Raw genomic sequence first — 286,684 nt, 5'->3', positions numbered from 1 at the left:
TTCAGATATTTTCATTTATTTTTTATTTGCAAGGAGAGTGGCTGGGGTGGAGAGGAGAGAGAGAGAGAATGGGTGTGCCATGGTCTCTAGCCACTGCAAACTAACCCCAGATGCATGTGTCGCTTTGTGCATCTGGCTTTTTATGTGGGGAATCGAACTAGGGTCATTGGCCCTTTGCAGGCAAGTGCCTTAACTGCTAAGCCATCTTTCCAGCCCATCCTTAATTTTTTTTTTTTTTGAGACAGTTTCATGTATCTGAGGCTGGCCTAAAATTTTCTATGAAGCCAAGGATGACCCCGAATCTTTAATGCCCCTGCCTCCACCCATGTGCTGTGATGGCAGAGTGTGCTGTCATGCATGGCTTATGCCATAACCAAGGCTTCCTGCCTGCTAAGCGAGCTCTCGGCCAACTGAGCTACGCCCCCAGCCACTCCTTTGCTTTTTTAGAGTTAAATCTATTTTTAAACAAAAATTGTCCTTCTGTGTGGAGCATCATGTATTTCAGTACATGTGTATACATTGTGCAATGTTTAAATCCGACTATATGTACCAGTGTTAAACATTTATCAATCATATGGGGTGAAAACATTCAGAATCCTTTCTACTAGCTTTCTGAAGTATAATAGCACATTTGTGTCATCGCATACAGTAGCACAGCAGAATTTTATTTTATTTTTATTTATTTATTTGAAAGTGACACAGACAGGAAGAGGCAGAGAGAGAGAGAGAGAGAGAGAGAGAGAGAGAGAATGGGCACGCCAGGGCCTTCAGCCACTGCAAATGAATTCCAGATGCGTGTGCCCCCTTGTGCATCTTGCTAACATGGGTCCTGGGGAATAGAGCTTCGAACTGGGGTCCTTAGGCTTCATAGGCAAGCGCTTAACCATTAAGCCATCTCTCCAGCCCCAGAGTTTCTTCTATTTAGCTTTAAGTTAATACCTACTGATCAACTTCTCATTCCCCTGAGCCCATCTGTCCAGCTTCTATGAACCATTACCCTTGTACGCTGTGAGATTCCCTCCTCAGTTCCCTGTATGAGTGCGATCATGTCCTGCTTGACTTTCTGCGTGTGACTTGTTTCATTTACTGCTCATCCCTTAGATCCATTCATGCTGTTCTGAATGCCATGTGAGGTTGCTGTGTACTACTGCAAGAGTATTTGTTAGGAGCTCATTGTTGGGGTCCTCCCCTCCCCCGCGGTTTCAGAAGGTTTGCTGAGGCTCAAGCCTCATTAGTTTGATATGACTTGTTTGTACTCAGAATAAGAGGCACAAGAAAAGACCTCTTACTTCCCTTATCAAGAAGTTCCTCCGAATTTTCTTCTTAAAAGCAAAGGTATTTTTTTTTTTTTTAAATAAGTAACATTCAAAAGACTTGACAAATATGAAGGCACTAGGAATGGAAAATGGTTTGTGCAATTTAAACTCAGCTAGAGTCCATGTTGAACCATTTTCCCAAATATCCACTTGGCAGTAATTTGTACTGTAATTTAGTATTACATGGTGACCTCTGACCAAACCCAATTAACTTTAAATTTCTCACGTAGACTGTTACTTTATAGAATTTCAGAGGCATTTTCTGAGAAAGGGATTAAAATTTCCATGGTAATTATGACCTTGAGGTAAGCTTGTGTCAAGGAAGATGCATAACCCACTTTCCTCTGTCTGGTAATTAGTTTTTCATCTTCTCCTCCCTCTGAATCGTCTTCATATCTGTTTCCTTACTTAGATAAATACTTCATCAAGCACAGATTAGAATAATCTTGTTACCTATGGGAATTACTTCTGTGCCTCGGGACCTTAATGGAGCCGTTATCATTGAGAGCAGCACTTAGGGACCAGATGGGCTCACTTGGGGCGGCTTGCAGAATGCCAGGGAAGACTCTAATGAGTCAGAGGGTGCCCAGAGGAGCAGGCGTGGGGGCATCTGGATTGGTTGGTGGTGAAATGTTCTTTCATCTTTAACAGTAGTGCAATTTTGTCTCTCTTTTTAGGAGATCTAAAGCTTTCAGAAATAAAATTTCATTTACTCTGTATTATGAAAATCAAGGCCCAAACCATATACTTCACCTCATTCTTTTTCTAGCAGAATCCTTCCCAGGGAGCCCAAGACTTGTGAGGCAGCTGTCACCCAGATTTCTCAGTTTAGGCAGCCCCCCGCCCCCACTTTTGGCTATGGTGGAAGTGGCCATTGGGCACTTGACTCATCTTGCCAAACTCGTTGCTTTCTTAGCAAAGCCAGACTTTGAATCCTGAGAGGGAAAACCAAATCCTCTAAGCTTGTCAACCCCCACGCACATACAACTAGGATTTTTGTGCTATTTCAGGCCACTTGTATGACAGAAAATAATTTTAGAAAGTTTGGGTATTTCATGCATCTCTAGGGTGAAACTTGTTCATGTTTGTGTTGAGTTGAATGATCCTCAGACTATCTTAGTGTCCGGAAAAATTAATTTGGAAGTGTTCAGTGTCTCACTCTTTCAAGTGTGGCTGTCATTTCCATGGGATTGAATTTAGTGAGATTATTTTTGCTGGCTTTATACTCACTAGAGAAAAGGGTGTGATGGAAAAAATGATAGTGAGAATGACTAAAATTAGGAGGGATTTTGTATTGTTCTGAGTTTCAGAGTCTGAATACAAAGTTAGGTCAAAAAATGGTTGGTTTGTTTATGTTACAGCTCTGACCACAGCTGTTTTCAGAGGGATGTCTAAAGTTTATGGAACTTAATTCCCTGTGAATACTTGGTAGATAAATACTCTTTCGTCGATAATCTTAGAATACTTCAGTTAAAATATGAACAATAGGGGACTGCAGAAATGGTTCAGTGGTTAAGGTATTTGCTTGCAAAGCCCGATGGCCTGAGTTCAATTCCCTAGTACCCACGTCAAGCCAGATGCACAAGGTGTCAATTGAATCTGGAGTTTGTAGCAGGTAGAGACGCTGGGTGTCCATTCTTTCTCCCTCTTCCCTCCTCCTTTGTCTTTCCCTGCTTGTAAATAAATAGAAGTTTGCTAAATATCTATTAGAGAGAGAGAGGGAGGGAGAGAGGAGGAAAGGGTAGATAGAGAATGGGCACGCCAGGGCCTCTAGCTACTGCAAATGGACTCCAGATGCATGTGCCACTTTGTGCATCTGGCTTACATGGGACCTGGAGGATCAAACCTGGGTCTTTAGGGAAGAGTATGGTTCATTCTAGACCGTAGTCCTCCTTGCCCTCCATGGAGCAGAGCCCGAGGGAGGTAGACATTATCTTAGGCTAGGCTTTAGCAGAGGTGCCCAAGTCATCTGGGGTGTGGGGCTGGAGAGAACTGAGCCAAAGATGACCTTAGCCTCTTCCTGAGCCTGTTAACCAGGGTCCCCAGGGCTGGGCCGTGTGGTAGGAGTGCCCACTTCCTGGGTCAGGTGATTCTGTCCCAAAGCCGGCTAGGTCTAGTTCGTATCCGTCACTTTTCAGGGGAATCGGAAGCCCGGCAGTTTCTTCTAGACTCGTCAGCTCGTTACAAGCAGGGCTCGGTTCTTGTTCCTCTGTGGTCCTCTGATCTTTCTCTATTCTTATTCAGTCCTGACTAGAGTTGGACACAGGAGACTGCGTTTGAGAGGCGGCCGCCCCTCAGTACTGCGCCCTCGAGTGGCATGCTTAGAGCTGAAGGCCTCGGTGGTTGCAAGCAGAGGTCCCATTGTGTGATTCCCGCTCCTTGCTCGATCAGGAGGGATGTGACTATCTGATTCCCAGAGTTTACCTGTCCTGTGGAATATACAAGGTATTCTTCCAGTCAAGACCAGAGTGAGGTGTCTGTCTTTAAAAATATTTTTATCTTATTTGCAAGGAGCGTGAGAGAGCGTGCTCACACACATGGTTTTGTGCCCTGGACCTCTTGCCGCTGCAGACAAACTCCAGATGCATGCACCGCTTTGTGCATCTGGCTTTCCGTGGGCACTGGGACATCAAACCCAGGCCTTCAGATTTTGCAATCAGGTGCCTTTAACCACTCCACAAACCTCCTCCAGCAAGGCTGTCCCTCCCAAATTGCCACCAGTTGGGGACCCAACGTTCAGAGCACGTGAGTTTATGGGGGACAGCTGGTTCAGACCACTACAGCCATATGCAGAGCCCACTTGGGTGTGGTCAGTTACTTTTCTTGTTGCTAGTACACAGTAGCTGACCAGAGCAGCTTAGGGAAGGAAGTGTTTCTTTTGGTTTGCAGTTCCAGAGGGTAGAGACCTTCACAGCAGGGCAGGAAGCAGAAAGGGCACGGGCTGTAGCACCTCGAGGGCACCCCCCGACCCTTCCTGCAGCGAGGCTCTGCTCATACAGGTTCTGCAGCCCTCCTGAACAGCAAGCTTTCACACACAGGAGGCTGTGGAGGTGTGGGGGGCGAGGGCATGGTCCATCCCAGCCACTACAGGTTGAGCATTCCTTGGGCCCTTTGGGCCTGAGGGCTTCATGCCTTTGGTTAGAGGCGAAATGGGCCATGCTCCACCTCCTCCTCCAGTCCTTATTTTGGGGAGCTGCTCTGAACCTTCTCTCACCTCTGAGCGCATCGCCCATGCCTCTTAAGTCTTGGGTTTGCTCTTTGATGTTTGCCAGAATTATCTTCCAGATCACAGCTTTGGAACTTTGCATGGTTCATTTTATTTCTCAGATCCATTGATGTTTCTTTTAATAGCCATTTTAAATTTTATTCACCCCCACCCCGGCCCCGCGATTGAATACTCTGATTGTCTCTCTTTTCATAGCAGCGTGGTCTTGCTCTTTGGACATAATTTTGTTTTCAAGCCTTAAATAAGATATTTAGAGATCCCCACCCCCCTGCCTTGTCTGGTGTCCTGTAATTAGGGGACATAAATTATATTTCCTCTGGGGCCAGTTCTAATTCCTCATTCTGGCCCCAGGTTTTCCTCAAATTACTTATATGGCCTGGTTGTTGGTTTGTTTTAATGAATTAAAAACTTAAACTAGGAAGATCGCCTTTGATCTCTCCGTAGTTGTAGAATTTCCGAGACAGGGCTTGGGCGAGGGGCAGGCCGCCTCAATCCCGGTGATGTCGGCATTAGGGACAAAGCCTCTAAGGTGGAGTGAGGACGAAGTAGAGGTTCTAACACACCCCTAGCTCTTCTCTGACACCCATTGGAGTCCCCCTAAGTGAGAGCGTAGTTTTGGTTTTAGACAGGGCATAACCCTCCACTGTGGTTCCCAGCTTTGAAGGGTTTTGTTTTTGTGAGAAGGAGGAAGGGCAGGAAACTGGGATGGGCACGGGCTACTCCTTCATCTCATCTGCCTTTTGTTCTGGTTACATCACCCAGGGGTGCCGCCTGCCTGGCCCACCTCTGGCCTTCATCTTTGACTCAGAGTTGGAGCATTGTGGAAAGCTGGGCCTGTGGCTTCTCCCATTTGCCGCTGATGGAGCTGTAATCTTCCCCCACTCCCAAGACTCCCTCAAACTTGGTGGGGGAGCACTTGTGTCTTTTCCTGTTTCCAGCATTGTTCATTTTGTTTTCTGTTAGAAAGTTTGAAAGTAGAGGACGGAAACCCCATATTGGGGGACAGAGAAGTTACAATCAACCCAGAGTGGGGAGTTTTAAGCAAGGGAGAAGGCAAGGAGCCAGGAGAATCCGGGGTAGGTTACTGCAGCCCTGCCATCCTAGAATCTTGTGGTTGGGGTCCCAGGGGAAGGAGAGCTGGGTGTGAGCCAAGAAGAGAGTGGATGGGGGAAGAGGAGGAGGAGGAGGGAGGAAAGGTGCATATATAAAAAAAGAACGGGGGGATGGAGGGATGGCTTAGCGGTTAAGGCGTTTGCCTGCAAAGCCAAAGGATCCCAGTTCGATTCTCCAGGACCCACATAAGGCAGATAGATGCACAAGGAGGCACATGCGTCTAGAGTTTGTTTGCAGTGGCTGGAGGCCCTGGCGCACCCATTCTCTTGCTCTGTCCCTCTTTCTGAAATTAAATAAATAAATAAGTAAGTAAATAGAACAGGGCTAGGGAGAGATGGCTTAGCAAGTTAAGGCACTAGTGTGCAAAGCCAAAGGACCCAGGTTCAATTCCCAAGACCCACATAAGCCAGATGCACAAGGTGACACATGTGTCTGAAGTTCATTTGCAGTGGCTAGATGCTCTGGTACGTCCATTCTCCATCTGCTGCTCTTTCTTTCTCAAAATGGACAAATAAAAAAAATATTTTAAAAAAGAACAGGTAAGAGGCAGATGAGACACAGACCCACTGAGACAGTATAGAGACACAGCACCCGCTCTTCGGTTCAGAATTAAAAGAAACACCGAGACAGATGTTTTCATTTGTGCCCCGAATTTATTAACGCCACCAAAGGAGTGGTGGACTTCAGAGCACGAAACAGGAGAGGAGGCTTTGAACCCCGACGGTTTCCTGTCTGGCGTTGGCCGGGGGTCACTTGGGTGCTGGCCTGGGAGAGGTACTTTGCTTCTGCAGCCCCCAGCTGGAAGGGGGACAGAGGTGGGGAAATTAGAATGTGAGGCATTAGTTTGTGTGTGTGTGTGTGTGTGTGTGTGTGTGTGTGTGTGTGTTTTTCCTGGTTTCACATGGAGTGTTTGAGCTCTTTCCAGAACTTCTCTATACCCTGGGCCTCTCTGCAGAGGGGGGTGTGTGGTGGTCGCCACTTGTCTGAGAGCCCCCCCTCTTGAGTGTGGAACTGGAAAGTGGACTTGCCTCTGCCACGCCACCTTGAACTCCTCCTCCTTTTTTCTGGGTGTGAGGTGAGGGGTGCATTCGGCACGTTGGATTCCGTGGAGACACTTTGAGATTTGAGGAGCTGGACGCTTGAGGTCAGTAAGAGAGAAGGGAAGAGCGACGGGCACCCCGGATTCAGGATGTTAGCCACCTTCACGCCTCCACTTGGACACCTCCTCACGTGCAGTTTGTTCCCCTCAGCTTGTCCTTGTTCCAGAGCCATCCAAGAGGGCAGCTGTCACGGCTTGTCCTGGGCCCCGAGGTCTGTCAACCCTAACCCTGACCTCCCGAGGCAGAGAAATTGAACTGGTACCCTACCTCTTGGGTGCTTTCATGTTTCTTGGATTTCCACAAGTCTTTGGAAAAGCCATGGGCATCTTGAAGCCACACGATTTGAAAACGACACCCCTGTCCCCTCTAAGGGCCAAGCGCAGACTGTGTGCACTTCGGTTTGGGGGAGGAAGGTAAAGAGGGAGTCAGGTGAGACGGAGTGGCTGGTGGTGGGGTTGGAGGGCTGAAGCGGGGGCTCCTGTGAGAACTGTCCTGGGGTGTTCACTGCTACGCTTGGTAAGTAGCTCCCGCACACTGTGCAGAAGAAGTGAATAAACAAAGCTGCAAGGGAAACAGTGGCCACCATTGCAAGAGCAAGGAGTCAGAAGGCATTGGGGTGCTGGGTATGTCTCTGGAGAAAGCAGTCAGAGACAGCACCCCCCCCCCCCAGCCCCTCTGTGGCAGGGCCTGAGATGTGAGGATGGGGAGAGGGTCTGGCAGAGATGACTCATTTGTAAAGGGAGCCTAAGGACTGTGGGAGAGTTTTGGTTAAAATGTTGCAGAATAATATTTTTATAGCGCGGTAAGTGGTGTAATGCACAAATAAACTCGGGGCATGCTTGAACAGAAAGAGGACTCGAAATCCTTAAACCACTCTTTGAAAGGGAAATGTGCCTCCTTGAAACCAGAGGCCGGGTTATAGGTTTGACTTGACTGTCCGCCAAGTGAGCATGCAAAAGATGGCAAGGACTTGACTTTCAGACCTCCTTCCACAGAGTACAGTGAACTGCGTTCACCAGGCATCTTTCTGGGCGAGGGGACTGAGCAGTAGGTCACCCTGTGGAGGCAGAAGGCGGCGTATGTTTCTACAACAGCCTGGTTCTACAGTCGGGGCTCTACTGAAGTCTTAAAAAAAGGAGGAAAGATAATTGGGTTAGATACCAGTACTTGGGAGGCTGTGGTACAAGGGTCACTATGAGTTTGAGTCTAGCTTGGGCTGCAGGGTGAGTTTCAGGTCAACCTGGACTAGAATGGGATTCCATGTCAGACCAAAACAAAAGGGCTGGAGAGATGGCTTAGTGGTTAAGGCACTTGCCTGCAAAGCGGAAGGGCCCAGGTTCAATTCCCTAGGGCCCACATAAAGCCAGATGCACAAGGTGGCCCATGCGTTGAGTTCATTTGCAATAGCTAGAAGCTCTGGCATGTCCACTCTCTCTCTCTCTACTTGGCTCTTTCTTTCTCTCTCAATTAAGTAACTAACATCTTAAAAAAAAAAAAAAACAAAACCACAAAATAGATAAATGGGGTTGGGGGTATAGATCACTTGGTTAGAGTCTGTGCATGGCGTGCCCAGGTCTTCTGTCCTGTTCCCTCCCAGCCCTAGAATCAAATACGATCAAATGATACTGGGACCGGGTTCTGATCGTCCATGTTCTCTCTTCACTGAGCTGCAAGGCAGGCTCATCAGGGCCGGGTCGTCCGCGCCGTGGTAACTGTCAGCGTTGGCTGCTGCTGGGGAGTTTGTCTCCTTCTACCTGCAGCTAAGTCCTGGCATGTCTGTTGTATTAGCAGCTTATCCCTGTTCTGCGGGCACATTTTAACAACCTGTCCCACCCCTCAGTTTTGCAATGAATCCACTTATCAGCATGGTTCCCATTTGAAATAATAGTTCTTAAGAAGAGCATTAATTAAGAAAATGATCTAAATGGCTGGTTGGAAAGGAAAGTCGGCTAATTGACTTTTTAGCTCAAGAAAGATACTTTCATTTATAATTTTCTTTATTACAAAAAAAAATCTGTTTAGATGAAGGTGATGGTAGTTACAGGTTAAAGTTTATATTAAACATGTGCCTGGATAAGAGACCTAAGCACTGTGCTGAGCAGTGTTGTTGGGTGGAGGCTGACTCGATTGTCTTAGCAGACACTGTCTCGACCTGCTGCTTCCTCTTCCTGTGGTTACATGTTATGACTGTTGTAGCTGTCAGTGCGGAGGAAGTGTCTGAGGCTGAATTAAACTCTCTCACATGCGTGAGACTGATTCCTCACACATAAACATACATGGACACTACACACACACTTGTACACATGTGTGTCTATGTATGTGTGTTTGTATTTGAGTTGGGGGTCTCATATGTCCCAGGCTGACTTCACACTTGCTGTGTAGCCAAGGAGGACCTTGAATTTCGGGTTCTCTTGCCTCTAGTTCCTGAGTTCTGGAGAACAGGTGTGTTGCGTATGTATTGTTATATTATGTAGGGTTAGGCAAACACTGTCATCTGAGCAGTTTCTGTGGCCCTTTTTTGTTACTTTTTAAAAAATGTACTCTATTTATTTATTTGAGAGAGAGAAAGGTGGGGAGGGGAGAGGGAGAGAATGGGTTTACCAGGGCCTCCAGCCAGTACAAGCGAACTCCAGATGTGTGTACCACCTTGTGCATCTGGCTTACATGGTCCTCAGGAATTGAACCTGGGTCCTTTGACTTTGCAAGCAAGCACGAACCTTAACTGAAAAGCCATCTCTCTACCCCTGGATTTTAAGAAACTCAAAAGAACTGCTGGGCCTAGCCATATTTATTTATTTGCAAGCAGAGAGAGATGGAGAGAAAGAGAGAGATGGGGGCGGGGAGAATGAGTGCAACAGGACCTCTGGCCACTGCAGATAAACTCTGGATGCACGCGCCACTTGGTGCATCTGGCTTCACGTGGGTAATGGTCTGAGACTACATAGTGAATTCCAGGCCAGCTTGGACTCTACCTTGGGGCGGGGAGGAGTTTTTAGTGAGAATTTCGTTACATGAGTATCCTGTAATTTGTGTGTCGGGCAATGCTCTGCCACCGTGCTACGTGCCTAGGTACTGTGATTTGATTGGATTTCCATTCTGTTTCCCTTGCTCGTCCCACCTCCCACCCCTAGTCTCTTGAAGACCTTTCTCTTTCCAAGTAGTTTTGCTTCTGTTTTGGTGTCCCTTTCTTTTCGTCCTCCCCTTTCTGTCCTCCATGTCAAAATGTTGATGGATTCAGAATTGTGGAGGTCTTGTGGGAATAGCAACAGGCACCATGCGGTGATAAATACACCAGTCAGTTCATGGTGAGGTGACCGCACCCCAAACTATTCCTTCCAACCTTGCGGCTCTTACATTCTTTAATTGTGAACCTCAGAAAATGGGAAGCTATTGTTTGTATATAGCTTGAAATAAGCTGTTTTTGTGAGTGAGTGGAGTGGTGGTGTAGCTATGTGTACAGAGTGCTTGCCTCTATGCAAGGTGCGGGTTCGATCCCTAGCACCACCAAATAAACAAATGTCAATGATAGTTTCAGGTGCGCTCACTCCTGTCTGCTCAGTACAAGCGGGAACCACCACACGTAGAGAGAGGGGAGGAGGCTGGATGGCTTCCTAACCATTAAAAAAAACAACAACAAAAACACCCCTGAGCTCTGTGGTCGATTTGGTGGTGAAAGACCTTCAAACTGTAGCACTTACCTTCTTATTGCTGGGGGAAAAAACACCAGAAGCAGCCAATGGCAAGAAATAGCTTATTTCGGCTTACAGTTCCTCTTTCTACCCCACTCCAGGTTAGGGTCTTGCTCTATTCTAGGCTGATTTGAAATTCACTATGTCGTCTCAGGGTGGCCTCGAACTCGCACCCATACTCCTACCTCAGCCTCCTCAGGGCTGGGATTAAAGGCATGTGCCACCATGCCCGGTTCCGTTTACGGTTTTAGGGGGCTAATGTTCATCATGGTGGGAAGCTGGGCAGAGCAGGCAGCGGGCTCACATCTTCCCGTATCCGCAGCAAGGAGGGGGTGACAAGAGTGACCAGCTCTGAAGATCCAGTGGGCTGGACTAAAAAACCTCGAGGTCCCCTCTCCATGACACACCTTCTCCAGCAAGGGTCCACCAACTGTCCTCAGCTGGGGACCAAGGATTCAAAACACATGAGGCCACGAGGGACATTTTACATTCAAACCACCATCCCTAGTCAGGTGAGCGAATGTATTTCTTCTCTCACGGGATTTTTATTTTATGTGAGCAATGCTTTTTTTTTTTTTTTTTTTTTTTAAATGGAGCTTTGGAATTGTGTTGAAAAGAATTGCTGTAAATGAATTGCTGATATTAGTCCACATACTTAAGATTGTGTGCAGTGTGTGACCTCTTTTTAAAAATTTTTTTGTTTATTTTTATTTATGTGAGAGTGACAGACAGAGAAACAGGCAGAGAGAAATAGAGAATGGGCACGCCAGGGCCTCCAGCCTCTGCAAACGAACTCCAGACGTGTGCGCCCCCTTGTGCATCTGGCTAACGTGGGTCCTGGGGAATCGAGCCTCGAACCGGGGTCCTTAGGCTTCACAGGCAAGCGCTTCACCACTAAGCCATCTCTCCAGCCCTGAACTCTTTTTTTGAGAAGACACTGACGAACACTTACTCCCCAGGCAGGGCATCCTAACGAACCTACAGGCCTGTTAGGGCGTTCATTATTGGGAACTGATGTGTTTACTGACGGGGCAAGGGCCGTGCATTCCGTGCAGGTGTGGGGAGGTCGATCAGAAGGTCTCTTTCCACGTAGCTGGGTGGGAAGTTCACTGTAGTCCTCCTTGTTCCACTGTGTTCTCTATCTCTGCCCCCAGGCCAGGAGCCCTGGCACGTCCTAGCATAGACCTGGCATAGGGTTCGCCTGAGGTCTCACCCCGGTGAGGATCCATCATTCCCTGCCCCTTCCATGGGGGAACTTCCACAGACCCCGCCTAGAGTCGTCTTATGCAGTTGTAAAATTTGTTTCAAAAAAAAAAAACCAAAACCACTTCTGGGTATTTGGTGTAGCTTTGATGACGTTTGTGAAGAGAAGGCGGGGTACGTGTCTAACCCCTCCCGTTTAGTTGTGGACATCGGTTTGATGTTTGCCACGCGTGTTGCAGTCGAGGAAGTGATTTCAGATGCTACTTTCCGTTGTCCCAGTGTCCGATGGAACAGAACGTCTGTTGGTGCAGGAGAGCTGGAATAGGGTTGGTGGCGGCCGGGAGCTAGAGCTGTCTCCTTCATGTGGGGAGTTGTCATTTGGGGTGTGGCTTAATTTTTTATTTATTTATTTATTTTTTTGAGACAGAGACAGGCAGGGAATGGATGCACTGGGGCCTCTGGCCACTGCAGTCAATGCCCGGAGCTTATACCACACTGTTCACCTGCGTTTACGTGGTTACTGAGAAATTAAACCTGCGCTGGCCGGCTGTCGCAAGCAAGTGCCTTTAGCCTCTGAGGCATCCTCCCAGCCTGTGGGTTTGTTTTGTGTTAGAAGAGATTTTTCTGAATCGCTGACCATTCTAGAACGAGTTTGTTTGAATCAGAGGATACGTGTGTCTTTCCGGGCCATGTGTATTCTGAGCTTTCGGCTTATTCCCAAGTCTAAAATGAAAGTACCATGCTGCAGGAAGGGTTCAGAGGACCCATGCTTTCTCACAGATCGGAAGTAGTGAGGATTTTTCCCTTTTGCACAGAACAAACAAGAACATGCTTATTACCTATGAAGCCCTTGAAGGATCGGTTTTACTTATTTATTTGTTTCGGTTTTTCCAGGCAGGGTCTCACTCTAGCTCAGGATGACCTGGAATTCACTTTGTAGTCTCAGGGTGGCCTCGAACTCACGGCAATCCTCCTACCTCTGTCTCCCAAGTGCTGGGATTAAAGGCGTGCGCCACCACACCAGGGTTAGAGAGTTTTGTTCACACCTACTGACTTCTCATATTCAAGTTCTTCTCTTTTACAGTTTCTTTGTATTCTGACCCATGACAGGGTGATGATCCAATCCATTGATCTCTTGGCCATCTTTCTTTGTCCTTCCACAAACCTGTGTCTGTTGTAGAACAGTTTGAGATGGACTCGGTAATTAAAGAGTTAATACCGAGAGTTCCTGTGTCATCTACACCGAGTCTCCCCGGTTACTGACATCTGCTACATCAGTGAAGCGGGCACTGGTATGTTGTTGGTTGAAACCTGCACTTATTCAGAATTGCTGTTTTCCCACCATGTCCTCCTCCTGTTCCAGGACGCCATATTACATGCAGGCATTATGTCTTCTTAGCTTTCTCGTAGCTGTAAGTATTTCCCGAGTTACTCTGTGCTTGAAGACCTAAGTTAGTTTTGCGAGGCACCGTCTGGACATTAAGGAGAACCTGCTCATCCCCGAGCTAATGTGCTGTGAAGAGAGCCTCACGGCAGCAAAATGTCACGGTCACGTGATGGCCATATTCTCACAGCTGACCTTATCACTGGCTTGAGGTGATACTTGGGATGTTTGTGCCCTACAGAATGGCTGCTTTCTTTCTTTTCGTATCTGTGAATGGAAGTCATTGCCCACGTTTGGAGTGGGTGCTCCATACCATTCTCTCTAGACGTAGAAGCTGCGTAAGTTTTTTAAATTTTTATTTGAGTTTATTATTATTATTTTTATTAATTATTTTTGGTTTTCTGGGATAGGGTGTCACTGTAGCCCCGGCTGGTCTGGAATTCACTATGGAGTCTCAGGGTGGCCTCGAACTCCAGGTGATCCTCCTGCCTCTGCCTCCCGAGTGCTGGGATTACTGGCATGCGCCACCATGCCCAGCTTTTTTTTTGTTTTATTTATTTTGGGGTTACTTTTTTCTGGTTAAAAATTTAAAAAATATATATTTATTTGAGGGAAAGAGAGGGAAGGAGAGAATGGGTGCACCAGGGCCTCTAGCTACCGCAGACGAACTGCAGACGCGTGCGCCACCTTGAGCACCTGGCTAACGTGGGCCCTGGGGAATCGAACCCGGTTTCTTCGGCTTTGCAGGCAGGCGTCTTACCTGCCACGCCGTCCCTCCAGGCCCGCGTGAGTCAGCTTTAATTCAGCACGTGCTGGGATTTCCACCCAGGACCGCGAGCTGTGTGGCCGTGGTGGCCGGGCTGCGCGCTTCGGTGTGGGGCTCCTGTACGTGGGGTCCCCCCCCCCCCCAGCGCTTCTCATTCGCGGCCTCAGCAGCCCACCGCGCTTGCTCTGGTTGCCAAGCCGCCGGTGGTGCTCAGTTTTTTTCTTTTTTTTCTCTCCCTTCCTCTTCTTCTCCCTCCCCCCTCCCCTCCCCTACCTCTCCCCCCTCCCCTCCCCTACCTCTCCCCCCCCTCCCCTCCCCTACCTCTCTCCCCCTCCCCTCCCCTACCTCTCCCCCCCTCCCCTACCTCTCCCCCCTCCCATTTCCGTCCCCTCCCCCTCCCCTCCCCCTCCCCCTCCCCTCCCTTCGCCCTTCCCCTTCCCTCCCCCTCCCCTCCCCCTCCCCCTCCCCTCCCCTTGCCCTTCCCCTTCCCTTCCCCTCCCCTCTCCTTCCCTCTCCTTCCCCCTCCCCTTCCCCCTCCCCTCAGGGTTATGTGGCAAGCACTTCCACAGTTGGTTGGTCTCCTCCCTCCCTCCTTCCTCCTCCTCCCTCCTTCCTCCTCCCCCCCTTTTTTGAGGTATGGTCTCATTCTAGCTCAGGCTGACCTGAAATTCACTGGGCTTGAACTCACAGTGATCCTCCTACCTGTGCCTCCTGAGTGCTGGGATTAAAGCATGGCACCACTATGCTTTGGTTAGTCTATGCTTTGGATACAAGTCCTTTTTCAGATATATGATTTACAGATATTTCACCCCAACATGTGTCATGACATCATTTTTCTAAAGAAAATAACAGGTTCAGATTTAGTGCAGGACAACATGATTCAATAAAAGGGGCAATGATTCAAAACCTAGGAATGCCACAACAGGCTCTGTAACACATTGTAAACAGTACTTTAAATACTTATTTTTTTTTTTTCCTACAATTAACAGGCAGTGTTTTAGCATTCGGTCATGTTGTGGTCCACTGTTTATACCCCAGCTGTACTGCAGGCCCAGGATGGAAAGTGTGCGCTGGTGTGTAGGGGGCTGTGTAGTGTGTGTGTCTGGGTACCTACGTGTGCACACGTGTGAGTGTGGGCGCCTTTCTTGTGGGGCATGTTTATCTGAGTGACAGCTGTGAGCACACACGTGTGTAAGAGACGTGGAACAGTTTGGAGGAAGACCTCTTTCCTCTGTTGCATGTGTGGGACACTGAATAAAAGAAGGAAACTGTGTGTGGATGTCAGCTTGCGAAGTGTCATGTGCCAGCTTTGGATGACAGGATCAAATGGGATGAAGCAGAAGTTACCGATCAAGTGTTGCAGTCAGGTTCGCATTGCTGGCAGAAAACACTCCAAGAGCAGCTTGTGGGGAAAAAAGGTTTATTTTGGCTTACAGACTTGAAGGGAAGCTCCACGATGGCAGGGGGAAACGATAACATGAGCAGAGGGTGGACATCACCTTCTGACCAACATCAGATGGACAACAGCAACAGGAGAGTGTGCCAAACACTGGCAAGAGGAAGCTGGTTCTAATACATCACCTCCAGGAGGCTTCAATTCCCAAATTGCCATCAGCTGGAAACCTAGCATTCTGAACACCTCAGTTTATGGGGGACACCTGAATCAAACCACCACAAGTATGATCAGATATTTCTATGTAATCCACATGATTGTCCCGTGGAAGACCCCAGAGCAGTTTTGGGCAGAGGACAGACAGGTCTGTGCTTTGTAGGCAGCCTAAGCTTGGGTACCTCACACCTTTGAACAGTGACAATTCTGTCTGGGTAGCTGTGAGTGATTGTGTGGCCAAGCAGATTGGTTGTAGGGTCATAGTGACAGGTGACAAATTTCCCTTTTAGTTCCCTTTCTGCTCCTTTCGTTCTTGAGCCTTGTATTTCTTTTTCAAGCGCAGGCACATGCATGTGGTTGGTGAATGAGAGTGGGTTCTTGGTGGGAATAGCATGCTTTGAAGTACAGCACCTCACGCTAAACCTGAATTATTATTATTATTATTAGTTATTATTATTATTTTGATGTAGGTTTTCACTGTAGCTCAGGCTGACCTGGAATTCACTATGTAGTCTCAGGCTGGCCCCGAACTCAAAGCAATCCTCCTACCTCTGCCTCTGCAGTGCTGGGATTAAATGTGTGCGCCACCATGCCCGGCTAAACCCGAACTCTGGGAGAACTTGGAGCCTAGGTTTCATAGCCCTCGGATGTGAAAATGGAAGTGCCCAAAAGTTTCTAGCGTTCTGGAGATGGTTCAGTGGTTAAAGGTGCTTTGTAAAAGCCTGTCAACCTGGGTTCAATTCCCCAACACCACATAAAAGCCAGGGGCAAAGTGGTGCATGCATCTATGATCCCAGTGCCCTAATGACCGTGGGAGGTGGAGCCAGGAGAATCCAGAAGTCCCGAGCCAGCTAGCTAGGTCCTTTGCGGTCCGTCTGCAGCAGCAGGCCACCCTGTCTCAAAGAAGACGCATTGAAGTTGTCCTCTGACCTCTACCCGTGTACAGTGATGCGTAGTTCCCTTTCTGCTCCTTTCGTTCTTGAGCCTTGTATTTCTTTTTCAAGCGCAGGCACATGCATGTGGTTGGTGAATGAGAGTGGGTTCTTGGTGGGAATAGCATGCTTTGAAGTACAGCACCTCACGCTAAACCTGAATTATTATTATTATTATTAGTTATTATTATTATTTTGATGTAGGTTTTCACTGTAGCTCAGGCTGACCTGGAATTCACTATGTATTCTCAGGGTGGCCTCGAACTCACAACAATCCTCCTACCTCTGCCCTCTATGTGATGGAAGTATAACTCCCTTTTGGTAGTTAAAAGTGTGATTCTTACTTCTCCTTTTTGGCTCGGTGACTGTGGTGGGAAATCAGGCAGGAGCAGACATGCAAGACTGTTGGGCAGCCAGCCATGGTGTGCTGTGCTAAAGTCCTGGTCATGTGGGTGTTGGCTGAACCAGTATTATCCTGGTGTTGGTAGTTTGTAGACAAGGTGCTTTGTGCATATCTGGAAATCCTTTAGAGTGGGTGGTTCTGAACACTGAAAGCTTCTTTGCTCGCTCTTTCCTTCCTTCCCGCCTTCCCGCCTTCCCTCCCTCCCTCCCTCCCTCCCTCCCTCCCTCCCTCCCTCCCTTCCCTTCCTCCCCACCTCCTGCTTTGCTTCGCTTTGCTTTGCTTTTATGAGGGAGAGTCTCACTCTCACCCAGGCTGACCTGGAATTCATTATGTAGTCTCAGGGTGGTCTTGAACTCATGGTGATCCTCTTGCCTCTGCCTCCCAAGTGCCAGGATTAAAGCCATGTTCCACAATGCCCGGCATTTTTTCCCTTTTAAAAATTCTAATCTAGGGCTGGGGAAATGGCTTCGCGGTTAAGGCATTTGCCTGCAAAGCCAAAGGACCCACAGTGTGGTGACTGAAGACTTTCTCTCTGCTTGAGGAGGTCATGTGTGTATTCACACAGACTTCCGGAAAGCAGCCCTTGATAACTTGAGTGTCTTGCAGTGTGGCTGCGTCTTGTTCCAATGGCTCTTTCCTGTTTAGCTCTGCTTTGCCCTTTTTTTAAAAAAAATTTTTGTTTATTTATTTATTTATTTGAGAGCCACAGAGAGAGAGAGAAAGGGGGGGGAGAGAGAGGGAGAGAGGGAGAGGGAGGGAGGGAGGGAGGGAGAGAGAGAGGGAGAGAGGAAGAGAGGGAGAGAGGGAGAGAGGGAGAGAGGGAGAGGGAGGGAGGGAGAATGGGCACGCCAGGGCCCATTTTTTCCCCAAAAGCTGCTCTTGGTCAGGTGATTTCTGCCGGCAATGCGACCCTGACTCCAACAGAGGGGAATTGCCCAATGTTACTCTAATATTTTGCATAGGGCTGAAATACATACAATAGGAAATGGATGAAGGCGGCCTGCTTTCTAGTGAGATTTGAGACGACTCTACTAGCCTTTAAGGGAGGGAAATTGCAGCAGTGGAAACAGTTAAAGACTCAGTTGTCAGGCATTCTTCTGCTGTGTGCTGAGTTTTGCCATGGTGTTGTCTGACTCCAGAATAGCTAGATGGACAGAGACTTTTTTTTTTTTAAAACAAAGATCAACAGGTTTATTCATTTTTTTTTTTTTAAATTTTTTTTTTTTTTATTTATTTGAGAGCGACAGACACAGAGAGAAAGACAGATAGAGGGAGAGAGAGAGAATGGGCGCACCAGGGCTTCCAGCCTCTGCAAACGAACTCCAGACGCGTGCGCCCCCTTGTGCATCTGGCTAACGTGGGACCTGGGGAACCGAGCCTCGAACCGGGGTCCTTAGGCTTCACAGGCAAGCGCTTAACCGCTAAGCCATCTCTCCAGCCCAGGTTTATTCATTTTTAAAAAAATATAATTAATTTATTTGAGAGAGGGAAACAGCGAGGCGGGGGAGGGAGGGAGAGATGCCCATGCCAGGGCCTCCAGCCACTGCAGATGAACCCCAATGCATGCGCCCGTTGTGCATCTGGCTTATGTGGGTCCTGGAGAATTGAACCGGGACCCTTTGGCTTTGCAGGCAAACACTTAGTTTAACTGCTAAGCCATCTCTCCAGTCCAGGTTTATTCATTTTTTTAAATTAATTAATTTTTTTATTTGAGAGTGACAGAGAAAGAGGCAGAGAGAGAGAGAATGGGTGCACCAGGGCCTTCAGCCACTGCAAACAAACTACTGGTGACTACGTCACCTTGTGCATCTGGCTTACGTGGGTCCTGGGAAATTGAGCCTCAAACTGGGGTCCTTAGGCTTCACAGGCAAGTGTTTAATCACTGAGACATCTCTCCAGCTCATAGACTTCTTTTTAATTTGAAGTACTGACTTTGTTTTCTTTTAATCCTGCATGTAGCAGCCAGCACTGATAAAAAATGTTTCTGATAAGTATATCCTTCCTGAATTTAAGGCAGTTTTGCAGGACTCTTTTTTTGTTGTTGTTGTCGTCGTTTTGTTTTTTTCAAGTTAGGGTCTTGCTTTAGCCCAGGCTGACCTGGAATTCACTATGTAGTCTCAGGGTGGCCTTGAACTCACAGCGATCCTCCTACCTCTGCCTCCCAAGTGCTGGGATTAAAGGCGTGCGCCACCACGCCCGGCAGGGTAATGATAAATGCCTGTGGACTCAGGGACTTGAAACCTTGCTGTTGATGCATTGTTTTGATCTTTCAAAGGAAAACTCATGCAGCTTGATGATGTGAGTCAAGGGTGGACACTTTCCAGAAAGTCTCCATTACTTACGAGCCTGTGTACTGAGCTCAGTGGTGTGTGAGTGAGTGTACAGGTGTGTGAGTGTACAGGAGTGTGTACAGAGATGAGCTTATGCACTATGGGAATGAACTGGTACTAATTGGGATGTGTCTCTAGGAAATTTTCATGAAGATGGAGAGGACATTTGCACCTGGGTGTTGAAGATAAAGGGAAGGAAGTTAGTGGCCTCTTAGAATGAATGGATTTACTCATGCTGGGATGCTGTGCTAGGGAACGTACGTTGTTGGCTGGATCCTTCACTTGACACTCCCCGGTCGTGAGTTCTTGACCACCCTGCAGACAAAGACTCCTGGGGCAGTTGATGTGCGAGTGACAGAGATGAAAGTGTGAGCAGATGGTTGTTGGGTAGCCCAGTGACGGTTTGAACCGAGGTTTTCCTGAGATGGGGTTGATAGATTGGATGTAAAGAATTCCTCTGGGGGGCTGGAGAGTTGGCTTAGCGGTTAAGGCACTAGCCTGTGAAGCCTAAGGATCCAGGTTTGATTCTCCAGGACCCGTGTAAGCCAGATGCACAAGGTGGCACGTGCATCTGGAGTTTGTTTGCAGTGCTTGGAGATCCTGGTGCGCCCATTTATTTTTCTCTCTCTCTCTCTAGTTAAAAAAAAAAAAATTCTCCTGGGCTGGAGGAGATTGCTAGGGGTTAAGGATGCTTGCTTGCAAGGCCTAACCAACAGCCTGGGTTTTGATTCCCCGGTACCCATGTACAGCCAGATGTACATAGTGGCACATGCATCGAGTTCAGTTGCAGCGGTAGGCAGCCCTGGCACACCCATTCTCTGCACCTTGCAAATAAACAATAAAAATAAAAAAGGGATAGATTGATGGCTTAGCAGTTAAGGTGATTGCCTAGGAAGCATAAGGACCCAGGTTCAATTCCCCAGTACCCACGTAGACCAGATACACAGGTGGTGCCTGTGTCTGGAGTTCACTTTCAGTGCCAGAGGCCCTGGTGCCCATTCTCTCTATTTGCCTTTGTCTCTCTCAAAGTAAGTGAATAAATAAATAAAATATTTTTTAAAAGATTTTTTTTCTCCCCATTGTACAATGGTTAGGAAGGCCATCTTAAAATAACTTCTTGGGCTGGAGAGATGGCTTAGTGGTTAATCACTTGCCTGTGAAGCCTAAGGACCCCGGTTCGAGGCTCGATTCCCCAGGACCCACGTTAGCCAGATGCACAAGGGGGCGCACGTGTCTGGAGTTCCTTTGCAGTGGCTAGAAGCCCTGGCGCGCCCATTCTCTCTCCCTCTCTCTATCTGCCTCTTTCTGTCCCTCTCTGTCTCTCTCAAATAAATAAACAAAAATAACAACAAAAAAAATTAAAAGTACTACTTATGTTGATTTTGAGAATGCAGAGATTTGCTAAGTTCTGGAGGCCAAGGAGGGCATTTTGAGTTTGTGGTATAATAATATCACCTCCAAGGGTTCCATTGGAGGCTGGGAGCTGAGGAGTTGGAACTGTCAGTGGAGTTCTGGACATCATCAGATGGGGTTGGGGCTTTCAAGCTGAAGGGAGGGAGGGCCAGTGAAGGTCCCGAGCTGGAGCTCCACAGGGTTGATTGATGTTTTAGAATTTCCCTTGGCCGCATGGGGTTAAGGCGTGTGGGTGGAGGAAGGTGTAGAAATACTCTGGTAGGAAACAGTAGAGAGGCTCTGGCATCTGAATGGGACGGTGAGTGGAGGAGGGGAAGTTGCACATGAAAGGCTGCTATGGAAGTCAATGCCAGGAGAGTCCGTGGTGGTGGTTGTGTGCCCCGTGGGGGAGTGAGGAGCAGGCCTGGGGGAAGTGACCCATTTCTTTCTACCTTCTGAGAACAGTGGAAGGGAGGAGCCACTGTGCACGTTTGGGCACACAGTGGGTCTGGAACTCGGTTCGATCATGTTGGTTTGGAGGGGACATATCCAGTAAGAGGGTCTGGGGCTGAGAAGAGATGGAGATGACGTTGGTGCCAGCGATAGTAAAAGCCATGAAGTCACTCCAAAAGAGAATGCTGGAGGCACAGAGGTGAGGACCAGCCTGGAGCCCTGAGAACAAGGGGACATCTCAAGAGGGTGAGAAGGCGGAGGTGCTCAGTGTGGGAGGCAGAGGACCCAGTGGGTTAAGTAGAGAAAAGAGCTTCAAGCCCTTGAGTGTTGTCCTGATTGTATTTGTGGTGAGGAGGGTCTGTCAACAGAATTAAGTTCCTTAATTGTGACTAGGAAGGAGACATCAGTATACTTTTAGACACCATTTACACATCAGCATTTATCAATTGGTCAGGCCTACAATCTGTGCATAAAGCTTAGCGTTTACAGGGCTTTGTAGAGAATCACGCCGTTGTGGTTGAGCCTGCCTCGTTCTTGTTTCAGACTGACTGAGCCCTTCTCCAGAAGGACCAGAGCCCAGGTTCATGTTGCCCATGGGTGATGCTGTACAAATGGGTCTCCTTCACTTTGATTTCCTCTTGTGTGAGCCTGGAGTCCCGAGATGGCTTCGGGTGCTTAACCTGGACTTGCACAGCAAGGAAGTGGTCAAGGTCATGTCCACCGTAGCTGCTGAGAAAAACTAAAAAGGATTGCGGGACCTCTGGTCTCTGCTAAACAGCGAGCTACCCCGCACCCCCCATAATTAAAACTTACCATGATTTCTACTTCAAACAGAACATTTTTCTCCCATCAGAAGACTCACTGAGGAGGAGAGCTTGGAACCTTCCCATAGGGCAGAGTGGGAGTGCTTCTCTACAAAACACTCATTAGCACCTTTCATCCCTAAAGATGAAAGATCTCCCAGACATCAGTAATCCCCGCAGCAGCCCTGTGAGTGGGGAAGTGGGCAGGCAGAGGCTGGACGGGGAAAGAGGTGCGTGTGTGCTGGTCCCAGAGCAGCTTCGACGGGGCTGGGCACCGGGACCACCGTGCTCACCGTGAAAGATGTGAACCGTGGAGTAAGGCGGGAACTGTCCACCATCCACCGTGAAACCAGGTCCTGACCAGCAGTCTGTAACATTGTGTGGGCAAGGAATCCACTTGATGGGAACTTCTCTATTTTTAAAAATTATTTATGTGGGGGGGGGGTGGAAGAAAGAAAGAAACAGAGCAGGCTTGCCAGGGCCTCCAGCCACTGCAAACGAACTCCAGACGCGTGTACCACTTTGTGCATCCAGCTTATGTGGGTTCTGGGAAGCTGAACCCAGGTCATGAGGCTTTGCAGGCAAGTGCCTTAGCTGCAGAGCCATCTCTCCAGCCCTAAAGGGAAATTCCTTTTTTTTTTTAAATTTATTTTTATTTACTTGAGAGTGACAGAGAGAAAAAGGCAGATATAGAGAGAATGGGCGTGCCGGGGCCTCCAGCCACTGCAAACGAGCTCCAGATGTGTGCGGCCCCTTGTGCATCTGGCTAACATGGGTCCTGGGGAATCGAGCCTCAAACCGGGGTCCTTAGGCTTCACAGGCAAGTGCTTAACTGCTGAGCCATCTCTCCAGCCCTAGAGGGAAATTCTTAATGACAGATGTGATGGAGAGCTTCTCTCCTTAGCAGAGTTAGTTGACTTCTTCAGTTAGGCCTTTGGTGTGATGGGCCTTTTCTGCATAAGGTTTAAGGATATTAATCTTGTGGCTGGGAAGTTGGCTTAGGGACTAAAGGCGCTTGTTCTGCCAGCCTGGGTTCAATGCCCAAATCAACCATGTAATCTGCAAAAATGGTTGCAAGCCTCTGGTATTGTTTGTAGCAGCAAGAGGCCCTGGTACATATGTGCGCACGCGCGCACACACACACACACACGTTGATTCCCTGGTACTCATTAGAGCCAGATGCACAAAAGTGGTACATCCATCTGGAGTTCATTTGTGAATGGCAGGAGACCCTGGTTTGCCCATTCTCTCTCTCTGCTTGCTAGCAGGCAAATAAATAACTTACTCTCTCTTTCTAATAAATAAAATTTTAAAATTAAAACAAATTTGAGATTGGGTCCTACTAAGTTGTCTAGTCTGGACTTAAACCTGACTTTGTAGCTTTGAACTTTTAAAAATATTTATTTGAGCGAGCGAGCGAGTGAGAGAGAGAGAGAGTGTGTGTGGGCATACTAGGGCTTTCAGCAGCTGCAAATGAACTCCAGATGTGCATCTGGCATACATGGGTCCTATGGAACTGAACTTGGGTCCCTTGGCTTAGTAGGCAAGAACCTTAACTGCTAAGCCATCTGTCCAGCCCTGAGCTTTGAGCTTTTGATCCTCCTTTCTCAGCCTCCCAAGTAACTAGGATTATAGGCTTGTGCCTCCAGGTCAGGGGAGAATATTAATCTTATTTAATTAACTTAATGTAATAGTAAGCTTGTGTTAAGTGCTTTTTTAGATTTTTTTTTTTTAAACAAGAAGCCCCTTTCTTGCCTCTTTTAAGTTCCAAGGGATTAATAGGCTTGTAGTTCCCCCACAATGTGGCTGACGTGAGCTTTCTGTCCTCTCAGCCAATCCCTGTGCTCTTTGAAATAGTGAGAGAGGTGCTAAGGCTTGTGAGTAGAGGAGGCGGGCGTCTGTGGTCTTCTCATGACCATGGCCTTGGGGAGTCCAGGGACCCGGGTTAGTTGTGGTTCCAGACAGATGGCGGGGTGGGAGATCTGCAGTGCCTGTGGGTACGTAGGCCGGGATGTGGCTCTGGGCCCCCTGGAGTGCTCTCTTGTAGAGAGAAGGGAGTGACAAGTTGGATTAACTGTCAAGTTGGACAAAGCAAAAAGAAAGTATCCTTTGTGTATAATTGGTGCAAAATATTTTCAAAATGTTGCAAGTTATAAGATTATCTGGAATGTGGTGGTGGGAATCCTCTGTTGTAGCTAAGATTAAAATAAGCTAAATTGGCCTGGAGAGATGGCTTAGCGGTTAAGCGCTTGCCTGTGAAGCCTAAGGACCCCGGTTCGAGGCTCGGTTCCCCAGGTCCCACGTTAGCCAGATGCACAAGGGGCCGCACGCGTATGGAGTTCGTTTGCAGGGGCTGGAAGCCCTGGCGCGCCCATTCTCTCCCTCTCCCTCTGTCTTTCTCTCTGTGTCTGTCGCTCTCAAATAAATAAGTAAAAAATGAACAAAAATATTAAAATAAGCTAAATAGCAAATTGACCCTTTTGTGTTACTTTTGGAAAAAGAAAATCCCACCAAAAAGTCTTTAGGGAAGCCTTCATCCTTTTTGCTTAATTTTTTTGGGGGTCAGACCGCCTCTCACTCTGCTTTCCATCACTGAGGCCACAAGGGAGTCACTAGGGTTTTGAGTGAAGTAAGAACGTGAGAACAAGGGTTAAGAATGAATAGAAAATAAAAGTGACCAGGTGTGGTGGCGCACGCCTTTAATCCCCATACTTGGGAGGCAGAGGTCGGAGGATCACTGTGAGTTTGAGGTTAGCCTGAGACAACACAGTGAATTCCAGCTACAGCAAGACCCTACCTCAAAAACCAAACAAAACAAATTCAAAATGAAAGTGGAGGGGATGAGACAGTCCTAATCAAGAGTTAGTGAAGGAGAGCTGAGGGTGCACTGGGCAGGCGTGGCGCCCCACATGCGGCCAGGTAGGAATGGAGAGCCACCGGGCTTGGGAGATGGACCACTGAATAAAGCATTTTCTGTGAAAATGTGAGTACATGAGTTTGGGTTCCCAGAACCCATGCAGGGTCGGATGCCGTCGTGTGTGTGTGTGTGTGTGTGTGTGTGTGTGTGTGTGTGTGTGTGTGTAATCCCACCAAGCCCAGATGAGAGGGGGAGACAGGAAAATCCCTCTGGAAGCTCCCAGACCAGCTAGCATGGCAAATGCAGCAGTGAAAAACCAGAGACCCTGCCTAAAACATGGTAGAGGGTGAGGACTAACACCCTCCGTTGTCCCCTGGCGTCCATAATGTGTTCTCACTCAAAAACATGAACATACACACAACATATTAAAAAAAAAAAAACAAGGAAGAAGCCGGGCGTGGTGGCTCATGCCTTTAATCCCAGCACTCGGGAGGCAGAGGTAGGAGCATTGCTGTGAGTTCGAGGCCGGCCTGAGACTCCATAGTGAATTCCAGGTCAGCCTCAGCTAGAGTGAGACCCTACCTCGAAAACCAAAACAAACAAACAAACAAAAAGTGGAGGGGAAGAAAGAAAAAATTAGGAATAGATCTTGGAGGTGTTAATAGTGAGGACACTCCTTATCTTACCATGGGGTTATGACCCAGTAAGATCATCATAAATGAAAGGAAATGTTGTGAACTTGAAAACGTAGGCGATAAACCTAATTTGCCAAACGTCTCAGCTCAGCCTAACCCATCTTGGGTATGTTCGGAACCCTGTTGTCCACCTGTAGTTGGGCAAAGGCACCAGGCACAAAGCCTGCTTTATAGTTAAACACCAAATAGGTCATGTAGTTTATGGAATACTCGACACAAAGTGGAAAACTTGGTGGTTGTGTGGGTGTGCTTTTGCACCATGTAAGTAAAAATCTGAAGTGGAACCATGCCAGGGTCCAGGGCTACCTGCCGTGAGTCATGAGTGTGCAGGGGCTGGATTTTTGGGGCTGGGCTGAGAGGCTGGAGTGGGAAGGACCTTCATGCAGGTTTCTGACACTCGTTCAAATCGTGTTCCCCAGCTGCACCCCTAGAATGCATCTCTTCTGTCTTCTCCCTGGCCCCTCACCATCTATAGCCCCTTTCTAGTTACTCAGTGAGCTCACGAAATACCACGTGATAAAATACGGATGAGAGAGACGTCGCTAATCTCATGCTGGCATCCTTAGAAACAAAAGGTCTTGAAGAGCTTTAAGTAGGAGATTTCCATGGTTACAGTTGTTTGGGGAGGCACCGATGGGCTAGATGTTGTCGTCATTATTGGGCAAGGACTCTCACGTGATAACCGGGGGAAGGCGAGGACCAAGTTGTGGTGGTTTGATTCAGGTGTCTTCAATAAACTTAGGTGTTCGGAATGCTAGGTTCCCAGCTGATGGAGATTTGGGAATTAACACCTCCTGGAGGCAGTGTACCGTTGGGGGCGGGCTTATGGATGTTAGAGCCAGTTTCCCCAAGCCAGTGTTTGGCACACTCTCCTGTTGCTATTGTCCACCTTCCAGGGGGTGATGTCCACCCTTGCTCATGCCATCATTTCCCCCTGTCATTGTGGAGCTTCCCCTCAAGTCTGTAAGCCAAAACAAACCTCTTTTCCCCAGAAGCTGCTCTTGGTTGGGTGATTAATACCAGCAATGCAAAACCTGACTGCAACAGTAAAGTGGTACCGAGGAGTGGGATTGCTGCTAGACACCCGACTGTGTGGTTTTGGCCTTTTGGAGCTGATTTTCAAGAGGAATGTGGAAGGATTTGAAACCTTGACCTAAGAGACGCCTTTTAGAGCTGTAAGTACAGCTTGATGGACTATTCTGGTCAGTTGAAAGACCTGAATGCAGTAAGAACTATGGACTGTGAGGTTTGGTTTATGAGGGTGAAAAAGAGCTTTGCTTGGACTGCGCTAGCAGTTTGTGTGGGAAGCTTGCTGTTATGCCCGTGTCCTGAGAAGTTGTGCAGGGTTGTTTTGTGTAGAAATGAACTGGGGTGAACAGAGGGATATGGCACAGGGGAAAAAAATCTTTGGTGAACTGCTGCCTGTTCAGCTGCAATTGGGAGATTATAACCTTTGAGATTGGGCCAGTTGACCTGCAGTAAGGCAATAGGAAGAATGTAGACTTGGTTTTTCAAGGTAGGGTCTCGTTGTAGCCCATGCTGATCTGGAACTCACTATGTAGTCTCAGGGTGGCCTCAAACAGCAATCCTCCTACCTCTGCCTCCCAAGTGCTGGGATTAAAGGCGTGTGCCATCACGCCCAGCTAAGTGGATAGTCTTTTGAAGGGGCCTGAGTGCTCAAGAAGTGTCCTGTTCCTCAAAGTCTGCTTTATTTCCCCCTGGATTAACAAATTGGCACTCTGCCTGGTATTGTGGAATATAAGAAATGCAGGAAAGAGAGGGTCATTGAGTTTGCTTGCAACACAGGCTTGTGTTTTGGAATTGGCCATGGGCAGTATGAAGCAGGTTTGCTGGATGCCTGCATGGAGACCCCATGGGGCCATGAGGATGAACGGTGGGCTTGCAGTGGAGATGCTGGGACCATGAGATGGCTGCTAGGGAGAGCTGCTGGCCACAGATGAAGCTGTCCAGGACTGTGAGCAGCCTAGCTGAAGGGGCAGAATTGGAATACCAGAGACTTGTTGCTCGTTGGAATATAGACTTGGAGATTTGTCACTGACTAGGGTTGTTGGACTTGAAGCTACAGAGTTTGATATTTGCCCTGATTGTTTTAAATCTTGTATTGGCTGAATATTTCTTTGCTATGCCCAATGTCATCTTTTGCAGTGTGAATGTTTATTCTGTGACATTATGGGTTTTGGGGGGGGGGGGATATTTTGTTACTATAGCTCAGTTAAATGATTTTAGACTAAGAGAGTGTTTGAACATCATTGGGATTGATAAAAACTATGGGGACTTTTAAAGTTGGATGAATGCATTGTATTTTACATCATGCATGGATACCAGTTTATGGGAACCAGGGGCAGAAGGTGGTGGTTTGATTCAGGTGTCCCCTATAAACTTAGGTGTTCTGAAGGCTAGATTCCTAGCTGATGGAGATTTGGGAATTAACGCCACCTAGAGGGAGTGTATTGTTGGGGGCAGGCTTACGGGTGTTATAGCTGGCCTCCCTTTGCCAGTGTTCGGCACACTCTTCTGTTGCTGTTGTCCACCTGATACTGGCCAGAAAGTGATGCCCACCCTCTGCTCATGCCATCATTTTCCCTGCCATCATGGAGCTTCCCCTCGAGCCTATAAACCAAAATAAACTTTTTCCTACAAGCTGCTCTTGGTTGGGTGATTTCTACCAGCAACGTGAACCTGACAGCAACGCGAGTGTGTAGTGGTTGGCTGTAGGAAGAGAAGGTAGCAGAGATGAAACCCTGCTTCACCATCTGCTACGGTGTGAAAAAAACCTGCAGTAATTTGTATAATAAGTACTGTATCCTACTTAGTGATGAGTAAATTTACTTGTTTTTTATTTGTGAGCAGAGACAGAGGGATAGGGAATGGGTGTTCCAGGCCTTTTTGCCTCTGTAAATAAACTCCAGATACAACCTCCACTTTGTACATCTGGCTATAATTGTGCACTGGGGAAATTTAACCCTGGCCAGCCTGCTTTGCAAGCAAGTGCCTTTAACTGCTGAGAAGTCTCCCCAGCCCTACTTCTTTTCTTTTCTTTTTTTTTTTTGTAAATATACATATTTTTAATTTATTTTATATTTGCAAGAGCGGGGGAGGAGGGAAGCAGATAGAGAATGGGTGTGCCAGGGCCTCCAGCTGTTGCAAATGAACTTCAGATGCATGTACCGCCTTGTGTATATGGCTTATGTGGGTCCTGGAGGGTTGAATCTGGGTCCTTTAGCTTTGCAGGTAAGGTCCTTAAATGGCAAGCCATCTGTCCATGCCTCTACTTTCCTTTATAAAGAGCAGTACTTCTGTGTGCTTACTCTTGGGCCATGCCTAGAAAAGGTTCTAAGATAACCTGCCCAGCAGGCTTAAGTGCTTGCCTGAAATCGGAGACAGCCTATGCCGTAATTGATGTACTCACTATTGATTTTACAATATTGTGAAAGTATAAATACTGATGTATAACATTCTCCAAGTCTTACTGGGCCGATTTCTTAAGTTAGCTTTTTCCTTGAATTTATAATTTATTCACCTGCTCAGTTCCTAGAGCAAACATTTTGTATAAACAAAATCTTTTAATAGGGGCTGGAGAGACGACTCAGTAGATAATTGCTGCACATGCCTAAGGACTTGAGTTTGGATCCTCAATACCCACATAAACGCCGGCGTGGTTGTACGGGCTGCGCTGGGGCGGAGGCAGGGGCAGCCTGGGGTTCACTGGCTTGCCAGTCTAGCCTGACTCAGCTAATGAGGGCAGCCTCTGTCTCCTTGGGTTGGATTCTGTGAATCCTCCAAGACTCTTTATTTTTATTTTTATTTTTTTTTGAGGTAGGGTCTCTAGCCCAGGCTGATCTAGAATTCACTATGTAGTCTCAGGGTGGCCTTGAACTCATGGCGATCCTCCTACCTCTGTCAAGTGCTGGGATTAAAGGCGTGCGCCACCATGCCTGGCTTAATTTTAATTTTTTGAAAGTTTTATTTATTTGAAAGAGTTGGGGGGAAGAGGGAGTGGGAGGGAGGTAGGGAGGCATGGAGAATGGGTACGCCAGGCCCTCTAGCCACTGCAGACAAACTCGACACCTTGTGCAGCGGACTTAATGTGGGTCCTAGGGAATCGAACCTGGGTCCTTTGGCTTCGCAGGCAAGTGCCTTAACCGCTAAGCCATCTCTTCAGCCCTCCAAGCTTCTCATAAGGTTCAACTGCTCATTCCCTTTCCCTTTAGGTATGTTTTGTGTTTTGTTTTCTTGTCCTTTTCCACTGGCCCAGAGTATTTCTTCCTGTGGCTTAACTTGCTGATCTTGGCGGTCATTGCTGTTGCACATAAGCACCTTTTTTATTTTAAATTATTTGTTTGGTAAACTGCGGGCACCTTCTTGCTTTCTTTTTTTATAGCACCAATTTGCTCCCATCTCAGGTCTTAGGTTGCTTCCTTATATAATTCATAAATCACCTTTTCTGTCCTGATTCTGAGCCCTTTGATAAATGGGACTGTGGCATTTGTCTCTGTGTTACAATTTGCAGTGACTTACTTACTCAACTATAAGTGTGCTGTAAATACAGCTGGAAACCCAGTTATTCCTAGTACGAAGCTTCAAGGCGACCCTCTCATTGGCGTAGTCCCCAGAGCTCCCGGGCCAGCCTGGTTGCCGGGTGGTTTTGATTTGCTCCTAACAGCAAGAGGAGACAGGAGCAGCCGCGTGACCTCTGGTAGCTCTGGCATGCACTCCTTTCTGCAAAGTTAATTGATGATGAATTGAAGCCTTCTGTCAAATGTCTTTCTCACCTTCCAGAACGGAATCATCGTGCTGTCCTGTGGCCGTTAGCTCGTGGCTTGTTTAGCGTAGCTTCGAGCTTTATCGCTGATTTCTGGACCGTGGCTCGGTATCGCAAGGACCTCTCGGGAGCTGGCTCCTCCTTATCTTCCTTGAACTTTTTGTTAGTGGGAAGAAATGAAAATATTTATGAAGAGTGATTAAGGGAGAAGTCATTGCAAAACCTACAGACTCTCTACTCCCAGAAGTAAAATAATGCCTTTTATAGGCAAGCGTATCAACACAGGCTTTCTTCTTCGTAAGAATTTTTGATTTTTGAACAAAAGTTTACTTAAAAGCAACACGATGGCCTTCAGGTTTATTGCTTAATCTATAGTGAGAGTAAAGAATGATGTAGAGGGCTGGAGAGATGACTTAGCAGGTAAGCACTTGCCTGTGAAGCCTAAGGACCCCGGTTCGAGGCTCGGTTCCCCAGGTCCCACGTTAGCCAGATGCACAAGGGGGCGCACGCGTCTGGAGTTCGTTTGCAGTGGCTGGAGGCCCTGGCACGTCCATTCTCTCTCTCTCTGCCTGTTTCTCTCTCTGCCTGCCGCTCTCAAATAAGAATAAACAACAACAACAAAAAAAGAATGATGTGGTAATGTTGCTGTACAAATACCATCTGAAATGAGGTTTCCTGTTCTGACGGACATTTCTTGCCTTGGGCTGAACCTGTGGCATGTCATCAGAGAGCAAGGTGACAGGGAAGCAGCTTTGAAAGTCGCCTCCTCCAGCTGCTCTCTGCCTCACTTTCTCTGCTGAGCTCAGGACTGTTGACTAGTGTCCACTATGAGTGCTGTGCCCAGATAGCATTCGCTTGTCCTCTGAGGCATCAGCTGGTGATCTGTCCCCAGAAAGAAAGGCAGAATGTCTTCTAGAAGCTCAGTTGGGTAAAGTATTTTATCACCTGCAGTGTCGCTTGGGGCGGTAGCGTTGGAGCACACAAAGCTAAACCCTCTTCCATGTGCCTCTGCAATCCAGAGCTTCTGGGAACACAGAAATGAGCAGCCTCACCTGGGCGTACTCATCAGGGGTCTGCACCCTCCCTTCTTCCTTCTCTCCCTCCCTTCCTCCCTTCTTTCTTTCTCCCACTTGGGTTCAATCAGCCTTATGAGCTTTCTAACTTTCCCCCCCACCTTTTATTATTTATTTATTTGAGAGAGAAAGAGAGGCAGACGGGGAGAGAGAGAATGGACGCCAGGGTCTCCAGCCACTGCACTCGAACTCCAGACGCGTGCGCCCCCTTGTGCGCGTGTGCAACCTTGCACACTTGTGTCACCATGTGCATCTGACTTACACAGAACCTGGAGAATTGAACGTGGGTCCTTAGGCTTTGCAGGCAAGTGCCTTAGCCATTAATCCATCTCTCCAGCCCTTATGATTTATTTTTAAAAAATATTTTATTTAGGCTGAGATGACTTAGCAATTAAGGTATTTGCCTACAAAGCCAAAGGGTCCTGGTTTGATTCTCCAGGACCCACATAAGCCAGATGCACAAGGGGGCGCATGTGTCTGGAGTTTGTTTGTAGCAGCTGAAGGCCTGGTGTGCCCATTCTCTCTCTCTTTCTCTTTCCCTCCCTCCCTCTTTCTCTCTCTCTGAAATAAATAAAATATATTAGAATGTTTTATTTATTTGAGAGAGAGATACAGAAATAAGCAGGTAGAAAGAGAATGGGTACACCAGGGCCTCTAGCCACTGTAAACAAACTCCAGATGAAGGTACCCCCTTGTGCTTCTGGCTTACGTGGGTCCTGGGGAATCGGACCTGGGTCATTTGGCTTTGCATACAAGTGCCTTAACTGCTAAGCCATCTCTCCAGCCCCTTTATTATTTTTTATTTTATTTTTTTAGAGAGAGAGGGAGAAGGGAGAATAAATTGGCATGCCAGGGGCCTCAGCCACTGCCATCAAACTCCAGATGCTTGCACCACCTAGTGGGCATGTGCGATCTTGAGCTTGCCTCACCTTTGTGTGCCTAGCTAATGTGGGATCTAGAGAGAGATTGAACAGGGGTCCTTAGGCTTTGCAGGCGAGCGTCCTGACCATTAAACCATCTGTTCAGCCCTAGACTTCCTTTTAAATACTGTGCCACTCTTCTGAAGTTTTGTAGAGTCTTGGAGGAGGTAATAAAATGACCCTGTATAGAAGGCATCTGATGGGTCAGTGAGTAAGCTCTGAGACAAAGCGGGGCCCCTCCTCCCTTCATTCCCGAGAAAGACCCTCACAGGCCCATGTCCCTGTTCAGCTGGGTTCTGTGGCTTCAGGTTCCCTGAGTCTCTTACTCCCCAGGGTTTGCTGATGGCCTTTCTCTTGTGCTTGGTGGAGCTGGCTCCAAATCTGCCCGAGGATCTCACATGGTTTTGTGAGGCGGTTCTGTCCCTGCATCTTCTGTCGCTTGTCCTTGCGAGTGGCACGTGCTGCTTTCCTGCTTCTGACGGCTGCCAGAGCCGCTCGGGTGTCCTCTCCTTGCCTGTGTTAATGGGACACTTGAATCGCCAGTGGAGAGTGGTTTCTACTGCGCGCGCTCATGTTTTCTGCTGCTAAAACTGCCTTTGCTGACAACGGTGCTGTGTTGATTGGGTAGTGATCCTGTGATCCCTCATTTGCTTTCATTCATTCACTCCTGTCTTCCGGAGCTCCTTCTGCATGAATCTAAAAGCAGGATAAGGAAGAAGCTGGGGGTGCTAGGGCAGGCCTGTAGCCCCTGCCCTGGTGAGGTGGAGGCAGGGGGATCAGGAATTCGACACCAGACCAGCCTCGGCTACATGAAACTCTTAAAAAAAAAAAAAAAAAAAGGCAAAGAAAAGAGAAATAACCAAATACGAGCTGTTAGTTTCTCTGAGTGTCTGTGTAGCACCTAGATTTCTTTCCTGATGTTCGTCTCCATAGCTACCACGGGGGGGGGGGGGCATTTGAAGCCTCTTTCTTTACTTTTTGTTTTGTTTTTGCTTAGAGCTCGTGGTAGTGGAGGTAACTGTGGGGTCCTGCTGCATTGTAGTGACCCCTCCACTTCCACGCAAGCCTCCTGTTAGGTTGCTTGGGAATCTCTTTCCTCCCCCCCTCTCTCCTCTCCTGTCTCTGAGCAGATGCTAGGAAGGCTGATGGATGGCCAGAAACAGAAGTAGGAAGACAAAGGAGGGCGAAAGTGGCTTTTTACTGCTCTGCTCGTCATGGGGGTCTCTGCTCATGGCTCTTCCCCGAGACAATATGCGTAACTGGGGCGGTGGCATGGGGAAGGGAAGCTCAGTGGGTGTGTTTGGAAGTGACTGGGAATGTGGATCATCTGCTGGGTCTAATCTACAGGGCAGGGCAAGGTCACCCCTGTCTAGAAGTCGGAATCCAGACACTAGTGCCGTTGCTACGCCAAAGGGGGTGGCCTAGGTCGCAGGTATGTGGACGTGGTGTCCTAGCTGCACTTCACAGCAGCAGGAGCAGAATACTCAGTCAGTGTGGTGGTTTGAATGTAAAACGGCCCCCAATAACCTCATGTGCTGGCGATGAAGCTTCGTATTTGCTCTCCCTCTGGGGGCGCCTTGCTGGAGGCGGTGTGTCCCTGGGAGGCGGGCCTTGAGGTGCATTTGTCCTGCTCTCCTGGGTGTTGTGAGCTCTCTTGCTGCATCCTCCCAGCTGTGACAAGACGTGACATCTGTTTTCCCCTCTGTGATGAAACTTCCCCTGTGAACTGTAAGCCAGAAAAAACCCTCTTCTTTCATGACCTGCTGCTGGGTGGGTGTTTTGTCCCAGTAACAAGGAGGGAGCTGATACTCTCAGGAGGAGAGCTTAGTGGGGATCTCTCGCAGTGTCCTGAGCAGCAGGCACGTCGGGAAGGGGGGGTCACAGTGACAAGTGCCGGACGTGCTTCTAGCTTCTGCTTTGCCAGGACCATAGGCAGCCCTTGAGCCCACCATGAGATTGCTGTGGGGAAGGGCTTTGTCACAGAGCTGTGGAAAAGTGAGGGTGGGCAGGCCTATGACAGATGACCTCTTGGGGCGGGCTGTGGCGTCTGGAAGCTTCCTGCCTGGAAATCGGGAGCTTGGTGGAGAGGCTTGCTTGCAGCCAAGATGGCAGATAGCACAGGCTCGAGGGTCCTTTGTTTTTAAATTGTTTTGTTTTTTATTTTTTATTTATTTATTTGAAAGTGACAGACAGAGAAAGAGGCATATAGATACAGAGAGAGAGAGGGGGGGGGAGAGGGAGGGAGGGAGGGAGAGGGAGAGAATGGGTGCACCAGGGCCTCCAGCCACTGCAAACAAACTTCAGACGCGTGCGCCCCCTTGTGCATCTGGCTAACGTGGGTCCTGGGGAATCGAGCCTTGAACCTGGGTTCTTAGGCTTCACAGACAAGCGCTTAACCGCTAAGCCATCTCTCCAGCCCTCGAGGGTCCTTTGTAATGCCCCTTTTCTTGTAATGCCCCTCTCCTATCCTGCCTGATGTCTGGTTGGTTCTATAGCAACTAGTGCCCTAAATTTATAGGGACAGAATTGGGTCTCTGAAGCTAGAGCATTGGGAGTCACAGATTTTTTTTTTATTTAAAATTTTTTTTTTTTTTTTTTAAAGCAAGAGAGCTTTTCTGCCTATGTTCTTGTCATTTCTATCAGGTTGCAAACTGGTGGACCTTCCAGCTGGTTCTGGGCCGTGGATAATCTCTGCTTGGTTTGCAAAAATCTGTTAAGGAAGTCCAATTTAGTCGCCGACATTTAAAAAAAAATTTAAACTTTGCATAAAAGCAACATTATTTTTAGGGTTTCTCAAGAAACATGGTTCGTCTGACCATGTCGGGTTGTCCCTTGTGAGGTGGCGCCATGATGGCGCTCCTGCCTTCTGGTTGGGACACACCGCCACTTTGCCACAGCCCTGACCCCTCCGTGCAGCAAGTGACATTTGTCATCTTTAATTTACTTAAGTTGTTTTAGTAGAATTCGAAGAAGATGGGAGGGGGCGTATCAGTCTGTAGTAGTAGTATTAGAAAAACCAGGGCTGGAGAGATGGCTTAGTGGTTAAGCGCTTGCCTGTGAAACCTAAGGACCCCGGTTCGAGGCTTGGTTCCCCAGGTCCCACGTTAGCCAGATGCACAAGGGGGCGCACGCGTCTGGAGTTCGTTTGCAGAGGCTGGAAGCCCTGGCGCGCCCATTCTCTCTCTCTCCCTCTATCTGTCTTTCTCTCTGTGTCTATCGCTCTCAAATAAATAAAAATAAAAATCTTAAAAAAAAAGAAAGAAAAACCAGTATTTCCAGAGTTTTATATTTCAAGAAAAGTAGAAGAGAGCTGTGTGTGTGTGTGTGTGTGTGTGTGTGTGTATTTGTTTCTGTCTTAGGAACTAGGATACAGTACTTGGGCTTGTTTAGGGTGGATGCTGTGCTGGTCCGACAGTCCCAGGCCTCTCTTTCTAGGTATGGGTAACAGTTGCTTGGCTCACACCCTTCTCAGCCCTAAGTCTTGATGAAAAAGGAAAAGGTGTGGGACTCTGGAGCTAGCTTCCATTCTGTCTTCCACAGTGGACCCCAAATGTTTCTGGACTCCATGGCTCTAAACACATGGGCCTGTCACCCAGAGAGTGGGCTGTGAGCAGCCGTGGGGAGACTGGAGTCTTGGAACCGAGCTGGGTGTCCTCGGAGCTTGAGTGGGGAGCGTCCTCGGGTTCGTTCCTTGATCTTGCTTCACAGGCACAGCCCTGGCTCATTTGTGGACTTGGTCCAGGAGGGAGGGCAGAGGGAGGTAAAGACAGCTGGCGCTGGTGACTTTAGCTATGAGGAGAAGGGTTAGAAAGAGAGGAGGACTTAGGTACAGAAATAACAGCAGAAAGAATCGTATTAAGTAGTTTGAGTTTTCGTTTTTCTTTGTGTGCGTGTTTTGTACGCATGTGTGTATGTGTAATGTAGTGTACCGTGTGCTTGCCTGTGGCAGCCCGAGGAAAGCACAGGATCCCCTCTCCATCACTCACCTGCCTGTTTGTCCTGTGTGATGGAGTCTCTTACTGATTCTGGAGCTCACCAGCCCCAGCCGTCTCTAGTCTCCATTCCGCCTAGTACAGGGGGTTACAGGTGTGTGTGGGCATGCCCAGCTCTTCATGAGGGTTCTGGCCTTTTGAAGTTGGGTGGTCTCAGCCCCGCCCCCCACTTATGCATGTATCTCATTTAATCCCCAAACCATCTCTTCAGCTCAGAATTCCATTTTTTTTTTTTTTAGCAGGCGTATTCATATGCGTGAGGGTGGCAGTTTCTGCTCTCACTGCATTCTCCAACCTGATTTTGGAAGCCTTGGATTTTTAAAAGCAAGCCTACTAGAGTGAGATGTTTTGATTAAATGGAGAGAAAAATCACCTCCCGTATAATGCTGGCTGCTTGCATGGATGTGTCGTACCCTCCTTTCCTTGTAGCGCTGGGTAATTGTGTTAAGTGAGATCTCAAGTCTTAGGTTTTCCCTCCGCAGACAGCACAGGCAGGCTCGCTTCAGCACGTGCCGTAGCCAGAACCCTTAGTTGTGATGCCATCAAATGTGGATGTTTACGCTTGTGAAGGATGAGTTTTATGGGGGGTCCTATTTGGATGAAAGCGGTTCATAGTTGTTACTTTGCTTGCTGTCGCGCTGTGTTGATGTAAGCATGAGTTGACTATAGATAAGGAATGATGCTATTTTAGTAATACTGTTTGTCCTAAAAAAAAAAAAAGTATGGGTTATAAGGGATCAAATCTCTTCAGTTCTAGGTAGAAAGATTACTTATGACCTCTCATATTACTTCAGAAGTTGTCAGGCTGGGGAGGTGGCTCAGTGATTAAAGGTGCTTGTTCATGGAGCCTGCTGTGGGTTTGGTTCCCTAGTACACACATGCACAAATTGCACGTGTGTCTGGAGTTCATTTGCAGGAGCAACAAGAGGCCATAGTGTGCCCATTCATCATTCATAACCATTCATTCATTCTCCTCTGTGTGTTAAATAAAAATGTAACAACAAATTACCTCTAATCCCAGCACTGGGGAGGCGGAGGTAGGAGGATCGCCATGAGTTCGAGGCTACCCTGAGACTACATGGTGAGTTCCAGGAGAGCCTGAGCTAGAGTAAAACCGTACCTTGGAGGAGGGTGGGGAATTGCCTTTTGAACCCGGGTGTGGTGGCGCATGCCTTTAAATCCAGCACTCGAGAGGCAGAGGTAGGAGGATTGCCACAAGTTCGAGGCCACCCTGAGACTACATAGTGAATTCCTGGTCAGTCTGAGCTAGAGTGAGACCCTACCTCAACAAACCAAAAAAAAAAAAAAGGCCTTTTTAGGTCAGGGATGTCGCTCAGTGGTTAAACATTTACTTAGCTTGTGTGAGGCTCTGAGTTCCATCATCAACATTGCTAAAGGAAGTTATCTTTTTTTTTAATTTTTTAATTTTTTGGTTTTTCGAGGTAGAGTCTCACTCTAGCCCAGGCTGACCTGGAATTCACTATGGAGTCCCAGGATGGCCTCAAACTCACGGCGATCCTCTTACCTCTGCCTCCCGAGTGCTGGGATTAAAGGTGTGGACCACCATGCACGGCGGAAGTTATCTTTTTATGTCAATTTTTCTTGAACTTTTAAAAAATTTATTTGAGAGAGAAAGGGAAAGAAGAGAGAGAGAGAATGGGCATGCCAGGGCCTGTAGACACTGCAAATGAACTCCAGACGCTAGCACCACCTTATGCATCTGGGTTTACATGGGCTCTGGGGAATCAAACCTTGAGTCCTTTGGCTTTGCAGGCAAGTGCCTTAACCACGGAGCCATCTCTCCAACCCCTTTGATGAGTATGTTTATGTTTGTTGTAGGTTCTGCTGTGAACCATCCCACTTTATGATAAAGGAAATGGATTTTGGACAGCACTGAAGATAATAAGGTGAGTTGCTGGCCTAGGTTTTGGAGCCTGAGATAGTTCTAGAGTGCTCACACTATAATCTTATTTCTTAAAATATTTAACTTTTTTTTTGAGGGAGGGTCTCACTCAAGCCCAGGCTGACCTGGAATTACCTATGTAGTCTCAGGGTGGCTTCGAACTCACGGTGACCCTCCTACCTCTGCCTCCAGAGTGCTGGGATGAAAGGCGTGTGCCACCACGCCTGGCTGCTAATTTAATTATTTAAGAGAGACTGAGAGAAAGAAGTAGATAAAGAGAGAGAGAACAAGTGTGCCAGGGCCTCTAGCCCTGTAAACGAACTCTAGATGCCAGCACCACCTTGTACATTTGTCTTACATGGGTCCTGGGGAATTGAACCTGGGACCTTTGGCTTTGCAGGCAAGCACCTTAACACCTAAGCCATTTCTCTGATCTTATTTTCTTAAATTAATTTTTATTTATATGATAGTGATACATTAACATACACATTTCTTTCTTTTTTTTTTAAAGACCATTCTGCCACAAAGAGCACTAAATATGGGGACCAGGGTTTTTTTTTTTTTAAATTTTATTTATTTATTTATTTATTTGAGAGCGACAGACACAGAGAGAAAGACAGATAGAGGGAGAGAGAGAGAATGGGCGCATCAGGGCCTCCAACCACTGCAAACGAATTCCAGACGCGTGCGCCCCCTTGTGCATCTGGCTAACGTGGGTCCTGGGGAGTTGAGCCTCAAACCGGGGTTGTTAGGCTTCACAGGCAAGCGCTTAACTGCTAAGCCATCTCTCCAGCCCCATTGCTTCTTCTTTTTAATTCTTTAGTTAGGAAAGAAATTCAGGGTCTGGTGCATCTAGGCAGATACTCATTATCATTAAGCTAAAACCCAAGCCCTCACATTCATTTTATTCTGGAGGCATATTTGCTTTGTATTTTACCATTTTGTACCCCCCAGCTCTTCTGACAGACACAAAACCTCACAGCCTTTATATGAACATTTGAGAATACCCATGCCCTTGATTATAGTTGGGAGAACAGGTTTTTTTTTTTTTTTTGACTAGGTGTGTATTAAATATGTTGTTTTCAGGGACTGACTTAATATGTGGTATGGTGTGTGAGTCTATACATATATATGCCATTTATCTCTAGTTTTTATTTATTTATTTGTCAGAAAGAGGGAGAGGGAGGGAGGGTGGAGGGGAGAGAGTGAGAGAGAGCGCACTTTACAGGGCTAGAGGCCCTGGCACACTTGTTCTCTCTCTCTTGGGCGTGCCAAGGCCTCTAGTCACTGCAGATGAACTCCAGATGCATGCACCTCCTTGTGCCTCTGGCTAACATAGTTCCTGGGGAATTGAACCTGGGTTCTTCGGCTTGGTAGGTAAATGCCTCAACCACTAAGCCATCCCTTCAGCCCTATCCCTAGTTTTTTTTTTTTCTGCTATGTGGAGACCTGAGGTTGATATTGAGCATCTCCCTCAGTGGCTCTCTGCTTTACGTTGTGAGACAGGGTCTCTGACTGACCCCGGAGCTCACAGATTTGGCTATGCTAGCTTGCCAGGGGACTGTATCGATCCTCCTCTCTGGCTCCCCAGTTCGGAGAACATAGGTGCACGCTGCCATGCCAGGTTGTAATGTGGGTGCTGGGCACCCCAACTTAAGTCTTCATGCTTGCCCAGCAAGGCCTTCTGCTGACTGAGCCCATACCCTCACCTTTTATTAAGATATTTCACAACCCTAGTGTTTCAGTCCGGTTCGCATTGCTGGTAGAAATCACCCAACAAAGAGCAGCTTCTGGGAAAAAGAGTTTTATTTTGGCTTACAGGCTCGAGGGGAAGCTCCACGATGGCAGGGGAAAATGATGGCATGAGCAGAGGGTGGACATCACCCCCTGGCCAACATAAAGTGGACCACAGCAACAGGAGGGTGTGCCAAACATTGGCATGGGGAAACTGGCTATAAAGCCCATAAGCCTGCCGGCAACAATACACTCCCTCCAGGAGGCATTAATTCCCAAATCTCCATCAGCTGGGGAGCTAGCATTCAGAACACCTAAGTTTATGGGGGACACCTGAATCAAACCCCCACACCTAGGAAAGTCAAAAGGACTATAAAGTGATCACCTGTCACCCTGCCTCTTACATTCTGTAACTGTTAACATTTTGTGATATTTGCTGTTATCTGTGCATTTTACATTGTGCTTTAGGATCCAGCGCTTCCTAAGGAGTCACTTGCATATTTTCAGTGATCTTTGCCGAGTAATTTAATCGTAGATGCTTGATAATACGTCTTATTATATTGCCACAATGAAGCCGTCAAAGGATGAAGCCTAGTTTTATGATTTGGGAGTATGCTAGGTTTTGGATTTTTAGGCTGGAGAACTAAACTGAGAGCTGAAAGAACTTGAAAAACTACCTTATATCAGTAAAACCCCAAGTGACTTTATTTATTTTTTAGAGAGAGAGAGAATGAATGAATTGGCACACCAGGGACTCAGCTACTGAAATCAAACTCCAGTTGCTTGCGCCACCTAGTGGGTATGTGCGACCTTGCACTTACCTCACCTTTGTGCATCTGGCTTAGGTGGGGTCTGGAGAGAGATTGAACATGGGTCCTTGGGCTTCACAGGCAAGCACCTTAACCAGTAAGCCATCTCTCCAGTTCAACTTAATTTGAGGGAGGGAGACAGGGAGGGAGAGGCAGGCAGATAGAGAACGGGCTCACTAGGACCTTCAGTCATTGCAAATGAACTCCTGACACATGAGACATCTTGTGCATCTGGCTCATTGCCCCGGGGGTTCTTTGGCTTTGAAGGCAAATGCCTTAACTGCTAAGCCATCCCTCCAGCCCCCGAATTACATTAGACATGCATAGAACTAATGTTATTTGGGTGACCTCAGCAATAAAAATATGCACAATGCAAATCCATTGGACGTAAGTGAGGAATGTTGGAGATAATTTATTGTCACAGGTCATGCTGGTGTAGAGGAATCCACATGTATAATGGATTACAGGATTTGATTTATCTTAAAGTCTAGAAGCAGGGACAGTAGCCATCACTTGACGTTTGTTCTCCCCAGAAGAATCTCTTGAGTTTGCTTCTTCCTTTGGGCATAGTTTTCCTCCATTCATATCTAGGATTCCTCCTCTTTTCTCAGTGTGTGGGAGGCTTTCATTTTTTATTTTTAAATATTTTATGTTTTTATTTATTTAAAAAAGGGACACACGCACACACAGGGAGGGGGAGGGGGAGGGAGGGGGAAAATACCCAGTTCTTCATCTGCTGGAAACAAACTCCAGCAGCATATGTCACCTTCTGCATCTGTCCTTATGTGAGTCCTGGGGAGTTGAATCTGGATCCTTAGGCTTTGCAGGCAAGTACCTTAACTACAAAGTCATCTATCCAGCCTGGAAGACCTTTTAAAAAAATACTCTATTTATTTATTTATTTATTTGAGAGAGAGGTGGGGGGAGAGAGAGAAAGAGAGAGAGAGAAAGGCCTCTAGCCATTGCAAATGAACTGCAGACACATGTGCCACTTTGTGGATCTGGCTTACGTGGGTGCTGGGGAATGGACCCTGGATCCTTTGGCTTTGCCTTAACTGCTAAGCCATCTCTCCAGCCCTCAGAAGATTTCCTTTTAAAGCTCTAGGTACTTTGTCTCATAGTGTCTATTTTTAAACATTAAAGTAACAAATAATTCTGTCATATCTAAGGGAATTGGAGCCTGATGACTTTCTTATTCCTTGTATGTTTCCTGAGTCTTTTTTGAAAACACTCAGACACATCCACACACACACTCTCTCTCTCACATTTGGGGAATTCCGACATCTTAATGTTATGTGACTTGGCTTCCATGGCAACCTTCTGACTTCAGTGTGGGGCTGCGGTTACTTGGGTGTGTGTCCTTGCTCTGCAGTGTGCGGCTGACCAGCCGTGTCACCTTTCCCGTCACTTGTGACCTCTGGATTTGTTTATTTTATTGACTTTGGTTATTTTTCTTTGAGACAGGACTTTACTCTTTAGCCCAGGCTGTCCTACATCTCACTATATAGCCCAGGCTAGCTTTGAACTCATGGCAGTTTTTCTCTCTCAGCCTCCCAAGTGTTGTGACTTACAAATCTGTGTCAGCATGCTGACCTGTTGGGTTGTTCTTGTTCAATCTGTAATGAGACGGGTCCTAGTAAAAGAAAGTTCAGATTCCGCCAGCTCTTGTTTCAGTGGTTACATTTTTTTTTTTTTTTTTTTTTTTACTTATTTATTTGAGAACGACAGACAGAAAACGAACTCCAGATGCGTGCGCCCCCTTGTGCATCTGGCTAACGTGGGTCCTGGGGAACCGAGCCTCGAACCAGGGTCCTTAGGCTTCACAGGCAAGCGCTTAACCGCTAAGCCATCTCTCCAGCCCCAGTGGTCACATTTAATTTAAACTTTTTATTTATTTGCAAGCAGAGAGAGTAAATAAGAATGGGTGTGCCAGGGCTTCTAGCTGCTGCATACAAACTCCAGATGCATGTGCCCCTTTGTGTATCTGGCTTTATGTGGGTACTAGAGAATAGAACTTGTGTTGCTGGGTTCTGCAGGCAAGTGCCTTAACCGCTGAGCCATCTCTTCAGGTCTTAATATTATAAAAATAAAAAGGAAAAATCATTGTGTGTGGGGGGGCACACCAGGGGCTCTTGCCAGTGGAAACAAGTGCTTGTGCCACTTTGTGCATCTGCTTACATGGATAGCTTGGGGATAGAACCTGGCCCAGTGGGCTTTGCAACCACATGCCTTTAGCAACTATACCATCTTCCTAGCCTTCTCCCCCCATTTAAATTTTTGTGGCATTTTGTTTTTGTAGTAGCTGAATGGCAGGGTCACTATTTGACCTTTTTGCAATGGCTTTTATTGGCCAACTGAGATTAAAAAGCATAACTTCAACTATGTGTTAAGACTGTTGAGTCAGTGTTGCTGAGACAAAATAACCCAAACAGAAGTAGCTTCAGAAAGCAGAGTTGATCTCAGCTTACAGTCCCAGAGGAGAGTGCCCATCATGGCAGGAACCAGGAGCTGGTGTCCCTTCAAAAGAAGAGACAGGGCTGGGGAGATGGCTTCGCAGGTAAAGTGCTTGCCGGTAAATCTAAGGATCTGGGCTCGATTTCTCAGCACCCATGTAAAGCCTGGTGCGCAGGTGGCACATGTATCTGGGGTTCTGTGCATCTGGAGTTTGTTGGCAGTACCTGGAGACTCTGGTGCACCCATATTCATTCATTCTCTCTCCCTCCCTTCTCCCTCTTTCCCTCCCTCCTTCTCTCCCTCTTTCCCTTCCTCCCTCTCTCCCTCTTTCCCTTCCTCCCTCTCTCCCTCTCTCCCTTCCTCCCTCTCTCCCTCTCTCCCTCTCTCGCCCTCTCTCTCTGTGTGTGTGTGTGTGTATGTATGTATATATGCATATATATATATGTATGCATGTAAGTGTGTGTACATATATATATGTGTGTATATATGTGTGTGTATGTATGTATGTATGTATGTGTATATATATATATATATCTGCCTCTTTCTCCCTGTCTCATGAATAAATAAATGAGAAGAAAGGGGGAGGGCGAGCAGGCAGAGCTATTCGCTATTCTCCCAGCACATATTCAGATACATGAGCCTGTAGCTATCACCATTAAAAGCCACCACTGTCGTGTAATTGTATAGGTGTGTGCATGTGTGTATAAAGATACATTTTTAAACTGTAGATGAGGAATTAAACAGCTTTATCTAACTGTAGTAGAATTTGCCCCTCCAGTATTAAATCCTGCCTAGTGTATATGCACATCCGTTCATGTTTTAAAATGCTCGAAATATGACCTTACAAAAGCCTTGCTCTGTGTGTGTTCAGGGTAAGATGTGAGTCTGCACGTCTGGAATACGTGCATCTTAAAAAAAAAAAAAAAACTTGTGATGAAACTATTTTCTCTTCTGGAACATTCCTTCAGAAATTTACACACTGCTGTACATATGCGACTCTGTTCTCCTTTCACCACCCCTCTCACCCTTCCCCCCCAAAAAAAAACTAATATAAAGTGACCTGAAAATGTCGCTTTATTTCTTGGATACGTTTTATGTTTAAGATCTTTCACCAAAGGATATAGTAAAACTTAAAAATGCTCTGAGCCTCTGTTGTATAACTTGACGGCAATTTAATGCATATTTCTGATCAAATTGCTTAAAACAAAACGACGCCAGCAAGGAGCATAGAGTAAGGGGCACACCCCGTATTTTGCCAATCATAAAATAATTTTCAAGGGCTGCTCATGAAGCAGGGTTTTTATGACCATGGCATTCCAGCTGTGGCTTGGGGCGCCGAGTGCTCACTGCCACCCTAAACTCCAGGATGGTGGGTGGATGCCTTCTCCCTGCGAAGGGGCTGGAAAGGAGGCGGAGGCGCCCTCGCAGTGAGTGAGCCTCTATTCAGCGCCCCGGGCTTCCCCGGCTCTTCGGTGGTCATGATGGAATGCGGGCCCAACAAGAGCCCAGTCATGGGCAGCCTGGTGTCTCTGAGGCATAGTGGCAAGGCCATCCTGGGTACGCATTTCAGACAGCCCATGGAAAACCGCTTTCTGGTTAAGTCTGCCTCATTCTGTTCCACCAATGGAAAAAATTGAACATGAGGAGGGTGTGCAGCTAGCAGACAAAAATATACCCAGCGTTGCACGGGCTCCGTTTTTAGCTCCTAACGGCTGAGCAGTGGAAGTGTTAGACGCCGCTTCCTGGCTCACCCGGGGCCGGCGAAGAGCAAACCATGGGTTCTAGCCGCGCGACACTCGGCTCGTTAGCTAGAAGCTCCTGAGGACATCTGGCTGCAGCCGCATTTCTGGCAAAGGTAAGGCTATAAGCCTTTATCTCCCTTCTTCTGGAGTCGAGAGATTTAATTTTATCTGTGAGATATAAACTCCTCCCCCCTCCAAAAAAAAAAAAAAAAAAGAGAGACTCTCCTTAGCAATCTATCCTTCTGTACCATTTTACATGACTCTGTCCTCAGAAGGCACATGCTGCTGTGCTTGGTGGAATTCCTATCTGTAAATCTGGGTGGATATGCTTTCAAACACAGAACAAATGTGTGATTCATTACGGTTGCCTGGCTGGATTTTATGAATCAAAAAATCCTCTGAAAGCCGATTGTGTGGATTTTTTTTTTTTTTTTATGACGTCCCGAGAAAGTACCCTTTCTTGTCGGTACGGTTCTGTCAGAACGTTACTAGTAACAGTTACTTTACCTTTCCCAGTCAGTGCTTGCGGAGCGGAGCTGGAAGTGAGACTGTGGCCAAGATTGAGTCGTTTCTTGGTTTCTGTATAATCTGCGGTTTTTAGCTGAGTCCAGCACCTTTCATAAGCGTTTCTTTTGTGACTTGCAATTTGATGTTCGCTGCTCACCGTCGTTTGCTGTTAGGTTTCGTCGTGAACTTTTTGAAAAAGAGAAATTCCTTGTAACCTGGGTGGGGGGGTCCTTGGATGAGGGTGGGGGATGGACCCCCACGAGAGCCAGCGGAGGCGGCTCATTCACTGGGTGGCCGGCGAGGGTGTGTGCCCATCGCAGCAGCGGGGCCCGAGCTCCGGGTCAGTCCCCCTTGCCTGACGGTCACTTGGCCCAGCATGTAATTCTCAGAAAATTGGTAGGCGGAGAGACAGAAATAGGAAGCTTTATTGAAGCCAGTAAGTAACTGGGTAAGGCTTATTTATAGAATTTCTGGAAAGTAGGGGGTCAGCCGCCTGGCTCGTGGGGTGCTGGCTAACGTGCTCCAGCCGGCCACTCTGGGATTCGGAAAGAGTGGGCTTCCTGTCTTCTGTCGTGGAGGTCCCGGGGGCTTTGGGTCCCGTGGTGAGCCGTCCTTCTGCACTGCAGGGGAGCTGTTTGCTCTTGGCTGTGGGGTCTGTCCTCCGTCCCTTGGCTTTCTACAGATATGTCTTGGGGATGGAGAAGTACAGGTATTGTCCAAGACAGTTGCCACCCATGGGACAAAGGGGGCATGTTTTCTTAATCCTCTTAGTGTCGGAAATGCTGCTCTGAAAGTGCTGGTGGTGACTTAGCAGGCACAGAGCGAGGACTGGCCGCCTCCCTCTGAGGGGGACATTTGTCACCGACTCATTTCCCCAGCTGGCAGACGCTGGAGCCTGTGACTCAGGTCCACACCCAAACTACAGGTAGTGTCCACCCAAAGCCCATCCAGTAGGGTTTAGGGAGCGCTCCCAAAGCCCTCTCTTGGGCCGGGCCTGTGGGAAGGAGGCCTGGACATGCAGGGTCAGGCTGAGGACACGTGGTGAGAGACTGTCTGTCCCGCAAGGACCCTCTGGTACTCAGTTGGTTTGACAGAAGAGTCTGGGGAGGACCCGGGTTATACTGAGCACACTATCTGTGCCAAGTTAGTGTTGGGCTCCCGCAAACTCTTCTCCCCACCCTAAATCTGATGAATGAGTCTGATCTTACGCCCCTTAAACAGCCAAGGCACTTTCCTATATCTGCACTTGCCACTAGGGTTGGCCCACGTTGCAAGGTGCACTTATGTGGTACTAACAATGGATTAGCGCGACCCTGTTACCTCAAGACGTTAGATTCCTTGAAGTATTCCAGAACCCAGTTCCTTTTGGACATTCTTTTAGTTCTTAAGAGATAACTTACGTTTTTCTTTTGAAACTCAGCGTATCTTAGATGTTGACCAGGAGGCCTTTAAGAGAAGGGAGAAAGGAAGCTAAGAATATTAAAGCAATCATATTGCAGATGGTAAAAGTCATAATGATAGAAAATAAATGCTGTTTCTAGTAGTTGAATTCTAACAACCAATTTTTATTGCTCTGCCAATTTAATAACAAGAGGAATAATCAACTAGAAGTATGGTCTTGGAACAGAGTTTTTTTTTTTTTTTTTTTGTAGTGTTAAGGATCAAACCAAGGACCCCTTGTGTATTGGATAAGATAGGTGCTCTCCCACTGGGCTACGTTCCTAGCCATTCACATTAACCATGTTCTAGGAATATGGTATAAAGTCTACTTTATTATTTTTTTTTTAGCTCAGCACGCTGTCCTACGCCTTTAGTCCCAGCACTCAGGAGGCAGAGGTAGGAGGATCACCCTGAGTTGGAGGCCAGCCTGAGACTACATAGTGAATTCCAGGTCAGCTTGGGATACAGTGAGACCCTACTTTGAAAAACGTTATAATATTATGGAGACAGAATTTTGGCAATGGAAATCAATCTTCAACAGAACTTCCAATAGAAAAACTGGGGCGGGAGGAACAACAGAATGGATATGTTCAAGGGGACAGCCACAGTTTTCCGGCTGAGATGGGAGTCCAGGTGTCCTGTTGACCCTGCCTTCATGCTGCTGGTTGACTGGGAACAGCTGGCTATGTTCCATGTTGACGTCTTAGTCAGTCGAGACCTGTATTATGCACACACATGTATGTGCGTGTGTTTATATGTGTGTGCGTGCCTATCAGGTGTATGTGCATCTACCTGCTTCCCGCCTTTGTTTCCTTTTTTTTTTTTTTCTTTTGAGGTAGGGTCTCACTCTAGCTCAGGCTGACCTGGAATTCACTATGGAGTCTCAGGGTGGCCTCGAACTCAAGACAATCCTCCTACTTCTGCCTCCCAAGTGCTGGGATTAAAGGCAAGTGCCACCACGCCTGGCTCTCTTCACCAATTTTCTTAACCAAGCCAGGCAGATTTAAAGCTCTGCTTAGAGACAAGGTCATTTTCTTTTTCTTTTTTAACCAAATGTAGCTCAAAGCTTTATACTCAGACAATGGCCATCATTACTGCACTATTGCTAGAGAATTTTTGGATCAAATGAGTTAACTTAACCTATTTGATAAGACAGCTTTGATGAGAATTTGTCTATCAGTCTGTTCCCATTTCAGCTTTAGATTAAGTGTTACGTGTATGTATGTATATCATATGTATGCATGTATTTTTCTTTTTTTTTAAGTTTTGGAAATAGGGTCTTACTAAATAGCTTGCATAGCCCAGTACTTGCTATGTAGACCAGGCTGGTCTCAGTCTTGCATCAATCTTCCTGCCTCGGCCTCCTGAATACTGGGATTACATGTGTGCACCACCATGCCTGGCCTCTTTTTCTTTTATTCTCTCTGGTTTGTAAATCGTAGAGGTTTATTTTCGCTCATTGTTTTTGAGTCTGAAAAGTTCAAGAGCATGGTAAAGAGAGACTAACGGGAAGGGCACCTCACTTTATAACAAGCTTCTGCCATGGTGGTGAATCTAGCGTTCCCAAAGCGAGAACTCCCTGGCGTCCATGAGAATTGGTCCAGTCCGTGGAGGAATGGCTTCAGTCCTGCTAAATGACCTCGGTTCCAAGGCTGGGTCACGCTTCCCTCAGTACTGATGTATGGGCAAATTCAATCTCAAGTTCTGGGGGACAAACTACAGCAGGCAGAGTGTTTCCTGTCATGCCGGGGTTCAGTCTCCTGCTCTATGGGCCACCACAGGGGGCATATTACATAGTCAGTTTTCTCCATACATAAAGCACGTAAGGCTTCGGGCCTTGTGAGTGTCTGTTGGGGAGCAGGCGTGTGCTGTGACGAGGCGGCCAGGCCATGCTCCGTCTGAGGATCTGGGTAGAGCTCTTCCTTGACTCCCTGGTTTCTGAGGGACGCCACCCTTGGCTTCCTTGTAGCATCACTCCAGTCTCTGCGCTGTCCTGTCTTCCCCTCCTGACACGGTGTTCAGGTTGCGTTAGAGCTCCGAGTTCCAGTAGATACTCCAAGAGGGAACCAAACACAGCTGGTGAGTCTTTGCTTCAGAGCCAAGGTATCTTTATTCTTCGTGTGTGTGTGTGTGTGTGTGTGTGTGTGTGTGTGTATTCTTGAAGTTGATGTTGAGTGTCTTCTTCAATCACCTTCTCTTTCCTGAGGCACAACCTCTCCTTGAGCCCATGGCTTACCCACTCCACCACTCTGCTTAACCCACTTGCCCCTGTGAGTCCTCGGTCTCCGTTTCCAGAGTGGGGGGCCACTGCAGTGACCCAGCATTTCTGTGGGTCTGAACTCCAGACCCCAGGCTTGCTCTGAAAGTGTTCTATCCACAGACCCATCTCCCCAGCTCCCTAGGGCCAAGGTATCTTAAGGCACTTTGGAAAACAAGAACACAAAGGTTCGCATAAGAAGTGCTAGACGAATGGGTCCCTTGCCCACTGCAGACGGTGTCAGATAGCTTTGATAGGGAGTCGATGCCCAAGTTCCCAGGGCCTCAATGGAGGTGAACAATCCCGGGTATCGGCGTGGCCACCTTGGAGAATAGCCCTCATCCTGCTTTTGTTGTGGACAGGGCCTATCTCCATGGTTGCAGAAAAGTTGGAGTAGGGTTTCCAGTATGGGGGCGTAAGGGGGTGGGGGTAGAGGTCGGTAGGGAGCGTGCAGGCCCAAAGCTGGAATCCACTTGACGTGTGGAAAGGAACTCCGGTGAAGAGGAGAGCCCACTGGCCTCCAAGTCCTCATGGCCACCACTGGAAGGTGCAAGAGGCATGTACAGGTCAGGGAAGGCCGTACCCAGGCAGCAGTCACCTAGGGAAACTCGCAGTATAGAGGTGTGTGTGAGGAGGGGGTGCCGAGCTTCACGAACCAGGCGCCTCATTCATCCTGTTGACAGCTGGCAGACGGACCACAGTGAATCGCTGTACAAAGGCAGGAGCAAACAAGCTGCGGCCCCAGCCTTCCCCCGGTGCCTCCTTCCTGATGCGCGCCACCCAGCTTCCCAGGGCCTTCCAGGGACGGGACCCCCCATCTCTGTTCACCTCCCCCAGATCACTGGCCTCATCCTCACACCCACTGCACTTGGGCTTTCTCCAGCTCCGTTCTGCTCTAGGCAAGCTCACCAGGAACCTCCACGTCACGCCGCCGTTGCCTTCCCGGTCCCTGTAAGTGGAATCGGGACTACTTGATAATTTCATGTTTGCTCCCAGCCCCCTCCTTCCCAAAATTCTTTTTATCTTCTTTGTAGCATGACTAGGTTCTGATTTATTTGCTAATGAAACTTTTTAGTTAACGTACCGAGTAAATGGGCTCACTGTGACATTTTTGTTTTTGTTCTTGTTCCCCACACCATGTCTCTCTCCATCTCCACCCCCTTGCAAGTCCCCTTCTCCTCCCCCACCCCCAGCATACTTTCCTCTTCTGCTTTCATGTCACAAAATAATGTTTTTGGGTTAGCACTAATGGCAGTACACGTTCTTACTTTTAATTCTGGCTCATTGGTCTGTTACCTTATACATTTCTCTCATTTCCTTGATGTCTTAGTGATGGGGTTCCCCTCCCCCGGGCCTGTTGTCTTCCTTGCGTGATGGAGAGCACATTCAGTTAATGTTTAAATACCATCTGCAGAGGGATGGGCAGCTCACATGTCCCTCCTGCCCACCTTGCCTGACTCCAGATTCGCGTATCCGCTCTCTGCTCAACGTTGTCACTTCAGTGTCCGGAGGACACCTGAAACCTGCCACGGCCAGCACAGAATTCCTCCTGTCTTAGCTTTCTTTTGCTGTGAGAAAACCCACTTGAAAAGAGGAAAGGCTTATTTTGGCTCACGTTTCTGTCTGTGGCTGGCCGACTGTAGTTCTGGGGCCTGCTGTGAAGCTGGGGCACACTGTGGATCAAAACTGCTCACGTCACGAGGGACAGAGGAGAAGTGAGAGCAGGATGGGACGCGGGTCCCGATACCCACTTGCGGGTGCGCTTCGGGTGACCTAACTTTCTCTCATAAAGGCCCACCTCCTTGGAGTGGCATTACCTTTCAGTAGTGGCACAGGCCAGAATCCAGGGCTTTACCACACGAGATGTGTCCCACTGTGTCACCGGTCCGGCTGACCCAGAACTTCCAGATGGCTCAGGCTAGTCTTGGCTCTAGATTCACCTGCCCCAGCTTCATGCACTCTGGGATTACAGGCGTGGTGGTTTGATGCAGGTGTCCCCCATAAACTCAGGTGTTCTGAATGCTAGGTTCCCAGCTGATGGAGATTTGGGAATTAACTCCTCCTGGAGGCAGTGTATTGTTGGGGACGGGCTTATAGGTGTTATAGCCAGTTTCCCTTTGCCAGTGTTTGGCACACTCTCCTGTTACTGTTGTCCACCTGATGTTGGCCAGGAGGTGATGTCCACTTTCTGCTCATGTGAGCATTTTCCCCTGCCATCATGGAGCTTTCCCTTGAGCCTGTAAGCCAAAATAAACCTTTTTTTCTCCCAAAAATCTGCTCTTGGTTGGGTGATTTCTGCCTGCAATGTGAACCTGACTGCAACAGTAAAGTTGGTACTGAGAGTGGTGTCATTGCTGCTTGAAACCTGAGCGTGTGGCTTTGGCCTTTCGGAGCTCATTATCAACAGGAACGTGGATGAATTTGAAATCTTGGGTTAAGAGACGCCTCGTAGTGCCGTAAATCCAGCTTGATGGACTATTCTGGTCAGAGTTGAAAGCCCTGAATACAGTAATAACTTTGGACTGTGAGGGTTGGCTTAAGAGGATGAGAAACAGCTTTGCCTGGACTGGGCTAGAAACAGTCTGTGTGGGAGGCTTGTTGTTATGCCCATGTCCTGAGAACTTGTGCAGAGTTGCATTGGTTAGAAATGGACTGGTGTAAGCAGAGGTGATATGGCACGAAAAAAAATAAAAAGAAATCTTTGGGCTGAAACTGCTGCCTGTTCAGCTGCAATTGTATGAGAGATTACAACCATTGTGAATGGGCCAGCTGACCTGCATTGGGACAACAGGAAGAATACAGACACTTTTGAAGTGGCCTGAATGGTAAGAGTCTCCTGATTTTCAACGATTGCCTTATTCCCCGCTGGATTAACAAATTGGCAGTGTACCTGCTAATATGGAATATAAGGAATGCAGGAAAGAGAGGGTCATTGAGTTTGCAGGCTGGCTTATGTTTTGGAAATGGCCATGGGCAGTGTGAAACAGGATTGCCTGCATGGTGACCTGGTGGAGCCATGAGGATGGACCGTGTATTGCAGTGGAGACCCAGTGGAGATGCTGGGACCCTGGGACAGCTGCTAAGGAGAGCTGCTGGCCTCAGATAGTTTTCCAGGAGTGTGAGTAGCCTAGCTGGAGGGGCATAATTGGAACTCCAGAGACTTGTTGCTGGTTAGAATTACTGGATTTGAAGATTTGTCACTCACGAGAGTTGTTGGACTTGAAGCTACAGAGTTTGATGTTTGCCCTGTTTAAATCTTGTATTGGTTGAATATTTCTTTACGATGCTCAATGCCATCTTTTGCAGTGTGAATGTTTAGTCTGTGCCATTATGTTTTTTTTTAATGTTTTCTTTAATTTGGTATTACAGCTCAATCAAAAGATCCTGGACTAGGGGAATGTTTGAACATCATTGGGATTGATAAAAACGACGGGGACTTTTAAAGATTGGCTGAGTGCATTCATTTTACATCATGAATGGTTACTAGTTTATGGGAGCCAGGGTTGGAGATTTGGGAATTAATGCCTCCTGGAGGCAGTGTATTGTTGGGGGCAGGCTTATGGGTGTTACAGCCAACTTCCTTTTGCCAGTGTTTGGCACACTGTCGTGTTGTTGATGTCCACCCTCTGCTCATGCCATCGTTTTCCCTGCCATCATGGAGCTTCCCCCTCAAGTCTGTAAGGAGAAATTAACTATTTTTTTTCCCCATAAGCTGCTCTTGGTCAGGTGATTTCTGTCAGCAATGTGAGCCTGACTGCAACAGCAGGTGTATACAGTGACAATGTTCGTGGTGATTTAGGATCCAAACCGTAGCATCTTGGCCCTCAGCCTGGTCAGTTCCTCCAGGGACAGACTGAGTTCTGGAGTTAGCCTGTCATCTCTTGTCACCCACTTGCAGACCCCGAGTCCTGGGGAGGTTCCTTCTGTGGCGATACCCGGTTGGCCCCTCCCTCTGCCTCCCTCCCCTGAGCCCTCGTCTCTCCTGAATCATTGTATTTGGGCAGCATGCCACCCTCCCTCTACTTACTTGATGGTGCAGGCTCTCCCAGCAGCCACAGCCACAGTCGTCCTCCTCTTGAAGAGCCGCTCTGGGGATGAGCTTGATCCTGACATGAAAGCGCCCGTCCGCATCCTCAGCTCCGCATCCTTCTCCCATTGCTCCTGTGTGATTCCTGTCGCTGACCTGCTTCTCCTCCAGCTCCCTGTGCTTTGTCACACAGAATGCGCTTTCCCTCACTTCTCCCTCTCACCATCATCAGTCCTGGGATTTTCCTAATTCTTTATTTTATTTTTATTTATTTATTTGACAGAGAAAGACAGGGAGAGAGTGAGAGAATGGGCGCGCCAGGGCCTCCAGCCACTGCAAATGAACTCCAGATGCATGTACCCCCTTGTGCATCTGGCTAACATGGGTACTGGGGAATTGAACCTAGGTCCTTTGGCTTTGCAGGCAAATGCCTTAACCCCTAAGCAATCCCTCCAGCCCTTTGTAAATTTTTTTTTTATTTGACAGAAAGAGGGGGGGGCAGAGAGAATTTTTTTTTTTTCCCCCGAGGTAGGTTCTCTCTCTGGTCCAGGTTGACCTGGAATTAACTCTGTAGTCTCAGGGTGGTCTTGAACTCACAGTGATCCTCCTACCTCTGCCTGCTGAGTGCTGGGATTAAAGGTGTGTGCTACCATGCTCGGCTCAACACAGATAATTTTGTGAGCTGTTAGAGTCCTCATGTCCCGTGAGACCTGGAGCACAGCAACATTCAGAATGTATTCAGCTCTTCTTCTCCCTCTGTGTCTGTTTTCTTTGGGTATCAAAAAACTAAATTTCTATGAACTAGTAATTTTTTTAAAAAATAATTTTTCGAGACAGGGTTTTGTGTGTCCCAGGCTGCCCTTAAACTTGGCATATATCTGAGGATGACATTGAATTCCTAAGTCTCTTGCTTTCACCTACCTCCAAGTGCTGGGATGATTGGTATATACCATGGGACCTGGCTAAATTACCAAACTTAAATTCCACTTCCGAGTGGTACACAATTTTACTTGCAAATTTGTATGCATGGCGTGTGCTTGCATGTGTGTATATGGGTTCGTGTGAAGGCCACATGTAAACATGCGGTGTCTCACTCTATCGCTCTTGACCTTAATGTTTAAGATAGTTTCTCACTGAACCCGGAGCTCACCAATCCAACTAGACTATGTATCCATCAGGATCGAAGGATCCTCTCCTCTCTAGAGCTGGGCTGACAGTATATGCTACTACTTGGTTTTACTTGGATGCCAGGGACCCAAAGGTGGGTTCTTGTGCTTTCATGGCAAGCATTTTACCCACTGAACCATCGATCTCCCAAGCCCACCCCCATCAGCCTCCCCCCTCTGAACATTTTTGAGAAATTGTTCAGTAAAATCTTAGTACAGTTGTGTATATGAGTTAGGAAAAACTTCAGCGGTGAGTTGTTTAGTTTTGCCTGGAGGTTCAAGGATAACATATTGTAGTCTTTAGAACCTAAGTTACTAGGAATGAACTCTGAAGGAGAGCAGCACCTCCAGCTGAGGGAATAGAGTCACATATTTATGAGGGAGTGGAAAGCACTTATTTACACTGGGGAGAAAAAAAAGCATCTTAAGCCAGTTCATTTTTTAACTTAAATGGAACAGTGTATAATGAAGAACTATTTAGCCAAGAATAACTTGGTAGAATTGCCATGGTATATTTTGCTTGCAGAATGTGAGCAAGGCTCAGGAGTACAATGTCTGCTTCCAATTTACTAAGGTGTGTGCCCTCTACCTGAGTTCCCGCCGTCGGGGAAGCCGGCCTCTGTGGCCTGAGAACACACACTTACCTTCGCTGCGTTGTGGTGTGATCCTTGGGCTCTGCTTGACCTGAGCCTGTGCTGGCTTTTGTGGGATGGCTCAAGCAGGGTTCATAAAGAAGTTATTTAAGAGTCAAGCTCACAGTTTTGAGTCTCATGTTCATAAGTTACAGATGAAAGTTATTTAAAACTCATTTTAACTCTTGAATCTTTGGTTCTGGTAGTCATCAAACTCGCACAAGGTCTCAGGAGACTGGGATATTGGGCAAAATTTGGATGAGATTGAAAGAGATGCAAGACAAAAGGCAGATTGGGATGGAACATGATTACATTTTTAAAAAATCAGGACAAGCTTGAAAGTAACTAAATGAAAATACATTAAATGAATTTTGATAATTTCTCAAAGAAAAACATTTCCCTCTTATTAGGATTATTTAATTTTAACATATATGGGTTCTGTAATTTTGTTTAGAAAAGTATTTTTTTTTTTCCTTCCCTGAAATCCCTGAAATATTTTCAGTTCCTCTGATGGTTGACTTATAGCCGGCCACTCAATTTACTTGACATTCCAAAAACATACCAGCAATATTTGTGGGATATGGTCCTTTCTCTCCCTCCCTTCCTCCATCCCTTTCTCCCCTCCCAGGCTCAGTGCTACTGAGGTTGTATGTTGTCTTGGGCTCTCCACAGTCTTGTGTTTATAACCCTCTCCAAACCTGACATAAGCCGCCAGTCACTTTGGGGACGGGATTCCTTCCCTTTGCTTCACCTCACATGGCCTGGCAGCTGCAGATGGACTGTTCGGGATCCCCAAGCATTCCCGTTGAATGGTTGTGGGGAACCCTTTCCTCTCCTCTAGCTCTGCAGGTTTCTTCCAACACTGAGGGCATTTTCTTTCTCCCCTAGTGCTGCCTTCCACAGTGAACTTTTCTTCTGGTAGCTACTGCATGGTGACCCAAATGTCTCTAAGCACTGGTCACTCTTTAGATTTCTTTCTGAGTTGGGGTGGTGAGCACATGACTGCCAAAGTTCCCCATTTCTCTGCCTCCACTTTCTCCTTAGTGCCTGTTGCTGCTTATCTCCCCAAATCTTGTCAGCGACTCTCGTGCTCAGGCCTTGTGACCCTGACTTCCTTGCTCCGAACCAGCTGGGGTCTTTCTCTACTTGGCTCAGTTGTTGGCTTAGTCATTCATAGATTCACAACAGACTGCTTTCCAGTCTCAGAATTCCCTTTTCCTGTCTTCATCGAATAGACTCCTACTCATCATTCAAGTTGCTGTTGGTGTCTTCTTTATGGGATCATTCTTCTTTTCCTAAATTTTTAATGCTTGTTTGAGAGAGAAAGCAAGGGAGGGATGGAAGGAGGGAGAGAATGAGTGTGCCAGGGCTTCCAGCCACTGCAAATGAATTCCAGATGCATGTGCCACCTTGTGCATCTGGCTTTCGTGGGTGCTGGGGAATTGAAACTGGGTCCTTAGGCTTTGCAGGTGAGGACTGTAATCACTAAGCCATCTCTCTAGCCCTTTATGTGATCATTCTTAACTTTCATAAGAAGGATTCAGATATTCAAAGTTCCTCTGAAGTTGTAGGAGACAAAAGCATGGGATTAACTTGAGGAACCTGAACTATTCCTCAAGGATGAATGGCTCTTTTTACTTGTTTGGCTCCTGTTATTTCCAGCCCAAGAGCTTGTCTTGGATGATGTTTTTTAAAAATCATTGAGACTGTTTTGGTTGACATTTGGTCAACCTAAAGAATGGTGTGATGATTCACTTAGATTATCAACTTGAGTAAGAAACAACTACAAGATTAAGGAAAGTATGTCTCTCTCTCTCTCTCTCTCTCTGTGTATCATTTTCAGAGAGACAGATCATTGGAATTCTGAATTAATGAATAGTTTCATCCATCATGAATTCAAAATTTGAATATTATTGGGAGATGGTAAGATTCCTTGCCTGGTTGGAAGAAGTAGGTCACGTGGGTTCTGTCCTCAGGGGCGGTGACTTTCTGTGGCCCCTTCCTGGTGCTGCTCTGCTTCCTGGTTGTCGTAAGGTGAACAGCCTCAGTCACAAGTTCCAATAGCCATGGTGTAGCTTTGCTGTGGGCCCAGAAACATGGAGCCAAATGGCATGGGCCCTCCGAAGCCATGAGCAAAATTATAATCTCTCCCATCATGTTAGATATTTTGTCATAGCAATGAGAAAAGTAACAAATAGGAATGGATGTGCCATTGTGATGAAACTGCACTGTAAGTTTTGTCATAGTTTGGAATTTATTTATTTATTTATTTTGTACCACTACTCAAGAAGACATAAGCAAACACCCAAACCCATACATAAATGGAGTTCTCTTTTTTTTTTTTTCCCGAGGTAAGGTCTCACTCTGGTCCAGGCTGACCTGGAATTCACTCTGTAGTCTCAGGGTGGCCTTGAATTCATGGCGATCCTCCTACCTCTGCCTCCCGAGTGCTGGGATTAAATGCGTGCGCCACCACACCCGGCTCTGGAGTTTTCTTAAAACAGGTTTTCTCATACTGGGATATGCTTTGCTAATTTTTTTTTTGTTTGTTTTTGTTTTTGAGGTAGGGTTTCATTCTGGCCCAGGCTGACCTTGGATTCACTATGTAATCTCAGGGTGGCCTCGAACTCATAGCGATCCTCCTGCCTGTGCCTCCTGAGTGCTGGGATTAAAGGCGTGCGCCACCACGCCTAGTTGCTTTACTATTTTCTGGTGGGATGAATTCATTCAGGGGACTTCATGACCACCCATGGGCTGTGACCCCTCTCCCCCCGCCAGTTTGATCTACGGTTCTGTGAGCACTGTTGCAGATGTTAGAAATTCTTACAAAGCTGGTGTGAGTTCTGAGACGCCTCATGATGAATGCACTTACCTAACGTGATGAGCTGGGCCATCATCCCTGTGGGATTTATTAACTCTTCCCTGTGGAATGCCAGCCATTCCTGTCCACTGGGGTCCTGCTTGTGGGGTGCAGAGTGCTGCCTAGTGTCTACCCCTTGCTTCTGGTGCAGCCCCACAATGCAGCGTCATTTGCGAGGCTATTATAGGCAGCTAGCTTCTTGCCCACGCTGCTTGTAAGGATTACAGATTCCCGTGGAGCGTGGAGACCAGATGTTCCCGTTGCCTGCCTCTTTATCCATAAGCGTGCATTCAAGTCTTATAATTAGAGACATGCTCCTTCCCACATCCGTATTCAGTTCACACACAGTGACTGTCATTCATCACCTCAAGGTGGGAGAAGCTGGGTTCAGCACTGTTCCCGGAGTTTACGTTAGGATCCTTTGCAGAGTTCAGTGCTTTTTGTTTGAGCTGTTAACACATTTGTCCTTTTTTTTTTTTTTTTTTTTTTCCGGCATTTTTAGTGATACATGCAATACTCACTCTTTAAGGCTGGGTTCCTCAGCATTGTGAACGCATAGCACCAGATGGGCACTCTCTGTGAGCAGCTGTGCTATGTACTTGTCCAGTGTTGGTCAACCCACCTCTGTCCTCTCCCCACAACTGGTATGATCCCAGCTGTGAGGGTCACCGAGACCTCCAGCCACGCCAGGTGGCCCCTTGCTTAGGATGGCTGTTTTAAAGTACTGCTATCCGTTTAATGAGCACCAGGGTAGTTTTCTTACATTTTATGGTTTGGGCCGTTGTTTTTCTTGACATTTGACATCTCTTATAAATTATGTAGCTTTTGTGTGCTGTGATTGTGTGGAGGGAATTGATCAAAATAAGACACGTACACAGCAGAATTTGGAAAATTCCAAGTGTGAGAGAATATACGTGTGTGTGTATATATCTTACAATATTTACATGTATATAAGATTTAGATTTAATGATTGATAGTGACAGATCTGAAATGACAGACGGTGAGGAGATTTTACATCAGAGCACACAGAATTAGCACTTCACGTCTAACACTAACAGTGCTGTTTTGCACTCACAGGTTTTTGTCTTTTTTTTTTTTTTTAAGGTGGCTTGACATGCATTTGCACACTTGATTTTTCCATCCGTGAGGTAGGTGGGACAGATATTTTTATCTTCAGGTTACAAATGCGGGAACGTGAAACCCAGAAAGTGTAAGGTCTTTGCCCAGGGCCTCCCGCACTGGACGAGAGAGGAGCCAGTCTCAACCCAAGTTCTGTGACTCAATCCCCAGCTTCGTCTTCTCAGTGTCTGGAGCTCCCCTGCCCCATGTCGAGTCTGGTGTTGAACCCCGCTCTCCTCCGACTCCACGGGCAACGGGGCACAGCCTCTCCGGAGTTACACGGAGCCTGGTAGAACGTCACCGTGCCTTCGTGCCATAGCCCTGGCTCCAGCTACGAGCACTGCTGCCCACTCAGGCCCCACCCCTCCTTGCAGGCTCTTCTGCGCAGGGCCATCTGCCCACGTGGTCACTCCCCTTGTTCTCCACCTCAGCGTGGCTCAGCCCCCAAGATGTGATGGTGGAGGACCCTTGGAAGTAGGGACTTTGGATTGTGACATATCAGTGCACCCCAGGAAGGCAAATGAAGACGAGATGAGTCTCGAATTTTGCCTTGAAAGATAGGTCCCCTCTGGTTTCCAGTAGGTCATAATGGTTATTTGGATGGTTATGGCGTGTTTGTGAAATTCTTGTGCACTGCTGGGCATTCCTAGTGTGGTGGTCACAATTTAAAAACGAAACAAGCAATGCAAAAATTCCCGTCTAGTCTTATTTGTAATTTTAGCTTAAACTGTATAGCGTGCTTGAGAGATGGCTCAGCAGTTAAGGTGCTTGCCTGCAAAGCCTAACGACCTGGGTTTGATTCTCCAGTGCCCAGGTAAGGCCGGAGGCACAAACTGACATGTGCGTCTGGAGTTCATTTGCAGCAGCTAGAGCCCCAGGTGTGCTTATTCTCCCTGTGTGCCTGTCTCTTCTCTCTCTCTCTGCTCGCAAATAAAATAAAAAAAATTGAAAAAATACTGTATAGAGTATTGCTAAGAGTGTAGATTAGAAAAAAATGAAAAATATGCATTTCTTGTTGCACATACACCATACCTGTGCAAAAAAGGGGAGGGTTTAACTTTGAGAGAGAGGGAGAATATGGGTGTACCAGGGGCTTCAGCCCCTGCAAATGAACACCAGACGCATGCGCCGCCTTGTGCATCTGGCCTGCTTGGGTCCTGAGGAATCGAACCTGGGTCCTTAGGCTTCACAGGCAAGCACCTTAACCGCTAAGTCAACTCTCCAGCCTGGGGAAAGGCTTTCATACAGATTTTAGCACAGACATTAAGAAGGAGCGGGCTGGAGAGATGGGTTAGTGGTTAAGGCACTTGCCTGGAAAGCCAGAGACCCTATTGATTCCGCGGGACCCACGTAAGCAAAATGCACAAGGTGGCGCATGTGTCTGGAGTTTAACAGTGGCTTGAGGCCCTGGCGTGCCCTTTCTCTCTCCTTCTGTCTCTTTCAAATAAAAAAAAAAGTATTAAAAAAAAAAAAGGTGTCCCGTGAAAGGGACAATACATAGCAGTCTTGTATTGTTGGTGAGACTTCTCAGAAAGTCTCCAGTTCATGCATGAGAGAGGAATAAGTAAGTTTTAAACTCAAAGGTCTCTGATACTTTGGACTGCAGGATGGTGTTTGAAATCTCTCAGTGAAAGACTACTGTCTCTCTGCAGGCAGTCTTCATGGCAAATTTTGTTAGTTGTGTTGAAATTCTGAACTGTCCGCCAGCGTGAGTCCTCCCCTCTCCGTGGCCCCTTCGTGACGCCCGCCTGGCTGTCCTGCTTGGTGAGACGTGCTTCGGTTGCAGCCTGCCGCCGGGCGCAGCTTCGCTGCGGTTTGGAGCGGCGGCCTTTGTGTGTCCGGGAATGTCACAGTCGACTTCCACTGACAACAGTTTTGTTCCTCTGGCCCGTGGCTCCAGAGTGCACCGGTGTGCGGGGGGACTGACACACAGGCCCAGGAGCCTCAGGCCCCCTTTAGGCCATTACTAGATTTCAGAAGTCATGAAGTCAAGTGCAAAAGAAAACTCTGCCAGCTCCCTGTGAAGGTCTAAGAGACAATCGCTGGGGGGGGGGGGGGTGCAGCCATTTTTAGCTCCATAAGTTCAAAGACACAAAGTGTGGCGGAGAGGAAAGGCCGGAGCTCAGGGTTTGCGCTGGGAAAGGTGATGCTTTTGCTGCCGGGCTCCAGTGTCCGAGATGGAGGGAGCAGTCTGCTTGTGGCTGTCCCCTCTTCTAGGGGTACGGGAGAGCTGCTTGCTCTGCGGCAAGCGGCCACTGCCTAACAGGCTCTGACTTAGCCTCATTAGATAGATGCTGACCTCACTTTCAACAGGTTCAAAGAGCCATTAGATTTCCTGCTGGTGCCCAAGTGGAAAATCTGACTTTCTTTCGATTTAAAACGTGTTTGTGCAGGTAGATTCAGGCAGGAGGCTTTGGCTTTGTTGCAGGACCTGGGCTCTGCTGCCATTTGCTTCCTGGGTCGTGAGCTTTGGAAGTCACGCCAGAACTTCCCGAGGAGATGCACAAGAGCCAGCAAGCCCCGAGGCGCATGAGAGCACCCGTGTAAAACACCAGACACAGTGGCACGTGCCTGAAGCCTTGGTGTTTGGGAGGTGCAGACAGGCAGAGCCCCAGGGCTGGCTGACTCACCAGACTAGCTGGATTGGTGAACTCTGGATTCAGTGAGAGATGCTGTTTTAATATGTAAGAGGGAAAGTGATTGAGGAAGATCTCCAAAGTTGATCTCCAGCCTATATGTGCGCATGCATGCATACACATGAGCGTGTGTACCCATCCGTGTGTGCTCACGTGCATGTGGATACGCACACATACTCGTGCATACCACACCCAGCAATAGGCAAATGAAAAAATAAGGGGGGAAAAAGGAGGCTCAGTGTAGGCCTTGTGATGGAATGATGGCCTCCACCGTGAAGGGTGGGTACTCTCAAACACCACCCAGAAGGTAACCAGTGCTGTGGACAATGTGGAGGAACTGGACTCCTGATGTGCGGGTGGTAGGAATGGGAAATGCTAAAGCAGGTGTCGAGCATGTGTGATTTCTCACTCGGTGGCCACTGCTGAGGAAGGGGTGGCAAGATTGTAAGAGCCAGAGTGGGTAGCAATATACTGAGGCATGGTTTCCCGCCCCCCCCCCAAGACTTTCAGGACCTCACAGTGAATACCATTAATCCCACCGAGGAGGGCCCTGGGTAGAATGGGGGTGGAAGAGAGAGGATAAAAGAACATAACCTTTAAAAAAATTAAATTAAAAAGAAAATGTTCAGGAAAAAAAAAGCTGAAATTTAAAAAAAAAAAAAGGCTGGAGAAATGGCTCAGCAGTTAAAGACACTTGCTTGCAAAGCTTGATGGCCTGGGTTCAATTCCGTAGTACCCACGTAAGCCAGATGCACAGAGTGGCACATGCATGTGAAGTTCGTTTGCAATGGCAGGAGGCCCTGGAATGCCCGTGCTCATTCTCTTTGCCTTTTTTTTCTTTCTCTCTCTAAGAAGTAAATATAAATAATTTTTTTAAAAGCAGAACAGCCTGATGTTCACTTCTGGGTACAGTACCAAGAAGGGTTGAAAGCTGGATGTTGCAGTCAGGTCCGCACTGCTGGTAGAAATCGCCCAACAAAGAGCAGCGTGTGGGAAAAAGAGGTGTGTTTTGGCTTAGTCTCGAGGGGAAGCTCCATGATGGCAGGGGGAAAACGATGGCATGAGCAGAGGGTGGACATCACCCCCTGGCCAATATCAGGTGGACCACAGGAACAGGAGAGTGTGTCAAACACTGGCAAGGGGACACTGGCTATCACACCCATAAACCTGCCCCCCAACAATACACTGCCTCCAGGAGGTGTTAATTCCCAAATTTCCATCAGCTGGGAACCCAGCTGTAGCAGACAGCTTCAGATTTGCTGAGGTGAACTTCCAGACTAGACACACTTATAGAGAAAGGGATATTTATTGAAGCCTGCAGATTCAGGGGAAGTTCCATAAATGGCAGAAGAAGCTGGCCTACCTTCATAGGACCAAGCAGAGAGAGAGAAGCCCAAGCCAAAAGCCACACAACACAACACACTTCAGGAACTCCTGCTAGGCACACGTTGCATATCTTTAGACTGAAATCTGAAACCCACCACCACACCTTAAGATCCATCCAGTGACACTGCCTCCAGCCAGGTGGCTGCAGATGCAAACTACAAACAAGCAACTGAATATATTGGGGGCCATCTATTCTATTCAAACCACTACACCAACATTCAGAACACCTGAGTTTTGGGGGACACCTGAATCAAAACCACTGCACCAGGTCTCAGAGCAGCACGGCCACACCTGTCTTCAGTACCTCGTTACGCACAGTACACAAAGGTTCTACCCAAGTGTCTTATCAGCCGCCCATGGATCAATGAAGTGTGCATATTGTACATGCATGTAATGGAAGGCCACCAAGCCTTAGCAAGGACAGATTTATGAGAGGCCACTGCGAGGTTAAATAAACTATGAGGCTGTTACGCTATGTGAACTGAGCAAATCAGAGGAGGACAATAGTGTGTGCTGCATTGACATGGGCTGCCCAGGGCTGCCATGTTCACAGGGAATGGAAGGAGGGAGCAATTGCCAGTGGCTGGGAGGATGCGGACTAAGGAGTTGCTTGTTCACTGGGTTACAGAGTTTCAGTTCTTCATGAAGAAAGTTCTAGAAAAGGATGGTGGCCATGGTAGTACTGTATGAAAATACTTCACACTTAAAAGTGGTTCAGAAAGTCCCATCTTGTTCGGCATTATTTTACCATGACTACAAACAGAAGAAAGGCTAAGGAAGCCTCTAGAACATCACCCCTGCCTCTTCATCACCATGCTCTCTGAGTCTGTGAGTAAATGAAGGCTTTGTGCCTGGGCAGAGAGTGCCATCAGATGGCAGTTCCCCTCCCGGCCCTTCCTGCCCCCTTCCTCAGAGGCCCACCGTGTCCCTGTGGGGCTGGCCCCTTGCCCCCACTAACGAGTGTCTGAACAAAACTAAGTCTCGCTGATGAGGTCAGCCTCTGACTTGCTGCTTTAGCCAGAGGGGCTATTCACTGCGATTTCGCATAACGATGAGCCGAGCTGCCACTGTCCCGTGAAGGGGATGTCCCTGCAGTCCTGACAGCAGAGTGTGAGGGTGGTTTTCCCAAGAGTGGTGACAGATGACTGGCAGAGGAGCCGGATCCTCTCACCTGCTCTCCTGGCAAACAGAGGCCCTTGTTTGGATAGAGACGTTGGATGGACAGTTTTGGTTTCCTGTCTTTCTCCACAAAACCTTGATGCCTCAGGCAGTTCGCAGACATTTATGACCTTGACAGTGAGTTTGGGCACCCGTCTTAATAACCTACATTAAATCTTTGTTGGCGGGAGATGAGAGTGAAATGGTGAATGGAGTTTTCTCATACTTTGCTTTCCCAGGATGGCTTCGTGGAGTCACCCCCACACCTGTTGACGACCTGCTTGCTCCTAAGACCATGTGAAGCCTGCTGAGCCGAGCGCTGACCTCCCCAGGAACGAAAGCCGCCTGCCAGGTAATGCCAGCTCACGCGTGCGGGCTTCACGTCAAGCGCGTGACCGACTAAATCATGAGTAAGGGTTGATTTGGTTCAGAGATTTGGCTTTTTATTTTTTTTTTAACTGCCACCACGGGGAGAGGTCATTCCATTTGATTTCTCCTTTGTGGCAGTGTGAGCCTAGATAATCAAGCATTAAAACCCGTTAAATTGGCTTGGAAACCAAACAGGAAGCCCTGGCTTGCCCTGGCCTCCACTGCCGACATAGGCCGGTTGGCATCAGTAGAGTGTGATTCTTGAGTGAGCAGGAAAACCTGGGAGGTTCAGAGCATTGGGCTTCGCTTGTGCAATCCTTGAGCTAACCAGAGCTATCAAGGGAATTTAAAGAGTCCAGCCTCTTTTTTTTTTCCCCCTCCTCTTTCTGGTGCCCAGATTCAAACCCTGGCAGCTCCACACATTTCTCTCACTGTTTTCTAAAGTGTCCTATGTCCTACAGGTTAGCTTCATGTTTTTTCTCTCCCAACTGAAATCTTTTATTTACCTCACTACCTTTTAAACTTGGTCTTACTTTTGGAACTTCTCTTCAGTGATTTTCCTACTGTGGGTGACACACGTTTGCTCCCATGGAGTCTGGTGCCTGGGCTGATGTTATTATGAATGTGTTGGGAGCCATAACCCTGGGGTTGCTGGTCTTCTCTGTGTCTAGGGGTTCTGCGCCCACAGACTAAACCAGCCACGGATTGAACATGCTAAAAAAAAACATTGCATCTTTAAAAAAGAATTCATTCATTGAGTACTTTGCTATATGAACATAGTACATATTGGTCATATGCCCATTGGGTTATATTAAGTTTTCTCTCTCCAAGCCCTGTTTCTCTGAGGGCCCTCCTCAGGGGGCTTGTCAGTATTCACTGTGGGGTCATGAATGTACCAGTCTCTCTCTCTCTCTGTGTAGGGGCAATGCCTCAGGACCCCTCCTATTCTGGCACTCTTAATGGTATTTCCATCCTCTCTCCCACAAAACTTTGTATCTTTACTAACCATGTTCAGACCTTTTCCCCTACACACACACACACACACACACACACACACACGCGCGCCCAAACACCCTGATTTCCATAGCATTTCCATTGCTGCCCGTGCTCTAACGTACTGTAGGAGGAGTCAGCAGGGCGTGGGAGGCTGTGTGTGATCAGTAGAGAGTGCACCAGTGTGTCTACGGGCAGTGGTCGTCTGTCTGTGTGGTTTGGAATCTGGAGGATCCAGTATCGTGTGAGTCGTTGGCTCTTCAGGTCATTTCTGTGTGATGAAACCACGTAGCGCTGGCCAGTGGCAGTCCGTCCATGTGTGTGGATGGTCAGAGTAAAGGCCCTTTTCCTTCAAGAATCATTACTTCCAAACCTGCCCACCGAGGGTCTGGAGGAGGTCTCTCCCCTAAGGTGAGACTTGGGCTTGTTTGATTTTTACTTCAGTGTCATGACGCTGATGTGTGCCCACCAATGTACAAGTGTGCATGCTACGCTAAGGCCGGTGAGGGGTCTTTGCACAATAAGGGGACCAGCTCAGCAGAAGGCGTCTCTTGCCTCCACTCCTTTGAGTCATGCTAGGAAAAAGTGTATTTTTTTTTCCTATGGAATGAGTAGGATAGTACTACCTATATATTTTAGAAAGCATTTAGAAAGGTGACGCGAGCCTGACTGTTACTGAAACAGCAAACTCTTGATGCAGGTCACAATGGGGAACTCCGAGAGCCAGTACACCCTCCCAGGGTCGAAAAATCACAGCAACCCTCTCATCAGTGCTAAACAAAAGCCTTGCTCCCTGAAAATATGCACCCTCCACGCAAAAGACGAGAAGTCATTGCGTGGCTGGCCCCACGGAAGCGCCGGAGCAGGCTACAAGTCCAGGTCCCTGGCCCGAAGCTGCCTGTCCCACTTCAAGAGTCACCAGCCGTACGCCACGAGGCCCGGGGGCGCTGCGTGCAAAGTTCCCAAGGGCGCTGCCTACTCCAAGCACCGGGCCAGTGCCCCAGGGCACGACTCCCAGGGTCACGGTGCTGCGCTCTCACCGGAGAACGGTTTCCACCGCGTGGGCCACAAGCCAGAAGATAACCGCGTCACCTCCAGGGACTGCAACGGCCACCTTTTCACCTGCTACGGGAGAAATGACAGCATGGTCTCTACCCCGGCAGGCGAGGCCCGTCGCAGCCCCAGGGTGCTCATCAAAACGCTGGGGAAGTTGGATGGGTGCCTGAGGGTTGAGTTCCACAACGGGGGCGATCACGGTGAGGGGCCCCCGGAGGACCCGAGGGGGCCCGTGCGGCTGCTGAGGTACTCGCCCACGCTGGCATCAGAGGGCTGCTGCCCTGCGCAGGGAGCCCGGAGGGACTCCGGCGCTGACTCCCTGGCCAGCCAGCGCCCTTCTCCTACCGACTCTCAGCTGCGCTCCAGCAAGGGCAGCTCCCTGAGCTCGGAGTCATCCTGGTACGACTCTCCCTGGGGCAACGCCGGGGAACTGAGCGAGGTGGAGGGCTCCTTCCGGGCCCCCAGCACACCCGACCCCAGTCTCACCGCCACCTTCCCACCCACTGACACCAAAAAGCCTTTCAACCAAAGCTCTTCCCTCTCCTCCCTCCGGGAACTGTACAAAGATGCCAACCTGGAGAGCCGCTGCCCGTCCGGCACCTGCCTTTCTTCCGACGACTACATCGGCTCCCACGCCAGCCTGAGCAATCGCGTGTCCTTTGCCTCAGACATAGATGTGCCCTCCCGGGTGGAGCACGGGGGCCCTGTGCAGTACACGTCCTTCACCCTCCCCTGCCGGAAATCCAAAGCCTTAACCGAAGATGCTGCCAAGAAGGACACCCTCAAAGCCAGGATGCGACGGATCAGCGACTGGACGGGAAGCCTCTCGAGGAAGAAGCGAAAACTCCAGGTGAGCCCGCCTGGGAGCTTGGGGCAGAGGGGTCCTGGTGTTTGCCCACCTGTAAAGCAGAGATCCGGAGCTCTTCAGCGCAGGCGAGCTTGAGGAGGGAGGGGTAGCTATCTGGGTTTTTCTTCCGCTCTCGCTTCGGACGGACATGGGTACATGCTTAAGCCCTCCACTTCAGGGTCTCCATGCCTTGGCTCTGGCTGTAAGTGGATACTGCAGACCAGGCGACCTGAGTGGCACCCTGACCTCACAGTTGAGCCAGCTGTGAAGTCACAGGTGAGGGTGCCAGTGTGGTGCGTTCTGGTCAGGGCCTCTGCACATTGCAGAAGGCTGCTTTCTTGCTGTGTCCTCACACGCTGTGAAGGAGGGAGAAGGGGAGCTCTTCCTTTGTTTTTCCTTTTCCTTTTTGAGGCTGGTCTTACTGTTGCCCAGGCTGTCTTGAAACTCACTCTGTAGCCTCGGCTGACCTCAAACCCATGGCAGTCCTCTTACCTACCTCAGCCTCCTGAGTGCTGAGATGATAGGCATGAGCTGCCATGCTTGGCTGTGTCTTCATTTTCTTTTCGTAAATATTCTATTTTTATTTATTTATTAGAAAGAAGGGGAGAGAGGGAGAGAACGAATGAATGAATGGGCACATCAGAGTCTCCAGCCACTGCAGACGAACTCCAGATACATGTGCATCTGGCTTATGTGGATTCTGGGGAGTTGAACCTGGCTCCTTAGGTGCACAGGCAAGCACCTTAACCACTAAGTCATCTCTCCAGCTTCATTTTTTTTTTTTTTTTTTTTTGGTTTTTCGAGGTAGGGTCTCACTCTAGCCCAGGCTGACCTGGAATTCACTCTGTAGTCTCAGGGTGGCCTCGAACTCATGGTGATCCTCCTACCTCTGCCCCCTGGGTGCTGGGATTAAAGGCGTGCGCCACCACGCCTGGCTCCAGCTTCATTTTTTTTTGCAAACAAGGATGCGAATCCAGATTGATGCCTCATGTGCGTGCATGAGGAAGCCAGAGGCGAGAGCCAGGTGTCCTCCTGTGGCTCATCCACAGGGTCCTCGAGCCGCCATCTCTCCCTCCACTTGGAGCTGCTGCCTGTCAGTGAGCCCAGCCATTCTCCAGTCTATACCCCCTGTGAACTGCGCGGCCAGGCCCAGCTTTTGACATGGGAAAGCTGAACTGTGCAGTCTCTGATCTTTATGCTTAAGTGACAATCTCTCTTAACCATTGAGCCATCTCTTCAGCCAAAGACATTTTTAAAGTTACTTACTTTATTTTTATTTATTTATTTGAGAGAGAGAGAGAGAAAATGGGCACGCCAGAGCCTCCAGCCACTGCAAACAAACTCCAGACATGTGCGCCCCCTTTTGTATCTGGCTAATGTGGGTCCTGGGGAACCGAGCCTCGAACCGGGGTCCTTAGGCTTCAGGCAAGCGCTTAACCGCTAAGCCATCCCTCCAGCCCAATATTTTTTTATTAATTTGTGATGAGAGGGGGGGGGGGAGGGAGGGAGGGAGAATGAATAGATGCTCCATGCTGTCTTGCCACTGCATACAAACTCCAGACTCATGCACCACTTTGTGCATCTGGCTGTACATGGGTACTGGGGAATTGAACCTAGACTGGCAGACTTTGCAAGTAAGTGCCTTTAACCACTGAGTATTCCCACTGAGTATTTTCATAGATGAAAAGTCTTATTAATGACTATTTTATTGACAGTTTTCATATATGTATCTTAAATATTTTGGTCATAATACCCCTCTATTACTTTCTTCTGCCCCCCCCCCCAACACGCCCCCTTTCACTGGGCTCACTCTTGGTTCCAACTAGCCCCTATTCTGTTTTCATGTCTTGGCTTTCCTCCATCATTTGCAACTTGTTGATGGGCCCAGCGTTGCTCAGTTAACGACGGCCACTGTGAGCACTCTGTGTGTCTGGAAGCCAGTGTTAGGTAGAAAGTCTTATAAATGGATTAGACCCTGGGAAATGAAGTTCATGCCTACGTTAAGACTGAGTTATACATGCTGCTGGGTATGGTGGCGCACGCCTTTAATCCCAGCACTAGGGAGGCAGCAGTGGGAGGATTGCTGTGAGTTCGAGGCCACCCTGAGACCACATAGTGAATTTCAGGTCAACCCTGGGCTAGAACAAGACCCTACCTCGAAAAACAAGTTATAAATGCTCTTTTGCAACATTTCTCTGTCTCAAGGAGGAGCAGTCTTGCTTTGCTCTAGCTGAGCACTAAGCCATTCATGATGCAACTTGAAGTCTGTCTTACGAGAAACAACGATCACGGTGTTAGTAGGTCACTCGTAACCTCGGCACGTATGTGCTTCTCTGGGCGAGACTTCTGCTTGTTTGAAATGCCCCTTCAGGGCTCTGGCCGGAAGCAGAGGTTCTCGGGGCATCTGGAGGCGCAGCCAGTCAGTCATACGCACAGCTGTGGCTGGAAACGTCAACACTAGCTAAACGGGAAGCCTTCCTTCATCTCCTAGGAGTTTTCACAAATCAATAAAATGACAATTTAAAAAAGAACCTCAAGGCTTTTGAAAGTTTCCTGAGTGACTCACAGCAGCTGGTATATTTGCCCGGTGCTGCGGAGGCATCCGGACATAAATAAATGTGACCGTGGGACACTGTAAACATCACGGAAAAGAGGATTTCCAGCTATCGTCTCGCTGCCCTGTTTCCAGCTCCCAGGTATTGCGGAGTGGTCTGCGGTGGCCTGGCGATGTGTGTTTTGATCCCAAGGAAATATTATCACAAGCCCACCAGCAGCTGAGAGTACTTCTTAGCCTTAATCTGAGCTGTACATCTTGACTCAGAAGTGAAGTTTACTTCCTACCCAAAACACTTCGTTACTACTATTTTATTTACTTTGTTTTGCTTTTTCTTTTTTTGAGGTAAGGTCTCACTCTAGCCCAGGCTGACTTGGAATTCACCATGGAGTCTCAGGGTGGCCTCGAACTCCCAGCCATCCTCCTACCTCTGCCTCCCGAGTGCTGGGATTAAAGGCGTGCGCCACCACACCCCGGCTGTTATTAATATATATGCATAGAGCATCTTCCTCTGTAACCCAGGCTGGTCTGGGACTCACTAGGTAGTCCGAGCTGTCCTGAACTCACGCCAGTTCTGCTCCAGCTCCACAGAGTGCTGGGATTGCAGCTGTGAACACCACACAGAGCTGTTTCCTGCTGTCCACCAGTGACTAGCCCTCAGGACAGCTGCTAGACAGTCAAGACAGGACACGCGTTAGGATACACGTCTTTGTTTCTAGCTCACTTCCATTCCTGACTGGCTCTGTGTTCAATGTAGGTCTACTACAAGGCAACAGTTACTAAGCAGCTGTGAATTTAGCATTGCTTGAATTTGATTTTTTTAAATGTTTCTTTGTTTTTGCTTTTATTTATTTGAGAGCAACAGATAGAGAGAATGGGCACGCCAGGGCCTCTAGCCTCTGCAAATGAATTCCAGGTGCATGCGCCACTTTGTGCATCTGGCTTATGTGGGTTCTGGGGAATTGAGCCTCCAACTGGAGTCCTTAGGCTTCAGAGGCAAGTGCTTAACGGCTAAGCCATTTCTCCAGCCCCTGAATTTGATTTTGAATTAGAATTCATGTTAAAGCTAACAGCCATGTCTTTGGTTTTTCCTGATGCCCACAATAAAACAGCTGCTCGGAACTAATGAATGAGTACTTTTGTCATAAGATCAGTTGCAAAAGTAAGTAAAAATATGAATCATAAAAAACTACAGTTATTGGGCAGTGCCCTTTATGAGCTATGCCTTCTTGAGACATGGGTTTTACTCTATGAACTGGGAAAATATGATGCATTTGCAGAGAGAGAGGAAGCAAAGTTTGTTGAGTTTCACCTAGCAACACCACACTCAAGCTGTGTACCCTGCCTCGGAACTAGTGATTTTCTGGCTATGTTTTCACATGATCTAGCAGGAAGCTATAGTAGAAGAATATGCGTTCTTTCCTGAAGGACACTGATTCACAGTTACCAAAGGAAAAGAACCCTCTTCCGAGAAGCCTTCACCAGCGTGTCTTTGAGTTTACTAGTCGAATGTTTGATGCTAAGTATATGTTAGAGAACTTCAGGCGGCCCAGTGGTTTTCTACCTAACCTCCGCAGGCGTTGACTCCAGCGACGTACGTGAAGTCAGGCAGCGTCTTGCGACATCTTTCTGGTTCGGAGACGCGACGATCGGGGTTGTGATTTTGGTACAAGGTTTGCGCACTGCGGCACCATTGTTGGACGTGGCCCGTATGGCGCTGAGGCTGGGTGGAGGGAACGTGCTGTGGTATGGGTGCTGTTACTTGGGACGGTGACGGATCACTTGTGTTGCACGTAGGAGCCGCGGTCCAAGGAGGGCAGCGACTACTTTGACAGCCGCTCAGATGGCCTGAACACCGAAGCGCCGGCGCCCTCTCCGGCGTCTGCCTTGCTGTGGTCCGCAGGCTCCGCTCAGGCCCTGCCTCAGAGAAGCGAATCCACTCACGCGATCGGCAGCGATCCGCTGCAGCAGAACATTTACGAGAACTTCATGCGCGAGCTGGAGATGAGCAGGACCGCCACGGAGCACGCGGAGACCTCCACTGGGACCCTGGACTCCAGCAGCGACTCCCTCAGCTCGCTGGAGCAGCTGGACGTGCTCTTTGAGAAGGAACAGGGGGTGGTCCGCAAGGCGGGGTGGCTTTTCTTCAAGCCCCTCGTCACCCTGCAGAAGGAGAGGAAGCTGGAGCTGGTGGCTCGGAGGAAGTGGAAACAGTACTGGGTGACGCTTAAAGGTGAGTCCTTCCCAGCTCCCTGAGGGCGGGCTGCATGTGGCCCTGTCCTATGTCTGTCCTGTCCTTGGAAGTGCCAGGGAAGCCAGCATCAATTTGAGCTGGTGTGGAATGTCCCGATGCAGGGGTTCATGACATTCTTCACCCCTAAAACTGTGCCAAGCCTGTGTAGTAGTTCTGCATGCTATTCATAGATCCGATTCAGTCTCGTAAAATAACTTAAAAGTTATTGTTTATTATTTTCTATAGTTTACCATTCCTTAGTACTTTAGACACATCTACCAAAAAAACAAAACAAAACACAACAAAACTGACCATCAAATGTAGTTTACTTACTGTTTTGAACTTCCCAGTCTATAAGTGTCTAGAACGTCAAAGTGGGGGATGTTGCCTGGTTTACTGAATTGGTATCATCCCCACTTCCATAAAGTATGGAAATCTACTTCATTTTCATGTATGTGCATATGTCTATATGTATGTGCAAACGTGGGAGATCCCGTGCAAGGGTTTGTGAGTGTGTGTGTGGACACCACCGGATGGACAGTCATGGATGCTGTCTTTCAGGGTCCGTCCACCTGTTTTAAAACCATACGTTATTTATTTGTGAGTGAGTGAGACAGAGAACGCGAAAGGGAAAATACGGGCACACCAGGGCCTTCTACTCAAAACAAACTCCGGACACATGCACTACTTCATGTGTCTGGCTTTACGTAGGTCTTAGGGAATCAAACTCAGGGCCACAGGATTTGCAAGCAAGTGCCTTTAACTGCTGAGCCATCTCCCCATGCTCTACCCATCTTTTTTTGTTTCTTTGTTTTGTTTTGTTGTTGTATTTGTGTTTTTCGAGGTATGGTCTCATTCTACTTCAAGCTGCCCTGGAATTCACTGTTGTCTCAGGGTGGCCTCGAGCTCACAGCGATCCTCCTACGTCTGCCTCCGAAGTGCTGGGATTAAAGATGTTCGCTCCCATGCCTGCCTTCTACCTACCTTCTTCTTCTTTTTTTTTTTTTTTTGAGCAAAGCACTCTCACTGACCTGGAACTCCCCAAGTAGGTTAGACTGGCTAGCAAGAGAGTCCTAGGGATACTGCCTTACCACACCTAACTTTAAATGTGGGTGTGGGGATTGAACTCAGGTCCTCGTGCCAAGCTGTCTAGCCCAAGAAAGTCTAATTGTTATTACCAACAAGTGCAGCTGCTTTTTTATTTTTTTGTTTTGGAGGTTGAACCTAGGGCTTGGGTCATGTGTGGTAGCACCAGTGTCTCTGTCCTTCCTCCCTGTCTCTCTCCTTCCTCCACCCTGCTTCTTGCTTTCTTCCTTCCCTCCCTTTCTTTTGAAACAGAAGCATGGATTTATTTTTATTTAAAAATTTTTTTATTTACAACTTCCATAATTGTAAAAATATCCCATGATAATTCCCTGTTTCCCCCTACTTTTATCCCCTCCCCCCTTAATCAGTCTTTTATTTTTTTATTTTATTTTTATTTTTATTTTTGGTTTTTTGAGGTAGGGTCTCACTCTGGTACAGGCTAACCTGGAATTAACTATGTAGTCTCAGGGTGGCCTCGAACTCTCGGTGATCCTCCTACCTCTGCCTCCCAAGTGCTGGGATTAAAGGCATGCGCCACCACGCCCGGCTCAGTCTCTTTTATTTTGATGCCATGATCTTTTCCTCCCATTATGATGGTCTTGTGTAGGTAGTGGCAGGCACTGTGAGGTCATGGATATCCAGGCCAATTTGTGTCTGTAGGGGCACATTGTAAGGAGTCCTACCCTTCATTTGGCTTTTAAATTCTTTCTGCCAGCTCTTCCACAGTGGGCCCTGAGCCTTGGAAGCTGTGATAGAGATGGTCAGTGCTGAGCACTCCGGTCACTTCCTCTCAGCATTATGGTGCCTTCTGAGTCGTCCCAAGGTCACTGCCATCTGAAAAGAGAAGATTCTTTAACCAAAGTGAGAGTAGCATTAATATATGGGTATGAACATTAAGAGAAGTGCTTACTGGGCAGTTTCGTGAGCATAATATATACATTTGGCCAGACGGCAGCAGACATTACACCCCTAGGGCTCAGGACTACCCTGTTGCAGGTTTTCAGAGATATATTCCCTCCCATGGAGTGGGCCTCTAGTCAAATTAGAGGGCTGTTGGTTTCCCCCATGACAGATATGCCACTATTTGCACCCGTTGGCTCATTTGTCCTGGCTGACCAAATTTAAAGCTTGCAGTGTCCACTGTGGAGTATCTTCACTGATGATTTCTGTCTTTCCCATTGAGCTGCATGCAGTGTGGCTTTTTCCAGCTTTCTGTCAGCTGGTCTACATGGAGGAGGTTTTCAGCTCAGTTCCAGCAGGATTTCTCAGTGGGCTTGCAGCCCAAGTATGTGGAGTCTTCAGCAATAGGGTCTTACCATCTATTCCTGGTGGGACACCAAGGGCCTTGGCAGTGGCCTGTAAAGTTTTGGGGGCATCAGGGACCTCCCTGGCCAACAACTCACTGGAAGGTATCCCATCCTTGGGATTGAAAATCTTCTAGCAACAATCTATGGCTCCTGAGTGTTCCATTGTCCAAAAAAGTAGGTTTCCACATGACTTATTTATATCCTCTTAGATTTGGATTAGCCCTCCCTCCACCTTTCCTTTACTCAGTGTCTTCCCCTGACCCCATTTAGGCCTTTTCACTCCCATTAATCTGTTCTTCTACAGCCATATATACAATACCATCCTATTACGTCCCCTCCACTTTCTATTCCCTTTATATCTCCTTATAGTTTGCTGGCCTGTGCTACTGAGTTTTCTTCTGAAGCAGGCGTTTGTTAAGCTGAGAAAGCTTCTCACATGTATTGTCATTGAAAACAAACAGAAGTGTCATTGCGCTGCTCATCATGACTGCAGACTTAAACCCTTGTCTTGTGAGGCAGTGTGAGGCGCGGGGAGCACAGGCCTGATTTATGCAGAGCCGCCGAGCAGCCCCCAGCGCGCCCCTGCGGCTCGGTGTGGGGAACTGAATGTGAGGTCGCGGAAGCCCGATCAGATGCCCCCGTCCTCCTCCATCAGGCCAGGAAGCAGAGACAAGGACCACGTGTGTACACAGCTTGTGGCAAGCGCCTGGAGCCCCCTTCACAGTTTTCCTTTGTTCTCTGTGTAGACAATTCTGTGCTCCCCCCACCCCTACCCAGAGCAAACGACATTTCTCAATGACCAGTCAGTCCCTTTGGGAAACACGAGCTCGCAGAGGCATTTTGTCTTTACAGGATGCCTTTTCCTAGTGAACTGTGTGTGTGTGTTTTAAAGGACACACTGCAGCCTTGGGTTCCCTGTGGTACACCATGGCTGAGAAAAGCATACAGTTATTGTATCCCAGGGAAGGCAGGCAGGTACCTGCATGACAGAGTTAGACTGAAGGGCTGGGTCGGTAAGAGAAGGTCTTTGAGGGATAAGAACGTTAGGCTTTAAGGTTGTAAGAGTCCCTTACATATCCGAGGATAGGGTCAGGGGACGCAGCTGAAATGCGTTGCAAGTAAAAAGGCTTCAGGGTTTAACTTGAATTGAAGGTCACTGAGAAAGAATGGCCAAGGAGGCTGATGTCAGCGTGAGGGTGTATGACCGTCTGGCCCCTCGTTAGTGACCGTTGGACTCTTGGAGAGGAGGTGATGTTCTCCTTCTGGTGCTCTGGTTGGAAGTAGTCATTTCCTTTCTGAGGACACAATAAGAAAATGATTAAAAAATTATTTTTATTTTTATTTATTTGAGAGAGAGAGAGAGAGAATGAGAATATATGGGCACACCAGGGCTTCCAGCCTCTGCAAACAAACTCCAGATGCATGCCCCACCTTGTACATCTGGCTAACATGGGTCCTGGGGAATTGAACCTGGGTACTTCAGCTTTGCAGGCAAGTGCCTTAACCGCTAAGCCATCTCTCCAGCCCCCCCCACCCCCACCAATGATTCTTGTAAAGCTCTACCTGAAACACCATCGTGTGGGGTGGCTGACCCTCTGTGGGCCAGGGTTGAGCATCTGAAATACTTTGCGAGTCACAGTCTGAGGCTGCTTCCTGCCCCCGTGATGTTCAGAGTGAACTCCCTTGACCTTGTGATGTGTTGTGGTTCTATTTTTTTTTTTTTCAAAGTAACATTTGTTTCTTAAAATGGGTGCTTGGGAAGGACACTGGCCTAGGGCTTTGAAGAAAGACATCCAGCGTAGATCCCCACAGTGGCTGGGGGCAGGAATCATGGTGGGGGAGGGGTCAGTGTATGGCCGTATCCCACCATGAGAATTAGGGCCAGGAGCGACAGGGAAGGGGTTTGGGCCATGGTCTATGTGACATGGTGTATAGGAGCTGGAAAATAAACTAAGACCTGGGGCATGCCGGGTCTCCCTCTCCCTCCCTCCCTCCCTCCCTACCTCTCTCCCTCCCTCCCTCCCTCTCTCTCTCCCTCTCTCTCTCCCTCCCTCCCTCTCTCTCTCCCTCTCTCTCTCCCTCCCTCCCTCCTTCCCTCCCTTTCTCTTTCTCTCCCTCCCTCCCTCTTTCTCTCTCTCTCCTTTCTTCTTTCTTCTTTCTCTCTCTCCTTTCCTCTTTCTTATAAATAAATAAATAAAATATTAAGACACACACACCCCTGATATTTGTGCATAGCCTGAGGTTTGGAGGCATCTTGGAGAGGGGCATGGGGACTCACGCACGGGTAGCCTTCTGGTTTTGAGAGCTGGTTGGTAGGTTGCCACCCCCTGCCTGGCCCCTGCCTTTGGGGCAGGATGGGCCTGGTTGTTCCTGGACTACTGCAAGCTCTGCTCCTTGCCTGTACTCCTGGAATTTGCTTGTAAACCCCTTCAAGATCCACAGATACAGCTGCTTTGTAAGTGTTATCAAACACAAATTCCTCGTTCCCTTTGCAGCCAAGGCCAGGCTTGAGATAAAAACAATGTTTTTTTCTTCCCTTTTTGCCAGCTTAACCTTTTCCTTATAGCTTTCTACACGTCTTTCCTCTGGGAATGCGCTGTGTTAACGTCTACTTATTTGGCTTTAAGTCAAAGTTGTAATGTTGGGATTTAAGTACTGGATTTAATCTTTGTTAACAACATACGGATGTGCACGCACATAATCATTTCAGCAGAAGCAGAAAAATTATTCTGTGGATCAAGTGGAACAATCTATAGAGAACACTTCCTAATGGACTTATCTTATGAGTTGCCTCCAGGAAGGTACATTCTTGTGTGACTGGCACAAATATTAGGGGATAGAAGATGTAATAAGTAGTTAAAAGAATACATTTATCTGGGCTGGAGAGATGGCTCAGTGGTTAAGGCACTTGCCTGCAAAGCCTAAGGACCCAGGTTCGATTCCCCAGGATCCACAGAAGCTATATCTGGAGTTCATCTGTAATAGCTGGAGGCCGTGGTGTGCCCATTCTCTCTCTCTCTCTTTCTCCATCTTCCTCTCTCTCAGGCAAATAAATAAAAATAAAATATTAATAACAGCAACAAAAAAAATCATACATCTGTTTTTCCAAGGGATAGGGTTTCATTCAGTTTCAAGGACTTCCTGGGAAGGAAGTTGGCAAGGTCTTTAAAGACGTTCTTGAAATGCACAGGAGTGTTAAGAGAGAAGCTCACCAGTTTTAGGATGCAAGTGACTGACTCCTCCCCAAGATAGGCCCACGGTGGGGGGCGGTGGGGACAGGGTGTAACAAGACGCTTTCAAAGACAGGGCAGACTGGAGGAGAAACCGAGACCCACTGCTCTTCTTCCTCTAGTGGAAGTTCTGATGTCACCTCTTCTGTTCTTGCCCTTGTCCTTGTCCTGCTGGTCTGGGCTCTTTGTTTTTCTGCTACAGTGGCAAGAAGACCGTCCACTGTCACCATCCCCTCACGGGAGGGACAAGGGGCAAGGCTGATGGCTGCAACACGAGGAGAGCTGGAGTAGACTTTGACATGAGCCACTCCCTTTCTGTCAACCCCCAAGAACCCCCTCGGGGGTGCAGACTGTCTTTAATTTGAAAATGGATGCAACCTAGTCACACCCCATTCCTCAGATTCAGTGCGCACAAAATTGTGCACATGGTGGTACGTGTTGGCTCAGCTCCAAATGAAGTGTCCCCGCTGGTGAGGTGTCTGGTGACTTCTTGGCCTTGGTCCAGTATTTGGGTTCACGGCCTCTGGGTGGGGTGATTCAAATCGTGACCGTTGGCTTGCAACATCAGAGAAGCAGGGAAGGAAACATTAATCCACTGGAAAGAATTTGGACTTGGGTGCAGCTGGCATGTGGCCCTGCGACCTTTGCCGTAGTCCATGTGGCCCCAAGTCAAGCTGTGTAGAATGTTTAGGGGCCAGATGGGCCTTGCCCAGTGCAGAGGTTGGGCGGGCCTGTCGTTTCCCAGGTTGTTTTTGGCTAGCAAAAGAGACCGCCCAGCTCTGGCCGTAAGCCTCTCCCCGCCTCACCCTGTCCGTGATGTTGGAGGGAGCTCCGCCTTCTTCTAGTTTGGGCCCAAGTTTTACTACCTGAGAGATTCTTGAGCGCATCTCAAGATGCGATGAAAGGTGAAGGTAGGGAGAAAGGGCCGTTTCTGAAGGCCACCCTTGGGCATTCATCTCCTTCCCCCACTCTGCTGTGGTGGTCATTCATGTCCAGGCTACGGGAAGCAAGGAACCTGTTGAAAGTGAAACACTGTGTACCTGGTGCTGGGCATGGAAGTGGGGGCCTTGCTCATGGCCAGGCAAGAGCTCTACCAATGAGCTACACCCTGAGCCCATGAAATGAGATTTTTTAAAAAAATTTATTTTTATTTATTTATTACAATCAGGAAGGCGGGGGAGAGAGAGGGGGAGAGAATGGGCGCACCAGGGCCTCCAGCCACTGCAAACGAACTCCAGACGCATGTGTCACCCTGTGCATCTGGCTCACGTGGGACTTGGAGAATTGAACCTGGGGCCTTAGGCTTCACTGGCAAGTGCCTTAACCGCTAAGCCATCTCTCCAGTCCCCATGAAATAAGTTTTAAAGCTCTTAAACTTACATGAACAAGGACCCTATACTGCAGCATTGTAGACACTCACAAGTGTGGGTGGGCCTCCGTGCAGGGGAGATGGACAAGTGGTTGTCCACTGTCAAGTGAGAAGGATTTGCAGCCACATGGGCCACACCATTCCTATTCATTTGCTGGAGTTTGATGCACGAGAAATGCTGAGAAATATCTCTTGGGTGAAGATTTGAGAGTGTAGTGAACATTTACCGTAGAGCATACTTGTGTGAGTCTTAAAAATTATTTATCTGCGCACATGCATGTGAGTGTGTATGCATGTGCATGTGACTATATTCACACTAGGGTCTCTTGCCACTGTAAACAAATGTCAGATGCTTGCACCCTGTTTTGCATCCAGCTTTATGTGGGTAGCTGGATAATTGAACCTAGGCTGGCTGGCTTTGTATGCAAGCTCCTTTAATCCCTGAGCCATCTCCCCAGTCTCTTCGTGTGAGTCTTAGAAGCAGTTTGCTTAAAAATTGTGTTTCTTAGCTGTCATCAAAGCAGACCTTTAATGTCTATTTGTAGCATTTTATTAGTTTATTAGGGAGGAAAATAAGCATAGGAAGCAGTATTTTTAGTGTCATATTTAAAGATAAGACATTTGGGCTGGAGAGATGGCTTAGTGGTTAAGCACTTGCCTGTGAAGCCTAAGGATCCTGGTTTGAGGCTCTATTCCCCAGGACCCTTGTAAGCCAGATACAGAAGGTGGCACATGCTTCTGGAGTTTGCAGTACCTGGAGGCCCTGGTGCACCCATTTTTTTCCTCTCTCTGCCTCTTTCTCTCTCTCTCTGTCACTCTCAAATAAAACAAAATTAAAAAAAAAATAAGACATTTGTTTTTCCTCTCTTGTGTGATAAGAGCATATAAAATTGGGCTGGATAGATTGCTTAGTGGTTATGACACTTGTTTGTGAGTTCTAAGGACCCAGGTTTGATTCCCCACTACCCATGTAAGCCAGATGCACAAGGCGTTGCATGTGTCCGGAGTGGTGGAGACCCTGGCGCTCCCATATTCATATTCATATTCATACCTTCTCATTCTCATTCTGTCTCTCTCTCTCTCTCTCTCTCTCTCTCTGTGCGTATCTCAAACAATTTGCTTTAAAAACTTTAAAAAAGAGAGTATATAAAATTATTTGGTATTCATTCGGAGAATTATTGGGTACTTTCTCATAAATGGTCAAGCTCCCTACATAGACCCAGTTTCTTGTTACTGCAGACTGTCGGCGTGCTTAGTGACTGCGGGGTTTTGCTTGGCTTCTCACACTTAATAAAGAAAGGCTTTCTAAGTAACACGGTGCTGTGCTCGAGAACCGAGGTGCTGGGGCTAAAGGGCCCTGAGTTCACTGAAATCCCTCTTCCCTTGCCATCCAGCTGTGGGACCCATACAGGGACTCCACCTGTGGCCCCACTTCTGTGGAGTGGGGCACAGCGCCGTGCCTGCTTAGAGGGCAGCGGCGTGGCTGGAGCGGGTCAGCGTGTGCCGGGCACCTGGAGGAGCCAGGCAGCAGCGCACGCGCAGCCCTGTTACAGGGAGACCGCATTCAGCAGATTGGCTCATTTCCGCTGTGCCTCTGCTGGTTCAGCTAGGCGCGCTTCCTAGGCCAGGGTTGCCTTGTTTGCTGGTTGACGTGAGCTGTTTCTGGATCCTCTCTTCACCCCCTCATCCCATTTCCTAGACCCTCATCATGTGGCAGGGACGGTATTTTGCTGCTTGTCTTTCCCAGGCTGTACCCTGCTGTTTTATGAGACCTATGGGAAGAATTCCATGGAGCAGACCAGTGCCCCAAGGTGTGCCCTGTTTGCAGAGGACAGCATCGTGCAGTCGGTCCCGGAGCATCCCAAGAAAGAGCATGTATTCTGCCTCAGCAACTCCTTCGGGGACGTCTACCTTTTCCAGGTATCGCCGCTGCTGTGCAAACGAAGGGTTGAGGTGATGGCATGAGTGTGATCAAAGATGAGAAAGAGAGGTGGGCGTGGTGGTGCACGTCTTTAATCCCAGCACTTGGAAGGCAGAGGTGGGAGGATTGCTGTGAGTGTGAGTCCACACTGAGACTACATAGTGAATTCCAGGTCATTCTGGGCTAGAACAAAACCCTACCTTGGAAAAAGAGAGAGAGAGAATGAATGAACAGGATGTTACGCAAATGAAGGGTTGAGTGGAGGGCATGAGTGTAATTAAAGATGAGAAAGAACAAGATTAACAATGCAAAACTTAGAAATGATGTAGAACAAATGCTTTACTGGGTTTGGGATTAGGGTGTGAGCAGGAGACCTTGGATTCTGTTACCTGCCAATGCTGTAGGGGCATGGCTGGTCTACTTGTCCTTACAGCAGGTATTTCCTGAGTGCCCAGGAGGTACCAGATGAGAGCTCATGAGATACCTGCCAGGACACAGGCAAAACACTGTGACCCGTGCTGTGGGTTTTCTCAGAACCTACATAGTTGAGTCCTAAGATTCCCAGAGCTGAAACTGTGAGAATGTGGATGGGCCCGTCTAGGCTCCTACCAAGACTCTCAGTGGAAGTCAGCGAGGACCTTTCTGAACAAGTGTCATTAGGTCCTGCTTCCCCGAGGAAATGAAAGCGACCTTACGACGTTAGAATTCAGAAAGTCTGCTGTTGGAATTTCCTTAGTTGGTCCTTTGCTGTGGGCAACAGAGGAAGTGCTCCATGGTTTAAATGCACAACCATTTCGGGACATGGGAGAATGGAATGTGGTTCTTTGCCCACACAGACTCAGTCAGACTTGCTGTTATGAGTTATTTAGGCTTTCATTATTTTTTAAATATTTATTTATTTATTTCAGAGAGTGGGGGCAGAGGGAGAGAATGGGCACACCAGGGCCTCTGGCCACACTGCAAACGATCTCCAGACACATGTACCACCTTGTGCATTTGGCTTACCTGGGTTCTGGGGAATTGAACCCTTAGGCTTCACAGGCAGGTGCCTTAACTACTAAGCCATCACTCCAGCCCTCATTATTATTTTTAGAATAAAGTAGTTTTTCTTTATACAAATAGTATACAGTCCTTGGGTCTGAGTAAAAACCATTTCCTATTCATAATACTCAAACACAGCCACTTCAATGCCATGGATGTAGAGTCTCTCCCCGTATTCTTTAGTGAGCATTTTTCAGGGATGTAATTCTACATCCAGATTTTGTATTTAGCATTTCAGTCTCAATCCTTACATATCCTGGTAAAATGACGAAGATTAAGCAGATGTTTTTCAGAATGGCGTGGTGTAATCCTGAGTGGGTATAACCCTTATTTAGCTGTCGCACCTGCTGTTAGCTATTTGCATGTTCCTCGGGCTCCGGTTGTTTCTGAACCTGAGTTGAGTATGAAACTGAACTGCTTTCCTTGCGACACGTGGGCGTGCCTGGGGGCTCACCCGCCACAGCCCAGCCTTCTGTCGTGAGCTCACAGCAGCCCCCGCCCTCTGTGTGTGCGTAGGCCACCAGCCAGACGGATCTGGAAAACTGGGTCACCGCCGTCCACTCTGCGTGCGCGTCGCTGTTTGCGAAGAGGCGCGGGAAGGAGGACACCGTGCGGCTGCTCAGGAGCCAGACCAGGAGTCTGCTGCAGAAGATCGACATGGACGGCAAGATGAAGAAGATGGCCGAGCTGCAGCTGTCCGTGGTGAGCGACCCCAAGAACCGCAAGGCCATCGAGAACCAGGTACCGTGGAGCCGCCCGGCTGCGCCTGTGACTTGTCGGGTCAGGCACCGAGCAGGCTGCTGTTGGCACCTGCCGAGGGAGAGATGCGGGCCTTCCATCTTCCGCAGCCTCTTCCCCTCTTCGTGGGTGAATGGATGGGCTGAGCCCGCCTCGTCTGCAGAGCTTGGGATCAGAAGTGTTTTGGGTTTGAGGGTTTTTCTGTTTGTTTGTTTGTTTCTGTAGCTATTGCTACATTTTTGGAATGTTTATGGGGATGGGATGTTGTGGGGATGGGTCCTTAGTCTGAGCACGAAAGTCATTTGTTTGATTTGTGTCACGCACACGTAGCCCGTCTGCACCGTTACATAGTATCTAATGGGTGTTGGCATTAATCAGGTTTTCATGGCGTGGTGTATTTCACTTGCGTTGGGTTGACTCTCAGGATAACTTGAGATTTCAGTCTTTGGAATTTTGGATCAAGGGTGCTTAGCTTGCATATTGCAATATTTTATAACCGAATATATATATTTTTTCCTGTGTTGAGTGCTGTCTCCTTCCCTAGCCTGTTTTTCATACATTGTCACTTCCTGAACCAAGATTCATACACCAGAACCATTATAAGGATTAGGGAGAGTGGCTTGAAATAACCCAGCCACTCCTGTGTGAGTCTGTGGGCTCCAAAATCTGTTGTATGAGATAGCAGCTGCCGTAGAGGAAATGCTTTCTCCGATCTGCCCACATCCATGCAGTGACAAGGAACTCCCGTGTTGTTGTTTAACTGGCAGCACTCTCTGGAACGACCCAGCTCTATGGTGTGAGGAGTTGGACTATGTGGAATTGGGGCACAGCCAACCCGGCAGGGAGCATGAGATGCCCCGGTCCCTGGGAGTGGTAACACATTGAGGTCAGCGGGCCAGGCAGCTGTATGCAGGGGAGCTCTGTTTCCAGACAGGGATCCGTGCACGAGCCGTGAGCCGCAGATGCCTCGCAGCCAGAGAGTGACTCCTGCTTCTAGTACAGAGCTTCCTTGGGTTTCGCTGCAGACTCGCTGCCCCCTCCCCTCACCCCCAAATCAGTCAAATGAATTGGCATGCATTTGAACAGTTCTTGAAAAAAAAATGCCATAGTAACACAGCTATTCAGGTAATGCTGATTAATTAGAAAGAAATTTAATGTGCTTTACTTAAATCGTACATCTTCTGTGACGCCTGGACGGTTCACCTTGATTAGGATACTTTATCTCCTCCATATATGATGGAAAGAAATTTTGAGCATAGGACACTGACTCACGGCACACATTCAGATGGTGTACTCGTGATGGGCCAGGGATTTGGAATGTGTTATCTGGCAGCACCCCACCAATGGAAACCCCATCCAGCCTCTCCAAAGGGCCAGCAATGCCACACCCTCTGTCTCTACTTCCCTTTGCCTCTTTTTACCTCCTGCTCTGTCCTGTTTTTCTCCCTTCCCAGACCTTTCCCTCTTAGTTATCTTAGTTATAGTTAGATGTACTGATACATCTAACAGATGCTTGTATCGTCAAGGAATGAAAATAACTGTGAGTCGTGGGTCCTGTTTCCTAAGAAATAGATGGTCTAGCTGGAGGGCAAGTCTGATGGACGTGGCGCTGAAGCACATTTGAAGGGGGACTACAGTCGGTGACACCTCCCGGTCTTCAAGGCTAGGAGGGATCGCAGGCTCGAGGTTGTGCTGGGATCTTGTGGATATGGTGGAGAAAACTTCCTGTAAAAACGTGGCCTGAAGAAATTGCTAGAAGTGTATATGACCAATTTCCTGGCTGAGAGGAGGGCAGACATCATCAAAGATGATTTGGGGAAAAGTGCCAGGAGGGGCTTGAGGCTTCTGAGCACAGTGGTCTAGGAGGGTTAAGTTGGCACGTGGGTAGCTGGCATAGGTTCAGGGAAGCTTCCGGGTTGTTTCTTATTCTATAACAAAGTACTGTAAACCAGGAAGCTTACAAACAATATAAGTTTACTGCTCTCTGCAAGTCCTTGATCAAGGGGTGTCAGTATTTTATGTCCGGTATGGCCAGCTTTTCAGTTTATAGAAGCCCCCATGTTGGAAGGGGGGAGGTGTTTCTGTGATCTCCTTCCCCCATTCTCTAGTGTGTGTGTCTGTGGTATGTGTGAATACATGTGCACATGTGTGCTGGTGTGTGTGCCACTGTGTGGGGAAGAGAACAACCTTGGATGTGATCCTCCAAATGCTGTCCACCACCTGGATGTGATCATGCACATCTGTAACCCCAGTTTATTGTGCACAGGACTAGAGAATCACCAGGGTTCACTGAAGGCAGCAGCTTCCGGTTGAGGGACAGGTCACGTCTCAAGGAAATATGTGGATGAGCAGTAAGAGAAAGATGCCTCACGTTCTCATTTGGCCTTTGCATGCACACACGTGGGCATGCTTATTTGCCCACACCTGCGTGTATGTACACACACACACCTGTTCATGTCTTTTTGAGACAGTTTCTCATTGGCCCATACATCACCAGACTGACCAGCTAGTGAGACTCAAAGATTCTTGTATCTCTACCTCCTCAGTATTGGGATTACAGATCCACACTGTCACCCCTAACTTTTTTTTTAATCCCTAATTTTTTTTTTACATGGATAGTGGAGCTTGAACTCAGGTCCTTGTGTTTGTGAGGCAAATACTTCACCCACTGAGCTATCGCCCTGGCCCCTGGACTCTTTCATAAGATTCTAATCTTATTCATGAGTGCTTTGCCACCATGACCTAGTTACCATCCCAGACACCCTACTTTTTTTCCCCAAAATATTTATTTATTTGAGAGAGAACAAGAGAGAAGAGGCGCACCAGGGCCTCTCCAAATGAATTCCAGATGCATGTGCCACCTTGTGCATCCGGCTTACATAGGTTTGGGGGAAGCAAACCTGAGATTTTAGGCTTTTCAGGCAAACACTAGCCATCTCTCCAGCCCTAAAAGGCCCTACTTTCTAATGGCACCACCTTGGGGAGTAGGATTATAAGTAGGAATTTTAGGAGAGAAACACAAGTTAGACCATAGCAGTCTTGAGTGCAGGGTGTGAATGGATTTTTTTTGTGTCCCCCCCCCCCTTTGGCTTTTCGAGGTAGGATCTCGCTCTGGCCCCAGCTGACCTGGAATTCACTTTTTAGTCTCAGGGTGGCCTTGAACTCATGGTGATCCTCCTACCTCTGCCTCTGGAGTGCTGGATTCAAGGCATACACCACCACGCCCGGCCATGGACTATGAGTTTTATTTGATCTGCTTTCTTTGGTTTGGATTTCAGACACCACCCAAAAGCTCATGGAAGTCTTGGTCCCCAGTGAAGCAGTGCTCAGCAGTGGGGTCTTGGGGGGGTCTTGGGTCACGAGTGCTCTGACTTCATGAGTGGGTAGGATTTGTTTGTGGATTCATAGCATCATGAGGTCTTATAAAGTTGTGGGGATTTAGCTGGGGTCTAGATGGAGGAACTGGTCACGGAGGGCATACCCTTGCAGAATACATTTTGTCCCTGGCCTCTTCCCGGCCTCTCTGAGGTGAACAGCTGTGTTCTGCTTTGTACCCGCCCCCCACCAACACAATGTTCAGTGATACCACAGACCCCGAAGCGGTGGAGCCGAGTGCCCAGGAACTGAAACCTCAGAAATTGTGACACAAAACAGCCTTTCATCCTTTAAGTCGATGTAGCTTGTCACAGCAGTCGGTGCGTTGACCACACTCTGTGTTGAAGGGTGGAGGTGGATACAGTTTTAAGTTGGACAAAGCGCATGAAAGCAGTTGGGGACAACTGGTCAGACAGTGGCTTGGGGACAGACTGATGCGGGGAAAGGCACTGGCAGGTCAGTTGGCTCTGGCTGGGAATGCGGCTGCGAGGCCTGGTCACAAGTGACGCTAAAACACTCTAACGGGGCTACAGAATGTGACTTGTCTCAAAATAATAAAAAAGGGCTGGAGAGATGGCTCAGCGGTTAAGCGCTTGCCTCTGAAGCCTAAGGACCCCGGTCCGAGGCTCGGTTCCCCAGGTCCCACGTTAACCAGATGCACAAGGGGGCGCACGCGTCTGGAGTTCGTTTGCAGAGGCTGGAAGCCCTGGCGCGCCCATTCTCTCTCTCTCCCTCTACCTGTCTTTCTCTCTGTGTCTGTCGCTCTCAAATAAATAAATAAAATTAAAAAAAAATAAAAAAGAAGTTTGCAGAGGTTTATTACAGTGTTGTTTTCAGAGCAAGCCAGGTCAGTTAAATGTCCTGATGTATCTGAGTGACAACTACCCCTGCCTGCTACGTCACAGGGCTGTAGGATTATTTCACAGCCCTTGTTGACAATGTTTCCCTGTTTCCTTGTCTCCGGCTTCCTGTGACAGGCATGTGGCCTGCGTCGCTCTGGAAGAGTCTCAGTCAGTGTGGTTGAGCCTCCTGATCATGTGTGTGGCCTGCAGGGTGTGACGCCCTGTCCCAGGGTCAGAGGCAGAGTCAACCTCCTTCTCTTTGCACCCCATCTCACCTGTGGCCCCGAATCTTCCCGGGTCGGCTCACCACAGCCTGTCTGTTGGAGATGCAATCCTTGAGGTCCAGTGTTGACCACTTCAGGACACCCTAGTCACAAGTCTCCTGGGCTGTGATAGGAAAAGAGCAGTGTTAGCGTTTCCTGATTCTCTTAAGCTGAATCTTGGAGACAGGGTCCAGACCTCAGAAAGGCATGCTCAGTTTGGAGTGTGCGGGTCCCTATGTTTAATCTAACGTTTAGGTTTAGGGAGAGAAAGGACATTTGGCAACGTTGTGAGGACCCTGCCCTGCCCTTTTGTGTCCCTTATGTATGTATGTGGGGGCGCCTCATAGCTGCAAGGAGTCCAAGTACGTGTTTATATAAAAGTTTAAAATGGCTGGGAGTGGTGGCTCATGCCTCTAATGTCAACACTCCGGAGCTTGAGGTAGGTAAATTGAGGCTAGCCAGGGCTCGAGGGAGTCTCTGTCTTAAAAAAAAAAAAAAATCTTCATCTAGTATAATTTTGTTGCATTATCCATAGTTTGGAAATGAATGTTGATAATGTCACCATTGATTCTGCTCTCCGATTGGGAGGGACATTGATTTTGTATTACCTATACCCATTTAAATCCAAGGGTCTGCCAAACAATTGGGGTCAGCTGTGCTCGATGGAACATGCCTACAATCTCACCTGGTCAGGAAACGGGTGTAGGAGGATATAAAATTCAAGGCCAGCCAGGGTTCCATAGTAAGTTCTTGTCCTGTCTTCCCTGGCCACAGAAGAAAAAAAAAAAAGTCGAGCCAGGTTGGTGTTAGAGCTCAGTGGGGGAACACTGGCCTGGGCCATGCGGGGCTCTGTGGTCTTTTTGGGGTCCATAACCCACTCTTTGACAGAATCATTGCGTTAACATCTTTAAAAACTGCACTCTGTGTGTGTGTTTGAGTGTGTGTATACAAACTGTGGAGGGCAGAGGATGGCCTCAGATGTCATCTTAACCTCCCGTGACACGGGGTCTCCTCCCATTGCCTTGGAGGTAATGAACTACGCTACGTTAACTGGCCGGCAACCCCCAAGGCTCTGCCTGTCTCCGTCTCCCCCGTGCTGCGGCTGAATGTCCGCGCTCCCGCGTCCTGCGTGTGTTGATTCTTCTGAGCGCGCTCCTCCCCATACCTGCCCTACCCGTGCCTGTCTCCTTCCCGCCTGCGCCCCGGCCTCCCGCAAGCATCCATTTGTGTTCTTGCCGTGCTCTGTGAACTCCGAGTGAGAGACTGATCCTCAGGAAGCCGCCTGACCGTACTCCTTACCTAGCCATCGCTTTTCTCGGTTGTAATTTAACCGTTTTCCCGAAGGGCTGTGGAGTCAGCAACAGGAGTTACCTCTGCTGAGCCCACCATCCCCCACTCATTCCCTAGAAGGTTGTAGAGAGAGCCATTCACACACACACACACACACACACACACACGGAGGGGGAACGGGAAGGTCACTTGCCCTCCATGGGGACCCAAAGCCCAAGAACTGTACTGCAAAGCAGAAAAGCTGCCTGGAGTTGCCTTGGGAAATCTTTGACTGAGAACCTGCTATGATGCACAGAGGCAGAGGTATTCACGAGCCAGGGTCCGCTCATGTGTGCACTGCTCTCCGACCTCTGTTTACACATCTTCCAGCTGGGCTAGGGACCAGGCTCAGTGGGTAAAGTGCTCGCTGTGCAGGCTGAAGGACCTGTGATCGGATCCCCAGTACCCATGGAAAACGGGGCAGACGTGGCGGCATCCGTTTGTAACCCCAGCGCTGAAGAGGTAGAGACAGGTGTCTGTCTGGGCCTTGCTGGCCGGCTGGTCTGTGGAATTGGTGAGCTCTAGGTTCAGTGTGAGACCCCACCCTAAAATGATAAGATTGAGGGAGACACCCCATGGTGACCTCTAGCCTTTGGATGCACACACGTGCACAAGCACCCCCACACCTATACGAGCTGAGCAGACATACATCTCATGCATACACATATGCTAAATAAAACCTAAAAAAAAAAAAAATTAAAAGTTCCCATTCAAGGGCAATGCTCCAGCTTCTAGGTATGTAAAAGTCTCATCTCCATGTCGTACTTTTTGCTTATGTAGTGCTTGCCCCCAGTGATGCTGAGGACCTCAGGTCCCCTCTTCCCATGTCCTGACAAAAGCAGAACATTGTCCAGTATAGATGACATCACGCAAGATAAAGTGTCTGGAATGGAGCCTCTTTGAAGTTCACAGCTGTCAACGCCCTTTCCTGATGAACAGATTCTGTCGTGATAACAGTGACTGCGTTTCATACTGCCATGGGGTCACATGCTTGCCTTAAAATAAACCATGCTATGGTCCTGTCCTGAGGCCCCTGGGGCCATTTCATAGGGCGGATGATGCAACTTCAACTAGAGCGTGGCCAATGCAGACCAGACCACGCTGCGTGTCCACATGTCGAGTGCCTTTGAAGTCCCGAGGGAGGAAGCGCTGTTAATTAAGTCCAGTTAGTGCTTTATTTTCATTTCTGTTTATTATTTTAAACAAGTAAAGCGAGGCAAAACCTCACCACCCCTAGGCAGTCTTGGCACCCTCCCAGGTGGCTTCCTGAGCCTGTCTCGCCGTGCGCCCTTCCCAGGCAACAGAAGCTACTGCCCGCTAAGGACTGGGCTGAGGAGGAGGGATACAGGTAGGCTCCCAGGGCGCTGTGGCCGGCCCTCGGTGGGTGAGGCTGCCCCCATCGGCTCAGGTTGGGCCTGCCTGGCCCACCCATCGCCATCCATCGTAGGGTTGATGCCTCATTCTTCGAGAAGCGATTCAGGATCCCTCCTCCAGTAGGTCTCCCATGACTGAGCAGGAGGCTCTAGGTCCATCTTCTTTATTCCCCAGCACTCAGCAACATCAGTGGCTCTGACTTTATCAAGTCCCAGCGAACCCACGTGCCCAGCTCACCGTCGTCCTCCTGGGTGGAGAGTGCTCCAAGGCCACAGAGGGTTCTCTGACCCCCAAGGCGAGCACGCTGACCTGGCCCGCAGTGTACCCTAGGTGATGGTCACTGAGCTGAGCTACACTCATCGCCATACTCCCTAGCACCTACATGTGCACACAGCACCCCCATGACCGGCCCTGCCCACAGAGCCTCCTCACAACCATTCCTCTCTCCAGATGGCTCCCCCAATATACACGCTGGGCTCTGGTTCCTCAAAGCTGTGCCCGTATGCTCCCTGACCACTGCTTCCAGCTTTTTTGAGGCAGGGTCTCACTCTAGCCCAGGCTAACCTGGAATTCACTCTGTAGTCTCAGGCTGGCCTTGAACTCACAGCGATCCTTCAGCCTTTCTCTGTGGCCCGGGTAAGGGAGTAGCTAGGTACCCCTCATCCTGAGTCCAGGGGTCTTTTCCTCACTGCGAGGAAACGGAGCTCTCCTCTGAGTCTGTCCTCACCTGTCCCTCTCTATATCTGTGTTCAAGTTCTTAGACCTCCTTCTTCTGTCCTTTTCCCTCCCTCCTGCCTCACTGGTCCCTCCTTGGTTCATTAGATCCCACATCTCGGGCTGTGGTCATACTTGACTTCCTGATACCTGGTAAAGACATGTAGATTGTACCCATCTGCAGGCTGAGTGGATAGACCCTTAGGTAAAGTGAGTTTCCTGATGCCTCACAGCTGATAAGTAGCAAGGTGGAGACTTGACTACAGATCTTTGTTTCTGGGCACTGCTCAGTGAGACTCTGGTAAAATGTGAACTAAACTGTGGGATGAATGGTTGTGTATACATGACCTACATGAGAAATGAACCCTTGATTTACCTGTTGTCCTTTTTAAGTTTTTATTTATTTATTTTCAAGCACACACATTCACACAGAGAATATGAATGAGTGAATATAGGCACTCTCGGTCCTTTAGCCACTGCAAGTGAATACCAGATGCACGCACCACTTCCTGTAGCTACCGTCACATGGGTACTGGGGAATCGAACCCAAGGCATCAGGCTTTGCAGGGAAGTGCCTTAACTGCTGAGCAAGCTCTCCAACTCCCTCCCTGTTGTCTTTACATTTTTTTTCTATTTATTTATTTGCAAAGAATAACACACACACACACACACACACACACACACACACACACAGAGAGAGGGAGAGAGGGAGAATGAATGAGAATGGACATGGGCACTCCAGGACGTAGTGCCCATGCAAATAAACTCCAGACACAGGTGCTGCTTTGTCCATCTGGCTTTACATGGGTACCGGGGAATTGAACCCAGACCGACTGAGCTCTCTCTCCAGACCCAACTTACTTGTTCCCGTAATTGGGGTTTCCTAGCTTGACGTGGTGGGAAATGCATTGGTTATGAACAGAGTGACTTTCATCTCAAAGGAAGGAAGACGCTGGTTTCTGAGCCTTGGTCAGTCCTTCTTGCCTCCAGTCAACCATGAGACATCTGTGTGCTGGTTCGTTTCTTCTGTGAATATAGGCGTCCGTGTTTTCAGGTGGGCAATGGGAGGTTTTCAGCTTCTTGCACCGAACAGGGAAAGACAACCATCTTTTAGGCCAAACCTAGTAATGGACAGTTGAACAAATACCACAGTTAAATGACTAAATAGTAGAAAATATTTTTTTCCCTAGGAGTGTTGGGTGTGGCAAAAGTGCGGTAGTCATCTCTAAAAACAGTGCATCACTCATTCATTTGCTTCACTTAGTACTTTTATCATTGGGCTTCACCTTTTCCCCTGCAGAGCTGCTCTGAGCTCATTGGATGAACATAGCTGTATTTGCAACGAACAGGAAACTTGTCATCGAATTTGTGCTTCAACTTGGGCGTTTCCCCTGGAATTCTCTTATTTCCGCTTTTACAGTGAAGGGTGATGTCAGCTGCTTTTGATTAAGTTCCCCTCCATATCATCTGTATGTGTGTGCATTAAAAGAAATAGAAGCTCAGTCTGTAAAGTTGAGTTCTTTTCTTTATTTTGAGAGAGATAAAGAGGCAGGTGGGATGGAGGAGGAGGGGGAGAGAGGGAGGGAGGGAGGGAGGATAGCCATTCCAGGGCCTCTAGCCATTGCAAACAAACTGCAGACACATGTGCCCCCTTGCGCATCTGGCTTACGTGGGTTCTGGGGAATTGAACCTGGATCCTTTGGCTTTGCAGGCAAGTGCCTTCACTGCTAAGCCCTAAAGTTGAGTTCTTAATTTCATGCCCTACTACTGATACTTGTCTTTAAAACTAAAGAAAGGTTTCAGGACAATTGTTCATGCTTAAGAAATTTGGACGAAGGAGGTCAGCTTTGACTTTGTTTTCCTTTACTTTTGGATAGTGTTAGGAAAACATATTCCAGAAACTCCCTGACAGATGTGCCGTTTCCATTTTAATGATGGTAATGATGCATTTTTCAGAGAAGGAACATATGTACTAGCTAGAGACTATTTTTTGTGCAGGTAGCATATGCATGCACGTGTGTGCAGACAATGTACGCCCTGTGTACAAGTGTGTAGAAAATATTTGGTGTTCTCCTGCCTTTCTTTTCTGCCTTATTTCCCAGAGGCTGCCAAACCTGGAACTCATGAAAAGTTTTCAGTTTTTTGGTTAGGCTGGCTGGTCAGCTTGCCCCAGCAATCTCCCTGTCTCTGGTCCCCTCAGCACTGAGGTTCTAGGCATGCGTGGCCAAGCCCAGCTTTTTCTGTGGTTGCTGGGGATTGAACTCAGGTCTTCATGCCTGTGTAGCAAGTGCTCTTACCCGCTACACCATCGCCTCAGCTCCAGGAAGTGTTAAACTTACTGTGCTTTTATTCCTTTAACACTTACAAATGTATTTCTAGCCAGGCGTGGTGGTGCACGCCTTTCATCCCAGCACTAGGGAGGCAGAGGTAGGAGAATCACTGAGTTCAAGGCCGCCCTGAGACTACAAAGTGAATTCCAGGTCAACCTGAGCTAGAGTGAGACCCTACCTCGAACCTCTTCCCCCCCCCCCGATGTATTTCTTAGTATAAAATATTTTTCTTCTTAGTTAACATTGCTGTAAAGTGAGGTTACATTTGAATGGCAAGACTGAAAGTTGAAGTGTAAAATGTTCAAATAAGGCACATGAATGACACGTAGATCATCTTCCCTCCTCTATAGAATACCTGGGGACTTATGGGGCGGGGTGAGGTTAACCAGTTGGGAGAAATTCAGATTGCAGAAACTGACTTCAAGCACTGCTGTGTGCTGACCCATCTTCTGAGCCCAAGAACTGATGTTGAGGTGATATTTGAATAGTTGGTAGCACATCAGGCCCCGTGTGTGGCTCATGTCAGAGTCTTTGGAAGCCTAGAAGGATTTGCTTGTGAGGTGTCCCTGACTAAGGCCATGGGTCTCTGCTGCTGAAAAATGAAGACGTGACAATGGCAACTCCCTTAGAAGTTCATCACTCAGATGTCTTACGTATCATAAGGTCCAGCCCTCCTGCCGCCGCCTCACTCTGTAAAGCCACAGCCACTGAATCCATACGCGTTTCTTGTCATGATTCCACGGACCATCTTCTGCGTGTCCTCCCTGTGGCTTCTCAGGTCTGGGAAGAGAAACCAGACGTTTCATCATTGTTACCGTACCCCAAACCATCATTTAAGCTCAGCAGCTGATTCTTACTGTAAAGACTCAGGATTTTAAGAGCATGGCAAATACTGTCTTCAAACATGAAATGCGCCAAATGACAGCTTACTTTGCCTCAGATATGTACAGATCAGTGGTACATTAGTCAGGGGTTTCCAGAAATACAGATCCACTAGAGACACACTGTGTGTGTGTGTGTGTGTGTGTGTGTATGCGTGTAAAACTGGTGGCTGACGGATGTCCAGGTTGATGGTTTTGCGAGCTCAGGACTGAAGACGAAGGCAGTGTAATGTTAGACTATAAGGTAAGGAGAAAGGCTGCCGTCCCATCTGAAGTCACGCATGAAGACTTGTCCTTTATTCCTGGCATGGTCAGCTTTTCTTGACTTGCACTAATTGGGTTGATTTTACTCAGCTGTGTGTGTGTGTGTGTGTGTGTGTGTGTGTGTGTGTGTGTTGGGGGTTGGAATCTGTCTTAGTCAGTCCACTCATTTAAGTCTCATTCCAAAACATGCTCATGGATACTCCAGAATAGTGTCTGGTAAACCCTCTGGACAACCCGTGACCAATCACAGACCCTCCTATCAGGGTAAAAAAGAGTATTTTTGAAACACAAAGTCGCTTTTTCCCTTTTTGTTTTTCCACTAAAGTAAATTGAAAAATTACCATCATAATGTACATTATTAAGATACACGTTCTCCTGATCCTTTCAAGCTCTCTTTTGGACTGTTGGCTTCTCTATGTCCCTTCTTCCTGTCAACCACCTTTTTTTTTTAAAAAAAATTTATTTGTAAGGAAGAAAGAGAGAATGAGAATGGGTGCACCAGGGCCTCCAGACAGTACAAACCAACTCCAGACACATGCGCCCCCTTGTGCATCTGGTTTACGAGGGTCCTGGGGAATCGAACCTAGGTCCTTTGGCTTTGCAGGCAAGTGCCTTAACACCTAAGCCATCTCTCCAGCTCTCCATCAACAATCTTAAATACCTGAATCCACGTTCTTTCCATGAATCTACCTGCATTTCAGGTGGGGGGGACTGCTGAAGATTACCAAACTGTGTCTGAGAAAAAATTAATCTATCCTGTAGGTCACTGGGGATAAAACTCTCTCTACCTATCAGTGGTGTCCGATGGGTAGTTGTATAAATATGTTAAATGGCACTTTTACAAGTGTGTTATAAATTGCATAATTTGGTGTAAATGCAAGAGGCTGTTTCCTGCTTTGTGGTGGTTAGTGCAGACCCCCTCCCCTCTCCACCCTCTCCCTGTCTTGACACAGGGTCTCATGTAGCCCAGGCTGGTTTTGAATTTTTTTTTTTTACTTTTCGAGGTAGGGTCTCACTCTAGCTCAGGCCGACCTGGAATTCACTATGTAGTCTCATGGTGGCCTTGAAGTCACAGCGATCCTCCTACCTCTGCCTTCCAAGTGCTGAGATGAAAGGCGTGTGTCTGTTTTGAAATTTTGTAGCCAAGGTTGGACTTAAACTTCTGATTCTCCCACCTCCACCTGTCAAGTGTTGGGATTGTAGGCATGTGAGGCCCCCACACGCAGTTTATACATTTCTGGAGATACGATTTTGGACTGTGCAGGCATTCCACCAACTTAGCTATGCCCCTATCCCCACCATTGGATTTCTTTTTTTTTTGCGGTTTTTGAGGTAGGGTCTCACTCTAGTCCAGGCTGACCCGGAACTCACTCTGTAGTCGCAGGCTGACCTCGAACTCACGGCGATCCTCCTACCTCTGCCCGGCTTGGATTTCTTTTACGCAAACAGTTGTATGCCAGCCTTCCTGAGACATGAGTGAGGAGAATTAACGGAGGCCTGTGGACTACCTAGGCTGAAGGGGGGACAGAGTGTTCACTGTTGGAAATCTTTCCAATGATGGTTTGTCTGGAAGGTTAGGATGTGTGTGGGGTGCTAAACAATATGGCCAAGTTGGAGAGGGTGTTGCTGCCAAGAAAATCCCATCATTCCTGATGGAGGCCCGTGTCCAACAACTCTAGACCTCATCTATGGAATCTCAGCTTCCTGCTCTGTTCCGAGCTCTGTGTTGGCAAGTCACCCATGCCCCTCAGCCTGGTCATCTGCGCATGACTGGAGTATGTATGTAACCCACTATGGTCATGACATCCTTGAAAGAAAGAAGCGAGGTCCCCAGAATTCGATCGTGTTTCTGTTCTGATTCATGACGCCCAGCTTGAAGAAATGCGTAAGAATTTCTACTGTGTAAACACTGTGGAGCCACCTTAATGCTATTTTTTTTTCCAGATGTGCATCTGGTGACCATTCCCCTAGACACTTGAAATAGCACTTCGAGCTCTATTCGTCCTCTTCCCCACAGTCCACCTGCTTCTCAATGTTTTCAGTCGCTCAGAATGAAGACAGTCAAGTCTGGCTTCACGAACCCAGCCTCTCTGTGTGTAGCTCAGTCAATCTGGTTTAGGACCCGAAGCTGTAAATAGGAAGGGATATGAAATGGTTTTTTATTGCGGGGGGTGGGGGCGACTGTGTCTCAGTTTGCATCCTGTCTTGAAGATGGTGTAGTGTTGAAGTTCTCCAAAGAACTTGTCACTTTGGCGTTTGTCGCTGTACCGGAGCCCCCCCCCCCCCACCGCCACCTTTTGATTTGAGTGTCCTGAAAGGGTACAGCCCCGTGTGGCGGCTCCGTGTGCTTCGTTGGTCAAGAGAGAGGGGGGTGAGCAGGGAAGGCTGCCTGGAGCCTCCCTTATACCTGCAGTCGTTCTTCTGGGGGTTCGTAGAAGGACTCGGGCTTTCAGCTTGACCTGCACAGATGTGTCATGGGCTGAAATCACCTCTCTGCTTGCTTCCAAAGATCCAGCAGTGGGAACAGAATCTGGAAAAGCTGCACATGGATCTGTTCAGGATGCGCTGCTACCTGGCCAGCTTGCAGGGTGGGGAGCTACCGAACCCCAAGAGTCTCCTTGCTGCCGCCAGCCGCCCATCCAAGCTAGCCCTCGGCAGGCTGGGCGTCCTGTCCGTGTCCTCCTTCCATGCTTTGGTAAGTTCCCCAGGGACTGTTCCAGTGACATGAAGAGCCGCTCACCTCTCCCCCGCCCTCCGCAGCCCGGCTGTACATTAACCCAGTAATTGGTGAGGGTCTCCCGAGACTGGGGACAAGGGGAAGAGCTTCCAATTTGCTTGCTGCTCATTCTAGGAACTTAGCTGCTAATCTGCAGTTACTCCACACTCCCGTCTGTCTGTCCGTCCATCCGTCCTTCATACCATCAGGAAGGTGGCATCCTTGAGGCATGGTCCCAGTGGGGGAAAAAATGAAAAGATGGAGTGAAGGTTGCTTTCCTTGTTTTGCTGAGACCCCCCCCCCCCGAGTAGAATCAGACATCGCTCCTGGCTTCTGGATGGAACTGGCTCAGTTTGGGGTGCCCAGGGATTGTTTGGTTGACCCCTGCCCACTGTGGGGACATGTGGATGTTGGAATGTGGCCTGTAATACCCAGATAAGTGACATCTCCCTAGAGGCTGTGTTTTTGGTAGATGAGGCATGCCGCAGCCTCGGGTGCTGGTCAGACGTGTTTCTAGCATGCAGGCTCACTTCTACGAGGCAGCTGTTAAATCTGTGTGTTGCTCAAACAGAGACTTGACTTCACTTTAGGTTTTTTTTAATTTTTTTTTAAATTTATTTTTATTTATCTATTTGAGACACACAGAGAGAGAGAGAGAGAGAGAGAGAATGGGCATACCAGGGCCTCTAGCCACTGCAAACGAGCTCCAGATGAATGTGCACCGTGTGCATCTGGCTTACGTGGGACCTGGAGAATTGAACCTGGGTCTTTGGGTTTGCAAATAAGCGCCTTAACTGCTAAGCTATCTCTGCAGCCCCACTTTAGGGTTCTTTCAACTGTTTTTTCACATTAGGTGTGCTCTAGAGATGACTCTGCTCTCAGGAAGAGAACACTCTCCCTAAGCCAGCGAGGGAGGAGCAAGAAGGGCCTGTTTTCTTCCTTGAAAGGGCTGGACACCCTGGCAAGAAAGGGGAAGGAGAAGGAGAAGAGAGCTTCAGTGACGCAGGTGAGCTATGGGCGTGAGAGGAACGAGGGACCAGGGCAGCATTTCTGACCTGCCTGCTCCCAGCCTGCTGCGAACCATAAATGTTTGTTCTCTGTCGAGGGCAACGTCAACGCTGGTTTGCAGCAGTCCAGGATTAGCAGGAAATTTTGTCCCCGAGCAAAACCCACAAATTTCCCAGTCTGCTTTGGTATACCCAAAAGGGATAATGACATCTGTGTATGCTTAAGAACACAAGAAGAATTTCCAGAGAACACATCGTATTTTAAAGTTATCACTCTACTTGTACGTATTGGGTTGTAAGGAGTAACCATTTGTGGATTGTTGGTGGTAGAGGGCCATGGGCCGATGCTGGGTCTGTGCCTCCTGAATGGACCTTCTGGGCTGCTTAAGCGGAGCCTTTGAGACCAATCCTGATATCAATCAAGGCAATCCTATGTGCTTAAATGATAACTTGATAATTAGATAGCTTCTTTATTTTTTAAAGATGTAACAGCTACTTTCACACGAGTGTAATGTTATCTTTGCTCCAGCTTATGTGCTAAATATTCCCAACCAAAGATTTCTCTGTAAGTTTGATTGAACATTTTTTTTTTTTTGCTTTAAAAAGATAGGAGGCCAAATACTGTGGTAGCAAAATAAAATTGAATTAGGACATACTCCACACTGAATGATTTTTACTATTAATATTCTACAATATTTATAAGATAAAATGTACAAATGTAAAAGAAATGAGTCCTAGTCTCTTTCATTCCAAACTTGACTACTATTAAAACCCAGCTGTATTTTCTTCCAAAATTGATTCCATGCTCGTCAGAGCATTATGAGGTTGGTATCCAAGCCAGCTCGGAGCTCTGTTCACATCTTTAGAAATGAAGGCTACATGGGAAGATTCAGATGACGTGAATAATATGTGATAACGGAACGCAAGGTAGTCCTGTGGGAAGAAAGCAAGCAACGTCTCTGCAGAGCATCATGCTTTATGTCTGAATATTAATACAAATGGGAAACAAAGATCTTACAAAATGTTTTAAAAGCCTAAGTATGAAGCCAGGTGAATATTGCGGGACCATTTTCATTTGTCGTCTTTCTTTCCTGTCAGATATTTGATTCGAGTGGCAGCCATGGATTTTCTGGAACTCAGCTACCTCAGAACTACACTAACTCCAACGAGGTAACTGTGGCTGTGGGTGGCAGCCGCCCTGTCTTACACCCGATACCAGTGGGCAAAACGTGGCCGGGTGTGGCAGCCAAATCTTGTTTTACATTGACACAAAGGTGAAGCTGAAGTGGTTATGCTGGCTCAGAGTCTTTATGTGAATCTGTTGAAAATAACTTAAAAATTTTTATTTTTTTGCGGGGGGGGGTTGCTTCCTAGGAAGGGTCCCACTCTAGCTCAGGCTGACCTGGAATTCACTATGGAGTCTCAGGGTGGTCTCGAACTCACAGCAGTCCTCCTACCTCTGCCTCCCGAGTGCTGGGATTAAAGGTGTGTGCCACTGCAGCCAGCGAAAATAATTTTCGAATTCTAATGGTTTCTATATGGAAAGCTAAGAGGTATCCTCTGAATGCTAAGTGTTGGTGGCAGAACGACACCATGTGTTAAAATTAGCGATATGGCTAGACAAGTCATAACAGCGTCTTTCATCTGTACTTCCCAATTGCCCAGTAGTGCTTAGTTTCCTATGAAAGCTAGCCAACCGCAAATTCCATCTTGATCTCATGACCTTGAGGCCTTCAGAGGTAGTACCTGCCATGCTGTGTCTTAGCCCCCTTTCCTCTCCTGTGCCCTCAGTGGAGTTGAGCAGTGGCCCCTTGTGGTCTCCAGACAGAACAGGTCACTGTGAATGAGAAGGATGAGGGTTGTTGGGGAATGCTCAAGCTCTCAGTGCCTTTTCTAAACTCGCTCTTGTTATGGATAAATTTTTCTAACTTACCCATCACCAAATCATTCTTTAATCTTACTTTTATAAAAAAAAAAATTGAGAGAGAGGCAGATTGACTGAGAGAATGAATGGGCATACCAGGTCCTCCATCCACTGCAAATGAGCTCCAGAAACATGTGCCACTGTGTGCATCTGGCTTACGTGAATCCTGGGAAATCCAACCTAGGTCCTTTGACATTGCAGGCAAGCACCTTTACCACTGAGCCATCTTACCAGCCCTTTAATGTTACTTTTAATAAACTTCCGAGCTGTTTGTTGAAGTTAAAAAAAATTCAATAACGGGGCTGGAGAGACAGCTTAGCAGTTAAGTGCTGCCTGTAAAGCCTAAGGACCCTGGTTCGAGGCTCGATTCCCCAGGACCCATGTTAGCCAGATGCACAAGGGGGCGCATGTATCTGGAGTTTGTTTGCAGTGGCTGGAGGCCCTGGTGTGCCCATTCTCTCTATCTGCTGCTTTCTCTCTGTCTCTCAAATAAATGAAAATATTTTAAAAATCACTCAAGACAGGCCTGTACAAACCAAGCGTACCACTCTCTAATGAAGCTGGAATTATTCTTCCACACACTGATGGGAATAAGTCAATGAATTGGGATTTAGCTTTTAAAAAACTTGAGGGATGGTGGAGTGTTGGACACAGGACAGGTCTTTGGGGAGAGAGTGAGCGAGCGGCTGGGGTGGAGGTACTAATGGAACACCGCTCTCGCGAGCCAGGCTAGAAAGTCCTCTGCTCAGAGCCGTGTCTCTCTCTTCCTGCCATTCCCGGGGACCAGGGCTGCCAAGGGCAAGGTATGGGGTTGGAGCGACTCTGAGGTCACTGCTCCCCAAATGCTAGTGTTAACAAACGGGGAGGCCCCACCGAAACCTTCCTTCCCATCAGTCATGCCATCCAAAGGGCAGGCTTTTCACGATCGTTTCCTCTCTCCCTCCGGCTCGTTATTTCTGCACACCGAGCCTGTTCAGAGCCCCCTCAGGGACACCGATCCCCGGGGACCTGACTGCGCCGCTGTGGTTCCCGAGTCACGAGTCACGGCATGCGCGCACGGTGTGACCCGCAGGCAGCCGGTCCTCGGGCCCCTGGTCTGCGTGCTTGTGTCTCTGTGCCTGGGAGTGTCTTTGAAGCTGGGGACATGGCCCTCGCCGAAGGCTTGCTCACGAGGCGCTCGTGTCGGACCTGAGAGGAAGGCCCAGTGTCTCAGGATCGTGTCTCTTTCAGCACGATGCAGCAATCGAGCATGCCGACTTTGAAAGTGAAGGTGTGAGGTTGTAGCGTTTTCTACTTCCGGGACTCATGGCCGACTTCAACGATACAGTTTGCTAAAATCGTCGCTCACAGTGAGAATTCAGTTTAGCGCTTATTTAAATTGGGCCCTGGTTTACCCATCCTATTCCACTTGTGGGGACAAATCCCGCAAAAGTGGTAAAGTGAGCAAGATGAGACTGTTACCTCGGATTGTAGCTCCCCAGTTAATCCTATGATGTCGCTTGTAGACACGGAAGACGTTCTGTTTGTCTGCAGCCCTGGTTAAAGGGGTGCCTTTCTTTCTGTGCCACAGAACACAGATGAGTACGTTGAAACTGAAATGCAGCTCCCATGAAGGACATCACATATATATATCACTTATATTTTTAAGAACATCTTTGGGGCGTGGTGGCACTTGTCTTTAATAACAGTAATTGGGAGTCAGAGGATGACAGTGAGCTTGAGGCCAACCTTACATAATGAATTCTAGTTCCTGGTCAGCCTGGGCTAGAGCGAGACCTTATCTGGAAAAACTAAAAAAAAAAAAAAAAAATAAATAAATAAAAATTATCTTTTGGACTTAAAATTCTAAAATGCTGCCCATAGTGAATAATACTGCATTTCACTAGTTTTCTTCTGCTAATTGCTCAGAATATTTATAGCCCACAGACCATCTATTTTTATACAGTACGTACATTATGTTCGTTGGCGTCACACACAGAAAGACCATTGTGAGGGAGGGGCTGGGCTCCCTTTAAATATTCCACCATAATTGGTGCATCCTGTAACCGTCCAGCCATGAGTCACCCTAATTGGAAGTCTGTTAGGGCTGGAGTCAAGCCAGTCTCCTCGGAGCTTTATTTACAGGACACCTTGGCCAGCGCCAAATGAAAGCTCTGCAGAGCCTCCTTGATGAGTAATCATGAGTTGCAGACTGTGTTGGGCGGGAGGTGTTTGTTGTGGAGATTGCGACAGCCAATCCCCCACCGAGCTGGGGTGGCAGCGGGCCCCAGAACACCTCTGCAGCCCCGTGGCAGCCCCTAAGCCTTGGCCCTGGCTCCTGGCAAGCTGGCCCAGGCGCCCAGACTTTCTGTGGCAGCGAGTGAATCAAGTATTGTCACATCAGTCATTAGCCACAAACGGGCTGGGAAACACACACACACACACACACACACACACACACTCTGATGTTGTTTTTTCAAGTGGAAAATGTGAATGAGACAACGGGCCATTGACCACAGCCACAGTCTGTTTACACGGAATGCGAGTCTGGAACCCGGCACGGCACACGTGCGTGCACTTATGTGGAACACGTACGTCTGGATCCATACGTCTTAGTCTTCCCTTCTTATCAACCGGTGTTGGGGTGTTAACCCAAGAAGGAAGTGAATACCCCAGTCCCCCGGCATTGTGCTTGCTGTGGAATAGACAATCCCTTTATCTGCCACTGGGGTGATGTGGACCCGCGGGTGACAGACTGTGATTTTTGTTACCCACTTCCCTTCAGCCATCCAAGTGGTAATTACGGGCCATTCTTTCCAAGAGCATCTGCTGTGAGGATGCCCTGAGCTTCTCTTTTCTCCCCATGCAGCATACTGAGCATCAGTAATTTGACATGTGGTCTCGGGACCGTGAGGGTAATAATAATAGTAATAATAATAAATGTTGCTGTAGAAGTTGCTCCGTCAGGAGAGCCAGAGTGATTTGAAAATGCTGACTGGTGGGCGGGCTGTGGCTAGAGCTGCCATTCATTGATGTGCCCGCTTCCAGGATGGCCAGCAGGAGCTGCGCTCTAGGGTGGACTGGCATGGGCGGCACCTCGCCCCCCTCCCCCACGGCTTTGGCGCAAGGAGTGATTCTCATCCAGCTCTTTGTACTTTTTCAGCTTTTTATCGACAACTTCCATACATATAAACAATGCACCATAACTCTAGTCCCCTCCTACCACTTATTTTTTCCCAGACCCCCTCTCCACTGAATCCCATCTTCTTTCCAACCAGGTTCTCTTCTAGTTTGACGTCGTCATTTTCCCCTCCTGGGACGCAGGTCTCCTGTAGGTTGTGAGCCGTGAATACCATTAACCACTTAGTGTCTGGAAGTCAGTATGTAAGCACTCTTCCCCTTCCTTTGGCTCTTATGTATTTTTTAACAATTTTTTATTTCAGAGAGAGAGAATAGGGGGAAGGAGGAAGGGAGGGAGACAAGAGAGAGAGAGAATGGGTGCACCAGGGCCTCTAGCCACTGCAGATGAACGCCACACGCATGCGCCATCTTGTGCATCTGGCTTATGTGGGTCCTGGGGAATTGAACTGGGGTCCTTAAGCTTCTCAGGCAAATGCCTTAACCGCTCTGCCATCTCTCCAGCCCTGGCTCTTAAATTCTTTCCGCCACCTCTTCTGCAATGGACCCTGTGCCTTGGAGGGTGTGATAGAGATGTCTCACTTAATGCTGAGTACTCCGTCGCTTCTCAGCACTTTGTCTCACCCATGAACTGTGGGGATTGTTCCCAGTATGGTTCTCTGTCACTGTCCTGGCTGACCTTCAAAATGTTGACAATGGGACTGGGGAGATGGCTTAGCAGTTAAGACACTTGCCTGCTAAGCCTAAGGATATAGGTTTGATTCTCCAGGTCCCATGTAAGCCAGATGCACAAGGTGGCACATGCATCTGGAGTTTGTTTGCAGTGGCTAGAGACCCTGGGTGCCCATTCTCTCTCTCTCTCTTTTTCTCTTTCTGTCTCTAATAAATAAAAATAAATCTTTTAAAAAAGAAGTTGAGTGTGTACATCTCTCAGACTCTTGGCCTAGCATTCCAATGGGGTGGGGACTTGAGACTTTTTTTTTTCTTTTTCCTTAAGTGAAGAAAGGGAAGTGGAGAGACAGTGGGTGACCAGGCTGTTTAAGCCCAGAAAAGCTGAGATGACCACAGCTCTCCTCCTGGATTTATATTTTTGTTGCTTCCATTGTGTTTTCCAGGAGCTGAGAACCTTGAACTGGCTGTTGGAAACTTTTTTTTTTTTGGCTGCAGGAGGCTGATCGGAATAGGAGGTCGTGGCTGCCACAGTGTTGGCAAAGGCAGCCAACCACACCGTCCTGGATGAGTGGTTCAAAGGAGTAACTTAACGTGTAACACCTTTGCAAAGGGTGTGCAGGGAAGAATTTTCCAGATGATCCGTTTTTATGTTTCTTTTCACGATTTTCTGTCTGTTATGAAAACCATGTAGGAGAATCTGTTATCTGGCTTATTAAAGCCAAAAGATGTTTATTTTCAGCTTGGATAACATGGGCCCTTTCTGGAGGAGTCAATCTAGCGTACTCTCTCACTCTTAAAGAGCAGAGCTTAGGGCTGGACAGATGGCTTGCCAGTTTGAGGCGCCTGCCTGCAAAGCCAATGGGCCCAGGTTCAATTCCCCAGGTGATGCATAGGTCTGGGGTTTATTTGCAGGAAGTTCTGGGGCACCCATTCCTCTTGCTCTGTCTCTCTCTGCCTCTTTCTCTCAAGTAAATAATAAAAACAAAATAAAGAGTAGGGCTTAGAGCCTAGGAAATCTGTAAGCACTGCGTAGGGTTTTTATGGCTGTAATTAATTCAATATTCTTGATGAAGCCATTGAATAGCCAGTGTTTTCCTCTTTTTCTGTTGGATGCACATGTGTACTGTGTGCGTTACAGCCACAGCCACACTCAGGGCTGGGGAGATGGCTCCGTTTAAGTGATTGCCGTGTGAGCATGAAGCCCAAGTCCAGAGCCCCATCACCCATGTGATATGCCAGGTATAGCAGCACATCTCTGTCATCCCAGCTCTGGGGAGATGTCTCGTTTGCTGGCTAGTTTGGCCAGTCGGTGAGCTCTGGGGTTCAGTGAGAGACCGTCTCACAAAGCAAGGCAGAAAGCGAATGAGCCACGACCTGTGATATTGAGCTCTGGCCTCCACATGCATGTGCACACACGCGCACACGCCCCTCCCCTGTGTGTGCTCACATGCGTGAAAACACACGTGCCTGCGAGTGTGCGAACACAAGCAAAAGATGCTTCTAATTTTTCATTGTGGCAGCCTCGGGGTCTCTAGAGAGTCTGGATCTTTGGTGATTGTGATTTCAGATCCGTAGGGTAGGCTCAGCCAAGTGACTCCTGGGGCATTTGTAAGTACAAAGAGGATTGTCTCTCTTTCTCTTGTCCTTAGTCCCATGCCGCCATCTATTTTCACACTTCTCTTTTGTCCAACGTTTGTGATTCAGTCAGCTGGTTATTTCTCTTCCTGACCCTTGGAGCTGTGAGACTCCGGCGCTGTAATAGCAGACGTGAATCATAAGCAGCTGGGTTTCTGAGACCTTCAAGTTGGTCCCATGTGCATCGCTAGTTGCAACCAACTGCCAGCAGAGGGCACTGTGGAGCGCCCGCGCAGGCGCGGGTGTTGTGTGAATGTAAGGCGCTGGCTGGGTTAAGGGATGCAGGAGACGGTGGACGCGGAACACTAAGGTTCTGTTGTCATTCGTCTTGTCATCCAGACCCCAGACTGACCACCACACCATGTTGGGAACTCAGAAAAGGGGGCTCGAGAGATGGCTTGGCGGTTAAGCGCTTGCCTGTGAAGCCTAAGGACCCCGGTTCGAGGCTCGGTTCCCCAGGTCCCACGTTAGCCAGATGCACAAGGGGGCGCATGCGTCTGGAGTTCGTTTGCAGAGGCTGGAAGCCCTGGCGCGCCCATTCTCTCTCTCTCCCTCTATCTGTCTTTCTCTCTGTGTCTGTCGCTCTCAAATAAACAAATGGGGCCTCGCATAACCACTGCTTTCGGCACCGGGGCTTGGAGAACGGAGGGGCCAGCGAAGGGAATTGAAGTGGGCGTAGCTGTGCGGCCCAGAGCGCGCCCTCCTTTCAGGGAAACGGCAAGTGAGCAAGTTGCTTGCAGTAGAGCATGGTAGGGCTATGGGGAATTCGGGAATGTCTGGTCATGTCTGTTCTGCAGGGAGTAACCACCAGGCTGGCATTTCTGTGTAGTGGCATGGTAATGCTGGTGGTGGTGGTGGGGCTCAGGCCAGACCTCAGTGTTCGAATTCCCTCAGCACCACGGTTGCTAGTTGCATGAACTCGAGAAAGTTTCTTGAATTTTCTGCACTGCTTTTCTCACCTGAGAGTGTTCGCTTGTTTGTTTTTTTTTTTTTGTGTTTTCAGTGAGCCACTCAGCAATAGGTTAGGACTTGATTACATCTGCCCCGTGTAAGGCGGTCTACCTATGACAGGCAGCAAGGAATGGGGGGAAAGCAGCCGTCACAACACAGCGGCGGATCTGTATTTGTGCATTTGTTCTCGGAGCTGGGTTTCCTGTTGGCTGTCAGAATTTAAGCCAATGTGCAGTGTGCGTTGCCTCGTTTCTTACTCCACAGCGCCCTCTGCTGGGCTTCCCGTTTGAGTCTCAACTCAAGCTTTTAGAGGAGGGGGTCTTCCAGGCAGCGCTGGCTGCTGCCCAGGTGCAAGGAGACCCTCGCAGCCTGAGCCTGAGCCAGAAGTGAGTGCATGGGTCGTGTGGCAGGACCCCTGGGCAGAGGGCAGCGTCCCGCTGGCCACCCGGCACCCTGAGCTCCGCGCATCTGCTCCCGTCTCGTTCACTTTCTCCTTGGCACATGAGGGCCCGTCCATTCTGACTGCGCTCATCCGTTCAGAAAAGCGTGCTTACGGTGACAGACCCAGGACCGATCTTGAAATGTCACTTCAGAACCAAGCACTGCGTTTCCAAGCAGACGACACGGCAAGATATATTCTTCCCTTGCTCAGCCCAAGCCTGTGCTTCAGAATTTCTCTATTTCAATCTAGTTTAGCTTTTAAATCCTATAGAGAAAGATCTTTTGGGTTCGTCTAATTAACAATAAAATCATCCATCAGTGGTATATGTTGTATGCAACAATGTGATACCACTGATTTCGTAAGCCATGTTTTCTGGTATATATGATCTCCTTTGCTCACAAACTTGTTTCATTAATAAACCTGATAGTATTATTTTTTCAAATTTTTATTAAAACTTCCGTGATTATAAAAAAATATCCCATGGTAATATCCTTTCTACTCCCACTTTCCCCTTTGAAACTCCATTCTCCATCATATCCCTCCCCTTCTCAATCAGTCTCTTTTATTTTGATGTCATGATCTTTTCCTCCTCTTATGATGGTCTTGTCAGGCACTGTGAGGTCATGGATATCCAGGCCATTTTGTGTCTTGGCGGAACACGTTGTAAGGAGTCCTACCCTTCCTTTGGCTCTTACATTCTTTCTGCCACCTCTTCCACATTAGACCCTGAAGGTGATATTCAGATATTACAGTATTACTGAGCATTCCGGTCACTACTTTCCAGCACCATGATACCTTCTGAGTCATTACAAGGTCACTGCCATCTGAAAAGAGAAGATTCTCTACCAAAAGAGAGAGTAGCATTAATATAAGGGTATGAACATTAAGAGAAGTGCTTACTGGTCAGTTTGATAAGCATAGTACATACATTTAGCCAGATAGCAGCAGACGTTACACCCCTAGGGCTCATGACTACCCCTGTTTCAAATTTTTAGTATCAGGAATGTGTTCCCTCCCATGGAGCGGGCCTCCAGTCCAATTTGAGGGCAGTTAGTTTCCACCATGATAGATGTGCCACTATTGCACCCTTTGGCTCATTTGGCCTGGCTGGCCAAATATAAGGCTTGCAGTGTCCATTGTTGAGTACCTGATAGAAAACACTATTATTAATTATATTATCATGAAATAGGACCTTAAGCCTTGCAAATCAAATGTTTTGTCCTAGGCTGCTCTCTGGTGGTGATGTGGAGTCTTCAACTTTTGACTTCAAATCCTCAAATCTTTTGTTTCCCATTATATGATACAAGGATCTGGTCAGAGTAAAACATTTGAAATGCTCAGTACATTTGAACTATCGTTATAAATTCTAGAAGTATAGATTAACATGAAGCCAGTGAGCGACTTTTAGGGGACTAAACTATTTAGGGGGGATAGCTGCTGTTGGCGGTGTGTTTCGGGGTGATTTCCTGACAGAGTGACCACATGTGACAGCAGAAAGACAGAGGTGTCCCCTGCACAAGGGTTTAGCTTTCAAAGTAGAAATAGGAGACAAGAGATTTGTGCCTGGAGCTAAACGCAGGTCTGGGCTAGAGGGCAGAAGACTTCGGTCATCATGGACAAGAGCCTTTGGAAGTCAGAAGGGGATGGTAGCTTGGATGCAAGTTTCCCGGCGGCCCCTCTGGACCAAGAGTCTAGGGCAGAGACTGGATGACCTGCACCCCACCTGGATTGTGCTTTTATGTTTGTCTAAGTGGCACAGTGGCCGAGTGGAAACAGCACACGAGGAAGGCATTCTCTGATGTCACTGTCCCCTCATGGGCTTCAATCCTTCTAGCGTAGAAAGTATGAGGAGCCAGACCCTGGCAGGTCTGCCCTAGGGTGGTGTGAGCGGCCAGTGGAGCGGGGAGAATGACAGGGCTCCCGAGTCCTTTAAATTAAGGGGACATTCTGTCCACCAGTTTCCTCGTTCATTTGTGTGTTTCGTCTGTGTGTTCTTCTGGTGCCTAAACACAGGTCCATGATCTGCACCTGTGTGGCTCTGCTGTGGACGGTGCTCCTCGAGACGGTGCGTGGGAAACCCTGACTTACGTCCACTTCCAGGATCATCAGGGAGTTACCGTCGCCATCAAGCCAGAGCACAGGGTGGAAGATGTCTTGAGTCTGGCATGCAAGGTAACGGATTTGGCTGCAGAAATGCACTTCTGGGTCGAAATCGTCATTAGTGGCTGGGGATGGCCCCTCTCACTCACGACTGTGATCATTGCAATACTCAGGAGGCCGAGGCGGGCAGATCTGTGAGGTCCAGGGCAGCGAGGCGTACACAGTGAGTTCCAGAATGGCCATGATTATGTAGTGAGACCTTGTCTCAATTACAAAACAATAATAATAATAAGTCCTAAAGAAAATGATTATTAACATTGCATATGCCTCTTGATTTTGTGTGGTGGTCAAGACCTCACTTCCTATATGACGGAGCACATTAGCATGCGTTAGTTAATGCATTCACTATCGTCCTGCTTCTTGAGCTCCTGAGAAGGATGTCTTGTTATGTCACAACTCAACTCCTCCATGAAAAACCCAGTTATTCCCAATTAAGCTCTAAATATCTTTACGTGTGGAATGGCTGATGTGTGTTGCTGTTTAAATTCCTTAAGAGATGAAATGGCTTGATGTAATAGTGAGTAATTTAACCAGCTTTCTGTGGATTCAGCTAAGCTACTTGACACTGTTCTCAGTTGTTTCGTGGAGAGTGATATGAGATGACGTTTATTCGTTACACAAGTTGAACTTTGTTCCTAGTCAGAGGAGGGAGTATTCCATACGTCTCAAGGACTCACCTAAGACCTAAGAGGGACGAAACACGGGCAGCTCAGGAGGCTGGAGACCACCAGGTGGCCCAGGGGAGCTGAAGTATCAAGTTTATAAAGAGCGCACTCACTGCCAAGTAACAGTAAAAAGACGGAGGGTTTGTAAGTTTATTGGATACGAGCAGGCACTCTCCTCCGCACTTACACTTGAATCTTGAGGCAGCTGTACATTTACACATGTGATTATATCTGTGTGAACTTAACTGTTCTCCCCCCACCCCACCCCGGTATGCAAGGTTTTTATTTTGAAAAGCTGTAGTGGTGGTCAGTATGATGGTATAAACTATTCAACCAACATATTTTCTGAATGTTAAAAGGTATCAGGGGCCGGAGAGATGGCTCAGCTGTTAAAACACTGGCCTGCAAAGCCTAATGACCTGGGTTCACTTCTCCAGTGCCCACATAAAGCCAGATGCACCAAGTAGTGCATGCATCTGGAGCTCATTTGCAGCGGCAAGTGTCCCTGGTATACCCATTCATTCTCATTCTCATTCTCTCTCTCTCTCTCTCTCTCTCTCTCACTGTCATTCAAACAAATAAATAAAATACCAAAAGATTTTTTTTTTTTTTTGAAGGTGTCAGAAGTAGAGGGTCAGTTCATCCCATTTGGAGAACAGGCCTGAGATAAGTTCATCCCTGTTGGAGTTGTGGGGGAAAAAGAACTGGGATAAGAAGATAGAGGGAGAGAAGAAGCAGGGGCTGTGCTCTCACATGAGAGAGAGAACAGGAAGACCCCCACGCTCCTTTTGAAAATATTTTAGCACCGGCAGCCTAGGATCCTGAAGTCTGCAGAACTTATCCCGCGCTTCACAAACTTCTCTAGTGGTGGGGAGCAACGTGAAGTTAGCAAGTGCCAGCTGACTAAAGGGCTCCAGGCACTTGTGGGACAGTCAGACGTGCTCTCCGCTCTGGCGCACGCTGCCTGAGTGTCTTCAGTCTGCACCTAGCGCATGTCGTTCAGAGAAGCCTGACATGTTTGACCCTACTTTTCTCTCTCACACATTCGAATTTGAGGTTTTTTTTTTTTTTTAAGTTTTTGACCCAGCAAGCTGTGTGCGGTCTTCCTCTGGCGGGTTCCACTGTGATCCATCTGGAATGAGCCTGCTGATCAGTGGTGCGCTTGGGAGACCGTCTGAGCAGCTCTCTTCTCTTTACAGATGAGGCGAGTGGAGCCCAGTCACTATGGCCTTCAGCTCCGGCAGGTGGCCGGTGACGGCGCCCAGTGGCGCGTTCCCGCACTCTACGAATCCATGCGTGAGCAGGCAAGTTGTCTCTGGCTGAAGAGCAGGTGTTCAGACCGCATCAGTGGCCTTTTCTTTTCTCTTGTGTTAGTTTTTTCAAGGTAGAGTCTAGCTCTAGCCCAGGCTGATGTGGAATAGTCACTATATAGTCTCAGGGTGACCTCGAACTCACGGCAGTCCTCCTACCTCTGCCTCCCAAGTGCTGGGATTAAAGGCATGCACCTCCACACCCAGCCATCAGTGGCCTTTTGATTTAAAAAACATAATTTGGTAGGGGGAGGGTGATAATTTAAATTTGATATTTGATTTAGAAACTCTCCTCATCTAAAGATAGTCTTAAGTTTTCTAATTTCATTATGAAAAGTGTGTTGTCATAACTTTTCCAAAATACCATCATATTAAATCCTCTGAGTTTGTTGTTCTCGCCTCTTGTAGGTTTATGATGAAATACACGTTTTCCCACTCAGCGTGTATGATGTGCAGCTCACAAAGACCGGAAGTGTGTCTGACTTCGGTGAGTGTAAGGAGAGCCCTTCCTGTCACACAATCCTGCCAGTCACCTGGCTGGTGGCCCCAGTATTAGACCTAATTTATTATGTTCTTATTTTCAGACTAGAAAGTTTCTGAATTTTCTTTCTCTCACTATGTAGTTTCAGGGTGGCCTCAAACTCATGGCAGCCTGCCTACCTCTGCCTCCCAAGTTCTGGGAAGAAAAGCGTGCGCCACCACACCCAGCTTCCTTCTCTTTATTTTTTTTTCTTACCATTTATTTATGTGAGCAGGGTAGGATGATACATGTTAGTCTTGGGGGAAATGGTAATTGAGAGGAATAGACGTCAAGTGGGTAAAGAAATTGAAACACTAGTGATAGTAACGACACACTGGACTGACTGTGCCGGATGCTCCTCTGAGCAGATGCACACAGGATTCATAGAGAGCTTTTTTCATCTCAGTCTTCCCTCTCAGCTGTTTTATTCAGTTATGTGAGAGAGAGAGAGAATGGGTATGCCAGGGTCTCCAGCCACTGCAAAGGAACTCCAGACACCTGCGCCCCCTTGTGCATATTGCTTACGTGGGTCCTGGGGAATCGAACCGGGATCCTTTGGCTTTCCAGGCAAACACCTTAACTGCTAAGCCATCTCTCTAGTCCCCTCTCAGCTGTTTTTTTAACCACCTGGAATGCTGTCCCCTCTTGTCATTCTTCCTCCTCATTTCTGTCATGTTGAAAATCTCATCTGTCCTTAAAGAACTCAACCAAGGTCTAATCTCAAAAAGTCTTATCTGCCTGTCAGCTCTCTCCCCTGAGTTAGAGAATCGAGGGTCAGCTCTGGCCTTGTTTCGTTATTCCTCTTGGTCTCTAGCGAAACTTCCTTCTGTGCTCTTGGTAAGTCCACTCATGTGTCAAAGTTCCCTTCAATCTTCTATTGCCTTTTACCAGAGGAAGTCAGCAATGAGAGTGATCACTATATCCACAGAAAGGCAGTTTCTTGTTTTATCTATTAAAACATTGCTGCAGCACAATTATTATATAATTTTCCTTAAAATGATTCAAGTTGGGCTGGAGAGCTCGCTTAGCCGTTAAAGCATATATGCCTGTGAAGCCTAAGGACCCAAGTTCAATTCTCCAGGTCCAACATACGCCAGATACACATGGTGGCACATACATCTGGAGTTGGTTTGTAGTTGCTGGAGGCCCTGGCATGCCCATATTCTCTCTCTCTCTCTCTGTCTGTCTCAAATAAATAGATAAAAGAAATTCAAGTCAATAACATGTTAAAATAGCATGCTAAAACATTTCTTTCTTTTGCCTTTCTCTGTTTCTTTTTTAAAAAATATATTTATTTTTATTTATTTATTAGAGAGAAAGGGGGAGAGAGAGAATGGCATGCCAGGGCCTCCAGCCTCTGCAAACAAACTCCACATACATGTACTACCTTGTGCATCTGGCTTCTGTGGGTCCTGGGGAATCAAACCTGGGTCCTTTGCATTGCAAGTGAGCGCCTTAACTGCTATGCCATCTCTCCAGCTCTCTTTCTCTCTTTGCAAAAAAGTATTTTATTTATTTATTGGAGAGAGAGCCTGTCAGTCACCTGGCCAGTGAGCGAGAGTGGGCGTGCCAAGGCCGCTGGCCGCTGTTGATGCGCTCGTGGTGCTTGGCTCCCTTGTGCATCTGGCGTACGTGGGTCCTAGGGAATCAAACAGGGGTCCTTAGGCTTCACAGGCGAGCATTTTAGCCACTAAGCTATCTCTCTAGCCCTTTCTCTGTTTCTCAATTATATAATCTGGCTTGTTTGTTTTGAGACAAGGGTCTCATTCTGTAGCCCAGCTTGGCCTAGAACTCCTTAAGTAGCCCATGCTGGCCTTAGACTTGCAGGGATCCTCCTGCCTCAGCTTCCCAAGTATCGAGATTCTAGGCAAGAGCCACGCCCTGCTTTTCACGGCTGCCATTGGCTTATCTTTGTATCTGAGTGACTTAAGTGGATATGTTTGTACAGATTCTTTCGGATGACCACAGTCTGTCAGGTTTTGCCAGTGGCATGGAAAAGACGTTGGGTAGTCCTCAAAGTAGCATCAGAAAGAAGGGGTATTGTTCAGGTCAGGTGACATGCCTTCCGGGCTGGTGCCTGCACCTCATTTTCCATGCCATCCTTCTCAGGCCCATCACTGTATCCATCCAGGAAGATTTTTTTTTTTCGAGGTAGGGTCTCACTCTAGCTCAGGCTGACCTGGATTTCACTCTGTAGTCTCATGGCGGCCTCGAACTCACAGTGATCCTCCTACCTCTGCCTCCCGAGTGCAGGGATTAAAGGTGTGCGCCACCACGCCCGGCCATCCAGGAAGATTTTTAATCTATTTTCTTTTTTTTCCTTCGAGGGAGGTTCTCACTCTAGCCCAGGCTGACCTGGAATATTCACTATGTAGACTCAGGCTGGCTTCGAACTGACAGCGATCCTCCTCCTCCTGCCTCCCACCTGCTGGGATTAGAGGCGTGTGCCACCATGCCCACCAAGATTTTTAACCTTAAAGTGCCACCCTTCATACAGTTATTTCTTAACAAGCATTAACTATATTGAACTAAGTTTATCTCTGTAAACAGTATATTTTGATCTTGCCATATAATGCTTTTTCAATTGAAGTAAAATGTGTGCAGTATAAACTTTATCATTGTCACCATCTTTAAGGGTACTGGACCCTGGCAGTAATCATCAGTCAGCTCCAGAACTCTTTCTCCTGGCAAAACTGAAGCTGTGTGCCAAATGGGCCCTGACTTTCCCGTCTTTATCCCTGGCCCTGACAACCACATTGCATCTAAGAGTTTGACACCTCAGATAATGTGTCTCATGCCAACTTTTGTTTTTCCTGCCTTGCTTACTTCGCTTCCCGCTAGCTTTCTCCAGGTCCATCCTCACAGCATGTGGCAGCATTTCCTTCCTTGCTCTGTTGAGGGTGCTCACCATGGGTTTAGTGATTCCTTTTTACTCTGTTGACAGTTAACCCCTTCCCCCCCCCCCATGGCTGTTGTGAATAAGGCCACTGTGAGTGCACGGTGACAACTTTTGTGTCAGGCTCTACACTTCGTTCGTCTACAACCTTCCAGTCTGGCACGTTCCTCTTCTCTACCCTTGTTAGAGATATGTGCTTTCAAAGTAGTTAGAATTGAGGCCTTCTCCATGTACCGTATTTATGAGACGAGATGCTCAGCGAAGCGGCGCTGCTTGGGCTGGGGGACAGGAAGGAACGGGCTGGTTCCCACTCGCTGTCTCTTCTCCTCCCCAGGGTTCGCAGTCACGGCGCAGGTGGACGAGCACCAGCATCTCTGCCGGATATTTATAAGCGACGTCCTCCCGGATGGCTTGGCATATGGGGGAGGTCTGTGTGGCGCTATTCTCGCGAAAGCTCCAACCGTGGAGCCAGTCGGGGGCGGGGGGCGGGGGGGGGATTGTCTTCCAGTGTTGTCAGAGAGTGCTTGCTCCTGGAATGTTAGAGAAAGGACTTACTTGCGTGTACATGTGCATTTACATAGAAGACTGTGTGTGTGTGTGTGTGTGTGTGTGTGTGTGTGTGTGTGTTTAGGAAGGGAAGAGGGAAGGGGAAACTGACAGATACAGAGAAAACAAATGATTTCAACCCCTCCCCGCCCCCCCGGCATTTAACATAGAATACTGGAGGGATAATTGATGAATGGCCCCCATATTGGTTCCTGTCAAAGTAATCCTTACACCAGCTGAAAAGAGTGACATCTACGAACCCCCTAAATGCTGTCTGCTGTGCTGATTACTTCAAAGCAGGCAGCATACCAAAAACCTTCAAGTCTCCGCTTTGAGCTTGCAGCCTCCTCCCCTCTCTCCTCCCCTCCCCTTCTTTTCCTTTCTTTCCTTTGTGCTTTTAGGGAATCCCTCTGCCCTTTTATTTATTTATTTATTTATTTATTTATTTATTTATTTATTTATTTTACCATACGGAGATTTAGGTGTCATTCATTCTGGCTTTTTCAAGTAAATTTTTTTGAGGTGGAGGTTGAGGTAGGGTCTCACTCTAGCCCAGGCTGACCTGGAATTCACTGTGTAGACTCAGGCTGGCCTCATGGTGACCCTCCTTACTCTGTCTCCCAAGGGCTGGGATTAAAGGTGTGCACCACCATGCCCAGTTTATCAAGTACAGTTTTTTTTTTTTTTATTCCCACTCCTTCTCCCCCCCAACTCCCCTACTTCTCTTTCTCCCCCAACTCCCTTGCCTCCCAACTCCTTTCTTCCCCCAGTTCCTCTCCCCAACTGTCCAGCAGCTCCCCATTCCCTCCCAGCTCCCCTCTCCCCTGCATCACATGCTTCCTTTGCCCTTCCCTCCCTTTTTGTTTTGGTTCTCTCTGACACATTTGACTCACACTTGCCCCCCCTCCTCCCCCCCGTTATAGACTTATAGATACTGCATGCCAAGATTCACAAACCAGAGAGAACATGTGACTTGGGTCTTTGTCAGTTCGGGTTACTTCACATGATTATTTCAAAATCCACCCATTTTCCTGAGAATTGGAAAATTTCCCTTTTCGGTACTACTGTGTAGAATTCCGCTGTGTAGATGTACTACATGGTCGTCATCCTCTGTCTGTTGCTGGTTCCACCTCCTAGCTATTGTAAATAGAGCCGGGGGACACACGGACGGACGTGTCTCTGCAGTGGAATGTAAGGGCCCTTCATGACCTCATGTGGCACTCAAGTTCTAATTCTGAGATCCTTCCCCTGCTGATTTCTATAAGGGCTGTAGCAAGTTTTCACTCCAGAGAATGGAAGCCTTCTCTTCCTCACCAGTATTGTGTCTGCTTGATGGTAGCCATTCAGAGTCTTGTATGAAGATGCTACCTCAAAGTTGTTTTGATTTGCATATCTCTGATGACTAGAGATGCTGAACTTTTTTTTTTAACCCTTTGGGTGTCCTTTGTGAACCCAAATGTTCATTTTATTGGCCCATTTGGTGATTGGTAGACTTGGTTTTTCATCTTACAGCACTTCTCTCTGTAATCTCCTTTTTCTTTTCCTTCCCGTTTCCCTTTGCTTGTTCCCAGGGCTGAGAAAGGGCAGTGAGATCATGACCCTGAACGGGGAGGCTGTGTCTGATCTGGACCTGAAGCAGATGGAGGCCCTGTTTTCCGAGAAGAGCGTTGGCCTCACTCTGCTTGTGCGGCCTGCGGACCCGAAACCCACACTGTGCGCCTCCTGGTCAGACAGTGACCTGTTCTCCCGAGACCAGAAAGGTCTGCGACCCTCTCCCAAACAGTCCCAGCTGCTGGAGGACTTCCTGGACAACTTCAGGAAGAGCCCAGCGAATGGTAAGGCTGTGCTGCGCCTTCCTCCCCGACTGCTCCCTCAGGGACGCTGGTGTTGGGCTTTCTGCCTGTCTGTCTTCCTTTCTCTGTCTGTCTCTGCCTCTTTCTCTCAAATATATAAAAAGCAGACATCACAAAACAGAAGTTATGATGGAACTAATTAGTGACTTGACATTGGGGCCAATGTTCAGCCACCCCTGGGCTGCTGTTCCCGGCACTGGCATTCATGACTCTGGGGGAGACATTCCCGACCTGTGAGTATTTTATCAGAGGACGAAATCACCGCAGGGTCCATGACACCTTCAATATTTTCAGGCAGGGCTCTCTATAGACAGGGTAAGGACCCTTAGCAGTGGGGATCAGGCAGGTGAGTCAACCCTGTGAGCCACTTCTTGCAAGGAAGCAGAGTTATGAGGCGGTGGAGGGTCCTGTGCGTCTCGCCAGCTCACAGAAGGCATCCTGATGCCCGGTGCACAGAGAGCTTAGTGGGCGAGGCGGCCTGATGCTTGTGCGCATTTAAGTGTGCCTGCTGCAGTGCAGATGTCTGTAGGCACCTTCCTGGCACTGGGCATCCCTACCAGCCAGGCTAGACTGTGTTCCAAGGGGTGACTTCTCCCAGGCCTGCACGTGAGATGACAGCTTCAGTCTCAGGTTTCACTGCTTGTCCCCAGGCAACTGTTTGGTGGTCACATGCTTGTGTGGGGAATGAAGCGGTCAGGGTAGACGTTTTCCCACACGCGTTGTAAACATGGAGGCGTTGTGTGCATATGCATGCATGCCAGTATGTGTACAGGCCAGAGGACAACTTTGGGAGTTGTACCACCCACCTTTTTATGAGACAGGGTCTCTCACTGGCCTGGGCACCTGACAAGTAGGCTACACTGGCTGGCCAGTGAGCCACAGAGATCCTTCTGTCTCTACCTCCCCAGCGCTGGATGACAAGTACATAGGTTCTGGGAAGTGAACTTGGGTTCTCGTGCTTGCAAGGCATGCATTTTAATAACTAGCTGTCCCCTTAGCTCCTGTTTTTTTTTATTTTTATTTATTTATTTTAGAGAAGGGAAGAGGCAGAGAGAGAGAAAGAGAAAGAAAGGAAGGGCACACCAGGGCTTCCAGCCACTGCAAACAAACTCCAGACGCATTAGCCACTTTGTGCATCTGGCTTATGTGGGTCCTGGGGAATTGGACTGAGGTCCTTTGGCTTTGCAGGCAAGTGCCGTAACCACTGAGCCATCTCTCCAGCCCTCATTTATTATTTTTTAAGGATTGGTAGTTGCATTGCTTGTAAAGGAAACTCAATGATTGTGAACTTTTAAAAGTTAGATTGAAGGGGGGAGGGGTTGTGGTGGTGATAAAAACTTGGGGTGAGAAATCGAAAGCACAAAGGAAGGTCATGCTTCTTGCTTATAAACAGCGTCTTGATTACCCCAGAAGCCCATGTTTATTTAGGAAAGCTCTGAGAGGGGGGTGGGGACAATCAAGTGAGCTCTGAGTCAGGCCTGGATTTGAGCCTTGGTCTCTGGATCCTCAGGGGTGATGCATAGGCAGTGAGGTCGGGTCCCGGAACACCATCTTCCTTGCTGGCATCTTGCAGAGATGATTTTGGGATGTATTTTACCCTGTTCTTCAAATGGTTCCCTGGCACGGAGTCCCACATGACCACAGCAGCCCTTTCTGTACCTCCTGGGGTTTCTGCTCTTCTCAGCCCTCTTGTCTACTCTCCCGGTCAGCTCACAAGTAACTTGTGCAGCTGGTCCTCCACTCAGAGTCTGCTTTGGTGGGCACACCTCCTAGCTAGACCTCAGGCCCCTCTTTCATCACCCAGGGATGAGGCCTTACCCTTGCCCAGAAAGCCCCTGGGAGGTAGACAGAGGTCACATGTGACATGAGGTTCTGTCCAGCCCCTGTGTGGCAGGGATTCTCAACCTCTCCTTAGCACTCCAGGGTGGATTTACTCTTGGGGATAGATTACCCTTGGGAATGTATGTGTCCACTATACAGCTTTTGCCAAGGGAAAGGAACGACGGAGCTGGCTGAAGTGTGGCAAACCCACTTATTTCCTGTTTCTTGGGGCGGGGGTAGGATTTTGGTTTCTGCCACTTACTTAGGGTGACTGGGAGCATTGAGTGCAGAGAAAGCTCTGTTAGTGAATCTGCCTGGCTGACTCCCCACATTCCCAGGTGTAAACACATACCAGTGTTCCTCAGGAACGGGGTGCACTTCTTAATACAAATACCTGACTGGGAAATCCTAACTTTACCAGGAGTTGGATCTTTGGCCCCCAAATGACTAGGGCTTTGTAACTGTGTGAAGGTAGTGTACAGTGTGTATCAAATGATGGCCTCTCGCAGTGGCGGGAATGAAGATCTTTAGATGCCAGTTCTCTTATAAATATGAATTTTGTTTGGGACTTTGATTGTTCCTTTCCCACTCTGTCTTCATTTATTCTGACGTTTGACTTTTGCTGTATATTGCAGGCACGTGAATATAAATTGGTCACTGTTGGATGTGCCCAAGAGCCTCATAGATTCTATGAACACTAAATACTTGTTTGGGTATAATTCTCTAGTGTTTCTCTTTGTGACAGCTGAGGAGTCCAGAAGTTGCTGACCACTGCGTGGTTTCCTAGCTGTCCTGGGCCCCATCACACTCGTTACTGAACATGGCTGACTGTGGGTTTAATTGTTCTCTACTTCCATGTGCTTAAAGCAAAACCAAGCTTCCTAAGAGGAGATTATATGTATGTGTGTGTGTGTGTGTGTGTGTGTGTGTGTGTGTGTATGCGCCAAGTTCACTGTCCATCTCCAGCACTCCTCTCTCAGTCTCCGCGGGTTGGCAGACAGTCACAAGATGGGCATGCAAGTGGCACCCCTCTGGACCACTGAGTAGCTCAGTGTGCCTAGGAGTGCAGAGAGCTGAGGGGGAGGCCTTGTACCTCCTGGACTTAAGACTTTTGCTGTTCATCCAAAGACAGTACCGTCCGTGATTGGGTCTGAGCAGAGAAGAGACATGGTCTGACCAGTCCTTTCTCAAGACCCTTGAGTTCCTGCTCTTCTCGCAGGGCTGGCTCTGTAGGAAGCAGGCTGCGCAGAAGGGATCATAGCCGCCTCCTGATTTGAGCTCCAAGAGCATCTGACTCCCTGACCAAAGAAGTCAGTATTACTGCCTGCAGAACTGCTGTGTGTGCGCTCTTGTCATCGCTGACTACAAAAATCAAAGTGTGGTTTAAGACACAGTGGCTCATGGAGTTCTTGGTAAATCAAGCACTGAGCGAGAGGAAGGTCATTAGGACATTGTTAGTGCCAAGTTAAAAGGCAGTGTTGCTGAGAGAGGGGTACATGAGATGAATGGAATCCTCATGACATATCAGTCTTTCAGCTTTCTTTAGCAACCGGATGCAATGGAATGATGGGGAAGGCCATCTGAGCCACGGGTCACTCAACTGCATGCTCAGATGCGACGCTAGGCTGGCTTCTGGCCGTGCATGGGACCAGGTGCCCTGACTCCACAGACCATTCCGGCAGATCCTAGGAGCACTGCAGTGGGCTGCTGTTCCACATCTGCCCTCGTCTGCCATTCCGAGGGGCTGAGGGAGAGGGCATAGCTCAGCAGCAAAGCGCTTGTGATGCAAGTGTGAGGACCAGGGTTTTTTTGCCTTTTTTTTTTTTTAATTTATTTGAGAACGACAGACACGGAGAGAAAGACAGATAGAGGGGGAGAGAGAGAATGGGCGCGCCAGGGCTTCCAGCCTCTGCAAACAAACTCCAGACGTGTGCGCCCCCTTGTGCATCTGGCTAACGTGGGACCTGGGGAACCGAGCCTCGAACCGGGGTCCTTAGGCTTCACAGGCAAGCGCTTAACCGCTAAGCCATCTCTCCAGCCCAGGACCAGAGTTTGAAACCCCATCACCCATGCAAATGCAATGTGGGGGTGTGGAGGTCACCTGCAGTCCCAGTCCTCGGGAGACAGGGACAAGGAATCCCCAGGGCTAGTGACAGTAGTCAGATCAGTGACCTCTAGGCTCAAGTCAGACACCGAGCCTCAGTGAGTTAGGTAGAGAGTGACCGAGTAGGAAGTAGGACCCTCAGTGCCCTCTCCTGTCCTCTGCATTCACACACACATGCAGCCTCGTGCACGTCCCTTCCCCCCGCCCCCGAGACACACACACAACGCAGACTGGTGGCTGTGACCCAAATACTCCTAAACTACGACTAAAAGGGAACAACGACTTCTCTCATGTCCAGTGTAGGCCAGTTCTAAGAGTGCGATGTATTTTCAGATAAATTTGGCACAATAGATTCATACGTGACAGCAGGTCTGATCTCGGGTTCTACTTCCTACCCTTGTTACATGTAACCTCTGGCACTGATGTGATGCCTCCGCTCTTAACAGTGAGGCATTGGACAAACCAGCTGAAGCTTTTTCCTTTCCTTCTCTCAAATCCACTTACTGAATATGGCTCAGGCAACAGTTGAACTGATGCCAGGGCACGCACTCTCCACGGCGGTCGAGAAAGTGCGGATGGGAGGCCTGAGCTGTAGTGTTGTCTTGGGGCTTTGCAGGGAATCCTGTTACCTCTTTAAGCAGAGCCGGGTCCTGACTGCTGGGAGAGGTGCTGGTTAAGGCTTTGCAGTAATTGCAGACTGTCTCCATGAGAAGATCACACAGGGCCTAGGGAGCACTAATTATCCCCCACTCAGAGCGACAGAACAGAGGTGTATCATTACCATCTTCCCTCACAGCTGGGTAAATCAAGGCACAGATACACGAAACTACCAGTAATGGGATAAGGTCACCGTCAGTCTCAGCATAGGGCAGCACTGTGCTGTTTTCCCCATCCATATGGGGCAGTGTCGGGATTTTTTTTTTTTTTTTGTTCATTTTACTGTGTTCTGTTTTCACTTACATGACCTATGACCCAGTAATAATTTGCCTTGCAGTAAAACAAATGTGTATGTGGCTGGACTGATGTTGACTTGCTGTCATAGGTCAGTTTTTTTTTAATTTTGTTTATTTATTTACTTGACAGTGACAGAGAGAGAGAAAGAGACAGACAGAGAGAGGGAGAATGGGCGCGCCAGGGCCTCCAGCCACTGAAAACGAACTCCAGACGCGTGCGCCCCCTTGTGCATCTGGCTAATGTGGGTCCTGGGGAATCGAGCCTCAATCCGGTGTCCTTAGGCTTTACAGGCAAGCACTTAACCGCTAAGCCATCTCTCCAGCCCATAGGTCAGTTTTTATCTGGGGTTGGGTGTGGTGGTGATGAGCTACTTGCAGAGACTTTCTCAGCTTGGGGGACATAGTAATAGGCTCAGCATCTTCATTCTTCAAGTTTTTTGGATAGTTCATACTAATTTTTGTTGTTGTTGTTAGTTTTTGGTTTTTTAACGTAGTATCTTGCATTTAGTTCAGACTGACCTGGAATTGACTATGTATTCTCAGGCTGGCCTCAAACTCATGGTGATCCTCCTACCTCTGCCTCCCGAGTGCTGGGATTAAAGGCATGCGCCACCACGCTTGGGTCATACTACTTTTTTTAATGGGTGGGGGAGAGAATTGGTGTGCCAGGGCCTCTAGCCACTGCAGTCAAACTCCAGACGTGTGCACTACCATGTACACATGCGTCACTGGCTTTCATGTGTTGTGGGGAGTCAAACCTGGGTCTTTGGGCTTCACAGGTGCGTGTCCTAACCGCTAAGCCATTTCCCCAGCCCAGTTCATACTAATTTTTATTAGCCATGTAATAATGTGGCCAAGGATTTTGTGTGAGTCATTCTCTAGAAGTCATATTTGGTGGGGTTGTATCATGATTCCTTTGTGGGTGTGTATAGTGTGGGTCCTTGTATGCGTGTGCAGATGTGTACGCCTCACGTGGGCGCATGCAGGGATCAGAGGGTGTCAGGTGGCTTCCTGCGTCACTCACCCATGTGGTTTCTTGAGACAGTCTCTCACTGGACCTGAAGGTGCCACTTTTCTGAGTGAGCAGTGAGACTTAGAAATTCTCAGTTCTGTATACCTCCCAGGACTGCAGTTACAGATGCGCATGGCCGCACCAAGCTCAGGACGCATCAGGCTCTCTTAGGCCCTAATGCTTGCACAACAAGCGCTCTCCACTGCTGTACCATCTCCCCAGACACTGGGTTGAAAATCCCAGTTTATTTCCTGAAAAAAACCACTGACATTGTCACCTTCTTGAAGAAAATGGAACGTAATTCACGTATGATATGATAAAGTGTATGACTCATTCATTTTTTAAAAATATTTTTTTAATTATTTATTTATTTGAGAGCGACAGAGACAGAGAGAAAGACAGATAGAGGGAGAGAGAGAGAATGGGCGCGCCAGGGCCTCCAGCCTCTGCAAACGAACTCCAGACGCGTGCGCCCCCTTGTGCATCTGGCTAACGTGGGTCCTGGGGAACCGAGCCTCGAACTAGGGTCCTTAGGCTTCACAGGCGAGCGCTTAACCGCCAAGCCATCTCTCCAGCCCGGACTCATTCATTTTAGTGTCATTCGTGGAATTGTACAGCCGTAACTGCCATCCGCGTCCACATTTCCATCACCCCAGGGAGAAACCCTCTGCCCCTCCGAAGTCACTCCTCATTTTCACCCTTCCCCCCAGTTCCTGACGCACACTGTCTGTTCCTTCTGGATGTGTTACACGAGTGGGATTGCGCGCCCTGTAGCCTGCCAGATCTGTGCTCTTTCCCTCAGCGTAGTGTCTTCTAGGCTCGTCCGTGGTGTGGCTGAGCAGCACTCGGGGTGCCTGCTTTATGCAGTAGAACTATGGCGCTCCCCGAAAGCAGGCACCCCCCAGCTGTTCTCTCACAGTGTCACCTCACGGGCTGTGAAGTCTCATGCACACTTGTCGCTGGGCTTTCCTCAGGGCCTTCAAGCGCAACTCCACCTCGTTAGTGAGAGTTCTGAACCTCAATTCCACGTTACTAAGATCATCTAAGTGATTGCAATACAGCAGTGTCCAGTCCACACCCCCATCACAACTGGCATCACTTTGCTGTTCCTCCCAGCTCTGGTTAGTGTCACTGTCCGGTGGGACCACAACCACATCGTCAACTTTGTAGTTCTCGGCGGGGGCCTCAAATCACAGTGGAATCTGTCTGCTTTCACAAAAAGCCAGTTTTATCAGGCTGGCGAGATGTTTAAGGCACATGCCTGTGAAGCCTAAGGACCCAGGTTGGATTCTCCAGGTCCCACGTAAGCCAGATGCATATGGTGGCACATGCGTCTAGAGTGAGTTTGTGGTGGCTACAGGCCTTGTCACACTGATTCATTCTCTCTCTCAAATAAATAAATAAAACTTTTTAAAAAAAATTTTTCTTGTTATTAAACTGGGTTACGTATGACCTCTTCAAGCAAGTATGTAAGGCCATTGAGCATCACCAACCCCTCCATTTATCCCTTGTGGTGGTTTGATTCAGGTGTCCCCCGTAAACTCAAGTGTCCTGAATGTTAGGTTCCCAACTGATGACAGTTTGGGAACTGGAGCCTCCTGGGGCAGATGTGTTGCTGGACTCAGGCTTAAGGGTGTTATAGCCAGCTTCCCCTTGCCAGTGTTTGACACACATGCCTGCTGCTGTTGTCCACCCAATGTTGGCCAGGAGGTGATGTCCACCCTCTGCTCATGCCATCGTTTTCCCCTGCCATCATGGAGCTTCCCCTCGAGTCTGTAAGCCAGGATGAACCCTTTCCTGCTGCAAGCTGCTGTGGTTGGGTGCTTTCAGCCAACACTGGGAAGCTGTCTGCCACGCCAAGTACCTTTTTCCCCCCTCTGGGCTGAGTATACTTCCCCTGTCACGCCTGTAGCTTGTTTGGAGAAGCAGGATGTGGGTGTGCACATTCTGAACTCTTTCCTCCCACCTTCTCTTCTGCCCCTGACCTAGGAAAGATCTATCTGTCGCAGTCAGCCTGGACGTAGCAGGCGGCTCGTGGCCGCCCTGAAACGCATCTGTCTCACTTCTCCTCCCGGACTGTTTTTGAACTCAGTGATAAGACAAGCCAAGCAGTGGGCTATGGAGAAACGTTGACTGTCCGCATGGGCTTCTCTGTTATTGCCAGAGCTCATGTGTGGAGTCAGGATGTCACTGATGGGATCCTGCCCTCAGGTTAAGTGGACCCGGGAGAGTCATGAAATTTACATTTTTTATTTTTTGGCATGCTATTCATGTGAACAGAGTTTACTCCACTAGCCTTTGGCTTTAAATTTCCTATGCACAAAGACATTAATAGTTTTTTTTTTTTTTCAATTTTTTCGAAGTAGAGTCTCCCTCTAGCCCTGACTGACCTGGAATTCACTATGGAGTCTAAGGGTGGCCTCAAACTCACGGCAATCCTCCTACCTCTGCCTCCCCAGTGCTGGGATTAAAGGAGTGCGCCACCACGCCCGGCTTGGTTTTTTTTAAAGGATACCCCACACAATGGCAAGACAGGTGTGTTAATTTTTTTTTTTTTTGTAATAACAATATGTAACATTTACATGGTGATCTTTGGTTACATTGTTCATGTCCTAACCTGCACTATCTTTGAGTGTGGTCAGTTTCTTTTTTTTTTTTCTCCTACAGAACAATTCACCTCTTCATGTAAATTTTTTCACTGATTAAAGGTAATACTTGTCTGGATGACAAAGCACAGAAAATGTCCTTAATGAAAAGTGTCACAAGCCATTGCATTTTAAAGTGAAAGCAGGGATTAAGTTTAGGGAACTCTAAATGAGTTAAAAATAAGTGTTGCTATACAAAGTGAAGAGACACGAAGCTTTTCTTAGCAAATGAGCTCAACGTTCCGTGTGTTCTTTTTACCCCCACTGTGTCTTGGGAGCGCTAACATGGAATTCTGGAATAGTGGGTGAAACTTGGAGAACTGAGTGGAAATCTTAATTTTGTATTTACAAAATGCTGTTATTCGTCAACTGGAAGCTTTGATTTACCAAAATATTTATCTTCTCTTAAAATTGCACTTGAAGTGAAGGAAGGAAAAACGCAAACTCCGGAGACGTGTGGGGCAAAGGAGCTGAGTGGGATGCTTTTGGGCTTTCTTGGATGGTCTAATGGTCTTTGACTCTTGATAAATGACTGTTCCTTTACAAAACATCACAGTGGATTTCTGAGGAACTGGAAAATTGAACAGGTGAAGACCATAACTCACACAAACTATGCTATCTGAATGTGGGTAATGAGAAAGTAAGATGTATTAAATGTCAAAGTTGTATTAATCTAATGCAAGATGGATTAGTGGTTGAAAATTTGGTCAAACCATCCAGTATTCCCTTGTAACTTCTCTGAGCTTTTAAAAATACTTTAAAAATATTTATTTACTTATTTGACAGAGAGAGAGAGAGAATGAGAATAGGTGTGCCAGGGCATCTAGCCACTGGAAATGAACTCCAGATACATGTGCCACCTTGTGCATCTGGCTTTACGTGGTTACTAGGGAATTGAACCCAGGTTATTAGGCTTTGCCTGCAAGCGCCTTAACCACTGAACCATCTCTCCAGCCCTGACATTATTTATTAAAGGTGTTTTTACCCTCCTTCATAGTTTTCTGTAGTTTTCATGTCAGAGGAGGGGTTTGAGGATTGATGATTTAATCAACTGTGGCATTTTGGAGTCTGTGATGGAACGTAACACGCTGCGTCGTTCAGTGCAGTGCTGTGTTTCCAAGACTCTCGTGAGCTCATTTCATCGTTCCTTGGCGAGAGTGAACTGAAGCTCTGAGCTGGGGGCTCCTTCCCTGCGTTTTGCCGCTCTGATCGCACCTGTCTGTCCCAGAGAAGTGGAGGATCCTGGCCACGGTGGAGGCGGAGGTGGGTCCCAGAATCAATGCCTTGCCCACATGGTGACATTTTGAAGGTCTGTGGGTGTGGTTTGGGTGGTCATGCTGTGGGGACAGTGGTATGGCGCTTGTGGACATGGTCCATGGTCATCCCATGGAGTTCAGATTGACCCACACACTGCAGGTCGTTTTCCGGACCTTCCAGGGCTGAGGAACGTGCTTCTAAGCCAGGGCCTCCCTCCCTCCCTTCCTCCCTCCCTCGGCAGACACAGATCATCATGTCTCCTCAGCTTTGGGGTGCTGGGAGTTTCCCATGCGTGGCACAACCCAGGGAGGGCGTGTCCCTTGTAGGGATGTCCCTTGTGTCCTTCAGAACCTTACCAAGAGGTTTTGCTCTTTTGGAACATTATGCCATGAGTGGTCTGTGGCAAAGCTGTGGCTTGGTCACCGAGTCTGAAGTGCCACCAGTGGACGGTCCACTGGCTTCTGGGGTGCTTGTGCCCACCATTTATATATTGAAGCAGATTAAAAAATTATAAGTTCCATTTGTTTTTCTCCGTATGCTTTTTAAAAAAATACTTTGTTTATTTGACAGAGAAAAGTGGGGTTGCGGGGGAGGGAGGGAGGGAGAAAACGGGCGCGCCAGGGCCTCCAGCCACGATAAATGAACTTCAGACGTGTACGCCTCCTTGTGCATCTGGTTTGTTTGGGTCCTGGAGAGTCTAACCTGGGTCCTTTGGCTTTGCAGGCAAACGCCTTAACCTCTAAGCCATCCCTCCAGCCCTCCCCATATGTGTTTTTAAAAAGTATTTTTTATTGAATTGCATGTGTATGAGAGAAAGAGAGACAGCATGAGCTGGTGTGCCAGGGTCTCTTGTCCTTATAAGAAATGCTAGACACATGAACTCCTTGTGACCTCTGGGTTTATGTGGGTACTAGGGAATTGAACCCAGGCCAACAGGCTCTGCAAGCAAGTGCCTCCAAGAGTTGAGCCATCTCCCCAGCCCTCTGTAAGTTTTTATTAGGGCAGTATATTACCTTTATGAAATAGTGTGTAATGGTAGATAGTCATTAGCTAAATTATTTTAGCACTGTACACGTTAGCAAAAGAAGGGCTTTGGGGCTGAAGAGATGGCTTAGTGGTTAAGGCACTTGCCTACAAAGTCTAAGGACCCATGTCCGATTCTCTATATTCCACATAAGCCAGATGCACAAAGGCGAGGCAAGTGCAAGGTCGCACATGCCCACTAGGTGGCACAAGCGTCTGGAGTTCAATCTCAGTGGCTGAGGCCCTGGCGTGCCAATTCTCTCTAAAAAAAATAAATAAATAAGAAAAAGAAAGAAGGCTTTTGGAGCTGATAGCGTTGCCAGTCCGTACATGTAGCATATGCTTTGAGCTGTGGGAACAACGGTTAGGAAGTGAATTCAGAGAACTGGTCCGAGCTCGGCCGTGGAGCATCGCGGCTGTGGCGTCCACATCCAGCACCAGCAGGAGCAGCTTTGGTTCGCCTGCCCCGCCCCACGCTAGGTGTCTCCTCAGTCCCCCCGTGGAAGCTGAGCGTCTCCGAGGAGGCTGTGACCGTCTTAGTCCATTGGTCCTGCTGCGACGCCGGTGGTGGGGTCACTTCCCAAGCAGACATGTGTGGCTCAGAGATGGGGAGCCTGGGAAGTCCAAGGTCAGGGGGCTGGCGGGCTTGGCAGTCGACTCGTTCGGCCCTGGGCGCTCCGTGCACTGCGGGCGGCGGAAGCACAGAGCTCTTCCCGTGTTGGTTTCAGGTCCTCGGTTCCTCACGGGCTCCCCTCCTGGCGCTGGCCCACTGTTGGTTTCCTTTCCAACCCGTGACTCCCAGGTGACACATTCCAATCATAGTCTAAGAAAATGAATATTCTGTAGTTTGCATTTTGTGTTTTGGGGCAGCTCTCGATGCCATTTTGAGGGCTTTTATTCACTTTTGACTTCTGAGGACTCAGGATCCATTCCCAGGATTGGTTTCGATTGCTTTTTATTTTATTTAAAAAATTTTTTGTTTATTTTTATTTATTTATTTGAGAGTGACAGAGAGAGAGACAGAGAGAGAGAGAGAGAGAGAGACAGAGAGAGAGAGAGACAGAGAGAGAGAGAGACAGAGACAGAGAGAGAGACAGAGACAGAGAGAGAGAGAGACAGAGAGAGAGAGAGACAGAGACAGAGAGAGAGAGACAGAGACAGAGAGAGAGAGAGACAGAGAGAGAGAGAGAGAGAGAGACAGAGAGAGAGAGAGAGAGAGAGAGAGAGAGAGAGAGAATACAAATATGAATGGGCATGCCAGGGCCTCCAGTCATTGCAAATGAACTCCAGATGCGTGCATCACCATGTGCATCTGGCTTACTTGGATACTGGGGAATAGAACATTGAAGCGTGGTGTCCTTAGGCTTCACAGGCAAGTACTTCACCACTAAGCCATCTCTCCAGCCCTCGATTGCTTTTTCTAGAGCTGCTCTTCCGTCCTTAGGAGGTGTCATCCAGGCTGCCACAGGACAAGCTGAGTGTGCCGTGGCTCTGGCCCAGGGCTGGGAAGAACTTGAATCCTGTTGTCTTGCTACCGAGTTGAGTGAGAAGGAAGCGGCCAGCACTCCTGGGATTAGGGGATAGCGCTTCCGTGCCTGAACCAAACACGGCTGCCTCCTCACATGAGGGGGAGGCTTCTCAGGACCCAGGGTGCAGGTGGAAACACCCCAGGTTACCACTGCACACGTCAAGCCCTCTCCCTTGATGCTGTCTGTTCCCAGAGAATCCCCCCTTGTGTCTGGGAGTGAGCGCCTGGCTATGACCGTGCTTCTTGCGTGACGATAATCAATGGTAAAAGCTGCTCTCTTGCATATTAAACTCCGCCAGTTCCGATTTGGGAGTGAGGTAAAACCGTAAGCTTTGCATTTCGGTTACAAGCCGCGTGGGTGAGGCGACCTTAACTGTAGCATTTCCTGGTATTTCTATCTTTAAGTTGGTATCCAGGATGCCACTTTAACTCAGGTTTTGCCCTTTAATTGTGCAGGGGTTGGGGCTGCCAGCTGCTTGGGTGACAGTGGCACTAATGGAGCATGGGCTGACGCAGAGCTCAGGAAGACTGAATTACTAGGTGTCTTGTACCTAAAGCCTTGCATTTTCCCCAGTTGTCAGGCATGTGGCACGATGGGGAGGAAGCTTTTCTGTCAGACGGGCTGCCTGACACGGCGTCCTCGGCTGCACTAATAATTCCGCTCCTGAAATGGAGAAAGATGGCTGGATCAGGTCAGCTATTTCTGGGTGCTCAGGGCCCAGCGCCCATCCGATGGAGAGAAGCAGAATCAGTGTGTCGGCGAGGAGGAGCCGAGGCTGGGACTTGGGGGCGCTGAAGCTCTGTTCTCCCGGCCCCTAAATAGCTTTTTATGTTGGCCACGTTAAGTGTGAAGATTTTTCAAATTGCTACACCTCAGAGCCTAACCTGAATTTCCACAAGGCACACAGTGGGAAAGACAAAGGCATGTTTTGAACACGCACAAAAGTAGCTCTGCTGACTTGAGCTCCTATTTACTACTATTATGTGCGTCTCCTCTCTAGGGGTGTGGACGTGGATTGTGGACAGTGCAAGGAGCAGGATGGATGGAAAGCAAGTTCTTTTTTTAACTTTATTTGTGTGTGAGAAAGAGGCAGAGAGAGAGAGAGAATGGGTGCGCCAGGGCCTCCAGCCACTGCACACGAACTCCAGATGCGTGTGCCCCCTTCTGCATCTGGCTTACGTAGGTCCTGGGGAATTGAACCGAGGTCCTTTGGCTTTGCAGGCAAACACCTTAGCCACTAAGCCATCTCTCCTGCCTGGAAAGCAAGTTCTTAATATCCTGTAGGGGCAAAGGGCCTTACACCGTGTGACTAGGCGCATCTTGAAGATGACACTTTGCCAGGTGGCAGCTGTTACCTGTTCCCACTTCAGTCAGATGTGGGCCGCACGCAGCTGGGGCTGTGTCCAGGCATTCAGCACCCAGGACAGGACGCCTGTTTAAACAGCTGCATAAATATGCATCCTGATTTGAGCAGCCTACACTCTCTTTCTGTAGCCAGTTTTCTGTTTTTGTAGGAGAGGCTTCTTTTCTCCTTATTTCCCCTAGAAACAGCACGCAGGGCGTCTCCTTTTACAGGAGTGCAGGTCCTTGCGGGGGTTTGTGCTCCTGAAGGCGGGTTGGCAGCTGCAGATCCCATCTATCCCTTCCTGTGCCTTACTGACTTCCAGGCTGGTCCGGGCTTAACGGCTGGCCACCTCAGAGACCATTGTGTGCCCATTTACATTCTGTGATAGGACATTTGGGTGATGAGGCCAGCTCTGAGGTTTCCAACCTTGGGGTGGGGGGAATACCAGGAATTTCTGGAGCTCTCTTCACCTGGATCGGGGGCTGATTTCAATGGCCTTGGCTCCCATGGGCCAGCCCAGCCAGGCCTGAGCCTGACAGAGGAGGCCTTTAATACCCACAGGCTTCCTCGGGCCCTGACTCAAACATAGGCACACCTGCCATCCTGGGACTGGCAGGGTTTCCAGTGCCCTGTCACCAGGTGGATCGCCACGCCTTTCCTCCTGCTTACCTGAATCACGGCCTCTCAAGGGGAAAGTGAGCATATGGGCCCCACCGGTTTGCACACGACTCCACAGTAAGTTCCGTCCTTCTGTGACCGCACTGAGTGAATGACTCAGAACTTGCTTGGCACCCGCTCCCGCTCCTGACACCTCCCAAGCTGTTTTCACTTGGCGTCCACCTGGCCCCTCGGGCTCGGATGCTCCTGTGTCCTTGCGTCTCTGAGCTGCTCACGGGTCCCGAATCTTAGTCCTGTGTGTGTCGCCACACCTGGCACCTGCCAGCTGTCGGGGGAGACACCACGGAAACCCCCCGTCATGAGTGAAAGCCCGTGTGGCCCGAGTGTCACGTTTCCATGCTCGCTGGGACTCTGGAAACTGGGAGACTCACTGCTGACAAGGAGGCTTCTGTTCTTCCAGCTCCCCCCCACTCCGCCCCTAAGGGCCACGCCCCTTTGCCTTGCTTTTGGGGTTCTCGCCCCGCACCTTCTGTGGTTGGTGCCGCGCATGCTCTACTGACTTAATCTCGAACGTTCTCGGGACATCCAGGTCCACGTCCCCGGAAGACCCTTTTCAGGCCTGGCCACTGACCATCTTCCCCCCCCCCCCCCATGGTGCAGCAGTGTTTCATGTGAAGGAGGGCGCCTGCGGGGGTCTGCCTCCTCAGTGCTCTGCCCTCGCTGCCCTGTTCGCTGATCCTGTGACCTGCGCCCATCGGAGTCCCGACTCCTCGCCCCTGCTGGTGGCTTTGCCTTCCCGACCCAGGTTTTTCTGCTCGGCCTCCCTGCTCTGCGGCTGCGGACTCGCCCGCCCGACAAGCTCTCTGATTGTGTTCAGCTCCTGCTACCGTGTGACTTTCCATAGCCCTCCCCACTCACGGAGTGCCTGCTCTTCCGTGTGTAATGTATGTGCAAGTGTGCATGAATGGTTGTGTGTGTGTGTGTGTGTGTGTGTGTGTGTGTGTAGGTCAGTTTTTCTATGACTTGCTACTTTTTTTTTTTTTTTTTGAGGTAGGGTCTCTAACCCAGATGGACCGAAATTCACCATGTAGTCTCAGGCGGGCCTCAAACTGATAGCGATCCTTCTACCTCTGCTTCCTGAGTGCTGGAATTCAGGCCATATACCACCACATCTGGCTGCTCCTCCTCCTCATTATTATTATTATTCTATTTCACTATAGCCCAGGCTGATCTAGAATTCACTACTTAGTCTCAGAATGACCTTGAACTCATGGCGATCCTCCTACCTCTACCTTCCAAGTGCTGGGATTCAAACGCACTTTCCCCACTCACCCATCTCCCAAGTCCCATCACCTACATTGCAAAGACAGACAATCCCTGGAGGATTTAGAGACGTCTCGCAACGGTGTCCTTTCCATGAAGTCTTTCAAAGCCCAGAGAGAATGAGAGCTTCCTTCAAGCACTGCCCCTCCTTCCCTCCCCAGGCCTTGTGTGATCTTTTTTCGTATTATCTTTGCGACACACGTGTCTCTGCCTCCCTCCCTGGCACCAGTCACCTCGTCCCAGAAGCAGACCTGGAGTGGGTCTCAGTCATGTCGGTATCGCTAGCACCTAGCACTCTCCCTGGGGAAACAGCTAGTGCTCAAACAGCTCATGCTGACTGATGATCAGGCAGATGCGCTGCTGGGGCGCCCTTGGGAATGAGGGCTCCCTTCCGCTGCAAACAATTCCGAGTCCATTGGTTTCCTCTACACAAAGTGCTCATGTTGGTGTACGGAGGCTGCAGTGGAGAAACTGGTTGGCCATCTTGGTTTAGGGGTCTCATCTCATCAATGCGGTCTGCCTGCTGGGAAGTGGACTGCTTCCAGGGTGGTGGGTGGGTCCTGAGAGGGGCAAGCCCAGGCATCTTTGTCTTCACTGCTAGATCTGAAACTCCTCCAGGGACTGTTCCCACTTTTGTGATGGGAGCCAGTTTAGCCATGCTAAAGACTATAGTCAAAAACATTGGCGTGTGACTTGGAGACGTTTTGAATAGGATTTGTGTGCCAGAAAAAAAAAAAAAAAAAAAAAAAAAAACACAAAAAAGGGGAGAAAGCAGAGCTGGCAGTGGAAACGTGGCTCGGCTCATGCTAGGCAGCCGGCTATCTCCTATTGCTGTACTGAGGGGTCTTGGTTCTCCCTGGTGTTCACTGCCATCTGTTAAAAGTGGGGAGGGTGCTGGAGCAATGGCTTAGTGGTTATGGCACTTGCCTGCAAAGCCTAAGGACCCAGGTTTGATTCCCCAGTACTCACATAAGCCAAATGCACAAGGTGACATATGCATCTGGAGTTTGTTTGCAGTGGCTAGAGGCCCTGGTGCACCCATTCTCTATCTGCCTTTCTTTCTCTCTCTCTCTCTCTCTCTCTCTCCCCCTCCCTCTTTCTCAAATAAGTAGATATGTTTTTTAAAAACAGATTCTCCAAGAGTGAGAGCAACATGGATTAAAGGAAATAAGCATGGTTGTTAAAGAGACTTTTTGATGGGTATAGCCACTCTCTCAAGTTATTATTTTGTTGTAGAATGTTCTTATTTTGCCTTCAATTTGGGTGGATAGTTTTGTAGGGTAAAGTATTTTTGGATGACAGTTATCTTTCAGAACTTGGAATACATCATTTTAAGCCCTTCTGGCTTTTAAAGTATGTGTTGAGTAATCTGCTGTGATCCTGATGGGCTTGCCTTTATGGGTGACTTGCTTTTTCTCTAACTGCTTTCAGTATATTTTCTTTGGTTTGTGTGTTTAGTAGTTAAATTATAACATGGCAAGGAGAGGTTCTTTCCAGGTTTTGTCTGTTTGGTGTTCTAAAAGCTACTTGTATCTGCATTGGCACATCTTTCTCAATTTGGGGAAATTTTTCTTCTGTGATTTTGTTGTAGACACCTAAGCCCCAGGATTGAAATTCTTCTCCTTCTGCTATACCCCAAATTCTTATGTTTGATCTTTTCATAGTGTCCCGAATATCTTGAAATTCCCATTCATATCTTTCTATGAGCTTGTCTTTCCCTTTGTTGGACTGTATTAAATCTGCCACCTGATCTTCTAGTTTAGATATTCTGTTCTCTCCTTCATCCATTCTACTGGTGAGACCTTCCACAGTTTTTTATTTGACTGACTGGGTTTTCCAGTGCTAGAATTTCTGCCTGGTTTTTCTTCAGTATTTCTATTTCCTTACTCATGTCTTATAGTGACCTTATTTCTATAAGCTGGCTTCTCTTGGCATTCCTTTAGGAGTTTGTTTTCTTCTTTTATTCCTTTGATTTCTTTGAGTATAGATAAAATCATGTTTTTGAAATCTTCATTAAGCATTTCATCTAAAACAACTCATTGGGGTCATTTATGATGGATTTATAATTTTTGGTGGGATTGTATTGTCTTGATTCTTTGTGTTTCTTGTATTATCATGTAGCAGTTTTTGCATCCTGAGTTGATTTGTTGCTTGGGTTTTCTAATAACCTGTCTTTTTTGATTTGGCAATCCGACTTCATGTACCTTCAGAGTAGGAGTTTAAGGTGCCATGTGTAGCTCTTGTCCTCCAGTCCAACCACAGAAGCAATCCTAGGTGTTGAGTTTGCCTGCTATTCAAGTATTCTAGTGGACTGGGTGGAGCAATTACCAGCAAAATTCTGAAATTCAACTGAGCAGTATACACATTCAATAAAAACCAACACAGAGTATGCAAGTGTGGGATTGAAACAGGTGACCTTATAAAGCCCAAGTCCCTGTATTAGTCAGGGTTCTCTAGAGGAACAGAATTACTAGAATGAATTATTTTATAAGGGAATTTATTGGATTAGCTTACAGTAGTCCAATAGCAGTTGCAGGCCTGAGAATCACCGAACCTGGTAGCTGCTCAGTCCACGTGGCCAGATGCCTCAGCAGTCCCGACCGGCACTGCAGATGGTGCCGGAAAGCCTGGAGGCCTCCTGAGGAGCCGGAAAGCCTGGAGGCTTCCTGAGGAGCCGCTGGGTTTCGATCCACGTGGGTCTTCGGTTGATGTTGGTCTTTAGTCCGCACTGGTCTTCAATCCACGCTAGAAGGTAGGGAGCAGCTCCGGCAGCCAAGTGGAAGGAAGGAAGGAAAAAAGGGAACTCTTCTACCCAGAGCTTCCTTATATCAAGTCCCTCTCTGAGCGGGGCGCCCACTCTGGGGGAAGGGCTCACCCTGGGAGAAAGACCTCCTCCTTTAGTTGATCCTTCCTAGAAGCAGCCTGTGGATTACTAAACAGATCAAGTTGACAACACCTTAACTATCACAGTCCCTGAGGGTGTGTGCTGCTCTGCACCCTTAATCCTGTCAGCTGGGAGGTTGAGATCTCTGTTCTGAACTGGGTTCCAGGTCAGCCTGAGTCTGAATCAGACCCTGCCCCCAGTCATGACAGAAGAAAAAGACAAAGGCCCTGTGAACCTGAAGACATCAAAGGCAACAATAGTCATGCCCCAAATGCAGCTTGAGAGTGGGAAAGCCAGCCACGAATATGTAACCCATAACCTGCCCTGACATGGAAAGAGAGATTAGCACTTCCAGTGCAGGCCTGTGCCCTGCTTTTTTTTTTTTTGTCAGTTGGCCTTGTTACTTTTTGGAGCGGCTTCCAATCTCACCAATGCTGAGAGCCCACCTTGGCCCCTCTGTGTTGTGCTGTGAGCCTGGTGTTCTGGTCAGCTGAGCTGGGTGCCCTGTGGCTGGGAGCTGAATGCCTTCTCCGGAGGGTCGTCGTGCTGTTGGTTGGGGGAGGGAGAGCGCAGGAAGCTGGAGTTGTCCTGGAACTGCTCAGCTGGTCCCGCCAGTGTCCCCTTCAGGAGCAACTCTGCTGTCTCCCTTCAGGGTTCCTGACTTTGCAAGGAGGCTGATGAGGTTGTAAAATCCCCTTGTTTGGTCTCTGCTCCTGCAGCTGGGCACCGGGGGAGGCGTTGTGTGGATTCATGTGGGTCCTATTGGATGGGGTCTGGTCCGGGTCTGCACACTCCTCGGTGGGATTCTGGCTGATTAACTCCTTTCTGATAGATCTTAACCTCTCCTCCTTCTCCACCATGGCCGATAAAAACCTATACACAGTCACTTTTCAGATGAAGAGAGTATTTTGTTGTGGTTTTACTCAAATCCCTCCCTAGGCTGGATTGGTGTGACTCCTATGCCATCTTACCTGGAAGTCCTCAAGTTGTTATTTTGATTGGTGACTTTGTCCCACAACGGACAGGAGATGTTGCTTATGTTAAGGTGGGCCCAGGTCTGTGGAAGAATGCCCTGGCTATGGAATGTGGCTGTCACTAAGGACTGCTGTCTCTTCCTACTTTCCTTCTCACTTGCTCTGCCTGAGCCTCCAAGATATCTCCAAATCCTTGAAATCAATCATGAAAATGGACAAACTCATGCTTCTTTGTCTTTTGCCTTGTAGATTTCAGCAACGTCCCTGATGTCACAACTGGTCTGAAAAGGAGTCAGACGGATGGCACCTTGGATCAGGTGCCCCACAAGGAGAAGCTGGAGCAGACTTTCCGGGTAAGATGGTCACTCACATCACAGACCAGGAATAGGGCAGGCCGGGGCTGAGTCCCATCTCCTGTCCGAGGCCAGGGAACAGAGGGTGGAGTTTTCCTGCCCCTACACCCAGAAGGAAATATAAACCCTTTTTCCCCCTTAAATAAAATATGGTTCCCTTGGGTGTGGGGCGCAGGGATGGAGGAATTGGGACAGGATGTGGTGGTTTGAATGAACTATCCCCCATAGGCTCATGTGTTTGAACATTTGATCCCCAGCTGGTGGTGCTATTTGGGAAGGCTGTGGAGCCTTTAGAGAAATGGCTGTTTGCTGGAGGAAGTGGGTCATTGGGTGGGCCATCTCTGAGGTTTTATGGTCCAGTCCTGTTGCTTTTCTCTGTTTCTGGTGGGGTGATGGGATGCCGGCTCCCCACTTTGGCCCACCATCATGGACTCCAGCCTCTGGAAACAGAAGCCGGATTAAACCCTGTTCTTTTCTTGAGCTGCTTCTGGTCAGGCTTTGTGTTCCAACAGTAAGAGAGCAAATGAGACTTGAGATCTCATTCAGTAGTTCCGCCTAGCCTGGACTTTACTGTGTCATCTCAGACGGCCTTAAACTCATGGAATCCTCCTACCCAGCCTCTTGAGTCCTGGGATGAGATACATGGAACCAGGACATCTTTGTTTACTTTGGGCATGACTTCTGGTGTGCCACCAGAGAAATGAGGCAGATGTAGCCATTCCTGCATCAGGAAGGCTTTGCTTAGAGATTTTCACAGGGAAAGTCTAAGCTTGGGTATCCTGAAGGTCATGTTAAATTACTGTCCTATTCCTTTTTTAAAAAATTTTAACAATATTTATTTGACAGAGAGAGAGATTGGGTGTGTGTGTGGAGAGGATATAAATGGGCATGCCAGGGCCTCCAGCCACTGCAAGCGAACTCCAGATGCATGTACCCTCTTGTGTATCTGGTTAACGTGGGTCCTGGGGAATCGAACCTGGGTGCTTTGGCTTTGCAGGAAAACACCTTCACTGCTAAGCCATCCCTCCAGCCCTTAACCTTTTTTTTTTTTTTTTGAGGTAGCCTGTAGCTCTAGCCCAGGGTGATCTGGAATTCACTATATAGTCTCAGGTTGGCCTTGAACTCACAGTGATCTTCCTACCTCTGCTTCCAAGTGCTGGGATTAAAGGCGTGTGCCATCACAACTGGCCTCATATTCCTTTTTGACTAAATTTTGACTAGAGAAGAATCATTTTGAAATACTGACATTTTGTTATGGTAAGAGATACATACCCAAACGGGCCCATGTTGACGGTCTTCAGGTGCACGCTTCAGTGGTGTGAAGCACATTCAGAGAGCGGCATCCATTGCCACTCAGCATCTCTAGAACTTTCTCATTAGTCTAGACAGAAACCCCGTGCCCATTAAGCAGTAACTTTCCATCCGCCTACCCCATGGACTCACTGTACACTGTACGTAAGTTACACTGTACATAAGTAAAATTACACAATTTCTAGTTGGGCATAGTGGCATATGCCTTTAGTTCTAGCACTTGCAAAATGGAGGAAAGAGATTAAGAACTCAAAGTCATCATGGGCTGCCTAGTAAGTTCAAGGCTAGCCTGGGCTACATGAGACCCTTTCTCAAAAAAAAATTATACCCTTGCTTTTTTACTTCACCTGACATTATGCTGTCTGGGTTCATCCATGTTGCTGCATGCATCAGACTTTGATTCCTTCTTAAGGCTCAATAATATTCCATTGATGGTATATATCAGTATTTATCCATTCATCTGTTGGCAGATACTTATTTGACTGTTGAGTGATACTGAAGTAACCATTGGCGTGCAATTATCCTCTCAAACCCTTGTCAGAGCTCTTGGTATATACAGAGGCAGGGAGTGGTTGTTAATAGATTCTGTATTTGGTTTTTTGAGGGATAATCTGCCTGCTGCTCACAACACTTCATCTTTATTTATTGATTTATTTTTATGTTTTATTTATTTATTTTGGGGGGACGCTGCTCCAGGGCCTCCAGCCACTACAAATGAATTGCAGACACATATGCCACCTTGTGCATCTAGCTTACGTGGGTACTGGGGAATCAAACGTGGGTCCTTAGGATTTCCAGGCAAACACCTTAACTACTAAGCCATCTCTGCAGTCCATACTGCACCTTTTTACATCCCCATCAGCCGTGTGCCAGGAATCTAGTTTCCTCACATGCTGTCTCCCATTCCCTATGTTTCTAATTGTCCACAGTCATCTATCCTTTGAGAAGGGTCTCACATTAGGTATTTTAGTGCACAGCCTAGATTTTTTTTGTTTCCTTTGTTGCTTTTGTGTGTTGCATGTGTGGTGTGGTGGGTGTGATGCATGTGTGTGTGTACAGACCCATGCACACTGCATGCATGTATGTGGAGAGCAGAGGAGAATTCCAGTGTCTTCCTCCATCACGCTTCCACCAGATTCCTTGAGACGAGGTCTCTCACTGAACCAGGAACTGCCATTTTTTAAAGTCATACTGGCTGACCCGTGAGCCCAGCCATTCTCCCTTCTGTGTCCCCCACAGGACTGAGGTTAAAGGCACATGTACACACATTCAGCTTTTTAAAAAATATTTTACTTTTTATTTATTTATTTGAGAGAGGGAAAGAGGCAGAGTGAGAGAGAGTGAATATGGGGCTGCTAGTGCCTCCAGCCACTGCAAATGAACTCCAGATGCATGCGTCCCCTTGTGCATCCTGGGGAATCGAACTCTGGTCCTTTGGCTTTGAAGCCTAGTGCCTTAACTGCTAAGCCATCTCTCCAGCCCACATCCAGCTTTAAAAAAAAATATTTTAGACAGAGAGAGGGAAGGGAGGGGGGGAGGGGAAGATAGAGAGCATAGGAGTGCCAGGTCCTCCTGCCACTGTAAATGGACCCCTGACACGGGGCCACTTTGTACAACTGGCTTTATGTGGGTAGTGGGGCATTGAATCCTGAGCCATCAAGCTTTGTAAGCAAGTACCTTTAGCTGCTGTGCCATCTCCCCAGCCTGGCCCGGCTTTTCTATGTGGATGCTGGGGAATGAAGCTCACAGCAAATCAGGCCCACTCAGGCTCTCATGCATGGGTAACGAGTGCCCTTAGCCACCGAGCATCTCCTGGCGCACACAGTCTAGATTTTGAAATAGCTCTGATTTATATTTCTTGTTTTTTTGGACCTGAATGCAACATATGGATGGGGAGAATACAAGCAACAGCGGCTATGTGGATATGATTCTACAGGGCTGTGTGCTAGCTGGGTTTAGTCTGACAGCGAGGAGGAGCCAGGCACTTGGTGCACCACATGTGGCATATGCCCTTTGTGCCTGGGTGATGGCCACCAAAGGGGTTGGTCAGGTCCAGGGCTAAGGCACACTCAGTCTCTCCTCCTAGTCTTCCTCTCCCTCCTCCGCTCCCCTTTGCTTCCCCTCTCCTGTTCCTCCTTACCCTAAGCCCCGATCCCGCTCCTTCCCCTTTTCAGAGTCCCTCCCCTGCGCCATGGCTGGTGTGCGTGGTCACACCTCGGGACGCTCTCTAATTGTACTGTTCTGTCTTCCAGCTTTACTGTGTCTGCTGGGCTGTCTTTAGGAACACCACATCTCAGCGATGGCTGCTTTGTGTGCACAGTGGCCCCTGGAGCACCAAACTATGTGTCTTGATGAGTTTTTTGGTTTTATTTATTTATTCTGAGGCAGGGTCTTAACTCTATCCCAGGCTGACCTGGAATTCACTCTGAAGTCTCAGGGTGGCCTGGAACTCACGGCGATCCTCCTACCTCTGCCTCCCGAGTGCTGGGATTTTTTTTTTTTTAATTTTTAAGTCATATGTCCCTGGATCACACATGTATTTATGGAGAGGGCGCTGCAGGCCACAGGCACAGTGTGCTGATGGGGAAGAATCCTTTAAAGCCATTAGGGATAATGAATTCTTTTTCTATAATTTGCTCGTTGCATATTTAAGTTCCCCCTAGGAAAGAAATCATGTTTTTTTTCACCTAAAATTTATTTTAAGATTCAATAAAGCAGATATATAAAAAGTTAGCATGTCAAGGGCTTTTCTAGCTCTGCTGTATGACATCATGTGTCGAGGCTAAGCAAGACAGTTATATGGATGAGGTGTGGACGTCCGTTCAAATGTGAAGGATGGGTGAAAGCTGGGGTTTACATGGAAATCGAGCTTTGCTTTCTACTGTGAAAATGGAGAAAGCCCATACACACATACCTACATACATACATTTACATTCATACCTACCGGAAGAGAATTCAGGTTCAGTACCTCTCGTCCTAAATGCTTAAGACCAGAAGTGTTTCAGAGTTCAGGTTTTTTTTTTTCTTCTTAAAGTTTTGAATATTTGCATTCCACATAATGAGGTATTTTAGAGATGGGACTTAAGTCTAAACACTAAATTCATTTACATGTCACACAGCTCATATACATAACCTGGAGGTAAGTCTGTACCATGTTTCCCAAGCACCTGTTTTTCTTATTTATTTATTTAGAGATAGGGTCTCATTGTAGCTCAGGCTGCCCTGGAATTCACTCTGTCGTCTCAGGGTGGCCTTGAACTCACAGTGATCCTCCTACCTCTGCCTTCCGAGTGCTGGGATTAAAGGCATGCGCCACCACACCTGGCTCATTACCTATTCTTTTAACGAACTGAAAAAAAAAACTGAGAAAAAAAACCTGAGCCACTGTGCCTGGCTGAAGTAATGACTTAATTAACAGCTGTGATGACACCCACATCTGATAATGGATTTTCAGTTCGTTAAAAGAATAGGTAATGAGCCAGGTGTGGTGGCGCATGCCTTTAATCCCAGCACTCGGAAGGCAGAGGTAGGAGGATCACTGTGAGTTCAAGGCCACCCTGAGACGACAGAGTGAATTCCAGGGCAGCCTGAGCTACAATGAGACCCTACCTCGGAAAACCAAAAAAACAATAGGTAATGTCCCGCAGTAACTCTGCTCACATAGTCTATTTCTTGGGAGAAACAATTCAGTGGCAATGAAATTAAGAGTAATAATTGTTAAGGATATAAATGAAAAGGAAAAACGTTCAAATTTATGGATATTTAAAACGATGTTCTGTGTATCTGTGTGTGTGTGTGTGTGTTGGGGATTGAATCCTGGGTTTCTCATATGCTAGACAAAGTGCCCTTACCACTGAGCTACACCCTCAGGCCTTTCATGGTTTTAACTTTGTAACTGAGTCTATGTTGCTCAGGCTGGCCTTGAATTTGTGATTCTCGGGCCTCACCCCCGAGTATCTGGGATTACAGTCCTGTGCTACCAGCTGGGTGTGTGCTAGCTTTTCTTTTAAAACCTGCTAAAACGGATGATGGCTAAAGGGACCCCTCTGTTTTGCTGTGATTTTTTTTTTTTTTTTTTTTTTGTGAGTTCCTGATGTGTGCCCCTCGGGGACGGGGCAGGGCACTTTGGGTCCCTGCCCACTACCCGCACCTGCTGAGGGAGGTGGCTGCTCTCCAGAGAGCCGTGCCTCCCAGTTCTTCCCAGGGGTCATTAACTTGTTTTCAGATTAGACTCTGGTTGAACCTGGGCCATTTGAGATATTTCCCTAACAAGTATTCTAGACTTGCGAATAAGGAATAATTTTTCATTGAAAATCACACGAAGCACAGCTGTACCCAGGCTTTTGACAGCCCGGCAATTTTTGCAAGTGGTTCATAATTGATTGCCTTCTCTCTCTTTAAGGGTGCCTATTACTGTCACCGCTCTTTGTGTGACCCCATCAGCCTCTCCTGTGGGGGAATGTTTTTTTTTTCCCCCCCCTTCTGGGATTGTTAGTAGTTGGCATATGCTATTGTGATAGTTGGGAGTCTGAAAGGAATAAACAGTTTCTCTTTGAGTGAGGAGGTCGAAGGAGTTTTGGGGAACCTGAGGTGTGTTAGGCAGCCCCCTCACAGACGTACCGCTCCGGTTCCGCGTTCTGTCCCCCGGTGCTGGCTCTGGGCATGTGGCACTTGGTGGTTCTGTCGTCCCCACGTCTGTCATCACTTGGTGCCCGTGCAGAGTGGGCAGGCTCGCAGGGCGGGGTGGGGCTGCGGAGGAGGGGAGAGCAGCAGCACCGTGCTGCTTGGTGGCGCTAGGGTGTCCCTGTGGATGTGACAAGGAGGAACCGTTCAGGATTTATTTTTTCCCATCTCATTGCCTGGGGATGAGAACGAGAGGGGACCAGTGCCTTCCACAGTCCCCGGCAGCAGGCGGCAGGCAGCGTCCTCTGCGGAGAGCGGAGAGCGGGCGCCTTTGAACTTCTCCTGGGTGTGCGGGGGGTAAGTAAACACAGGCTCAGGGTTCCTGGTAGATCCACCATGATCTTTCTTGGCTGAAGGTCCGTTTGACTCTTTAAAAGTGTCTAGAGACTATACTGCCGGTGAGAGATGCTTCTCTTTCCAGAAAGGAATCTGGCAGGAATCTTCCAGCACTCTTGATGAGTTGAGGATAAGTCCTTTTTTTTTTTTTTTTTTAACTGAACACTGGCGGTTCTGTTTGGTGGCACAACCAACTTTCCCTTTTCTATTCTGAGGTCTTTAAGCTGATCTCTGAAATACCTCTGCCAGCTTGAAGTACAGAGATAGCATAGAGACCGATGACAATAGTTTACTTCATGTCATGTACTTAACAAACGAGAGGAAGAATTTTAACATAGCGAGTGACTTGCTGCTCGAACGGTTTCCTCGGAGCGCGGCGCACGCTGGCGGTGGAGCTTCCCGCTGCCCAGGAGCGGAGCCTGTTTCCCACAAGGTAAGCCGAGTTTTGGATGCAGCTCTTCCTGATGAATTAATTGTGCAGCTTTGTGGACGATTTTATGTAACCACCTAGTGGCGCGTTGGCAGTGATTATTTTTGCAGTTTGTGGGCGCTGTGTTGATAGATCCGAGAGCGTTGGGAATCAAGATGTACAGTGTGACAAGTGTGTGTTGTACGCGCTGCCACTTAGTCAGATTCGAGCCATATTTTGTTCTGTTTATGTTTCCAAGGCAGAAGAAAAGAATGCACATTAATGATTGGGTTCTTAGTACACAGGGTGAGTGTAACTTGCATTTAGCATTTGACTCCGGCCCACTCACCTTAGCTCAACCTGTGGAGGGTTTTTCACATGAAATTGCTTTTTAAGCTTGCATGTTGAAGAGACTGAAACTCCAGGAGGCGCCTGGGGGGCCTCGTGGCCGGTTGCCAGCGTTCTCTAGGCACCAGGGTTCGAGTTTCCAGCACTACTTGAAGTTCTGGATTGCAAGGTGTTTTGATTGGAAAGTTCAACTGGAACAATGTTTACAGCCAGTATTCGTCCTCCATGGCTGCTCTTCAGGAGACTGAGTCACCATCCTGCTCCTCATCCTGATCATGCCTAGTTCCCAATGCAGGTCACCCGAGCTCATCCCTCCCGGCGTGAGTAGGGAGGTTGCATCCAAGACGCATGCTTTGTTCCTGAACACCGCCCTGGGCGCAGCGTTCTCCCGTCCTAGGACCTTCTTTCCTACTGGTTGGATTCCAGCCAGCTGTTGCTTGCAGGTGGCGGTGTGTTGGAAAGAAATCTTGACCCTGTGGTTGGAGAGCTGAGTTAGCATCCTGGTCTACCAGGATTCCACTTCTCTGGGACAAGAGGCAAGCTACTCAGCGTTTGTTTGAGACTTTTAAGGTAATATATTGACACGGTGTCCAGGTTGTCATGTGAATACTTTCCCCTAACCTCATGGCTGCTTCATCTGGGAGATGCAATGCCAGATGAGAAATCATGTTCTGACATGAGCCTCTTAGCACAAATGTGACTGAGGTTAAAATGCGTGCATGGCTTAAGCAGCTGTTGCAGTCTTCGTAGAGTTAGAGCAGTGGTCCAGTGTTTTGCACCGTTTCGGGACAAAAAAGATTGAGAAGCCAGGAGCCTTAGGAGCCGGGTCCTCTGTGGTCTGCGTGATGTGACAGGGCCTGCCTGGCTTGTTGAAGCCTTCCCTGGTGCGGTGTAGTCAGCTGATGAGCTTTCCCAGAGTGCGAAGCGATTGCCCCGGGGTTGTGTGCTGAATTCAGTCTGCCTTCAGCTCAGCGGGGTCTGAGTGCCCGTATGATCAGGGAGGTGCCCTCTCCCCTGGGAAGAGAAACTTGAGGAGGAACAAGGTGAGGCTGAGGTTGTGCACACAAAGTTTTCAAGCATGTCCTTCTGTCATTTCAACACCCCTTTGTGGGGAGACTTGGTGGCCAGTTTGTTGGGCTTTTGGAAGTGACTTTGATATGTTTTCCTTGGTGTCTGATCTCTTGGTTGTTGCTTAGGTCTTTTTGTTTGTCTTTAATTCCCGCTTTGCTACGTCCAGACTGTCCCTGACCTTCAGGGCGGGTCCTTGGTCCTTAGGTCTGGTGTGTAGTGGGTTGGGGCCTAGCTTGTACTGGTGACTCTGTCTTGCCAAGGATCATGTCCACTCTCTGCAGGGTGAGAGCTGTCGCTGCCTGTCTCCTAAGTCCCCATGTACGGTATTGGGAAAGGGCCAAAAATGAGCAGGCAGGTGGGCTTGGACTATGGGGTAGCCTTGAGACTATAGAAATGCAGCTATAAACAATAAAAGGAGTGAGGGAGCGAGAGCTTCTCCTGCAGGAGAGTCCAGTCTGACAAGAGGCAGAGGCAAGATGTCCTGCTGGGGGTGCTCTGGTCTTGTCCTTTCATTTCTCTTTTCTTTACCTTTCCTTTCCTTTCTTCTCTTCTCTTTTTTGCTTTTCTTTGTCATTTTTCGCTTCTCTTCTCTTCTTTTTTTGAGGCAAGCCCAACAGACTGGCTTTATTTTTTTATGAGAGTGAAGGAGAGAGAGAGAGAGCAAGAATTGGCGCACCAGGGCCTCCAGCCACTGTACTCAAACTCAACGCTTGCGCCACCTTGTGCGTCTGGCTTATGTGGGATCTGGGGATTCGAACATGGGTTCTTAGGCTTCGCAGGCAAGCGCCTTAACCATTTAGCCATCTCTCCAGCCCTTTCTTTACCTCTTGCAGCAGCTCTAGCCTTGCCATCCTGGGTGATTTGTCCTGGACCACACATGTACCTAGGCAACAGTAACCTGAAACGTGGGTAGGGGTAGTTACCACGGGCTGAGCCGTTAGCCAGCTGGGGCCCAGATGTGCAGAAATTGCTACCAAGATGTTGCCTGAGAACTGCTCGGCTGACAGTTAAGAATCATACGTGGGCATGGCTTGTTAAGTGTTCCTGGGGGGTGTGGCTCTGAGGCTGTGTGTTTGCATGCATATGTGGTACCAAGTGGGCATTTCTGAATTACTGCACATGGTGCACATGTCCAGCCCGTCTGTGAGAGGCAGAGGCTCTGGAGCCTCACAGGACAAGTCTGGAAGCCAACTCGTATGAGGACTGGGACCCCACTGTCCTTCCCGCGCCTTCAGGGTCCTCAAAGGGAGAGGGGCTGATGGCCCCTGACTCAGTGACGTTGGGAGGATTCAGGGAGACCCTCTCTCCTTCCCCTTGGCCCGCTTCGGATGCGTGGCTCCTTTGCGAACAGGCTGGTCTCCACAGCTGTCCTCTCTCCTGTGTCTGCGGCCCCAGCTCTGTCCTTCCTGCCATCCCGTGACTCCTCCCTCCCTGCTTCACCTTTCCATCCTGTTTTTCTGCAATGGTAAGCTGTTACAAGAGCCGTCTTTTGAGTCACAAAACGAAGAGGAAGAGGGCAGAGAAATCAGAGCAACGCGGCCCTGCTGAGAAGCAGGGTGAATCACTGAACTGGGCTGGGCCGGGGAGCCGGGCTGTCAGGTGGAGGCCTGGCTCTGAAATTAACTCGCTGTCACGCACCCAAGTAATGAAGGGATAATTACACTCCCCCTCCTCACTGTTGGCACCAGTGACTAACAGGAAAGAGCGCTGGAGACACGTCAGAGCAGAGGCCACACAAACATGTGACCCTGACTGAGCGGAGATGCTTCAGGGACAAGGGACAGGGTGACCTTCACCTCGTCCCATTCGCATCCTGTTCTGGCTGGATTTTTTCTTTCTTCTTTTTTTTTTCCCCCAAATATATTTTATTTGTATTTATTTATTTGACACACACACAGAGAATATGAATGGGTACACCAGGGCCTCCAGCTGCTGTTAACGAACTCCAGATGCATGTGCCACCTTCTGCATCTGGCTTACGTGGGTTCTGGGGAATCGAACATGGGTCCTTTGGCTTTACAGGCAAACGCCTTAACTGCTAAGCTATTCCTCCAGCCCCAGGCTGGCTTTCTATTTTTCTCTCCCTGGAGGTCACAGGAACCATGAGTCTGCTTCTTTTGCACCTGAGCTGACACTGTGAGAGAGAGATGTTTGTTCTTTCCATGGCCAACACAGGGTTGGGTCCAACCTGGGGGGTGGGAGAGGGTCTCTGGCCTGCCCTGCTGTCCCTTCCCTTCCTGCGCCGGCCCATCTGAGTAGCAGTTCAGTGAGCTCCCTGTGTCATCCCTGTCCCTTCCGTCCTCCATCCTTTCAGCCCTCCAGTTCATGTGCCTGTTTCCTTTCTGGCCTTCCTGGGTTAGAGGTGGACAGTTACAGAGGCCCCAGTATCATTTCAGCCCTGGCAGGGTGAGGGGGAAGCAAGGAGCTTGAATTTCTTCATGCAGACCCTCACTTCAGCATAAACTCCGTTTGGAAGTTCAAGTAGTCTTTGAGGTAGCCAGCTGGACGTAGGGTGGACACCCGAGGGCCTCACGGTGTTTTACCTGAAGTCCTACGCTGATGGCAGCTATCTTGCAGCTAACTTTGTCTTTAGCCAAGTCACCAGCCTTCTTCATTGCGCTCTCTGCCTGTTCCTCTGCCCGAGCCCCTCGTCAGAAGCAGCCTTTTGCCGGACGCTGCTTTCTGAGGTCATGAAAACGGAGAGCTGCTTAAAAGAAAAACAAATCTAAGAGGAATGCCATAATTGGCTTTGCTTTGCCTGTGGACTTTAACGCTGCTCACTGGAGTTAAAACCTCTGAAATGTGGGGAGGTTTTTAAGATCATGGGCAGTGAAGTCAGGATGGTTACTGTATCTAGGAAAGTGTTCAGAGCAAATCAGATTAGATGGAAGGCTACCTCTAGAAAATTGCTCGTATGTCTATGTTAAGAGAAAAAGCTGGCATATAATTCTGGAAGTGGGGCCGGGGAGACTGGGGGGTTACCAATCTTGTTATATTTGTCCACAAATTTTCTCTTTAGCAATCTAAATTCCTAGGCTCATGATTCTGACTTGGAGTACATAGAAGGCATCTAGTTTCCATCTTGACTTGACATTAACATTACTGGCACTAAGGAATCGATCTCAGTACCAGCTATACATACCGTCTTGTTGCCCAGGTTGCATTTGAGCTGGTTTTTGTCCTTCCGTCTCATTGGCATGATGAATACTTTGCTTTTTTTTTTTTTTTTAAAACCATGTGCTAAGAGACATGGAGGAGTGTGAAGTAAATAACAACCTCTAGATGCCAAATAGATTATTAGATGAAGACCAGAATAGATTACATTGATGGTGGCGGCTAGACGGCTCCAGATTGCCGAATGCCAGTTGAGACATTAAGTGACGGTGTTTTGACATCTGAAAAAGTTTTATTTTCTGTAATTAGTGGTGGGGGGAGAAAAGGGTTGTGGGGAGCAAGATTAGAAATGCTCATCCTAAACTCAACTCTCATGCCCTTCTTGTGCAAGATAAGCAGCTGGTAGGTAGACCAGGTAGCGGGGTGGGTTTTCCACTCAGCACAGGGCGGCTTCCCCGGCCCCCCCACCCCCCAGCAGCCCAGGGAGAGTTTGTTGCCCACTCGTTCTCTGCTGAGGGGATGACATCAGGAGAGCAGTTGTGTTGGGGCTTGTTACTGTGTGGATGCCTTGAATGTTATCTCATCTTTAATATTCTCCAAGAAAGGGGAGGATGTGCTATCACAAAATGGACTCATTAAAAGCTCCTCTATGAAGGCCTGCCTCAGGCATTCAGCCAGTGTGAAGGGGTCTGGGACAGTCATCCGGATGCCTTCTTTGACCATCCTCACGGCACTTAGAGATTGCAGTCACATGAAAGCTTCATTGTTTGGGCTAAATGAAGGCAAGCTGGTGCATCAGTTCTGTTTTCGTTCCTCATAAAGATTCTCACCTTTTAATAATGCCCGGGCCTCACAGCGAAGCTACTTACACTTATTAACAATTCTGAGCAACTGTTCTGCGTCATTTTTGCAATTTCCGCTAGAATTCAGCTCTGAGTAGATTCACGGGTCACCACTTGGAGCTGTGGAGGTGAGTGAGGCGGGCGAGGCTGGGGAGAAGCCCCGCCTGGGAGGCTTCCCCACGGGCGCCCAGCGCGCCGCGTGCACGGTCCCCAGTGCCGGCTTCGCATCACGGAGGGTCAAGGATGGACGGTCAGCCTTGCAAGCCAGTCTCCTGCTGTCCTTGAAAAGAGCACGAAGACCAGGGTGTGGGCCACTATCGTGCGCTGAGGAGAGCCCTGGGGGTAGATGGTGTTCAAAGGAGCCTCCGTTCTGTCTTCTCCTTCCCACCCCTTTCCTTCTCCCTGTGCTCTCTGTTCAGTCCCAGCCCACCCTCCTCTGAGTCACTACCCTTTGCCCTCGCTAAGTTTGCTGCCACCTAAGTATTCTGGGATTGCCCAAAGCCAGCTGACACTTGCCTAGAAGGTTCTGGCCTGGTGGCGGCACAGGCCCGGGACTTCATGGCCAGCTGCTTTTAAAACCATAGAGGCGGGCTGGAGAGATGGCTTAGCGGTTAAGCGCTTGCCTGTGAAGCCTAAGGACCCCGGTTCGAGGCTCGGTTCCCCAGGTCCCACGTTAGCCAGATGCACAAGGGGGCGCACGCGTCTGGAGTTCGTTTGCAGAGGCTGGAAGCCCTGGCGCGCCCATTCTCTCTCCCTCCCTCTATCTGTCTTTCTCTCTGTGTCTGTTGCTCTCAAATTAAAAATAAAAATAAAATAAAACTGTGGATGCCGCGGAACTGGAGGAGGAGTCCTCCTACCCAGTCCCACTGGTTTGGAGCATGTGCACAAAGGTCTTGCCGGTCCACTGTCAGAGAGGAGAGTGGCCACCAGGTTGGCCCGCTGCTCCCAGGCCTAAGGAGGGAGCCTCATTTCTGCTCTCCTCTCGCTCAAGACCTGGAGCAGGATGGACTGAGAGGTGACTTACCAAGATGAACCCTGGGTCTTAACCATGACCCAAGGGGAGGTCCACATACCCTTTCTATGTCCGAGGCTTCAGTAAGGACTCAGTGTGTACTCTTTGGTGGCCTTTCCGTCTCCTCAAAGGGTTTCACGAGAGTGTGTCTGTCTGTACCTTTTGTGGTCCTTTAGGTGATGTTCTTAGCCCAGGGACGTGGCCTCAAGGGTTGCGTTGATTAGTATTTTCAAATTGTATCTTCCAGTTGCAAAGCTGCCTATTGAAAATAGTGGTAATCTTTGTTTAACTTTATCTCAATTCTGTAGTCAGTATTAGAGTTTGGAGATCAAAGGATGGTGAGTAAAGTCTCAGACACATATGTTATGCAGCAGACATAGTTCCTCATACCTCAGTATTCTGAGATGTGCCGGTAAGGCCAGAGTAAGGTAACAGGCTTGATTATCACATGCAGCAAAACAGCTGAACTAAAACTGTAATTACAGTGCAAATAGCTTGTATCTGTGCGCACTGAATGCAAACAGCCCTTGGAAACAGCCGTGGCTAATTTTGTTCACCAGGATGGTAACATGTAATTTGGTGTTTTACCTGCTTAAGATTTTTTTCTTGTCAGTCTTTGAAACCAGCATCCAAGAATTAATTTCACTTATTATTGGATATGAAAGTCAGGGCCTCTTTAAGAATTAAGGAGACGTGTTTGGATGGGACCCGGGTCCTGTCTCCCTGGCTCTGGACCTCCCTTCCTCAGTGACCGGGACACATGCTCCATCCTGGACACCCAGGGGAAGTGAGTGGAGTTGCCAAAGATGTTAGAATAATTGCAACAATTGGTCGTATTTGGTGATACTCAGATACCCAAACAACCCGAACCAGTGGGTGTGTAGGAAATCCAGGCAGGGCAAGTGTCTCTTCATGCCACCAAATCAGAGCCCGTGTTCCTAGCCACCTGCCCCACGTCCCAGGCCAGGAGACTGTTGCTTGGTTTCTTGTAGAGAAGACAACGGAGCAGGCCGCGGTGCTCCCTGTTGCCCTATCTCTGGCCGAGTGACTCGGTCACCTTGAGTTGATTGACTGTCCCATGCCCAAGGCAGCCCCCAGCGGCACGCGTGTAGGATGCTGTGAGCGTGGAGCTGCAAGGCGCTCTGAGAATTGAGTCGAAGGGCCTCGTTCCCTGCCGCAACAAGTTGGGTAAGGAAGCAGATGATGCCTCTGAATTTGCAGCCGGGCAAAGTGGGAAAGCAGGTGGGCCAGGAGTGCTAGGACCTTTGGCGCCCCCTCCTCTTAGGTGCGCCCTTATGAAAGAGTGGGCTTCTGTGTCCAGTACAGACTCATGGCTGACAGGTGGGACCGAACCGTGAATGGCTTTGTAAGCTGCCAGGGGAGCCGATCAGACCACGGGTGCTTGGCTCTGAGCACAGTGCTGTGGGCTTTAAGTGCCTCGCCTAACTTAAGCCCATTTCTCCACAACTTCACTGATGTATAGCTCAGCCCCTGCTGTGTAAGGAAGCAGAGGTTCAGGGACATGACCTGATAGGCCACTATGGAGCAGCCAGTCAGCGAGAAAACCAGCATGGGGCTGCCAAATCGTCAAGGCCATTTTGCCTGTGACACTACTCTTCCTGGCAAGGATGGGGGAATAAGGGGTGGTTGCAAGGAGTAAGTGTGTAAATACCACATAGGTGGAATACACGTCCGTTTCCTAAGTCACAGGGTGCTGAAGAAATTTGGGCACAACTTTTGTTTAGCTTCACTTAGCACCTTACTAAGCTGCATGTTGCAGCCGGGTTTGCATTGCTGGTAGAAATCTCCCAATCAAGAGCAGCTTGTGGGGGGGACAAACAAGAGGTTTGTTTTGGCTTACAGGCTCCAGGGGAAGCGCCATGATGGCAGGGGAAAACAATGGCATGAGCAGAGGGTGGACATCACTCCCTGGCTAACATTAAGGTGGACAATAGCCACAGGAGAGTGTGCCGAACACTGGCATGGGGAAACTGGCTATAACACCCATAAGCCCGCCCCAAGGTGTTAATTCTCAAATCTCTAGCAGCTGGGAACCTAGCATTCAGAGCAAATAAGTTTATGGGGGACCCCTGAATCAAACCACCACTGCACAAGTACATTTTTTAGTTGTTTTGATTTATTTTCACCTTTACAGAATCTATTGCATAGGCTTACAATGAAATTTGCCATTATCCTCAAGTAGTTCGAAAACTGTGAAAGAAAAGTGTGTAAGTCCTGGCTGGAATACTTAACTATTAATATTGGATATTCTCATTTGAGTCATCATAAGATTGATATTTTGAAGTACTTCATAACTGTAAAATCATATAGGATAATAAGAAGATAGTACCCTTGAAAATAGCCCCTCACGATATCTTTGGGGCACGCAAATACAGTGGAATTTGGACAAACATGTCTGCAGAGCAGTGCTCGTTGGAACACGTATGTCTGGTCCTCGGTGCACCAAAGCCTGCGAGTTTCTGCTTTGGGTGGAGTCCGTGCATGTAGAGGGTCTCCTGACGGCAAATCTATGGGACTTGTCAGTAGTTGTTGAGAAGGCTGCTCCAGCCACGTACGGCGCCTGTGCATCTCTCCGCATGCGCCCTCATGACATGCGGCTCTCACTGGAGCATCCGTCTCGCAGAGTTGCACCTAGATCCAAAGTAGCTTAAAAGTCCCATCGCCCAAGGACCACTGTCCTCTTGTACAAATTGAAGGTCTGCCTTGGTTACAGAGCAGGACCCTGTCTCAAGAATAAAAAAGTGGGCTAAAAAGATTGCTTAGTGGTTAAGGCACTTGCCTATGAAGCCAAAGGACCCGGGTTTGATCCCACAGGACCCGTGTAAGACAGTTGCACAAGGTGGCACATGTGTCTGGAGTTTGTTTGCAGTGGCTAGAGGTGCTGGCTTGCCCGTTCATATTTCCTCTCCCTTTCTTTCTCTCTCAAATAAATAAAACAAATAATTTTAGAAAGGATGAAAAAAAGTGAGAGGGAGCATGACCCTGACTCCGCAAGCTGTCGACTGGGGTTTGTATCCCCCGAACCCACGTGAAGCCAGATGGGTGGGGGTGCACACATCTTGTATACCCAGTGCACAATTGATGGGAGGCAGTCAGGAGTTCCAAAGCTCATGGGCCAGCTAGCCTGGCTTTCCCAGTGGCAAGCAGTGAGAGAGACCTTATCTCAACCAAGGTGGAAGGAAAAGATGAACACCCTGGGGTTATCATGGCATGTGCACACTCTTTTACACATACACACGAATAAAGAATTTGATTACACTTGGTGTGAGTGCACATCTTCTCTTCAGTGACAAAGGTAATCTGTGTGTGTGTGCGCGTGCGTGCTTTCAAGTCCAAAAAAAAAAAAAATGGGGGAAACAACACGGAGCTGGTGGCCATGGATTCCACTGGCGGTCTCATACAATTTCACAGGTGGAACACTGAGGCACCAGTGTTTTATAGGGAGAAGGCGACTGGCTGTTTGAAATGCTGTCCTAAGCCCTTAAAACGTCCTTGGCAGAGAGATCTTCACTCCCGAGTCCTGAGCAGAAGGTTGTCAAATAAGGAGACGGGGCAGAAGGCAGGCAGTGAGGACGCCAGCTGCCCGGCATGCCTCCCGTCCCTGTGAGCCTCTGGGCCCGCCTGGCACTGCCCACCTGCCTTCCTGAGCTGGGCTGCCCGAGCCCAATGCTGCGCTTGCCACACTCGAGGGCCATACCAGTGTGTTCGGCCTCCTCGAAGAAATGGGCCCCCGAGTTGCCCCAGGCAGCCCTTCCTGCAGACCTGCGAGTAACTGGTGTTCGTCTGTCCCTCGGCCAGCCTCGCCTTGTCTGTCCCGACACCGACACCTGTCGCCACCATGCCTCCCCATCCGCCTCCCATCTGCATGCTTTGCCACGTCCTGCCCTGCTTCTCTTGGAGATACTGTATGTCCCGTTTTTGTCTTGTCTTGTCTTGATCATTTTTCTCAGCCCTCTGTCTCAGGCAGCCGGCGTAGCCTGGCAGAGAGGGCTTCATAAAAATAACTGATGAGCACAGGGCATGGTGGAGCACACCTTTAATCCCAGCACCCGGGAGGCCGAGGTAGGAGGATCGCCATGAGTTCAAGGCCACCCTGAGACTGCATAGTGACTTTCAGGTCAGCTTGGGCCAGAGTGAGACCGTAATGCGAAAAACCAAAAAAAAGAAAAAAAAATTCCTCATGAAATTCGATTGTTATGGGCCATCTTTTCTTCTGAAAATACTCTGACACAATAATCTTTGTTCACGTATCTGTCACTGGCCCCTAGCCTTTACAGATCACATGCTTTGCCACGTGGAAACTGAGTCAGTCTCATGACACTGTCGCAGGGGTCTTAACTCTGGAGTCCACGTGTATGGATCTGTTTTGTTTGAGAAAGTATAACTGAGAGCCCCAGGGATCCAGAGGCAGGGAGGATGGCAAAACCAGGCTCATGATGTCACCAGGCCCTCACCTTGTGTCCTGGGCATGTGCCCCACAGGTGGCCGGGATTGCCTGGCGCCGCGTCTCAGGGCAGTGCCTCCTCTCACGCCTGCGGTCTCTGGGCGGTGGCTCCTCTTCATGTGGAGGTCCCCCTCATGTTCCCTGTGCTGAGTGGCCACAGTTCTTAACTGCCATGCCCCCCTCATCGTCCCTCAGTTTGAATTGCCTCTCTGATGTCATTCCTGCTGTCATGGCTCTGTTTTCCAGAGGACTGCAGTCTTGGGCATGCGTCACGCTGCGATTCCTTGCTCTGAGCTTATCTTTCTGGTTATCCTCTGGAAACCTGAAGGAAGGGATGAGTCAGTCTTGCCCATCAAGGACCTCATGGAATCTAAGGTCCATGATCTTGTGGAACCTTGTTTTGTTTTAAGCCCAGGCTAACCTGGAATGCAGTATGTAGTTTCAGGCCAGCCTCGAACTCATGGTGATCCTCCTATCTCTGGGATTAAAGACATGTGCCACCATGCCTGGCTTGTTGAACCTTTTTTTTTCTCCAGGTAGGGTCTCACTTTAGCCCAAGCTGACCTGGAATTCATTATGTAGCCTCAGTGTGGCCTCGAACTCATGGTGATCCTCCTTCCTCTGCCTCCTGAGTGCTGGGATTAAAGGCATGCACCACCACGCCTGGCTCTTGTTGGACCTTTTTAACCTTGAGTCGTGTCTGTAAAGTGATGGGAGATTATTCCATGTAAGAAAAAGAATTAAAAATTCAACTGCTATATAAAATGAGAAAATTCAGATAAGCCAAAGGATTAAAATAAAAATAACTTGAAATGCGGTGTTAACCACTGCATTGTAAATACATCATTCCATTTTATAAAAACCTATGCATGCATATTCATATATAGGAAGTATGCATCGCTTCTTTAAGAACTGCAGACCTCGTTTTATCCCTAATAACTCGTGTTCTTTTCTGTTCAGTAGATGCCAGTCTTTTCCATCACTGGTAATTGCTGTCTCTATCTTGTTGCATTTGTGTATCACTGTTTATTTAGACTAATGTTTACTCTCATAGCTTCCCATCTCATTCTGTCTAGTGTAGCCGTTGGAAATCGGACTGTCTGGAGAATAATAACTAGGAAACTTTGGGGAGCAGCATTACCTTTGTCCTGTCCCCCTGGTAGTCACGGCTTGGCCCACAAATGTAAAGATCACTCACTGCCTGGAACCTGCTGCTCCCGCTCAGCCAATAAGTCGCTTTGCTTCATTACCTGTGGCCCAGCCTGCTGTCTCCGAGTGTGGACTGGGGTTCTGCCCTGGCTGCAATAGGCTGGCATAGAGCATCTAAGCACATACGCCCCCTCTTGTTCCTGAGGAGCAGTCTAGCAGTGGCTCCTCTTGACTCAAACCCTTAGCCCATCAGCCTTTCTGGAAAGGTCTTTTATCCCCAGATCTGCTCTGCCTGGAATATTTTTGGGTAATATTAGATCTCTGTAAGTGACAAGCTTAATGAAGTTCAGAGTGAATTGAAGAAAAGTCTTTTGTACTTTTTTTTTTTGTCATTTATTTCCCTTAGGTGAACTTTCCTGACTTACCTAGTTTTTGTGACTATGACAGGTGACACCCAAACTGTGCTGAGATGGCTCTGAATGCAGACTCCTCATGGCTTGTAGACAGTGAACTGAGGGGGGTTCGTGCGTGTGCATGGGCAAGGGCAATCAGGATTGAGCCTGTTGGCACGGGACGGCAGCGAGAGGGGTGTGCCAAGCGAGGGCACGTTTGTGATGTGATCAGTCATCCCAACAGTAGGACAGTACCTGGTGGGTCTGAGAGTGAAGTCTCTTTGCTGAATTCTCCCAAAGTTAACATGTCCCCCCCCCAAAAAAAGCTAGAACTCCGAGATAGCACACACTGTCATTGTCCTTTCAGTTTCCAAGAGCTTGCTGTGCCTAGAGCCCTGAGTGACGGCCCTGCTTCACGCTGGGCCAAACCGCACGCAGCTCGGTGTTTATGTGGCAACGGCCTTCTGACAGGTGCTGGTATTTCATGTCACTGTGAAATCATCTCAGACTCTTGTTCATTTTTTATTTATTTATTTGAGAGTGACAGACACAGAGAGAGAGACAGATAGAGGGAGAGAGAGAGAATGGGCGAGCCAGGGCTTTCAGCCACTGCAAACGAACTCCAGATGCATGTGCCCCCTTGTGCATCTGGCTAACGTGGGACCTGGGGAACCGAGCCTCGAACCGGGGTCCTTAGGCTTCACAGGCAAACACTTAACCGCAAAGCCATCTCTCCAGCCCTCATCTCAGACTCTTGAAATCATGCTAGAGAATATGAGGCACTTTAACCCCTGGTAATTGTGTTTTTTTTTTTTTTTTTTTTCTCGAGGTAGGGTCTCGCTCTAGCCCAGGCTGACCTGGAATTCACTATGGAGTCTCAGGGTGGCCTCAAACTCACAGCGATCCTCCTACCTCTGCCTCCCGAGTGCTGGGATTAAAGGCAAGCGCCACCATGCCCGGCTTAGTAATTGTTTTTAAGGTGCTAAAACCCACAGAAAAATGGAAAAGCTGCAGGCAGCTAGTGTCTCCAAATAGGAGTAGAGCAGATGTGACAATTGTGCAATGGGGAACACATTCTACAAGCCATGTCGTGGTAGCCTTTGGCTAAGTGCCTCATGCTGGGCTGTCGCTAGAAGAGCCACGGGGTAGTTCTGAACTCGGTTTGAGCAAGACTCTGCCCTGCTGTCCTTCAAAGAGGTCCTGGGGTGAGGCACCAGGTCATTCCAGGCATTTTTAGTACCATTCCCCTCTCCCCCTAAACACTGCGTTTCTGGGCTCAAGAATAGACATGTTTTAGGCTCTGTAGGAAGGCAGAACCTTCCCCCACGTGAAAATGAGCTCAGAGAGCTCTACTTAGAACCTGTCTGCATTCGGAGTTCCTCAGCCAGTCACTTGTCTGTAAGATTTTCAAGAAGGGATCAAGCTTAATGTTTAAACTTTCATCTGTTTTTTTTTTTTTTTTTTTTTGCTTGTTTGTTTTTTTGAGACAAGACTAGCCTTGGACTTGTGATCCTTTTGCCTCGGCCTTGCCAATGCTATGATTTTTGGGTGTATGTTAGCTACCAAGCTTGGTAAAAACATGAAATAAAAAAATTAAGGTGGGAGTTAATATCACTGCCTTTCCAGATAGCTTGATTTTGGGGAAAAGTATCCATTTGATTTTTTTGTTTGTTTGTTTTTCAAGGTATGGTCTCCCTCTAGTCCAGGCTGACCTGGAATTCACTCTGTAGTTTCAGGGTGGCCTCGAACTCACAGTGATCCTCCCAAGTGCTGGGATTAAAGGTGTGTGCCACCATGCCCAGCTTTCATTTAAGATTTTAAAATTTATTTATTTATTTGAGAGCGACAGACACAGAGAGAAAGACAGATAGAGGGAGAGAGAGAGAATGGGCGCGCCAGGGCTTCCAGCCTCTGCAAGCGAACTCCAGACGGGTGCGCCCCCTTGTGCATCTGGCTAGCGTGGGACCTGGGGAACCGAGCCTCGAACCGGGGTTCTTAGGCTTCACAGGCAAGCGCTTAACTGCTAAGCCATCTCTCCAGCCCTCATTTAAGATTTTAAAAGAATTCATAAAATGTTTTGCGCCCTCTTGTAAATGGTGAGGCCCTTCACAGTGGCTACCCAGTGAAAAAATCAGAACAAGGATCTCCTGAGCAGGCCTCTCTGCCTTCTGCTTGGCATATGCGCACACTGTTAAGGTTCCTGAACTGTCACACCTGTCTCAACAGCATTCCTGGGGTTGGGGCTGGGGCTGGGATAGCCCGACAGACTTGCCAGGTGTCTGTGTGTACTCCTCGAAGCAGCAATGTCTGTATCCCTACGCCACGTGGGGTCGTTAGAGCCCTGACCATGTGGTAAACGGGAAGACCAAGCCTACTTTGTCTATGCTCTGCTGAATATGTGAGTGGCCAGTAACGGGAAGGTCGTGTCCTTCAGCTGTGAGGCTTCAGTGAGTAGAGGTAAAGATGAAATGCGTATGGCCTGGGGAGATACACAGTGGTTAAGGCGTTTGCCTGCAAAGCCGAAGGACCCAGGTTTGATTCCCCAGGACCCACGTTAGCCAGATGCACAAGGGGGTGCTTGTGTCTGGAGTTTGTTTGCAGTGGCTGGAGGCTCTGGCATGCCCATTCTAATAAATTAATTAAAATTTTCAATATTTTATTTGTATTTGAGAGAGAAAGGGGGCTCTGGCATGCCCATTCTAATAAATTAAAAATTTTAATATTTTATTTGTATTTATTTGAGAGAGAAAGGGGGGCTCTGGCATGCCCATTCTAATAAATTAAAATTTTTAGTATTTTATTTGTATTTATTTGAGAGAGAAAGGGGGGCTCTGGCATGCCCATTCTAATAAATTAATTAAAATTTTTAATATTTTATTTGTATTTATTTGACAGAGAAAGGGGGGCTCTGGCATGCCCATTCTAATAAATTAATTAAAATTTTTAATATTTTATTTGTATTTATTTGAGAGAGAAAGGGGGGCTCTGGCATGCCCATTCTAATAAATTAAAATTTTTAGTATTTTATTTGTATTTATTTGACAGAGAAAGGGGGGCCTCCAGCCACTGCAAACGAACTCCAGACACAAGCACCCTCTTGTGCATCTGGCTAACGTGGGTCCTGGGGAATCAAACCTGGGTCCTTCGGCTTTGCAGGCAAACGCCTTAACCACTAAGCCATCCCTCCAGCCCTAAAAAAAATTTTTTTTTTAAAGGAAGAAACGTGTGGCATCCCTCAGGTGTGTCTGATGGAGCTCATGTGCTCAACAAATGCCAGTTCCCTGTTCTGCACCCTCATAGCAAGTGGGGATTACCTGACGGGATAGGCAGGCCACTGCTTTTCCAACAAAGACACTTCAGACTCAGAAATGTCCCCAGTGTCTTCTCCTATCCAGCAGCATGCTGCCCGTTCTCTGAGCAGCACTCACAGCCGGCGCAGGGGAGGGAGGAAGACCCAAGGGGTTCTTTCACAGGCCTGAGAGCCTCAGCTCCCCTCCCTTGGTCCCGGCCGAGCTTCAGTCACACGCAGTGAAGGTGACAACTATGCTGGAGATGAGAAGAAGGGATCCTTGCAGCACCTGAGCACTTAACGACGCTGCCTTGAGAAGCGCGTCAGCTGTGGAAAACCCTCAGCTAGCATTCACATTTTTAAAAAAAAAAGATTTATATTTATTTGAGACAGAGATGGGTGGGGGAGAGAGAGAGAGAGAAAGAGAATGGGCACACCAGAGCCTCCAGCCACTGCAAATGGACTCCAGACGCTTGCGCCCCCTTGTGCATCCGGCTTGCGTGGGACCTGGAGAATCGAACCGGGTTCCTTAGGCTTCGCAGGAAAGTGCTTTAACTGCTAAGCCATTTATTTCTTCAGCTCCAGCATTCACTTTTTGGAAGTCAATCCTACCAGAAGTGTTTTTAAAACGAATTCTGGTTTTCTAAAATGGCAAGATACTTTATTTTTGAAATCTTGTTATTTTAGCACTGCATTGTTAGGTGTGAGTTCTGACATCCCAGCAAGGCAAAGCTGTAATCTCACCAGATGCCATTTAACTCATGATGCATTTTGTCAGATCTTATTTTATACAGTGTATGCCACCTTAATATAGATCCCCACAGCCCTGGAAACTATTCGTTTTCAGGGTTGCACAGTTGTACCATCTGATCTTGTGGATAGATCAGGATAGATCAAATGAGCCAGAGGGTTGGAATCTGGTCATTACTATCATGGGATTTTTAGCAGCTACTGGAAGGCTAGACCAAGAGCCAGAGCAAGGGCCTGGGTGAGCTCAGTCAGTACCACCTCCACAAGCCCCTGTCCCGCTGGGCAGAATAAGCAGGTGGGGCTGTCCCAGTGGGTGGACCGGCAGTTCTCGGGCAGGCCATGTGTCAGCTTCTTAACAAAAGCCCACGGTGTAGGAGCGGTGGCGCTCACCTGTGATTCCAGTGTTTAGGAGGCGGAGGGATTGCTGCCGGTTTCAAGGTAGTCTGGCCTACTTAGAGAGTTCTTGGCCAGTCAGGACTAGCAACTGCCTCGACAGACAGACAACGAGCCCCGTCCACGGTGGAGAGCCAGGATTCTGGTTCAGCCGTAGACATGGTGTAGGTGTTCCGAAGGCTCCCAGACACCTAACGTGAGGCTGTGTTCTACGAGAAGGAAGGGGAGGCTGGATCCGGAATGGTTTGCTTAGATCCTTTCCTTCATGGTGCTCACGTCCTGGAAGAAAGGACTCAGCCTTTTGAGCACACTCTTCTGCACGCCACTAAGCCTTCAGGATATGACTCAATACTGTGAGAACTTCTTCAGTGATAATCATAAAATATGGTGGTTACACACAGGATATAGTTTAAAAAAAAAATTGTTGCATTCTGATGCATTCAGATCTGTTTAAAGAATTTGGGCTGGAGGGATGGCTTAGTGATTAAGGCTGCAAAGCCAAAGGACCCTGGTTTGATTCCCCAGGACCCACGTTATCCAGATGCACAATGGGGCACACGAGTCCAGAGTGCATTTGCAGTGGCCGGAGGCCCTGGTGTGCTCATCCTCTCTCTTGCTCTCTCCTTCCCTCCCTGTCTGTCAAATAAATAATATATTTTTTAAAAAAGAATTTATCCCAAATACATTTTCCGCCAGGCATTATTGGAAATATGAATGTTCACATATAAAAATAAAAACAGGCATGCCTTTACCCACCTTAAACTATTTTGAAGTAAATGATATATACCTCTGTGTTCAGTTGGAGGCTTAATCTTTATTGGTTGCATTGGTACATACCTAGATTCACGTCATAACGGAAGCAGCAGCTGGGTCTGAAGAGGCTGGCCGGCAGCAGGGGAATTCCTGTGACTGCACTCCCTTGGGGCCTCACTGTCCCCTGCATCCTTGAGTTGGGCCTCATGTGACAACTGGACCCATCTTCCATGGCACTGCTAATTGATTGCAGCTCTTCCCTGGATCACACTCCCTTCAGACCACCTCTCCCACCTCTGCTGTAGCCCGTTGCACACTGACGTTTCTGTCTGCGTAGCCGCCCCATCTTCATTCCCACCTGGACCCACTGCCAGCCTGCCTTGGGCTGTGCTTGGGAGTTTGTAACTTTAGCGAGTCTTCTCTTCTTGGGCAGGATCTGCCCTCTATCTCTTTGGAGACAGCGCAGGCCGGCAACAGATGCCCACTGAATTAGTGGAAAGACCAGGCAAAGAGATGATTGCTTAATTTTAGTCTCAATTCTGTTTTTCCATCAGATGAGGGCACTGTGTTGAGAGGTGGACGTAGGACAGAGGGACGGTAGGCCAGGTTTTCTCTGAGACATTTAATGTGTCACATGACAGCTTTGTAAGAAGAGCATGCGTTAGACCACCGTGCTTGGGCAACATGCTTGTGTCGGCTGTTTGAAACATCCATGCAGAGAAAACGAGGGAAATTAGTATTGAGAGAGCCTTCTGGGAAGGTGGTTCAGTGGGTAACATGCCTGCTGAGAAGCATGATCCGAGTACCCACGTGAAATGCCAGACGCGGTGGCACGAGGCTGGAGTCCCAGAACCAGGGAGGTGGAAATGGGGGAGCCCCGAGGGGCTCACTGGCTAGTCAAGCTGGAAAAAAGCACTGGGGTCAGTGAGCAGTTGCTTCAAGGTGTAAGGGGGAGAGTGACTAAAGACACAAAACCAGCAAAGCACGTGTGCTCACTCAGGCATGCACATACACCATACACACATGTGCAAAAAAAAAAGACTGGAGAGATGGCTTAGCGGTTAAGGTGCTTGCCCGGAGTTCCTTTGCAGTGGCTAGAAGCCCTGGTGTGCCCATTTTTTTTCTCTCTCTCTCCCTCTCTCAAATAAATATTTTTAAAAACTAATGAGCCGGGCATGGTGGTGCACGCCTTTAATCCCAGCACTCAGGAGGCAGAGGATCACCGTGAGTTCGAGGCCATCCTGAGACTACACAGTTAAATCCAGGTCAGCCTGGATCAGAGTGAGACCCTACCTCGAAAAACAAAGAAAAAAAAAAAAAGAAAAATTAACGAGATACTTCTGACTAGTTCATCTTCTTACCCCAGATAGAGATGGGTGGAGGTCTGGCACAAAGGCGTTTAAACTGACTGACTGTTTCAGTTAAGAACCAGAAATTTGCCAAATACTGCCTACATTGTTTCCTTACTCAATGACAAAGCATGAACACCCAGCTGGGCAGGTGGGGATGTTACTGGAAGTCCTGGGCCTACCTCCCCCCCCCCCAATAAGCTTACAGGCTGGCAGAGGGTAGGTTGGGGGAGGGTCTCGTGTGGGTGGGCCAGGAGGGGACGGGGGTGGGATCTGAAGCCCTCAGCCTGAAGCAGGAGACTCACAGATGGTTTTCCTAGCGGCCACTGTTGCCCTCGGGCACCCCTGTTTCTTCAGGCCTCTTGATCCGTGTGGTGCTTGACTCCACTGCCTGGAGTGACAGCTCTGTCTGAGACCTCCGTGGCTGGTTCCCCTGCACCTGTCCCGCCGCTCCTTCCCCCAGCTTTGTGGTGGCCTCTGAGCTCGTTGGGTCGACTGCTGAGGACCAGGGTGGACTTCCCAGCAAGTCCACCTGTACTGGAGTTGGTCCATAGCTGACTCTGGGTCCAGTACTGTCCGTTGTCATGATGGGGGCCACCATGTGTACCGACACCAAGCAGTCTAGATGTCATCTTTTCTTTTATTTATTTATTTGAGAGAAGGAGGAGCAGAGAGAGAATAGGCACGCCAGGGCCTCCAACTACTGTAAACAACTCTAGATGCATGCGCCTCCTTGTGCATCTGGCTAACGTGGGTCTTGGAGAATCGAACAGGGATCCTTTGGCTTTGCAGGCAAATGCCCTAACCACTGAACCATCCCTCCAGCCCTGGATGCCACCTTTTCCACTGGACTCTTAGATGGTAGCCATAGAGGCCTGAGGTGACGCAGGCCATCCGCTCTGGACCCGACTCCCGGGACAGCATCCTGGGTGCCGATGGAAACAGCCTGGTGTCCCTGAAGAGCATCGGACACTAACAGGCTGTGTCTCAAACGTGACTTTCGACCTCTCCTTCCTCAGAGCGCCGAACAGATAGCTGCCCTCTGCAGGGGCTTGAACGGCACGCAGACCGGCGGCATGGAAGCGGCGCAGGAGGGCCAGGGCCCGCCTCCCAGGCCTCTGGCCCGGCACCTCTCGGATGCAGACCGCCTCCGGAAAGTCATCCAGGAGCTCGTGGACACGGAGAAGTCCTACGTGAAGGTGAGAGGTGCGGGGCACCCACTTCTGTGCATGGCACATCGCCTCTGCCCAGGACCCCTGCCACGCAGGAGGGAGACATGTGCTCCTTGAGTGGATGGGTTCCTGGCGGGGAGGGGAGCTGAGAGGGTGGACGCACCGAGCAGACTGCAGAAAGTTAGACTCGTGGCTCATGTTGTTACCAAGGTAGCTTTCACCATGGAAACACATTTTAATTTGCCACTTGTGGTCTGTGGAAAGGATGTCTGCGCTGCCTGTGTAAGGAGTAGAGGTCACTTCAGGCGACGGGGAACTAGGGAACCATCGGTACCCAAGAGACTGTGAATGCAGGTTCCCAGAGCTCAGGTGGCCCCTGCCTGGTCAGCGCTGCCCATGGAGGTCTCTGTGTAGAACAGAGGCTCGTCCGTGCCCGGGGAAATTTTGACATCACCGCATGATAAAGGCATAGCTGTCAAGGTCTTAGGTACCTGGTTATTTGCCCGATCAGCTCCTAGCTAGTGCTTTGAGAGACGCTCTGTGAGCCCAGGAGTCTGGGAAGGCAGAGTTCTCTGCTGAAGAATTTGCTGCAATTCAGGAGCTATTTTCAGGCTGCTTTACTTGTCAGTTACTGGAGCAGCATGGCACCGGCTGCTGTCTGGGAGGCCTGGCTTGGCTCCCATGGCCTTGGAGGTCCTTGCCAGTCCCCTCGTTGGGCCTTATGCTGTGTACCAGCCTTCCACATCTTGACTCCTTTTAAGTCCAAGAGTTAAACATTGGTGCACATTCGGAAGTTTCCCTCCCGGCTTCTTCACAAGCTAGATCTGAGGGCCCGGGGGCACAGCTCATTTGGTAGAATGCTTGCCTAGGGCTCATCAAGGCCTGGATTCAATCTCCAGTGCCATATAGATTGGGTGTGGTGGTAGATTCCTATAACCCCAGCACTGAGCAGGCAGAGGCAGGAGGGTCAGAAGTATAAGGATCTCTTGGGTTCCCTGGCCAGCCAGTCTAGCCTAACTGGTGACCCTCAGACCATTGAGACACCCGGTCTCTAAATAAATACAGGAATGGGGCTGGAGAGATGGCTTAGTGATTAAGTGCTTGCCTGTGAAGCCTAAGGACCCCGGTTCAAGGCTCGATTCCCCAGGACGCACGTTAGCCAGAGGCACAAGGGGGTCCATGCATCTGGAGTTTGTTTGCAGTGGCTGGAAGCCCTGGTGCACCCATTCTCTCTCTCTCTCTCTCTCTCTCTCTTTCTCTCTCTGTCTGTCGCTCTCAAATTAATAAAAATAAACAAAAAATTTAAATAAATACAGGAAGGAAGGAAGAAAAGTGGATGGATGATGGTTTTGCAGATGATATGTGAGCTTGTGGCCTCTACAAGAGGGCACCCACACCCACAAGTGCCCATGCGCACAAAGAAAAGCCTCACTGATCTTAGCTTCTCTTTCGGTAGCGCCATTGCTGCTTCCCTAAAGGCCTGACTCACAGATAGCCCCGGGTAACTTTTGAAATCCCCTTCTTTTGGTCTGTGGAGAAGCAAAAACACTTAAATTTCCCTAGTATGTCTTGTCTTACATCTAGTGTGGGGAGATGGAGTGACTGTCAGATTTCTGAGTGAGCCTGGGAATCCGCGCTGACTTTTTTTTTCTCAGATAGTTTTGGGAGCTGCAGATGTTTCCCCAGGCTTCTGACACCATGAGAAGATGCATGGACAGGAGCCTGCGTCTGCACAGTCAAGGGCAAGAGTGGAGAGTAGTTGCATCTTTTGTTTTTTTTGTTTTTGGTCATCACTGTTTTCCATCTTTCTGTTGAGTTATCCTGTACCGGAAGGGTCATCTCGGCCTGCTTCTGCTAGGGGACTGAGGTGATGTGTGGTCACGTAGGCAAGAGGGACCAACTCTCCTGGGTTCGTAAGACACCTGCCCTTTGTTCCCATAGGGCTCCTGGCATTGAGGTTCTCTGCCATCCTCAGCTGCGCATGAGCTGCTCCTGCTCTGCAGTGAGTCCTCTGAGGGAGGGGCCTCCATTAGTCTGGGCAGGAGTGACTGCTGTCTGACCAGATAACCGGCACCTGACGCCTACTTAATGATCCACACGCCCTCCCCTCACTATGTATATAAGTGTGTGTGTTGCTGGCATCTGACACTGAGTTTTCCTTTTGTCATGCTTTCTTCTCACTCTGCATGTGCCTTGAAACTTTCAACATGCCTGTGTCCCCGAGATCCAGTAACGTCTAGTTCCCTTCTCATACCACCTCACAGTGCAGCTGGGCATGGTGGCGGGGGGTGGGGAGGCAGGGGAGTTTTCACTGTGAGACCCCTTCTGGGTCTGCTTTGGGCTTCACAAAGCTCTGTGTGTCTTCAGACTTCCCTCTTGTAGAATGAGGGGAGTCAGTGTACCTGATGTTGTAGTCAGTTACCTCTAGATATTGGAACTCAAAATTCTCCAGAACATATGAAACAAAAGCAGGCTTTTCTAGTCATAAGTGGTATACTGAGCCGGGCGTGGTGGCGCATGCCTTTAATCCCAGCACTCGGGACGCAGAAGCAGGCGCATCACTGTAGGTTCAAGGCCACCCTGAGACTGCATAATTAATTCCAGGTCAACCTGGGCCAGAATGAGACCCTACCTTGGGGGAAAAAAAACAACAACAACAACAACAAAAACTGTTCTTGGCCTTCCAGTTATTCTGGATATGGTCTTTAGTTGTTCTGGTAAAATCAGTCACTCTTCAGTGTTGAGTGCTCCTGGAACTGAATCTGACAGAGACTATCATGGCCACTAATCTTTGGATTTTTTTTTTTTTTTTCGAAGATAGGGTCTCCCTCTAGCCCAGGCTGACCTGGAATTCACTATGGAGTCTCAGGCTGGCCTCGACTCATGGCGATCCTCCTCCCTCTGCCTCCCGAGTGCTGGGGTTACAGGCATGCGCCACCATGCCCGGCTTCTTCGTAGTTTTTTAATAAGAGTTTGCAATTCCGCAGACGTCAAGGTTGAGCTCCGGGTCTCGTCTTGTCCCTTGCAGCTGCATGCTGGTGCCACCATGCTGTTGGCACAGAGGAGGAAGATCACCCGAGGCTGTAGCCTCACCAGCAGTGCCTAGCTGCCCCTCCCCTCCCCCGTGGAGAAATGGCAGCTTCCCAGGCAGTGGTCTAGAGAGCTTCTTCTGCCAACAAGAAGGTCCCTGGCAGAGTAGGTGATGACACTGCACAGGATTGTGGAATCCAGAAGGTGGTGGTGGCGGCATTGGCTTTGGCAGCGTAACCCCCACTTCTAGGGTCAAAAGTTGCAACAAGACTTACGTCCCCATTCCTGTTGGGAGTCCCTCGGAGCTGCTGCCAGGGCTTCCGTAACCAGCTGGTTATGTGTAGGACATAGTGTTAAAGAGACTGTTGTCTTTTAGGATCTGAGCTGCCTCTTTGAGTTATACCTGGAGCCACTTCAGAATGAGACTTTTCTTACCCAAGACGAGGTGAGTACGGTCACTCTTCCTCTACGCACTGACCGCCAGCAGTGCTCTTTAGCCTTCAGCCTGGATTATAGCTACCAGATCCCAAAGAATGCTGGCTGGTAAAGGGTCTTCAGGAAGTCCATGTGTGGTCCCCTTCCAGGCCTTTTGCACAGTCTCTGTCACAGGAAGCGTGTGTACACGGTCGCATGATCACTGAGACGGAAGGGGCGGGCATGCTCTTGTCATAGGAGAGTGAGGTAGGGCCCCAAACTACTTTTCAATGCGTGAATTCTTTTAATGTTACATCACAAGAGTGGGCTCTTTCCTACTGATTTTCGTTTTTCCTGATTAGACTTCCAAGAAGTTCACATCTATAAAGTTGTCTTAGAAATAAGGAATTGTAGGGCCATAGCTATGTCTCCCTAGTGAAAGTTATGTCCTTATTGGAAGGACTTGCTTGTCCCTGCTTCGTGGGGAATTCTCCTGCAATTGCCCTGTGGGCCTGAAAAGGTGTGGGTGCCTAGGTTGTCCTGGTTCACACCTTTTCACACAGATGGAGCCACTCTGTTAACACCCTCTCACACCCTAACTGACCGCCACACAGATGGAGTCCCTCTTTGGAAGCTTGCCAGAGATGCTGGAGTTTCAGAAGGTGTTTCTGGAGACTCTGGAAGATGGGATCTCGGCCTCCTCAGATTTTAATGTACTGGAAGCCCCCTCACAGTTTAGAGTAAGTATCTTGGACTTAAGGTAAAAGTAGGTGGGCAGCATGCAGAATTCTCCCAGGGTAACGGCACTGTCCCTTGTGAAGATACACGTGGGTGCAGGGCTTTAGCTGTCCTGTGCCTCTGCTTGCTTCTCTCCTGGAGTAACTGCTTCTGAACGTGTGATCGCAGCACTCTGGGCCACCCGTCTTGGGGTCCCCTGGTTGCTTACTGTGCATACACTCTCTCTTCACTCGCCTTCACAGAAGGATTCTTACTGGGACAACCGCTTCTAAAGACAGGACAGCTACCCAGCACTGTATTCTTCTATGGGGGTTCTGGGAAACGGGGCCAGGCAGCGTAGGCTTCAGCTGGTCATGCTGGAGCCTTCTCTGTGGACACTGGTGTAAGGACCATGGCTAACAGGAAGACTCTCTAGGGGTGAGAAGGCAGTGAGTGGAAAGGCCACCGGAAGCCTTGTCTGTTTCACGTAATGGAGAATCTGCTCTGGTAGTTCTGTCCTTAGGTCACTTGTACCCACCTTGTTCTTGATCTGCAGAGGCCACAGGGCAGTCCTGAGCTTACTTCACTTGTTAATTTCCCGAGGCCTCACAGCTGTGGGCTCTTGACGGCCAGATGCCAGGGGGAAACCCATGTCTCACGTGACCTTCTCTCCTCCCTTCCAGAAGCTGCTGTTTTCGCTGGGAGGCTCCTTCCTGTACTATGCAGACCACTTCAAACTGTACAGCGGATTCTGTGCCAACCACATCAAAGTGCAGAAGGTTCTGGAGCGAGGTGAGTTGATCATACCTTGTATATGGTCTTTATAAACTGTTAACCAAGGGTAGAGACGAGGTGTACTTTTAGTAGATTATGCTCCTTGCTGGCCATGAAAGTGAGAGAAGCTAAGGGGAGTTCTCGGGGTGTCTCGGTTATGGGAGCAGCAAGCAGGTGAGCTTGGGAGCCGTGCTGGTCAGTGGCGGCTGGGCTCGCTCCACACCCCTGCCTCTGAAAGCTCTGCGGCCGTAAGCCATGGGTGGAGTACAAAAAATGCTTTCCCTGCCCTTTATGTGGTTTTGTTGTCAATTTGTTTTTTCTGAGGCAAGCCCAACAGACTGCCCCCCCTTTATGTGTGTGTGTGTGTCTGTCTGTCTGTCTGTCTGTCTGTGAGAGAGAGGGGGAGACAGAGAGAAGGGCCTCCAGTCACTGCAGTCGGACTCTAGATGCGTGTGCCCCTTGCGTGCATGTGCGACCTTCCACGTTTGCGTCTCAGTGCGTGTGGCTTACGTGGGATCTGGAGAGTCCAACATGAGTCCTTAGGCTTTGCGGGCCAGCACCTTCACTGCTAAGCCAATCTCTCCATCCCTTGTCAACTTCTTAAGCATGTGGCCCACGACAAAATAGCATCAAGTCCCACTGCCCACATCACAGGAAGTGTATATCTAAGGTGACATTTCCCCGGCGGAACTGGGAGAAACTCCCTTCCAGAGGCTGTGTCTTGGCGCCATCGTCCCTTATGGTCAAGGAGGGCATGAAGGGGTTTTCCCCTTCGCTCTTGGGGTTTAACCATTTCCACTGAAGGCCCCAATGGAGAAAAATGAAGTCTTCAAACGCTTCATCTGACCAGGAGCCAGTCCAGGTCCTTGTCCTGTAGTCCAGTTTCCTCTCACAAACCCCTTGGAAGGCTGCACTGTCCGATCTCTGTTGTCGTAAAGGTAAAGGGTCAGCTCAGGCAGTGCAGAGTATGCCGACCCGTCCTTCATGAGCATGCGCGGGATGTGGGTGTGAAGTCAGACACTGCTGCACTGCAATTTGGCATTCTCTTGTGTGGTGTGTGTGCACGCGCGCTGTATCCTCTGGCATCCTAGGGTGCGTCCTGCACTCACAGGACCGTCAGGGCTGTGCTCAGAGACCCACTTTGATGAAGGGGTACCTGACACACTGATGCTATTGGATCTTTGCGGCAGGGTGATATTTGGGAGGTGGGGATGACTAAGAACACCGTTTAAAAGATAAATGTGCCAATCGATTCATCTCACTGCATGCTCCTAAGGATTTTTTAAAGATTTTACTTGCTTATGAGAAGGAGAGGGAGGGGAAGGGAGGAAGAATACGGGCATGCAGGGGCCTCTAGCCACTGCAAACTCTACACACATGTACCACCTTATGCATCTGGCTTACGTGGGTACTGGGGATTTGAACCTGGGTCCTGAGGTTTCACAGGCAAGCTCCTTAACAACCAAGCCGTCTCTCCGGCCTGCTCCTAAGATTTATTTTTATTTATTTATTTTTTTACCCACTGCTTGCAGCCAGGACTGACCAGGCCTTCAAGGGTTTCCTGGATGCCCACAACCCCACCAAGCAGCACTCATCCACGCTGGAGTCCTACCTCATCAAGCCCGTGCAGAGAGTGCTCAAATACCCTCTTCTGCTCAAGGAGCTCGTGTCCCTGACCGACCGCGAGAGTGACGAGCACTATCACCTCACAGGTGGGTCTGGGGAGGAGGGTGCTGACGTCCCCCACAGCGTGGGCCACCGGTGCCAGCCCGGTACCCGCACCACTCCCCCTGTGCGTGGCAATCTGTGCATCCAGGTCAGTACCGACTGCTCATCCTGCTCACGGCATTCCTGTGCGGCAAGGGCTCCGTGCAGCCCTGCCTTCGGCGGTCAGCTTACTTCAAGGTTCCTGTAGTGAGAGTCTTCCCTCCAAACTCTTAGAGGAATGGTCCAGTCCACATGTTTGTTTTGTTTTGTTTTCAAATTTTTATTAACAACTTCCATGATTACAAAAATATATCCCATGGTCATGCCCTCCCTCCCTCCCCCTACTTTCCCCTTTGAAACTCCATTCACCATCACGTCCTCTCCCCCTCTCAATCAGGCTCTCTTTTATTTTGATGTCATGATCTTTTCCTCCTCTTATGATGGTCTTGTGTAGGTAGTGTCAGGCGTTGTGAGGTCATGGATATCCAGGCCATTTTGTGTCTGGTGGGGAGCACGTTGTAAGGAGTCCTACCCTTCCTTTGGCTCTTAAATCCTTTCCGCCACTTCTTCCACATTAGACCCTGAGACTTGGAAGGTGTGATAGAGATACTGCAGTACTGAGCATTGCGGTCATTTCTTTCCATCACCATGATGCCTTCTGAGTCGTCCCAAGATTACTGCCATCTGAAAAGAGAAGATTCTCTACCCAAAGTGAGAGTAGCATTGATATAAGGTTCACACTTTTAAGAGAAGGTGACGCATACCTGGTGAGGTGGCGTTGTCAGGGCACTGGGCTCTCCTGTTCCTAGGAGACTGCCCACTGTGGCTGGCATGGCACCACCTTGTGGAGATCTTGAGCAGAGCTCCGCTCTGACGCCAGCCGTCCAGGGAAGCTGAGGGCTCATTTGTCGCCCCTAAAGCCAGTGGCCTCAGGGGGCCCTCATTTGAAAGCAGAGTGTCCCTTAGAGAAAGGCTTCATTTGGACTGGATTCAATTCTCCACGCGTCGAAATTAGCAGCTCCAGCTAAGTAAGCTGCGTCATACATTCCCAGAGAGAAGCTGCAGTGATTGGCTAGCGGTTAGCACTGGCCGTCCCAAGCTTGGGGACCAGTCACGAGTCACCTTGCTGTTCTCCACGACAAGCGTACTTGGTGTGATAAGGCTTCTGCGAGTAAATGACCAGTTACGATGGGTGCTCATTCACGTAGTTCATTACGATGACCTGCTAAAGACCTCCCAGGCTTTCCCCCTGAAGGACCTCGTACAAGAGGGACACGCTTCACTTTGAGGTAGACTAGGAAAAATCATTTGTCCCTCTTACGTCGTTGCCAACTTTCTACTGACCAGCACGTATGGATGTGCACAAATGCCAGGACAGTTGGGGGTTTGCAGAGGTATCTGTAAGTGGTAATGCCCGTCCCCTACCCCCGCACCCAGGGCACTTAGGGATCAAACTCCAGGCCTCGTGTGTGACGGGCAAGTGTTCTGCCCTTGAGTTACACCCTCGTCCTATAAGTTTTCATGGAAAAACCCTCCTGGACCCCAACTCCAATGGGAGTCCTGGAGGAGAGGCTGAGTTTAAGAGCAGGTCCCCTGACCCCTGGGTTGAATTCTGGCAAATCCGGCGCCCCTCAGTTTTCTCTTCCGTAAAATGGGTGTTTCAGTCACATGTTCCTGCGGGGATGAGATAAACCACGACCATACAAGCCACGCAGAAAGCTCTGAGTCAAGGCTAGCTGTCGTTTTCTTCACTTGGTCTCCTCATTTCCAAGGGGCTCTGAGATGGGAGAGATGCCCTTCACTCCAATGCCCAGATTCAGCGGCTGTTGGGAGCCTGCCCGACAGTTGCCACTCCAGTTTCCGCTGGTCTCTAGTGGTGGCCGGAGGTGGACTCCCATTACTGTGGCGGGTGGGATTGAGAAGCAGAATGCCTTGCTGTGTTGCAGAAGCACTCAAGGCCATGGAGAAAGTGGCGAGCCACATCAACGAGATGCAGAAGATCTACGAGGATTACGGAGCAGTCTTTGACCAGCTCGTGGCGGAGCAGAGCGGCGCGGAGAAGGAGGTCTGTGGCGCTCTGGACTCGCCTGGGTGGCCTGCACTTGGGGAACCTTCCAGATGCCCCTTAGCCCTTTCCTGGTGGAGACAAAGTGCCTTTATTCATGCACAGCAAACACAGTTTAAGCAGAAAGTGGTAGGGACTGAACAGAGCTCGTCGGTGATTGTCAGTTTCAGTGCTCACGCTTTATGATGAGCGGGCCTGAGGTTGCTCGCGGACTGACGCTGGTGGTCAACGCTAGCCCGGGCCGCTCCCGTGAACGCGGACGCTGGTAGCATTAACGCTGCAGAAACAGAGCAGGTCACGAAGCGTGCCTCGCCTGCGTGTGCACTAAAGCAAAATGCCCTCACCTCCCTGTTATTTGACAGTGGTACAGCTCTGTAATCCTAGCTACCCAGGAAGATAAACACGAATTCAAAGCCTGCTTGGGCTACACAGGAAAGTTCCAGGCCAGCCTGGGCAATGTAATCAGATCCCGTCTGAAGACAAGCTGTAGGAAGAGGGCAGGGCTCCAGGTCAGTGGGGAAGCACATGCCCATCACGCTTGAGGCCCTTGATTATTTCCCCGTCATGGCAGGGGGGAGGGTTCGATATGATGCTGACGAATCCTCCACTACTTAATGCTCCAATCAGAATGTACTTGCATGTTAGCAGGGACCATGTCTAGGTAACTCCTTGTCTGGCAGGAGACTTGCTCCTGGGTTACAGATCTTCATTTACTGTCTTTGCGATCCAGGTAACAGAGCTGTCTATGGGGGAGCTTCTGATGCACTCGACAGTTTCCTGGTTGAATCCATTTCTGTCTCTAGGAAAAGCCAGAAAGGACCTTGAACTCACAGTATTTGGTTAGTATGTCATTGAAAAGCATTGGCAGTTGGGCTGGAGAGATGGCTTAGCAGTTAAGGCGCTTGCCTGCAAAGCCTAAGGACTCCTGTTTGATCCCACGCAAGCCGGGCCCACAGAGTGGCACCAGCCCACAAGGTCGCATGTGCGCTCAGAGAGGCGCCCGCGTCTGGAGTTCAGTTGCAGTGGCTGGAGGCCCTGGCGCTCCACTTCTGTCTCTCTCACACACTCACAAAAAAGGCGAGCTTGCCTTAAAAAAATAATGGCAGTAACGAAAACACTACTTTTCTTGCAGCCTCCTGACTTCCAGGAGTCAGGAGGAGGCTGCGGAGCCTCTGTCTAGTGAGAGCCAGGGCCTTGCACACTCACTCCCGGTCTCCCCGTGCTGCATGGGTCAGGCCAGTACGAGGAAGCAGCCTCCCGAGGCCCTGATGGAAACGTGCTATCGCAACAGTGTTTGCTTTTTCTCTTCCTTCTCCCCGAGAGCCGGGAGGGCACGCACAGTGGACTGCTACTGAGATGCAGTCCGCGTCCCCGGCTTTCAATAGCACAGAGCCCAGGGCATGGCCAGCACTGCTCCAGGGAAGCTTTTTCTTTGTTGTTGTTGTTGTTTTGTTTTTGTTTGTTTTTTCAAGGTAGGGTCTCACTTTAGCTCAGGCTGAACTGGAATTAACTATGTAGTCTCAGGGTGGTCTTAAACTCATGGCGATCCTCCTACCTCTGCCTCCCGAGTGCTGAGATTAAAGGCGTGAGCCACCACGCCCAGCACCAGGGAAGAGCTTTTTCAATCAGCGGGCACTTCTGAATGGGTCAAGTGAGACAGAAGTCCACACTAGTTCCTCAGCCCGGAGCTAACACAGGGAACATAAGGGTTCGTGAAGTTGAAGACTTTTTTTTTCCCAGTTGCAGAATAATGAAAGGCTTTTCTTTCTCTTTTCCTTCAGTTTTTAAGAGAGCTGTCATATTGGTGTATAAAGAAAATTGCAAGCTGAAGAAGAAATTGGTAAGACAAAAGACACTTTTTAAAAAAAATTTTTTATTTATTTATTTGAGAGCGACAGACACAGAGAGAAAGACAGAGGGACAGAGAGAATGGGTGCGCCAGGGCTTCCAGCCTCTGCAAACGAGCTCCAGACACGTGCGCCCCCTTGTGCATCTGGCTAACGTGGGACCTGGGGAACCGAGCCTTGACTGGGGTCCTTAGGCTTCACAGGCAAGCGCTTAACCGCTAAGCCATCTCTCCAGCCCGACAAAAGACTACTTCTAATTAGAGCTACTTTTCTTTTTCTTCCCCTGTGATGTTAAACTGAGGCATCTGCAAGGGTCACTGTCTCACTGTGCAGTAGTACTTATCCTGAGGGTTAACCAGGCTGGGTACTCACGGCATCTCTGAGTCGTCCCATAAAAGACAATTGAAAAGACAATGTAGACAAACGCCCATGTGGAAACCAATACGTAACACCAGCTTTCCTATCCCAGAAAATAGCCTGTGTGTGGTTTTATATGTTTGGGAGTCTGCACAACTTTAGTTTTAAAATAGTTTTACTGGGGCTGGAGAGATAGCTTAATGGTTAAGCACTTGACTGTGAAGCCTAAGGACCCCGGTTCGAGGCTCGATTCCGCAGGACCCTCGTTAGCCAGATGCACAAGGGGGCGCACGCCTCTGGAGTTTGTTTGCAGTGGCTGGAGGCCCTGGTGCGCCCGTTCTCTCTCTGCTGTCGCTCTTAAATAAATAAATAAAAATTAAAACAACAAAACCATCCTCAGACCTAAACATCCCCCATCCCTGGGGTTCCTAAGTCAAAGCTTAGGCATGGACACCAGAAACCACCCACAGGAATGGGAGGCTGTGACGGGAGGGATAGCTGCCCTCTTCTCTTAGGAACAGGGAACCTTGTGCTCTCTGAACTCTTGACTCTGGTCTGTCCCCAGGCCTGTGCGGGAGGTCTCTGAGCAGCGGACGTCCGCCTGAGTGAGCATTATCACCAGAGTCCTGCACAGGTAGCCGTTGCCTCTGCACCCTCAACCCGTTCTCTGGTTGTGTCTCCCGTTACAGCCCTCAAATTCCCGACCTGCACACAGTTCCGCCGACTTGGACCCATTTAAATTCCGCTGGCTGATCCCCGTGTCTGCGCTTCAAGTGAGACTCGGGAACGCAGCAGGTAAATTTTGCGTGGAGTAGGGAGGGAGTATTTTTATAGGTTGTTGTAGGCTGAAACGCCAGGAAAAGAGCAGTGTGTTTATCAGCTTTCTACCGTTGTGACAAAATGCCCGGCATAATCGACACATTTGCAGGCAAGATTTATTTTGTAGTGTGGGTTTCAGTTCACGACGCTTGGCGCTGACACCTGGGGCCTGTGGTGACCCTGCACACCCTGACGGAGGCGCCTGAGGGCCAGGACTGTTTGCTCGTGGTGGCTGGGAAGCAGACAGGAGTGGGCTCGGGCAGCCCTCAGGGACACGCTGCCATTGACCCTCTTCTCCCAGTGGGCCCCCCTTCTAATAGTGCCGCAGATGGGGAGCAAGCCTTTCGGCGTCCCTTATTTTACAGGCAAAGAAACCACAACAGGAGTTGTCTTTTGACATGTCTTAAGTAACTTTGGGGAGAAACCAAATGTCAATGGATGGTTCTTTTCCAGCCAAATGCCCTCATTCTTTCTTTATTTCCACAAACAGTGATCTTCAACATCTTTCCTAAGGTTTTTTTGTTCATATTAAATTTGTTCAGGAAACAAAGCTCCACAAATTTAAGTTTCTTATGAATTTAGACATTCCAAGAATTCCTGAAGAAGACTGTTAATAATTTTTTTTTTTTTTTCTTTTTCTGAAGAAAGGAAAACAAGTCTTTGACCCTGGAAAGCAGGATAATAGTTTTGGGAGCTGTGCGCCTGGCTAGGGGGCTGATAGGCACGCGGTGCTTTCTGGGCCCCCCCCCCCCCCCCGTTTACTTCTGTCAGAGCTGCGCACGCGCGTTTCTAGGAACATGAGTGCATGGGGACCGGGGCCTGGCCTGTGACCTCAGCGCCTGACTAAATCTTCCTGTTGTTCCAAAGAATGGGGGAGAAAAACTTAGAAGGCAGAGGCAGGAGGATTGCTGCCAGTTCCAGGCCAGCCTATGCTAGAGACAGATACTGTGTCCGAGCAAACAGCCATCTCCAAAGGGGGATGAGGGACTGCATCCATCTTAGCCTTCTCCCGGAGAGGCAGAACACAGGAGTCGGGGGAGAGCAGGGCGACGGCTGGCAGGGCGCAGGGCAGCCGGGTGCACCCCGTCTTTCCTAACTGCCAGTCAGTCAGCACCCCACACAGAACGGGCTCTATTTGAAAGCGGTAAGTCAGACTCGGGACTATCTGGATTTTAAACTTCGCTGGTGGAGGTCACGTAGCGTTTGGCAAAGCTGTTAAGTCGTGTTTTTTCTTTTCCTTTTTTTTTTTCTTCTTTCTTTCACGCAGGGACGGAAAGCAGTTCCTTATGGGAGCTGATTCACAGCAAGTCAGAGGTAGAGGGACGGCCCGAAACCATCTTCCAGCTGGGCTGCCGGTACTTCTCTCCTTAAAATGTGAAATCAATGAAACAAGGTCGAATTATGTCTCTTTAAAAAAAAAACAGCCCTTTTGAACTGTAATAATATAAGGTCACAACTTCACCTTACAACAGTCCAGTAGAATACATTGATCAGATATGTGTATTCAAATATTAATTTTTTCTACTGGGGGGAAGACAGAGATAGAATTGGTGCACCAGGGCCTCAGCCACCAAAGTCACCGAACCCCAGGTGCCTGCGCCACCTAGTGGGCATGTGCGACCTTGCACTTGCCTCACCTTTGTGTGTCTGGCTTATGTGGGATCTGGAGAGTTGAACATGGGTCCTTAGGCTTCACAGGCAAGCGCCTTAACTGCTAAGCCATTTCTCCAGCCCCAGGTGTATGTATTTAAATGTTAACAATGATAACTTGTAATAATAGTCACCTCCTTTTGTAAGCCAGACCCACAGGGGTGGGGTGACTCCTGTCAGAGAAACCTAGGAGAAGGCAGTGTCCCCAGGAGGGCCCAGAATGAAGCAGGAAGGACACTACATACTCTTTCCTACCCCCCTCCCCCAGTGACAGCGAGAGCAAAACCAACATCGTGAAGGTGATTCGTTCTATCCTGAGGGAGAACTTCAGGCGTCACATAAAGTGTGAGTTGCCGCTGGAGAGAACAACTAAGGATCGCCTGGTGCCTCTTAAGAACCGAGTTCCTGTCTCAGCCAAATTAGGTGAGAACTCTGTAAGTCCAGCCTGTTTATGAACACAGTTTCCAGAAAAGGTATATGCTCTCGTACTGTAGCTCTAAGTTACCAGTCACTCTTGACTGCCTACAGATTATCTCCACTTGGGGCTGGAGAGATGGCTCAACAGTTAAGGTGCTCACCTGCAAAGCCTAAGGACCAGGGTTCAATTACCCAGTACTCGGGTCAAGCCAGATGTACCAAGGGGGCACTCATCCCCAGCACCAAGTCCCTCACCTCCTTCCGGCTGTCTCACAGTCGCGTGCCGAGGGCAGGGCCTCTGTCTTGCTCTCTGTGGTGTCTGCAGGGTCCTCAGAGCCCCCCCAGAGGGTCAAGACCTGGTGTCCATCTTACAGCCTGCGCCACGAGGTCAGCAGCATCATTCCAGGTTATGCTGTTCTTAGCTTTCTGAGGCTTTCAAAATCTAGTTTGTTTTAGAACCTTGTTTTGCTATTCATCTAGTTGTTGTGGTTCTTTTTTTTAATTTTATCTGAAGAATCTCCCTGTAGTCTAGGTTGAACTGGTGAACTGGAATTCACTCTGTAGCCCTCGGCTGGCCTTAAACTCACAGTCCTCCTACCTCAGCCTCTAGTGCTGGGATTAAACTTGGTGGTTTTCCTTTCTTCTTTTCTTTCCTTTTCTTCTCTTTTCTTTTCTTTTCTTTTCTTTTCTTTTCATTTTTCTTTTTTTTGCACAGTACTGATTAAACCCACACAGCTCCATTTCCAACCCTTGGTTCTTATTTGTAAGCTTACAAGAAAAATTGTCATGTACTTTGTGTCAGTTCAACATCTTCAAATTTACTGGATATTTTTTCCCCTCTTTTGCTAGAATATGCTATGCTCACTGAAACTGCTCTACTGCTATTGACTTACAGAAATACTGAAACTAAGAGCTCCCTTTCGGACCCGAGAGAAAAGAATTAATCACACACAAGTAATTAAAAAATGCATAGTGTTAGCTCTCTGAGAGTTGGGTTACAAATTCTGCCAGAAGACTGCCACAAGAGAAAGAACCATGTTCAGCTTTCACTAGGGCAGAAGGCAGTGTAGCAATGCGGGGCACTATCGCAGCACAAAAGCTCTTCAGGAGAGGAACGGACCTCAGGGTTACAAGTGGTTAGCTGCCCAGGTTACTCGTTCACAAATAGTCGTTCTAGTATTGATTCTTGTTGGTAAGCAGTTGGTACTTTGTGGCTTTATCTATAGAGTAAAGCTTCAGGAATGAAGTGCCGAATCCTCCTGGTTAGAATTTTGAGTATGCTTGCGGTATAGCTCAATGAGTAGAAATGCTTGCCTGCCACACATGAAGCCTGGGGTTCATTCCCCATGAAACTGGACTGGTCGGCACATGCAAGATTACAATGCTCAGGAAAGTCGTGGCAGAAAAACTGCAAAGTCGGGCTGGAGAGAATGGCTTAGCGGTTAAGCGCTTGCCTGTGAAGCCTAAGGACCCTGGTTCAAGGCTTGGTTCCCCAGGTCCCACGTTAGCCAGATGCACAAGGGGGCACACGCGTCTGGAGTTTGTTTGCAGAGGCTGGCAGCCCTGGCGCGCCCATTCTCTCTCTCTCCCTCTATCTGTTTGTCTCTCTGTGTCTGTCGCTCTCAAATAAATAAATAAATAAATAAATAAGTTTAAAAAAACCTGCAAACTCAGGGTTATCCTCTGCCCTTATCCAGACCCAGGCTAGTTTGGGACCTGGGCCCCTCCCTCCCAAGTAATTATAGTCAGTTGAGAAAGCAAAATGATCAGGATACTAAATTTCACATACCACCGGCAAAAACCCCAATGCTGTGGAGTCCGTTTCTGTGTCACACCAAGACATGAACTTCTCTTGTCGCAGCTTCCTCTAGGTCCCTGAAAGTGCTCCGGACATCCTCTAGCAGTGAGTGGCCCGGTGAGTCCAGCAAGGGGCTCTCCCTGGACTCGGATGAGTGCAGCCTCAGCAGCGGCACCCAGAGCAGCGGTGGTCCGGCAGCAGAAAGCGGGCAGGACTGCAAGATTGGGGTCCCCGGGAGGGACCCCCAGGAGAGCCTGGCAGAGTTTTCAGATGGTCTCATCAAAGAGAGCGACATTCTGAGCGATGAAGATGAGGACTACCACCCCCCTCTGAGACAGGGCAGCCCTACCAAGGACATAGAACTTCAGTTCCAGAGACTCAGAATCTCCGAGGAGCCCGACGTGCCTGGCGTGGGGCCCGGCGAGGGCCAGAGGGGAGGGGAGCTGCCCAAGCTAGTCCGGGGCCACTTCTGCCCCATCAAGCGAAAAGCCAACAGCACCAAGAGGGACAGAGGAGCTTTGCTCAAGGCACAGACTCGACACCAGTCCCTTGACAGCCAACCGGAAAATGCCACCATCGATCTAAATTTGGTTCTAGAGCGAGAATTCAGTGTTCAGAGCTTAACTTCAGTCGTCGGTGAGGAGTGTTTTTACGAAGCCCAGAGCCATGGCAAATCATAGGGTGACTTGTGCAGACGGAGGCTCTGTTGCGCATCTACGTTTGAACTGCTGGAAACGTAGATTTGGCAAGAAAACCGGCCCTCGTTGGGTTCTGTGCAGTGTACATTGTCCCGGGAAATCATTGTAAAGATTTAAGTTATTTTAATTTATTGTAGATCAGAAAACTAGACTAAGCTTGTCAGGATCTGTAAATTACTTAGTTAGATCCCTTCTGAGCAGGTATTGATGATTTAGGATCCTTGTAATAAAGTTGCCTTCTGGATGTTTCAAGTTATATGGCACAGTAAGGTTAGGGAATTTGTGCTTACTAGCTTCTAAAGGTATTTTCCCCACTCCTTAATCTTCTGGGCATTTTCTTTGAACTGTTAAATTTTTGCTTTATTTAAAGCACGTTTAAGTTATTTTAATGTGATTTAGGGGCACAATGTGCAGGTCTTTCCTTTTTGTAGGGTAATAGATACTGTTTATACAAACGTGTCATATCTATGCAGTATATAGATTAAAAGAGGCTTGTACTGTATCTTATTTGATATTTATTTTCTCTACCAAGCTGTACAGTAAAAGGAACCTAAGGCATCTGGTATTTTACGGTCACTGCAAAGACAAGAACCTATGGGCGACCTTCTACACCGCGGGTCAGCCCTCCAGGCCGCGGCGCCCAGCCTGGCGAGGGCTTGCGCTGCCCCTGTCCTCTTGGCTTCTGCTTTTGTGTTTCTTTTGCTTGAGCTCTTCTCTGAAATTGTACGTCAGCAGCTGTGGGTCTTCATCACACATTTTTCTGTACACGTCACAGAGGCTCTTAAAATGTGTGAGGGAAAGGTGGGTGGGCCGCAAGGTAGGGTCTATGTCTGCCAACTGTAACAGCTTTCCAGTGCTTTCCAGGCGCCGGGCTTCAGGGAACAACATTCTGAGGGGAAAGGAAAAGCACTTTACTTAAATTCTGTGAGTTGTAATACTTTTCTGCCCACCTGAAAATGGCAACTTGAGAGACTGATAGAGGCCTGGGCTCCTGGAGTCTCCCTGACCCTAAGAGATGCCAGGTTTGAGCCACTGAGGCTGAGCTGCCTGACCTGCAAGGAGTGCCCACAAAGAGAAAAGTGACTTTCCAAAGTTACACTGACACACATAATCTAACCTCTAAGGTGACTCTACTATTTGCCCAGATGAATTTTTGTAGAAATGTTTTGATTTGCCTTGTTTTGTGAAAATTGTGTTACTTCTTATGTGACAAATTTCTAGTTTTGATTCTCTATAACTTGACTTTAGAGCTCTCTACTCCAACAGTGATTTGTTTTTTTTACAAAGTTGAAACATATCTATGTGGAAAGAGAAAGTTATTCTCTTCCTTAATATACCTTTGAGGCATTTTTCAAATTAATTCAAAATGTGTATTTTAAATTTCATTTAAACAAAGTCAAATGCTTTTTTAAAAAAAAAAAATTCTTGAAATACTACCAAAGTGCGTCTGGACTTTGTTTTCCTCTCTTAAAACTGGCACTACGGGGCTCATGCCAAAGGGCCTGAAAGATGTCCTGGCTAGGGGAGGCTGTTTTCTTTTTAGGCTGATGGTTCTTGCCACAGGAAACACACATCTGTCAATGGTCAGAGGGGTCTGACCATTTCTAACATCTAGGACACCAACAGTGGTCCTTCAGAGTGCGTCACAGTACTTGGTCCCTGTCTGTGCAGAGGGTGGTGTACAGGAATGAACGGGCCCATCACTCAGTTGGGGCTGCTTTGTAAACACTAGGGTCAGCCCTAGGCTCAGACCAGTTCCAGGATTCCACACAAGATGTACTTTTTGTGACCGTTCCCATCCCCTAATCTAGGGCTAGCATATACATTTGTATAAATCGTACTTTAAAATTAGAGTCAACAAATGGCAAGCTCAGATTTATCATTCAAAATCCTCAAACGGTTTTGTGGGTTGCCATGGTTTCAGATACAGCTGCCTAGGTCATACCTAATGTAATTTCCTGTGTTAAGGCACACTTCACCAGACCAGAGAATGAAAATGCATCTTTGTAAGGGCATCTAAGAAATTAGTGCCTATGAAGTTGAGCCCCATAAACAGCTACATGTTGACTATATTAGGTAGAATGCTTCCCTCTTAATAGACTGTTAACACACCGAGGCATTTTAAAACTCACTGACGCAAAATACCCCTGCAGGGCCCATCAAGGCATGCAGCTAGGTCACGGCAGGGTCTCTCCAAGGAGCCGTGTGTCTGTAGAGCTTGCTGAGTGAAAATGTGCTTGAGTCGGGCATCATTTGGGCTGGGAAGTTTCACTTGGCTCTTAGCTCTCAAGTGTGTCCTTAAGGGAGAGGGACAACTCAGTATAAAGAGATCGGGGGCTGGAGAGATGGCTTAGTGGTTGGGATGCTTGCCTGCAAAGCTACGGGACCCAGGTTCGATTTCCCAGGAACCACGTAAGCCACATACACGGGGTGACACGTGTGTCTGGATGCCGTGGTGCACCCATTAAACAAAAAAGAACACTGTACGGACCTACTTTTGTCTGAGTCCCGACCGGAGCTCCCGGCCTTCACAGCGCAGGACGGCCCAGGCTGTCCACTGCTGGCTTTAGGTTCTTGGGAAACACGCCCGGGCCGCACTCGGCAGGTAACACGAGTGCGGGCTTTGCTTCCTGGCCACAGCAGTTGCATTCTGCTTATCAGACACCATTAACGATCACAAACTCAACAGGTGAAGGATTCTTACCCAAGCCCCCGATGGCAGTATTTCCTCCGGAACTGAAACACGTTCTGAACGACCTTTTCCACCAGCTTGAACGGCTGCTCTATTCTGGGCTGTATCAAGGGCGTGAAGTGCACCACTCCGACATCCACCTTCATTGGAAGCAAATACATGACTGTATTCACCATGTTGGAAAATGGGTGATGATGGCTATTTTTTAAAAAAATTATTTATTTGAGAGAGGGGGAGGGGGAGAGGGAGAGAGAACAAATGGGCACGGCAGGGCCTCCAGCCACTGCAAATGAACTCCAGATGCCTGTGCCGCCTTGTGCGTCTGGCTTACGTGGGTCCTAGAGCATTGAACCGGGATTTTTTTGGCTTTGCAGACAAACGCCTTAACCGCTAAGCCATCTCTCCAGCCCAGACGGCTATTTTTTTTTTTGCAGTACTGATGAGATGGAATTGAGGGCCTCATGCGTGCTAAACAATTTGTCTCAGGAGTACATGCTGTTGAGAGCAGTGTGCCTGAGTTCTCTGGATATGTAGCAAGAAGCTAAGCTTTGGATGGCTTCAGAAATCTAAGATACCTTTACAAATAGTGACATCCACTAGACTTGGGCTAGTGACTACCTTATTTGTTTGAGAGAGAAATAGGCAGTATAGAGAGAATGGGTGTGCCAGGGCCTGTAGCCGCTGCAAATCAACTCCAGATGCATGCGGCACCTTTGTGCAACTGGCTTACATCAGTCTTGGGGAATTGAACCTGGGTTCTTAGGCTTTGTAGGCAAGCACCTTAACCGCTAAACCACTTCTCCAGCCCTGACCACCTAATTTTAAAACAGCATTACAATGTTTCAAAATTTAAAAGTTGATCTGCATATTCACGGAAGCCAGTAAATAGGTAATAAACAGCTCTGGGATCTTTGGCTTCTGGGTGAGTAGAACCAAGTGGCAGTTGAGTGTGGGGCGAGGGCTGGAACCAGGAAGGCTGGCCCCAGGCCCACCGGGCGCCCTGCTGCCTTGGGCACCGCGGACTGGCTGCCCCGCCCACGGCAGCTCGGGCTCGGCGCGGCTGTGCTCCTCAGCAGGAGTCACTCCTCACCCACCGGCCGTCGTCACAGGACTTTTCACTCCCCAAACCTGTGGCCGTGGAACACCTGAAAAAGGCTGCACCACATGCGGATGGGAGAGAACTGTTTCCTTTTCGGCTGGTGGAAAAATCAGGGGCTGTGACGTGACACGTAGGGAAGAAATGACAACAGGGGGCTTCGCCGGGCTCACTGGGGAGGGCTGCCAGCTCAGCGGGCCTCGCCTTCTTCAACAGTCACTGTCCCGAAGGTTGCCCATGCTGTACAGCTACACCAACTGGCCGTAATGGCAGGCGCCCTTTGACCACAGCGACACTGTGGGCTGACACACCCAAGCAAGAGAGAGGCCTGTGAATGTCCGCCAGCCTCAGGCTGCTTTGGTGAAGGGTGCGCAGCGGAGCAGTGCTTATGATCAGTGACTAAGTACCACAGCACATTCTTACCAACTTTTTAATTTTAACTTTTAATTTTACTTATTTGCGGGTGGGGGGTGCAGGTCAGAGAATGGGCATGCTAAGGCCTCCAGCCACTGCAAATGAACTCCAGATGCTTGCGTCACTTTGCATCTGATTACTGGGGAATTGAAATTGGGTTGTTAGCTTTGCAGGCAAGCGTCTTATAAGCTGAGCCATAGCGCCAGCCCCTTGTTTTTTTTTTTTTTGAGGTAGGGTTTCACTCTAGCCCAGGCTGACCTGGAATTCACTATATTCACTATGCAGTCTCAAGGTGGCCTCAAACTCTCAGCAACTCTATCTCTGCCTCCCGAGTGCTGGAATTAAAGGCATGTGCCCTCATACCTGGCTTCCCTTATTAACTTAAAAAAAAAATATTTTATTTATTTATTTATGAGAGAGAGAAAGAGACAGAGAGAAAGAGAATGGGCATACCAGGGCCTCTAGCCATTGCATATGAACTCCAGACACGTGCCCCCTTGTGCATCTGACTGACGTGGGTCCTGGGGACTTGAACCCAGGTTCTTAGGCTTCACAGGCAAATGCCATAACTGCTAAGCCCTTTCCCCAGCCCCCCTTATTAACTTTTAATAAGGCTTTTGAATCTCATTCTATGACTTGATTGATCAGTTTCTTCACACTGAACACACTTCCTGTAGGGTTTGTTAAAGGAGTTAAGGACCAGCAGCCCAGGATTCAGTACCCTGACCCAGTGCTGGAGACCTCCTCTGACATGCTCATTTCACCACCCATCTTCACTTGGGATGCCTACCTAGTAGATTCTAGAACGCCCTCTACACTTCACCCGTCTCGCTGCTCTGTGACCCATCTCCCCACCCCATTCGGGGCTACTAGCACTCCTGTCTTCTAATTTTGCCACCTTCTACAATCTTCCCAAATTAGAGTCAATTCCAATAGGAGTTCTTTATCTGATGCCCTCTAGAGAATCACCATTCAGCTAAACACAGAATGGGCTAAACGGTAACCTCTACCTAAACTGGAACTATGAAATGGTGTCAAAATACTGAATAAAGCTGGGCGTGGTGGCGCACGCCTTTAATCCCAGCACTCAGGAGGCAGAGGTAGGAGGATCATCTTGAGTTCGAGGCCACCCTGAGACTACAGAGTGAATTCCAGGTCACCTAGAGTGAGACCCTACCTTGAAAATACAAAAAAAAACAACAAAAATACTGAATAAAGATTCAAATACTGGCAACATCAGAGATACAAGTTCAGGGACGGGTGCACTGGTCTTTTTGTAAAGAAACTGCCATGTACTGTGGCTTTTTAGGAGTTTATGATTTGGATTCATCCTTATTGCTTGATTTCATTCTTTTGAGGTACAATCGGCATTTTCAATTTATTTTTTGGGAAGTACAGGGATCAAGCCCAGGGCCTGTACCTGCTAAGCAAGCACTGTACCTCTGAGCTACATCCCTAGCCCTAGTATGGAAACTTTCCAATGCTTGTTTTAAATAGCACAGCAGCACTCCCTACAGACCCGGCACTTCCAGAGTTTGAAGTCATCCTGGCACCTGGGTGTGGTGGCTGGAATGTACTGGCCTCCCCAGGCTCACATGTGACTATTTAACTGCGAGCTGCTGGCGCTGCTCCGGAAGGCTATAGCACGTAAGGAGGCAGAGCCTTGCTACCAGTGTGTCCCTGGGGGGTGGCCTCGCTTGCTGTTCTCCCCTCCCTGCTGCCCACGCTGCTGCGGTCAACCAGGTTTCCTGCTCGGGCCTGCCGAGCCTTCGCCCATCACGATGCCCTCTGATCTCTGCAATGGGGAAGCCAGATCAAACACTTTTCCTTCCATACGCTGCTTCTGGTTGGGTATTTTATTCCAGAAACATGTAAGTAAGTGATACACTGGGTATGGTGGCTCACAAGGCCAAAAGAAAACCACTGCTCACCAGCATGCTATGCGGCGGGCACGCCAGAGCCCGGGACAAGGGAGCTCAGTCAGTGTGTTTCCTGCTCGGGGGCGGAGGGACCACCCCTGTTCACCCTGCCCTCAGCTCAGCTCCGCCCTAAAACACTTCTTGAAGTTACTCTGAATAATGGAGGTCATTTTCTCTAGAAACATACATGAAAGGTGCTTGGTAACTATGGTTACAGACACAAAATGCTTTTCATTTATAATTGAATGTCTACTTAATATTACAACTATTATTTTTTTCCTAGAATTTCAAGTCAGTTAGCTTACAAAATCAGTGTACAGAACCAGGCACGGTGGTGCACACCTTTAATCCCAGCAGTTAGGAGGCAGAGGTGAAAGGATCATCGTGAGTTTGAGGCCACCCTGAGACTACACAGTGAATTCCACGTCAGCCTGGGCTCGAGTGAGACCCTATCTCAGAAAACAAAATAAATCAGTGTACAGAAACTAGATGCACTTAAAAGACTCCAGCTTAATGCTGCCAGACCCTTTCCAAACACAATCCTTCAGTACACAAAAATGACCTTCTATTTCAAATGGAAGGGTTTATATTGATGTTCAACATCGTCCTCTCTTAACTCATAATGTGAAGACTGTACCAAGCGGACCCTTCCTCACAAGTGGCAGCTCTGGACGTAACAGGCCCGAGGCAGATGCTGTGAGGACTTGAGACTGACAGGCGTAGAAGCTACTCAATCTCCAGTCTCAGGAATTAACTGTATTTCTGATCTTGTCAACATGACGCACAGAAGTGTGTGAGCCACGCTCCTGACAACGGGCCAAGGAGCGAACATACAGCCACGTGAAAACACAGACTGTGGGACACTAAGAAAGGGTTCCTATTCAACACTCCCCCAGGGCTCAGAATTACTAAGGATGAGCCACTGGAGAGGGAAGACAACGGAAAGTTATTGGTCAGCAGGGACAAAGTTGCTGGCAGCAGATAACAGGCTGGTGAGGAAAGACTACAAGTAAATCTCTATGAATAACGTAAGAGAACTCCAAGTTCGACCAGATACACAGGGAGACAAGTGGCTGGAGATGGGGGCTCTCTAGACTGGTTCTGGGGGCTCTTGGTGGTACTTCATGGAACACTTGGACAAGTCACATTAAGGTCAGATGAATGGACAGATAAACACCCTGGTTCTGTTGCCCACTCATGTCATGTCAAGGACCTCCATCAAACTCTTGACATCCATCAGAACATCCCAGGTCTCCAAGCTACAACTCCTCCCCTGGCAAGGATAACAGCATGGCCAATTATCAGTGTGAGGTGACTGATGCCCATGCATTGTGTAGAAAAAAAAAAATCAACAAATAGGAAGGTTGATAAAACTTGCTAAATTTGGTTTATCCTGCCTGTAATCCTTGTCCCAAACTCCATTTAATAACTGAATTTCTAGTTGTAAAGATCTTAAATTTTTAATAGAATTCCAGGGAATCAAAACAATGAATTTCATAAATACAATATATTCACTAAAAGTTAACTACACTGTCAACACCTGAATCTTTCTTTAAAGTTGACAGTATGCATTATTTTAATAATTTCTACAGAAGTTCTACCCCTTTCTTCTTCTCTAATTTATCTTTGGTTTTCTAGTTTTCTTTTTCATAATCATAAGCAGGAGGTAGGCAGGGTAACGTAAGAGCACCTCTCAGAGCGTGAGCAGTGGGAAGGACGGAGGGGACAGGGTGACAGCGGGACAGGACGTCCGTGCCGGTATGGGAGATGGGGACAGGTGTTACTGGGTCGAGCCTGCACACCTCCCCAGGAGCCTAGTCAGTCAGGACATTCTCTTCCCATAAGACTGCCTGAAAATGCAGGCTCTGTGGTGCCTGAGGGGGCAGTGTCATGGAGTCCAAGCAAGGAAGTAGAGACGGCGGCTGGCCTGTGGCCTGGCCCTGCATGTGCAGTCCCTTGGGTGCCAGGTTCTCTCATAAATGCAGACAGATGGACTGCTCTGTCCAAAATGGACTTTTAGGAAGTGGAGCAACCTGGCTGTGACAGGTGACATCCCATGAATTGCTTGGGTTGACTCCACTGATCTGGCCGGCCAGGTGGGTGCCTCCTTCCTTCCTCACTGCTCCACGAGCGCCCCCTCACCTGGGTGCTCGGTTAGAAGATGACCAGTCTTCAGTGAACGGCAGACGAGCAGCTGTGACCCCTGCCTCCAAACAAGCTCGCAAAATGGACTTCAGTGAGAAGCAAACTTTTAGTAGTTTCAAGGTAAATATGTTTTTGTACATCTTAAGAGATTTCCATAGAAAGTGGCTGATGTAGACACAAAGATTTATTTTCAAAGTGGTGCTTGGGAATATGGCTTCAGAAATCACACTATGCTGGGCTTTGCCCCTTTCTTACAACTTAGTCCTTTAAAAAAATTATTTACTTATTCATTTACTTATTGAGGGGGAGGGGTGTGCCAGAGCCTCCAGCCAATGCACATGAACTCCAGATGTGCATCTGGCCTATGTGGGATCTGGGGAGTTGAACCTAGGTCCTCAGGCTTCGCAGGCAAGTGCTTCAATAGCTAAGCTTTCTCTCCAGCTCAACTTAGTCCTTTTCTAATCACTCAAGTTACTTCTCTTCATTAAAGTTCTGGGCCTGCCAAACTCACTTAGTCCTTATCTAAGGAATATGATTCCTCTTACCTAAAGGCTGTCTTGACAACTAATTGTTAAAGTGCCTTAACCAGTACCTAGCCTTTAGAAAGCAGTTCACAGCATAAAGGGTAGATGATATTAGCCAAGAATTCCAAATGCCTTAAGTTCTAGTGCTGTTTAGAAAAACAAAATTGTATTTTAATCATTTCAAGAATAATTTATAGCTCAACTCATAATACTTTATACACAAAAAGCAATCTCAGGCTTTGTCCTTCACCAAATGCTTACTGCGCCAGACCCGACTCCTAGCACAGGAGTCCTAGCGTCACAGGATGGATGAGGCCTTGCCTCCAGCACGAACCGGCACAGGCTCTGAGCCACAGGAGCAGCAGGGCTCAGAGGTAAAGGCTCCTGAGTGACTCGGAAGTTAGAAACAGAACGATTTGCTGAGGGAATTGATGCTGTCTATGTACAGAATCAAGAACGGCATTAAGTTCTGGGGCCTGCTGCACCGAACAAAGGGTCTGCCTGGAACAGGCATGGGGAGTGCGTGTGCGGAAGGAGCATGTTTTGTGCCATGACAGGCATGTGATGTCCATGAGTCATGTGAGGTCAGGAGGTGGAGTGCAGGCAGGGATCAGGAGAGGGCCAGGCCAGAGCTTTGAGCTACGGGAGCTGCATCTGAAGACTTCCCGAAGGATGGAGAAGACTGAGCTCCCTTTAATGCTCATATTAGAAGTAGATGAAAAGTGCTGATCCACTACTTGTTAAATAAACCTTCCGTTCCTAAGCCTCATTCTGCAGGTCTTCAGAGTCAAGAGCAGGTCAGTTCCTCCGCCTCCCCATCCACCAGCCAGCGCAGGCACCGGGCGCAGAGGGCAGAAGGGGGACACGCTAACCAGCTGCCGGGCCTCCGCGGACCGCACCCACGGCGGCAGTGCCAACCGCGCCGCCGCCTACCAGCCAACTGCACGTCACCCGAGTTGACACAATGCTGCTTGCTTACTTCCAGGGAGGCGAAGGACGTTTGTGTATTCAAAGGATATAACTAAAGAAAACACGCAGATGTAAGAAGAAAACAAAACAAAACAAACAAAATCTTTCTTCTGAGTGGTTATTGATTTATGTATTTATTTTCAGTTTTTCGAGGTAGGCTCTCCCTCTAGCCCAGGCTGACCTGGAAATCACTATGTAGTCTCAGGGTGGCCTCGAACTCACAGCGATCCTCCTACCTCTGCCTCCCGAGTGCTGGGATTAAAGGCGTGCACTACCACGCCCAGCCTGAGTGGTTATTTTTATTTATTTACTTATTTATTTATTTGAGAGAGAGAGAGAGAGAGAGAGAAGGAAGAGGCAGATAGAGAGAAAGAGAGAATGGGCATGCCAGGGCTTCTAGCCACTGAAAACGAACTCCAGATGCAAGTGCCCCCTTGTGCATCTGGTTTACGTGGGTCATGGGGAATAGAACCGGCGTCCTTATGTTTCACAGGCAACTGCCTTAACCGCTAAGTCATTTCCCCAGCTTCTGAGTGGTTATTTTTAGAGCTGACACTTAGTTTGCAACAAGACAACCAGCAATAGAATAAAATATGATAGGCTCAATTATCATTTGCAATGTACAACCCAGTTAAAAATATTTCAGACTGTATTCTTTAACCGAGGACATAAAATAACAAAGTGTATCTTCCAACATACACAAAAATTCAAAACTAAATTATAACTATGTGACTAAAACATAATATTAAAAGAAAAGAAAGCCTTTTTGTAGGCACCCAAATAATCCGTCCTCTGTCCAGAGCCACACAAAGGCAGTTTTAGCTTTCAGGTTCCGACAAAGCCAGTTATAACAACTCCCTCCCTTCCCCGCCTCTCCTTTCCTCATTCCTCCACAGCTCAAAGAATAAGATGGCGAACCTGGTATTTATCTCCAAGCACCATCAGCAGTTTTCACCTCTGATTTCTGTGTGGCTCTTTACTTGCTATTTTCCACTGAGCTTACTGGCGCTTTGCAGACAATGTTCAGAGTCTCAGAACCAAGCCACATATCTGTGGTTTCTCTGCATCGGACCTAATTGAGGCCAAGTGAGGTACTCACCAAGGGCGTTCAGAGTGCGAAGACTACGATAAAAGGTAAGGAAAACAAGAAGCCTCTGGAGTGTTAGCGCCTAAGTCCCGGTCTTTCGGTTTTGTTTAAATTACAAGTTATACATCTGCTTTAAATATCATTGCTGGAATGAATAAATCTTATCTAGAAAACTGCCTTTACATTTTAAAGAAATCTACAGATATTCTTTTGGCAAACAGTCCATAAATTGAGCGTTTTTAGGTTCTGACTTCCATGTGTTATATTCTGGAAATGTCAGAGTTCTCTCTAAAGATCTAAGTTCATTCCTATGACCCCATTACTTTTTGGGGACTCCACCGCTACTGTTATAACAACCACTGAAACAAAGTGTGCCTTTATTCAATACAGGTGGCTGCAGAGAGGGGAAAAAAAAAATCTCAGCATAAAACAGCTAAAATGTGTATTTGCATAAGAGAAACAGGACAGTGACCTTCATTTTGGAGAACAAATTCTTTCTACAAGTTCTCCACGGAGAAGATAGCATTTAAGGCTAATCTTTAGCTGTAAGAAAGTGTTAAGCTAACTAGATGTAATGTCATATTATTTATTCTCAATTTGCCTGCTTGCAATTTATCACTGCCAAGTCTTGTTAATTATGACGAACAAACAAGCTGACTGTACATCTGAATGGCACTGAAATACAGAAAATGTAGCATTTGATAGGAAGGAAGAGGTAGTAATTGGTAAGCTGAATGCAGACTGATCAACATAGAAAAGCTATTCAGCAGTGCTCGGGAAGGCCGTCTGTGACCTCACTACAAGGCACAGTCAGAAATGCTAAAACCCAAACCTGAAAGCAGCTATTATGAGGCTGTAAATACGTGCTTGGTTTTTCATAGAAACTCTTAACTTTTCTTCTGTTTTGGCCTCAGAGAAGAAATGCTGAGAACAAATAACCACAAACTGCCTGATAGTAGGCAAGTTCTAAGCACATGGATGTTTACACAGCCGGTGAGCTTAAGCCCCTGGGGAAATGCTGTTCCAAAACTGCAGGGTCTCCGCTGGAGGACTGAACAGAAACAGAGCTCCATCTAGGCAGTGTACGAGCGGATGTCTCAGAGACCTGTTAATGGGCATGGCAGGGTCGTGCTTTGCAGCAGGGCCTGGGAAGTGCTCCCTCAAGGGCTCAGCATGAACCCTTCTTGGCGGGTACTGAAGCTCGGTCATTCGCCCGTTTGCACCCATGCAGCAGCTGGCAAAGGAGTGAGTGGTCAATGACGGCAGGAGGACAGGGAGGGAGGGAGACCCTGCAGAGGACTGCGGCGCCTGCAGCTCCCATCTGAGAATTCTGACCTGACAGAACAGAGACGCCCAGGACGACACCAGCGATTCTAGAGACCACCACATCCGCTCGAGGGTGAGAAAAATGACCGAGTAGCCACACGCTATGAAATAAGAAAAACTATGAGTGTCAATTGCAAAACAGTGAATGCTTTCTGTGATCTGCCTACTATTCCAAGCGCTTGGAATGTATCACTTTATCCAACCCCGTGACTAGGGACATAATCCTCCCCACTTCCTAGAAGAGGAGATTCAGGCCCAGAGAAGTTATGCAAAGCCAGGAACTATCCTCACGCTGTTTGGTTTCAAGAGCCCAAAACGGTTTTTTTTTGTGTGTGAAATATATGTGTGTACAAATCATGAGAGTCATCTTAGTCTATCTGTTCCAACTAAATCCAGGAAAACACACACACACTCTCTCTCACTCTCACTCCAGAAGCTATTACTGCTTCTCAAAGGCAGAAGTAAGTTCTGTCAGATGAACAGAACACAGTGGAGCAGGAAGATGGGGACAGGAAGCCTGTTTGTTTCTTAAAACTGCCAACTACAAAGTAGGCACTGACTTTTCCTCTTCAGAAAAGGGGTGGGGCTCCAGTTATTTTTGGTATTATTGCACCTCCGCAAATCATATGGCAATTTCTGGCATGGACTTTTGCTGTCACTGCTTCTGAATCATCCAGAGAGACAGCTGTGCAGTTGAAGGACTCTTCTGGGTCAAGGACAGGCTCCAGTCCCAAGTAAAAGGGAACTCACATTTTCATAAGCAAAACTTCATGGCTTAGTCGTCCACGTTTCTAGTACCAGGCACCAAAAGCCAGCTGTGCTAATCTGGGTAAAGTCTGCACAGGTGGTTATGACCTAGAAGTCGGGGATAAGCATACCAGTGGACCCATGCTCTTTTTCATTTTCCTTTCTCCTTACACAATCCACTGAGTCACATACTGGAATATGGTGGGTGCTGAACAATGATTTAATTCAAACTATTTCCTTATTTAAATTTTTTTTTTTAAATTTACTTGAGAGGGGGGGACCGATAGAGAAAATGGGCACACCAGGGTATGAAGCCACTGCAAACCAACTCCAGATGCATGCAGCAATCTTGTGCATATGGCTTATGTATTCTGGGGAATCAAACCTGGGTCCTTAGGCTTCGTAGGGAAGTGCCTTAACTGCTATGCCATCTCTCCAAACTATTTCTTTTTGTCTTTTTTAGTTTTTGAGGTAGGTTCTCACTCTAGTCTAGGAGGCTAACCTGGAACTCACTATGTAATCTCAGGGTGGCCTTGAATTCACAGTGATCCACCTACCTGTGCCTCCCAAGAGCTGAGATTAAAGGAGTGTGCCACCACGCCTGACTCAAACTATTTCTTGAATTCTTACCTAGTTCTTGAATTCTTAACACATTTATAAATTATTTGGAAGAGGTAGGTTTAAGCTATTCCCTTATAGCTTAGAGGCCAATTTTCATTCACAGTTATTTAAAAGAATCTACAATACTAATAAATTTCTTTATCAGATCCTACAGCTGCAATCTGAACGTCTGTTTCTGAATAAAGTACATGTCTACTGCAAGCATTTTCAGCACATTTAGGGTTTTCAGAAGAACAAAGTGAACATGACTCAAGCATCGCGCGTGCGCGGGCCCTGCGGAGGTCAATGCGGGGTGGTGTCCTGACTCGCCGAGGGCGGGCGGCCTCGTCCTGTACGCACGCGCTATTTAGACGCGCTCTGGCGCCTGTGCTGGGGCCTTGTGTTTACTTATCCTTTCTTGCTCTCAGTCCTCACTTTGCTTCTTTCCCTAGTTCTGCCATGTAGCTCTCCACTGCACAGAACCAGCTGTAGCTCTGACCACAGGCCGCCCATACCGGCAGGGGAACAAAGGCAGGAGGAACACCATGGCCTCAGTGGCCCTCCAGCTCCTCGCCTTCATCCTGGCCTTGTCTGGGGTCTCTGCAGTGCTCACCGCCACCCTGCTGCCCAGCTGGATGGTGAACGCAGATGCGGGCTCCAACATCCTAACTGCCATCACCCAGCTGCACGGCCTGTGGATGGACTGCACCTGGTACAGCACGGGCATGTTCAGCTGCACGCTGAAGTACTCCATCCTGTCGCTCCCCAGGCGGGTGCAGGCCGCCAGAGCTGCCATGGTCCTGGCATGCATCCTGTCCGCCCTGGGGCTCTGCACTTCCACAGTAGGCATGAAATGCACGCGCTTAGGAGGGGGCAGAGAGACCAAGCGCCACGCCGCCTTTGCTGGAGGCGTGTGCTTCGTGTGCGCCGGGATCTCGGCCTTGATCCCCACAGCGTGGTACACCAAGGAGATCATAGACGACTTTCTAGACGTGACAGTTCCAGAAGGCAGCAAGCATGAACCTGGAGGAGCTGTCTATGTAGGGTTCGTTTCGGCCATGCTCCTGCTCATCTCTGGCGTTCTTTTCTGCACTTCCTACTCCCAGAAGAACCCGCAGCCTTGGCTCTATCCGCGCAAGCAGCCACATCTCTCCACTAGGCAGCCAGAGCCTGACTTGTCACCCAACCCGAAGGACTATGTGTAAGCGCCGGTGTGAGGCACATGCGCCGCGGCCTTCAGGGGCCCGATCGAGCTGAACTTTAGACTAAAATTGTAAGGTAACGTAAAATGCCACACAACTATCATAGACACTGATGTCTTAAGGTTCTTATTTTCTCCTACTGCTCTTATGTTTCATTTAAAAGCGTATAACTGAAAGAGGTCCCAACTGCATTAATAAGGCAATTAGCTGACAGCATTTATTTACCTTTCAGGATAACTTGTTACTATATCTTCTAAATTAGATTTTATAGAAGAATTTAACTGCCAAATATAAAAAGTACCTTGCCCTGGTGCTTAGAATATTGCCCACTTTTGCCCTCTGGTGGGCAATGTCTGAGTAGCCTGCTTCTGATTTAAAGCCAGAACAGTCATCCCTAATTCAGATGTTGCCCAAGGCATTCCTCAAGCCCCAACCTCACTTCCATTTTTAAACAGCATCTATATCATGTACACAAATGGACAGGATTACACAGTGCATATGAGAACTAAGGGGGGATCATTTAAACTGATGTTTTAATGATTATTTAAAATATGAATTTCTAGCCAAGTGTGGTGATGCATGCCTTTAATCCCAGCTCTTGGGAGGCAGAGGTAGGAAGATCACTGAGAGTTTGAGGCCATCCTGAGTCTACATAGTGAATTCCAGGTCAGCCTGAACCAGAGTAAGACCCTACCTCGAAAAACAAAAAAATAAAAATAAAAATAAATAAATAAAGTAAAATATAAATTTCTTTTAAAGTGCTTGAATAGTTCCTAAACAAAACATAATATTCAAAGGAATCTGAGTCAGATTCTGGTCTAACATACTAAATAGGAAGATGTTCTTTTTTTTAAAAGATTTGTTTTCATTTACTTATTTATTAGAGACACAGAGAGACAGGGAGAGAGAGGGAGTGAGAATGGGCATGCTAGGGCCTCTAGCCACTGCAAATGAACTCCAGATGCATGAGCCACTTTATGCATCTGGTTTATGTGGGACCTGGAGAATTGAACCTGGGTCCGTAGGTTTTGCAAGCATGTGCCTTGACTGCTAAAGCATCTCTCCAGCCCAAGATGTTCATTTTTGAATATTTAACAATACTGACTTTATATCCAAAACCATTCCCCAGAATGCCGTGCTAATTTTTACCTACTAAACCAGTATGAGTGCATGTATGGGAACACACACATAGCTATGATTTGGTCCTCAAGGTCCTTATATTAGAAACTTGGTCCCCAGAGTGGTGGGGTGAGGTGGTGGAAACTGTAAGAGGCAGGGCCAAGGAAAAAGTAATCTTGGAGGCCCCTTCATGAGTGGGTTAATTCTGGCTCACGGGAGTTAGTTCTCTTACAAATGAGCTGTTAGACAGTGAGGCCCTGTGTCGGCCTCTCCTGACCACACGCACTTCCCCTTCAGTTTCTCTGCAAGGATGATGCAGCGAAGAAAACCTGTCAGATAGCAAGCTATCGTACTATTTAGCCACGAGAACGGGGACTCAACTAAGTCTCTTTCTTTATAAACTACCCAGCCTCAGATATTTTGTCTGAGCAACACAAACACACTAGGATCTGCATGCAAATTTAAAAATCACCTAGTAACAATTCTGACAGAAACGATAAGCACTTAAACCAGGAGAACTGAGTGCGAGATTAGGATGGGGTTTAAGGCTAGGAGTCGGGTGGGCTGGGAGAACCTTTAGTGACTGCTGACTGTTGACTGGCTGGGTGTGTGTGGGGGGGTCACAGTGGGGAGGATGCTGAAAACCACCTGCAGCGTTAGGCTTGCAGGATCGGGCAGGCATACAGGCTTTCACTCTGCAAAGTGCTATAAGCACGGCGACAGGAGTGCCGAGTACGTGCGTCGGGCGTAATGAGCCTGCGCTGCTCAGCAGGCTGCGCGCGTCCTCCCTGCGGCACACTGGCCGATCACGACGTCCCTGCCCTCCCCCCGCCCAGAGCCTGCCAAGCAACAGTCACCCAGTTCAGTGGGAAAACTGATGAGTGTTTATAGTTCATATTATAATAGCTCATCAACAGTGGTTTTTGCTAAAAAATGGCACTAGCTTTAAAAAAAAAAATAAGCCGGGCGTGGTGGCGCACGCCTTTAATCCCAGCACTCGGGAGGCAGAGGTAGGAGGACTGCCATGAGTTCGAGGCTACCCTGAGACTCCATAGTGAATTCCAGGTCAGCCTGAGCCACAGTGAGACCCTACCTCGAAAAATCAAAAAAAAAAAAAAAAAAAAAAATAAGAAGAAGAAAGAAAGAAATTGAGGGCTGGAGAGATGACTTAGTGGTTAAGGCACTTGCCTACAAAGACAAAGGACCCAGGTTTGATTCCCCAGGACCCATGCAAAGCCAGATGCACAAGGGGGCACCATGCATCTGGAGTTCATTTGCAGAGGCCAGAGACCCTGGTGTGCCCATTCTCTGTCTCTATATCCTTTCTTTCCTCTCTTTCAAATAATTAATAAAATAAATTTAAAAAGAGAAATTGAGAGGCTAAAGAAATAGCTAGCTCAGTAGGTAAAGCACTTATTGGACAAGTGCTCACACGGATATGAATGTACACATACATATGCAAAAAATAAGGGGGCTGGACAGGTGGCTCAGCGGTACCCCCGTAAGCCAGATGTACAAGATGACGCATGCATTGAGAGTTTGGCTGGAGGCCCTGATGCACCCACACTCACACTATCCTTCCCTTCCTCCCTTTCCCCTTCTCTCTTAGTAGTTTTCGCTTGTAACTAAGTAAAATAAAATATTTTTTAAATGAAAAAGACGCAGAAAGAAAAAAGAAAAGTGCTGCTGAGACAGATATGGGGAATCCCCGGGGCCCACTGGCTGGCTAGTCTAGCTCAATCAGTGAGCTTGAGGTCCAAGAGAGAACTTCTTAAAAGAGTAAGGCGGGGGCTGGAGAGATGGCTTAGTGGTTAAGTGCTTGCCTATGAAGCCTAAGGACCCCAGTTCGAGGCCCCATTCCCCAGGACCCACGTTAGCCAGATGCACAAGGGGGCACATGCATCTGGAGTTCATTTGCAGGGGTTGGAGGCCCTGGCGCGCCCATTCTCTCTCTCTCTCTATCTGCCTTTCTCTCTCTGTCACCCTCAAATAAATAAATAAACAAAACGGAGGGTGACTGAGAAAGACCCCTAGCACCAACCTCTGGTGTCCATGGGTATGAACACGTTGTCACAGTAAAGCCTCATGGATTAGCATGTAACTATCAAAGCTAAGCCTAACTACATTTCCACAGGTCATTTATCATAAATAACATTGCCAAAAATTCCCAGTGATTAATAGGATTTGGTATAGTGCTAGAAATCTCAATCAAAACCCACAGAAGCATTTTCTTTCTTTCTTCAAGGACGTGGTGACCGTGACTTCACCTCCCACACTGAGACGCTTCTAGGAGTAGCAGGGCTTGACAATGACGGCAACTGATGACAGAGAGTGAACCTCAACACTGTCACCTGATCCAAGGGAGGACAAACTGGAGTAAGAACTCCGGGTAGGGGCTCCCATTCAGGAGAAGTAAAGAGTTACAATACAGTTTGCATACAGGTTTTAGATTCCAGAAACTGTTGCCTATAACACATTGTCAGGGCAACACAGATTATAACAAAAACTAGGTTTGGGGCTGGAGAGATGGCCTAGTGATTAAAGCACTTGTCTGCAAAGCCGAAGGACCCACATAAGCCAAATGCACAAATGGTTTGCAGCAGCTGAAGGCACTGGTGCATCCATTTTCTTTGTCTCTGCCTCTTCCTCTATCTCTCTCTCAAATAAATAAATACGTACTTAAAAAGATTTAAAAACAGTTCTGATACTGAAACACACAAGCAGACACTTACCTCTGGCTTGGGGACAAAAGCTTTTCCTGGAATCGTAAAGAGGTGTTCCACGTTGCAGAGGTACTGAGCCATGATGGACAGGCGACTGCGCTGTTTGCTTCCTGTAGTGGCTACAAGTCTCTACGGGGGACAAAAAGAACATGTAGCAAATAGTTGTCATTCTCAGTCTTGTCAGACAGAATCACTGGAGCCCAAATCCCATAATCTTTGATGCTGATTTTTTGTTTGTTTGTTTGTTTTTTTTTTTTTTTTTTTGGAGGTAGGGTCTTACTCTGGCCCAGGCTGACTTGGAATTCACTATGTAGTCTCAGCCTTGAACTCATGGTGATCCTCCTACCTTTGCCTCCTGAGTGCTGGGATTAAAGGTGTGCACCACCATGCCTGGCTTGATGCTGAATTTTTTTTTTACTTTTTATTTATTTGAGAGTGACAGAGAGAAAGAGGCGGGGGAGGAGGGGAGAGAGAAAGAATGGGTGTACCAGGGCCTCTAGCCACTGCAAACGAACTCCAGATACATGCACCCCCTTGTACATCTGGCTAATGTGGGTCCTGGGGAATCGAGCCTTGAACCGGGGTCCTAAGGCTTCACAGGCAAGTGCTTAACTGCTGAGCCATCTCTCTAGCCTGATGCTGAATTTTTAAAAATAACTTATAAAGTAGCCAACCCCCAACATCATTATAAACTCAAGATACACCCTGTGTCAATTGGATCTTACATAATGCACTTTCAAAAATCAGGTAGGAAAACTTCCTTACCATTGACTGTTAGGGATTTTCAAGCCAGTATTTTATCCTACATGGAAAGTTCTATAGAAAACAACCAGTAAACATTTGATGCAGAAATTTGGAAGACTAAAAATGCTTAAAGATTAATTTTCTGAATTATTCCAATATATGAATGAACATTCTTTTTTTAAAAAAGGTTTTATTTATTTATTTGAGAGAGAAAGAGGCAACAAAGAGGGCAGGTAAGAAGAGGGAAAGAGAGAAGAAGAGGAAGAGAGAGACGGAGAGACAAAAGAAAGAAATATTCCTACCAGCCTGCCAGGCCCTTTCCTTTGCTGCTTCTCACCTTCTAGGCATGGTATTTACATAATCTGGACTTTAAGAGTTTTGCCTTTTGTAAAATTAGAAGACAGGTTTTGTGAGATGCTAGTACCCCGTCAGTGGAGACGCGACAGGACACTGAGAAATCAAACTGGAACTGAGCTGGGGGCATCTCCCTGCTGGGCAGCTGCCACTGCACTGGAGGGCACCTGTGAGCGAGCACTGGAGGGAAAAGCCATCTCCAGTCTGAACCAATGAGGAACCCGCAAGCCACAAGCAAGCAGCCAGGCAAGATGTACCCTCCAGTGCACCAGTGACACGCGACTATGGGGTTAAGCAGCTGCTCTCGGACTGGGTATGAGGCCCACTCAGTGGGAGGGAATTCATGCTTGGTACTGAGAACCAAGTCAAAAGCCTACAGCTTAAAAGGTCATAGACCCTAGAGTGAAGCTTCCATTGTCCTCTGGCTAACCAGATATGTTATCCCACCAAACAGCCTTCCAAGTGTCTTAAGTTTAAACCCTTTGATTAATACTGTTCTCAGTCTTGGCAACAAATACCAGGGAGACCCAGTACTTAGTAAAATGACAACACAAAGAAAAAGACCAGGCTTAGCCCTGGAAGAGACACTTCTACCACACCTGCCAGGGCTCAGGGAATACGGCAGAGGTAGCTGCTGAAGGACTATGAGTGCTTCTCTCTCTGCCAGCTAGGGAAGCTTCTCGACAGAGCTGGTGGTGGGCACCGAGGAGACTCCAAACTTATCAAAGTAGAAAATATGAGGCTGCCCAGAGCTCAGTGCTAAAGGGGACTTCTAACATGCTCTCCAAGTGCGAGGGAGCACTGCAGAACAGGAAAGACTGTGAGAGCCACAGGATGCATGGGCGTACTTTGGGGCCCTGTTGTCCTGACATGAACTGACTGGCACACTCATGACCCCACCAGTGGTCAGCAATAAGGCCAGCATGGTTCTGGGTCCATCAACGTTTGCCATGGAGGACAGAGGAGGACAAAGGGAGCAAGAAAACAAAACAGAGGAAGGACTACCTTGCAAAGCATTATTACTCATACACTAAAGTTCTCAATTAAAAAAAAAAAGTTCTGAATGAGAAGCTCAGGCCATTTTCTACAGGCACATGTGGAGATGTCTTGGTTTCTGTTTTGCTACTCAGAAGCCATCTCCTAATCTCACCCCACTCCCACCGTTTTATTTTAATAACCTGGTTCTTGTCTACATGGGAAGCCAAATTCAAGGTAAATGACGAGTTGATGCAGCACCTAAGACAAAGTCAACTGCTCCTCAGCAAAGCATAACCGAAGAGAAGCACGTAGCCTCCAGCAAACGTGAAGACAAACAATAGGAACATGAACTCATGTTAAAGAATAAGCTTCTGATACGAACTGTGAAAAGTTTTCCTACTTCCTCATAAAGACATCAAGTTTACTTTTACCATTGGGTTCAAACAGACAAGAAGCAACACCACATTTTAGCACGTTAGCTGTTTAATCTGTAATTCAATGGTATAGTTCAAAACAGAAAACATACCTTTTTCTTGTCTCTTTCTTTTCCTTCCTGGCCCCCTCCCCACCAGCTTTTTTGGAGACATGTTTAGGCTGGTCTCAGCATCCTGAGTACTGGGATTGCAAGCAGGAGCCACCATGCCCAGCACTAAAGTAGACCTTTAAAACTAAAATCTCGCATGAACCTCGAGATACGGCCCACTAATTAAGGAACTTGCCTAAAATCTAGCATGAATTTAACTATGAAATTAAAAAAAGTGAATCAAAAAACTGGCCACAGTCTTAAAAACTATTTCATCCAAGATCTCCTTCCTTCCTCTTAAGACATAGCTAATATTTTACTGTGTTTTTGAAAACTGTGATTCCAATAATGATTTCAAGAAGTTAAAAAAAGCAAACATGTAAAGAATGGAAGTATCTCATTTGATGTAAAAGCATATTAAAGTGTATTTCACGTAGAGCACTAGACACTCACAGTCAGGGGAGCACAGTCAGGGGAGGGGGCATTCCAACCATCATCTAGACCCATTCAGTCTTTACTGAAAGTATCCCCACAGTGTGGAGATGGAAACAGGTGAGCCTTAGATTTTAATTTAGAATACAGTAGCACATAAGTGCTCATTAAGTAAAAAAAAAAAATCAAGCCCCGGTTGAGAAAGCCCTACAAAGACTTCATTAAGAGCTAATCTAGAAGGTAAATGGTCTATCAACCATTCCAACATGCGCTGCTCTTTCTGTGATAGACAGATCATAGGTCAAGCTATGAAACCCGAAATCCATTAGTAGATGATTCTTAACAACAAAAAGTCAGGGTGAACCAGTCAGCGCTGGCACTAACCCTTCATTTCTAAAAACCATTCTGAGGATAAGAATAACAACAGGTCAAGCAAGTCACATGGATAGCGGTTTCTTCTGTTTTGTCTTTCTCGTCTAAAATAATTTTAGGCAGAAAAACTGGGCTTGAGATGAAGCTGCACAGTCAGGAGCATTAAGCACATTGTTATTACTGGGAGGTGACACCCTCCCCGTTAGAGATTTGCCCATGACCTACCAGGGTCTCCTGGAAATGGCAGAAGACAAAGAGGCTGATGCTGGGCCCATTTAGCAAAAACACATGGGTCCAGCAAAATGGGGCACTTTAATGGCATGACTTTAGCAGAAAACATATACCCTGTGTTCAAGTTCAACTGCTCCATGACCTGTAGGAAGATGGGAAACCACGCTAAGCTTCAGTTCCATCAACCATAAAGTGAGGTTAGATGAGATTTCTAGAAAAGGCGTCCTTTGTTGCTACAGTCGGATTTCTATTTTATGAGCTGTAACTTAACCCTATCTACAGGCGTCTTAATGCGCTCAGGTAGATTCTTACACTTGTAGGATACTGCAGTCCTAAGGAAAGGAAGAGGAGTGTGTCACCCGATTCTGTTTGTGACTCACAACACGGCAAGGTGACAGCTCTCTGTGCTGAGGGACAGGCACTCTCGCCCAGGCTAACGCGGCCACACAGCCTCCCTCCGAAGCTTTCATGTTGGGAAACGTGGAGACCAACCAGGAGCTGCTTCCTGTACACTGAGTGCGTTCCATCGATTGTAGACTCAATGGAAACTTTTCTCAATGTTCATGCAAAAATTTAACTAAAATCAATCTTTGTTAAAAAAAAATATAGTCGGGCTGGAGAGATGGCTTAGTGGTTAAGCACTTGCCTGTGAAGCCGAAGGACCCCAGTTTAAGGTTCGATTCCCCAGGACCCACGTTAGCCAGATGCCCGAGGGGGCGCACACATCTGGAGTTCGTTTGCCGTGGCTGGAGGCCCTGGTGCGCCCATTCTCTCTCTCTCTGCCTCTTTCTCTCTCTGTCACTCTCAAATAAATAAATAAAAATGAACAAAAAAAATTTTTAAAAATATAGTCATTGCCTACGGCGAAGTCAAAACACTGCCATAGGCTGGGTGTGGTGGCTCACGCCTTTAATCCCAGCACTTGGGAGGCAGAGGCAGGAGGATCACCAAGAGTTCAAGGCCACCCTGAGACTACATAGTGAATTCCAGGTCAGCCTGAGCTAGAGTGAGACCCTACCTCGAAAAACCAAAAATAAAACCAAAACAAAAAAGCACTGTCATAAATAACCACAGCTGCGTGAGTCACTGAAGATGACTCCAGCACGGAAGCCTCGTCCCCTCTGTGCTCGGCTCCCCGGCCAGGAGAGGAGGAGAAGACGGTCCCGGGGCTTTGCATCGCGTAATCATGTGAGTTAAGGAAAAACATCCACCAATGTGGCATGATTGGACAAATCCTTGGTTTTGGGCCCCGGTTCCTAGCATAGGCTCTGAGCGTCCTTGGGGTTTCGTGGAGTAAAGCGTGTCTTTTGCTACTCATGAGCCCTTCTGATGACACGTGACTTTAGACTAGAGATGACGCAGGGAAGTACCAGGGGTCTGGCTACCAGAAAGACCACCTGACATCTACTTTCTTCAACGCAGGTGAAATTCTATGAGCCATATTGACAAACTATGGAACCTGGAGGTGTCTCAGGGACCTCTGAATTATATCTGGACATTCAGAAGTCCTGGGGGCTCGTCAGTCCACTGTGGGTCCAAGTCCCCATTTTATAGGCACAATACTAGCTTCAGGTGGAGAGTGCCAGAAATTACAGTATACCCAGCTGGTGTCGGAGACTTGGAGAACTGCTCGGTACATAAAAACCTTTTATTTTGTGTGAGAATGGTACAGGTGTGAACAGAATGGTTTTTGTCAGAACTACCAAATGTGTATTTTTATTTTTAACCTATTAATTTGGGACTAAGAGAATGTGTGTCCTTCTATAACAACAAAGAACAGCACAGTCAAGCAATACCAATCACATGCAAAGAAAGAGCCACAGTTAAATGACCCTCATTAGCTCATTCAGTCTTGTTCCACTGGCCGCTGCTTTCATGAAGGAGTCCCGCTCCTGGATGGAAGAGAAATCCCTGGAAATCTTAACTTAGTCTCAACTCGGTCTAAGCAATACCTGCCTGGAAGATGAACCAGCAAATGTAAAGGTTTAGAAGGAAAGAGAGAGAGAGGAAATTACAAGCAAGGGCCCAATTCAGATAAACAGAAATCAACAGACTCATGAACAGGAAACAACAGACTCTGGAAGAAGTGGTGATATGATCTATTGTGTCCATATAATACAAAAGGGTCCTAAATGTGTATGCTGGAATGTTCTAGAACCATAGTGAAAGAGATGTTATTGCCAAATACAAAAAGGCAAAATTTTAGGGCTGAAGAAATAGCTTAGTAGTTAAAGGCACTTGCCTGGGTTCAATTTCCCAGTGCCCATATAAAGTCAGATGTACAAAGTGGCATATCTTTAGTTTGCTTGCAGTCCTTTCTCTCTCTCTCTTCCTTACATAAATAAATAATAACTAAAAAAAAAATAAAAGAAAAAAGTTTTAAAGCCTTGGCATATCAACACATTCAGCTGGTTAATACTGGGCCAGTCTTTGTACTGATGGTGGAGGGGGCAGCTCTCCTGTGCCTTCAGGAATGTTTACCAGCATTCTTTACTTCAGTCCATGAATACCAGACACATCCCTCAGCCATGATGACCAAAGTGACTCCAGGCATTACCGAATCTTTAGAGAAATGTGTGGGAGGAACACAGGTAAACAGAGATGGCTCTGAGATCTGACATTCTCAGGACACACTCAAGTTAGCCGAGAGGAAAGTGTCCAGATGCTCGCGGGGCAAGGGAGGCCCAGAGGCCTCTCTTGGGGAGACATGGTCTGCACATCTGGAAGCACTGATTCTTTCTCTTACTGACATCGGAGGAGAAGGAGGACAGGAGTGAAGAAGGGAGAAGACAAGGAAGAGGTGAGGAGAGGTGGAGAGCTAGAGCACCTATATGCAGGCTGGTCCCCCAAGTCTTTAGAACCCTAATCTCCCCACACCCAGGCTAGAAGGCTGGAAAAAGAACTCTGAGAAAGCAGCGGGAGTAACTGGAGCTCAAACAGGGTCAGAATAGTTTTCATTCCATGAGCTACTGTAGCGAGGACTTAAACCACGGAGGTAGGACGGCGTCCCTAGAACAACTGTACTTAGTAGGGGTCAATTAGTCCTCAAATGTGGGCTACTCTAGATTCTTAACAACAAACTTTAAAAGCATGCCCTAACAACATACAAGAAACCTTAAAAAAACCCAACACCAAAAAAAAAAAAAAAAAAAAAAAAAAAAATCCAGCACTCAACAACATTAAAATAAATTCTCATAATATTTGGTTTCTCCTCAAAACAACAACAAAAAAATGGGTCTACAGCAAGAAGCAGGAAAAATCTCAGTCAGTGGAACAGTAAAGAATGAAATGCAATGCAGTTGTTAGCCAAGATCTTAAAGCAGCTCTCCCATGCAGTTCAGTGGTGGAGTACTGGCCTGGTTTGTGTCCCATTCCCAGCCCCATGCAACAACAAAACAGAACAGCACCGCTCCTAAACCCTAACCTGCTCTTAATTCTACGTGTTTGCCACTTAAAATATTGCACTGTTATCTCTGTTTTTTTTTTTTTTTTTTGGTTTTTTGAGGTAGGGTCTCACTCTGGCTCAGGCTGACCTGGAATTCACTATGTAGTCTCAGGGTGGCCTCGAACTCTCTGTGATCCTCCTACCTCTGCCTCCCGAGTGCTGGGATTAAAGGCGTGCGCCACCACACCCAGCTCAATCTCTGTAATTTTAATTGGGCCTTTTCATACCTTTCTTTTCTCTCATTAGGTTTACACTATTGATGAGAGACCAGAGAAGGGCAGACTTGATAAAAAATGGGGTTAATAGGGATTAAAATTAGTAAAAATGATTTCTTGCTTTGGCCATATAAAAAAGTCAATCCCAAGTGGACATGGACAGAAATGTAAATGGTAAAACATAATACTTCTAGAAGATAACAGAAGGATATCCTTTCAAGATATACAAAAGGATTTCTTTAATAGACATAAAAAGCTACAATCATAGTTTAAAACTTAAGATTATCAAACCTGGGGGCAAAGGTAGGAGGATTGCTGTGAGTTCTAGGTTACCGTGAGGCTACATAGTGAATTCTGGGTCAGCCTGGGTTAGATGGAGAACCTACCTCAAAAAGGAAAAAACCAAAACATTATCAAGGGAAAGGATCAGTGGAAGGAGTTTTAGCGAGATAAGAGAAGAATTGGGGAATAAATAGGATCAAAGTATATTAGACATGTGTGAAAATGTCATAATGATGCCCATTATTTTGTATAGTTAATATATGCTAGTAAAAAATTAAAGGGAACCTCTGATTGTCAAAAGAAACTGTAAAGAGGCCATGATAGTATGTCATAGTACACAAGGAAAATCTGTAACACACTGAACGAATAAGGGACTAGTATGGAGAATATGTAAGAACTCTAGATCAGTAAAACAAAGATAAGAGCAAGCAGCTCACAAGTAAAATACTCAGGGAAATCCACATATGCAAGATGGCACCTGAGCATCATTATTAGACTAATCAATAAAATTATCATTAAAAAATCAGCAAAGACAAATAAGACACAATAATATACTATTACCTGCAGATCCATTCTTTCCCCTCCCCCTTTCTCTCTCTCAAATAAATATATTTTAAAAAAATGTGTGAGTCTGGCTTTACCTAGATCTGGAAAGACTAAAGTAAACTTATACACACTGCTAGTTGGAATAAAAAAGGCCTAATGGCTTCAAGAGCTGTTCATCGCTGATTTGCAGTTCCACTTCTGGGTGCATATCCTAGAGAAATCTTACCCTTGTGTCCAAGATCTTTTATGATAGTTTTGCTAATGATGGCAAAACACTGAAGCTAATTCTAGGTTACCACATAGGCAGCTGGGTAAATGAGGACAATAAAGGAATGCATAGAACACACAGCTACACACATGAACCAGAGCTATGAGACATAACGCACAGCCACGTACATGAACCAGAGCTATGAACAACGTGACATAAGATGCTCAGGAAAAGACCACTACTTATTTATGAATCTACTTATAAGAAGCTGAAAAGTATACAAAACGAGAGTGTATGATATAGATACTAATCTGTGTGCTAAGACTATCAAAGAGGATGACCCCAAATTCTTAATTACCTTGGACAGGAAATGCTATCAGAGTGAGGTGGGCTTATAATATGAAGACCCCTCTTTAAACACAGCCCTGTTGTCCCATCTTGCAAGCAGCCCTTGTCCACCCTGCAGGCTTTCTCTCCACAGTGAATGGAATGCTTCTGCAAGGCAGGCAGGCTCAGCAGACGCCGCTGAGGTAGGGTTTAAGCGAGAGCCTCCATGCTGGCAATGAGGCCTTCTAGCCTCTGGCCCCTTTCAGCTCCACAATGATGAGTGCCTTCTTTAGCTGGCATCCCACTGAATAGACAGGTCCGATTATGAGGTCTCACAGGGCAATCTCTCTGTATAAAGGTATGGTCAACATCACTCAGCTCTTCTCTTTCTCTGACTGTGCCTATACCAGTGTTGGCCTTTTCTTCACCAAACTGCCTTCTGGGCTCACACATATCATTCCTGTTCTCCTTTGGAAGCTTCTAGCAGTTTTGTCTGTTATCTTCATAACATCTGATTTTTGGCTGAGCTGTTATTGGCTTTTCTGAATGTAAATTACTATAACCTAGAACTTACAGTGCTAAAAATGAAGTATTATTTTGTTTTGAAATTTGAACATATGATGAAATGGCTGAAGTTAAAACTTACCTCAGCCACTTCCTTTTGAAAAGTTAAAGTCATCGGAGTTCTGCCATATGCAAAAGGTCCGTCTTGAAGAGACATTTTTTCAAGCCATTTGATGATCAGTGGAGTTGAAACACTAAAAGGCAGATTTCCAATAATATGTACATTTGGAGGATCTGTTTGGTAGGAAGGAAAAAGTAATTTGGAGTCATTTCATGAATATATTCTAAATATGGTTTTAATTAAAATGGATGTTAATTTTTCAGTTCATATATTCTTCAAAATGTAATTGTGACTTTTCTCACAATCAGATGTTTTATCTATTGAGGAAAAGGTTTTTACCTAGTTAGTGTTCAGCCAAAGCTCACAGGTTTCTGGCTTAGGAAAGGATGGTGTGAGAGGAAAGATAATCTTCTTTGGGCATGACGACGCTCAAGTGCCCATGGGCTGTCAGAGGGCCAGGTGTCCAGGAGGGCATAAAGCCTGGGCACTAACATATGAGCGGTCTTGATATTTAGGTGGAAAATAAGACCAGGCCAATCTGTAGCGTAAAAAGAGAAAAATGCCCACCGAGAAAATCCCAGAAAGAAAACAAACACACAAGGTGGGTGAAAAAAGAATCACTGGCAAAGAAGAGTCAAGAGCGAGGCTGGGGTGTGGCGGGTGGCAGAGTGCTCTCCTCGCATGGGCAAGCCCCTGGGTTCAAGTCAGCACTGCCCAAAAGAGAAAAATAACGAGAGCCCAGCACAGGGGAAAATGAGGCAGAAGCTCAAGGTTACACTGTTCCCTAAGTTTGAGACTAGCTTAGGCTCTACAGGGAGATCTTCCCTGGAAAAAAATAAAGAAACAAAAACCCATAACAATAAAATCGGGGGCCAGGGAAATAGCTCCTAGCGGATAAAGTGCTTGCCACAAAGGACCTAAGATGGCATCCCCAGCACTCCTATAAAGTACGGGGCACGGTGGCACGTGCCTGTAATCCCACGGCTAAGGAGGCAGAGAGGAGTAACCCTAAAGGCCCAAGCAGTGAGGACTAGGCTAGCGGGCAGGACAGTGTCTCAAAGAATAAGGCAAAGCACCCACTGATGCCCTACGGCTGCCACAGGCACACGCATGAACCTGCATCCACACATGTGTGCATGCACACACATCTATAAACACACATGTGCACCTCATACATGCACAAAGCACACAGAACAGGTAAGAACAAGCTCACAAGCGTCAAAGGGAAGACACGCCGCGCCTGCGCTCGAAGCAGAGCCGGCTATCGGGAGAGAAAAGAGCAGCGGTTCTTCTAGCCGGAAGCGGTGGGTGAGGTGGGGCTGGGTGCTGGGGAGCAGTCTAAAAGCAGGGGACTAGGAGCCCCAGCACTGAAGGAGCATGACCCTTCGAGGTCGGAGACACAGGAGCAGCTGTGTATGTCAAACACCCCTTTTCCATTTGTTCTGAAAGGATAATTAGCAACAAATATGGACCTTCTGCCCCGTGTTTCCCAGAGCTCGAACACTGCAGGGACCCAGTAAACAGCTGTCCTTGACGGAAGAGCGCCTCAGCTGGTCAGAGCGTGACGGCAGTGTTAAAGAAAGGTCTGGGGTGGCTGGGCTCACTACAACACTCTTGTTTACCATCTGGAAAAAGTTACCCCTAATAGATTAACCAACATTTACATAGCATCATAAAAATGAAGAGTTTACTTGCAAAGTAACTAAAATGTAAGGAAATGAGACAAAGAAATTAAAATTAGGAACCACTAAGCCAGACATGACAATACACACGGTCACAGCAGCACTTGGAAGACATGACAATACACACGGTCACAGCAGCACTTGGAAGACATGACAATACACATGGTCACACCAGCACTTGGAAGACATGACAATACACACAGACACACCAGCACTTGGAAGACATGACAATACACACAGACACACCAGCACTTGGAAGACATGACAATACACACGGTCACAGCAGCAGTTGGAAGACATGACAATACACATGGTCACACCAGCACTTGGAAGGCTGTGGTACGAGGGACTCCAATAGCAGGCCAGAGTCAGTGTCCAAAAGCAAAACCAGCCAAACAGGTAAAAAAAAGTAACCGTATTTTATTTTTGGAAGTAGGAGTAGGAAAGCACAAGAAATTACAATGTACATTAATAAATACAAAGAATCGTGATATCAAGAAAATGAAACAAGCCTCCCTCTTCCCCAAAACAAAGCAAAGCACTTACCATCTTCCCATTTTCTTTTCAGGTGTTCTGGAAAAGCCTTTTCTATCTTGAACGTCAGCACGTCTCCATGAACGATCCTCAGCTTTCCAGGCGCTGCGTCAGAGAGCATCTAGTTTACACAAGGTCAATAAAATGAGCTCACCAACTGCATGGCAGCAAAGCCCAGGCCTCAAGCCCGGCCTCCTTCACCAGAGGGAAGAGCTGAAGACTGAACACCGGAGCGCCTCTGGACAGCGGACAGAGCCCGCCTCTGCCACACACCACTGGTTCCCTTTGACACAGACGAGGGATGAGTGACGGTAACAGATCTGGGTACAAGAGCTCAAAAACTCAAACAATGCACCGGTTGGACTTTGATGACGGAACACCTTCTATTTCTGTACAGAATACATGTGGCATAACCTCAACTCCAACCTAGGAGGTTAGATTGAATGCCAATGCCAGGTCCCACGTGGCATTCTGGGGCCCTCTCAGACTGCAGGATCCTTATTCTTCATCCTTCCCAGACCACAGTCACTGCCAACCCAAGAACCATCCTGTGTGTGTTCACAACAGCCACATTTCACCTTAGCCTACTTCCACTTGCCAGTCATTTATTTTTTCTTTCTTTCTTCCTTCCTTTTTTGTTTAAATATTTTATGTATTTACTTGAGAGAGACAGTGGAAGAGGCGGGGGGGGGGGAGAGAAAGAGAGAGGGAGAAAGAGAATGGCATACCAGGGCCTCCAGCCACTGCAAACAAACTCCAGGCGCATGCGCCCCCTTGTGCATCTGACTTATATGGGTCCTGGGGAATTGAACTGGGGTCCTTAGTAGTCTCAGGCAAATGCCTTAACCACTATGCCATTTCCCCAGCCCCAGTCACTTGCTTTCTTATTTCCTTCATCTTTCTGGGCAAAACAAAAGAAAAACAACCAGGGATGGGCCTTAGAGGTGAGGTGCTTGCTCAGCATGGATAAAGTCCTGGGTTCCATCCCTGGCACCAGAAAAACAAAGCAACAGACAAGAAAACACCCTTTCCTTTTTAATCTTAGTATTTTTCTTCTTGGGTACTTTCCTTAACATTATACTCTCATGGAAGGTACTAAAAACTTTGGCGACTAGCTTAAAGAGAGCCTAAGGCAAAGCCAGCTGCAAATGTGTGTTAAGTGCTTCTGACATCCAAAACAAATCTTGATTCATGGTAGGTAAAAACTAGGTCACAAACTTTAGAGGGAAGTTACTACAGTTTGACTACATGGATATATTATGCCCACCAAATTGCCCCCTATATTCTTTAGTTTATGTGTATGTATTAGTAATGCTTTCTCTCAGTTTTCAGCTGGAAGTGACTGCTGGGAGGACTCAAGATTCATCAAAATGCTGAGAAGTGAGAGCTGAGTGCTTCGCACTTAATGAGACATCTTTATCACAGCCTTCAACGGCTCAGGGACCGTGGTGGAGTGGAAAGGATTTAAGAGCCAAAGGATGCACTTGAGAGATGGCTCAGTGGTTAAAGGCACTTGCTTACAAAGCTTGATGGCCTGGGTTTGATTCACCAATATCTACATAAAAGCCAGATGCACAAACATTTGGCCCCCAAGCTTATAATGCTTAAAATACAGTCAACACAATCAGTAAACACCATCACTGCTGAGCTGAAGACACGACAGGGGTGAGTCCTTTCCATCTGAAGTGAGTACACGACAGGGGTGAGTCCTTTCCATCTGAAGTGAGTACACGACAGGGGTGAGTCCTTTCCATCTGAAGTGAGTACACGACAGGGGTGAGTGCTTTCCATCTGAAGTGAGTACACGACAGGGGTGAGCCCTTTCCCACCTGAGGTGAAAACTTGACAGGGGTGAGTCCTTTCCCACCTGCGGTGAAAACTTGACAGGGGTGAGCCCTTTCCCATTGCACACCTCTAACCTGACAGTGCAGAGATCCCTGGCTCACCTCAGTTACTGCTGCTGCCCTAGTCCCCCAGGGCATGAGGAACTCAAATGGAACTCTGTCCTGGGTGCTCATGTTCTCCTCCTCTAGCTCACTGAAGATGGTATTTTTCCTTTTACACTCTGCTGTAAGCAACTGTCAGGAAAGCTGAACGAGGCCTCATGGGAGAAAGCAGGGAGTGACCTATGAGCTAGGCAAACAGCCTGCTGACTTCCCCCACCCATCTTCTTACTGCGTCTTGCCTATGTTTGTGGACAGCACTTGCAATAGACTCTGTGTTTTTCCTTGCCTTCTATAACCAAGCTTACGAGAGGCCCTTGTTCCTTGTTTACGTGACCAGAGTCTACCGCTCCAACAGTGCGCAGTAGACAACAGCAGCAAGTGAGTCATGAATTACCAAGCAGAACTCGACTCTTCATGAAGTTGGAAGCTATTGCAGAATCTGGCCCTCAAAATTTGTAGGGGAGTGAAACTTACAAAGATTTCACTAAAAAAAGGTTGCAAAAATCACATAAATAATATTTCAGAAGTACACAGCCAAAATATCAGTAAGGGGCTGAGCATTTTAAGTTCAGGATTTAATTTGATATGGTTAGCCTTGACAATTTATGAAAACTAATGCATACTTCTGGTATTAATATACTAATCTTCTTAGGGATTATTTTTAAATCACCATGATTTGCTAAAACTTGACCTCATGAGTTCCAGACAGTAAATCTTAGAAAACACAATTTAAATATGTTAAATCTGGAGAAGGCACGCTCTTGTGGGACATGGACTTACTCCATAAACACTGAGAATTTAATGAGAGCATTTACCACCAATGAAGGAGGCTAAATTTTCTATAATTATACTTCACATAATTAAAACAAAACAAATTAGCATATCAAAAACAAAGAGGCAGAACTAAAAGCTTATGTTACATGATGCCAATATATATAAAGTAAATAATGAGCAATTAGGACTAGAGCAAAACAATGTAAACTTGCCTCTTCGGTATTAATTTGTGTGCTCTGGTGATCACATTTGAAACATTAATTTCCCCCACACTCACATACTCGAAAGCTGTCAAAAATACAAATCTACTTTCCTTTTCTAGCATAAAGTTGCTTTCTATCTGATTTTTTCAGGTTTAAGTCTCAGTCAGTGACAACCAAATCTGCCACTGGCCAATGGTCCACCCATAGAGCTGAGCAGCCCCGGCTTGGCGGCAGGACAAGAACTGGCTTCACAGCGCGGGGCGAAGGCCTGCAGGCACTTAGGGGAAAATGCCCTGCTGCCTGCAATGACAGCACCATGCGCAACAGCCTTTGAACAATTTTAATATTTTATTTATTAGCAAGGAGAAAGGGGGGGAGAGGGAGAGAGAATGGGCACGCCACGGATTCCTGGCGCCACTGCAAACAAACCCCAAGTGCATGCGCCACTTTGTACCTCTGGCTTTATGTGAATAAAGAATAGCCCTTTTAACACCCAAAATGATACACAGCACTAACACGCACACACTTTCTAATCAACCAGTAATAAAGGAAAACGATTTTTTCACTGTGGTCACGCTATTTGGGGATGGTGGTGGGTTGGGAGAGATCACCATTACAGCCCTTCTAGAATGATCCAGAGGCAGTACACTGCAAAACCTGGAGCTGCCACTGCAGAATGGGCTTGGAAACACCACTAGCCATGAATGCTGGCAAGTGAGTATCAGCTCCGACACTCTCAAACTCTTCTACAATTTTCATTTTAGCTTTCCACTGGACCTTCTAGTAAAATGTGATGTGAGGCAGCTCTGAGTAAAAGGCACACAACAACTAAGGGTAAGAAAGTAGAATAGAAAACTAAGCCACGAAGAGGAGACACATACAAGGAAACAGGACTGGTAATGCTACCTAAGAACTGTTAGCTCTCTTCATTTGCATAATGACATATTTAATTCTTTTTTTCTGATTTATTTATTTGTTAGAGACAGAGAGGACAGAAAGAGAGACAGAGAGAGAGGGAGAGAGAGAATGGGCACACCATGGCCTCCAGCCACTGCAAATGAACTCCAGACACATGCGCTACCATGTGCATCTGGCTTACGTGGGGCCTGGAGAATCAAACCTGGGTCCTTAGGCTTCGCAGGCAAGCGCCTTAAGCACTAAGCCACCTCTCCAGCCCAGATGTTTAATTCTTACTCTGCTAGAAGTAATTAGACCAACTCTCCAAGAAAGAACTTTTTTCTAACATTAGGTTTCACAAAAGGTACAAGAAGCAATATAATGGACATGCCTTTAATGTAAGTCATAGAACAAATTCAGGAACATTATTCTTATGACTATTTAAAAAAATCTTTCCTTTAGCTAGTCACCATTTCAGTGAAAGCTGTTCTGCAGAGGCATGTAACTGCAGTGTACCTGAGTAGCTTTTTGGTGACTTAAATTGATGAAAAAAGAATTTATGCAATTCTTGGAACAACCAAAAATTATAATTTCCTTGAGAACAAAATTAATTATGTCAAATGGCTATTTAGTAAGCTTTAGGCCACCTTCTCACAGTAAGGGGCTCACAGCAGCCAACACTCTATAATGAGCTAATCATTCATTACTTTCTTCCAAATTCACCAGTTCTGTTGAAATAAATACCTGCAGAAGAATTAGGCAAAACTGTAAAACAAACAGCATGAGAAGAATCTGTAATACGGTATGTGACAGAGGAAAAATTAAATTTGATTCATATGTAGATGCTCCAAACAGACAAAGGCTGCTATTCCAAGGGAATTAAAGATAATGTTACAATAGGTTTGTATTTTGGGCAGAGGACTAGGACAGCATGATTTCCATCAGTGCCACCTTTTCAAACAGGACCAGAAAAATGTACAATAGAAATTTATTCACAAACCTCATCAAGGAACCACACAGATGTTTGACATAGTAAGTTTTCCACTTGGTGGTATCTTATTTGTTTTTTTTACAGCCTTTCTGTGGCCACAGTAACTGTTCCTTCTCACTGGGCCTGTTTCTGCACCCTGTAACTTTAATTCAGTGGGCTAAGCAATCACTTCACCTGTAAGCCTCTTTTTACTTACTTCTGGCGTTGTATTGTGGTCAGCCATCTAAGCCGTGTGTTTTTTTGTCACAACAGAAAGTCAGGCAATCTTCCTTTTTATAACAGAGATGAAAGAATTTAAAAATTTCATTATCTTTAATTAAAAACAGCGACAAGAAGGGGAAATAATTAGAACAGAAACCATCTACAAGGTCCTGACCTGCAGACCAAAGATCTCTACTACTTTTACACTGAAGCTAGTTTCCACGGCAAGCTCAAGGTCAAAAGGTTACTTTAGAGGCTTATCGCAAATGGAACAGCTGTTGATTTGATTCACAATCTCACCGACTTTCTCTCATGATTATAAAATAGGCATAATTTTTGTAACTATTGTAAAAACCCAGAGGCAATACTAAAATAGCCAATTTTATCTGGGTTCTGGGGATCTGAAATCTGGTCCTCATGCTTGTGTGGCCAGCACTTTACCCCTGAGCCATACCCCAGTCCAGGTTCTCTTCAAACTCAACAATAAGACCAAAGGACCATCATTAAAACAAGCAAAAAGATTTAAACAATTCTCCCACTTAGAAGCAGCTGGCCAAAAAGTGCCTGAAACTATTTCCAACATCGTCAGTCACTACGGAAACACAAATGAAAGCCACAAGACCCACCTTCACTGAATAGGACGCTGAACTGAAGGAACCACACAAGGCTGCCAGCAAGTGTGCATCACAGGAGCAGCTCCCATTCCTGGATGCACAGGCACACCATCGAACAGTCTCATAGTTTTGTAACAAGTTTAACATGCTGATCATCAGACCCAAATGTTCTATTCCTGGGTCTTTACTGAAGAGGAATGAAAGTATACATTTATATAGACTTGCATGGGAGTATGTCAATAGCTTGCATGTGTGTTAGTCAGGCAAGTCTATGAAAAGACGATGATACCACAAAAAGGGCAGAACCCTATGATGGGACACTATACAACAATAAAGGCATCAAGCTACTGATAAACACCTCAACGTGTGTGAAAACAATTATGTTGCATAAAAAAGACTTCAGACAAAATAGACATTACAGTAGAAAAAGAACACTGAATGATTCTGTTCACATAGAATTATAAAAAGCATGGAACGAATTACAGAAAGCAGATTAGTGTTCTGAAGACAGTAAAGGGAGGAAGAAGGGAGCATCACAAAGCAGCAGCTGTTATCCTGACGGCCAGGCTCAGCATCTTCCACATGATGATGGTGTCATGTGATCACACAAGCCAAAACACTGCAAGGTGAGATTTTTTAATATGTGCAGTACACTGAGCATCAACTGTGTCTCAATAAAACTGTAAAACGAAGCACTTAAGAGTGGCCAGCTGTTGATAAATATTAGCTACTATTGGTTATTCATGTGTGGACACAAAAATAATGAGGAACAATCTGGACTACGTTTCTGAAGGAAGCCACTCTTCTGAAATGACCTCTAATTCACTAATGGGAGCAGAACTCATGGCCACTTCCAGCTCCCTGAGCTGTGAGGAAATCTCATCTTCCCTTCAAGGCACAGAGGACACACTGAGTGAAAAATTCCAAGAAAAATAAACAACTGGGCTAGAGGGATGGCTTAGTGGACAAGGTACTCTCCTGGAAAGCCTAAGGACCCACATAAACCAGATGCACAAGTGGGCTCATGCTTCTGGAATTTGTTTGCAGTGGCTGAATGTCCTGGTGTGCCCATTCTCTCTCTCTCTCTCTCAAATAAATTAAATTAAATTAAAATCAAAAAAGAAAAATAAACAAATAAAAAAAAATCATCAGGAAGTGCACAAGCTGGAAGAGAAAGCAATGTGTCTGATGAGACAAAGGCCTGTTTCCACAGCACTGAGGCTTGCTCAGACCAGCCCTGACCAGAGGTGCTCAAAGCATAGGGATAACTGATTATAACAAAGCTATACAGCGATGAGTAAGTGCTGGGCGTCTTTTCATACTAATTGTTCCACCCAGTGTCACCAACCAGTAGCATAGTCTGAGTCATTCCAGGCAGCCAGACAGCATCGTGCATGCTTTTCACTATCAAGTTACAGTACCCTGCTTTCAAGTACTGGGACTGCTTCCTGACCCCTTCCCACACGCTGGGAGCACGACACACGCGGTCACCAGGTGCTCCTCCCCCACCCCCCAGAGTCACCTGCAAGAGCTGAAGGAAGCTACAAATGACTGACTTTTAGCTAGAAGACATTTTATAAATTATTACACTTTCTTTAAAAAGTAATTCTATTAGCTTAGAACTCACTAAAATGGAATCCTTAAAATAGATCACTCTCACCTGCCTTTATTCAGTTTTATGATTAATTTAAGACATCTGATAGCAAGTAGTTTTACATATTGAAACATTCTTTACAGGAAGAAGCCTGTTTGATAATTTGGTACCCAACATTTCTTTTTAAAGCAAGCTCCTTTCCTGCCTAGAGACACTAAAGATTCATTTTGCTTCTGAAATGGATGAGAAGTCAAATATACATTTCCTACAATTTATCTTGAAATTAGCCTTGATATTTAGAAAAAAAAGCATACAACTTTTTGACAATCAATTCTTCCATTTACCTTTATTATCAAATGACAGAGTTGGCTAATTTGATGCATGGATATATACAGGGTTATTGGCTATTTTCTTTCCCATGTGAGACATTACTGGAAACTGCTATGCAGCAGGCAGTTGTATGTAGTAGACATACAGAGGAACAAAACAGACTCAAATCTCTACCCTTGTGACAGATATTCCACAGGGCCGAGTCCATAACAAACACATGAAGACAACGTATACTGAGAACATCAAATGGTGATAGGCAAATGAAGCAAGGTAGGAGGTTAAGAGACAAAGACTAAGGAATGGGGTTGGGCGAGAAAAGACAGACGGTAGTTCTGTCTTCAAGCATCTTTAGTTCAGACCCAGGAAGAATATGTAAATTAAAGTGAAAATGAACACAAGCCTAATTCACCCCTATGCCTAATAGCAAAAAATAAATATAACAGATGGAGAGATTTGGGAGGTAAAAAGTCTCTGAAGTGTGAGAAAGTGACATGAGTACTTGTTATGTCTAGTACGGACTAGAAAAATCAGCACAACAAGAATGACACACAGTTATTCAGTGTCTTTCTGTCATCTGATAATCTCACCAGAAATAACAATGTCCCCACTTCCATCTCCAATTGGGATGCAGTTCTTAAAACAAGTGTGTGGTACAAAGTAAAATTCACTTAAATTTCACATTTGCTCAAGGAATATGAATCACACAATAATCCTAACATACTTAGCAATCTTTAGGGAACTATTACTGGCAAAATTTCAATGCAATTAAATATTATAGAATTCTTTAAAGCATAAAAACTGTATAGAGCAAGATAATAAAAAAAAAATCCCTAGGTTTCTACAGAAGTCGGACGCATATACACAAAGTCCTAGCTAGGTTTTAAAATGAACCTCAAACTGTTCTGACATAAATTAATTTTCCATTAACACACACATGCACAAGTGAACATTAGCACTCATTTTAAACCAACTTACTTTCTTGTCTGCAAGTAAGACTCATTTTATTGTTCTATTATAGTTATATAAGAAAATGTTAGTCATTAGGCCTATAGTTTAGAGCTTTTTTAAAGTTTTAGAATTACACAGCAATAATACAAAGGCTTGTGAGTCATTAATTATTCCTTATAAGGAGTTCCCTTTACATGATCCCTGATACAATCTATGTCTCCCAATTTTTTTTAAAAAAGTTTTAACTTAGGGCTCTAGAGATGGCTCAGTGGTTGAGGCGCTTGCATGTAAAGCCTAGGTTGGATTCCCCTGTGCCCACGTAAAGCCAGATACAAAGTTGCCACATGCACCTGGAGTTTGTCTGCAGTGGCTGGTGGCCTTGGTGCACCGGTTCTTTCTCTTTGCTTCTCTCTCTCAAATGAATAAAATATTTTGAAAACAAAACAAAACAAAACAAAACCAAAAACTTTTAACTCTTTCCTATTTCAAAGCCTATTTCTCTCAATTCTCCTTTGTTTTAGTTCTTCTATGGAACAGATCAAAACAAGCTAATACTCTGTATTGCCAATCTTTTTGATAGGCAGCTGTGGAAATACTCACTCCATCCAGCTGAGACATGCCCAGCTCCTTCAAGCTTTTCCCATATTACAGCAGTAGCTGAGGTTCTAAAGATGCATGGGACATTTCCTTCACACCTTACTGTACCTGTAAGTACAACTTCCTTCACTGGAAAATTCTTTTAAACAAAAATGTTTCAACTTAACAGTTAGTTTCACTTGCTAACATATGTCTCTATCTTTTGCTTGTGGGAATGCTTATTGATTTATTTACAAGGAGAAAGGAAAAGGGAGTATGGGCCACTGCAGTATGAACTCCAGATGTACATGCCACTTTGTGCATCTGGCTTTATATGAGTACTGGGGAATCAAACCCAGGCAGGCCATCAGGCATTGCAAGCAAGCACTTTAGCCACTGAGCCGAATCTCCAGACCCTGCAGATGCTTTACTGAACCCGAAGTTTTTGAAAGTTATACTAATCTGTGACTACTGGTCATTACTTATTTTTTGAAGGGATAGGTCATGACACGCATAGCTAACAGGTAAAAATCACACAAACTTTTTGGAAAACAAATTAGTTTATTTAGCATAAGTGTGTAAAGCAGGTTTGCCCCCACTGCAGTCCACAGGCATTTGAGGAAGCTTGTTAAGAATAGATTCTAGACCTCTCTGGGCGACAGTGTCAAAACCTCTGGAATAGGATCTGGAAAGCTGTGGTTTCAGAAGCAACTGCATAACCCTCGGTCACCGTGGGAGATTAAGGTTTAAATTGGGTCTTTGCTTCCTAAGAGAAGACACGGTGGAGGGTTGGAGATAGAAAGCTTAGCGGTTAGGGTGCTTGCCAGCAAAACCTAACAACTCTGGTCTGATTCCTCAGTACCAGTGTAAAGCCAGCTGCACAAAGGGGCACGTGCTGCCGGGACTCGTTTGCAGAGTCTAGAGGCCCTGGTACACTCGTTCTCTCCCGGTCTTGCCCTCTCTGCAATTAAAGAAGACACTTTTTCACATCTCACCTGCAATCCAGGAATAAATCGAGTGTCCTTTTCAACCACAAGAAGCTCGGCAATATCGGCATTGAGAATGGATCTTGTGATTCCCCCGGGCCCGGGACCCACTTCATAAACATAGACATCTGTTAGATTGCCTGCTTTCCTTACAATTTTGTCTGAAGAAAAGAAAAGAAGTTTTGGTTACTTTTATTATGAAAAATTTCAATACACAGACTTTAAAGAAAAATAACCTATAAAAATTCTCAGTAGCCATAACTTACTTAACTCTCAACTTGAATGAACATACAGAAATTATTCAATATTCTAACCATCACTGAATAAAAACAGGATCCTTACACTTAAATATTCTGCTTCTCCACTAAGCCAATCCCTAAAAGTGGGCTAGATAAGAACACAGTGCTTCTTAGTAGTTATTAAGCAATGAAGACTACTTTCACATCTACTATCTTCCATGTTGATTTAAAATTTTTAAAAATTTATTTATTTGTAAAATAAATTTAATTAATTTACAAATTTATTTATTTATTTATTTATTTGTAAGCAGAGACAGACACAGAAAGAATGGGCATGCCAGGGCCTGTAGCCACTGCAAATGGACTCTAGACACATGGTCCTGGGGAAGAGAACCTGGGACCTTTGGCTTTGCAGGCAAATGTTTTAACCTCTATGCCATCTCTCCAGCCCCATGTTGATTTTTAAATTTGTTTTTACCTCCAGCTACTTTGGTGGTCAGAAAGTCAACAGATTTCCCAGATTAAGACTCACACAATTGAATTCTTGCTCATTTTCAAGAAAAAGTTTAATTTGCCTCTTGAGTGCTTTAAGTTTTGCAAATATGCATGTTAAAATGGAACCATCAATTCTTCAATTAGTTTAAGTTAGTTTACCTTAAGAAAGCATAGAAAAGCAGCAAACCATTAAGCTTAAATTTTAGTATCCTTGTCTACTGTTCCATTTGTACAATTTTGTATAGAAAGCAAGTGGCACAAAAGGAATTTCTACTCAGGTACTGATGCTAAAATCAAACCCTGATCTGTTTTAAGTGCCAAATGTTTCTTGGGGGGAGCAAGAATGACCAATTAAGCTCAGACATTGTGGCATGAACTTAATATTCCCAGTTTTGTTTTGTTTTTTAAAGTTTTGAGAAGGTTTTTTAAATATATATTTTATTTATTTATTTGAGAGAGAAAGAGAAAGAGAAAGAGAGAGACAGACAGACAGAGACAGAGAATGGGCATGCTAGAGCCTCTATGCACTGCAAACCAACTCCAGATGCATGCACCACCTTGTACATCTCGCTTTATGTGAGTACTTGGGAACTGAAACTGGATCCTTTGGTTTTGCAGGCAAGCACCTCAATCACTAAGCCATCTCTTCAGGCCCCAGTTTTAAAAATGGAAAGTCATAGGCAGGACCAATGGCTTCTCTCTTGAACTTCTCAGGCAACTTGGAACTAATCATCATGGCAAATCACTAACCTGAACTCATTCTCTCACAGAAAAAAGTGAATAATGACTCTAGATGAACTTACCACAGGAGAAAATGCAAATGAAAACTTAATCTGTATTTTTGGCAGAGAATCATGCTTTATATTTAGTATGTGCTAATGACTAGCAGAAAAGGCTGACAGTAGTTATTGCTAGAACCAGAGAATTTACAAGTGGACAATCTTTTAAAGTCCTTGCATTAGGTTCTTTTTCCAAATAAAATATGAGAAAAATTGAGTGGGGTTAAACTGTTTTACCCAAAGAAATAATGCTTCTAGCAGAATAAAGGTTCATGTTCAAGAAATAAAATCACATGTGTGTTTTGTGGATCATGTATCATTGGATCAAAATTAATTTTTGGGGTGTAACATGCTGCTTGTTTTTAATTTTTTAAAAAATATTTATTTATTTGGGAGACAGAGGCAGACAGAGAATGGGCACACCCAGGGCCTCTAATTGCATATGTATGTGCCACCTAATGCATAGTACATGGGGACTGGGGAATTGAACCTGGATCCTTTGGTTTTGCAGGCAAGCACCTTAACCACTAAGCTATCTCTGCAGCACTTTTTTCTTTTTTTTAAAGAGAAGCAAAGTAGAATGAATTATCAAAAATCTCACAACAAAAGTACTCCAGCAGTGAACTGGATGAGTGCCCTATGTTGCAGGAGATCAAGCTTCACCCTGCAGAGGAGTCTGCTAAGATGATGATTAAACTCACACACATTGGTCAAAACATCTCAAAACATACATCTCAAAGTGGTGGAAATCACTGTATGTAAACTTTACCTCATGAGGTGACTTTTTAAAAGGCATGAGCAGCTAGCAGTGGGGACTCAAGCCTTTAATCTCAATATAGGGGGCGGGGGAGGGCAGGGAGTTACACAGATGGATCAGTAAATTCAAGGCCAGCCTGGGTTACAGAGTGAGTTCTAGATTGGCTTGGTGCCTCTATAACAAATAAAAATAATAAATACAGTATAAGAGTATAAACTTACTAAACTATAAACTCCATGGTTATCCCATTTATTCCCAATATTTGCACATAGTAGCTTGTGCAATATGTATTTACTAAATGGGTATCTGCACCCTAGAGACTGTCTTAGACTTAACAAGTAAGCACTTATTTTATTTATTGTTTATTAATATTATATTACAAATTAAATAATAAAGTATTATTATAATTGAAACAGACCCTGTCAGGCTGCTCTGGAGCTCAAGCTGACCCCAAGCTGGAGGCAATCCTCCTGCTGCAATCCCGAGATAAGAGTTATGTGTGAGACTAGCGAAGGGGGATGCACCCTGGAAACAAGGTGATGATGATGATGATGATGGTAAGGATGCTGCTGGCTCACGTGACCCCTGCCAGCCCGGGGCGGTCCCTCTTCACAACGCAGCGACCCAGGCTGCCAGGCCGGCCTTGGGAACCCGAGCACCCGCCCACGCCCCGGAGACACCCTGACAGCACATCCGTCCACCTGTCAGCCTCAAGTCCAGGAGGAAGTTCTGGGAGAGCTGCTTCGCCGCTCGCAGTTGGTACAGCTTAATGATTTCCCGAATGGTGGGCAACGGCGGCAGACGGAAAGTGCCGAGCTTCCCCGAGGCAGCCATGACGGGAGTGCGGGCGGAGGGGGCGGGGTCCTGCGAGGACGAAGGCCCGCCTCCAGGGCCTCCTCATTGGTCGGAGTGACACCAAGCCGGAAACGACGAGCGCGGACAGGAAATCCGGGTCGCTGGGAGCGGTGCAGGCTGGGTGCGCGGTGACTTCCGCGTCCGGAGAGGGGGCGTGGCCTGGGAGGTGGGCGTGGCTTGGGTGACGGGGCGGAGCCTTGAGCTCTTCACGCTTTGAAAGCGGGTGATGGCAGGCTGTTTGTTGGTGTTCCTTTTGAAGGCTCGGTGTGTTTCCGAACCTCGTCTCCGTTAGGTGCCACCTGGCGCCCGTCTAACTGCTCTTAGCCTCAGTCTTGTCTTCTGTGCAGTGGACAAAATTTGAACCTCAAAGTCGTGGGGACCAAGTCAAAGGCGTCACCGGGCGTGCAATGCATGGCCTACGGTAAGCCCGCTCCGCACAGGGCTTGGTTCTCTTAGTAATTTGAAGAATGTGGTTCTGCGGAGTAAATGATTTCGTCGGTCTCTTGAGAAGGCAAGCAACTAGAGTGCAGATCTCACTTTGCAAAATATATCCAGCAAGGAGATAGCCTACTTTGTGTAATTAAAAGAAAAACTTTTATTGACAACTTCAATTAGGTTTTTAAATTTTTTATTTATTGTTCTGTGTGTGTGTGTGTGTGTGGAGGGATGTGCCAGGGCCTCTTGGCTCTGCAAAGAAAAGTCTTTGCATCTAGCTTGTGTGAGTGGCTGGGAATTGAACCCAGGCTGGAAAGGCTCTGCAGGCAAATGCCTTTAATTGCTTGACCATCTTCCCAGCCCCTTAATTAGCATATTTGAAGTTTACAAAGTAATGGGTTCCTTTTCAAAATTAATTCACGTGCACCAGGGTGTCTTGCCTCTGCCAACAAACTTCAGATGCCACTTTTTGGTTCTGGCTTTAAGTGGGTAGTACAGAATTGAATCCCCAGCAAGCAGACTATGTAAACAAGTACCTTTAACAGTGGAGACATCTGCTAAGCCCAGTGTAATGAGTTTCTTTACACTTTTTTATACATGCGCATAAAATATTTTTATTTTCGTATTTTTTTATGATAGAGTAACAGAGACTGAGAATTGGCAAGGGCTTCCAACCACTGCAGTGGTACTCCAGATGTGTGCACCACCTTCTGCACATGTGCGATCTTGCGCTTGCATCACCTGTGTGTCTGGCTTATGTGGGATCTGGAGAGTCGAACATGGGTCCTTAGGCTTTGCAGGCAAGTGCCTTAACTGATCACTAAGCCATCTCTTCAGTCCAGTACTTAAAAAAAAAAGCCATTTGCCAGGCGTGGTGGCACCTGCCTTTAATCCTAACACACGGGAGGCAGAAGTAGAAGGATTGCTGTGAGTTTGAGGCCACCTTAAGACTACATAGTGAATTCCAGGTCAACCTGGGCTAGAGCGAGAACCTACCGTGGAAAAACAACAACAGGGCTGGAGAGATGGCTTAGTGGTTAAGCGCTTGCCTGTGAAGCCTAAGGACCCCGGTTCGAGGCTCGGTTCCCCAGGTCCCAGGTTAGCCAGATGCACAAGGGGGCGCACGTGTCTGGAGTTCGTTTGCAGAGGCTGGAAGCCCTGGCGCGCCCATTCTCTCTCTCTCTCCCTCTATCTGTCTTTCTCTCTGTGTCTGTTGCTCTCAAATAAATGAATAAATATTTTTAAAAAATTAAAAACAACAACAACAAAAAATTATTGTGCTTGTGTGTGGCCAGGACAGGTTCTCTTGCAAACTTATCTCAGAAGCTGGCACCACTTTTTTTTTTTTGGTTTTTTGAGGTAGGGTCTCACTGTAGCCCAGGCTGACCTGAAATTCACTAAGGAGTCTCAGGGTGGCCTTGGACTCACAGCGATCCTCCTACCTCTGCCTCCCGAGTGCTGCTGGGATTTAAGGCGTGTGCCACCACGCCGGCTTTGGCACCACTTTTTGCATGTGGCTTCTGTGGGTGCCTTGGGAATTGAAGCCCAGCTGGCGGGATTTCCAAGCCAGCACCTTTAACTGCTGAGCCATCTTAAACTATCCCCAAATACATCTGTTACCCTTTGTCATTCCCCTCTCCCTTTTCCTGTTCCACATTCCTTCTTGTCTGTTGCTGTCGGCTTCTGCGGCTGGCAGAAAACACCTGGCCAAGAGCAGCTTGTGGGAGGAAAGGGTTTATTTTGGCTTACAGACTAGAGAAGAAGCTCCATGATGGCAGGGGAAAACGATGACATGAGCAGATGGTGGACATCACCTCCTGGCCAACATCAGATGGACAACAGAGCAGGAGAGTATGCCAAATACCGGCAAGGGGAAGCTGGCTATAACACCCATAAGCCTGTCCCCAACATTATACATCACCTCTGGGAGGTTCCAATTTCTAAATTACCACCAGCTGGGGACCTAGCATCCAGAATATATAAGTTTATGGGAGAAACCTGAATCAAACCACCACATTGTCCCTTTTTTACTTTTCATGGTTTTTTTTTTTTTTTCCTCTCCTGAATTCTCTTCCATATATGAGGGAAAACATTCTGTTCTTATATTTGAGTCTGGAGTATTTCCCTTAACATATTAAATTAACCTAAATTTGGCCAGAGGATGCCTTAGAACTTGAGTCCTTAGATAGGGAGCTGCAGCCTTCGCAAGTAAACTAACTGAAAACCTGATTAAGAAGTACACTGTTACAGCTGAGCCTCAGCCAATTAACGGCACCTGAGTTTTAATCACAGGCAGACAATTGACTTAAATAAGGCTGAAAAAAAAAAAAAACTGGCTTTCATCAATTGTATCCGTATCTTATTTCCTTTCCTTTTTTTTTTTTTTAAATCCATTTATCCACAAGTACCATGGTTTTAGTGAGAGTTCTTTGAACCCATTCTGTGGTCTGCCCAATTCTAGAATTGTGAATAAAGGCCAGCCAGGATTTATTTATTTATTTATTATTTATTTATTTTTTAATTTTTATTAACATTTTCCATGATTATAAAATATATCCCATGGTAATTCCTTCCCTCCCCATCCCCACACTTTCCCATTTGAAATTCCATTCTCCATCATATTACCTCCCCATTACAATCATTGTAATTACATATATACAATATCAACCTATTAAGTATCCTCCTCCCTTCCCTTCTCTTCCCTTTAACAGCCAGGATTTTTGATCTCAGTTTATTGTCATTTTGCTAGTTGACTTTAGCACTTTAAACTTTGAGACCTTTTTGTATATATCCATTAAAAAAAAAAAAAAAACTCCATTGCTAGCCAAGAGTGATGGTGCACACCTTTAATCCCAGCACTTGGGAAGCAGAGGTAGGATCGCCTTGAATTCAAGACCACCCCAGGAATACATGGTGAATTCCAGGTCAGCCTGGGTTAGAGTGAGACCCTACCTCAAAAAACCACACACACACAATATGTCACTAAGTCATGTAGAATAATGCAAGTAGTACTGACTTCAATTAAAAGCTGAGTAGCCCGGTGTGGACCTGAACGCCTTTAATCCCAGCAGTCTGGAGGCAGAGGTAGGAGGATCACTGTGAGTTTGAAGCCAGCCTGAGTCTACATAGTGAATTCCAGGTCAGCCTGGGTTAGGGTGAGACCCTACCTCAAAAAAGAAAAAACAAAACAACAACAAAGGCAGAGTAAAGAAAGTTCAGAAAGGTGAAATTCTAGAAAGTTGTGGAATTCAGCTCCAACTTTCCTGTGGCTTAGGGTGGCTGCCGTGTCTATAACTGCCTCTGCACTGGAACTGGTGGCCACTCCGTTTTACCCTTTGAGGTGTTTCTACCTCTTCAGGCTTCAAGTATTGGCAGTCTTTCCTTGCCTTTCTCTCAGAGCATTATTTAGAAAACTAAGGATTAAAAGGAAGGATTATATTAAAAAGCCAGCCAAACTAACATTCTTAGAACTTTAAAAAATATTTTGATTTATTTATTAGAGAGAGAGAGAGAGAGAGAGAGAGACAAAGAAAGAAAGAGGCAGATCGATAGATAGAGAGAGATGGGTATGCCAGGGCCTCCAGCCACTGCAAGCAAACTCCAAATGCATGCACCACCTTGTGCATATGGCTTACATGGGTCCTGGGGAATTCAACCTAGCTCCTTTGGCTTTGGAGGCAAGCACTTTAACTGCTCAGCCCTCCCCCTAGCCTTCTTAGTACTTTAAAAAAAATGCCAGGCTTCACAACTAGTGTTTTACAACCATTGCCTTACTATGTGTTACAAGACAGCAAACGGACAGATTTTTAAAACATATTTATTATTTATTTATGACAGAGAAACAGGGAGAGATAGGAAGAGGTGTGGGGGGGGGGAGATAATGGGTGCCCCAGGGCCTCTAGCCATGCAAACAAATTCCAAATGCTTGTGCCACCTTGTGCATCTGGCTTATGTGGTTACTGGGGAATTGAACCCCAGTTCTTAACTGCTATGCCCTCTCTCCAGCCGCATGTATAACTCCATATTTTCTTTTCATAATTTTTTTGTTTATTTTTTATTTATTTATTTGAGAGCGACAGACAGAGAAAGAAAGAGGCAAATACAGAGAGAGAGAGAGGGAGAGAGAATGGGCGTGCCAGGGCCTCCAGCCACTGCAAACGAACTCCAGATGCGTGTGCCCCCTTGTGCATCTGGCTAACGTAGGTCTTGGGGAATTGATCCTCGAACCGGAGTCCTTAGGCTTCACAGGCGAGCGCTTAACCTCTAAGCCATCTCTCCAGCTCTAACTCCATATTTTCAAAGGTGAGGCTGACAGGGTCCATCAGTTTCCCCTCTGTCACAAAGCCTATGCCACTAGATGGAGTCAGGATTTGAATGGGTGTAATTGAAATCCTGCTTTCTAGAGGTGATGCAAACAGTGTAGAAAGGTCATTTGGCCACCTGGGTTGATTGCATCCAAGTACAAAAGAGAGAAGGCAAATTTGAGTTCTGCCCTTCAGTTATCCCAGAGAAGAAAAGAAAGCAAACAAAAATATGAAGGCCTTTCTGATAAGTGGAAAAATTTTGCTATTCTGGCCCTGTTATCGTGTGCAAATTACTCCAGTGATCACAGGGGAATAATAAAATTGTTTATGATACCATAGTTAAGATTCTTTTTTTTTTTTTTAAAGCTAACAGGAAACCAAATAACTGTTGGCATGATTTTGAAGTGAAAAGCCCACTGACTTTCCAATGGTGGGGTGGAGGAAGAACAGTACCAAAAAAAAAAAAAAATCCAATGGGAAACTTTCATTATAATTATATTAGAAGGAACTGTGAGTCTGATAATCTCCCCACTTTAGAAAATTGAGATGCTGTAAAGAGAGTTGCCCAAAGTGGCATTGAAAAACCCAAAGTCCTGACTCAGAGGTCTTATTGTCCATAAAACACTACCTAGGAAGGTGTCCACTGAGTGTATATCTGTTTGTTTTCTACCCACCATGTTCCTGTGTTTTCTTAACTTGCTCTACTTTGAAGAAATCGAGGCAGGTGAAGTCATGTGACCTGCTTAGGGTAACACAGCACTATACACAAGGAATACAGCCCGAGTTCTGCCTGCTTGAGGTCCTGTCTTCGTGGCCACACCCCTCAAGTACTATATCAACTGAAATTATTACTTTTAAAAGTCATTTATTTTTGAGAGCGAGAGAGAGAGAAAATGGGTATGCCCAGGCCTCTAGCCACTGCAAGTGAACTCCAGATGCATACACTACCTTGTGCACCTGGCTTTATGTGGGTACTGGGGATTCAAACCTGGGTCCTTTGGCTTTGCAGATAAGCACCTTAACCACTAAGTCATCTCTCTAGCCCTATTATTACTTTTAAAAAATATTATTAATTTTTGAGAGAAAAAAGATATATGGAGAGAGAGAGAGAGAGAGAGAGAATGGGCATACCAGGGCCCCTTTCACTGCTGCAAACAAACTCCAGATGCATGTACCACTTTGTGTATGTGGCATTATGTGGGTACTGGGGAATTAAACCTGGTCCATTAGGCTTTGCAAGCAAACACCTTTAACTGCTGAGCCATCTCCCCAGACTGTAGGAGAAGCATAGCCAGGGGTCCCCTGGGTCTAGATTACTGCACATGCGTGACTGCTGTCTCCCCTGTGAGCCAACCTAAACCCTGCCTAAACATCCGGACACCACTGATGCAGGAAACAAGCCATTGACAAAGGGACAACACAGTGCCAAACAACGAAAGGACTAATGGGAAGTGGGGAAGGGGTATACAAAAGGACCAGTGGGAAGCAGGGAAGGGTGATATAGAGATGTCTGTTTTCCTCAATAAACGAGTCTGCGTCCTTGACTCTGCGCCTTCTTACCCCCACTCCCAAGGGCTGTTGGGCGGCGGGGGTGGGGGGATCCAGCAAGGCCAGACAAAACAAAATTATTGTAAGTTAATTAACCTTAATTTTATCAGGTTATTATTTTGTTACTGCTGTGCTTGCTGCTTTCTTTACAGTGTATAAATGAACTTGTTTCCTTTCTAAAGAAGTTAATAAGTTATTTAAATATATAAAAATAGGAATCTACCTGTCAACCTAAGCTTATAGTTTTCATACGTCTTCTTAAAACACAATTACTATTAATATATGCAAATCTACAAAACCAATACAAATGATCTTACTAAAATCTAATAAAGAATGATGTAAAATCACTGCTCTCAATGCTGTCAGAATTCTTTTTTTTTTTTTTTAATTCCAGCTCATTTTATCAATGCACCACATACGACTGAATGCTCTCATCATTTTTCTGGATTAAAAACAATACCAAATCTGTTTGAAATTTGTGTCATTGTTTCTTGGGAGAATGCGAGAGGCACATCTGAAGCCTTCCTGTGCCTGTTCTCATTAGCTTGGTGACAACCGAAGTCACATCGCTTGGCCATGATGTTATCACAAGTACAACATCATGTGACAGATGATCCAGGGCTGTTGCGGTGACCTTCTTGTTGCTGGGACAAGACACCTTACCAGAAGCAGCATGTGGGAGGAGAGGGTCTATTTCAGGCTTACATTTTTTTAAAAATTTTTTATTTATTTATTTGAGAGCGACAGACACAGAGAGAAAGACAGATAGAGGGAGAGAGAGAGAATGGGCGCACCAGGGCTTCCAGCCTCTGCAAACGAACTCCAGACGCTTGTGCCCCCTTGTGCATCTGGCTAACGTGGGACCTGGGGAACCAAGCCTCGAACCGGGGTCCTTAGGCTTCACAGGCAAGCGCTTAACCACTAAGCCATCTCTCCAGCCCCAGGCTTACATTTTTGCAGGGAAGCTTCGCCGTGTCGGGGAAAGCAGAGCAGAAGCTAGGCTTCACGTCTTGCCACAGCACCTGGGAGGCAGCAGCAAGAGTGAGCTGAGGGACTTGGGCTATGTCGCAGTTACCTTCTTGTTGCTGGGACAAACACCCGGTCAGAAGCAGGAAAGGGTTTATTTCAGGGCTGGACTCAGTGACACACCTGTTTTAGCAGGGCTCAGCCTGCTGAAGACTAAGTAAGAAGCGTAATAAAAAACAGTCAAATGCTGGGTGTGGAGATGCACGCCTTTGATCCCAGCACTCTGGAGGCAGAGGTAAGAGGATAGCTGGGAGTTCAAGGCCATCCTGAGACTACATAGTGAATTTCAGGTCAGCCTGGGCTAGAGTGAGACTCTGAAAAATGAAACAAACAAACAAACAAACAAGCAAACAAACAAAACTCAAAAGTGTGAGGCCATTTACATTCAAACCACCACAGGCCATAAGCCCCCAAGACCCACCCACTCCAAGTGACCACACCTCCTCCAGCAAGGTTCTACTTCCCAGATTGCCACCAACTGGGGATTAAGAGGCTTAACCACAAACACATGAGGAGGGTGTGGGGGGACATTACACACGCAAACTACCACAAGAGTGTAGTCATAGACTTGACATCAACCCCCAAACAAATTCAAAGCAACAAAAACACACTTGCCTGGAGAATTCTTAGATTGCTAAGAATTTGTACCCAGACTTCCATAGGGACTTAATATACTATCCTCAATAGTCTTCACCCATCATGTAGCAAGTGTGACGGCATGACCCATCATTAACCAGCAGTGTCCCCTGTCACTTCTCTGAGTTGTCCCTTGCTGGAGGTTCACAAAACTACTCAGTGATTCCTGTATCACCTCTCCTTGTTAGTAAGTGCTGGGGCCTCAGTCTGGAATTCAGATGTTTTGATTCTACTCTCTCCTTCTTTTAATATTTTATTTTTATTTATGTGTGTGTGTGAGAGAGAGATATAATATGGGTGTGCCAGAGCCTTAGCCACTGCAAACAAACTCCAAACACATGTGTCACCATGTACATCCGGTTTACGTGGGTTCTGGGGAATCAAACCTGGGTCCTTAGGCTTCGCAGGCAAGTGCCTTAACCGTGAAGCCATCTCTCCAGCCTTGTCTTTCTTTATTCGTCTTGTGTTAAATACTTATTGCACTGAATTTTAAAAGTTCATTTTAGGAGAGGCTTCCAAGTTTTTAATAATTCTTGAGACCCAGTTTTTATCATCATAAATATCTGATCGCAAGCCTTTGAATTTCATAAAATTATGCATAACTCCCTGCAAATGCCTGTGAAATCAGCAGGGGGTGTTTGAGTAGAATATTTCATATATTAATGCAAACAGTTTTATCCCTTAAAAGAGAAGTATGCAGTTTCATCAGTTTTGAAGCTTTGAAGTATCTGCTTCATCTAGATATAGATTTTAATATGCTAAAATATTCTAATTAAAACAGAAATTGCTAGCCCCACCTATCAGTGAAGAGGAAGAACTACAAATGATTCATACTGAACTCTAGTGCAGAATTCTAATTTACGTAAATCCCAGAATAGTAATGTAGTAAAAATTACTTATTATTTTAGTATTTATTTTAATGAAAATGCATATGTGACTTTATTGGTATAAGTGATTTAGGGCCTATTTATGGGAAAACAGCTAATTCTAAAAGATCGTCATTTTACAGTTCCCTGAAAGAGACTTGAAAGCCGCAAAGACCAATATCTTCCTGTCATGGGGGAATTTTCAGAGAAAATTAAATGTGGCTTGGAATTGCCAAATTGAACTTTATCAAATGACTATTATGGTATGTAAAGGGCCCTTTCCTGATAGTATTTTATAATTCTGTATTATATGACTCGATGCTCTGGAGCAATATTAAGAGCTGCATTTTACACACATCAAGTCTTTCATTTTTAAGTGGCTGTTTGATGCCCACTGTTCACAAAGGAATCTGGTAACCTACCTCGAGGGAAGAAGGGAATGATAATTCTGAACAGATGACCCTGATGCTTGGTCTGTGGGGAAAAGAAGGACGGCAACCTACGGCAATAAGCACAGGCTCATTGCCTGAGGGGATCACGGGCCCAGTTATACAGATTATTTTTTTTAAATGTAATCTTCATCTGTATTCTGGGAAGTATTTGAAAGCCTGCTTATTGTCTCTGAAGACGTGTGAATTATTGCTAAGTATTCTAATGAAGTAATGACAGGCAGCCCTTTCTACCCCTAGTGATGTAGGGAGCACACCCCCCATATATAACAAAGCAAGTCGTCTTTATTTGTGATTGAACAATGCATTGTAAGATGTTAGCCTTTATAGTATTATCTGCCTAAAACCTCAGCATTTCATTTCCTTGAGAACAAAGATGGGCTGGAGAGATGGCTGGAGGCACTTGCTTGCAAAGCCTAATGACCCAGGTTGCATTCCCCAGGACTCCGTGAAGCCAGATGCACAAAGTGGCGCATGCATCTGGAGTTTGTTTGCAATGGCTGGAGGCCCTGGCTTGCCCATTCTGTCCCTCTGTCTCTCCCTTCTCTCTCTCCGCTTGCAAATAAATTAACTAATTGATTAAAATTAGACTATGGCTATACTTCCAGTGGGATTGGGCCATCCATTTCAAAAGTGATGTGGGGGCAGGTTGTTGTGTAGATGGAAGGCTGGGTCCAATGACTCCTGGGCACCTTGGGTTACGCCCTTTCCTTCCCCAGCACAGGCCAAGGAGCAGGATAGGAAATAGGCCACATCGCTTCCCTTTTTCTCAGTCCCATGCCTCTCATTCCCACCCATCCCACCTCTGTTGTCAAAGACCAAAGTGCATCTTTAAGACACAGGAAGAAGTCAGTGGCCCTGTGCTGCGTCCTGTGGCGTATAAGACACCGAGCAATGTTCCTTTGACTAATAAGGGGTGGATCCAGACCAAAGATGGATGGGAGCCGGGCACAGAAGTAGGAGAAATCACTGTGAGTTCGAGGCCAGCCTGAGGCTATGTAGTGAATTCCTGGTCAGCCTGGGCTAGAGTGAGACCCTATGTCAGAAAACATACACACACACACACACACATACACACACACACGGGGATGAGGAGGGCCAAAGTTCTGCCTTGTTTCCATTTTGGTCTATCTGGAGGCAGAGCTTTCACTCTGCTGTGGGGCGGTGGTCCAGTTGAAGTCACCGTTCCTCGATCGAATTTCCACTGTTGGGGTACATAGCCTAGAAGACACTTTCTCGTGCTGTCCCAGGGATAGTGTTTCCTGTGAGCTGACTGAAGGTCTTTCTGCTGAGCCCTGGCAGACGTTGTGGGTAGGGAAGGGGAGGCTCTCTGCCAGGACGGTTTCCAAGACCTGCTCTGCCCTCTGATTTTGGCAGCAGCTAAGAGTGACTTTGGCCTGGTGGAGGTGAAAGTGGCGCCCTCCTCTGTGGCAGTCCTTGTGCAGGCCCAGGGTGTTGGGATCCTTTTGCCCTACAAGCATCACAGCTCTCATGGAAGCCTAGGTTTCCTTAGCGCTCTGCCGCCCGGGGATCCTTAGCGCTTGGCAGCAGTCTACGTTACAGCTCTTGTAGAGGTCTGAGAAGTCAGGTTGCTTTAGCCCCCTAACACCAGCCTATGTTACGGCTCTTGTCTATGAAATCAGGATTCTTTATTTTTTTTTTTAATTTTTTTTGTTTATTTTTATTTATTCATTTGAAAGTGACAGACAGAGAGGAGGAGGAGGAGGAGGAGAGAGAGAGAGAATGGGCGCGCCAGGGCTTCCAGCCTCTGCAAACAAACTCCAGACGCGTGCGCCCCCTTGTGCATCTGGCTAACGTGGATCCTGGGGAATCGAGCCTTGAACTGAGGTCCTTAGGCTTCACAGGCAAGCGCTTAACCGCTAAGCCATCTCTCCAGCCCAAAATCAGGATTCTTTAGCCACCAACACCAGCCAGTGTCACAGCTTTTGACCCAGGGTCTCAGACTCTTGACCTTCAAGACTGACAGCTACTTGGGAACTTTTGGATCACCAGGGCCTGCAGGCTCTCTTCTCGGACTCCTTACAGGCTTTTATTCTCATCCAGCCTCAGCGCTCCACGTGCTTTCGCGCCCCTCTCCTCCACTACCCTCCTTCCGGTCGGTCCTGGCTTCTCGAAGGGTCCATTCAGCAGCGTCGGAATGGCTGGCTGTCTTCCCCTGTTACCGTCTCAGATGGGGCTGCCACGACTCTGTTGTCTCAGCTGCTGGTTTTTTCTTTTTTCCCCCCCCACCTGACCAGTTGAGCCTGCGCTACTAAAAGCTGGCGAAACAGGCGCGGAGAGAAGCCTTTTGGTGACCCTGATGCTGCAACACGAGGGAATATAGCACAAGAGTGTTTTAGGCTGGAGAGATGGCTTAGCGGTTAAGCGCTTGCCTGTGAAGCCTAAGGACCCCGGTTCAAGGCTTGGTTCCCCAGGTCGTTTGCAGAGGCTGGAAGCCCTGGCGCGCCCATTCTCTCTCTCTCCCTCTATCTGTCTTTCTCTCTGTGTCTATCGCTCTCAAATAAATAAATAAAAATTAAAAAAAAAAGAGTGTTTTGTGGGTGCTGGGGAAGGTGGCTCAGTGGGTAATACTGCTCGAAGTGCAAGCATAAGGATCTGAGTTCGATCCCCAGTGCGCACACAAAAATTAGGGCCTAGTTGCACATGCCTGTAACACCAGAACTGAGCGGGCTGAGACAGGAAGGTCACCAGGTTCAGGAGAGACTTTGTTTTAGGGAGCTAAAGTGGAAGAGGGGTGGAAGACGTCACCCAACGTCCTCCTCTGGCTTCCACTCATGTATCGGCACACGCCCCATCACACGTACGTTCTAACGGAAGAGTGTTTTCCAGCCTACCCTGTGAGCCTGAGCAGCCTGCTTGTATAGTCCAAGAAGGTGTGTTTGAACTAATCACAGCCATTTGTTTGGAGCAACCATGGTCTTTTCTCTCAAGGTCAATCACAACCTTGTGTTTTTGGACGAATTGCAGCCTTATGCCCCTGAGACCGGTCATAGCAGTTACTCGGTGAAGCCACCAGGGGGAGCGCTCCCCACTCTTGTCTACGTGGAAGTGGTTGCATGTTTGCAAGGTCATCTAGAGTTCACTGAGGCTTGTGATAGCCAAAAGTCTGGTACAAAGGGTTTTACACAGCCCCGGGCTCAGGCACCAGGATCTAGGGCAATCAGCTCTAATGGCAGCGTTCTTGGGGGCATCCAAAGAGTGTTTCAGGCAGCTGATGCTGGCCTAAAACTCTTGCAGATGGCTACTTTGCGGACAATCCTTTTAAGCTCAAGGTAGCCAGGCCAGCCAGGGAGAGTCCAACAGCTGCATTAATTATAGGGAGTCAAATCGCCACATCCCTCACTGTCTTTGCTTATTTATAGGAAAATGAACGAGTGCTTACCATGAGAACTTAAAGAACTCATTGTTGACACGAATAGCGATTTTTATTTATTTATTTTTTTTTTAGCAGTGTTTAGCACCTGCACAGTACCCCCCAAGGAATGGTGGCTCCTTTTCATTTATCGCAATAGCTTTGTCTGTTCCATGTTGAAAATTGAGACCAGGGGGGACATCCTGACCAAGAGTATACCGTGGCCACGTGCTTGCTATGATGTAAGCCTCTCCTCAGCCAGTTCCTGATTCAGGTGTCAGGGCTGGAGCCCACAGGGGAGAGCTGGGCAACGGTGCTCTGTACCCTCCACCTAAGCTGAAGAGGCTGGGCCGAGAAGAAGGCGCCCTGGCACGCAACACAGCCCACACGTGTCTTCTGTCAGTGCCAGAGGAGAACCAAGATCCCCTGGGCCCTCTGGCCTCTCCAGCCTCTGCCCCATTTCCAGTCTCTCTTGTCAGCCTTGTTGAGTCAGATTCCATCTTGCCAAATCCAAAGGATACACCACACCCAGTCCTTATCTTACTTCATCCATTCATCGTAACAGTAGGTGGATTTACGAGCACTTGATGCATATCAGAACCAACCCTACGTGTGTGGCCCATGTTAGCCTTTCTGACATGCAATGCACGCCCTCTTTGAACAAGGTACCCGAGGCTCTGAGACGCCGGGTGTCCAGGTTCACATATAACTCTTTCAAAATGCGTTTATTTGCAGGTGCGTGTATGCCAAGGGTCTCTTGATGCTACAAACAAATACTTGTCAGGTTTTCCATGGGTGGCTGGGGAATTGAACCCAGGCTGGCCGGCTTTGCAAACGAGTACCTTTAACTGTTGAGTTGAGCCATATTCCCTGGATTCTCCATGGCTCTCTTTGAAGCGGTCTATTCTCTCAGCTTCTGCAGCAATCCGGCCTGGTCCTCTTTTCTTTGCTGACTGCTCTTGCTGTATCTAAACTCTCAGGCGTATGGCTTCCCATGAGACACTTGCCTTCCTCTGTGAAACTTTATCTCCACACAAACTTTCCCTCATCATGATTTCATCCTAGAAATTTAGGAGGCCGCCTCTCCACTCGGCAACTGCATCCCATCTCGATCAGCAACTCCTGAAATTTTGTGTGGATGACAAACCTCAAGCTTGAATCTATTTGTACTGACAGCGTCACTCACACGTCTGCCTGCAACTGTTTCCTCGTCTTGCTCTGTCCCCCATTTATATTCTGCAGCCAAACGGTCTTAAAAAGGTAAATGATGGCTTTGCTCACCTGCATAGGGCCTCCCATTGCATTTAAAGTAAGTATCTAGTACTTTGTCATGGCCTAGAAGGCCTCGCTCTCATCTTGTTTAGATTCATCTTCCTGATCAGCTCACAGGCATCACATTTTTCTTTTCTCCCTGCACAGACATTTCTCTCTGCCGGGAGTCACCACCTCCTCCCAGTCTTTAGCTTCTCTGGCTTCCTTGCTTTTTTTTTTTTTTCTGTCTCAACTTCAAGGTTACCTCTTCTCTGCACAAACTCTTAACAAGAGAGAGATTTCACTTGACTTTTCCCCAGGCTTTGCATCTACATTGATTCCTTTGGCTTGTCTTTTTTTTTTTTTTTCAAGGTAGATCCTCTCTCTAGCCCAGGCTGATCTGGAACTGTAGCCCAAGCTGGTCCTGAACTCACAGCTATTCTCTTACTTCTACTTCCTGAGTGCTGGGATTAAATGTGTGTGCCACCATGCCTGAACTGCTTCCTTTACTAGTTTTTAAAAGTATTTTATATATTTACTTGAGAGAGAGAGAGAGAGAGAGAGAGAGAGAGATACATGGAGAAAGAGAGAATAGGAGCACCAGGGCCTTCAGCTACTGCAAACAAACTCCAGATGCACGTACCACCATGTGCATCTGGCTTATGTGGGTCCTGGGGAATCGAACCTGGGACCTTAGGCTTTACATGTAAGTGTCTTAACTGCTAAGCCATCTCTTCAGCCCTTCTTCTATTTTTGAAAGCCAAGTGTCCTATCCACACATTTCATAGCAACTTCTCCCCTTCCTTGCCATGTCTCTTCTAACTAACCTACCAAGAAGTGACATGTCTGGGTAAAGAAACAGGTCATTTGGTAAAGTGCTGGCCTTGCAAGCATGAAACCCTGAGTTTGATTCTTTGTATTCATGTAAAAATGCTTGGTGGTTCAGGCTTGTAATCCCAGCACTGGAAACCCAGAACAGATGGATCCCTGAGTGTCTCTGGATAGCCAGATCTCTTCTAATTTGTAAACTCCAGGCCAAGGAGAGACCCTGTCTCAAAACAAACAAAGGTTATGTATGTTCACACATGTGTGTGTATGCCAGCCCACACATTCACTCATAGGCACATACACATTTAAAATAATAATGATAATCATAATGGTGATGATAATAATAATAATTATCAGAAAGGATGCTGAAGATCATAGAGCTGGAGCAAGATAATGGAAGTCTTCTTCAGACCAGGCTTTATGACCTTGTTTGCTGGTCTGGGAGGACTTCTAGGGAGAATCCAGCGTGGGTCATGCGCCAGCGAAGGAGGGCAGGCAGGCAGGCAGGCCCGGAGCGTCCGTTTACCTTGCGCCTCCAGCACTAGCGCGGTGCTTGACACCCGGCGTCTCCGCGCTTGTACCTCGTTCAAAGAGGGCGTGCTCTCTCCCCACTGGGCCAAAATTATGGGAATTGTAAATTTTAGAACAATGAACTGCACAGTGAAGTATCCTGAGTAGAGCGGGGGGGGGGGTGGGTGGATGGAGTCAGGTGAATTTGGGTCAGATTCCAGGTTCCAATCTTTTACTTCATATAAAACCTTAAGTGTTTTTTGGAGCACTACTCCACAAATGCTGTTTCCTAATCTCTGGAGCATGTGACTTTGCTGGGGAAGTCCAAGGGGGAAATAGAGTTGTCAATAGAGCTTAGGTTGACAATCAGCTGATCTTTTAAAACTAGTTTCTTCAGAATTAGCCTATGAAGTAATGGGTTTCATTATGGCATTCCCATACCTAGCTTGTTCTTATTGATACCACTCCCTCATCCCTTTTTCTTCCTCCTACGGCCCCCTTCTGCTTCCAGCAATTCTCTTGCTATTTTCATGTCAAATATATTCTGTTATTCTCTGTTTAATTTTCCCATCCCCTAACTTCTCTTTTTCCCTTTCATGATCTTCCTACTACCTTCAGTGCACATGCATGTGTGCACATGCACACACACACACACACACACACACACACAAATCTCAGATCTGCATATGAGAAAGAATATTCAGTATTTATCTTTCTGAGTCTGGCTTGTTTTGCCAGGCATAATATCTTCAGTTCCATTCATGGTTTCATTTTTCTGTATAACAATAAAATTTCATTGTGTGTGTGTGTGTGTGTGTTGTATTTTTAGTCCATTCATCTGTTGATGCACATCTAGGCTGGTTCTATTTCCTACCTATTGTGTATAGTGTAGCTATAAATACGAATCTCCAAGCTTCTCTGTGGTAGTACTGAGAGGCCTACACATGGTATCCAATGAGCTTGTTTTAAGATAATCTTGGATTATTCAGATAAGTTCAGTGTCACTGTGAGAGTCTTTAAAAGTGGGAGAGGCAGTTGGTAGAGGGAACCAAGAGAGATGGTCTTACGTTAATGGCTCTAATTGATGCTGCTGGCTTTGAAGATGGACAAGAAGGATCAAGGCCAAGGCAGTCATGCATTCAAGATGTAGGAAGCCTCCAGAAGCCGGACAATGCTAGTCTCCAGAAAGGAATGCTTCTCGTTGGCATTCTGAGCACTACTTTGGACTGTTCAACTGAAGAACTGTCATATAATTCACTTAGATTGTATTATGTTTTGTTATACCAGTCATATTAACCCTACCAGGCCATATTAGAATTTATGCACTACTTTGAGTTAAATAGGCTTTTGTGGGTTCACCCTGATATCAGATACTTCCGTGATCGTTGGAGTCACTATGGTTAGTGGTGACTTGACACAGAAGCTAAAGGAGCCAATAGTTTCTTTACGTGTAATGTGAGCATAGAATAGATACCTTGTCGCATTACAGAACATGTTTCATTAAGCCTTTAAGATAACTCACGTCATGGACCAGATATAGTGGTCCACACATTGACAGTCTCTCTTATTAATGTTAATTTCCCCCTCTATTTTCCTGTCTAATAATACACTTACACAGGAGATATATATCTAGCAATATATAACCAACATGAATTGTATAGTATTGAAATCAATACTCTCATAGTGTTGACATCAAATAAACCACCAGGCTGTAGTTCCCTTAATGTTGTAACGTCTGACAAAGTAAGCTCGGAGGGTTACACCCTCATTTACAGCTTGTGGATCCCATGAAGGACGACTTTCTCTTCTGTAGATTTTTATTATGCTTTGGATATTGCATATAACTCTTTCTTCCTTTGCTTCATTATTTAGAGGCATTGACAATTTTACACTGGAGAGCCCTCTTAGGATAGAATTACAAATGTTGTACCTTAAAACAAATATGCTCTTTGATGTAGCCATTTCCCAGTCTTAAAGCTGTGTTCATTTTAACCTATTTAGTACCTTTCTTGTTCTTTTGAGGGGCGGTAGTGAAGAGAAGAAGGGTTACTGGTTCCCATTTGTCAGAAAGGTCTAGGAAGCAAATACGTTCTACCAAATCAAGTGGCAATACAGAAGCTTAAAGTGCCATTATAACGTGTTGAATGTTTGTGAGATGCATGCATATTATGTAGTGTCTGAAATCCTATTAGTTTAGATGATCTTTAAACAGTCTATTTAAGAGTCATGAATCTGAGAGACTGAGGGAGGAGAGTGAGAGTACTGGTTTATGGCTATAATCACAATAATAATTCATTTAGATTGTATTATGTTTTATTGTACCGGTCGTATTAATCCTACCACACCCCACCATGTCATGTTAGAATTTATATACTCCTTTGAGTTAAATAGGCTTTTGTGGGTTCATCCAGCTATCAGTTCATGACTTAAACTACTATTTCAATAGGTAAAATGCCTTCCAAATTTCAATGAATTTATAAATAACTGGCTATAAATTGCCAGATGAGCTCTCGTAATTGCTGTCATTCTTATTCTCTTGTGCTTCAGCCTGAAGCCAATGTGATGTCCCTCATATGTACACCTTAAACATTTTAGACTATGGCTATAGTAAGAAATGCAGCTGGGCGTGGTGGCACACACCTTTAATCCCAGCACTCGGGAGGCAGAGGTAGAAGGATCGCCATGAGTTCGAGGCCACCCTGAGACTCCATAGTGAATTCCAGGTCAGCCTGGGCTGGAGTAAGACCCTACCTTGAAAAACAAAACAAAACAAGACAAAACAAGAAATGCCTTTGACATCATAGCCCTATGTAACCATCACCTCCTATGCATAAAAATTGTATAGAACACTCTTTGTGTGATGACCTGTTTTCTAAATGGGGCTTTTGAATCAGTTATTTCACATAAAAATTCCTGTTACTACTTATTATATTCACTTTTTTACTGCCCAATAGTAGATTGTGACCTGAAATTTGTAAAACACTATCTTATTTTATCATTAGTCTATAAGCCTAAAAAGTAGAACATGTGGGCTGGAGAGATGGCTCAGCAATTAAGGCACTTGCCTTCACAATCTAATGACTTGGATTCGATTCCCTAGTACCCATGTAAACCAGACGCACAAAGTGGCTCATGCACCTGGAGTTCCATTTGCAGTAGCTAGAGGCCCTGGCGAACCCATTCTCTGTTTGACTCTCTCTCTCTCTCTCTCTCTCTCTCTCTCTCTCTCTCTCTCGGTATCTCTCTGCTAGTTTTTCTTCATTCACAGTGGCTATTTTTGTATCTCATAGGAAATTATTTTTCAAATATTTTATTTATTAGAAAGAGAGAGAGAGGGAGGGAGGGAGAAAATGGGCACACCAGGGCCTCTATCCACTGCAAACTCCAGACTCATGTACCGCCATGTACATCTGGCTTATGTAGGTTTTGGGGAATCGAACGTGGGTCCTTAGGCTTCACAGGCAAGTACCTTAATCGCTGAGTCATCTTTCCAGCCTTGAAAATTATTTTTTGAGTTTGACAACTGCTGCAGTGGGCTCTAGAGATGGCTAAGTGGTTAAGGCACTTGCTTGCAAACCTTAATGACTTGAGGTCAATTCCTCAGTACTCATGTAAAGCCAGATGCACAAAGGGGCACATGCATCTGTAGTTTATTTGCAATGGCTGGAAGCCCTGGTGTGCCTATTCTTTGTCTCTCTCTCTCTCTCTCTCTCTCTCTCTGTGTGTCTCTGCTTGCAAATAAATAAATATTTAAAAATAAAAAAACCCTGCTTACAGTGAAGATCACTATCAAATGTGGTAGGTGGGTGATTTTTAAAAATAATTTGTAATAATGTAATTTGCTATAATACAGTATGGTGTCGCACAAGCAAGACCATCGACTCACAGAATGTGAGGCAAAGTTATATTGGGTAAAAAGAAAGAAAAGGAAGAATGTGTGTGCACCAGGTCTGCATCCCAGAGGTCAGGATCTTGGGATGCAGCCCCAAACTGCTGGGAGTGTCAGCTTTTATTGGAGAAAACCACAAGGTGTTCATTGTAAAAACAGGATGGAAGTTAAAATACAAAGTTAGGCAGGCAAGAAACATTCTATGCCATATAATCATGAACGTGTTTAGAAACAGAGAGGACAGGAAGGTCGTGGCCCATGCACAGAGGGGGTCATCCCATTCCTTAGATAACAGAAAACACCTGCGTTTTGCAATAACGCCTGTGATGATGATTCCAGGAACTTCTCCTTTATCTGTCAGGAAGATCAACCAGGGTGGTGGCCTCCATTATGTGTGCCTAAAGGCAAGGGCTGCACGGGAGGATGTGTAACCAGGTCTATTGTATCCTTTTACAGTTTTCAGTTCATATCGCAGTGAAAGAGGAGACAAGCAAGATAGCTTTTTTTTTTGTTTTTTAAAGGAGTTGTCACTTTCCCTGCCCTGGCAAGACCAGAACCCCTGTCTGAGGCAGTCTCATTCAAGATGGCTGGGAGCAACATTCCCCAACAGCCCCTTCCTGCTTCTTCAGGCTGAGCACACCAGGGGGCGCCAGCTGCTTCTGAGTCAACCTCTGGGGTCCACCAACCAGTCAGGTCCCTGATGTACACTACACTGTTTGACTGCAATTCACCTAAGAACATGGGAACTCACCATTACTTAGAGCAATAAGGAATCTCTAGCATTGTGGATCTTTTTTTTTTTTTTTTTTAATTTTTATTTCCTTAAGATCACTTGGGAGTTACTTAAGAGGGAATTAAAAAAAAAACCAAACTGTGGATTCAAAGGAAGTTCTCAAACAGGAACATTTAAAATTCTACAGTTAAGGGCTAGAGAGATGGCTTAGCGGTTAAGCGCTTGCCTGTGAAGCCTAAGGACCCCGGTTCGAGGCTCGGTTCCCCAGGTCCCACATTAGCCAGATGCACAAGGGGGCGCACGCGTCTGGAGTTTGTTTGCAGTGGCTGGAGGCCCTGGCGCGCCCATTCTCTCTCTCTCCTTCTATCTGTCTTTCTCTCTGTGTCTGTCGCTCTCAAATAAATAAATAAATAATTAACAAAAAATTCTACAGTTAAGACATTTTGAACCAAAGATAAATATTTTCTTTAAAATATTTATCCTTAGGGCTGGAGAAATGGCTTAGTGGTTAAGCACTTGCCTATGAAGCCTAAGGACCCCGGTTCGAGGCTCTCAATTCCCCAGAACCCATGTTAGCCAGATGCACAGGGGGGCGCACATGTCTGGAGTTCATTTGCAGTGGCTGGAGGCCCTGGCACGCCCATTCTCTCTCTCTCTCTCTCTCTCTCTCTCTCTCTCCCCCCCTCTTTCTCTGTCTGTTGCTCTCAAACAAATAAAAAAAAAATTATCCTTAAAAGAGAACATGGTTAGAATTACTAACTGGGGCTGGAGAGATGGCTCAGAGATTAAGGTGCTCACCTAAAAACCCAAATGACCAGAGTTAAATGTCCAGTACCCACCACAGCCCTGTGCACAAAGTGGGGCAGCCATCTAAAGTCTTATTGCAGTGGCTGGAGGCCCTGGTGCATCCATTCCCTCTTCTATCTATTTCTGCTTTCAAATAGATAAATATTTTATAAAGAAGTATGTTAAAAAAAAATTACCCATGGGCTGGAGAGATGGCGTAGCGGTTAAGCGCTTGCCTATGAAGCCTAAGGACCCCGGTTTGAGGCTCGGTTCCCCAGGACCCACGTTAGCCAGATGCACAAGGGGGCGCACGCGTCTAGAGTGCGTTTGCAGAGGCTGGAAGCCCTGGCGCGCCCATTCTCTCTCTCTCCCTCTATCTGTCTTTCTCTCTGTGTCTGTCGCTCTCAAATAAATAAAAAATTAAAAAAAAAAATTTACCCAGCCGGGCGTGGTGGCGCATGCCTTTAATCCCAGCTCTCTGGAGGCAGAGGTAGGAGGATCTCCACGCCTGAGCTAGAGTGAGACCCTACCTTGAAAAACCAAACCAAACCAAACCAAACAAAACAAAACTAGAATTACCAACTGCCTTCAATTAAATTAATCACCTTTTGAGTATAAGCCAAAATAGTAAAATATTTCTGGGTATACTAACAATGAAATACTCTTTCCAGAGAATGAACTTTACCTTTCTATAAACATCCTGAACGTGTGGCAGCTTCATTTGGAGGTCTCATGTGTGCTCATTTATTACGGTCATCTATTAAAGACCGGAATTATGATCATCCAAGGAAAACAAAACATTTAAAGTGAAATTGGCCCAGGAGGAGAATCAATACCAGACTATGAAGAAAGCTGGTGAAGTTGCAATATGGACACTGAGGAGCCATTATCCCCTCTTCCTGCCTCAGTTTCCTCCTCTGTATGAAAGGCCAAGCATCCCTTGCTCTTGAAGGTCACCTCCAGCCCAGAAGCGCCTTCATCAAAAACATGGAGGGTGAGGAGTGTCTCGAACCGCGGTCTTACTTGACACCCTGGGCTTGACCAAAAAGAAAGCCGCCCAGTCGTTTTCTCATCTGGAAAGTGAAGGAGCGGTGGAGGGCGGCAGATACTCTTTAGGGACATGTCTGTCCTTTATTGTGGGGAAATCAAGAACATAGTGGGGAAAATGTGGGAGGATGCAGAGGGAAGCCCAGCCTGGCCACTGGGTGGCGATCTTGTTCCACGAGAGGGGAAATTTTCAGCGGATGCCAACAGAAACTTGGAATTAACGAAACTCGGCCAGAAAAGGTTTTCGAGAGGGATACTGAAATAAAAGCGGGTCAGCAAAAACCGCAATTATGGAGGAATGGCAATAAACAGCAAGGCCGACTAAGACACATTAAACCTCTATCGTAAAACGTGGATGGGTGTGCGGGAGCTGTGTTTTGGGTATTATTTAAAGGAATATAGGGAGAGGAGTACACTGCAAATTTATAGTTTTCGGAAAACATGATTTAAAAGTGACTCCTAACATTTAAAAATTTGAACTGCAGAATTACCCAATACTTGACGACTGCAATGAAGTATAAAACTTTACTAAACTCAATCAACAAATAGGTATTATTATTATTATTAGTTTTGGGTTTTTTTTTTAATTTTTTTTTATTTATTTGAGAGCGACAGACACAGAGAGAAAGACAGATAGAGAGAGAGAGAGAGAATGGGCGCGCCAGGGCTTCCAGCCTCTGCAAACGAACTCCAGACGCGTGCGCCCCCTTGTGCATCTGGGTAACGTGGGACCTGGGGAACCGAGCCTCGAACCGGGGTCCTTAGGCTTCACAGGCAAGCGCTTAACTGCTAAGTCATCTCTCCAGCCCTAGTTTTGGTTTTTTGAGGTAGGGTCTCAGTCTGGTCCAGGCTGACCTGGAATTAACTATGTAGTCTCAGGATGGCCTTGAACTCATGGCGATCCTCCTACCTCTGTCTCCCAAGTGCTGGGATTAAAGGCGTGCGCCACCACACCCGGAAAGAAATAGGTAATTTTTATTCCTTTTGTTCTTAGCATATGGTAACTGAACAAGGTAAGGGGCTTCATTATGACATTTCCATAGATGGGTATAAAGTACTTGAATTATATCCAGACCTCTATTATCCTCCTCATCTCTGCCCCTTTCCTATCTCTAAGAGTGCCCCTTTCACTTTCATATTTTTGTTTAATTTTGCATAATTTTTTACTTTCATATTTTTATACCTCATTAGATTCCATACATGATCTCTGTCTTTCATGGGATTGGCTTATGTCACTTAACATGATAATCTCCAGTTCCATTCATTTTCCTGCAAACAACATAATTTCATTCTTCCTTGTGGCTGAGTAAAACTCCCTTGTATATTTATACCACATTTTCTTTGTACATTCATCTGTTGATGGGCCCCGGAGCCAATCCCATAATTTATTATGAATAATACTGTAATAAATAGGGGCATACAGATATTTATATGATAAGCTGATTTTGGTTCTTTTTAATATTTTTATTTAATTAATTAATTTATTTGAGAAAGAGGGAGAGAGAGGAAGAAAGAGAGAGAGGAAGAGAATGGGTGTGCCAGGGCATCTAGCCACTGCAAATAAACTCCAGACACATGTGCCACCTTGTGCATCTGGTTTACGTGGGTCCTGGGGAATCAAACCTGGGTCCTTTGGCTTTGCAGGCAAATGCCTTAAGTGCTCAGCCATCTCTCCAGCCTCTGGTTTTGGTTCTTTTGAGCATATTTTGAGAAATAGTATCAATATAGCATATGGCAGTTGTAGTATTTTAAAGTTTTGTGGGACCTACATATTAATTTCCATAGAGACTGAACTAATTTATGGACACACCGTCAGCGTACAAAGGGTTACTTTTCCCCCACATCCTCACCAGCATTTGTTGTGGGTTTCTTTTTGTTATTTACTTATTTATGCACCACAGTGTGCATCTGGCTTATGTAGGTATTGGGGAATCTAACCTGGGTCCTTAGTCTTTGCAGGGAAATGCCTCAACTGTGAAGCTGTCCCTCCAGCCCTGTTGTTGGTTTCTCTCTTTCTTTCTTTTTTAGTTTTTCGAGGTAGGGTCTCGCTCTAGCCCAGGCTGACCTGGAATTCACTATGCAGTCTCAGGGTGGCCTTGAACTCATGGTGATCCTCCTACCTCTGCCTCCCGAGTGCTGGGATTAAAGGTGTGCACCACCACGCTCGGCAGTTGTTAGTTTCTTGATGACTGTCATTTGGGCTGGGGTTGGATGAAATCTCAGTTTGGTTCTGATTTAACTTTCCCAGATGGATAATAACATTGGAAATTCTTATCTATTTATTGCCCGTGTGTATGCATGCTTTTTTTTTGTTGTTGTTTTTAGAATTGTCTGTTATTTTTCCACTTGAGTGTATTACATTTTCTTTTCATGTTTATTATTATTATTATTATTGAGTTCTTTATATGTTCTGGATATTTACCCCTTGTTAGATAAATATCTGGCAAAGGCTTTCTCTCAGGCTGTAGGCTGATTCCTCACCGTGTGGCCTGTTTCTTTGCTGGGCTGAGGCATTTTATGTTGATGCTCTACCACTTGGCAGTTGTGACTTAATTCCTCAGCTGTTACCAGTCTGTTTGGGAAGTCATTGCCTCTGCCTAGATCTTGAGATGTTTTTCTCTAGCAGTTTCAGTGTTTTGGTTCTGAATGCTCTTGTTATATTTTCTCAGCAGATTTTTCATACCGAGTGAGAGATAGGGATCAAGTTCCAGTCTTCTGTATGTGGGTATCCAGCTTTCTCAGCACCATTTTATTTCTTTTTTCTTTTTTTTTTTCTTCTTTTGGTTTTCTGAGGTAGGGTTTCACTCTAGCTCAGGCTGACCTGGAATTCCCTATATTCTCAGGGCGGCCTTGAACTCATGGTGATCCTCCTACCTCTGCCTGCCAAGTGCTGGGATTCAAGGCGTGCGCCACCATGCACTATTTTGTTTGTTTGTTTGTTTTTTTGTTAACAAGGATGTCTCTTTGCCAATTTATGTTGGCCCTTTAGTCACAAATCAGATGGCTGTTGTTGCTTGGCCCTTTTCTGGATCTCAGGTTATTCCTTTTGTATAAATCAAAAGGGAACATTTAAGAAAACTATAGTCCTTTTCTAATCTTTAAAAATTCGGTCAAAAGAACTGATCAGAAGGTTTTGAGCTTTCCCCCCCCCCCTTTTCTTCCAGGTTTTATTAAGATATGGTGTCTGCTAGGATGTCTGACTTGTACTTGGAATCTTGAGATGAGGGATTCTGAGCTGGATGGCCTCCCTGGTATAGGGAGAAGGGCTGTTCCTGTGGAGAGAATTAATGGTAAAGTCGCAGGAGGCTTTGTGCTTATTATGCTACAGACTTCTCTCTAGAAAAAGTTAGATTCAAAGAAAAACATCGTCTTTCCTGCCAATCCCCAGTGAGCATGCAGGGGAAAACCCCAGGAGCTCGGGGGAGAGGACAACGAACGACAAGGCACAGTTTCGAGGTGCAGATCGCTTCTTGTCCAGCGAGCCATGATCTGACCACTAGAGTGTGTGGAGGCTGCCGCCTGCCACTTCCGGTCAGGGACTCTTTGCTCCTCTCCCGGCCTCCTGAGGGGTGTACACGCAGGTCCCTCCTCATCGTTGTGATGGCTACAGTTGTCTCTTCCCTCTTCTTTCTCTTTTGACGTTGTAGCCATGAGATTACGTAATCCTGTCCCCGTTCAAAAAATCCGAGTGATATTGCTCAGTGACGTTTAACAGAGCATCACATTCATTATGCATTTGCTTAATGGCACAAAGGCTGTACTTGCTCTATTTCCGGTGATAGCAGCAGATCAAAGGCACCGGGACCAGAATGTGTTGAGGCCAGTCAGCACAGACTGTGTGGAAATAATGCTCAGCGATGATGTCGCCCTTTGTACTCTCAAAAGAGCCTGCAATTATTAATTAATTATCCCACACAAGTCTATGAGGAAGGTCAGTGCCATTAGCTCTATTTTACAGATGAGCGATCAGATAGCAGCTAAGATATTTTCCCCCTCCCCCAGCGCTTAAAGACCTCCTATCAAAGCAGACCCAGGGGTGGGGCTGCAGGTAAAGCCCAAGGTGGCTGAGAAGCAGACCCACGTGGGTCCTACTGCCTTTGATCTGCCTTAGAAACCTTCTGTGCATAAGCAATGTTCTAGATTCACAGCCAGCCTTTCCTCACGGCCCAGCTGTTCTTTCTATATTGTTTTCTTACCTGTCCTTTTGTATGTGATTTATTATCCTTTTCATTCATTCATTCATGCATGCATGCATTGAATTGATGAAATGAAACTGAGCATATGAATTAGTAGATTTGAGTAGGAACATAGAAATGACAAACACTGGATTCTTCAGATGATAGTTGCCTGTGAACTTTAATTTTTAGGGAGCATCACACAGATGCACACAGACCCTCATAGAGGACATCAGAGGAGAAAGGAGGCAACCCCTCCAGGTGGATTTTAGAAAGCAGACAATGAGGAGGGAAGGTTTAGGTAGTCCTCTCGAAGGCTCTTTGCTTTTGATTCAGGCCATGGGGCTCTTCTGAGTCCCTGGGGGTGGGTTGGGGGGAGACAGGTGCTCAAAATGTTAGCTACTCCTTCCGCTTTGCCTAAGGCCAGGTCTCCTGTGGGCTGAGCGGATAAGCTCTCATACTGCAGATTTTAAATTCGTGTGTGGACCTTTTTCTTTCTTTCTTTCTTTCTTTCTTTCTTTCTTTCTTTCTTCCTTCCTTCCTTCCTTCCTTCCTTCCTTCCTTCCTTCCTTCCTCCCTCCCTCCTTCCCTCCCTCCCTCCTTTCTTTCTTTCTCTCTTTCTTTCTATTTCTTCTTTTTTATTTTATAGGACTTTGAGCAATTTGAAAATAAAGACTGATCCTTGAAGCCCATGGCATGTCGTGGGAAATGACAGCATGGGTAACTATCAAGTATTGAGTGCCTGCTCGGCTCAGCGCTTTAAATGGCAGACACTGCAAAGACCCTCGAGGAGGCATTGCCATTATCATGCTGGCACAGTTGAGCAAAGAGAAACAGGAAGTTCTGGTAATTTGCTCAACATGGCATAGTCTTTCCATCATGTAGCAGGCGTTTAGTTATGTGTACTAAGAGACCCAAATGGTGAGCAAAACCACTGTAGACAGCTTTTAGAATACTGGGGAAGACAGCCATCAGTCCATGTGTGTCAATATATATTACACAGCTATTCACCAATCCTTAATCATAGTCTGTGATGAAACATCTGAACCAGTCTTGAAGGGAAACTTCCTGGTGGCAGGAGAAAGCTTGACATGAGCAGGCTGGATGTCACTTCTTGCCACAGCAGGTGGAAAAGAGCGGCAAGAGAATGAGCTGAACTCTGGTAAAAGGGGAGCTGGTTAAAACACCCTAAGCCTGCCTTCCCCAAAACACACCTCCCCCAGCAAGACTCCACCTTTCAAATTGCCACCAGATGGGGACCAAGCCTTGAAAACACATGAGTTTTGGGGGGGGGGCACATCTCATTCATATCACCACTACACTAGCATAGTTTCCTGATAAGATCCCAGGCCGGTGGGATGGGCACGGATACAGGGAGAAGAGCAAAGTCACGGAGGGCATGGTGCAGGCTCTAATGTATAAGCTAAGTCTTTTGTTGTTTAAATATTTTGTTTTTATTTATTTGACAGAGAAAGGGTGGGCACCTGTCTTACGTGGGTCCTAGGGAATTGAACCTGGGTCCTTTGGCTTTGTAGGCAAATGCCTTAATTGCTAAGCCATCCCTCCAGCCCTGTTGTTGTTTTTTCTAAGGCGCAGGGTCTCTTTCTAGCCCAGGCTGACCTGGAATTCACTACATAGTCTCAGGCTGGTCTTGAACTCACATCAGTCCTCCTCACCTCTGCCTCCTATGTGCTGGGATTAAAGGCGTGGGCCATGACATCTTAAAGATACTGGGGTATAAAGTGGGCTAAGGGGAACAGCATGTTCACAGGCCCTAATGAAGGAAGCAGCTGGGAGCATTTAGGAATTTGAAAATAGGCATGTTGTACAGGGAGGGGTTGGGAGGAGGTGTTAGGGCTGTGTGGACTATAAACGGTTTCATGTCAAGAGACATTTGGTTCTCAGAAGTGTTAACAAATGCAAGGCTTGACGTGATAGAAAGCGAACCTGAAAGCAGAGAGAAGGACAAAACAGAGAGGAGATAGAATGTGATGAGGGACCTGGTCAGGAGGGTGTTCCTGTAATTCTGATGTGAGATGACCGTGACAACAGGGTGGCAATGGACGAGGTAGCGAGACATGGGTGGCTTTAGAAGACGTTTGTCAAATTGGAGTTCTAAAGGAGCTGAGAGGAAGGTTCTAGAGGAAATGATGGAGGCAGGATCTGAGTCCAGGTCGGCTTCATCAAAGGTGCTTCTCATCTGTTCTTGTGTTCTAGCCACTTTCGGGTGTTACAAGCAAATAACCACAGGCTGGTGGTGGGGGGGGATTGATAAAGAGTAAGGTTTATTGGTTCACAAGCCTGGAGGCCAGGAGGTTGAGGGGCTGTGTCTGGTGAGAACTTTGGTAGGGAAGAGCCTCACATGAAAACAGGAGCACATACAGGAGACAGTGAACCCCCTTAATCCATGAACGCGTTCATCCACACACACACATGGAGCCCTCAGGACCTCATCACTTCTTAAATGTCACACAGGGTCCCATCTTGGAACATCTCACAGTGGGGATTAAATGCCCACACGAGTTGTAGGGGAGCCATTCCAACCTAGCATCCCAGGACGTGCGCATATTTTTGGAAATGCGCCCCTGAATTGCCCTTCTAGTTTGCTAGTCATGGGTGGTCCTCTTCCACTGTTCCCACAGGAACCCTCTGGAAGGATTGCCCTCCACTTCCGGTGTGTCAGTTAATGACGTCAGCAGCAGCGATGTCCCTCCAGCCAGGCGAGTAAGGATGGCTCTTTTGGGGAAGAGCTGTCTGTAACTTCACAGACTGCGGATTGGTGCTGTGTGGCCAAGCTGGGCTGCCAAAGTTGACCTTGATCTCAAACTGTTAGGATTTATGTGCTAGAGAGATGGCTTGGCGGTTAAGCTGCTTGCCTGAGAAGCCTGAGGACCCAGGCTTAATTCCCCATTGTCCATGTAAAGCCAGATGCACAAGATGGTGCATGCATCTGGAGTTCGTTTGCAGTGGCTAGAGGCTCTGGTGTGCCCATGTTCTCTCTCTCTCTCTCACTCTCAAATAAATAAATAAAAATAAAAAAATATTAAAAAATTTGTTAGGGTTTGAATCTTGTGTGACTTTCTATCTCTATGCTGTTGGGTAAATTGTTTAATATTTCTAAGTCTTCTATACATTACCAGTGAAACAAAGATAATAGCAAGTATATAATTTCTTCATCACAGGGTTGGGGGAGGGATTGAGGCTGCTGGCAGCTCATAGGAAACATTCATGCAGGAATTAGAGAAAGGATCCTACTCCTCAAGTGAGAGAGAAAATTTAGTTATTATATTATATATCTCTCCTTAATTGCAATTATGCAAACATAAAATGATAGTGAATAAATAATATAAATTAAATTATTAAACATAATATAATATACAATTTGAATTTTTAATCACAATAATTAGGAAATCAAATCTTGAAATAATAGATATGTAACAAGCCAAAAATCTTAATAGCAGTTAATTATGAAATTTCCATAGCAACAAATAAACAAATGCTCTAATATAATTAACAGATCGTTAGGTAGTAATCTCTAATTCATGCCAATTTAATACTTACTTTGTATATTATTAATGTTAAATTAATATTAGCTATTGCCTAGCTGTTCATGTAATGATGAAAGAGCTTGAATGCTTAAAATGAGGTTCTGTATGTTCATCTGGTTAGACTGCAGTGTGCTGATACTGGTATAAATTAAAGAAAAAAAACAAATTATTTTAAACACTAATCAGTTAGTATGTCAGTGAAAAAAGCAACATACTGTTTAGAAAACATGGGTTGTTTTCAATATGGCTAGATCATCAAAATTAAAAAAAAATTATTTTGTTTCAAGGTGGGGGAGGGAAAAGAATGAGCATATCAGGGCCTATGGCCACTGCAAACGAACCCCAGATGCATGTGACACTTTGTGCACCTGGCTTTACAGGGGCGCTGGGGAATTGAGCCTGACCTGTCTGGCTTTGCAAGCAAGTGCTTTTATCTGCTGAGCTGTAGGAAAAAACCCCCGCAGGGGGTCCCCACGCTCTGCCCGGATAAGGCGACACCCCAAATCACTCACTCACGAGAAGCGGTCTTGATGCAAACTGCAAGAGGATTTTATTCCAAGCGCGCTGGGGCCCACAGTCGTACACCGCACAGGGGTAGAGGACTGCAGAGCCCCGAATGCAGGAATGGGGTAGTTTTTATAGGGTTTCTAACAAAGCCTGTGCCTTAGACCAATCATTTTCTAATATTAGGAGCCCCGCAGGGTGTTAGCCAGTCAGTTGGTGCCACCCCATAGTTTCTAAGCCAATTAGTTTATGACCTTGGTGGTCAGCGTTTGCGCAGGTCCTTGGGTGGGAGTAGCAGAGTGTGGTATCAGTCTCCTGTGATCTTGGAGGTCAGCACTTGTGCAATTCCTTAGGTGGGGGGAACAGAGTATGGTATCAGCCTCCTATGACCTTGGTGGTCTGAGGCAGGCTGCTACAGCCTATGGTGTGAGTTACTAAGGCTTACAGTGTGGGCTATTAAGGCTTATGGTGCAGGCTATTTACAGAAACCAAATAAGTGGTTCACTTCATTACTCATTTCCCATCCTTGAGGGCTATCTCATGCCCTTTTACCTAGTTTTATATTAGGAGTGGGCTCTGATACAATGAGAAGAGGGATTCTTTACTTGCTTCCAACAGAGAGTAAAGCCTGGAGTTTGAGGTATGCAGGGAGCCCGCTTAAGCTCCCCTTGGAGCGTGATAGTATTTCTGAGCTTCTGAATTCTTGGGCCTTTCATTTCCCACTTTTTCTCTTGTCAATAGTTCTAATCCTAGAACTTAGAAAGACTAGACATAATCTTCCTCTCTGCTGCCTTGAAGGCCCTTATATTGTTGTCTAAGTACCATGATCTGGACCGCACTCACTCGTTCTCTAACAAAAGTAAAAATCTTATTAAGTATGCAAGGCCCAACTGAAAGCATCAGGAGCAAAACCATTAGGGGTCCCATCAGGGTGGAAAGCAGAGTAGTTATCCAGGAGGACTTGTTAAACCATCCCTCAAACCATCCTTGGTTAGTTTCCCTCTCCCTTTGACGCTTTTTTAGTCTTTCCCTGAGCTTGCTCATGGAGTCTCTGATCGCTCCTGAGTGATCTACATAAAAGTAATATTTTTTTTTAAGGCTGCACATAATCCGCCTTCTTTTAGGAACAGTAAGTCTAATCCCCTCCAGTTTTGTAAGACCACTTTAGATAAGGAGGTCAGGGACTCCTTTAGATTACTAACAGATTTCTCTAAAGCTTGGAGATCCTCATTTATGACAGCATGTAGTTCACCAAGCCCTCTTTCTAATTGTTGTGGTCCCGTGACCAGGGCTGTGGTCCCCGTCCCCACACCGGCAGCTATCCCTAAGCCAAGTATGACTGCTAGGGTAAGGGTTACAGGCTCCCTTTTGGATCGGGTGGGATGGTAGTCATATTCATCGATGACTACTTCCTCAGGATGGTAGTAAACCCGGGGGACAAGCTGGACCATTATACAGAAATTTTTGGATGGGTTAAAAAACTGAAGTAGAAACACAGGGAGTCAGCCCAGTATCATATGCCCACCACCTGTTATACCCTGGCACTAAATATTGGTTGTCTGAAGTCTGTCTATAGGTCAGAGTAACATTACAAAGGTGTTGGTGGGATGGGGGGGCCTTTTTTTTATATATGTCCCCCTTCCTGAGACCTCAGGGATAGTCAACTTGTTTTTGGTCCCCCATGAACACCGGCTATCATGTTCTTTAGTTATATTAAACTCTCCCATAGTCGCCATCCCCTCATAGTAGGGTGGTCCTGAGGATAAACAAAGCCAGCAAGTAGAGGTAATGTTGGGGTTGGTGGCGTTTATGGCGAGGAAGGCCCCTTGGATTAGGCTAAAGAGCCTCTGTCCTGTCCCGTGTGGGGCTTCCGAGAGTGGGCTAGTCAAAGGGGTTCTAGCAGTTATTATGTGATGGGTCTTAGTTGCCACTGTGGGTGGGAGCTTGGGTAATGTCATTTTAGGGGGTCCCTGTTTTACCAAAACTTTATTAGGTCCTACTGGTCTTGGGGTGGGAGGCTCTATCTTAAGTTGCATAGTAAAGGTTAGGCCCGTATCCCATCCTGTCATATAAAACCTGAGTCCCCAAGTTTTTCCTTTTATCCAATCTCGGGACGCTCGACCTTGGGGGGTGAAAGAGATGCTGAGAGGAACTGCTTGTTTCCCATCTAATCCTTCCTGCACAGTAATCAGGTCCCAGGAGGAAGCTGGGTGCCAGTAGGTATTGCCTGTAGTTTCACAACCCCAGTGTTTACAGTAGAACTCTTTTGTCCCTCCATAACTTCGTTTAGAAGTTCGGGGGCAGACATAAAATGGGGTATGCTGCATCTTACGTTGGGTTGGCCCAGAGCTGCACCCCGGGTTGTCTGCCATATACTGACCTTGGGAGATGACCCCTTGTGTGAGTGCCTGCTTTGCCACATGAGAGTGGACTTCTCTAGAGACCTTCTCTGGGGTGAGCTCTGGGATATCCCAAAATTTTATCCCGGCTACCAGGGCACAGATGTCTGGGGTCAGGACAGGCCATCAAGTCCAGGGGGGCGCTTCCCTAGTTGTAGTCTATATTATATCCCCCATTTGAGAAAGCACTTGTCAAGTCAACTTTTGGGGGGCATGGGGATTGGAGGCATCACCTAGCTGGAGAAGGAGAAGCCACACGGCGAAGCCTGAGTTTAAGGGGATTGTCTGTCCTCTCGGCTTGCCATTTGGGGCCCGGTGGCGGAGCAGGCTTGACGTGAGATGCATGGATCCAGGCGGGTATTCCTTTAACTTTTACGGCCGTTGGAGTAGTCAGTAGGACGAGGTAGGGGCCCTTCCACCGAGTCTCAAGGTTTCCTGCGCGGTGACGTCTGACAAAGACCGAATCTCCCACCTGGAAGCGATGTGGGACCTGTAAGTCTCCTTCTCCTGAGTAAGCCTCCCGGAGTCGCTTCCACGCTCGTTGTCTCACCCACTCGAGCGCCTTGAGCCTAGAGAACAGAGGCTGGGAAAGTGGCACATCAATACTATGTATAGAGGTTATTTCTACCAGTGGAGGAGGCCCCCCATATAGCAATTCATAGGGGGTCAGTCCAAATTGTCCGGGTGTGTTTCTAACCCTAAAGAGCACAAAGGGTAGGAGAGCTATCCAATCATTAGCGCCAGTCTCTGCGGTCAATTTGGTGAGGGTCTCTTTAATGGTTCTATTTATCCTTTCTACCTGTCCTGAGCTTTGGGGTCTGTATGCACAATGTAATTTCTAATCAATCCCCAATACTTTGGCCAGTCCCTGACTTACCTGGGCAACAAAGGCTGGACCGTTGTCTGATCCTATTACCTTGGGTATCCCAAATCTTGGGAAAATTTCTTCCAGTATTTTCTTAGCCATCACGGTTGAGGTTTCTTTCTTGGTAGGATAAGCCTCTACCCATCCTGAAAAAGTGTCTACAAAAACTAGTAAATACTTATTACCATACTTAGCTGGTTTTACCTCAGTGAAGTCCACTTCCCAGTGAGCACCTGGGCTGTCTCCCCTTAGCCTCTTCCCAGGAGGCATTCTTGAGGGATTAGTATTGACCATCTGGCAAGGTACACAATGCTTGACTACTAAGTCAGCTATCTCTGGCAACCTCAGAATATGGTAAGGAGACGTCTGTAGCAGTTTTTGTAGATGTTTGGCTCCCAGATGGGTCAGGCGGTGTATTTGTTGAACGTACTCTAGTCCCTTTGCTTGAGGTAGAATCTCTTTTCCCTCTGGGGTAAAACAGGCCCCCTCTGGAGTTTCAGAGAACTGGCCCAACTTTCTGACTTCTTGCCAGTCACTTGGGGTATATCGTTGCTCACTTTTTTGGTTCTTTGGTTTCTTAATTATGGGCAGAAGGTTGACCCCCTGGGCAGCCTGCTTGGTCACTTGGTCAGCCATCTGGTTTCCTTTTGAGATAAAATCTTTGGCTTTTTGGTGGCCAGGGCAATGCATAATGGCCAGTCTTTTGGGTAGATGTAGGGCTTCTAGCAAACTTAGAATTTTTTCTTTGTTTTTAATTTCTTTCCCTGCTGAGGTAAGTAGCCCTCTCTGTTTGTAGATGGCCCCGTGTATGTGTGCAGTAGCAAAAGCATACCTGCTGTCCGTGTAGATGTTCATAGACTTTCCTTCAGCTAGTCATAAGGCCTGTGTGAGGGCCATGAGCTCAGCTTTTTGTGCTGAAGTTCCTTCTGGCAGACTGCTGGCCCAGACTGTTTGTGTTCCGTCTACTATTGCTGCCCCAGCCATCCTCTTACCTTCTACAATGTAATTGTTTCCATCTGTGAACCAGGTTAATGTTCCTCTGGTCAGTGGGACATCTGTAAGATTCTTTCGGATCCCAGTTTCCTCAATCAGCAGTTGATGACAGTCATGAGTCACTGTCTCATCAGTTTCTTCAGGCAGAAGGGTAGCGGGGTTGAGGATGGCAGGAGAGGCAAACGTTATCCTGTCGGTGAGGAGCAGGCTCTACCGGGGATGAGTATAATCGATACTCATCATCTAGCTGGAGGGTCAACACGGTGATGGGTCGACCTCCAGCAGACACTTCTGGTTTTTCTGATTTGAAAGAAATTTGAACACCCATCTTGGTTAATAAATCCCTTCCAAGGAGGGGCGCTGGACATTCAGGAATGACTAAGAATGAATGGGTTACCCGTCCCACTCCCAGGTCAACGGTTCTTCGGGTAGTCCATGAATATTGCCGTTGTCCAGTAGCACCCAGAACCCAGGATTTTTATCTTTTAGCCCTCCCATTGGTTCCAAAAGCACTGAATGTTCAGCGCCAGTGTCCACGAGAAATCTGACTGGCTTCCCCTCCACCTTCAGAGTTACCCTGGGCTCGGGGAGGGGCTCCGAGCCCTGTCCTCCCTAGATTTCATCTTCTCCAAGGGTTAGGACCCTAGGTCTTTTGCTGTTCTTCTTAGGGCAGTCTCTTGCCCAGTGTCCTTTCTCCTTGCAATAGGCACATTGATCTCTATCAAGTTGGGTCCTGTTGCCCAGGTTCCCTATCTGCCTAGGGCCTGTTCTAAACTTGTGAAAATTTCTCTTCCTTTTTCCTTTCTCTCTACCACTGTGGCCAGGATCCTGGTCAGATTTTTCTCTTGTCGTCTATTGCGCCTATCCTTTCTTTTTTCTCTTTCTCATGTCTCTCTTTACGTTCTTCTCTCTCTCTCTTTCTCTCCTTTGCTCCTTTTTCTCTTCTGTCTCCCTTTTGTAATATACCTTTTCTGCCTCTTTTACTAAATCACGTAGCTCAACTTCCTGTAATCCCTCCAATCTCTAAAGTTTCCTTCTGATATCAGGAGCTGACTGTCCTATGAAAGCTAATGTTACTGAGCCTTTTTGAATCTCAGAGGTGGGGTCAAAGGGTGTGAACCTCCTAAATGCTTTCATGAGCCTCTCAAGAAACATTGAGGGAGACTCCGTTGGCCCCTGCATCACCTCTCTTACCTTGGCCAAATTGGTGGGCCTTCTGGAGGCACCTCGGAGACCCGCCACCAGAGCCTGGCGATAGATTTTTAAGCTCTCCCTACCTTCAGCCGTATTGTGGTCCCAAACAGGGCGAGTCAGAGGGAACCCCATGTCTATCTCATGCTGCAGCTGCGTGGGCCACCCGTTGGCCCCAGGGACATTTTTTTGGCCTCTATTAAAATTTTCTCTCGTTCCTCGGTTGTGAAGAGAGTCTGCAACAGCTGTTGGCAATCATCCCAGGTGGGCTGATGAGAAAACATAAGAGATTCTATCAGCCTCGTGAAGCGTTGGGGTTCCTCTGAAAAAAAGGGGGATGGTTAGCTTTCCAGTTATAAAGATCTGCAGAGGAAAAAGGCCAATATTGGAGGGGTTGTAGTTGGCCCCCCCGGCATGGGAGGATCTGCCTCGTGTAGCGGCAGTGTTACAATTCCATTTGCTCCCTCTGGGGTAGCATCTCTCCGGCTCTGCGTCCTTGCAGTTGGCCCTCCCATTTCTAGGAGCTCGGGAGGGGCAGGCTGAGTCTCCGGCTTGGGGGCGGAGGCTCTGGGCGGAAGGGGGGCGGAGGCTTGGGAAGGGTGGAGGGCGGAGTTTCAGGAGGGGCAAGGGGCGGAGCAGTCACGCCGGAGCATGGAGCTTCGGGAGGGGCGAGAGGCAGAGGTATGGGAGGGGCAAGAGGCGGAGGTGTGGGAAGGGTGGAGGGCGGAACTTCGGGAGGGGCGAGGGGCGGAGCAGTCACGCCAGAGCGTGGAGCTTCGGGAGGGGCGAGAGGCCCTCTCTCAGCTCCCGGGACTAGATAAGGGCGGGGAGGGGCAGGCTGAGTCTCCGGCCAAGCCAGATGAGGTTCCTCGATCTCAGGGTAGATGCGAGGGGGAGGAGAGGGTTTTTTTTCATTTTGCATTCTCAAGACTCAGGACTCTGGAGCTTGAGTTCCTGGGTTTATTCAGCCACGGCCTGACCCACGGCAGGGGGTTGTCCATCAAATCCTTCCAGGTGAGGATATAAGCCTCTTGGTTGGGACAGGAGCCTGGTCCATTCTGAAAAATAATATCTTTAACAGCCAGAATAGTCTCAGAATTAAAGGTTCCTTCTGATGGCCATCCGACCTCATAAGTTGGCCACTCAGAGGCACAAAGCATTTGTCAGGGTCTCCTTCTAACCTCAACTGACAAATTATGGGCCCTAGATTTAACTTCAGTCCAATGGTCAAGAGTCAAGCTAAGGGGCGTCGTCATCGTCTGTCCCATCTTAGAACTACAGACAAAGACACAAAGAACAACAACAACAACACACACAACTGAGACCAACAAATCCAGATACCAGCGACCCGTCCACATCTTCCACAAGCAGGCAAAAGAATTGGACGGCCGCAAAGGAGAAGCTTCTGCTCTAACAACAGAACTCTGTCTTCTCACCGACAGTTTAGGAGACCACCAGGCGTCCCTGGCTCTCCTCACCTCCCAGGGCGTCCCCCAGGGTGGCAGCCTGTGATCCTCCTAGCACGTCTGCTGATCACGGTCCTCTGGTCCTTCACGGCCCTAGAGGACGGCTGCAAATCAAACCAAGCCAAAAGCGCGCATCCCAGAAACCAGATACTCAGAACACAAACACCGGCCGGCACACACTCACTCCAGAAGGGGCCCCCTTACCTCCAAGTCGGTTCTCGGGTGTGTGTGGGGGCCTTCACATCCCGGACGAGCCCCCAATGTAGGAAAAAACCCCCGCAGGGGGTCCCCACGCTCTGCCCGGATAAGGCGACACCCCAAATCACTCACTCACGAGAAGCGGTCTTGATGCAAACTGCAAGAGGATTTTATTCCAAGCGCGCTGGGGCCCACAGTCGTACACCGCACAGGGGTAGAGGACTGCAGAGCCCCGAATGCAGGAATGGGGTAGTTTTTATAGGGTTTCTAACAAAGCCTGTGCCTTAGACCAATCATTTTCTAATATTAGGAGCCCCGCAGGGTGTTAGCCAGTCAGTTGGTGCCACCCCATAGTTTCTAAGCCAATTAGTTTATGACCTTGGTGGCCAGCGTTTGCGCAGGTCCTTGGGTGGGAGTAGCAGAGTGTGGTATCAGTCTCCTGTGACCTTGGAGGTCAGCACTTGTGCAATTCCTTAGGTGGGGGGAACAGAGTATGGTATCAGCCTCCTATGACCTTGGTGGTCTGAGGCAGGCTGCTACAGCCTATGGTGTGAGTTACTAAGGCTTACAGTGTGGGCTATTAAGGCTTATGGTGCAGGCTATTTACAGAAACCAAATAAGTGGTTCACTTCATTACTCATTTCCCATCCTTGAGGGCTATCTCATGCCCTTTTACCTAGTTTTATATTAGGAGTGGGCTCTGATACAATGAGAAGAGGGATTCTTTACTTGCTTCCAACAGAGAGTAAAGCCTGGAGTTTGAGGTATGCAGGGAGCCCGCTTAAGCTCCCCTTGGAGCGTGATAGTATTTCTGAGCTTCTGAATTCTTGGGCCTTTCAGAGCCACCTTCCCAGCCCAGATCATCAAAATATTAATAAGAATATTCTTGGGCTAGAGAGATGCTTAGTGCTTAAGGCGTTTGCCTGCAAAGCCAAAGGATTCCAGTTTGACTCTCCAGGACCCACATAAGCCAGATGCACAATGGGACGCATGTGTCTGGTGTTCGTTTGCAGTGGCTGGAGGCCCTGGCATGCCCATTCGTTCTCTCTCCCTTGCTGCCTCTTTCTGTCTCTCCCTCTCAAATACATAAAAATAATATTATTAATAATAATATTCTTTTTTTGAAAAGAATATTCTTCTGAAATTTCAACTGGAATGTGCTATAGATCAGTCCCATGAAGTCAAAGCATTTTACCACCACCTTCCAGAAAACTGCCCCAGAGCACAACCAACTCATTCATCTTTGAGGTTCACAACGTTCTGATAAAGTATGAAAAAAAAATACATTAACAAAAGGGCCATGATGTGAGAGTCTTGTTAGATTTGCTACTCTTGTGTAGTATGTAACCTAAACCACTATATACATTGGCTCTAGGAAGGATTGTGAGACAGTTTTCTACAGTACTGAGCTTACGTATAGACTCTCATACACTGAATGGCAGCGCGATGCAGACTTTGAACTTATTAAATTTACATGCTCATCGAGGTGGCTTGGGATTAAAGTGCCTTGATTCCCATCTTGGTTTCCTTTTCGTTTCGAACTGACTGTAAATTGTCAATGTGGATGAAGTAGTTTAAAAAGAGATGCTCAGTAGGATTGCTGAAGGACTTTCTGAGCTAACTGCACCACCTCCCTGTACCAGCCCTGAACTTTAGCAGGTCCAGCTGTAATTGTGGATGTGCAGTATCTCCTTGTCAGTTGAAGTTGATTGATTGTTTCGAGATTCACAGCAGAGAAAAGTACACATCACGGTTTGTTTCGAAGCTTCACTCTCGTCTTCCTAATGGCAACAGGCTGGGAACGCAGCCCCAAGGCTGATTGCTAAAATACAAATAACTAGTTGCCCAGTGGGTATTCTCTATCTGGCTATGCAGAGGAAAGAAATAAGAATCACTTCATGCTCAGGGGTAAGTATATTTAAAAGCAAAGGTAAAATCAGATTTCTGCCAAGTGATTTAGAATGATGTACAGGGATAATGGATTTTCTTTTAGATACAGGGGACGATATTTAGCCAAAATGCAGGCTAGATGATGAAATGAGTCTGAAAACATGGCGGTGCATGCCTGTCAATTCAGGTGTTCAAGGACAGCCTTAGCTACACAGTGAATCTGAGGCCAGCCTGGGCTGCCTGAAGTCTTTCTCAAGAAAAAAAAAAGGAAAAACAAACAAAAAAAAACCCCAAAAACAAAAACAACAACAACAACAACAAAAAAAAAAAAAAACAGGGCTGGAGAGATGGCTTAGTGGTTAAGGTGCTTGCCTGAGACGAGTAGGGACCCAGGTTCGATTCCCCAGGACCCACCTAAGCCAGATGTACAAGGTGGCGCCTGTGTCTGGAGTTTGTTTGCAGTGGCTGGAGGCCCTGGCGTGCCCATTCTCTCTCTCTCTCTCTCCTGGGAAATAAAACAAATATATATATCTATATTCTAATATATATATATATATGTATATATATATTATTATTATTTTTTTTTTAGAAAGAACAGGAAAACATCAATAAACATCAATAAAGGGTACCAGCAGGAAACCACACAGTCGGCGGTGGGGGAGAGGAGGAAGGCTTGCTGAGCATTCGAGAGAGACCAGAGAAGACTACAGTTGAAGTGTACAGAGCTGACATCAGAGGGAGGTGAGGAGCAGACGGACAGCTTGCCTGTTAGCGCCTGCAGTGACCCGGGTAGCCACCAAGCGGGGCCGCACGGATTTGGGAGCGCAGTCCTCATCCTCCGCAGGAAAAGTTGAAAGCAGTTGAAACACAGACAAAAGTTCCTCGTTTTTGTTTATTTGTTTTAATTTAATTTTTAAAGAATACTTTAAATTTAAAAAATATTTATTTATTTGGGAGAGATAGAAAGAGACACAGAGCGAGACAGAGAGAGAGAGAGAGAGAGAGAGAGAGAGAGAGAGAGAGAGAAAATGGGTGTGCCAGGGCCACTGCAAAGTCCAGACGCATGCACCCCTTATGCATCTGGCTTATGTGGGTCCTGGGGAATCAAATCTGGGTCCTTTGGCTTTGCAGGCAAGTGTCTTAATCACTAAGCCATCACTCCAGTCCTTAATTTATTTTTTAAAGATATTTTTAATTTACTTACTTGGGAAGTGGGGAGTGAAAGACCGAGAGAGAGAAAAAGGGAGAGAGGGAATATGGGTGTGCCAGGGACTCTTGCTGCTTGCTACAAAGGATCTCCAGATGCACCACTTTGTGCAACTGGCGTTACATGGCTACTGGGGGATCAAACTTGGGCCACCAGGCTTTGCAAGCAAGTACCTTTAACCACTGAATATTTACCCCAGCCCAGTTTTAAGTTTAGAGAATCATTTTGTTTGCACGTTTTCTCTCTCTCTCTCTGCCTGTGTGTGTGTAAGAGGCTGTGCGGCGTGGGCGTGCCATGGTACGTGTCAGAGGACAGCTTCAGGTTTCTGCCTTCATCTTCGACCTGGCCTCAGGCAGAACCTCTTGCTCATTGCCACGTTTTCCAGGCTAACTGGCTCCACAAGCTTCTGGGGGATTCTGTTGTCTCCACCTCCCTCTAACAGCAGATGTGCTGAGATTAGAGATGTTCCTGCCACAGTGTCTGGCTTGGCGTGGGTTCTGGGGCTCTGAACTCAGGCACTCCCGTGTATGAGGAAAGCGCTTTATCCACTGAGCGAGGGCTTCTTTTAGCATTTCACCTTGTTTTTAACATTCTAGCAAGTTGATGTATTTGTCTCAAAGAACTTGATTTTTTTTTTTTTTTTGGCTGCTGTTGTTTTGAGGTAGGGTCTAGCTCTAGCCCAGGCTGACCTGGAATTCACCATGTAGTCTCAGGATGGCCTTGAACTCACAGTGATCCTCTTACCTTGGCCTCCTGAGGGTGCTGGAACTAAAAGCATGTGCCACCATGCCCAGAGGACTTGATCTTTTTAAAGAAAAATACCATCATGCAGGATATGGGGAAGCACGCCATTAATTCCAACTCTTGGGAGGCAGAGGTAGGAGGATGATCATGATTTTGAGGCCAGCCTGAGACTACATCATGCATTCCAGCTCAGCCTGGGCTAGAGAGAGACTGTACCTTGAAAAACCAAAAATAAATAAATAAGTAAAATAAAATCATATAAATTCAAAATATTATTGGTTATTTGGGGTTAATTAAGGACCAAGGTGTCTGAGAGAAAGGAACACAGAGAGAAAGGAGAATATAAAAAATAATACAAGCTGGGTGTGGTGGCACACGCCTTTAATCCCAGCACTAGGGAGGCAGAGGTAGGAGGATCGCCGGGAGTTCGAGGCCACTCTGAGACTACATAGTGAATTCCAGGTCAGCCTGAGCTAGGGTGAGGCCCTACCTTGAAAAGCCAAAAAACAAACAAACAAACAAATAGAAAAAATAATACAGCAATGGGAAGACTCTGACTGGATGCAGAGGTGAGAGAAAATGCTAAGCAGTGGCAGAGAGTGGAGAAAAGAGAAAGCTAAGCTCTGAGGGTGCGACGTCAGCAATTGGTGGAATCGCTTTTCTATCACATGTATGTACAGATTTCTCTACATACGTATAGAATTATACTGAAAGTTCAAGATTAATCAGAACAAATAATGAATTGTAGACAAGAAAGAACAACTAGTAGGTAGGCATTGGCAGCCTTGTTCTGCAAAGTAGTAAATATTCTGGTGCATTAAATATTCCAGACACCGTGGGCCATAAATCTCTGTTGCAGCTAGTGAATTATTCCATTGTTGATGGAAAGCAGCCACGACTAACATGCAAATGAATGAACTTGGCTGTGTTTCAGTAAAACTTTATTTACAAAAACAGGTGGGAGGCTTGATTTGGCTAGGAAGTTATAGTTTCATTATGCATATATATGGGACAGGCATATAGACCGAGAGAGATGTAGATAGAGCTAGAGATAGAGATATGGCATACATAGTTGGCTGGTCTATAATCTCAAGGACCAAGTCCTACTTCCAGATGAAAATTGGATCAGTCCCCTGGCCAAAGCCCCACAGCTCAGTGATGGGGGAGTACAGCTGGAGATGTGTTTAGGCACCAAGTCATATAATTAGGGTTTGGAGAGAGCCTGGTCACTTTAAGCATACTTAATTGCCCTGGAATTTGGGCTCTCAGATATCTCCTGAATGCTTACTCTGGGTAATGGGGACTTCTGAGTAGTTTGTGGGTGTTTTAATTTATTTATTTGTTTATCTATTTACTTATGTGTTCATTTGTTTGTTTTTCTTCTCCTCCTTCATCTTGAGAGGGAGTTTCTCCATGTTGCCCAAGCTGGCTTCAACTTCTGACTCCTGGGCTCAAGTTCTTCTCTTTCATTAGCCTTCCAAGTAGCTAGGCCTGTTGATAGGCCTGTGCCCTAGCATCTCATACACAGAGCTTCATTTATTTATTTATATTATTTTTTAGAGGGAAAGAGAGAATTGGTGCAAGATTTCTCATGATAACATTTTGGATGGATTGTCCTCCTCAGATCTATTATGCATGGGTTCTTTTCTTAAACAGCATACATTTTGCTTTCATAGAAAAGAAAGTCCAGACTCATCATTTTTTAAATGCTTGTGATAGTTAAGGTGTTTTCAACTTGATCTGTTTAGTAATCCATAGAAATCTCCAAGGTTGCTTCCAGGAAGGATTCACTGAAGGAGGAAGTCCTTCCCCTAGAGTGAGCCTTTCCCGAGTGGGTGGCCCTGCTCAGAGAGGGACTTCGTATAAGGAAGCTCTGGGTGAAAAGAGCCCCTTCCTTTCTTCCTTCCACTTGGCTGCTGGAGTTGCTTGCTGCCTTTCAGTGTGGTTCGAAACCCAGGGGCTCCTCAGGAAGCCTCCAGGCCTTCAGTGCCAGATCAGGACTGCTAAGGCATCTGGCCACTTGGACTTAGCAAGAAAAGTTTATTTTGGCTCACAGTTGCAGAGCGTTCATTCCATCATGACAAGAAGGGCATGGTAGACGTCACAGCAGGTCATTATGGCCACGAAGCAGAGTCAGGGTATACAGAAAGGATCCAAGACAAGATAGAGACCCCAGGGATACCCTTCCCCCCACAGTGACCTATTGCCTCCACTTAGGCTGTCTCCTGCCTTTCACTGCCTCCCAGTCACACCATTACATCAACGCTGGATCCATGGACTGACTCACGGACCGGGTCAGAACCCTCGTGATTTCGTAGTGGAATCGCTCTGCGCTGATGTGGAATTTGAATGAAATGATAGCCACCAGTTCACCAAGTGCCCTGGTCACTGTGACCTGGACCGCTGGCCTGGGCTCCTGGCCAGCCCTGCCCTTCAAGGCTGGACGTTCACGTTGTTCCCCTTACCTGTAATTGTCACTGCAGGCAGCATGGTGCCGCACGGACGAGGTGCACCGGCTGCCACCAGCGACAGATCAGCTCCAAGCGGAGGGTCCAGGGCTTTGCCGCAGTGTGCGCTGGACAGGAGACCCCGGATTTCTAGGGCGACTGGCGGCTCCGGCTTGCCTGTCACCTGCCTTGTTTGGGCTCGTGTCCTGCCCTATTTCTGACAGCACTCCCCCAAATTGTCCTGATTTAGATAAACTATTATGTAGTCACCCTACATTTCGCATCTGAAAAAATGGGGGTAATATTGCCAGCCATTTCTTCTAATGCCTTCAGGAAGATCAAATGAAATTATGTTTATGAAAGTCTCTCCAAAGGATTTAAAGACAGCCTGCCCTGGTCAAGTAAGGTGAAGCCACTCCTTTTGTTGTTACTATGTGTTTTGGCTTTCAGAGACTGATTAGTTCAATTCTATCTCCTTGGATATGTTTTTGACTGTGGAGGTCAGGAAACAAGCTATCTCTGAGTTAGAGAGGTGTTTATTATAAACATGGTTCCATTAGCAGTAAAAAATCTCATTTTTTCAAGTTAACACTTCATTAAAAAATACAATTGATTTTTACAAAATTGAACCATGCTACCACCATAATTTTTTCTCTACTATTCTTGCTGGACTTCTAAATAATAAAAAAAAGGAAAGAAAAAGATATACAAATAGATTTTCAGGCAAAGGATAAACAATAAAACACTCGTGATAGCAATGCCATAAGTAAGAAACAAAACACTGAAGATCTGAGCCTGCGTGCACTGTGTGTGCTCATAGTTTTAATGGACTTAAGAAACATAAATGTACCAAATACACATTTCCTGTAGCTGCGAGTTTTGAAATGGACAAATGTTTTCAGCCAGAGAGGCGAAATAATTGAGAGTGGGTAACCAGTGAGATGATGAATGAAACCTTAAATCACTGAGAATTTGCTGTTGTTTGAGCAGTGATATTTCTTCTTTTTACCAAAACAGACAAATGATTCCACCTATAATTAAACTGTCTGATGGCGTTGCCCTGTATCAGAGTCGACCTGTGGTGTAATGATGTGCATTTTCAAATGGGATTGCTTTCTATCGCTCTTTATTCCTGAATAACCTGATATTCCCCCAACCAGGGAGAAAATGCACTCAAGTAAATGAAGCAATCGTTTCTTTCAATGTTCGACAACATTATTTGCTAAGTTATTTATTTTGGGAACCCCATGATATTTCCAGGCAACAAAGGAGTTAATTTTTTTTTTTTCAGAGAGGAAAAATAAGAAGTATAAATGGAAATTTTCATAAGGGAAACCTGAAAGTCTCAATTCCTTATAAAAAAGGAAGGCTGATTGTTATAGAGTTCATATGCTCATTCTAAAAGATCACCTCATAGCCACGGCTGGCCACTGTCATTTTGCCTTAGTGGGTGGATTGCAACATGTGTTAGAATGCCTCAGAAATTTAAACATGGTTCTGTGTTCTGTTTGATCTGGACATGAAAAATAAATAATTGTGGGCTGAAGAGATGGCTTAGTGGTTAAGATGCTTGCCTGCAAAGTCTAAGGACATAGGATTGATTCCCCAGGACCCATGTAAACTAGATGCACAGGGTGGCCATGTGTCTGGAGTTCGTTTGCAGTGGCTAGAGGCCCTGGCATGCAAATTCTCTCTCTCTCTCAAATAAATAAGTAAATAAACAATAAAATATTCATAAATGAATAAATAATAATGAAATTTCACACAGAAACACTGATTTCTGGATTTTCTTTAAAAAATTCAGATACTGGGCTGGAGGGGTGGCTTAATGGTTAAGGTGTTTGCCTGCAAAGCCCAGGGACCCAGGCTATATTCCCCAGGACCCACATTAGCCAGATGCACAAGGTGGCGCATGTATCTGGAGTTTATTTGCAGTGGCTGGAGGCCCTGGTGTGCCCATTCTCTCTCTCTCTCTCCCTCTTTCTCTCTGTCAAATAAATAAATAAAAATTAAAAAAAATTTAAAAATTCAGATATTGTTGGCACACTCTCCTGTTGCTGTTGTCCATCTGATGTTGGCCAGAAGGTGATGTCCACCCTCTGCTCATGTCATCATTTTCCCATCATGCCATCATGGAGCTTCCCCTCAAGTCTATAAGCCAAAAGAAACCCTTTTCTTTTTCCCCTCACAAAAATTCAGTATTTTGTATGTCAGGAAGTTGGATGAAAGCTAGATAGAGAGCAATTGTCCTTCTAATGGTGCCCTTGCTGGCTGCATGAAACACTGCCAACCACCCGCATCACTCATCTGAGGGAGTTCACAGCTCTTACTCTATGCCTTCATTCATGTAACGAATTATAAAGACCTGTTATATGCAAAACTCAATTCAAGAACCTGAACCAGTATGTACATAGATCCCTACTATCCAAGAAAATCTATAGAACACTAGAAAAATAATCCTACGGGCTGGGTGTGGTGGTGCACGCCTTCAATCCCAGCACTTGGGAGGCAGAGGTAGGAGGATCACCGTGAGTTTAAGACCACTCTGAGACTACATGGTGAATTCCAGGTCAGTCTGGACTAGAGTGAGATCCTACCTCAAAGACCAAAGGAAAAAAAAAGAAAAAGAAAAAGAAAAAGAATCCTGCGGACACACGAATTGGAATGAGCTACATCAACTTATTTTAGAAACTCACAATTCATGGCACTACTCAAGGCTGCGAAAGGGTTCCAGTAAGGAGACATGAACTATTTTTAACCCATTGTTTATAATAAAAATTTAAGCACAATCCTTTCTCTCTCCCAAAACTATTTCTGGTGAGCGCACTTGAAGAAATGGTGATTTATAGCTTAGCTCTAAACTGAAAGAGGCTACTAAATTTTACATATTAATAAATGGAGGCAATACATGAGAAACTGGAAGCGTCTCTTACCAGTACAGTCATGTGGAAGAAATCCGGGGAAAAAGGCAAAAGGATGAACACCATAACCAGAGCTGGACCTCTAAGATGCAAGGGGTCCTATGCCTTCTTCTAATCTCTCTTTAAAAATTACGGTTTGCATAGAGAGTTTTTTTTTTTTTTCTCTAAAATATAGTCAGCATAACAAGTAGAAGCGCGAAATAAAGGTGATTTGTGTGCAGGACTGATTTACTAATGCATTCATACATTTATTTAAGGTAGACAGCTGCTGTGGGGTTTACCTCCTAAATTTCCCTGGTATGTATCCACTCCTTCCTGGCCTCCTGTAGTCGGCGCGGTGGCCATCAATCTCAGGCACACCGAATGGCCTTCCTGCACTACTGCTCTAGATGAGCGTTAGCAGTTTGAGAGAGAGAGAGAAAGAGAGAGAGAGAGAGAGAGAGAGAGAGAGAGAGAGAGAGAGAAGGAGGGAGGGAGGGAGGGAGGGAGAGAGAGAGACAGAGAGAGAGAGAGAGAGAGACAGAGAGAGAGAGAGAGAGAGAGAGAGAGAGAGAGAGAGAGAGACAGAGAGAGAGAGAGAGACACAGAGAGAGAGACACAGAGAGAGAGACACAGAGAGAGAGACAGAGAGAGAGAGAGAGAGAGACAGAGAGAGAGAGAGAGAGAGAGACAGAGAGAGAGAGAGACAGAGAGAGAGAGAGAGACAGAGAGAGAGAGAGAGAGAGGGAGAGGGGGAGAGGGGGAGGGAGAGAGGAAGAGAGGGAGAGAGAGAGAGAATGGGGGCGCCAGGGCCTCCAGCCACTGCAAACGAACTCCAGACGGGTGCGCCCCCTTGTGCATCTGGCTAACGTGGGTTCTGGGGAATCTAGCCTCGAACCGGGATTCTGAGGCTGCAGAGGCAAGCACTTAACCGCTGAGCCATTCTCTCCAGCCCTGACAACCCCTCTTGAAACCCCTTTTTCCGGGCTCCATTTGCTCTTGTACACCAAGCTCTTTCCGGTATTCGCAGACCCTCATGACATCAAGATGCTTTTCTGCCTCCCCGCGTTCAGTCCCCTCCCAGCTTCAGCTCCCGCGCCTTCCTTTCCGTGCGCACGCGCTCCTCCTCTGCTGTGTCTTTTCTTCCATTTCTTCTACGTCAATATCGCGTTACTCACTTGTCAGCTTTGATACCGCTCTTCCCTTATCCCACCATCTCGGTCTCATAATTCTGCCAGGATCCTTTGTGTCTTCTTCCTTGGCTTTCTTCTGCCATTCATCAAGGCTCGTGACTACATCTTTCTAGGACTACTCAATCATTTTTTAAAAATTACTTTTACTAAGCCGGGCGTGGTGGCGCACACCTGTAATCCCAGCACTCTCGGGAGGCAGAGGTAAAGGATTGCTGTGAGTTCGAGGTCACCTGAGATTACATAGTGAGTTCCAGGTCAGCCTGAGCTAGAGTGAGACCCTACCTCGAAAAACCAAAAACCAAACCAAACCAAAACAAAACTTTTATTTATGTATTTGCAAGCACAGAGAGAAGAGAGAATGGGTGTGAAAGAGCCTCGAGGTACGTGCAAACAAACTCCAACAAATGTATGCACCACTTTGTGCATGTGGCTTACGTGGGTCCTGGAAAATTGAACCCAACTCATTAGGCTTTGCAGGCCAGCGCCTTAACCACTTAGCAATCTCTCTGGCCCTCTATTAGTTTATCCTCCCTTTGTTTACTAATTTTTCTAGCACTTGACACAGTGAATACCACTTAGTGTGTTTAAACGAAGAGAATTGTAACAGATTAGAATTTTTATGCATATTACTGAAAACAGAAGTATCAGAGTTCACTTTTTTTGGACACTTAAAAATAAGCCAAAATTGTGAATAGTCCAAGACATTGATCCATACATTTTGGTATAAACTTTGCTGATAGAAGAAAGGAAGTGGAGAGAGGGGATGTAACTAATCTAAGAGCAATGTATAACCGATTTTTTTTTTTTTTTCTGGTGAAGTAAGTAATGGTTTTCTGGCTGGATAATTCTACACACAGAAAGTGACTGATTAAAGCTTCCTTCAAGCCCGGGCTATGCAAATGGAGCAGGTGTCTATGTATATGCAAGGCTGGAACATAGCCTTCAATTATTAATTTTTTTTGAAAAGGTTGAGGTTTGAGTCATATTTCCACATCTGTCAGCATGTTCCACACACAACCCAAACAGGCCTCAAACACGACCTCCTAGGCAAAAGAGTAAATAATAAATAAAAAGTAAAATAAAAGTACCTTGGCAGCTCAGAATTTCAGAATTGATAAATGGGTGTTAGCTAACTTTTAAATTTCTGTTTCAATGTAAAAAAAAAAAAAATGATAGGATGCCCACGAAGGTGTGCGTGTGGCCTAACAAGTCCACCGGAGGCCCGCTGAACACGTGCTGCGTTTGCTGAACGAATGAGCACCGTGTGAAATTTAGCAGAGAAAGAGCCAGCACATTCTTTGGCATTTGTCACAGGATCCTAAGGTAAGCTAAGACAGCCAACACCTTTTTGGAGAATCAGCTGTTCACGGCAGACCTTCTAACTCACCAGGGGTCCTCAGGCAAGCTCATCTTAGGTCCTATCAAAGGTACCCTACAGAGCTCTTATGAAGCTGATAATAAAACATTCACTTCGTTTCATTGGACAGTTTACATTTCCTGTGGATGGCCACTGTTTCAGGTCTGTGTTTTCCTACCTGCAATACCATGTTTCATGGTTATCTCTGGGTGCCTTTGCCCGTATTCCAGTAAGACCAGGAGGACCCACTTCAAGGAGACCATAGTCTTTCAAAATGAGTTTCAGCCACAAGCTCAGCCACATGAACGTATTCTGCTTCATAACCACATTCATGCTCAGTTCCTCTTCCCTGTATTGCATATGAAAATGTTCCTATTTAAATAGGGATGCTGAAAATAGCAGTAAGAATATGTCCTTATAAAACCAACAATAGGGCTGTAGAGATGGCTTAGCGGTTAAAGGTGATTGTCTGCCAAGCCTAATAATGCAGATTCGATTCTCCAGGTCTCATGTAAGCCAGATGCACAAGGTGGTGCATGCATCTGGAGTTTGTTTGCAGTGGCTAGAGGCCCTGGCACACTATTTTCTCTCTCTCTCTGTCTCTAATAACTAAAAATAAATAAATAAATATTAAAAAAATAAAACCAATACTAATCTTCACGCTCTAGTGTTGTCAATTGGTAAGGCTTCTCAAACTGGCGTTTATTTATTAAGTGCCTACAATGATTGCCAAGGTTCTTTCTAATTCTGAGAAAATTCTATTATTTTCCTCTTAAGTAAACTACTTTAATTTCTGATCCTGTGACCCTGATGTATATTAGAGTCTGAGTATAAACTCTGCTCAATTGGAGAAAAGTAATGAGATCCATTTCTAGAAACACAGCCAAGAAAACAATGAATCATATTAAGTAAATTAAGCAACCATATTCACTTCAGAAGCAGACATTAATATTTTGACTTTTTAAAGTTAAAGGTAATGATAATATCTCACTAGCTTTTGCAATCTGAAGAAAACAGACATGAAAGAAAAATCTAGTTATTCTGAAGAGAGAAGGATTCCATTAATGTGAGCAGGTCTTCAAATCCTATTTAAATAGGTTTTCCATTTAAATAAATGTAGTTTTTTAAAGGATAGGTCGATGTTATTTATCTCATGTGCTTCTTGACAATTTAAAATGAACCACAGTTTACGATGCCTTGATTTTAAATGCATTTATTTAAATGTGCCATGCTTAATATGCAACGTGAAAGTGTCTAGGCTGACATGCAAACACATTTGCTGTTCTGAACCCTGGCTATACTTCTAAGTCTGGCTTCTTGGGCTTTCAGAAAACAGATGAAAAATTCCCCAGGTCTTCGGATCACTTTCTGTAATTCAAGCTCTATTCTGAAATTCTCTTTGGAGGCTGTGTGCTTTCAAGCCCAAGGTTGAGGTACATTTAATCTTTTCAAATTGTTGCCTAGCATCTCCTTAAGTTTACCCCAGCATTTATCTTAAAAAGGAGTACTCCTCGCAGGAAAACTGTTAAAATTTAGTGTCAGATTTTGGTAGATGGGAAGTGGACTCCATTATGAAGGATAAGCTAAGTAAGTAGAGAATTTTTTTGGAGTCCTTCTCTAAGGCTGTTTAGGGGATGGTTAGAATTCTTAACGTTGACTGCTTAATGTGTAGTGTCATTGTATGTGTGTGTTGTGCGCGCACGCGCACACACACACACACACACACACACACACACATACACGTATGCATCATCCATCTCTAGTCTAACCTCGTCGAGGCATATATATATATTTCAAAATTTAAAACTCAGGAAACATCCCACTTCTTCAAAGGCTTTCTACATGAAGGAAGCTAGGTGGTCTCCTTCACAGTTGTCTCTGAGTCTCCCTTAGAGAGGCGAGGTGTTAGGAGACCTTAGCATCTGACCATCCTTCCCCAAGACCTCATAGCTCTCCTGTTCTGAAGTGGGATGACCATTGCTGCCTCACTCAGCATGCCAGGGAGAAAGCAAGCTGCTTTGAACAGGCCAAGGCTTTCCCTGTCTCGTTCTCCACTGCTAAAGGAGGAAAGGCTAGGACAACATTCTTGTGAGTAGACCAGAGATTTTGTCATTTTTGCTGGCACAGAGAGAGGAGAAAGGAGAGGGTCCACAGTGGATGGCTGTAGGTGTTGGGGAACAGGGGACGCTCCTACGACCTACTACCAACTGCTGCCACATTATAGGTCCATTTATTTGCATTCATTCCTTCAATCGACAAGTGTTTTTTTTTTTTTTTAATTTTGTTTATTTATTGGCAAGCAGAGAGGGAGATAGAAAAGAGACAGACAGAGAGAACGGGCATGCCAGGGCCTCCAGCCACTGCAAAAGGATTCCAGCCCAGATGCATGTGGCAGTTTGTGCATGGGCTTTATGTTGGTACTGGAGAATCAGACTCAGGTAGTTAGGCTCTGAAGGCAAGTGTTTTAACCGCTGAGCAATCTCTCCAGCCCCATTCCACAATTTTGTCAGAGGGTCTTTGTGTTGGGTGGCAGTGTAAAAGACAGGTTTGTGTGCCAGGGGACTTTTGTCCCTGATTAACTCGTTCTGTTTCCCAGTTTATTTTGGGTCCTTTAAAATTTTTATCTATTTATTTAATTTATGGGGGTGGGGAGAATGGGTGCACCAGGGTCTTCAGCCACTGCAAACAAACTCCAGAAACATGCTCCACCTTGTGCATCAGGCTTACATAGGTCCTGGGGAACAGAACCTGGGTCTTTTGGCTTTGAAGGCAAACACATTAACCATGAAGCCATCTCTCCAGCCCGTGGTTTATTGTTAAAGGGGCTCTCTGTTTTCTGTATCTGTGTTCCTAGGCTTAGAGTTTAAGGATTTTGTTTTAAACTGAGGATGTGTTTTACAACAAAGCTGTTATTCTTATTATTGAGTGGCTGAAAAATTTCTGCTCTAAGTTTTTCCTTAACCTGAATCACTTGTCTCCTTCTTTTTGTTACTTTCTTTGTTTTGTGTTTGTCTTGTCAGTCCTTTTCTGGTCTCGTTTTTCTTCTTGAATTCATATTCTTCCTTGGTTAGATAAATAAAAATGCTTGGAGGATTTCCCCCCTCTTTAGAAAATCTCTTTCATCTCTCTGTGGCATTTTCCCTTTTCTGATAGCTCTTTCATTTTTGTGCTTTTTTCTTTTGCCTTTTATTTGGCATTGGTTTTCTTCTTGTGCTCAGGGAAGTGCTGTTTTTCACATATTCTACCATTTCTTTTTAAGTTGCCCTGTATCCAGGCTCAGTTTCTCTCTTCTCTTCTCAGTACTTTCCCCCCCTCTCTGATCTATTCCCCACTCCCTTTTCTATTTTCTCTCAAATTTTCTTATAGACCCTAAGTTTTCTCTTTAGTGAATTCTTTCTTCTTTTTCTCAGTTCTTTTATTCTTAATAGTTTAAAGGGAAGAAAGGTTTGGGTGTTTTAAGCCATTTTTGGGATGCAACACACTTTCTCTCCCTGCCTCCTTAGAGCAATAGCCATAGTGAGGGTGGGGTGGCTTTGACCAAGTGTCCTTGCCCACCCTGGAACGGTGGGACAATACTGGAAGGCCACCAGGTCACCTCTTGTCTCCAGTAGAGCTCTTTCATCCCAGAGACACAGAGGTGTCTATCTTTGTCTTAAAAACACTCAAAAATGGTTGCACAGTTTAGTACTATTTTTTAAATTTTCAAAGTGTGTATAGCTCATTTTTTTTTCTCCCAGGCAAGTTGAATGAGGCAATGTGATGACCTCCAATGGGCGGACAAGTTTGGCTAAGAAACAGTGAGGACGAGGGGGTGTCCCAAGAACTCCCTCTCCCACAGGCAATGCATAGGTCCTGAGAGCATCAAGCATTTATAGGTCCCAAGCTTCTGTCTGCTTCCAGAGACCCACGTGCCTTGCTCTTAGCACATCCTCTGAGGGGCTTCTCAGTGGTTAGTGGTCCTTGTTCGGCAATGCCCCCCATCCCCTTTACTTTCCCTTCTCTGCAAACATGGGTAACTTCTGATAGAGTGGGTATGCTCATGTGGGCATCTTCGGTTGGCAAGCATCACTGGGACTCCCTCATCTCATGGGTCACAGGCTGACGTCCTTAGTCAGGGATGCAGAGAAATGACTTCCTGTTTTATTTTTATTTTCCGAGGATGGTGAGACACAAGCCTTGATTTTTTGAAGGTCCTTCTAGAATTCCATGGGTTTAGAAGTGCGTTATTGGTAATTCTGTGCTGCGCATGGGAATGCTTATTGTGGATATTGTCAAAAAGAAGTATATTCTTATTCGCAGCTTTTATTGATAATTCCTTTCCTATTTGTACCCTTGTTTTTACTTTTCCTGATCTCACAAATCATTCTGTGTAGTCACATGTTTAGATGTAGCCTGTTACAAATGGTAGGCATTTCTTCTAAAGTCCTGTCTTAAAATCATATAGATTTCAGGAGTGTAGGAAGTGCAATAGGATCATACAGATTTCAAGGGTTCAGGCTGGAGAGATGGCTTAGCAGTTAAGGCAGTGCCTGCAAAGCCCAAGGACCCGGTTTGATTCCCCAGGACTCATGTAAGCCAGGTGCACATGGTGGTGCATACACCTGGAGTTCCTTTGAAACGGCTGAAGGCCCTGGTGCATCCATTCTGTCTCCCTCTCTATCTGCCTCTCTCTCTCAAACAAACATAATAAAGTTTACAAAAATTTTAAAAAAATTTCAAGGGCTCTAGAAGGCCCCATAGATAAGCTCAAGACCTATGGACCAGAAGCAGAAATCTAATAACCCAAGGGTAGCATCTGTTTTCAGTCTTAGAAGGGGAATTCATGTGGGTGATAAACTACACAATTATAAATTATATGAGTTATACAAATTATAAAAATGTAAATTTTCAACTCTTAGTAATAATTAATTTTATATGTCAATATTGGTTGTCTTGAGAGAAAATGAACACATATTGTCTAATAAGTGATTTAGCAGTATCAAAATTTTTCTACATGTTACTAACATGTAAGAGAAATAATAAATATAGTCTCTTGTGTTCAAGAGAAGGGCCTCTTCATGGGACATACTCCAGATGAAAATGCAGTGAATGGTTGAGGTCGAATCAGAACTTGAGAACTTTGACTCATTCAAGCATTTCCTATTTGAAACCAAAGCATTAATTTACATTAAAAAATTTACTTTTAATATTTTAAATGGTTTTTAAAAAAATGTATTTTATTTTTATTTATTTATTTGAGAGAAAGAAAGGGGCAGATAGAGAAAGAGAATGGGTACACCAGGGCCTCCAGCCACTGCAAACAAACTCCAGATGCCTGTGCCACCTTGGGCATCTGGCTTATGTGGGTACTGGGGAATCAAACCGGGTCCTTGGGCTTTGCAGGCACTGCCTTAACTGCTAAGCCATCTTTCCAGCCTGAACCCTTGAAATCTGTATGATCCTATTGCACTTCCTACACTCCTGAAATCTATATGATTTTAAGACAGGACTTTAGAAGACATGCCTACCATTTGTAACAGGCTACATCTAAACATGTGACTACACAGAATGATTTGTGAGATCAGGAAAAGTAAAAACAAGGGTACAAATAGGAAAGGAATTATCAATGAAAACTGCAAATAAGAATATACTTCTTTTTGACCATATCCACAATAAGCATTCCCATGTGCAGCACAGAATTATCAATAACACACTTCTAAACCCATGGAATTCTAGAAGGACCTTCAAAAAAATCAAGGCTTTTGTCTTGTCATTTTTTACCACTAAGCAATCTCTCCAGCCCTAATTTATTCTTTCATCCAACAAAATGTTTACGTCATGAGAGGTTAGATGGATGGGAAATGGGAAGATACAAGGAACATTTGGCAGAGTTGGAAGACAGTGGTATCACTCAGCGGAATGATATTACGGGTGCTGTGGGCGCTGCTGGAGTCATAGAGGGGTTATAGGAACCCATAAACCACATTGCTTCTGCTTTCATCGACTGTTTGTTTTATGTTTATCTGGCATACTTACAAAATGTGCCCATTTTGTACATATTTATCTCTGTCCTATTTGCTTTTAACCTAGAGTACTTTATCTAGATCATATTTCTCTATAATTAGCCCTTCAGCCATAGCTAAATGTCACCTAGCTTGTCAGGTATTTAATGTTTTTTTCAGACATATAATAGTGCTATATAGTTTATTCCACCTAGATAATGTGCTCATCATAAATCTTTATTGAATTTCATTCCGATAGATCTGTCCACTTCTCCAGCTCATGAGCCTTATTAATTTTATCTGAGGTCTTAAAGGTTGTAGCATCCCTTCCACATTTGCTTAGCATGTTCTCAGTGAATGTTCCTAAGCAACTAATAATAGTGTGCAACAGAACTCCATTCTTGAAAACCAAGGGTGCCTGCTCATGAGATGAATTTGTAGAGACGGTTAACTCACCATGAAGTTTGCCCAAAGTCAATGAAACAAATAAGGCTATTACTAAATTAAATGTTTAAAATTTATTATTGATGGTACGTTAATTTTTAGTCATAATTTACTATAGGATAGAACTATATTTTTATAGGACAGTGTATATCTCAATTATATATATATAAATTTATTTTTATTTAATTATAAGAGAGCAAGAAAGAAGGCCCCCAACACCTCAGCACTGAAGCAGACCAAAAATGAACCCAACATGGCTCAGGGAAATTTTGCGGACGAGGGGGTGGAAAGAATGTCAGAGTCACATGTTGGGTCATGATATGCAGAGACATTTATCATACCAATAACTGGGGGCTAACTCCACAATGCACGACCCATTTTCATTAACAAGGAGGGTCTAATGAGAAGGGGTAGATCACAGATGAGCCTAAATAATGGTACCAAACTGCCTGTATTTACTGAAAAGAAAATTAATAAATTAAATTAAAAAAAAAAAAGAGAGCAAGAAAGAGGCAGAGAGAGAATGGGTATGCAGGGCCTCCAGCCAATGCAGACTAACTCCAGATGCATGTGCCATCTTGTGTATCTGGCTTTCATGGGTACTGGGAAATCGAACCTGGGTCCTTAGACTTCACAAGCAAGCACCTTAACTACTAAGCCATCTTTCCAGCCCTCAATTATAATTTTTATGAGACAGTGTATAGGTTGGGTCCTTACATAAGTATTGTGTATGTTCTATTTTTGCTCCGTTTATAAGATCTGGTTTCTAATTTTACTATTTCAAATAATTGTATCACTTTTTATAGTTGGGTCTTTTCCTTTATGACATTTTGCTTGGCATACGCATGGTTTATTGTATTCTGAGCCCTCCATCAGGAGCAACATCCTTAATTATAAACTAATTCCTTAGGGAAAATGAATTCTGCATTTCCGTGATGTGTTTTATGACAGAGCTTTATAGGCATTCAGTGTGCCAACAGTTGCAGTCTACTTACACTTAAAACTACTTGGAGCCAGGTATGATGGTTCATGCCTGTGATTCTAGCAGTCTGGAGGCTGAGGTAGGAGGGTCACTATGAGTATTGAGTCAGCCTGGGCTTGAGTCAGACCTTGCCTCAAAACAAACAAGCAGACAAAAAACCTTTAAGTTCTGATTTGCTTTAAATGTCCTTGAGATTAAAAATGAATAAAATTGATAGGTAGAGTAAATAAATCAGCTCAATATGTTTAGGGATATTTATGAATTGTTTTGGTTTTTATGTTTTTTTTTTTTTTTCAAAGTAGGGTCTTGCTCTAGCCCAGGCTGACCTGGAATTCACTCTGTAGTCTCAGGGTGGCCTCGAATTCACAGTGATCCTCCTACCTCTGCTTCCCAAGTGCTGGGATTAAAGGCATGTGCCACTACACCCAGTGGTTTTTATGTTTTTAAGAGGAGAGGGGAAAAAAGGGGGGTAGGCTGGGATGTGTGCATAAATTAATAGCACTAAATAATGCATCACAAGCTTTAAAGAAATGTACTTAGGTACCAACAAATGTGAACTTTTTTAAAAAATATTTTTATTTATTGGAGAGAGAGAAAGAGAGAGAGCAAGAGAATGAGAAAGCTGGGCGTGGTAGTGCACATCTTTAGTCCCAGCACTCAGATGGCAGAGGTAGGAGGATCACCGTGAGTTCAAGACCATCCTGAGACTGCAGAGTGAATTCCAGGTCAGCCTGGGCTGGAATGAGACACTACCTCGGGGGAAAAAAAAAAAAAAAAAAAAAAAAAAAAGATTGAGAATGAAGAGTCAGGGTTTCTTTCCACTATAAACAACTACTCAAGATACATGCACCTCTTTGTGCATCTGTTGCTATGTGGGTATTAGGAAATTGAATCCCGGTCATCATGCTGTGGAAGCAACTACCTTTACTAGCTGAGCCATCTTCCCAGCCTGGTGTAGGCCATTTTTGTTGAATATATTGGTTTATAATCCCTAGCATGATGTTAAAACTATAAGGCATGACAAGTGAAATTATGTCCTTAAATTGGGTTTGAAATGAGGATCACACACAAGATAACCCAATTTTAGCATTTTTTCCACATTAGTATGTGCTGATATTTCTCAGTTTTTCCATGAAATGCATGACTATCACGTTTAGGTACTGACGCCTTTGCTGTTATCTCTAGCTGTGGAGTCACAGCTTGGAAGCCTGTGATGTTCTGATGGGGACTGTCATTGGCTTAAAGAGCAAGTAGACACAGTGGGAGGCAAGCCAAACCGCCCAGGGGGCTTATCACTGAATATAACTCTCCCAAGCCCCTGTCCCCTTTTGTTCCTTGACAAGCTGCCAGCACCTTCAAAACTCTAGTCTGTGTGTGACAGCATCACCTTGAACCTGGAACCTCTTGCATTGTTCTTGAAGTCTTGTAGAGGATTCCCTTGCCCCTTTTCTTTGTTCTCACGAGTTCTTTTGTTGCCTCCCACTTGTGGCTATATTTTAGCTGATTCCATAATAACTTCCTCATCAATATTTCTCTTCCTTGCTCTGTCCTTTGATAGTCTTAAATACTATGAAATTGTCGGATGGAGTTATTTTTCTCAGTCTGCATTTGTTTCTATAATCATTTATCTGATCCTATTATGACCAATCAGGAACTGGGCCATACATTCCTCTGTGTTCTCCTAAACAGCCAATTGCTAGTTTATGATGGTCCATGTATTCGTTATAGTGATAAAATGCCTGACAGAAGCAACGTCAGGGAGGAAGACAGTGGTAACATGTGGCAATGAGCCTCGTATCATGGCTGGACCAGGAAACAGAGAGCTAGACCAGCAATGAAGGTGGGTGTAGCCTTCAAAGGCCGCTAGTGACCTACTTGTGCCCACTAGGCACAGTGTCCCAAAGGTTCCATAATCTTCTGACAGTGTCACCATCCGGAGACCAAGTGCTCAGAACATAAGCCTGTGGGAGTCATTCCATATTCAAATGGTAATAGTCCAACAATATATGTATTTTTTTGAGCTTTGTGGTGGTGCAAAAACACTATGAATTCAAAAGAAATTATACATTTGCATCTTTTCCTGGGCTAGTCATGGGCACTATGGCATTCTCTTGCTATGTGGAGATGCATGGCAGGCAGTCTGGTAGGCCTCATGCAGGGCGTGTGAAAGCCAGTGCACCAAGGGTAGCAAGGCGAGAGCAGCATTAATAAATGGGCATAGGGGGCTGGAGAGATGGCGTAGCGGTTAAGCGCTTGCCTGTGAAGCCTAAGGACCCTGGTTCGAGGCTCGGTTCCCCAGGTCCCACGTTAGCCAGATGCACAAGGGGGCGCATGCGTCTGGAGTTCGTTTGCAGAGGCTGGAAGCCCTGGCGCGCCCATTCTCTCTCTCTCTCTCCCTCTATCTGTCTTTCTCTCTGTGTCTGTCACTCTCAAATAAATAAATAAAAAATTAAAAAAAAAAACAAAATAAAAACTTAAAAAAAAATAAATGGGCATAGGGCTGGAGAGATGGCTTAGCGGTTAAGCGCTTGCCTGTGAAGCCTAAGGACCCCGGTTTGAGGCTCAGTTCCCCAGGACCCATGTTAGCCAGATGCACAAGGGGGCACACGCACCTGGAGTTCATTTGCAGTGGCTGGAGGCCCTGGCACGCCCATTCTCTCTCTCTCTCTCTCTCTCTGCCTCTTTCTCTCTCTGTCTGTTGCTCTCAAATAAATAAATAAAATAAACAAAATAATAAAAAAAATAAATGGGCATAAACCCAAGTTATTAGAGCATAGTTTGGTGGGCATAATATATCAATTTAGGGCTGGGGAGCTGGCTGAGCAGTTAAAGATGCTTACTTGTAAAGCCTGACAACCTGGGTTCAATACCCAAGTACCCACGCAAAGCCAAGTGCACAAAGTGGTGCATGCTTCTGGAGGTCATTTGCAGAGGCAGGAAGCCCTGCTGTGCCGTACTCATTCTCTCTCTGTCTGCCTCTTTATGTCTCTGTTTCAAATAAATAAATTTAGCAAGACAATAGTAATAGTTTCCCTCCTAGGGATTATGACCACCTTAGCTATAGGTGTTTGACTAGGTTTTTAATATCAGGCATAAATTCCCTCCCATGGAGCAGGCCTCAAGCCCAATCAGAAAACAGTTGGTTTACCCCATAACAGATGTGCCACCATTGCACCAGTTGGTATATTTGTCCTAGATGCCCAGCAATAAAGCTTGTAGGGTACTGCCACATTTTTGTCATAAATGAGTATCATAAAAGAAGGTAGGTTGGCATAAATTACATTGATAATATCATCTGTAACTGTTACAGAAAAGGTACTTAAGATTTGAGTGACATTATGCTTATGATTGCTAAGATTCATGGTTTAACAGACCCAGTGAAAAGTACTTGGTCATAATATATTCTGATCATAATGCATATATAATAAACATGTATCATTGTATTAAGTACACATTATTATGTGTAAAAATGTATACAGTTACTAAAATATATTATATATTTTATAATATATAGTTTTGACATTCTATTTATTTATTTATGAGCAAGAAAGAGGCAGGTGTGTGTGTGTGTGTGTGTGTGTGTGTGTGACAGGAAGAGAGATTCAATAGGTGAGCCAGGACCTCTAACCACTACAAACTCCAGACCTATGAGCCACCTTGTGCATCGGTCTTTATGTGGCTAATCTGGATCCTTAGGCTTTGCAGGCAAGCACCTTAACCATTGAACCATCTCTCCAGCCCTGTCATATATATTAAAAATATATGTATATTTAAAAATATATATAACATATATATAAAATTTATATTATATATATATATTATATGGGTGATGTACTAAAAATATATTTATAAATCATTGAAGCTGATTATTTTCTAATACATTACAATTACCTCGGTTTAAACCATTGCACATTCTTTGGTGCTAAGAAACAAGAGGGCAAGGACAGCCATGAATACAAAATTCCTTTTCTTTTTTTGATGGATACTTAGCTAGTTTACTGCATTAGTTTGGAATCCATTAGGTGGCAAGTGGTAAACACCATGCCATGGAAACCTTCTAGAACTATCTCCCTGCCTCTGAGGGTTAGCAAAGTTGGGTGTGATTACAGGGGAAGATGTAGTCAGAAGGATTCACATAGCTGAGCATGCAATCTGTGAGACCGCCCTTCAGGAGAAGGAGAGAGATCGTCACCACCTGCAGGAGAAGATGCCCAGTGAGTCTAGCCCAAGGCTGAGCTCCCGGGAGGTGTGGAGGGTGACAGGGACAGAGGCAGGTTGGGGGAGAGGTAACGGGAGCTCAGTTGTCTGGGTCACAGTGAGTCCAGCCCGTCTGTTTAGAGCATCTCCGGCTGCGTGCAGACAATGTGTTTTCAGCAGAGGAGATCCAACAGAAACAGAATAGACTGAAAACCGCTTTGGAGCCCACTGTGCTTAGCTGTCTCTTCTCAGAAACACTGCCTCGGGTCCCTATGCTGGTCCTCTGCAGCAAGCATGAATGGAATGAGAGAGGACTAAAAAGAGCAAACATTAAGATCACGTAATTACAGGAATGAATACTTGTCTTGAGTAATCTGGCCTCAGGAGCTGTTTTGGCCGTCTGGTTCTGGTTAGCACAGGACTCCTCAACTGTCCATTTACTGACATACCCATGACTTCAGCGTGCTTACCTCCTGATTTATTTTCTTGTCTCAGGCCCAGCTCATACCAGACATGACTACGCCATCCTTTCCCTTGGATGCGTCCCCATCACCACAAACTCCACATGCTCCACACAGACCTAGGGCAGCTCCCTCTCTCTCTCTCTCTCTCTCTCTCTCTCTCTCTCAGCTTCACTCTGTTTCTCTTTGCAGTGAGCCCACAGCCTCAAAGGCTCTATTATCTTTGACTTATCTTGCTTACATAGCTAGCTAATTCCTTGTAAACTTTCCCCTTTCTGTTCTTTCATTTCTGCCGTTAATTCCTCTAGACCCAGGTTACATGTTAACCTCTTCCCTGGCTCCTACATCACCTCACGTTACCTCGTATACAGATGCTTGAGCACTTTCCAGTTGCTTCAACAATCATTTTTTTTTTTTTTAAAGAGAGTGCCAGTCGTGGTAGCACGCATCTTTTTTTTTTTTTTTTTTTATAAATTTTTTATTTATTTATTTGAGAGCGACAGACACAGAGAGAAAGACAGATAGAGGGAGAGAGAGAGAATGGGCGCGCCAGGGCTTCCAGCCTCTGCAAACGAACTCCAGACGCGTGCGCCCCCTTGTGCATCTGGCTAACGTGGGACCTGGGGAACCGAGCCTCGAACCGGGGTCCTTAGGCTTCACAGGCAAGCGTTTAACCGCTAAGCCGTCTCTCCAGCCCTCAACAATCATTTTGAAAAAAGCTTTAGAGACTTTGAGTAAGACCACACAGTTAGCCCGGGCTAGAACCCAAGATTTTTGTTGTTTTAACTCCATTAGTTTTTCCTTTGTACACTGTATCTGATGGATCTCAGCACAGGAATGCATTTTTCCCCCTATTTTATCTCTAGATGCCTTAATTCCCTGTACTTTGTTCTAATCTATGAGCTACTTTGCTGCCTTTGGAAGTAAGAGGAATCATAAAAGTTAAATAAATGAAAACAAATGTTAGTATAAATAAAAACTATGTGTAGATAGACAGATACCGCTGCATCAAGTAATACGTAGGATCTTGCCAGAGATCAATTGTACCGAAACAATGTGGTTTCCTATGTCCTTGGCTCTCCAGGCTGCTTGTTTCTGACTGGGCCTCTCCTTCCACTGTGCTCTGTCCAGCTAGGTTGAAGCGGATTCTCTCTCTTGCCTTGCTGTGATTTGAGGATTTTGGCATAGTTCACTATTTTCAATATTATTAAAAAGTAGGGTACTGTGAGACATGGTGGCTCACACCTTTAATCCCAGCACTCTGGAGGCTGGGGTAGGAGGATTTCCATGAGGCCAAGGCCAACCCAGGCTACAGAGTAAGATCAGGTCAGACCCTACCTCAAAAACAAAAACAAACAAAACAAAATTCTGGCTCTTGCCTGGTATGGTGGCTCACATCTTTAATCCCAGAATTTGGGAGGCAGAGATAGGAGGATTGCTGTGAGTTCAAGGCCAGCCTAAGATTACATAGTGAATTCCATGTCAGCCTGAGCTAGAGCGAGACCCTACCTCAAAAAACACGCAAGCAAGCAAACAGACAGAGTGAAAGAGTAAGGTACCATCTCTATCTGGGGCATGCTAGCCAAATCCTATCTTAACAAAATCCAAGCTGGGGTTGCACAAATCTTATCAGACTTACTTCTAAGATACCTAGCTGCCTGCCCGTCTACCGACCTTCCCAACTTGGCCCGCAGTAACCACTAGCTCACAGGACCCACAGAATTTGCCAACAAAAGCAGAAAACTCTGGAAAGGTGGAGCTCCATACAATGTCTCAGATACCTGGGGAAGCAAACTTGACCCAGCATCCCTGGGAAGGAACAGGCTGGGCTTCCTTTTCCTTGAGTAAAGGGTCCTGCGTATCCCATGTGGACACCATCACTATCTCTCCTACTTGGGGGGGGGGTTGTTTCTTTTGTTACCAAGTTAAAAGTTAATATTATCTCAATGTATGAAGGCCCCGTTTGTTAAGTGTTCATTTTCTTTGCTCTTTCCAAATGGTAACTGATTAATCTGCGTGATACTGTTCTATTTAACATTGGGTACATGTTTTTGTGTTTACTTTATTTTATTTATTTGCAAGGGGAGAGAGAGAGAGAGAGAGAGAGAGAGAGAGAGGGAGGGAGAGAGGGAGAGAGAGGGGGGAGAGGAGAGAGAGAGAGAGAGAGAGGAGAGTGAGAAAATGGGCACTCCAGGGCCTCCAGCACTTGCAAATGAACTCCAGATGCATGTGCCACTTTGCTTTATGTAGGCACTGGGGGATTAGGTTCATAGGTTTTGCAGACAAACACCTTACATACTTATATACTGCCTCACATAGTTTTTCGTGCTTTGGTATTTCTGAACATTTTCCCTGTGTTTGATCTTCTTCCAGGGTCAAATTAACATAGCTGTTAGTTGACATGGCGCAGTGCCCACGGCCACCAGACCTAAGAGTCACAGTGGTAGATGCTGAGCAAGGAAATACCATTAGGTTGTGGGAAGAAGGGCAGGAGATGATCACTTTCCCATATGGTTGTCAGCAAAGCTACCTAGAGATACAGCTAGAGTTTATGCAGCCACTGTCCCTGGCAGTTAACACCAAGACTGAGTAATACAAGACACCACCTTTCATGGCCTTGACACAGACTGGACACCTAGCAAACACTCAACAAATATTGCTGGATGGATTAATTAATGTGCTGAGGAAGAGCAGCCATGCCAACCTGCTCTGTGCATTGTTTTTCTGCCCGGCATCCCTCCTTCCCTCGGTCTGTCTTCTCTCTCAGCTACCCTTCAAAACAGTCAGTCTATACAAGCATTCACTGAGTGCACGCTGTGTGTCAGGCCCATGCTAGGAAGTATGGACACGGCGAAGGATCAAACACGGGTCTGGTCTGTCTCTTTCCTCATGGAGACCCAATACCAGAAGCTTAAAGAGCCGTCTCAAGCATTTCCTGCAGACATTCCACACGCTCATAATAAGATAGGCAGTGGACCAGACTGAATCTTCAGGGTATAGTTTGCCAACCCCTGACCCAAATATTTAAGTATAGTATTTCTATTGCTAGTGATTCTATCGTATTTTTTTTATTTAAAAAATTGTTTTATTTTTATTTATTTGAGAGTGACAGAGAAAGATATATATATGTATATGTGTATATATATATATATATATGGAGAGAGAGAGAGAGAAAGAGAATGGGCACGCCAGAGCCTCTAGCCACTGCAAACAAACTCCAGACGTGTGCACCCCCCTGTGTGGC

At 46.9% G+C, this 286,684-nt stretch overlaps 3 protein-coding genes across 8 annotated transcripts; 2 read left to right on the top strand and 1 right to left on the bottom strand.

Moving 5' to 3' along the window:
- The first annotated feature begins 64,103 nt into the window (after positions 1–64,103).
- Positions 64,104–179,873, top strand: Tiam2 (TIAM Rac1 associated GEF 2). Of its 3 annotated transcripts, none has more exons than XM_045158854.1 (26): positions 64,104–64,221; positions 65,932–67,137; positions 71,486–71,921; positions 80,661–80,833; positions 82,392–82,577; positions 96,495–96,680; positions 97,555–97,707; positions 98,807–98,878; positions 108,463–108,621; positions 110,474–110,578; positions 110,993–111,071; positions 114,335–114,427; positions 116,118–116,381; positions 136,137–136,240; positions 162,926–163,105; positions 166,485–166,553; positions 167,137–167,262; positions 167,923–168,031; positions 169,546–169,725; positions 171,667–171,785; positions 172,516–172,624; positions 173,567–173,625; positions 174,679–174,784; positions 176,076–176,163; positions 176,727–176,881; positions 178,737–179,873. In XM_045158854.1, the coding sequence occupies exons 2-26, from the start codon at positions 65,938–65,940 to the stop codon at positions 179,351–179,353; spliced, it is 5,127 nt and encodes a 1,708-aa protein (XP_045014789.1). In that variant the 5' UTR covers positions 64,104–64,221; positions 65,932–65,937; the 3' UTR covers positions 179,354–179,873. The 3 variants fall into 3 exon arrangements, with proteins under 3 accessions (XP_045014789.1, XP_045014788.1, XP_045014790.1); XM_045158853.1 differs by having other exon boundaries at positions 82,392–82,616; XM_045158855.1 differs by lacking the exons at positions 64,104–64,221; positions 65,932–67,137; positions 71,486–71,921; ... (9 more) ...; positions 116,118–116,381; positions 136,137–136,240 and adding an exon at positions 142,342–142,531.
- Positions 179,870–222,614, bottom strand: Tfb1m (transcription factor B1, mitochondrial). 2 transcript variants are annotated; one of them, XM_004651282.2, is made up of 7 exons: positions 222,464–222,614; positions 219,502–219,653; positions 209,445–209,553; positions 207,238–207,389; positions 197,944–198,063; positions 182,076–182,203; positions 179,870–180,260 (listed from the first exon to the last, which is right to left on the bottom strand). In XM_004651282.2, the coding sequence occupies exons 1-7, from the start codon at positions 222,594–222,596 to the stop codon at positions 179,990–179,992; spliced, it is 1,065 nt and encodes a 354-aa protein (XP_004651339.2). In that variant the 5' UTR covers positions 222,597–222,614; the 3' UTR covers positions 179,870–179,989. The 2 variants fall into 2 exon arrangements, with proteins under 2 accessions (XP_004651339.2, XP_045014796.1); XM_045158861.1 differs by having other exon boundaries at positions 222,181–222,600.
- Cldn20 (claudin 20) lies at positions 190,044–194,298 on the top strand. 3 transcript variants are annotated; one of them, XM_045158862.1, is made up of 3 exons: positions 190,044–190,264; positions 191,449–191,616; positions 193,343–194,298. In XM_045158862.1, the coding sequence occupies exon 3, from the start codon at positions 193,436–193,438 to the stop codon at positions 194,093–194,095; it is 660 nt and encodes a 219-aa protein (XP_045014797.1). In that variant the 5' UTR covers positions 190,044–190,264; positions 191,449–191,616; positions 193,343–193,435; the 3' UTR covers positions 194,096–194,298. The 3 variants fall into 3 exon arrangements, 2 of the variants coding, with proteins under 2 accessions (XP_045014797.1, XP_004651169.1); XM_004651112.2 differs by lacking the exon at positions 191,449–191,616; XR_006638930.1 differs by lacking the exons at positions 191,449–191,616; positions 193,343–194,298 and adding an exon at positions 191,132–191,157.
- Positions 222,615–286,684: the final 64,070 nt, after the last annotated feature.

This window comes from Jaculus jaculus, chromosome 9, assembly GCF_020740685.1.
Source record: "Jaculus jaculus isolate mJacJac1 chromosome 9, mJacJac1.mat.Y.cur, whole genome shotgun sequence".
In the NCBI taxonomy this organism is placed as follows: Eukaryota; Metazoa; Chordata; class Mammalia; order Rodentia; family Dipodidae; genus Jaculus; species Jaculus jaculus.
The sequence above is the reverse complement of the archived record's forward strand: the minus strand, read 5'-3'. Positions and strand labels throughout refer to the sequence as shown.

What these genes read in the sequence shown, in the direction of transcription:
- Cldn20 (XM_004651112.2), top strand. Translation starts at nt 193,436, where the DNA reads ATGGCCTCAGTGGCCCTCCAGCTCCTCGCCTTCATCCTGGCCTTGTCT.
- Tfb1m (XM_004651282.2), bottom strand. Translation starts at nt 222,596, where the DNA reads ATGGCTGCCTCGGGGAAGCTCGGCACTTTCCGTCTGCCGCCGTTGCCC. An exon ending in GATTTATTCCTGGATTGCAG is followed by an intron (nt 209,554 to 219,501) that starts GTGAGATGTGAA and finishes TGTGTAAACTAG; the next exon opens with ATGCTCTCTGACGCAGCGCC. An exon ending in CTTTTGTCCCCAAGCCAGAG is followed by an intron (nt 182,204 to 197,943) that starts GTAAGTGTCTGC and finishes CTTCCAATGAAG; the next exon opens with GTGGATGTCGGAGTGGTGCA.
- Tiam2 (XM_045158853.1), top strand. Translation starts at nt 65,938, where the DNA reads ATGGGGAACTCCGAGAGCCAGTACACCCTCCCAGGGTCGAAAAATCAC. An exon ending in CGGAAGTGTGTCTGACTTCG is followed by an intron (nt 111,072 to 114,334) that starts GTGAGTGTAAGG and finishes TCTCCTCCCCAG; the next exon opens with GGTTCGCAGTCACGGCGCAG. An exon ending in CAGGAAGAGCCCAGCGAATG is followed by an intron (nt 116,382 to 136,136) that starts GTAAGGCTGTGC and finishes TTTGCCTTGTAG; the next exon opens with ATTTCAGCAACGTCCCTGAT.